This window comes from Thalassophryne amazonica, chromosome 9, assembly GCF_902500255.1.
Source record: "Thalassophryne amazonica chromosome 9, fThaAma1.1, whole genome shotgun sequence".
In the NCBI taxonomy this organism is placed as follows: Eukaryota; Metazoa; Chordata; class Actinopteri; order Batrachoidiformes; family Batrachoididae; genus Thalassophryne; species Thalassophryne amazonica.
In genome coordinates, this window is record NC_047111.1 from 81,028,610 (window position 1) to 81,286,945 (window position 258,336).

At 42.5% G+C, this 258,336-nt stretch overlaps 2 protein-coding genes and 1 long non-coding RNA gene across 5 annotated transcripts; 2 read left to right on the plus strand and 1 right to left on the minus strand.

The window, feature by feature from the left end:
- The first annotated feature begins 21,504 nt into the window (after nt 1–21,504).
- Nucleotides 21,505–171,453, plus strand: LOC117517505 (serine/threonine-protein kinase PAK 3). 2 transcript variants are annotated; one of them, XM_034178534.1, is made up of 16 exons: nt 21,505–21,731; nt 112,299–112,492; nt 112,614–112,714; nt 116,203–116,356; nt 121,303–121,340; nt 141,682–141,744; nt 149,026–149,172; nt 149,251–149,425; nt 151,241–151,304; nt 153,165–153,213; nt 153,336–153,448; nt 165,023–165,140; nt 165,338–165,437; nt 167,868–168,064; nt 168,171–168,308; nt 170,181–171,453. In XM_034178534.1, exons 2-16 carry the CDS (start codon nt 112,321–112,323, stop codon nt 170,268–170,270), a joined length of 1,719 nt encoding a protein of 572 aa, XP_034034425.1. In that variant the 5' UTR covers nt 21,505–21,731; nt 112,299–112,320; the 3' UTR covers nt 170,271–171,453. The 2 variants fall into 2 exon arrangements, with proteins under 2 accessions (XP_034034425.1, XP_034034427.1); XM_034178536.1 differs by lacking the exon at nt 141,682–141,744.
- A 1,104-nt stretch (nt 171,454–172,557) lies between these two features.
- On the plus strand, nt 172,558–172,965 carry LOC117517506. The gene is made up of 2 exons (XR_004562744.1): nt 172,558–172,635; nt 172,669–172,965. It is a non-coding gene; the product is annotated as an uncharacterized LOC117517506 (long non-coding RNA).
- Nucleotides 172,966–176,458: 3,493 nt separating this feature from the next.
- LOC117517504 (calpain-5-like) lies at nt 176,459–239,918 on the minus strand. Of its 2 annotated transcripts, none has more exons than XM_034178532.1 (13): nt 239,726–239,918; nt 218,790–218,978; nt 212,258–212,389; nt 211,758–211,966; nt 208,600–208,792; nt 208,333–208,523; nt 198,446–198,523; nt 198,171–198,366; nt 197,967–198,089; nt 186,923–187,125; nt 184,110–184,231; nt 182,795–182,931; nt 176,459–177,194 (listed from the first exon to the last, which is right to left on the minus strand). In XM_034178532.1, the coding sequence occupies exons 2-13, from the start codon at nt 218,952–218,954 to the stop codon at nt 177,012–177,014; spliced, it is 1,932 nt and encodes a 643-aa protein (XP_034034423.1). In that variant the 5' UTR covers nt 218,955–218,978; nt 239,726–239,918; the 3' UTR covers nt 176,459–177,011. The 2 variants fall into 2 exon arrangements, with proteins under 2 accessions (XP_034034423.1, XP_034034424.1); XM_034178533.1 differs by lacking the exon at nt 239,726–239,918 and adding an exon at nt 220,938–221,160.
- Nucleotides 239,919–258,336: the final 18,418 nt, after the last annotated feature.

A 258,336-nucleotide genomic window follows, 5' to 3' on the forward strand; every position in this document is an offset into this window, starting at 1 on the left:
ACTTCCAATTTGGATGGACAAGACTAAGAGTCAAGCTTTCAAATGAATTAAAGCTCTGTCTGGGTTTTTGATTAATTAATAAGCTGGAATGAAAGATTGCTGCTAATCCTCCGCCTCGGCCCGTGCTACGAGCATTCTGACAGTTAGTGTGACTCGGGGGTGTTGACTCATTTAAACTAACATATTCATTCTGCTGTAACCAGGTTTCTGTAAGGCAGAATAAATCAATATGTTGATCAATTATTATATCATTTACCAACAGGGACTTAGAAGAGAGAGACCTAATGTTTAATAGACCACATTTAACTGTTTTAGTCTGTGGTGCAGTTGAAGGTGCTATATTATTTTTTCTTTTTTAATTTTTATGCTTAAATAGATTTTTGCTGGTTATTGGTAGTCTGGGAGCAGGCACCGTCTCTACGGGGATGGGATAATGAGGGGATGGCAGGGGGAGAGAAGCTGCAGAGAGGTGTGTAAGACTACAACTCTGCTTCCTGGTCCCAACCCTGGATAGTCACGGTTTGGAGGATTTAAGAAAATTGGCCAGATTTCTAGAAATGAGAGCTGCTCCATCCAAAGTGGGATGGATGTCGTCTCTCCTAACAAGACCAGGTTTTCCCCAGAAGCTTTGCCAATTATCTATGAAGCCCACCTCATTTTTTGGACACCACTCAGACAGCCAGCAATTCAAGGAGAACATGCGGCTAAACATGTCACTCCCGGTCTGATTGGGGAGGGGCCCAGAGAAAACTACAGAGTCCGACATTGTTTTTGCAAAGTTACACACCGATTTAATGTTAATTTTAGTGACCTCCGATTGGCGTAACCGGGTGTCATTACTGCCGACGTGAATTACAATCTTACCAAATTTACGCTTAGCCTTAGCCAGCAGTTTCAAATTTCCTTCAATGTCCTTCAATGTCGCCTGCTCTGGCCCCCGGAACACAATTGACTATGGTTGCTGGCATCGCTAACTTCACATTTCGCAAAACAGAGTCGCCAATAACCAGAGTTTGATCCTCGGCGGGTGTGTCGTCGAGTGGGGAAAAAACGGTTAGAGATGTGAACGGGTTGGCGGTGTACACGGGGCTTCTGTTTAGGGCAACGCTTCCTCCTCACAGTCACCCAGTCAGCCTGCTTTCCCGGCTGCTCGGGATCTGCCAGGGGGTAACTAATGGCGGCTAAGCTACCTTGGTCCGCACTGACTACAGGGGCCTGGCTAGCTGTAGAATTTTCCACGGTGCGGAGCCGAGTCTCCAATTCGCCCAGCCTGGCCTCCAAAGCTACGAATAAGCTACACTTATTACAAGTACCGTTACTGCTAAAGGAGGCTGAGGAATAACTAAACATTTCACACCCAGAGCAGAAAAGTGCGGGAGAGACAGGAGAAGCCGCCATGCTAAATCGGCTAAGAGCTAGTAGCTACGCTAAGCTAGCGGATTCCTAAAAAAACACGCAAAGTGAATAATGTGTAAATAATTTAGAGGTGATTCAGCAGAAGGAGTGCTTTAGTTAAGGCACGTAAAGATTACACTGGGAAACAAATCGTAATCTAGATAACTAGATCAATCTAACTGCGCAGATTAAACAGCTAACAGATACAGAAAAACACCGCTGTGCTCCGGAACAGGAAGTGATACAATACCGCAGTGAGAGCCAACCACCAGTAGAGGCAAGCAAGAGCAATCTTGTCTACTGCAACAGACGCCTCTGTTGCAGTAGACACACTGAGTGAAACTCTTGTTGGATTTAATCTTGTATATTAACGGCATTAGCACTTTTAGCAGCTGTCGATAGCTTCACCCGTTAGCTCCACTTAATGTATAATTACTGGAAAAAATGCACAGCTCAGAACTTTTAATGTCCACAACAAAGTAAACCATTAGGATAACCACCGTGCAGTCCCCAAAAATATGATTTAATAAATACACAAACCTAGGTTCGGACGTCATAGAGAGGTGTGTTGGGGTGTCATTAATCACACGTAGAGCCACACAGGCTCCACTCCTTTATTTATTAATGAGTTCTGACTTTCTGACTGGCTGTGAAATATACATAATGCCAGAGGTATCCTACAAAAATATCTCACCATCGGTGACGTATCTGACGTGGAAGCAAACCAGAAGTGACTGAATCAATTGTCCTCTGTTTCTAAGGGGGGGGGGGGGGGGGGGGGGGGAACAATCTGCCCTCCCTCATCACTTTTTTTCTGATGTCAAGGATGATAAACTAATGTTTTATTTTTTAATGGGGCCTTATTGAAAGTTTTTTTTTTTCCAAGCCCTATTTATTACTATCACACACCTTGGACAAGGTGGTCTGTGGTTTTATTCTGTGTTTTTATCTATTCGAGCAGTGCATCAATATTTCGTTCTGTGACATGGCATCTGTGATGTTTTTTTTACTGAATGACAATAAAAACACGTCTAGGTCTATAAATAATTTACATATTTCAAGTGTGGAAAGTGTTTACCTATTTTATGTATAGCTACAGTTTGTTTCTAAGTTGTAGTTGGTTATTAATTTTTGAAAATTCTTTGTGTAATTGTGTTTTTAATAATCTATGTTGCTCTGAAAATAAAGATGCACATTTTGTCCAAATCCAGTTATAATAGTTATAATATATATAAAGTGACATCTGCAGGTTGACGGTGTAGATACTTACTTGTCACTTGACTACGATTAGCTCAGTATGATAACACTGGTTTCTTGCTGTTTTGGTATAACTAATAATAAATTGTCCCGCCCTCCATTTTCTATACCCACTTACTCCAATCAAGGGTCATGGGGGGCTTGAGCCTATCCCAGCAGTCATAGGGTGTGAGGCGGGGTACACCCTGGACGCCAGTCAAAAGGTATAATAAATTATACTACAGTCAAATAGCAAAATTCAAAAAGTCCATAATAATAATCATAATACTACTACCACCACCACCACCACCACTAACAACAACAATAATAATCATAATAATAATAATGGTTAGAGCACCCAGTATACCAAGCCATCCTCATTGTTTTTTAATTTGTGAGGGGAGGAAACATTTGGACATAATTACATACATAGTTAGATAATTTGAACATAAACGTGGGCTTAATGACTTTTCCAACAGTATACTACAGGTTTTTTTCAAGAAAACATCAAAATCATTATGCTCTTTACCTTTAATAGCATTTTTTTATGCAGTGGTGGTTAAATATGAACAATTTCAATAGTAAAAAAAAAAAAAAAATCCTTTCAGAAATCATGGTGGTAAGGTTGTAATTTTTCTTCCACAACAAAATGAACAGAGTTATTCAACGTTATTCAGAGTTCCGTGCAATATTGTTGAACATCTTGTGCAAATGTCTTCCAGCCATTTTGCATAAATTTGTTGTACTTATTGTATAAAAAACAAAACAAAAAAAACATTGTTTACTGTTTCTGTACTCTGGCAAAGTAATTTGCTTCAAGATAAATAAAGTTGACCTTATCTTAAAAGTAGGTCTACAACAATAACACAATCTTGAGGTTAATTATTTTTCAGTGTTCCTCGAAAATGGTTAAACATAATTAGAAATAGCTCAACTTCATTTTTATTTCAAATGATACTGCAGTAACATCAATAGATGGCCAAACATACAATCATGCCGTCCGCGCTCAGCATAAGTCCAGTCCTATTACTGCCAGGGTCTTCAAATTCACAGGGAACATTCTTAGGAGACAGACCTTGGACAAGTTCAAAGATGGCTAACCTTGACCTATTTTAAGAAGTCAAAAGGTCACATTCTGTTTCCTGTTTTTTATGCTCATATGGCCGAGGGTAGTTTAGCATTGCGATATATTTTTTAGAGATACAGAGTTCTTCATATTCTGAATAAACGCCAGTGAATGCGAGACAATTAGTCAAGCTTTTGCTGAAACAGCTCATTCCCTCTGAAGGATGGAGACAAAATAACAGTTATCCTTTCATATTTGATTACTGTGGGATTCAATATAATTCAAAATGTAATTTCCCGCCTTGGGAAAACATTTGGACTTCACCTCAGAAACCTTTGTGAAACTAAATATGATTACAAGCCAGTTATTCTGCAGTACCCGGAAGAAAAGATATTGATGGATGTAGTACAGCAATGTTCAGATAAATTACATAACATAATGCACTCTGGCCCATATCCGTGAAGCAACTCAAAGCCCTCTCAAAGAGCTCCTAACTTAGCCTAAAATTTCCTGGCAAGGAATCTTAGCCTAAGAGTGAGCCAGCAGGTGTGTAAGAGCAAGTCTGAGCAAGGAGAGGACAGAAACTCCTCTCTTTGTGAGGAGGTGGGGTGGACCCTGTTTCTAGGTTTGACACAGTCCTCGAAGAGCTGTGATTGGTTGTCATGGAAAAGGGAGGAAAAATGAAAAACCAAATGCGTTCCACCCTCCTATTCAAGAAAGTTAAGACAGTTAAATCAACCGATCATAGCTACATTAGTGTTCAGAATAATAGTAGTGCTATGTTCCTAAAAGTTTAATCCAGGTTTTGAGTATATTTCTTATTGTTACATGGGAAACAAGGTACCAGTAGATTCAGTAGATTTTCACAAATCCAACAAGACCAAGCATTCATGATATGCACACTCTTAAGGCTATGAAATTGGGCTATTAGTAAAAAAAGGGGGTGTTGACAATAATAGTAGTGTGGCATACAGTCAGTGAGTTCGTCAATTTTGTGGAACAAACAGGTGTGAATCAGGTGTCCCCTATTTAAGGATGAAGCCAGCACCTGTTGAACATGCTTTTCTCTTTGAAAGCCTGAGGAAAATGGGACGTTCAAGACATTGTTCAGAAGAACAGCGTAGTTTGATTAAAAAGTTGATTGGAGGGGGGAAAACTTATACGCAGGTGCAAAAAAATTATAGGCTGTTCATCTACAATGATCTCCAATGGTTTAAAATGGACAAAAAAAACAGAGACGCATGGAAGAAAATGGAAAACAACCATCAAAATGGATAGAAGAATAACCAGAATGGCAAAGGCTCACCCATTGATCAGCTCCAGGATGATCAAAGACAGTCTGGAGTTACCTGTAAGTGCTGTGACAGTTAGAAGACGCCTGTGTGAAGCTAATTTATTTGCAAGAATCCCCCGCAAAGTCCCTCTGTTAAATAAAAGACGTGCAGAAGAGGTTACAATTTGCCAATGAACACATCAACAGGCCTAAAGAGAAATGGAGGAAAGTTTTGTGGACTGATGAGAGTAAAATTGTTCTTTTTGGGTCCAAGGGCCACAGACAGTTTGTGAGACGACCCCCAAACTCTGAATTCAAGCCACAGTTCACAGTGAAGACAGTGAAGCATGGTGGTGCAAGCATCATGATATGGGCATGTTTCTCCTACTATGGTGTTGGGCCTATATCTCGCATACCAGGTATCATGGATCAGTTTGGATATATCAAAATACTTGAAGAGGTCATGTTGCCTTATGCTGAAGAGGACATGCCCTTGAAATGGGTGTTTCAACAAGACAATGAACTCAAGCACCCTAGTAAACGAGCAAAATATTGGTTCCAAACCAACAAAATTAGTGCCTCGCAGATGTGAAGAAATCATGAAAAACTGTGGTTATACAACTAAATAGTAGTTTAGTGATTCACAGGATTGCTAAAAAAGCAGTTTGAACATAATAGTTTTGAGTTTGTAGTGTCAACAGCAGATGCTACTATTATTGTGAACACCCCCTTTTCTACTTTTTTTTTTACTAATGGCCCAATTTCATAGCCTTAAGAGTGTGCATATCATGAATGGTTGGTCTTGTTGGATTTGTGAGAATCTACTGAATCTACTGGTACCTTGTTTCCCATGTAACAATAAGAAATATACTCAAAACCTGGATTAATCTTTTTAGTCACATAGCACTACTATTATTCTGAACACTACTGTATAACCTGAACTGCATTAAGACGTGTAATCATGAGGATAACTTAATGTTATGATGATGAAACTCAGCAAAATTAAATGAATTGTTAATCAGCTTGAAAATGTTTGAACATACCTAATTCACATGCTGATTATCTATATATTAAAAGCATGCATGCGTGAGTTTATTTAGTAAGTTCATTGTGACTAAATAATATATAATATATATAATAATATATATATATAATATTTATAATATAATAATAATTGTAAATGCGTTAAAAATACATTCATGATACAAGAAAGTGAAAACACTTATTCCCATTGTGGTCCATTTAAAATCAAATGACAAAATAGAAGTAATAATAAAAGAAAATAATATTAATAATACCGATAATAATAATAATAAAAGAAGAAAAATAATGATAATATTAGTAGTGTGTATATGATAACAAGGACCTAAACAGTTTAGAAATACATTAAGACAGTAAATTAATATTAAAAAATTACATAGATCAAGCCGGTAGTATCTTCATGACTCACTGTTATCCTACATACAGAGAATATCTCTGATTCCTTTCTGTCTTTTCCACCATCTCCTCTGTTTAAGACACTTTTGGCATCTCCTCTGTTTAAGACACTCTTAAAAGTCCTCCTCCCTCTTGCCAGTTTGGCACCTTAGGAGCTCTCTTAAGGCCTAAGGTGCTTTATGGACAACTTTCATCTTAGGGCCCCTTCACACATAACACGATTGAAGTCGACTAGCGCACGAAGGAGGAATTGCATGCCATTCGTGAAAAATCACAGCTGCCTCAAACCCCTCGTACAGTGTCACCACAACATTCGCTCACACAAACAGCCGAAAAACAGTGAGTGCCCTGCGCGTGCTCATTCAATCCTCCTCTCGGCAGGTGTCGGCCAAATTCCAGGTATCACACACGAACATCCAGCACCACTCGCTGCACACTTAGAAAAGGTGGGGCTATTTGCACACCTGGTATGGTCGTAGACAGCAGGCGATCACATTCGACCTTTGTTTGAAAAGTGTCTAAGTGTAGGCAACACACATGGGCGTGACTGTGCCAACCCCCCCACCCACACACACACACACACACAAATGCAGTGTGGAGTGTGTGTGTCCCCAACTAAAACACGCACACACACCATGAATCCAACATTGTCAGCTGTTGCCGAAGGTCCTGGAGTGCCGTCGCTTTGCTGATATGCTTTGCTGTGGACATACAGCACCTGTCAGCTGACCGCAGACTGTCAGCTGGATGTGACCGTCCGCCCCCCAACACAAATGGCGTGTGGAGTGTGTTTGCTTTGCTGTGGACACTAGCGCATGTAGCTCACTGCCGACCGAGTGACAGCTGGACGTGACTGTGCACGCAAGGTGTTACATTACAACACAGACAAAAATACACTGTAACAAGCGTCATTTTGTCAGTTATTACAGCGCTTTTTTTTCTCTTTTTTTAAAAGATACGTTTATCTCCTTGTTGATTTTAGGCATCTTACGCTCCTGTTATAACACAGTAAATGGACTGCATTTATATAGCGCTTTTCCATCTGCATCAGACACTCAAAGCGCTTTACAAATAATGCCTCACATTCACCCCGATGCGAGGGTGCTGCCATACAAGGCGCTCACTACACACTGGGAGCAATAGGGGATTAAAGACCTTGCCCAACGGCCCTTAGGGATTTTCTAGTCAGGCTGGGATTTGAACTGAGGCTCTTCTGGTCTCAAGGCCAACGCCTTAACTACTAGACCATCACCTCCCACAGTGATTGTAGTGCAGTGGTACAGTTTCTGTCTGGTAATCTGAGCTTTTCTAAATTGCAGGTTGGAGTCCTGCAAGTGGCATTAAATTTTTTTTATTTAACCAGGGTTATTTAACCGCGGTTCTGTGTTGCTTCCCCGTTCCTCACAACAGCAGGTGGAATGTTTCGTGGTTCCCCATTTCGTTTTTGGTTCGCGGATTGTCTTCCGGTTTCTGCGTCTTTCATGTTATGTGTAAAGGGGCCTTACAAAGGGAAAATTCTAAGAAATGTCTAAGAATTTGAGAAATATTTTTCTTAGAATAATGTCACTAGGAGCTATTTATTTAGTCTTAGGTTGCTTCGTGTATATGGGCACAGACAGTAGACTGTTATTTCGAACTTTTAGAATTGAGGATATGTTGGGTTTTTTTTTACTTTAATATACTCACAGAGGCATTTTTTGGTTTTAATAAAGAATCTATGTTTACTGTAATAAGTGTGTACACAATTCAAGATTTACAAGTAAAACTCGCGAGGCAACATAAGTCATCCAACACGCAACTGAGAAGCAGATTATGACTTTCCACTTGGCCTGCCCTCCTCATGTTCCACAGCTTCATGTTGCTGACTGCACTGAGATTAGTTATTGAACTGTTCAAGTAAAGAGGAACAAGGTCGCTTCAGTACCACAGCGCACAATGAACCAGCTGTCAGTGGGAGGGGCCTGTAGGCTGTGTTGTCATGGATAGGGGTTTTGTGGCGCGTCGCCCTCTGAGAGCTATTAGACACTCCTGTGCAAGGTTTTCAGCCACTGATTAATATCGACATGTAGCTTGATTCAGGACATGTAAACAAGCAGGATATCAAACGCATAAACATCAACCAGTGCTGTTGCAGTGTTGCAAGCTTTTCAGTGTCGAAGCAATTCTGGGGTTGACAGTCATCCACAATTCAATTCAGTTTATTTATATAGCTCCAAATCACAACACAAGTTACCCAAGGCACTTCACAAGGGTAAGCTCTAATCTTACATCACTTTTTTTTTTTACCAAAATTGGAGCGACTTTAACTTTTGACCCCTGTACAAACTGAAATTGACCTTTGTCACCATTCTTGCTGTTTTTACCCCATAATTCCATAACATTCAGTCATAGATAGTCCAAACTATACCTTTTTGGAATCATTATGATCAGACAAGTAATGGGGTGTAGTTTTCAATTTGATTGGCACATTTTAAAATTTCGACCCTTGTGTAATTCTTCAATTGACCCTACCTGGCTATCTACTGAAAATTCACGTGACCAGTGTTTTTTTCCAAAATTGTAATGTCTAAAGCCCTTTTCACACTGGTGTATTCATAGAGCTGCATATTGTGGCATTGTGTTTCATTTAAATACGCCCAAAATGCGAAGGGACTCAGCCTTTTTAAGTATTCGTAGATCTGCTTTGCAGCTGTGTGTGTTCACTTTTTAAGCCCCTTTCACACTGGCGTATTCGTAGAGCTGCTGATTGTGGCGTACCGTCTACACCAAGTAGAGCAGCTCTCCGCCCACTTTTAGCAGCTCTACGTCAAGTTTTTGCTCCCTACGCAGCAGTATGTTGAGGGCTACACGTGTAGACAGAAGAAATTAAACATGCTAAATTTTCTTTGGTGTAGAGCACTGGACACAGTTTTAAGCAGGTCTGCGCAGCACAGCGTTACTGCATGCAAGTCTGTGCAACACGGCGCTCCTGTACACAACCAAAAACTGAGTGCGTGAATCCAGAGGAATCAGCTGGAGATGAGGACCATGCAGCTGCAGTGCTTCTGTGTGCTCAGAACAGCTGATGGACGTGTGTGTGCTCAGAACAGGGAATCGAACCTCAACTCAGAAATCCAGAAACAGATCAGAAACAGCAGGTCGGTCACTCTCTCTCTGTCTCTCTCTCCCTCTGTCGCGCTCTCCCCCTCTCTCTCTCTCTTTCTCTCTCTCTCTGATCAAACAATAAGCGCTGTGACTTTAAAATAAAAGCGCTATTGCGGTGTGTCGGTGCGATCATCAGATGGCCTGATTGATCAGGTCTGATCATATCAGCGGACCTGATTGGAGCACCCGGAGCTTTAAAAATTTAGAGTCACAGCACTTCATTCACAGCAGCTTTTACCACAGCCAGACTCAGCAGCATCTGTGCACAATGACAAGACAATGACCAAGACACAATGACCTGTTGGGAAAGTGTAGTGACACGGACCCACAACAGGGGGCGTAAATGAATGGACAATGGATGAACCAAAAGATAATTTACTGTTGTAAATGTGCACAACGGAATACAGAAAATCACAGATTTAGAATCCAGTCAGTATACAAAGGTGACGTGTGGGCAGGCTCTAGGATAGAAGACGTCTGTCCAGAGAAGAGCCGGGTCCCACACGATTTCCAATGCCGATGGATCTGGAGCACACTGGAGCCGCCAAGTCCTGAATTCCCAGGTGGCCACCGTCTCCAGCTGAAATTCTCCACCTCCAACACAGGAACACAATATGTGCAGAGCCTGAAAACTTGCTACTTATCTGGTTTGGAGTGAGGGGTGAAGAGCGTCACTCCTCTACTAACCACAAACCCAGCTCCCAGCTGAAAGTAGGCAACAGGTACTCCTGCAAAAACTCAGAGAAAAAACACATGCATTCGGCACAGAAAAACGGCTGAGAGGTTTACCTGACGGGTAGAACGATATCTCGGCAGGGAGGTGGAGTTGCTGCCCGGCTTTTATTGTAGATGGTGAAGTGGTGGTAATGAGTGACAGCTGGTGATGAGGTGGTGATGAGTGACAGCTGTCACTCCCCGGCTGCTCCTGCGAGGCGGCTGCACCCTCTCGTGCCTGAAGCCCGCACTTCAGGCAGGGTGCCCTCTGGTGTTGAAAACCATTTGTAAAATTCAGGCGGCTTTTGATGGCTTTCAACAAGTGAGTAACTGAGAAATTAACAGCTTGGGCATGTTCCAACTTGCCCGTTAAGGTTTCCAACGTAGGAGTTTTTCTGTTGCGACCCCCCCGCGGTCGGGTCTGGCCCGACATGCGACTCTGCCCGCACGTTCTTTCATTACAAAATGTCCGTTAACAATGGAATGTCCGAATAAACTCCTCATGCCGACTTCTTCTGAAAGTTCTCTGTTCTCTGACGACTTCCTGGATCAACAGAGCCTGAAATGTGGAAGTTTTCAACTTGAAACGGTGAGACGCTGCCGCCTCGAAGCGCAGATCGCCGTCAGGCGCCGTGGGCTGTCCTTACGGCGACTCTACCAGACCAAAATCTCTCATCAGCCGTTAAAATCTTTACCGAAAACCAGCTGAATTTATCGAATGGTGTCCACTCAGTTGTGCCTTACAGTTTTGAAAAAATTTTGATCAAACAAAGCAGCAGTCTCTGAGCCATTCCTAAACAATGAAAAAACGACGAGAGGGTGGGCCACTCCTCACTCAAAGACTGCCCACAGGCGAACGACGTAACCGACAGGCGTGAAAAAACTCTTGCATGCCCACGAGGGTTCAAGCATGTCTGATGTAATCACACGTGATTCAAATCCATATGGTTTTTGAAAAAAATAATAAGGTCGGATACTTTTCTAATAGACCTCGTACGTGGCAGTAATGAAACTGTAAAAACCTCATGATACAGTCCACTGTTTTCTAAGTGCAATGATGTGTTCTGCACAGCTGGCAGTAGTGAACTGGTTTTAAATAGCCGCAAGCACTACATGCGACTGTTTGCACACATTAAGGTATATTTGTGTTGAATTTGATGCTTGTATCACCATTTGAAGGATTGTTTCAGTTATCCGCTGCACTAATAAGCCAACAGAGCATGAATCAGCTGCCGTCTGTTAGCTTATATATATATATATATATATATATAAGACCCCCCGAATTAAAGGAGAAATGCTGCTTTTAACAACCTGGACCTCATTTCTGGCATAAAATACGATCGTTACTCACAAATATAAGTTTGGTGTCAGTAGAAGTCCACAGTTCAAACGATGTGTTCAGTTCAAATCTGAGGCAAACATTTTTCTTCTTCTATTAAGGTGGATTAGAATTTTTTGTGGTACACAGCACACTGGACAGGAGGAACATAGTAATCGATGTGACTCACTGATTTCAAAATGCAGCTCTTTTCAACATGTGGTGCCGTGGCATGTCAATCATCTGTGTATAATCAGAATTCAGGGGAGTCCAGTGAAACCCTGGCATCTGCTCTAGCTCCATCCATGCCAGGAAGTGTTCAACATTTGAGATTTCCTGTTTCACTGTGGACTCAAAATTTGGCACTTCCAGTTTCAGTGTGAACGTGCCACTGAGTTTCTGTGAGATTACATGGGATCTTGTCTGTCAATCCAGGAAGTGTCAATCCAGGAAGTGTTTGACATTTGACATCACCCTGATCAGAGTGCCGCTCTCATTGGACCGACAACTCTGCTATTATGGAACTGTGGGATAGCTCGCGCCCACTGATTGAGCTTGCAGGACTACTTTCTCCACACTGCTCAGTGTGCCGCTCTCGTTGGAGCGACAACACACAGAATGTTTCTCTTTGTCCCAGATAGATCTCTTTCAGTGCAGCTTCTTGTTCTGACTGAATCAAACATTCTAATCGTATCTTTCTGAACTCTTCCGCATCAAACTCCATCGTGTCAATGTTTACAATGTGCTTGAGCGATAACAGGTGAAGTTGCTCATAAACTTTAAGTTTCTTAAATATTTATTACAGCTACTCTTAAAACTTCAGTTATCTTTATAATTTTATTACTGGTAAATTTTAGAATTAATGTAGATGAGATGTAGATGAGGGGTGGTGGCCAAGTGGTTAATGCGCTTGGTTTCAGTGCAGAAGGTTCCGGGTTCAAATCCCACCCCTGCCACATTTCTTCATGTAATGTGGAGTCAGGAAGGGCATCCGGCGTAAAACCTGTGCCAATTCAACTTGCAGATCCACCTTGGATTTGCTGTGGCGACCCCGAGTGCAAAAAAGGGAATGGCCGAAGGGACTTACTTTTTAATGTCGATGAGATATACTCATTATCAATTATCTGGGAACTACTTTTTGTGCAGGAATTCATCAAGAACGTCGGCCATCCTGTTTGACTGTGGATTCGAAATTTGGCACTTCCTGTTTGGGCCACAGTGTACCATGAGCAGCGCTTCGCTCGCATTATCATTATTATTATCAGTATTAATTACATCTACCAAGGACATAATAAAATCACCTGCCTTTATTTGTCTGTCTGTCTGTTAGCAGGATTACGTCAAAACCAATGCACGGATTTTGATGAAATTTTTAACGCAGATACATATTAGACCATGGAAGACTCCATTAAATTTTAGAGTTGATCTGGATCCGGATCCAGATTCTGGCTCGACTTTCACTTTATATGGTCTTTGAAGGATCCTGTCAAAACTACTTCACGGATTCTCATCAAATTTTCACCATGGGCATATAGTAGGCCATGGAAGACTCCATTAAATTTTGGAGCTGATCTGGCTCAGAATCCGGATTCTGGATCAAGATTACGCTTTACAGGATTACGTCAAAACTACTTCATGGATTCTCACCAAATTTTCACCACAGATACATATTAGGCCATGGAAGACTCCATTAAATTCTGGAGGTGATCTGGGTCCAGATCCGGATCAAGATTTCACTTTGTGTACGCTCTAAAGGATTACATCAAAACTACATGGATTCTCACCAAATTTCAACACAGATAGCTATTAGGGCATGGAAGACTCCACTGAATTTTTGAGGTGATCCAGATCCAGATAAAATACAATAAAATATGAAATACAATAAAATGTAATAATAATAATAATAATTACATTTTATTGTTAATTCTATTTTGTTATTTGATTTTTAAATGCACCACAATGGAAATAAGAGTTTTCACTTTCTTGTGTCATCCATGTATTTTTTAATGTATTTACAGATATACACTTACATTAAACTTACTAAATAAAATCAAGCACACACACAGTCACACTCTCACGCTTTTAAAATAAAGATTTACCATCCCCTGCTGGAATGGTGTGTTAGTCCAGAATGTAATTAGCAACGTAAGCGAATATCCATATTCTCCAAAAATATTAGTCCTATCAACTTTCTGTTTTAGCACCATTCATCCTTGACCCAAAATACATAAGCATACCAAACGGCAAATCATCATTTGGCACATCATCATTTTCTGCACAGCATGCATGCCTCCCAACTGCAGTCTTCCACCCCTGCTCCCAGGGACAGTGGGCTTCACCATAATATGATCATCTAAACCGTAATTTGATATGGTTTACAGTAGTGGTGATTGACCAGAACTGGAATTATTTGATTATAGACCAAAGGACTGATCTTCTCAAATTTTCTTCTTCCTTTTTGCAGAATGATATAGCCCTCTTTCACTGATATATCACCAGGAAATCTTTTTAATGAATATTAATCAAAAGCGATATCAAAAACAAAATGTGTAATTTTCCTGTTAATATTAGATTTTCATTGCTGACCTTCTTCTGTCTAGACAGACATCCACTGATTAATTACTACTGCTACTACTACTATTATTATTATTATTACTACTACTACTATTATTGTTGTTGTTTTTGTTATTATCCCCCTCTACTGGCAGGAATGACTCAAATTAATTTAGGCTGAACATACCCACATTAAAATTGGATATGATAAGTATTTGTCACATCATTTTACTTTTTTCCTATCTATAATGCTGATAAATGTTATGCGGGACTTATTAGAGAATGTCACCACAGAGATGTGTTCGGCTCCTCTAGATATTTATAGTTTTCATTATATAAACCTGGTCACTGACACCAGCGTGTGGATAAATCTTGCTCTTCCTCGATGCATTTGCAGGTGGGCCTGTCAAATCCAGAGCTGAGTTTAAATAAAGATGCTCCATCTTGACTGCTATCATGCTGGATTCATACAGAAACCCAGGAGAACAACAGCCCGGCTGCTGGCTGAGGCAGAATCACTGTCGGTGATGGCGGTAGGACTTATAGGTAACTGTAGTAAGTGCAGTCTTACAGAATTACTGCTTCGTTTAAACTTCCAATTGTGTTTTAGCAATTTGCTCAGTTATATAAAACAGGAAAGCTTTGACTCTGATTGTTAAGTCTTGTGAAGTTTGACTGAGAGGTGCCATACTTCTTCCAACTGCAGAGTGATCCCACACTGATCACATTGTAAATCAGACACTTTTCGGTGCAGCAGGTTGTTGAATGCATGATTTTACTCTCCAAAAATTTTCAAAAGAGACATGAGGTATCATGTTTCTGTCAGCCAAGTTCATGTTTAAGCTTATACGTTGTGTGTAGGTTCTATATATTGTAATGTACAATATATAATTATGGCTGTAACTGGAATGCATTGATTTTATATTAATTATAGATCTGATGATCACAAAAAAATTAAACGCTGTTGATTTAATCAGTGCTAGGCAACAAATACATATTTTTAATAACACTAACTGCAGCGCATACACAGAAAGCTCAAGAATAAAGAGCTATGTGTTCTGTTTTTTTTTTGTTTTTTCTGGAGCTGCTATATGTAAGTCAAACATCTATTAATTACTTTCTTCTAAAAGTAACTTGCTTTAATAACCATCTAAAATGTATTTTTGTGTATGTTTGTATGTAAAGTAGCAGAGTTTTGCTCTGAAATGCAGTAATTTATTATGCACAGTCACAGATCTGTGAAACATGGAAACTGTCTAAAAAGGGTGGATTACTGTTATTTTTCATCCAGCGTCGGTGAAATGTCTTCTAAATCACTTCAGAGGTGTTATTACATTCTAAAAACAGCATTTGCTGTTCTAGGGTAGAAGTGTTTATTTCCTACTAGCTTTTACATAATGTATGAGAAACATGTTATTGGCTGTCACCTCCGCCACTCAAAAAAAACAAAAAACGGAACAGATTGAAACAGAATGTGACTTTTTAACCTCTTAAAATACCTCTTAAAATAGGTCAAGGTTAACCATCTTTGAACTTGTCCAAGGTCTGTGTCCCAAGAACGTTCTCCGTGAATTTGAAGACTTTGGCAGTAATAGGACTGGACTTATGCTGAGCATAGACAGACAGACAGACGGACAGACCTGATGGCCATATTTGATGGCCTCAAGGAATGAAATAAATGTAAATAAATTTTCAAACGTGTTTGCTTGATCTAAATGAACCCTGCTGGGCGACGATAAGACAGGTGTGACTGTGGAGTTACAGAAATGTGGTAAATGCAGCGTGCAATGGATCAAGCGAGGCAGCAATATAGCTTCAAATCAGTAGTTGTCACCGTTGTCAGGATACAGGCACGTTACTTCTGATGCAGGACAGTAAAAGACTGACTTTTACTGCAGCTGATGAACCAACATGTTTTTTTCTGTGCACTAGTGGCAAATGGAAAAAGTTGAAAATTGCCCTTCTGACAACTGGCAGTGGTGAAGTGTTTCATCTATCTTTTCATTTAGAAAAAACAGAACATCTGGTTTACAACAAACAGAATCATATATTAATCAGATATGATTATTTTAGCCACTGGTGTTCCAAAGAGGTCTCCCATCCAAATACTAACCAGATCCTGCACTGCTTAGCTTCTGAGATCTGACAGGATCAGGCTGACACAGATCAGACCAGCTGTGTTAGTATCTGCTACATATGTTCCTTTATTTCTAACCACGTTACTGAAAAAGATGCATTTAAAAAAAGATTTTTGCACAATATGACCCCTTTAAAATAAGTGTTTGCATGAAATGGTTGCATTTTATCTATTTATTTTGTGTTGTCTTTCTGTTGCAACACACGTTCCAGCAAAGTGAAAAATTACATGTAGAATAGTTTGGAAAAAAAAGGCAACTATCTGCTTTGACTAAATTGTATTTTATTCTATAAATACATTTAAATCTAAGCTGGTTTTGTATGTATAACTGCTCACAAAATATAATTTCAATATAAATAAAAAAGAAAACATTTTAAATGAGTCAAAGCACTATCTGTTACCACTGAGATGTTGTCTTTGTGCATTCAGCAGGTCTCCATTTGACTGAACACTGTCCCAGAACAGCCATATTACTCTCCGACAGGGAATCGACATTACAGGGGTTGTCAGGACAACAAGCCATGATTCACACAGGCCTCCACCTTGGTCTACAAGCACTAGCCACGAGACTGAGCAGATGCTAAACCAGTCAGCCAATCACAGGTGAGTTAGAGGAAAAAGATGACATCATAGGCAAATTAGGGCAAATGCAGCGTGGAGTATTTTGGTTGTCGTGTCCGCCTGTGTAGAACGCACTTTTTTTTTTAAATATATATGGATATTCTGAAAATGAAAAAACTGGAGGCACATGCAAGTAAGGCCATAAGCGCATTAACCTAGAAAAATTAATGAAATAACATTAAATTAACAACTATATGGTTTACAAAAAAGTTAATAATTTTGAAAAACACCTGTTTTAACCCCCCTCCAACCCACACACACACACACATTCATTTTTTAATGCTATGAATTCAAGTTCAAGTTTTAATTTATTATCATATGTTTAAAACTACAATGTACAATTAAAATAGTGAAACACGCTTTGCTCTGGTTCTCTTGACCCATAAAATCTGTAGTAAATAATACAGTAATATAAATAATACCAATCCATGAGATCGAAAAGTGTAAAATCGAAATGATAAGCTAAAAAACACATAACATCATAGAATAAAAAAAAATGCATTTGTAGAACTTCCATCAAATAATTCACAGCAAACACATTCATTTAAGGGTGATTCGTAGACTACGGGCACTTTTATGTCCCTTGATCATATTTTATGAAAAAAAGAAAAAGGGAAATTTCACACTTTTATAGTTATCTTTACAATGAAAGTGTTTTAAGAAATTTGTCCTAGTAGTCTATGATGACTTTTTCACCTTTTTTCAGCATCATTATATGCAAATATTGCCATTTTGTGCTTGTCCCACACCCAGACTTATGATCTTCAATGATAAAAATGAATAGTAAACAAACGTTTTTTCTAATGTTTTAAAATATCTCTGAATAAAATATCAGTAAAATAATCAAAACATAATTGGGGTATTCAATGTCATACAACTGTTGTGATTTTTTTAAACGAAATGTAGTTGTCCCACACTATTGCCGTAATTTCCACCATAACAATAATGTCCCTTTAAAAAGTTTGTATGAAAGGTTGTGTGGGTAGTTTCTATGGAGATAAACAGTGACATCAGAGCACATGTATATAGCGCCAAATCACAACAAAGAGTTGCCCCAAGGCGCTTTATATTGTAAGGCAATGGTGTGGTGGAAATTACATTTACAAGGCCAATAGTGCCCGTAGTTAAAGAATCACCCTTAAGTGCCACTGTTCTATAGTCTATCTGCCTGAGGGTAAAAACTGTCTCTAGGATGGGAGGTCAGAGCTCTGATGCACGTTCAAAATCTTCTTTGATCTCCGACTTGATACCATCATTTGAAGTTTATACGGTCACAAAGAAAATATGTTTCACTGTGTTCTTCACTCCACGGTATATGACAACAAAAACAACTACATCATAATAATAATCCATCCATTTTCAATACCTGCTTACTCCAATTAAGAGTCACGGGGGACTGGAGACTGTCCCAGCAGTCATAGGATGTGAGGTGTGGTACACTCTGGACAGGACATCAGTCTGTCACAGGGCCACATACAGACATACAAACACAGTCACACCCGCACGCACGGACAATTTAAAGTTTCCAGTCCACCTAACCTGCATGTCTTTGGATGTGGGAGGAAGCCGGAGCACCCACGTAAACATGAGGACAACACGCAAACTCCACACAGAAAGGCCACAGGTGGGAATTGATCCCATGATCTTTTTACTGTGAGACAACAGTGATAACTACTAAGCCAATGTGTTGCAATAATAATAATAATTATTATTATTATGATAATTATTATTATGTTATGTAGCACTTTCAGTGAAATGTCACAAAGTGCTTAATATAAAAATAGCAACACAAGACAAAAAAGCAATTTATGATTTGTATTTATATACGAGGTCTATTAGAAAAGTATCCGACCTTATTATTTTTTTCAAAAACCATATGGATTTGAATCACGTGTGATTACATCAGACATGCTTGAACCCTCGTGGGCATGCGAGAGTTTTTTCACGCCTGTCGGTTACGTCATTCGCCTGTGGGCAGTCTTTGAGTGAGGAGTCGCCCACCCTCTCGTCGTTTTTTCATTGTTTAGGAATGGCTCAGAGACTGCTGCTTTGTTTGATCAAAATTTTTTCAAAACTGTAAGGCACAACTGAGTGGACACCATTCGATAAATTCAGCTGGTTTTCGGTAAAAATTTTAACGGCTGATGAGAGATTTTGGTCTGGTAGTGTCACCGTAAGGACGGCCCACGGTGCCTGACGGTGATCTGCGCTTCGAGGCGGCAGCGTCTCGCTGTTTCAAGTTGAAAACGTCCACATTTCAGGCTCTGTTGACCCAGTAAGTTGTCAGAGAACAGAGAACTTTCAGAAGAAGTCGGCATGAGGAGTTTATTCGGACATTCCATTGTTAACGGACATTTTGTAATGAAAGAACGTGCGGGCAGAGTCGCATGTCGGGCCGTACCTGACCGCGGGGGGTCGCGACAGGAAAAACACCTCCATTGGAAACCTTAACGGGCAAGTTGGAACATGCCCAAGCTGTTAAACAATTTCTCAGTTACTCACTTGTTGAAAGCCATCAAAAGCCGCCTGAATTTTACAAATGGTTTTCAACACGGAGGTGTTTTTCCTGTCGCGGCGCACACAGATTCGCCGAGTCGTCACAGAAACGACTCGGCGAATTTGCGCGCATGTCTTTCATTACAAAATGTCCTTAAACAGTGGAATGTCCGCATAAAGTCCTCATGCCGGCTTCTTCTGAATCTTCTCTGTTCTCTCACGACGTCCTGGGTGAATTAAGCCTTAAATTAGGATGATTTCATCTTGAAACAGGCCGACGACGGCGCCTGGAAGCGCTGCAGGACGTCCCGCTCCGTGGGAAGTCCTTACACCAACAGAAACACCCCATAATCTCTCATCAGCCGTTAAACTTTTCACCGAAAACCAGCTTAATTTCTCGAATAGTGTCCACTCGGATATTTCTCACAGGTCCAGAAAAAATTTTGATAATGCAATGCGCGCCGTCTCGAGCAGCGTGTGAAACAAAGGAATTCAGCCGACAGGGCGGGACCACATCTCACTCAAGGCCTGCATACAGGGAAATGACGTCACCGACACGCGTGAAAAACTCACGCATGCGCACGAGGGTTCAAGCATGACTGGTGTAATCGCACGTCATTCAAATCCATATAGTTAAAAAAAAAATAAAAGGGTCGGTTTATTACCTAATAGACCTCGTACATTTATAACTATATTTCTAAATAATATTATATTAAATAAGGCAGCATGGTGGATTAGTGGTTAGCACTGTTGCCTCACAGCAAGAAGGTAGTGGGATCGCTTCCTGCCCTTTCTGTTTGAGTTTGTATTTTCTCCCTGTGTTTGTGTGGGTTCTCTCCAGGTGCTCCGGCTTCCAACCACATTCAAAGACATGCAGGTGGACTGGAAACTTTAAGTTGTCTGTAGGTGTGCGTGTGAATGTGTTTGTTTGTCTCTATGTGGCTCTGTGACAGACTGGTGTCCTGTCCAGGGTGTACCCCGCCTCACACCCCAAGACTGCTGGGATAGGACCCCCCCCCCCCCATGACCCTCAACTGGAATAAGTGGATTTAGAAAATGGATGGATATTATTAAATATTTATAAATATTTCACATTTAACACAGCTTTTCATATTTAACAATCACACACAAACCTGCCTAACACTTTTGCACAGCACTGTACTTTGATGACTATCATTCAGTTAATTTGGAGTAAAGGAGGCAAATCTTACCTATTGTCATCAGATTTGGCTCATGACCGAAAGAACGAGATCGCGAGTACAAGCGGCCGAGATGAGTTTCCTCTGCAGGGTGGCTGGGCGCTCCCTTAAAGATAGGGTGAGGAGCTCGGTCTCTCGGGAGGAGCTCGGAGTCTAGCTGCTGCTCCCCCACATTGAAAGGAGCCAGTTGAGGTGGCTCGGGCATCTTTTTCGGATGCCCCCGGGACGCCTCACTGGAGAGGTGTTCCGGGCACGTCCCATTGGGAGGAGGCCCCGGGGAAGACCCAGGACACGCTGGAGGGACTACGTCTCTCGGCTGTCTTGGGAACGCCTCGGAGTTCCCCCGGAGGAGCTGGGAGAGGTGTGCGTGGATCGGGAGGTCTGGGCGGCTTTGCTTGAGCTGTTGCTCCCGCAACCCGACTCCGGATAAAGCGGAAGAAAATGGATGGATGGATGGAGCCAAATCAGTAGAAAAATAGCCCATAGTTTATTATTTTAACTTGATTTTCAGTAAGATTGTGATAACTGGATGATGCCATGCTACTCTTTGAATTGCACACATTTTAAATGTAGAATGAGTAATTATGAATGATTACGTGTTATTACATATTTACTACATATATCTCTCTGCTGTTCACATGTAGTATATAAAGCAACTGCAACTATTTAGCTCTTTAGGATCTTTGACAGTTTTAATTTGGCACTTAAAAATAATGTATAACATATATAATCCACAACTGCATCAGTTTTTGCACACACACAAATTACTTCCCGGTTCTTTTACTCGATCCCTCTCTCCCATTGTGCTCTTGCAGCAGGTTTGGCCTGTCAAACACAAAACTAACTCCGTCTGCCTGCTGGCTGCCTCCGCCTACAGACTTGGTGTTTGCATTAATATTTAGCCTCTCAGCCAATGGCTGCAGCAGGGTGGATGACATCATCGGCTAGGGAACAGTGGAGCAGCCAGTGAAGCATCCAGCCTGCCAAACAAGCTTGCTTTTAGGGTCAGGAACTGGTCTGACAAGAGAATGGCACTCGAGCCCGTGAGTCATCTTTAGGACCGTGCCGTTGACGATGACTCCGCCACAGCTGCAGGCCCAAAGGCGAACCGTTGAGGCAGACAATGTGAAGACATATTTCAGGTAATTTCCTCAATAGGGTATGAGGAGGGGGAGGGCAGAGGAGGGAGGCGGGAGGAGAAGGGGAGGCTGTGCATGGAGGGGTGCTTTGTGGCCTTTCTTCCCCCTGTTTCTTCCACTCTGCATTCCGCTCCGTTGGGGAGGCTGAGCCGGCAGCTGTTTCATCAGCAGTCTGTCCACGAGGACAAGACAGAAATGGATGCCTGCATCCGATGGGCCCGACATGTTTTGCGTGATCATGTATACCCCCTCTGCATCACATCATCCCGGCGTGCACTCCCTTCTGCCTGATAAGTAGCATCTTTATTGATGGGGAGGTGTTGGAATCAATGGTGGGGCTTGTAGGGGGCTATGTGTGCGTCTGTGTGTGTGTGTCAGCTGTGCAGAAATGCAGCAGCTGCAGTGGAAACTCTGGAACAAAAAGCAGCTATTTTGGGTCCGTAGACCTGAGGCCATGGGGCTGGATCAGAGCCCTAGTTGGGGATGGGGAGGTGATGGATGCTCTTTGTTATCTCTGCATTATCTCACTTGTGTCCTATTTTAGGGAGGGTTTTATGAAGGCTTTTTGTTTGCGTCTGTGTGAGACAGCCCTGGGACATGGATGTGTTTCATGGCGGCTGGAGTGTGGTGACAGGCAAATATACAACATCTGGTCACCTGACTACACTGGGGCTGGGAGTGGGGGGCGGGGCTGGTCCTGTGAAAAGGCCCTGTGAATGTGCTTCCTGTTCATCACCTCTGCTCATTCAGACTGTGGTGTCACCACCAGCAGTGTAGGAGTTTCCTCTCCAAGGAAGCACAGTCATCATCCTGAGAGTGAGAAGCAAGGCCTGATGGGAGTCCTGTTGTCTGGATGTTGTGCAGGTACTAATGTCAGTGACTGAAGGAGGGCTAGAAGAGAAGCGAACTGGGGGATGGAATATCTGAAGGTACCGCACTGTGCATATATCAGCTTCTTGCTTGGATGTAGATGTGAATTGTCTTTCATTCACCAACGATCACACAACTGTACCCGACCACTGCAGGAAAAAGGATCCTGGTGCTTCCTGTCTTACTGTATAGTTGTGAGACTTGGCCATTACCCAGTGACCTAAGGCAATGGCTGGATGGCTTTGGTACTAGGGCATAGGGTACCACTAGAATGACTTTGCATTAAATTACTTTGAGAGGCTCAGTCGAGGAGTATCACTTGCACTTACGACATTTTGGATATGTTGAGCATTTCTCTGGCCATGATCCAGCATGCGGGTGCCTCAGTGTTCAGGACTCTAGCAACTGGACAAAGCCAAGGGAGCATTCACATTTCACCTGGCTCCAGCACATAGATGTTTACTTTCAAGAAGTAGAGATGCACTGGTTGCGCAGCTGGGTGTTTGCCATGCAGGACCCAAGGCGGTTCCATGGTGCGGTGGATGTAGTGACACACAGCACATTATTGAATCTTATCTCCCCTCTTAATAAACTATTGCTATGTGCAAATGAGCTGTAAAAACCTTGTTGTGATGCCTGCAAGTTCTTTCAAAAGTAACTAAGGCCTTTCAGCTGCTCTCTTGTTTCTCTTGTAGTCACAACAGCAAATCCACCTCAGATCTGCATGTTGATTTGGCACATTTTACACCGGGGCCAGGTTTGATAAGCAATCTAATCTTTCAGTCTATTAAACTTACTTAGTCGACGAAGGTTAGTCATCCAACATTATCTGTCTAATCACCTTTTCACATCGAGCCATCTTACATTAGTCGACAGTTGTCATGGGCATAACGGCCTCGAGCGTGCCTGGGTTGGTTGTTGTCATGAACTATCCAGCCTTTGTTTTGTTAACTGGCTTTATTAACATTTACGGACACATACGAACTGCAGAATTATGTGCTTAGCACTTAGCCTAGCAGTTTCACTCTTCAGTTTCTTCTTCTACACTTCCATCTGGTGGCTAATGTGAGAACTGTCACAAACAGATTTGACAGTCGTTGTTTGCTGCTACCATGGCCAAAGGTGGAGGAAGCTCTCCTTATGGAGGAATACGAGTGACGTAGGGGTGCTCTTGAGTGTTCCATCAAGTGTTGGTACATGATAACCACCGTTTTTTGAGGTAAGACCCTGAAGTTTTGTTGACTAAAATAAGATTAGCCTGTTCTGTACAAGGGTAAATAGTCGGGTAAAGTGGAACTTTAGCTGACTAAGCGCTTTGTGCAAGACTAATATCAAAAAATTAGTCAACTCAGTGAGTTTATTCGACGAAACAAGATTACTTTATGAAACCGGACCCAGATGTCCTTTCTGACACGACACAACTCCACAGAATAGTCAGGGGTGACTTTGAACCGGGAATCTTCTGCGAGGGAAACAAGGGCACTTAACCACTTGGCCACCACCCCTGTGAGTAAAAATCACTAATGTCTACAGGATTGTCAATGCAATGGGAGGAACATTTTTATGCTTTAAATATCATTAACAAGTATCAAGAGTAGCTAACCACTGTTGTTCACTGTAACCTACCTTGATGTTAGCTAGCATCAGACATATTTACTTCCCTCAGAGGTTTCTGGCTTTGTTTTATGTTTCATTGTCTGCAGGATATCTCTAAAACAAATAAATGGATGTCAGTTAAATTTACTAGAGATGTAGGTCACTGGTTCAAGCTATCGGTTCACCCACATTTTTACTAAACTGACAAAATATAGTTTCTCCTGAAATCCAAGCATTATCATGTCAGATTCTTTTTTTAAATGTAAAAATTACAGCTCATTTTAATCAAGAGAACATATTTACCTTGATGTGAAGTGTGATGCTGACATCTGTGAAATGTCTTGTAAATCACTCGAGGTGTTATCAGGTTACAAAAACAGCATTTTCCCTTTTTGAAGTGTTTATTTCTCACTAGCTTTTACATGATACAGTTGTATGTAAAAGTTTGGGCACCCCTGATGATTTCCATGATTTTCCTTTATAAATCAATGGTTGTTTGGATCAGCAATTTCAGTTAAATATATAACAGACAAACACACTGATATTTGAGAAGTGAAATGAAGTTTATAGGATTTACAGAAAGTGTGCAATAATTCTTTAAACAAAATTAGGCAGGTGCATAAATTTGGGCACCCCAACAGAAAAAATACATCAGTATTTAGTAGATCCTCCTTTTGCAGAAATAACAGCCTATAAACGCTTCCTATAGCTTCCAATGAGAGTCTGGATTCTGGCTGAAGGTGTTTTGGACCATTCTTCTTTACAAAACATCTCAGGTTTGTTGGTTTCTAAGCATGGACAGCCCGCTTAAAATCACACCACAGATTTTCAATAATATTCAGGTCTGTAGACTGAGATGGTCATTCCAGAATGTTGGGTCGTTGTCTTGTTGAAAGACCCAGCCCTGGGACTTTCTTGCTAGCCCCGGGGCAACTTCAACTTTGTCACTGATTCTTGAACATTGTTCACAATAATCTTCTGATAATGACTGGAATCCATGTGACCCCTCAACATTAACAAGATTCCCACTACCTGCACTGGCCACACAGACCCACAGCATGATGGAACCACCTCCAAATTTTACTATAGGTAGCAAGTGCTTTTCTTGGAATGCTGTGTTCTTTTTCAGCCATGCATACCGCCCCTTGTTATGTCCAATTAACTCAAATTTAGTTTCATCAGTCCACAGCACCTTGTTCCAAAATGAAGCTGGCTTGTCCAAATGTGCTTTAGCATACCTCAAGCGACTCTGTTTGTGTGTGTACGGAGAAAAGGCTTCCTCTGCATTACAGCATCATACAGCATCTCTTTGTGCAAAGTGCGCTGTATATTTGAACGATGCACAGAAACACTATCTGCAGCAAGATCATGTTGTAGGTCTTTGGAGCAGGTCTGTGGGTTGACTATGACTGTTCTCACCATCCTTCACTTCAGCTTATCTGAGACTTTTCTTGGCCTGCCACTTCGGGCCTAAACTAGTACTGTGCCTGCGGTCTTCCATTTCCTCCTCACAGTGGAAACTGACATCTGAAATCTCTGAGGTAGCTTTGTGTATCCTTCCCCTAAACTATGATGTTGAACAATCTTTGTTTTCAGGTCATTTGAGAGTTGTTTAGAGGTTCCCATGTTGCCACTCATTAGAAGAGATGCAACGAGGGGAAACATTTGCAAATGGCCACCTTAAATACACTTTCTCATGATTGGATTCACCTATGTAAGGAGGTCAAGGGTCAGTGAGCTTACCAAACCAATTTTGTGTTCCAATAATTTGTGCTAAATGTATTCAAATCAATAAAATGACAAGGGTGCCCAAATTTATGCACTTGCCCAATTTTGTTTAAATAATTTTCGCACTTTCTGTAAATACTACAAAGTTCATTTCACTTCTCAAATATCAGTGTGTTTGTCTGCTAGATGATATATTTAACCGAAATCTCTGATCCAGACAACCAATTTTATAAAGAAAAATCATGAAAATTATCAGGGTGCCCAAACATTTGCATACAACTGTATATGAATCCCACTGGATTTTCCTCTGGTCATACTTTCACTGAGTATGCCCCTCCCATATATAACATCTGCTCCCTGATTGGTTGGCCCATCCCCCAGGTGGTAGAAGGAGTTTGGCACACATAAATATACATACACACAACTGTATATGACAAACATCTTAAACGGACTGAGGACTTTGAGGATCTGGAATGGTCCAATGTAACGTTCCTTCAGCTTAGGGGAGTCCACTTGTAAGGGGATGTCCTTCGTTGATAGCCATACCTCCTGCCCGGGCTGGTAAGCAGGGGCCGGGGAATGCCGGCGGTCTGCATGGGCCTTAGCCCTCGTCCGGGCCTTCAACAAGGCAGAGCGGGCGGTACACCACACCTGTCGGCATCTTCGCAGGTGGGCCTGGACCGAGGGCACACCGACCTCTCCCTCCACCACGGGGAACAGTGGGGGCTGATACCCCAGACACACTTCGAACAGGGAGAGGCCGGTGGCAGAGGACATGGGCGTTATGGGCGTATTCGATCCAGGCCAGATGGTCACTCCAGGCCAACGGGTGCGCGGACGTGACACAGCGGAGAGCCTGTTCAAGTTCTTGGTTGGCCCGCTCTGCCTGTCCGTTCGTCTGAGGATGATACCCGGACGAGAGGCTCATGCTGGCCCCCAGTTCCCTGCAGAAACTCCTCCACACCTGTGAGGAGAACTGAGGACCACGGTCCGAGACAATGTCCGCTGGTATCCCATGCAGACGCACGACGTGGTGGACCAGGAGGTCTGCTGTCTCCTGGGCCGTTGGGAGCTTCGGGAGGGCCACGAAGTGGGCCGCCTTGGAGAATCGGTCCACTATTGTGAAGATGGTCGTCATGCCCTGGGACGGTGGGAGACCCGTGACAAAGTCCAGGCCAATGTGGGACCAGGGGCGACGAGGCACCGGTAGAGGCTGCAGAAGTCCTTGTGTCTTTGTGTGGTCTGCCTTGCCCCTGGAACAGGTGGTACAGGCCTGGACATACTCCCGGACGTCGGCCTCCATAGACGCCCACCAGAAGCGCTGCCGGACAACTGCCACGGTCCTTCGCACCCCCGGATGACAGGAGAGCTTGGAACCATGACAGAAGTCCAAGACTGCAGCTCTGGCCTCTGGTGGGACGTATAAACGGTTCTTCGGACCAGTTCCTGGGTCCGGGCTCCGTGCCAGGGCCTCCTGGACGGTCTTCTCCACGTCCCAGGTGAGGGTGGCCAGTGGACTCAGGAATGATGGACTCCGGTGGATGTGACAGCTCCGTCTTGACTTCATCTTCGTGTACCCGGGACAAGGCATCCGATCTCTGGTTCTTGGTCCCGGGGCGATAGGTGATCCGGAAGTCAAAACGCCCGAAGAACAGTGACCAGCTGGCTTGCCCGGGGTTCAGCCGCTTGGCGGTCCTGATATACTCCAGGTTCCGATGGTCAGTGAAAACCGTGAACGGCACAGACGCTCCCTCCAACAGGTGTCTCCACTCCTCAAGAGCCTCTTTCACAGCAAGGAGTTCTCGTTTGCCGACATCATAGTTCCGTTCAGCTGGGGTCAACCTGCGAGAAAAGTAGGCACACGGGTGAAGAACCTTATCGGTCTCTCCGCTCTGGGATAGCATGGCTCCTATCCCTGAGTCAGAGGCGTCCACTTCAACCACAAACTGGCGGCTAGGGTCGGGCTGCACCAGAACTGGCGCAGACGAGAACCGGTGTTTCAACTCCTTGAACGCGGCTTCGCACCGATCCGACCAGGTGAAGGGGACTTTTGGAGAGGTCAGGGCTGTCAGGGGGCTAACTACCTGACTGTAGCCCTTAATGAACCTCCTGTAGAAATTTGCAAAGCCGAGGAACTGTTGCAGCTTCCTACGGCTTCTTGGTTGGGGCCAATCTCTCACCGCTGCAACCTTGGCCGGATCAGGGGCGACGGAGTTGGAGGAGATGATGAACCCCAGGAAGGACAAAGAGGTGCGGTGAAACTCACACTTCTCGCCCTTCACAAACAGCCAGTTCTCCAACAACCGCTGCAGGACCTGACGTACATGCTGGACATGTGTCTCAGGGTCCGGGGAAAAGATGAGTATGTCATCCAGATATACGAAGACGAATCGGTGCAGGAAGTCCCGCAAGACGTTGTTTACCAATGCTTGGAACATCGCGGGGGCGTTAGTGAGGCCGAACGGCATGACCAGGTACTCAAAATGACCTAATGGGGTGTTGAATGCCGTCTTCCATTCGTCTCCCTTCCGGATCTGAACCAGGTGGTACGCATTTCTAAGGTCCAGTTTGGTGAAAATTTGGGCTCCATGCAGGGGCGTGAACACTGAATCCAACAGGGGTAAAGGGTATCGATTACGAACCGTTATGTCGTTCAACCCCCTGTAATCAATGCATGGACGGAGTCCGCCATCTTTCTTGCCCACAAAAAAGAAACCTGCACCCATCAGGGAGGTGGAATTCCGGATCAGCCCGGCAGCTAATGAGTCCCGGATGTAGGTCTCCATTGATTCGGGCTCAGGACGTGAGAGATTGTACAGCCTGCTGGACGGGAACTCAACGCCCGGGACCAAATCAATGGCACAATCGTACGGACGGTGCGGGGGAAGGGTGAGTGCCAGATCCTTGCTGAAGACGTCAGCAAGATCGTGGTACTCAACCGGCACCGCCGTCAGATTGGGAGGGACTTTAACCTCCTCATTAGCATTTACACCGGGAGGAACCGAGGATCCTAAACAATTCCGGTGGCAGGTTTCGTTCCACTGAGTCACAACCCCAGACGGCCAATCAATCCGGGGATTGTGTTTAATCATCCATGGGAAGCCCAAAATCACGCGGGAGGTAGAAGGAGTTACAAAAAATTCAATCTCCTCCCGGTGATTCCCAGACACTACCAGGGTTACAGGTAGTGTCTTGTGGGTGATAAAAGGGAGAAGAGTGCCATCTAGTGCTCGCACCTTCACTGGCGACGAAAGCGCCACCAGAGGGAGCCCTACCTCCCTTGCCCATCTGCTATCCAGCAGATTCCCTTCTGACCCCGTGTCCACCAGTGCTGGGGCTTGAAGGGTTAAATCCCCGCTCAGGATTGTAACTGGGAGTCGTGTTGAAAGATGTGTATGACCCACGTGAATGTTCTGACCCCCCCTCAGCCCAGTCTCTAAGGGCGGGCGTTTGTGTTTTGACCGTTTGAGGCAGTCTCTCTGCTGATGCTCACTCGAGCCGCAGACAAAGCACTCCCCGCGGACCAGCCTCCTCTGTCTGAATGTGGCCCTGCTCGTGTTCCTAGCATCGTCAGCAGGGGGAGCTGTAGCCACACAGAGCGCTGTGGCTGTGGAGCATGGGGAAGCCGGCTCCCTTTCGGACCCGGGAGGAAGAGGGATGCTTGTGCCTGACCACACCCTTCGCCTCGCTCTCGTCGGCGTTCTTCTAACCGATTGTCCAATCGTATAACCAAATCGATAAGCTCAGCCAAATCCCGCGGTTCCTTCTTAGCCACCAGGTGCTCCTTCATGACCGATGACAGTCCGTTAATGAAGACGGCGCGGAGCGCAGTCATATTCCAGCCGGATCTCGCAGCCGTGATGCGGAAGTCGACTGCATATTCGGCTGCGCTCCGGCACCCCTGTCTCATTGACAGCAGCACGGTAGACGCGGTTTCGCCTCTGTTAGGGTGATCAAAAACAGTTCTGAGCTCCCTCACAAACCCCAGTATAAGAGGCAAGGAGCCGTGAACTTTGTTCCCAAAGCGCTGTAGCCCAAGCGCGTGCCTCACCTCGAAGCAAATTAATCACGTAAGCCACCTTACTGGCGTCAGACGCGTACATCAAAGACGAGCGAACACTGCATAAGAAAGTCCGCGCACGTCTCCACACAACCTCCGTACGGCTCTGGGGGGCTTATGTATGCTTCAGGGGATGGTGGGGGGGTTCGTTGAATGACCAGTGGAATGTCTGTATTCGGCACCGGGTCGGCAGGAGGAGGAGCTGCAGCAGCGCCCTGAGCGCGCACTTCCACCTGCGCGGTGAGAGCCTCCATCCTGCGATTAAGGATGATGTGTTCATCGGTCATCAGGTCCATCCGAGCGGTAAAGGCGGTGAGGATGTGCTGCAACTCACCAATCACGCCTCCAGCCGACGCCTGTGCACCCTGCTCTTCCATTGGCTGTCCAACAGATGGTTGATGCCCCGCGGGATCCATGACGCTGGCCGAGATATCCTGTTGGGGAAAGTGTAGTGACACGGACCCACAACAGGGGGCGCAAATGAACGGTCAATAGATGAGCCAAAAGGTAACAATTTAATGTTGTGAATGTGCACAACAATTATACAGACAATCACAGAATCTGATAGCAGTCAATACACAAAGGTGACGTGTGGGCAGGCTCGAGGATAGAAGACGTCTGTCCTGGATTGATGAAGTGGAGATGGGTGACAGCTGTCATGAGTTGATGAGTGACAGCTGTCAACCCCGGCTGTGTCCATGGCGGCAGCGCTCTCTCATGCCTGAAGCCTGCACTTCAGGCAAGGGCGCCCTCTGGTGGTGGGCCAGCAGTACCTCCTCTTCTGGCGGCCCACACAACATCTTAGGACATTCTATTGACGTTGTCACTTTGCACAGCATCACCTGCACTTTCTATTGAATGCTGCTAATGACCATCTGGATGCTTATGAAGCAGCCCAGTCTCACTTTTTTTTTCATGCTCCCATGACAAAATGAGTAAAATTTTCATGACAGGGTGTTTTTTTAACTCACTATTACGAACCCTACTCCAACCCCAACCCTAGCCTTAACCATAACCTAATCTTACTCCTTCCCCCAAACTAACCATAACCACCCTAGCCCCCTGCTTCACTTTTAATTTCGTGCAGCCATCACGGAATAAATTAGAATGAATTTGTGCTGTCGTGACGAAAATGAGGCGCTTTTTGTCACAATATCACAAACCAATAGATTAATGTATATTTCGTGCTGCTGAATCACGACTTGCCAAGAGACCAGGTTGTATGAAGAGGTGTTTAACCTGAAGGTGACAAGTAACAGAAGAAAACGGAACCTTTTGAAACAGACATTGGAATTGTTTGTAGTACATCACCTCAGGGAGCCTCCCTAACTTCACCCCTCGGTGACTGTTGCCTGTCACTACAGTTAAGGAAGAGTTTATTAAATATTATCAGTTATCAAGTTGTTCACCAATGAATATGGCTTTATACACCCTGAAGAAAACCATACATGTATGGTTTTTACATGTATGGTTTAATCTATATTTTTAACCATACACCGAAGGCCTCAGGGTGTATGGTTAAAAAAAACGTGAGACTGGGCTGCTTCAAAAACGTGAGACTGGCTGCTTAATAAGCCATATTCATTGGTAAAACAACTTGATAACGATTTTATCATATAACTATAAATGATAAATATATGGTTTTCTGAAGGGTGTAAAAAGCCATATTCATTGGTGAACAACTTGATAACGATTTTATCATATACAGTGGTCCCTCGTTTATCACGGGAGTTACGTTCTAAAAATAACCTGTGATAGGAGAAATCCGCGAAGTAGTCAGCGTTATTTTTTACAATTATAGATGTTTTAACGCTGTAAAACCCCTAACTACACACTTTATACACTTTTCTCAAACAGGCATTAACATTTTCTCACTTTTCTCTCCTGTGTAAACACTCAAAGTTCAAACCTTAGTAGAAAAAAAAATAGAATGTTTTCCTATAAATAATTATGATGCTTTTAGAACTAACAAATTTAATTTTAACGATCAACCTACGAGGTTGGACACGTAAGAAATTATTAATAGTGACTCACCAGTATTTCACAGTTCCTCTGACCGTGCCTCTTCGTCGTGGCTCTGCTCCGCTGTCCGGATTGGCTGATTACTCAGGTGGTATGAAAAATATTACCCGTCCGTGAAAAGGGTGTATTACTATTTATTCTTTAGTGCTTTATCCGGATGATCCTAGGAGCTATGTTGTCGGGGGCTTTGTGCCCCTTGTAGAGTCTCCCAAGGCAAACAGGTCCTAGGTGACGGGTCAGACTAAGGGCAGTTCAGAACCTCCATGACCAGTAAAAGATCAAGGACCAAGACATCGCCCGGTATGGCGGAGCCGGGGTCCCACCCTGGAGCCAGGCCTGGGGTTGGGGCTCGCATGCGAGCGCCTGGTGGTCGGGACTTAGCCCATGGGGCCCGACCGGGCTCAGCCCGAAAGAGTGACGTGGGCCCGCCCTCCTGTGGGTTCACCACCTGCAGAGGGGGCCATGGGGGTCGGGTGCAGAGAGGATTGGGTGGCGGTCGAGGGCGGGTGGCCCGGCGGCCCGGTCCATGCTCACAGCCCCTGGCTGTTGGGACGTGGAATGTCACCTCGCTAGGGGGGAAGGAGCCTGAGCTTGTGTGGGAGGTTGAGAGATACCGACTAGAGATAGTCGGGCTCACCTCCACGCACAGCTTGGGCTCTGGTACCCAACTCCTGGAGAGGGGCTGGACGCTTCATTTTTCTGGCGTCGCCCACGGGGAGAGGCGGAGAGCTGGAGTCGCATTGCTTATTGCTCCCCAGCTCAGTCGCCAAGTGTTGGAGTTCACTCCGGTGAACAAGAGGGTCATGTCCCTACGCCTTTGGATCGGGGACAGGTCTCTCACCGTTGTCTCGGCCTACAGGTTGAGCAGCAGTGCAGAGTACCCGACCTTCCTGGAGTCCCTGGGAGGGGTACTAGATAGCGCTCCGACTGGGGACTCCATTGTTCTTCTGGGGGATTTCAACGCCCACGTGGGCGGCAACAGTGAGACCTGGAGGGGGGTGATCGGGAAGCACGGCCTCCCCGATCTGAAACCGAGTGGTGTTCAGTTGTTGGACTTCTGTGCTAGTCACAGTTTGTCCATCACGAACACCATGTTCGAGCACAAGGGTGTCCATAAGTGCACGTGGCACCAGGACACCCTGAGCCGGAGGTCGATGATCGACTTTGTAGTCGTATCATCTGACCTTCGGCCACGTGTCTCGGACACTCGAGTGAAGAGAGGGGCAGAGCTGTCGACTGATCACCACCTGGTGGTGAGTTGGATCCGCTGGGAGGGTAGGAAACCGGTCAGACCTGGCAGGCCCAAACGTATCGTGAGGGTCTGCTGGGAGCGACTGGTGGAACCCTCTGTCAGCGAGGTCTTCAACTCCCACCTCCGAGAGAGCTTCTCCCAGATCCCGGGGGAGGTTGGAGACATGGAGTCCGAGTGGACCATGTTCTCCACCTCCATTGTCGATGCGGCTGCTCATAGCTGTGGTCGCAAGGTCTCTGGTGCCTGTCGCGGCGGCAATCCCCGAACCCGGTGGTGGACACCGGAAGTAAGGGATGCCATCAAGCTGAAGAAGGAGTCCTACTTATCTTTGTTGGTAGGTGGGACCCCAGAGGCAGCTGACAGGTACTGGCAGGCCAAGCGTGCCGCAGCCCGTGCCGTCGCAGAGGCAAAACTCGGGTCTGGGAGGAGTTCGGGGAGGCTATGGAGGAGGACTATTGGTCGGCCTCGAAGAAATTCTGGCAAACCGTCCGACGCCTCAGGAGGCGGGAGCAGCTCTCCACCAGCACTGTTTATGGGGCGGGTGGGGAGCTGTTGGCCCTGACTGGGGATGTTGTCGGGCGGTGGAAGGAGTACTTCGAGGATCTCCTCAATCCCATCGTCACGTCTTCCGAAGAGGAAGCAGAGACTGGAGACTCAGAGGTGGACTCATCCATTACCCAGGCCGAAGTCACCGAGGTGGTTAGAAAGCTCCTCGGTGGCAAGGCTCCTGGGGTGGATGAAATCCGTCCTGAGTACCTTAAGTCTCTGGCTGTTGTGGGGCTGTCTTGGCTGACACGCCTCTGCAACACCGCGTGGCGATCGGGGACAGTGCCCACTCCTGCCCCCGCGACCCGACTCTGGATAAAGCGGAAGAAAATGGATGGATGGATGGCTTTATCCATTCATATTGGTGTATCATTTATTGGTATATGATAAAGAAGTAGATTCACGTCCAGGGTCATTTTTGAGTAATATTTTGGAAAGGCTCTCACTGGTTCTCATCTTTATGGACATGATGGAAATTGACTAAATACATTTTTGCCACTGTGACTTTATTATTTCTCTGTATCAAACAAGCAACATATGTGTTAGTGGACATGCAAACCCTGCTCTGACTGTAGCCTCTAAATATGAAAATCAGAATTTGATACAGATGTGCATTCCATCAATGGAACTGAGGTGGACATTGTGGACTACTACAAGTACCTGGGTGTCCACATAGACAACAAACAGGACTGGACTGTAAACTCAGATGCTGTGTATAAGAAAGGTCAGCGCTGACTGTACTTCCTCAGGAGGCTCAGCTTTATCTTCTAGGCTGTAGTGTGGGGCAGCAGGCTGAAGGCAGCTGACATGAGCAGACTCAACAAGCTCATCAGGAAAGCTGGCTCTGTCGTAGGGGTTGAGCTAGAGTCGGCAGTGGGGGTGTCAGAGAAGAGGATGTTGAGGAAACTGCGCAACATCTGGGACAACACCTCCACCCCTGCATGCCACACTGATGTCCTGTCACAGCACCTTCAGCCATAGACTGAGACCACCGAGGTGCACCACAGAATGCCACAGGAGGTCTTTCCTACCTGTGGCAGTCAGCCAGTATAACTCCTTCCCCTTCTGCAGGATAAATACATAACAGACAGTTATTCAGAGTTATTCTGTTACTCAGTTATGTGCAGTAATGGCAAACATCTTGTGAAAAGGTCTTCAGTCATTTCGCATAAATTTGCTGTACTTATTGTATAAAAAATGCTCACTGTTAACTGTTCAGTACTCTGGCAAAACTAATTTCCTTTGGGATAATAAAGTTCATCTTATTCTTATTCCTGAACCATCCAGCAGGTGCTAGTGTTCAGCAGGTGGAAGCACAGCACATGATGTGTTCCTTTTAATGTGGACTTCAAAACACTGGTGTTTCAAAAGTTGCAGAACAGTGTTTTGCTTTTGCAGTGAGTAATTTGCAGTAGCCATGAAATGGTTTAGTATGATCCTCATTCACACGTTGAGCCCATTATTTAAATCTGGGTTTGCTTTCAAAAAGTTTTATTATTATTATCATTTTTGCATCTGGTGTGTCCTGTATTTGGCAACCGTGGTTGCTACCTTAAGCTGTCAGCTCACCTGAAGGCAGGTGAGCTGACACGTCTACGTGATATTACATAGGCTAAACAAAGTTGGTTTTTCAATTGATATGGCGCATCAACGTTCACCAGGTTTTTAATAGGCTGTCTTCATTATATGACCTTTTAAGTTGGAGACACACACGATGATGTCATGCATTGTTTTAGGAGTTATTGTGTACAATCTAGCTGGAATGGATTAACCCACCAACCCACTCATTGGCCCAGTCATTTACATTTTTGATAGACTGACACAGGCTCAGTAGTGTAGCTGCCCACGCTTCTGGGATTTTGTAGTTCTTCCACTGATGTAAAGAATGTGTTACCTCAGTTAATAAATATATATATATATATATATATATATATATATATATATATATATATATATATATATATATATATATATATATATATATATTTCTGTGTGGCGTTTGCATGTTCTTCCCGTGTTTGCATGGGTTTCCTCCGGGTGCTCCGGTTACGTGGATTGGAATCTTTAAAATTGTCCGTAGGTGTGTGTGTGTGGGTGTGTCTGTGTTTGTTTGTCTGTCTGTGGCCCTGTGACAGACTGGCGTCCTGTCCTGGGTGTACCCCGCCTCGCGCTCTATGACACCAGAAATGACACCTGACCTGGTGATCCAGTGCAGCGTTACAGTTAGAAAGATACTGCTGTGATACTGGAAATGCTCAGTATATGTCCTGCTGGTACACAGAAACTGTTTCTTGGTCACAGGTCATCACACTTAACACAAGACTGACAGCCAGTTGTTGTAGGCAAAATACCAATAAATGCCTTCAGATTTTGCATGTCTTTAAGAGTTTGTTTTGACTGACACACTGTACTTTGGTTTCAAAGTTTCCACTGGGTCTCTGTGTAGGTTACACATATGTGCAGAGACTGCATGCATAAGCTGTCCATGAAACGTTGATAATGTGGCTGATCTTGTATATGTGTGTTCTGTAATCCCCAAAATAATGCAATGCTAAAATACTCTCAGCTGTATTTTCCATTGTGATCTTTATAATTTACAGTTGGTTAACCCTCTAGGGCTGCTGCCGCCGTATTCGACAGCTAAGACCAAGCTTTACTAAATTATAAATAACTTTTTAATGATATGAGATAGAAACTTACTCTTTTTTTGTTGAAAAGTTAACTCCGCGGACTTTCGAGCCAGCCATCGGCCATCTTTGTACTCCTCATAGAAGCTGTGCGATGATGTGCGCAATGTGAGTGTCCAATCGGAATTGGTCCACCGTCACATGGTTTTCCAAAATCCAATCGTAGGGCAGATTTACCTCACATGAAAAGCCAAAGATCATTTTCAGGAGTGATATGTTACTCGTTGGCCCGTCTGAATAGCCCCCTGGGTGCTCCAATGAGTACATACTATTAGTACATACTCAGTGCGCCCTGCGCCATTATGCACAGCGAAAGTGAAAGCAGACTTTGCAGACGGAGAGCCTCTGATGACAATCTCATGTGCTCAAACAAAGTGTGTAACTATCAGGATTGCTCCACTAGTTTGCATGTGAATGTTACTGGATAACTCTGTTGCTTTCTCTGCGTAAAGCACTGTTTACCATATCAAAATAACAAAACGCATAGACCATTTTGTATATATTGTTCAAAATGTGCATTTGTGTTTATTGTTTAACCTTTTTGTTGTACAGTTTTTCACACAATACCTCAAATTACCTTTATAAAGTGTCAAAACAGTTATTATAGTTTGCTGTGTGTTTTGAATAAATGTGTGCTTTATTTTTTCCTTGCCTATTTTTGATTGTAAACTTTTATTACACTCATAAAACACAACAAAAACATATATATTCTGAAAGCACAGGTTGTCCTGAAAAAAAAGAGACATAAAACTTGATTGTGGGATGCAGGGAGAGCTGTTAACAGCAATAATAAAACATTTATGCCAGGCGAGTGAACTGTCCAAAAAATGCCCTCGGACCCCAGAGGGTTAATTAATTATTAAGATCCTATTGATTCACGTACAATTTGTACATGTTCAAATCAAATCACTTGTTCATGTTGTGCAAATCAAGCAATATTTGTTGATTACTCTTGGGCATTTGCAGTTATTAATGAGACAAATTTAACTCCATAGGAAGTTAGGTTTGAGTTAGTGAAAGTTAGTGTGCACGCTAATATCCGCAAAATTTCTTGTAAATGACTCCAGAGGTGTTATCAGGTTACAAAAACAGTGTTTTCAGTATAGAAGTGATTATTTCCCGCTAGTTTTTACATAATATACCAGAAACAAAGCTGTTAGCAAGTAGCTACACCAGGAAGTGACGTCACCATGCTAACCTCAGTGAAATGTCTTGTAAATAAGTTCAGAGGTGTTATCAGGTTCCAAAAACAGCGTTTTCAGTTTTAGAAGTGTTTATTTCTTGCTAGCTTTTACATAATATCTGAGAAACGTATGTAAACACACAAAATGAAGCGGTTTTAAAGAGACCAGTGTCTGGCATCACGACGCAGCTCTACTCTGATTGGGTGTCACTCGCTACACTCAAAAACAAAACAGATCAGACTGAAACAGAATGACTTTTTTAACCTCTTAAAATATATTAAGGGTAGCCATCTCTGAACTTGCCCAAGGTCTGTGTTCCAAGAATGTTCCCTGTTAATTTCAATAGTCTGACTTAGGACTGGACTTATGCTGAGCACAGACAGACAGACAGACGAATGGACGAATGAAAAGCCTTTGCAATACCCGATAGCCACATTTGATGGCCTTGGGTAAAATTGAAAGTAAAACTGCGCCTTCCAGCACGCTGTTTATATGTTACACATCAAATGTGCAAACAAAGCCTGTTGACACAATGGGTTTTTTTTAAACAACTGACCTTTGTGATGAGTTTACCTTATGCAATACCGGAATGACTAAGACTGTCCATTTGTTTTTGCTATATTGAAGACATTTAGGTTTAAATCACATAATCACTTTGAGAAGAAATTTTTTAGAATGTGTGCTTTTGTTTCCACATATTTCTATTTAGATATGTACATCAAGATGCTGATGAAACAGGGATGTGCTCCACTGCCACCATCTTGCCCGTCCTTTGACCTGAATGTTTACAGATGGCATTCATGCATGCACCCACATATGACACAAACATTTCCATTTTGCAATGGCACTTTTTTTTTTAACACAGTTAGTGATACTTAATAAATGTATATATGTACAACAACCCCTTAGATGCCACTATCATTTTCATGTATGTCTGGTTGTCTTCTTTAAATTTAGTTGGGAAGTTCTTCTTCATTTACTAGGCTCCAGCTGCCTCATGGGAAAGCGTAGTCCATTTGCACACTAAGGTTATAGTTGATCCTTTGACTACTTCCACTACTACTACTAATACATGCTTACTGAGTATTTGGATAGCCTACTGATTGTGACATACTTCTTTTTGCCTACTATATTGTAAGCCAGCATTTTGAGATTTAGCTCGTGATTACTGCATAAATGTACATCGTGCTGGTCACAGGATAAGCGTACCCTGGGATTTGGGCCCACTCCAAGATGGCCTACTACAACCCCTGGCAAAAATTATGGAATCACCGGCCTCGGAGGATGTTCATTCAGTTGTTTAATTTTGTAGAAAAACAGCAGATCACAGACATGACACAAAACTAAAGTCATTTCAAATGGCAACTTTCTGGCTTTAAGAAACACTATAAGAAATCAGGAATAAAAATTGTGGCAGTCAGTAACGGTTACTTTTTAGACCAAGCAGAGGGAAAAAAATATGGAATCACTCAATTATGAGGAAAAAATTATGGAATCACCATGTAAATTTTCATCCCCAAAACTAACACCTGCATCAAATCAATCAATCAATCAATTTTTTTTATATAGCGCCAAATCACAACAAACAGTTGCCCCAAGGCGCTTTATATTGTAAGGCAAGGCCATACAATAATTATGTAAAACCCCAACGGTCAAAACGACCCCCTGTGAGCAAGCACTTGGCTACAGTGGGAAGGAAAAACTCCCTTTTAACAGGAAGAAACCTCCAGCAGAACCAGGCTCAGGGAGGGGCAGTCTTCTGCTGGGACTGGTTGGGGCTGAGGGAGAGAACCAGGAAAAAGACATGCTGTGGAGGGGAGCAGAGATCGATCACTAATGATTAAATGCAGAGTGGTGCATACAGAGCAAAAAGAGAAAGAAACAGTGCATCATGGGAACCCCCCAGCAGTCTACGTCTATAGCAGCATAACTAAGGGATGGTTCAGGGTCACCCGATCCAGCCCTAACTATAAGCTTTAGCAAAAAGGAAAGTTTTAAGCCTAATCTTAAAAGTAGAGAGGGTGTCTGTCTCCCTGATCTGAATTGGGAGCTGGTTCCACAGGAGAGGAGCCTGAAAGCTGAAGGCTCTGCCTCCCATTCTACTCTTACAAACCCTAGGAACTACAAGTAAGCCTGCAGTCTGAGAGCGAAGCGCTCTATTGGGGTGATATGGTACTACGAGGTCCCTAAGATAAGGTGGGACCTGATTATTCAAAACCTTATAAGTAAGAAGAAGAATTTTAAATTCTATTCTAGAATTAACAGGAAGCCAATGAAGAGAGGCCAATATGGGTGAGATATGCATCAAATCAGATCTGCTCATTAGTCTGCATCTAAAAAGGAGTGATCACACCTTGGAGAGCTGTTGCACCAAGTGGACTGACATGAATCATGGCTCCAACACGAGAGATGTCAATTGAAACAAAGGAGAGGATTATCAAACTCTTAAAAGAGGGTAAATCATCATGCAGTGTTGCAAAAGATGTTGGTTATTCGCAGTCAGCTGTGTCTAAACTCTGGACCAAATACCAACAACATGGGAAGGTTGTTAAAGGCAAACATACTCGTAGACCAAGGAAGACATCAAAGCGTCAAGACAGAAAACTTAAAGCAATATGTCTCAAAAATGTTGTGTGGGCCGCCAGAAGAGGAGGTACTGCTGGCCCACCACCAGAGGGCGCCCTGCCTGAAGTGCGGGCTTCAGGCACGAGAGGGCACTGCCGCCACGGACACAGCCGGGAGTGACAGCTGTTACTCATTACTTCCTGACAGCTGTCACTCATTCTTCATCACCTCACTCCAGAAAACCCAGACGTCATCTCCACCTCATCGCCGAGATATCGTACTTCATTGAAGGTAATATCCTCAGCCGTTTTGTGTTACAATATATCTGTATATTGTGAGTGTTTGCAGGAGTACCGGTTCCTCTTTTTGTGGAAGCTGAGTGAGTGCAGGACGGCACTCTTTTCCCCTGAGGAATCACTGCGGTACTCATCACATATTGAGTGAGAGGTGGAGGTGGCATTCCCACCGTTGTTGTTACTGGGTGTACACACACCCACACTTGACTGTCTTTGTTCTCGCCAGCAGTACCAGATCCGACAGTCGGAGACGGTGATCACCTGGGAATTCGGGACTTGGCGGCTCCAGTATTCACCGGGTTCGGTGGTGGCGGAAATCGTGTGGTTCCAGCCCTTCTCAGGACAGACGTCTTCTATCCTCGAGCCTGCCCACACGTCACCTTTGTAATTTGACTGTAATCATATTCTGAGATTGTCTGTATATTCGTTGTGCACATTTCACAACATTAAATTGTTACTTTTTGGCTCATCTATTGACCGTTCATTTGCGCCCCCTGTTGTGGGTCCGTGTCACTACACTTTCACAACAAAAAATTGAAAATGCACAACAAAACAAATGAGGAATGAATGGCAGGAAACTGGAGTCAACGTCTGTGACCGAACTGTAAGAAACCGCCTAAAGGAAATGGGATTTACATACAGGAAAGCTAAACGAAAGCCATCATTAACACCTAAACAGAAAAAAACAAGGTTACAATGGGCTAAGGAAAAGTAATCGTGGACTGTGGATGACTGGATGAAAGTCATTCAGTGATGAATCTTGAATCTGCATTGGGCAAGGTGATGATGCTGGAACTTTTGTTTGGTGCCGTTCCAATGAGTTTTATAAAGATGACTGCCTGAAGAGAACATGTAAATTTCCACAGTCATTGATGGTATGGGGCTGCATGTCAGGTAAAGGCACTGGGGAGATGGCTGTCATTACATCATCAGTAAATGCACAAGTTTACGTTGATATTTTGGACACTTTTCTTATCCCATCAATTGAAGGATGTTTGGGGATGATGAAATCATTTTTCAAGATGATAATGCATCTTGCCATAGAGCAAAAACTGTGAAAACATTCCTTGCAAAAAGACACATAGGGTCAATGTCATGGCCTGCAAATAGTCTGGATCTTAATCCGATTGAAAATCTTTGGTGGAAGTTGAAGAAAATGGTCCATGACAAGGCTCCAACCTGCAAAGCTGATCTGGCAACAGCAATCAGAGAAAGTTGGAGCCAGATTGATGAAGAGTACTGTTTGTCACTCATTAAAGCCCCTTTCACATCGGGGCTGCTCCCAGTTGCTCCCTGTGGCGTCATGAGACGCAGGAATTTCTGCGTCAGGTGCGCGCAGCAGGGGGCCGAGAGGAGGTGAGAACGCAGCCTGCAGGTTCTCTGCACAGAGAAGTCAGAGTGCACAGTTTGGCTGCAGACAGACTGTGCACTCTGACTTCTCTTCTACTTGTTGTGCTGAGCTGCAGGGCTGCGCTCTGAGTTCTGTTATAGTTTATCTTTCCTCCCTTGACCGTGAGATGCACGCGTGCATGCGCACGGACCGTCCTTGCAAATGTGGAGATGTGTGGAGTTCTACTTGATGTTGACATGTCCTGGACTTATGTCCTTTTTTAACTGTGATGAGAGAGTCTGAGCAGAGAAAGGAACTAACTGCCTGCAGACATTTTTTTTTTCTTTTCTTTCCTCCTTTGACCGTGAGATGCGCGCGCGCGAACGGACCGTCAAGCAAATGTGGAGATGTCTGGAGTTCTACTTGATGTTGACATGTCCTGTCTCAGGACCTATGTCCTTTTTTGTCCTTTTTAACTGTGATGTGAGACTGAGCAGAGAACAAGGAACTAATGCCTGCAGCCAGACTTTTTTTTTCTTTTAATTGTTCACGTGCGCACGTGAACGAACGTCCATGAGTGGACTAGAGATGTCCGGACTTTTTACTGGATATTTCTGGCAATCAGTCTGCATTTTTTCTTCAACGTGTAGTTTTTACTGCATTAAGTACACGGTATAAAAACGATCCTGCGTGATTTATACTGTGGGAACAATGGAACACAGCAGGAATCATAAATTGGCTTCGAGTCACGCCGGGTAATGCCTCTTTGGCCCGAATCACGCCTCTTTGCCCCGACTTGCGCTGGAACCACTTCCTTTCTGCGTCGAGCACAGGACGCCAAAAAAATTAAACAGGTTTAAAAAAATTAAACAGGTTTAATTTTTCGGCGCCCGACTTGCTTCCTCCTTTGCGCCCTCACGCTGTTGTGGCGCCGAGCTGCATTGTCTCAGCACCGAGTTGCTTCCACGCGGCGGCGTCATAATGACGCACGGCGCAAGTGGGAGCAACCGGGAGCAACCCCAGTGTGAAAGGGGCTTAAGTCCATGCCTCAGAGACTGCAAGCTGTTATAAAAGCCAGACGTGGTGCATCAAAATACTAGTGATGTGTTGGAGTGTTCTTTTGTTTTTCATGATTCCATAATTTTTTCCTCAGAATTGAGTGATTCCATATTTTTTTCCCTCTGCTTGGTGTAAAAAAGTAACCGTTACTGACTGCCACAATTTTTTTTCCTGATTTCTTATAGTGTTTCTTAAAGCCAGAAAGTTGCCATTTGAAATAACTTTAGTTTTGTGTCATGTCTGTGATCTGCTTTTTTTCTACAAAATTAAACAACTGAATGAACATCCTCCGAGGCCGGTGATTCCATAATTTTTGCCAGGAGTTGTAATATGCAGACCTGGGTTCGATCCTGATCATGCAATTTATCTGTGTCCTTGGAGAAGACAATTCATCTGCATTGTCTCAGTCCACCCAGTTGTAAATGGTACCAGCCTGGGCTGGAGAAGTAACCTGCATCCAATTAGATGGGCAGTCGTAGACCTCCATCCACTTCACACTGCGGAATCTGGAGCTAAGCACCACTACCAATAGGATTCAGGACCTGTACAAAATATATATTACTGTATAACCAAAACTACTATTACTTTCATTTTTCAATCCAATCCAATCCACTTTATTTATAAAGCACATTTAAACAGACTCGAGTCTCCAAAGTGCTGCACAGCAAAAGCATAGACACGCAAAATAGTAATAATAACAATAATAACAGTAAAATAGATAAGATAAAATAATACATAAATAAATAAAACCATGATAAAACAATAAAAATACAATGTAATTTTCATTACACATAAACTATATATCTTCAGCAACCAGTCAACATATGGTAAATGGACTGCATTTACATAGCACTTTTCCATCTGCATGACAAGCTCAAAATGTTTTACAATTATGTCTCATATTCACCCATTCACACTCACACACCAATATCAGAGTGCTGCAATGCAAGGCGCTCACTATACTACACATTGGGAGCAACTGGGGGATTAAGGACCTTGCCTAAGATTTTACGGTCTGGCTGGGTTTTGAACTGAGGATCCTCTGCTCTGCACCCCAACGCTTAACCACTAGACCATCACCTCCCTGTATGTAACATTTTAAGTTACATATGTTGTACATTAAGTACGTAATATTATATTTTGCCAAGTAAACAGTAACACAAAAGCTGTGTGAAATCCTGAAGCAAAAATCTGATTCAAATTATTCTTGACTTTTCAAATAATTGTCAAGAAGTCCTCAAAACATATGCTGATCTCTGAGGGAAAACTTTAATGCTATGGCATTGATCCTATTTAAATACTATATATACTAATCTTTGATGTTCTATTATTAGATCATACTGTCATCATCAAAACCTCTAGAAAAAGTTGCTGATCAAACATGTGGTTTAGATATTCCTGCACCCCAAAGCAGGAACAACAGAAAACAGATTATTTTGCATGAACTTTAGTTTGTGATCTAGCTGCATGAATATTTGTGCTGAATGTTTTTGATCTACTAGGCACAAAGTCCAGACACTATGTCACAGTTTCAAACTTCATGCTCGTTCGATTGGTAACAGCACACATAAGATTCAGGAGTCAGGGATCTGCAACCAAGCTGCTTTCTGCCACGTGAGGAAATTCTGTTCAAGTACAACATTAAAGTATTACAAACATCACTTTCAACAAGTTATATTTATATTTTTTTTATTTTTCATATATGTTCAGTTCTCATTGTGGAATGAAAACTGTTCTCAGGGTGTTCAATCGTGGACGGCTAATTACCTTCGCCAAGGAGGTAATATTTTCACCAGTGTGCTTGTGTGTTATTCGGGATGGATTTAGATTAATTCAGTGAATTTGGTGAGCAGAGAGATATTGTTCTGGGAAACAAGCGATTCAGTTTTGGAGGTGATCCAGAATCTATTCTGTAACTGAGATCCTAAATAATGTTGGGCACATAGTAACATTTAATTCAAAAAGTTGTGAGAATATGCTGATGAAGTTTGGTGAGCATATGGACAATGTCCTAGAAAATGAGGGATTTTGTTTATAATTTATCTGAAACATGGTAGAGAGGCTTGAATCTTCAACTGGACTGGGTTGCTTGATACTGGGTTGCCAGTCGAAGATTCAAGTTTCTCTACTATGGAAACCACCTGGACAACTGAGAGCCTTCACAGAAATATCTGAAACATGCTTTGGATTCACGATCCAGATGAAGTTTTAAGGGTTCCTGAACATGTGGGCTCGGCTTGTTTTTTGGGTTTTTTTTTTTTTCAAAACTTTATTTTACAATTTTCAGTTAAACACAAACACTGAACACATGTGCAACATGAAACCCCCCCCTACCCCCACCCCATTAGGCTCATGGAAAAAAAAAAAAGAACAAGAAATGAAATGAAACGAACAAGATCCAGTACAAAAAGTTGCCAGACAGGAACTTCTCATGGTGTATTAGCTGAGTTGGTGTCATGGCTGCATCAAAGTTAGAATACTTTCAACTATCCAGTGCAACGGATGCTAAAGTACATCAGCAGAAGGAAAAACCTTCTACAAACTCTATAAAGGGAGTCCAGGTCAGAGTGAAATTTTTACGGGCTTTATATATCTTGTACCTCAGCTTTTCCAAGGGTAGAAAGGATAGTACCTCTCTCAACCACTGCAGAAATGACGGGGCTGAGTTCGATTTCCAATTAAAGAGTATAAGTCTGCGTGCAAGTAAAGAGGCGAATGCCAAGGCATTTGCTTGAAGATTAGAAACTTTGTGGCCTGGAGGCGGTATGCCAAAAATGGCTGTATGATAGTCAGGTGTTATAGTCTGGCCACAAATTTTAGAAAACACTTCAAATATCTGTCTCCAATAGTCGTTAAGGGAGGCACATTACCAAAACATATGTCCTGTTGTAGCGGGTACATGACTGCATCTTGGACAGCCAGGATCTATAGTGGGAAAGAGTTTGGATAATTTATCCCTTGAATAGTGTAGGCGATGGAGTACTTTAAATTGAATTAGACCATGACGTACACACAGTGAAGAAGTATGAATACGTTTCAAACTGTGTTGCCATAGATCTTCAGAAAGCTTAACTCCTAAATCTTTTTCCCATGCCAATTTAGCTTTCTCCCATGACCATGGTTTCAGTTCCCCTATCATATCATAAATCACAGATACACGTTTCTTTTCATACAGGACCAATCCCAGAATCGCATCTATGTGGTTCTTAGGTGGTGGGTGAGGAAATGATGAAAACTTTTCTCTGGTAAAGCTACGTATCTGAAGAAACCTAAAATAATGTGATTTGGGTATATTATGAACCTTTTCCAGTGTCTCAAATGATATAACACATTATCAGGGTATAAGTCACGAAAGAATACTAATCTATTTTTATGCCAGTATCGAAATGCATTGTCAAGCTGTGATGGGGGAAAGAAGCGGTTGTCTGCTATTGGGAAATACCTACTGTATTGTTTTAAATCAAAGTGTCTTCTAAACTGTGACCATATTCGAAGTGTGGCTTTGACGATTGGGTTTGTAAACAGTGTACTAGAGCGGCGTGGTATTGCCGATGTAACTGTTGGTAGCGGGTTGGATAACAGTTCCATGTGAACCCAGTCTGGACCCGTTTTATTCTCATATGTATAAATCCAATAATTTAGTTTTACTATATTAGAAGCCCAATAATACCAAAAAAACTGGGTAATCCCAATCCACCTGCATCTTTGGGAACTTCCAGGTACAGCTTTTTCATCCTAGGGTTGGAACTGTTCCATATAAATGAGGCAATTAATCCATCTAGCTGCTTGAATGTTTTCATTGGAATAAACACAGGGATCATCTGGAACACAAAGGAATCTCGGTAAAACCGTCATTTTAACTATGTTGATATGACCTGCCGACGAAAGTGGTATAGTTGACCATTTCTCGAAATCTTGTTTTGTTTGCTCCAATAACACGCTGAAGTTGTGCTTTTCCAAGTTCTCCATGCTATGAGTAACTTTAATTCCCAGGTATGTAAATGTGTTATGTTCTATTTTAAATGGAAACTTGGAGTAATCCTCATTTGTGCCACCAATTGGAAAGAGCAGGCTCTTAGAGTAATTTAGCTTGTAACCTGAGAGACGTCTAAAGTTTTCTAGTATCTGTAATAACCTTGGAATCGATACTGTGGGTTCGGATATGTACAAGAGTAGATCATCTGCATATAGGGCCACTTTATGGACCTTACCGGCACGAGAGATACCTATAATACCCTCATCTGCTCTAAGGGCTATAGCAAGGGGTTCGATTGCCAAATCAGACAAATATGGGGAGAGACCACACCCTTGTCTGCAGGACCTGTAGAGAGAAAAATAATCAGAGATGTTATTGTTGGTCCGAACAGCTGCAGTGGGTGCATCATATATTATTTTGATCCATGTTAAAAATGATGGTCCAAAGCCAAATCTTTCCAAAGCCGCAAACAAATACTGCCATTCCACCCAATCGAATGCTTTTTCTGCGTCTAGGGAGACTACCATCTCTGTGGTCTCCCCAGCCGCAGAGCATGGGGTATACAAGATATTAAATAATCTACGCATATTATAAAATGACTGTCTACCTGGGATGAAGCTGCTTTGGTCTGAATTGATGACTGTTGGAATTACACTGTCTATGCGGGTGGCTAATATTTTTGTAAGGATTTTATAGTTGCAGTTTAAGAGGCTTATTGGACAGTATGAGCTGCATGATAAAGGGTCTTTATCTTTTTTAAGCAAAACTGAAATCATAGCCTGAGTCATGGTTTGGGGTAATTTCCGTTGTTCAAATATATCCTGATATAACTGGCTGAGGATAGGTGCTAATTTGTCAGAGAATTCCTTGTATATTTCAATTGGAAACCCATCAGGTCCTCCAGCCTTACCACTTTGCATTGATTTGATTGCCTGCACTACTTCTTCTGTTGTGATATGTTCTTCTATCTGCGAACTAACTTCCGGGGTAATTTTTCGAATTGTCAGTCCTTCCAAGAATGTAGTAATGTCCGACAGGTCATCTGGTGGCTCCGATTTATAAAGATTTGTGTAATATTGCTTAAACTCTTTTATTATATTGGGGTTAGTAGTTATCTCCCCTAGTTCTGTCTGAATTTCAGGAATAGTATTAACTGCAGTGGACTGCCTAATTTGGTGAGCTAGGAGCTTTCCAGCCTTCTCCCCGTGCTCATAAAATCTTTGTTTTGATTTAAAGAATAGCTGTTCTATTTGCTTAGTGGAGAGATTGTCAAATTCAGTTTTTAATAGTAATTTTTCTCTGTAGAGTTCAGGCGTTGGGGAGTCAGTGTATTTACGGTCCACCTCTGCTATATTGTCGGACAAGTCACTTAGGCGCTGCTTGCGTTTCTCTCGTAGGCCGTATAGGATATTATCTGGCCCCTGAGATAGGCCTTAAGGGCCTCCCATACTGTGGTTAATGGCATACCTGGTGTACGGTTAAACTCCAAAAGGCTATCAATTTGTTGGGAGATTAATTTCTTGAAAGAGTCCTTAAGTAGTAACAGTACTGTTCTTTTAGCAACTATTGACATGTTATTGGTTCCTCATATGTGTTATTTTGTGTTTTTTGCCTTAGTGTTATGTTTTGTGTAGGGATGCACAGATCCACATTTTTTCACTTCCAACTGAAAGCAGATACCTGAATTTGGATATCTGCCGATACCGATACTGTTCCGATACCAGAGATGTGTTTGCTTTAATATTATTATTATTATCATCGTTATTGTTGTTGGGTGCACTGTCCCATGGGTGGCAGTGAAAGTCGAGGGCTTTGGCAGACCAGACCCAGGTGGCAGAGTCTAGCTCTGGGGGCGTGGAACGTCACCTCGCTGAACTGGAAGGAGCCGGAGCTTGTGCAGGAGATGGAGTGCTACCAGTTAGATCTGGTGGGTCTCACCTCCATGCACAGCCTTGGCTCTGGAACCACTCTCCTTGATAGGGGTTGGACCTTATTTTTCTCTGGAGTCGCCCAGGATGTGAGGGACCAGCCGGGTGTGGGGATACTCACGAGTTCCCAGCTGAGTGCCACTACATTGGAGTTTCCCCCGGTAGATGAGAGGCTCGCCTCCCTGTAACTTTGGGTGCCGGTTGGGAAAACTCTGACTGTTGTTTGTGCATATTCGGCCTTCTTGGAATCCCTTATTGGAATGCTGTATAGGGCAACAGTGGAGGACTCCATTGTTCTGCTGGGGGACTTCAACGGACACGTGGGCAATGACAGAGACATCTGAAGAAGCGTGATTGGGAGAAGCGGCCTCCTTGATGTTGGACTTCTGTGCTAATCATAGGCTGTCCATAACGAACACCATGTTCGAACATAAGAATGCTCATAAGTGTACATGGTACCAGAGCACCCTAGCCTGAAGTTCAATGATCAATTTTGTGATTGTATCATCTGCTCTGAGGCCCCATTTTCTGGAACCTCGGGTGAGTAGAGGGACCGAGCTGTCAACTGCTCACCATGTGGTGGTGAGTTGGATCAGAGGATGGGGGAGGACTTTGGACAGACCTGATAAGCCTAAATGGATAGTGCAGGTGAACTGGGAATGCCTTGAGGAGCCCAGTGTCTGAAAGATCTTCAACTCACACCTCCGTTGGAGCTTTTCTGGCATCCCTGTGGAGTTCCGGGGCTTTGAACCAGAATGGGCAATGTTCAAAGCTTCCATTGCTGAAGCTCCAGCAGAGCACTGTGGCCTGAAGGTCTTAGGTGCATCAAGGGGTGGCAACCCTTGAACACTGTGGTGGACACTGGTGGTCAGGGAAGCCGTCTGACTGAAGAAGGACTCCTTCCTATCTCAGAGGACTCCGAAGCCAGTTGCAAAGTACCAACAGCCTCTAATGGCAGCACAGTCTCCGCTGTGAGGGAGGCAAAGCAGCGGGTGTGGGAGGAGTTCAGAGTAACCATGGAAAAAGACTTTCGGTGCTTCTGACGGACCATGAGGCACCTCAGGAGAAGAAAACGGGGAACCATCCAAGCTGTCTACAGTAAGGATGGCACTCTGTTGACCTCAACTGAGGAGATAATCGGGCGCTGGAAGGAACACTGTGAGGAACTCCTACATCAGACTGGAGCACCCTCTATAGTAGGGGCAGACCTGGAAAGTGATGGGGGATCATCATCAATTTCCCTGGTAGAAATCACTGGTAGTCAAACAACTCCACAGTGCCAAAGCCCAGGGGTTGATGAGATCCATCCGGAAATGCTGAAGGCTCTGGGTGTGGAGGGACTGTCTTGGATGAGACGTCTCTTCAACATTGCGTTGAGGTCTGGGATAGTGCCTAAGGAGTGGCAAACTGGGGTGGTGGTCCCCATTTTTAAAAAAAGGGGAACATGTGTCCCAATTACAGGGGCATCACACTACTCAGCCTCCCTGGTAAAGTCTACTTCAGAGTGCTGGAAAGGATGGTTCGGCTAATCTTTGAAGCTCAGATTGAATGGAGCAATGCAGGGCTCCGTCCTGGCCGTGGAACAACCAACAAGCTCTTTACTCTCATAAGGATCCTGGAGGGTGCCTGGGAGTATGCCCACCCAGTCTTCAAGTGTTTTGTGGACTTGGAGAAAGTGTATGATCAGGTACTCCGAGAGATGCAATCTCTGTACTCACAAAGAGAGAGCCGTGTTCAGGTTCTCAACAGTAAGTCTGACTCGTTTCTGGCTGGGATTGGCCTCCGCCAGGACTGCGCCATGTCACCAATCCTGTTTGTGATATTCTTGGACAGGATATCAAGGTGTAGTCGGGGGGAAGTAAGGTCTTCCGTTTGGTGGACTCAGGGTCTCAACATTGTTTTTTGCAGATGATGTGGTCCTGATGGCTTCATCGGCCTGTGACCTCCAGAACTCACTGCATCAGTTAGCAGCCAAGCGTGAAGCGGCTGGGATGAGGATCAGCACCTCTAAATCTGAGGCCATGGTTTTCAGCAGGAAACCAGTGGATTGCCTACTCCAGGTAGGGAATGAGGTCTTGCTCCAAGTGAAGGAGTTCAAGTACCTCAGGGTCTTGTTCATGAGTGAAGGAGCATGAGATTGCCCAGAGAATCGGCGCAGCAGGGATGGTGTTACATTTGCTCTGCCGTACTGTTATGATGAAAAGGGAGCTGAGACAAAAGATGAAGCTCTCGATCTACTGGTCAATATTCATTCCTACTCTCACCTATGATCATGAGGGTTGGGTCATGACCGAAAGAACTAGATCGTAGGTACAAGCAGCCAAAATGGGTTTCCTCAGGAGGGTGGCTGGTGTCTCCCTGAGAGATAAGGTGAGAAACTCAGTCACCTGTGAGGAGCTCGGAGTAGAGTGGCTGCTCCTTAGTTCCTTAGAAAGGAGCCAACTGAGGTGGTTCGGGCATCTGGTAAGGATGCCTCCTGGGCCCCTTGCTTATGTTATATGCTTGTGCCCTTGGAGAAGACACTTCATCTGCATTGTCTCAGTGCACCCAGCTTTAAAAATGTGCACTGGCCTTGGCTGAGGAAGTAAATGTGAGACATCATTGTAAAGCACTTTGAGCATTTTATAATATGGTAAAGCGCTATAGAAATGCAGTCCTTATGTAGTGTCACCAACGTGCTTGCCCATGGGGTGGGTAAGGTTTAAACCTTGCTCGCGTGTAGCACTTTGGGGAAGCCTATGTTGTAATTTGTTGCTGTATAAATAAATTACATTGAATTGAATTGTGAGCAAATTGCACCTCCTATAACCTGCCAGCTTCTTTTAATCAGATCAGTATTTTTATAATGTTGTGTCTTCCTCTGTTTTATATTCATTTATATTTATTTCTCTAATTTTGTTGTATGTCCAGTGTACAATGACAAACAGATATTCTATTCTATAGGGTTAGGGTTAATTCTGTTCTATTCTATTCTATTCTTCTTTTCTAGATTCATGTGTCCTAAATAATACACTATGCTATTGGATATAATGACTGCCAAAAAAGAAGACACAAAAAGAAATTTTCAGATACATTTATTTTATACCAACAAGCTTATACAGCAAAAACAGTTCACAACTTTTATTTAGTCAATATTCTGATTTGCCCTTTGGTAGTAGGATGGGGTTTTGGGCTTTTTTTTTTTTTCCATATTTTTCCACTTGCCATTGAAACCCAACACACAGAGCTTCTCTTACTTCACTTGAGCTAACAAAAGCCGCAGACACAGGACCTCATCTTGGCTTGTTGCCCGCTAACAGACCTGCCTGAAATATGATAGTAGGGCAAACAACACATACAAGTCAGCCTCCATCTGTTTCGGACTCGCACTCTGTGGTCCGGGTGAGTTATGCTGCTGGACACTTTATAAATACTGCTATAAACTCTTGTAAATGTGTGATGTCTCACGGAGGTGTGAATGTGTCAGTGTGACAGAGCATTCGAGGTGTCTAGAATCAAGTAGTAGTCTTGCAGTAGGTGTGTCAGATCTATAGTCTGTGTGTTGTGGATTAGCGTGTAGGACTGGAAGCCATCTGGCCATTTTGTCTCAGATAGGGGAAGGGGAGTGAAGGAGGGAGATGCATAGAAAGAGGAAGAAACACTCACCCACTGACACATTGACACGACTCCCTCCATAATCTCCCATCGCGATGTCGACTATTTAAAATTAAGCTTGCTGAGTTGACGTCTGGTGTCATTGCATTAGTGGCAATTTACATGTTCACATAATAGCTGCTAATTTGTGAGTTGGAAGCTTGTCTTTTCCAACCTTTCTGCAGTGGTTGGATGCACATTTATTTAACTTTTAGGCTATTTTTTCACTCGTAACACGCACAAGAAGCACCCAGACTTTGCCTGCCCTCACGTTCGTTGATGGTAGAAAAACCATCATACCACTTGTTAAGCGGAATTACTGTCATTGGCAGCTGCACATGTGACATGTGGCCATTTATCCGTAGAGAAGGAGCTGACAACAATTTACTTAAAGGAGACCTGCATTGAAAAAAATGCAGTCAGATTTTTTGAACAAAAAATGACTTACATTTACACGAGATCCTTCTGAATGTAGTAAAGTAAATCTGCAAGCCCAGATCTGTCATTCAATGGAGAAATCTTCATTTGAAAATGACAAATTTACAGATAACATTTAGCCCTCCGCAAATTGTCCCTCTCATCATGGACACTGCCGAGACGTCACGGACAAGACCCTCTCCCAGCATGCATTGCGCCAATTGTAATTTGTGGATTTACGTCAGTTTGCATCTGCACCTTTTTCTTGTCTTATACGGCAGTATCTACTTTTTTTAAAACTTAATATTGTCTTGCGGCACGTTTGGTGAGTACACATTTCTTTTATTTGTGCTTGAAAATTATTTTGGGGGACTTTTTCATACGCCCGTTTGATTGAGTGGTGTCGCAATGAAAATCTACTGTCTTTCGCCTCCGGTACCATCGCGGGATATGGGGGCAAGACGCGCAAAGAATCCCAGTCATTAAAAATATATAAACCTCTCTCAGCATCCATGGAGCTCTGGGGCTCCAATTGCCAATTGTGGATTTTGCTGCAAGAAGTCTGTCCTTGCAGCAACAGGTGTACCGGCCGCTTCGCATTAAAGCAGCGAGCGTGATCTCAGGACTTGTGCCAAGTGTGCTGCAGCTCCATTCAGTAGACAGAGAGGTGATGCCGGTGTTGTGCACTGAATCTAGTACAACACCGGTTGCAAAGCAGACACGGGCGGTGTGAGTGGCCCGCGTCGGCAGTTAACAAGCTCGTTAAAGAGCCCGCAGACTTAATAAGCGCAGCGGAGGCAGAGAGCGGGAGAGGAAGAACGGCGCCCGCTGTCGATGTCGTTGCTGATCTGAGCACACAGATCTGTATCTCACATTCATTGCAGCTTACTTTTGGATGTTGAAACCAGGACGTGTATAAATAACATTACTAACAGATAAAATCAATTTAAATGCAGAATCGGACTGAAGGCGGGAGCGCGTCGTCTTGTCCCTGACGTCATGGAAATGATACGGCTGTACAAACTGTTTTCACAGAGGGCTAAATTTTAGCTGCAAATTTGTCATTTTTAAATGAAGATTTCTCTGCTGAATTACAAATTTGGGCTTACAGATTTACTTTACTGCATTCACAAAGGTCTTATAAATACATATCAGCTATTTCTTTCTGAAATCTGACCACATTTATTTTCAATGCAGGTCTGCTTTAACCAAATGACTCAGCAGTTTTCGTGTTTTGTATAGTGTGTAGTAAAACCGTGTTGCTATTATTTTAAATATTTCAAATTTTCACTGTTGGCTGGAGCCAATCTCATGATATTCACATGTTTTTTATTTTTTTAACATAATGGTCACCTTTTATGGCACATTTCATACAATACTGTATGGTTTTGTTTGTTATTTGCTATTGCTTTGATATTTTGCTATTATGCGTTATTGTTTATACCTAATTTTCACTAGTTCTCTCATACCCAGTGTTGCAACAGTTACTTTGAAAAGTTACTTTATTAGTTACTTTATACAGTTACTTCATTAGCAGCTTTATCCAGTTACATTATTTGCAGCTGCCGACAACTTGTAACTAATAAGCAATGTAACTATAAAGGTAACTAGTAATGTAACTTGGTTACTCTTAAGATTGAGTAATCAGCAAACTAATGGTTACTTTTCTGAGTACTCAATCTTAAAAATAACCAAGTTAGATTACTAATTACTTTATTAGTTACATTCAGCACCTGCTAATGAAGTAACTGTATGAAGTAACTAAAATATAACTGTATAAAGTACCTAATAACATAACTTTTCTAAGTTATTGTGGAAACACGGTTCATACCCCATTAAGGGTGTTATTTTTATAGAAATAAAAGCAAAATAAGGAAACCTTGGCTCTAATGGTTGTTTAAAAAATTGATTTATTGTGACACTGCATCGTAATTCATCTCTGTAATATCACATTAATTAGATTTCCTTGATTAAACCTGGATGATGCCCTTAAATAATCCATCTCCCGCTGTCTGTCTTTTCCCATCGTTAAAGATAAACCATAAAGTTAGTGCATCTGAGTATTCATCTGTTTTTTTCTACAAATACCACTGCGTATCACTGCCATTTCACTTCTCTCAGTCGGATCTCTTTTCTTTGGTTTTCCCGTGTTTCATGTCACTCTTCCTTTTTCTGTTTAATCCAACTCTTAGTCACAAGAAAATTTGGTGTCGTCTCTATGTCACTTTGTAATGCCATCTGAGTTGCAAATCACTATGGCAACAGTTCAGCGTCAAATCCAGACATGGAGGATCCTTCCTACACGCAGAGCGGTGTGAAAAATCCTGACATAACTCCGCAAGCTTTTAGGCTCACCTGTCTGTCTCTGTCTGCTTTCTGGGCTCTGCAGTGGTACACAGGAAATTTTGCAGAGTAAAATATACTCTGCCAGGATAACATTTGGTCCCAGTCCAAATAGAGTTAAATACACTCTATTATAGCGTGAAATCAGCCCCAATAAGAATCATTCACAGCATGACAGAGTTGATTTTACCCTGTGATTTAGCAGCAGTATATTTTACTCTGCAAAATTTATTGTGTATGCTTTACATCAGACCTAGTGCTACTAGGAAATCAAAAACAAATTGTATATATGGCTTAAAAATCAGTGGACAATTGTCACATTTCCAGAAAGTAAGGGGTGTTAAAGCTGTTAAAAAAATGACACAAGTGGTGAAGAATTGGTGTCGCAGAGAAGGTCAGGCATGAAATGTACAGGAGAAAGAGGTGTCAGAGCGTTCAAGAGATTGTCAGGGATGAGCAGGTTTCACTGGGTCAGCAGTTTGCGCACGGGATTGAACTGTCCAAGGACAAACGCGCTGCAACACATCATTGTGGAAAAGTTTCTTGAAGTCAGAGACTGCAGATTCTCACCTCAGTCACACCACATGAATGTCTGCTGAACAAATCCGGACAAATCGCCACGTGCTGTGGATCATTTCCAACTGTGTAGTTAGTAGACACAAGTGAGGCGCACCCTCTTATTTCAGAAATAGATATGCAGTATGTTTGAAGGTCAAAACTGTCATGTTGGAATAGTTATTAATCATTTTAAATACTTTTTGGTTCAGATCCCGATTTGTGTGATTGTACAGGAGGGCTGAACCATGGTGACAGCTTACCTCCTGACAGATCACCACAGATATTCCAAAGATCTCACAGAGGCCACCATGGTAAGATGTTCAAAAAAACAACTCTGGAATCCACATGCAGAGCGAGATCAGGCTGATCGCGAATGAGTGCAAAGCCACAGTGACACCAAACCTTCTGTAAAACGTTAATTTTAGTCCCAGCAGTTCAGCAGATCAAAGGTCGGTATGGAGATAATGGCCCCATCTCTCAATTATCAATGGGATAGAATTTTTTTTGGGGGGGGGGTAGGATGTAGAAGCGGTAGCTTGATTGAAAACCAACACCTTCTGGGTGCCGAGGGAGCTGTGGAGCCGACATTTTTATGCAAGGTAAGGTGTCTCAGTGACTGTCCACTGATAGGATCAGCTTGATCCCGGTGCAAATCTGGATCAAATTATTCATTCAAACCTGATCAGTAGAATTATGTTTCCACAGCTGTCGTAATTGTCAGGTTCTTGTGTCTAAATAAGACACACGTTTCTTGGGATGAGAATCTGCTGGCCTGCTCTGCTTTATATTGCTGTGATTGTTATGTGTACTCACATTTGGGCTTCATGTTGGACATTTTCTGTTGTTACTGTTTCATTTGCACATCTTGTTTAGATTTTTTCTAGATTTTTCTGAGGGGAAAACCTTAGTAACTGTAGTAAATATAGACATAAAATGGGGTCATATTATACACCTATTCAGCAAAACAATGTCAGCAGGTTTCGTAAGAACACATTGTTAAGGAGAGGAAAATAGTTCAACACAAACATTTTGAGAAATTTTTGAGATGGGTGCACTAACGCCGTTTATCTCATAATCATGACTTTTTATCTCATAATTATAATTAGTAACTGGATTTTTTTTTTTTTTGCTGGTGGAAATGGGCTTCCACAGAAACTGAGCATGCAGCAGCCTCCACAAAAAATTCCACGCCCAGCGTCTTTTGTCAGAGAAAACTGTTTTTTTTTTTTTGTTGTTTTTTTGTGGCAGCTCAAAGCACTTTTACGTTGAAAACCCCTGAAGTTCTCAGAGAGGTAAGTAAGAGGAGAGGATTATTTTTGCTGATTTGTCACTTAAAATCCATCACAACAGACACAAATAAAGTTCAGCTGTGACAGCAGATTGGACAGACACTTGATTCTGGCTGTGGGTGAATAAGTTTTATCACTGTATATTATAAGCTAGTCCTCACTAGCTGTGTATTGTTATCATAAAAACATGTATCACGAGGACTCCACCCCCGCCCCCCGGAAACACCGCCCTGAAATCGCTGAGAAGAAAGCATTTATGGGCGCTCACTCAGCAAAAAAACACTACATGGACACAGGACCTAAGGTTTGAGGGTTAAGGCACTATGACACTTGCACAAATTTGAGGACTGCCCTGGACTGCCGCGCAATTTGTCGTGCCAATGCATCCCGCTTCATCCCCCTTGACGCCACGCTATATAAAATAATCATTTCATAGCCGATGGTGCATTTGCTCTCAGAACTTGGCTGATGAAACCATCTCCCATTGCTCTCAGAATCACAGAGAAATTTTCTACAGCTGCAGGTCGTCTCATCTGAGAATGCATTTAGAATTTTGTCTCAAAGGTAATTATTTATAATATACTGCAATGGATTAGTAAAACAGCTGTATTTTCATTCCTTCTCATGAGTTAGATCATGTATCTGTAAAGTTGTGTTTATTATATGTAACATCTCTTCATAACCTAATTTCAGGTTCAGATGCACTGCACAGAATAACACACACTGACACGTAGTTCCACGCAGTGTTTTCGGTTGGTTACGCAATGTTCACGACTAGTTCAGACAAGTGGCACGAAATTGATGCATGCCAGAAATTTTGAATATTTCAAAATTTTCTTGGTGCACTGGCACGCAACTGCGCACAGTTGACAGTTCACACACAGTTTACGACGTGTTTACTCACTGGCACGCAGGATTGCGCGCCACTGCAGGGATCGTACTCATGCAAGTGTCAAGACGCCTTTTGTTTCTGCATGTACAGTTTTTGGAGTTGGTGGAACTTACTCATGAAACCCCAGCCATATATCACTTAATGGTAGATTACCAACTTCTACAACATCTAAAGAAACTATTGGTGATGACATATATATATATATATATATATATATATATATATATATATATATATATATATATATATATATATATATATAGTAGCTGAGTTACCTGTCCTGTGCACAGGTAATAGAAAAGAATTTTAGCCATGTCATTGTACAACCCCTGGCAAAAATTATGGAATCACCGGCCTCGGAGGATGTTCATTCAGTTGTTTAATTTTGTAGAAAAAAAGCAGATCACAGACATGACACAAAACTAAAGTCATTTCAAATGGAAACTTTCTGGCTTTAAGAAACACTATAAGAAATCAGGAAAAAAAAATTGTGGTAATCAGTAACAGTTACTTTTTTGGACCAAGCAGAGGGAAAAAAAAAATATGGAATCACTCAATTCTGAGGAAAAAATTATGGACTCATGAAAAACAAAAGAACGCTCCAACACATCACTAGTATTTTGTTGCACCACCTCTGGCTTTTATAACAGCTTGCAGTCTCTGAGGCATGGACTTAATGAGTGACAAACAGTACTCTTCATCAATATGTCTCCAACTTTCTCTGATTGCTCAAGAAAAAAAATTGTGGCAGTCAGTAACAGTTACTTTTTTAGACCAAGCAGAGGGAAAAAAAATATGGACTTACTCAATTCTGAGGAATACATTGTGGAATCACCCTGTAAATTTTCATCCCCAAAACTAACACCTGCATCAAATCAGATCTGCTCGTTAGTCTGCGTCTAAAAAGGAGTGATCACACCTTGGAGAGCTGTTGCACCAAGTGGACTGACATGAATCATGGCTCCAACACGAGAGATGTCAATTGAAACAAAGGAGAGGATTATCAAACTCTTAAAAGAGGGTAAATCATCACGCAGTGTTGCAAAAGATGTTGGTTGTTCACAGTCAGCTGTGTCTAAACTCTGGACCAAATACAAACAACATGGGAAGGTTGTTAAAGGCAAACATACTGGTAGACCAAGGAAGACATCAAAGCGTCAAGACAGAAAATTTAAAGCAATATGTCTCAAAAATCGAAAATGCACAACAAAACAAATGAGGAACGAATGGGAGGAAACTGGAGTCAATGTCTGTGACCGAATTGTAAAAAAAACGCCTAAAGGAAATGGGATTTACATACAGAAAAGCTAAACGAAAGCCATCATTAACACCTACTAACACCATTGGGCAAGGTGAAGATGCTGGAACTTTTGTTTGGTGCCGTTCCACTGAGATTTATAAAGATGACTGCCTGAAGAGAACATGTACATTTCCACAGTCATTGATGATATGGGGCTGCATGTCAGGTAAAGGCACTGGGGAGATGGCTGTTTACGTTGATATTTTGGACACTTTTCTTATCCCGTCAATTGAAAGGATGTTTGGGGATGATGAAATCATTTTTCAAGATGATAATGCATCTTGCCATAGATCAAAAACTGTGAAAACATTCCTTGCAAAAAGACACATAGGGTCAATGTCATGGCCTGCAAATAGTCCGGATCTTAATACAATTGAAAATCTTTGGTGGAAGTTGAAGAAAATGGTCCATGACAAGGCTCCAACCTGCAAAGCTGATCTGGCAACAGCAATCAGAGAAAGTTGGAGCCAGATTGATGAAGAGTACTGTTTGTTACTCATTAAGTCCATGCCTCAGAGACTGCAAGCTGTTATAAAAGCCAGAGGTGATGCAACAAAATACTAGTGATGTGTTGGAGCCTTCTTTTGTTTTTCATGATTCCATAATTTTTTCCTCAGAATTGAGTGATTCCATATTTTTTTTCCCTCTGCTTGGTCCAAAAAAGTAATTGTTACTGATTACCACAATTTTTTTTTTCCTGATTTCTTATAGTGTTTCTTAAAGCCAGAAAGTTGCCATTTGAAATGACTTTATTTTTGTGTCATGTCTGTGATCTGCTTTTGTTCTACAAAATTAAACAACTGAATGAACATCCTTCGAGGCCGGTGATTCCATAATTTTTGCCAGAGGTTGTGTATTTCATGTCACTTTAGTTAATGTGTATTAAGTTGCATTGTATTGTGTTTATGTTGTCATCATTAATTTTCATAGAGCAATTTGTGACATTCATGTGACAAGTGAATGATGATAAAAGGTGATAGCATGTCATATCAGTGCAACGCTCTGGCATGACGTACACAGCAGGTACATTTTAACTGAAAAAACCTCATGCTTCAACTGGCACACGGCGTGAGCTGGCCTGTTCAGATTGGAATTAAAGTGCACCCTAGCCAGCCGCTACTAACGTAGTAAGTAACCTGAGTGCCACGTGAACTGCGAAAGTAAGGGCTCTAGTGAGCGAGTCGTGATCTAATATATAAAGCTGACCGTGTGTGTGTGTGTAACCTGCATCATTTTGTCCCTCACTGGGCATGAACTCATAGTCCCTGGGATGGGAGACAGGTGCTCTAGCTATGAGGCAAAAACCCTTGAGCGTTCATTGCCAGAGCATCTTTTGGCCTTGTGGAGTCGGGGAGTGAGGTTTACTTCTTCTGCATACCACCAGCTGCTGGCCTCTGTTACACACACACACACATACAGTGAGGAAAATAAGTATTTGAACACCCTGCGGTTTTGCAAGTTCTCCTACTTAGAAATCATGGAGGGGTCTGAAATTTTCATCTTAGGTGCATGTCCACTGTGAGAGACATAATCTAAAAAAAAAAAAAATCCAGAAATCACAATGTATGAAAGAAGCCCTCTTATTCTGCACTCTTTACCTGTATTAATTACACCTGTTTGAACTTGTTACCTGTATAAAAGACACCTGTTCACACACTCAATCACACTTCAACCTGTCCATTATAGCAAGACCAAAGAGCTGTCTAAGGACACCAGGGACAAAACTGTAGACCTGCACAAGGCTGGGATGGACTACAGGACAACAGACAAGCAGCTTGGTAGAAGACAACTACTGTTATGATTATTTATTAGAAAGTGGAAGAAACACAAGATGACTGTCAATCTCCCTCGGTCTTGGATTCCATGCAAGATCTCACTTTGTGGGGTAAGGATGATTTTGAGAAAGCTCAGAACTACACAGGAGGACCTGGTCAATGTCCTGAAGAGAGCTGGAACCACAGTCACAAAGATTACATTAGTAACACAAGATGCTGTCATGGTTTAAAATCCTGCAGGGCAGCAAGGTCTCCCTGCTCAAGCCCGCACATGTCCAGGCCCATGTGAAGTTCACCAGTGACCATCTGGATGATCCAGAGGAGGCATGAGAGAAGGTCATGTGGTCAGATGAGACCAAAATAGAGCTTTCTGGAATCAACTCCACTTACCATGTTTAGAGGATGAGAACAACCCCAAGGAAACCATCCCAACCGTGAAGCATGGGGGTGGAAACATCATACTCTGGAGATGCTCTTCTGCAAAGGGGACAGGACGACTGCACCGTATTGAAGGGAGGATGGATGAGGTCATGTATTGCGAGATCTTGGCAAACAACCTCCTTCCCTCAGTAAGAGCATTGAAGATGGGTCATGGCGGGGTCTTTCAGCATGACAATGACCCCAAACACACAGCCAGGGCAACTAAGGAGGGGCTCCATAAGAAGCATTTCAAGGTCCTGGAGTGGCCTGGCCAGTCTCCAGACCTGAACTCAATAGAAAATGTTTGGAGGGAGCTGAAACTCCAAACCTGAAAGATTTGGAGAAGATCTATATGGAGGAGTGGACCAAAATCCCTGCTACAGTGTGTGAAAACCTGGTGAAAAACTACAGGAAACGTTTGACCTCTGTAACTGTAAACAAAGGCTACTGTACCAAATATTAACATTGATTTTCACAGGTGTTCAAATACTTATTTGCAACAGTAACATACAAATAAATTATTAAAAAAAAAAATCATACACTGTGATTTCCAGATTTTTTTTTTTTAGATTATGTCTCTCACAGTGGACATGCACCTAAGATGAAAATTTCAGACCCCTCCATGATTTCTAAGTGGGAGAACTTGCAAAATCTTCGCACAGCCATTGAAGAGGAGTGGACCAACATTCCACAGGCCACAGTTGACAACCTGATCAACTCTATGCGAAGGAGATGTGTTGCACTGCATGAGGCAAATGGTGGTCACACCAGATACTGACTGGTATCACCCCCAATAAAACAAAACTGCACCTTTCAAAGTGGCCTTTTATTGTGGGCAGTCTAAGGCACACCTGTGCACTAATCATGGTGTCTAATCAGCATCTTGATATGGCACACCTGTGAGGTGGGATGGATTATCTCAGCAAAGGAGAAGTGCTCACTATCACAGATTTAGACTGGTTTGTGAACAATATTTGAGGGAAATGGTGATATTGTGTATGTGGAAAAAGTTTTAGATCTTTGAGTTCATCTCATACAAAATGGGAGCAAAACCAAAAGTGTTGCGTTTATATTTTTGTTGAGTGTATATATATATATATATATATATATATATATATATATATATATATATATATATATATATATATATCACACATACACACACACACCTTTTTGAATTTTGTGAAAATCAGCTAAATGTGCAGTCTCACATTAGTCATACAAGTTGAAAGGGAATTATACCTTAACAGCTGCTTTGAGCAGAAGAATGCTAGATTTTTCCAGACCTTTGTTGTCGCACTATGGGGAATTCACTTTCTTTTCTCAGCTGCATGGAGGCGTAACTGCCGTGTGTAATAAGAGACGTCTACTTGTTGAATTGCACTTTAGTTTCGTAGTCGCATTTACCTTTGCAAAATCATAGTGACGCTATGACTGTGTGAGTGAGTGAGAATATAGGAATTGCCAGTTATAACAGTAAGGCAGTAGTTAGATTGCAGAACTGTTGTGTAACATTCCACAGACCTGTGACATGGCTGTGTACAGAACTTTGACGTGTTAGGATACTTACGCCTGTGCATAAAACATTTCACATGATACAAGAACATTTCTCATTGTCTGGTCTTCCATAAACACACAAAAAACTAGTGAGGTGAAACCGTGTACATATCAATAGGTGCACCAGCTGGTTTAGCAGAAGGGAGCCCCCCCCTCCCCCATCCATACACCCCTGCCTCCCACTGTCACTCAAACATGCCCACCACCACAGACACTTTAATGTGAAAACATGTTGGTATTTCGAAGCTCATAACACACAAAGTGCAGCACAAGCTGCAGTGCTGCATCTCTGTCAAGACTGTTAGAAAGAATTTGCTTAAATTTAGATGTATGCTGTCATACTGAGTAGGCCTGACTTACTGCTGATTGGTCCGTCATGGTCATATAAAGTGATACTTGAAACACTCAGACGAATGTAATGAGAATCGACTGAAGAATCACATCACTGTAAGTGCTATGTGGAGCGGAGGCAGAATCTCTGACTTCTTCCCAGTGAATAACTGCGTTCATCGTGGCTCCAACCCTCTTCGGTGCTCACATGGACCGGGTGTGGGTATGATGGTAGAAACTATTGTTAGCAAGGAAGGGTTTACTGATCTCGATTTTACAAACAGTACTGTGATCTTCGCTCAATCAACGGATTCCCTGATTACAGAAACTGAGAAGCTGAGTGACAAGTTGAGGGTCTGTGTTTGGGATTGTCCTGTTTCAAAAGTGCATCTGTATGTGGTGAGTGCACCAAACTTGTAGAGACATTCTCTTGTCTCGGCAGTGACATTCATGTCTCTGAGCCCTCGGCAGAGGTGGGACGAAGTCACTGTCAGGTCATTCCCAAGTCATCAATCTGTAAGTCCCAAGTCAAGTCTCAAGTCTGCTTGCAAACAATTGGTGGTCATTATGACTTGAGACTTGCTGATTCATGACTTGAAAGTGACTTGATGGTGACTTCATCCCACCTCTGGTCCTCGGCCACTGAGATTGAGAGACACCTGGGAAGAGCTCATGGAGTCAATAAGTCGCTGGACATAGGTGTTTGGTGATGCCCATATCTTCACTGGAGAATAAAGGTCCAAGTCTTTAGGTTCCTGGTGCTTCCAGTCTCACTGTGTAGTTTTCAGACTTGGATGCAAAGCAGTGACCAAAGGGAATGACTGGATGTGTTTGGTGCCAGGTCTCTTTGGAGGATCCAGTACTTGAACGATTTTGTGCCAAATAAAGAGTTACTTAATGGGGACTTAGAAGAAAAGTATAACTTGCACGGTGAGAGCAACATCAGCTGTGATATTTTGCAATACACAAAACAATAGACAGTGCAGGCACCTCAGTCTTGAGGACCCAAGAAATGGTAAAAGGTCAAGGAGATGCCCATGTTTCACCTGGCTGTGATAGATTGGTTATTTTTCAGAGGTAGACATGGACTCATTGTCTGCCTGGGTGGTTGGCATCAGTCATCCAAGGCAGTTCCATAGTGTGGTGGATTCAGTGATGCACAGCACCAATGCATGCTCCCAGACCTGACTTTACTCTATGTCAAATCAAGGATACGTTTTACAGCCCATATTAAAACATTGAATGGAGCCTCTGAGTGCTCTTGTCACATCTGGTGATTGCTTCATTTTTGAGAAATGTTTTTTGAAATAAATAAGTTTACAAGGTAATACATGATAGTCAATGATGCAACCTTATGAGGAGTGACAAAAATCCAATGTACGCTCCAGACCCTAACAAAATATTGCTAGCAGCCTACTTTTTAAATTATTGGTATGTCTGTGGTACAATAGCTGAAGAGTTATGGCAAGTATTTGTATTAATTTTTTTAACAATATACTAGATTATATCAACCCTACACAAGTCTTAATTACTAGATGCAGTACTTCTGGTTGTGTTGTGTTGTGTATCTCAGAAATCTCGCATTAGAAAATAGTCAACCGTACTTGTAAGAACATATTATAATTACACCACACAAGTATAATGTTAAAAAAAATGAAGTTTTGAGTTTATTTAGAGCTCACCTCTGCAGTCAAGCTTAAAAGTATTTGGACAGTGACACAATTTTTGTAATTTTGTCTCTGTGCACCATCGCAGTGGAGTTGAAGTGAAACAGTCAAGACGTGCTTGTAGTGTAGTTTGTTGGCTTTAATTCAAGGGGGTTCATTAAATTATTACATGATTCATTTAGGAATTACAGCCATTGTTATGAACAGTCCCTCCAGTTTCAGAGCCCATAATTAATTAATACAAATAATCACTTTTATAGGCATTTTTCTTTGGAAAAGTCAGGGGATGGATACATCAACATTTCCAAGTCACTGAATGTCTTGGACTTCATTTATCTAAATAATTAAGAAATGTGGTCATGGCTGAGGTTAGAGAAAGTATATGTGGGGCAACTTTTATTTGTTGCATCACCAGTTTTACTGTTTCTCAGTGGTATGGAGCACAGAAGGATTTTCTTAAAAGGAAATGGTAAAATTTCAGCTCCAGTTTGCCAGAAAGCACATGGGAGGTGAGTCCAACACTCCAATGCACAGATGCACTCAGATGCTCCATTTCCAAGAATGTTTTTAATGCAACTGAAGTTCTAAAAATGTGAACATGTCCTTTAAGTGGTCACATTAACACAACACACATACACATCTCACCTTCCACCTGCTGTAAGCAAACTGTTGAGTTTGCTGTGAGTTTGTTCTCAACTAAACAGTTGCAGCTGCATGCAGAATAGATGGAGAGGATCAGACCAGAGGTGGAGCTTCCACTGAGAAAAGCTGAGAAGTCAGAAAACTTTACAGCACAAGAACCGACTCAGCCATTTGTCCCCTCAATGCTCTGCTGTGTTGGAATTTCAAGGTTAAGTACAACAGGGGATTTTCCTTCATTGTACGTCATGCTTCAGCTGTTCCCCTTATAAAGAGCTACGTGATGGTCACGTTTCAAGCAATGCATTTACTCATACACTGAACAAAACATAAATGCAACACTGTTGTTTTTGCTCCCATTTTTCCATTTAGCTGAACTCAAAGATCTCAAACATTTTCTATATACACAAAAGACCTAGTTCTCTCAAATATTGCTACAAATCTGTCTAAATCTTTGTTGTTGAGCACTTCTCCTTTGCCAAGATAATCCATCCCACCTGACAGGTGTGGCATATCAAGATGCTGATGAGACGGTATGATTATTGCACAAGTGTGCCTTAGGCTGGCCACAATAAAAGGCCACTCTGAAATGTGCAGTTTTTTCACACAGCACAATGCCACAGATGTTACATGTTTTGAGGGAGCGTGCAGTTGGCATGCTGACTGCAGGAATGTCCCCCAGAGCTGTTGCCTATGAATTCAATGTTCATTTCTCTACCATAAGCCGTCTCCAAAGGCGTTTCAGAGAATTTGTCAGTGCATCCAACCGGCCTCACAACCGTAGACCACGTGTAACCACACCAGCCCAGGACCTCCACATCCAGCATGTTCACCTCCAAGATCATCTGAGACCAGCCACCTGGACAGCTGCTACAACAATTGGTTTGTAGAACCAAAGAATTTCTGCACAAACTGTCAGAAACCATCTCAGGGAAGTTCATCTGCATCCTTGTCGTCCTCATCAGGGTCTCAACCTGACTGCAGTTCGCTGTTGTAACAGACTTGAGTGGGCAAATGTTCACATTCAATGGCGTCTGGCTGCTGAGCAACTCTGTGCAAAAGAGATGTGTTGCACTGCATGAGACAAATGGCGGTCACACCAGATACTGACTGGTTTTCAGACCCCCCCCCCCCACACACACACACACACACTCCCCTCACCCATTAAAGCAAAACTGCACATTTAAGAGTGGCCTTTTATTGTGGCCAGCCTAAGGCACACTTGTGCAATAATCATACTGTCTAATCAGCATCTTGATATGCCACACCTGTGAGGTGGGATGGATTATCTCAGCAAAGGAGAAGCGTTCACTAACACAGATTTAGACAGCTTTGTGAAAAATATTTCAGAGAAAAATGTCTTTTGTGTGTATAATAAATGTTTTAGATCTTTGAGTTCAGCTCATGAAAAATGGGAGCTCTAAAGACTAATCTCAAAACATGCAAACCAATCCCACAATGTAAACAATACAACACATGTACACAAATCATCCAAAAAGACACATCAGTTTAATAACATAGTAAGTGTCGAAATGTGACACTTTGTTCAATGAAAGCATTAAATATATCGCATATGTAAAAGTATTGTTACATTGCTTGACATTCACTTTGAACATTTTTATCCAAACAACTAAATTAATTTGATACATTTTTTTTAGATGTATTGTAGGATGTTGGCCCAGTTGAGATTTTGATCTCATGTGATGATAAATGTGGCTCACGTCTCATTAAGAGCTTTTTAAGGGAACTAAACCTTGGCTCTTCTTCTGCTCCTCCTTCTTCTCCTGCACCCTCCATTTGAATTTAAAAGCAGAATGCTTTGCATATCATCTTTGTTGTGACTTGAAGTGTTTTATTCTGACCTTGAGCGGTCAACTCGTAAGATGGAAGGCTTTCTGCAGTGACATCAGCGTATCAGCAGCCTGTAGTGCTTTCTTGTTTTTTCAGACTTTGTTGTATTAATGAATGCCTCCTAACAGCAGAAGGAGGGGTTTTGATGAACTACACACCTTATGTTCTGTATAAAGTTTTGGTTGTTTTAATATCTGTAAACTCCATCAACAAGCTAATACTCGGTGTGATGGTGATAAAAGGAGAATGGGTCATTAAAAGGTATCCTTAAAGCTACAGTGTGTCTGATTTACTGTCATCTAGTGGTGAAGTTGCAGAAAGCATTATGCCTTCGGTCATGATTTTATTTCAACAGGGATTTATGCTCCCTGGCCTGAATAAATGATCCTCCATTTAACACAAAAGAGGTTTCTCAAACTTGTTAGTCTGCATTTGTTAGTCTTCTGGCTGCACTGTAAAATGCGATAAATTAAGTATGTTTCTTCTTTTTGGGCTACTCTATCAACATAGTGTTGGGAAAGTGTAGGAACACGGACCCACAACAGGGGACGCAAATGAACGGACAATGGAGGAAGTCAAATAACAAAGCTTTACTGTTGTGAAACACGCACAACAAACACAACTGATTACAATGTCGAAATAAGCCAAATGTCAACAGTGTCGTGTGGGCAGGCTCGAAGATCGGAGACGTCTGTCCAAGTCGAACCGTAACCACCCGATTTCCTCCGCCACCGAACCCCGGGAATACTGGAGCCGCCAAGTCCCGAACTCCCAGGTGGCCACTGCCTCCGCTCGTCTGATCCGGTACTGCTGGCGAGGAACAGAAACAGTCAAGTGTGGGTGCGGCAGCACCCAGCAACACGTAGGGTGGAAACACCACCTCCACCTCTCGTCAGAAAAATACTGTAGTGTAAGAATGTGAGTACTTATCCAAAAAAGTCCAATACAGTCTCCAGCTGTACTACTCACTGTCTGCACACAAGCAACAAAGTATTACTATCAGGAAGACAATAGAATCGGCTGAGAACGTTACCTCTGGTAGAGCGATATCTCGGCAATGAGGTGGAGATGCCGTCCTGCTGATATACCCCTGCAGATCCGATGATTGATGACAGCTGTCGCAGGTGATGGGTGACAGCTGTCACTCTGGCTGCTCCTGTAAGGCGGCAGCGCCCCCTAGTGCCTGGAGCCCGCACTCCAGGCAGGGCGCCCTCTGGTGGTGGTGGGCCAGCAGTACCTCCTCTTCAGCGGCCCACACAACAGGACCCCCCCAGGCTTGTCCGGGTGGCGGCGGTAGAAGTCGGCCAGGAGGGCCGGGTCCAGGATGAAGCTCTTCTTCACCCAGGAGCGTTCTTCGGGGCCGTACCCCTCCCAGTCCACCAAATACTGGAAGCCCCGGCCCATCCGTCGGACATCCAAAAGCCGGCGCACAGTCCAAGCCGGCTCGCCATCGATGATCCGGGCAGGAGGTGGTGCCGGACCCGGAGTACAGAGGGGTGAGGTGTGATGTGGTTTGATCCTTGACACGTGAAACACGGGATGGATCCGCAGTGAGGCCTGAAGCTGAAGCCTCACTGCGGCGGGACTGATGACCTTGAGGATTTTAAAGGGACCTATGTATCGTTCCTGTAGTTTCGGGGAGACCACTTGGAGTGGAATGTCCTTGGTTGACAACCACACTTCCTGCCCTGGACGATACGTAGGGGCCGGGGTCCGCCGACGGTCTGCATGGGCCTTTGTCCTCATCCGGGCCTTCAGCAAAGCAGAACGGGCGGCTCGCCACACCCGACGGCACTTCCGCAGGTGGGCCTGGACCGAGGGCACACCGACCTCTCCCTCAACCACCGGAAACAACGGGGGCTGATACCCTAGACACACCTCAAAAGGGGAGAGGCCGGTGGCTGACGACACTTGGCTGTTGTGGGCATACTTGATCCAGGCCAGATGGGTACTCCAGGCCGCCGGGTGCGCGGCTGTCACGCAACGCAGGGTCTGCTCCATCTCTTGGTTGGCCCGTTCTGCTTGCCCGTTGGTTTGGGGATGATACCCAGATGAGAGACTGACCGTGGCCCCCAGTTCCCGGCAGAAGCTCCTCCAGACGTGCGAGGAGAACTGGGGACCGTGATCGGAGACGATGTCTCTTGGGATCCCATGCAGCCGGACGACGTGGTGGACCAGGAGGTCCGCTGTCTCCTGGGCCGTTGGGAGCTTCGGGAGGGCCACGAAGTGGGCCGCCTTGGAGAATCGGTTCACTATCGTGAGGATGACGGTGTTGCCCTGGGACGGCGGGAGGCCCGTGACAAAATCCAGGCCGATGTGAGACCAGGGGCGATGAGGCACGGGCAGCGGCTGCAGCAATCCCGAAACCTTGCGATGGTCGGCCTTGCCCCTGGCGCAGGTGGTACAGGCCTGGATATAATCCCGGACGTCGGCCTCCAGGGACGCCCACCAGAAGCGCTGCCGGACAACTGCCACGGTTCTTCGCACCCCTGGATGACAGGAGAGCTTAGAGCCGTGACAGAAGTCCAGGACTGCAGCCCTAGCTTCTGGTGGGACGTAAAGTCTATTCTTCGGCCCGGTTCCGGGGTCCGGGTTCGTGCCAGGGCCTCCCGGACGGATCTCTCTACGTCCCAGGTGAGGGTGGCCACGATAGTGGACTCCGGGATGATGGGTTCCGGTGGATCCGACAACTCCGTTTTGACTTCGTCTTCATGTACCCGGGACAAGGCATCCGATCTCTGGTTTTTGGTCCCGGGACGGTAGGTGATCCGGAAGTCAAAACGGCCGAAGAACAGTGACCAGAGGGCTTGCCTGGGATTCAGCCGCTTGGCGGTCCTGATATACTCCAGGTTCCGGTGGTCAGGGAAAACCGTGAATGGCACGGACGTTCCCTCCAACAGATGTCTCCACTCTTCAAGAGCCTCTTTCACCGCAAGGAGTTCTCGATTGCCGACATCATAGTTCCGTTCGGCCGGGGTCAACCTACGGGAAAAATAGGCACACGGGTGAAGGACCTTATCGGTCTTCCCGCTCTGGGACAGCACGGCTCCTATCCCTGAGTCCGAGGCGTCCACTTCAACCACTAACTGGCAACTAGGATCGGGCTGCACCAGAACGGGTGCAGACGAGAAGCGCCGTTTCAACTCCTTGAACGCGGCATCGCAACGATCCGACCAGGTGAAGGGGACTTTTGGTGAGGTCAGGGCTGTCAAGGGGCTAACTACCTGACTGTAGCCCTTAATGAACCTCCTGTAGAAATTTGCAAAGCCGAGGAACTGTTGCAGCTTCCTACGGCTTGTGGGTTGGGGCCAGTCTCTCACCGCCGCAACCTTGGCCGGATCAGGAGCAACGGAGTTGGAGGAGATGATGAACCCCAGGAAGGACAAAGATGTGCGGTGGAACTCACACTTCTCGCCCTTCACAAACAGCCGGTTCTCCAACAACCGCTGCAGGACCTGACGTACATGCTTGACATGGGTCTCAGGATCCGGAGAAAAGATGAGTATATCGTCTAGGTATACGAAGACGAACCGGTGCAGGAAATCCCGCAAGACATCATTAACCAAAGCTTGGAACGTCGCAGGGGCGTTTGTAAGACCGAACGGCATGACCAGGTACTCAAAGTGACCTAAGGGGGTGTTGAATGCCGTCTTCCACTCGTCTCCCTTCCGGATCCGAACCAGGTGATACGCATTTCTAAGATCGAGCTTGGTGAATATTCGGGCTCCATGCAGGGGCGTGAACACCGAATCCAACAGGGGCAACGGGTATCGATTACGAACCGTGATTTCATTCAGTCCCCTGTAATCAATGCATGGACAAAGTCCGCCGTCTTTTTTACCCACAAAAAAGAAACCTGCACCCATCGGGGAGGTGGAATTCCGGATCACCCCGGCGGCTAAGGAGTCCCGGATGTAGGTCTCCATTGATTCGCGCTCAGGCCGTGAGAGGTTGTACAGCCTGCTGGACGGGAACTCACCGCCTGGAACCAAATCAATGGCACAATCGTACGGACGGTGGGGGGGAAGGGTGAGCGCCAGATCCTTGCTGAACACATCAACAAGGTCGTGGTACTCCACCGGCACCGTCCCCAGATTGGGCGGGACTCTGACCTCTTCCTTAGCCTGGGAACCGGGAGGAACCGAGGAACCTAAACATACCCGATGGCAGGTCTCGCTCCACTGAACCACTACCCCGGACGGCCAATCGATCCGGGGATTGTGTTTTAACATCCAGGGAAACCCTAAAATCACTCGGGAGGTAGCAGGAGTCACAAAAAACTCGATCTCCTCCCGGTGATTTCCTGACACCACCAGAGTTACAGGTGGTGTCTTATGCGTGATTGGAGGGAGTAGGGAGCCATCTAGTGCTCGCACCTGCACAGGCGAGGTAAGCGCCACCAGAGGGAGCCCTATCTCCCTGGCCCATCTGCTGTCTAACAGATTCCCTTCAGAGCCCGTGTCCACCAGTGCTGGGGCCTTCAGGGTTGAATCCTCATAAAGGATTGTAACTGGGAGTCGTGTGGCAATGTGGGTGTGTCCCACGTGAATGTCTCGGCCCACCCCTAGCCCAGTTTCTAGGGGCGGGCGTTGGTGTTTAACCGCTCGGGGCAGTCTCTTACCTGATGCTCTACAGAGCCACAAACAAAACACGCCCTGCGGGCCAGCCTCCTCTGTGTAGCTGGTGCCCTAAATGTGGCCCTGCTCATGTCCATAGCTTCGTCAGCAGGGGGAGCTGTAACCACACGGAGCGCAGGGGCCGTGGAGCGTGGGGAGGGCAGAGCGCGGTCGGAACCGGAAGGGAGAGGGACGGCGCGTGCCCGGCCACGCCATTCGTCTCGTTCCCGACGGCGTTCTTCTAACCGATTGTCTAATCGTATGACGAGGTCAATAAGCCCATCTAAATCCCGCGGTTCGTCCTTAGCCACCAGGTGCTCCTTAAGAACCAATGACAGTCCGTTTACAAAGGCGGCGCGGAGGGCAGTGCTATTCCAGCCGGACCTCGCAGCCGCGATGCGGAAGTCGACTGCATAGGCAGCTGCGCTCCGGCGCCCCTGTCTCATTGACAGCAGCACGGCTGAAGCGGTCTCTCCTCTATTTGGGTGATCGAACACTGTTCTGAACTCCCTCACAAACCCATCATATGTCTGAAGGAGCCGTGAATTCTGCTCCCAGAGCGCTGTAGCCCAAGCGCGTGCCTCACCGCGAAGCAGGTTTATTACATAAGCTATCTTGCTAGCATCGGTTGCGTACATGACAGGACGTTGTGCGAAGATGAGCGAACACTGCATAAGGAAGTCCGCGCACATCTCCACACAACCTCCGTACGGCTCTGGAGGGCTTATGTATGCTTCCGGGGAAGGTGGGGGGGGGGGGGGGGGGTCGTTGAACGACCTGTGGAACGTCACTGTTACGCACAGGGTCGACAGGAGGGAGAGCCGCAGCAGCGCCCTGAGGGCGCGCCTCCACCTGCGTGGCGAGAGCCTCCACCCTGCGGTTAAGGAGGACGTTCTGCTCGGTCATTAGATCCAACCGAGCCGTGAAAGTGGTGAGGATCCGCTGCAACTCACCAATCACTCCTCCTGCGGACGCCTGTGCGCCCTGTTCTTCCATTGGCCGTTCAACAGCCGGTTGACGCCCCTCGGGATCCATGACGTTGGCCGAGATATCCTGTTGGGAAAGTGTAGGAACACGGACCCACAACAGGGGGCGCAAATGAACGGACAATGGAGGAAGTCAAATAACAAAGCTTTACTGTTGTGAAACACGCACAACAAACACAACTGATTACAATGTCGAAAAAAGCCAAATGTCAACAGTGTCGTGTGGGCAGGCTCGAAGATAGGAGACGTCTGTCCAAGTCGAACCGGAACCACCCGATTTCCTCCGCCACCGAACCCCGGGAATACTGGAGCCGCCAAGTCCCGAACTCCCAGGTGGCCACTGCCTCCGCTCGTCGGATCCGGTACTGCTGGCGAGGAACAGAAACAGTCAAGTGTGGGTGCGGCAGCACCCAGCAACACGTAGGGTGGAAACACCATCTCCACCTCTCGTCAGAAAAATACTGTAGTGTAAGAATGTGAGTACTTATCCAAAAAAGTCCAATACAGTCTCCAGCTGTACTACTCACTGTCTGCACACAAGCAACAAAGTATTACTGTCAGGAAGACAATAGAATCGGCTGAGAACATTACCTCTTTGGTAGAGCGATATCTCGGCAATGAGGTGGAGATGCCGTCCTGCTGATATACCCCTGCAGATCCGATGATTGATGACAGCTATCGCAGGTGATGGGTGACAGCTGTCACTCTGGCTGCTCCTGCAAGGCGGCAGCGCCCCCTAGTGCCTGGAGCCCGCACTCCAGGCAGGGCGCCCTCTGGTGGTGGTGGGCCAGCAGTACCTCCTCTTCAGCAGCCCACACAACACATAGCATCGCAATATGGCACCCTTCATGAAGGGACCCGCTCCCAGGTAGATATGACGAGGTGATATCGATTAATTATTGCATATAATTCTATATTCGAATCCAATTACATTTGTTCCATGAATCTGTTAATTGTGTGAGATTTCGGACCATAAAATATCACGTTGATGGTGGCAAAATATTTGGCTGTTTCACGTTTGATGTATTACTCTACATCTTAACTGTGTTGCTACGCAGATGTCAATAATGGTGCAATATTCTTATGCGGATTAAGATGCAGCCTTCAGTGGTGAAGCGGTCTTTTGCTGAAAACACGGATCCAGGTCAAATTACCATTTCACATTTGATGGATTACTCCACGCCCTGACTGCTTTGCTACGCAGATGTCAATAATGGCGCTGTCAGCTGAGAGTGAGAGAAACTCGTGCAGCAACGACGATGCTGTTAAGCTTCGCCGACCGAATTATTTTTACAGAAAAATAAACTGTGCAACAATGGAATTGGAACTGAATGGGAATGACCCCCTTGTGTCTGATGATTTGCGGATGTTAATGCTGGATTACGGTCGCAAATATCCATTTTAAAACTCAATTTGCAACCATAAAATCCAGCATTAACATCCACAAATCATCAGACACAACAGGGTTATTCCCTAATTAATGAGCAGATGGTTATGAAAGATATACTCAACAAAAATATAAACGCAACACTTTTGGTTTTGCTCCCATTTTGTATGAGATGAACTCAAAGATCTAAAACTTTTTCCACATACACATTATCACCATTTCCCTCAAATATTGTTCACAAACCAGTCTAAATCTGTGATAGTGAGCACTTCTCCTTTGCTGAGATAATCCATCCCACCTCACAGGTGTGCCATATCAAGATGCTGATTAGACACCATGATTAGTGCACAGGTGTGCCTTAGACTGCCCACAATAAAAGGCCACTCTGAAAAGTGCAGTTTTATCACACAGCACAATGCCACAGATGTCGCAAGATTTGAGGGAGCGTGCAATTGGCATGCTGACAGCGGGAATGTCAACCAGAGCTGTTGCTCGCGTATTGAATGTTAATTTCTCTACCATAAGCCGTCTCCAAAGGCGTTTCAGAGAATTTGGCAGTACATCCAACCAGCCTCACAACCGCAGACCACGTGTAACCACACCAGCCCAGGACCTCCACATCCAGCATGTTCACTTCCAAGATCGTCGGAGACCAGCCACTCGGACAGCTGCTGAAACAATCGGTTTGCATAACCAAACATTTCTGCACAAACTGTCAGAAACCGTCTCAGGGAAGCTCATCTGCATGCTCGTCGTCCTCATCGGGGTCTCGACCTGACTCCAGTTCGTCGTCGTAACCGACTTGAGTGGGCAAATGATCACATTCGCTGGTGTTTGGCACGTTGGAGAGGTGTTCTCTTCACGGATGATGCGAAGGAGATGTGTTGCACTGCATGAGGCAAATGGTGGTCACACTAGATACTGACTGGTATCCCCCCCCAATAAAACAAAACTGCACCTTTCAGAGTGGCCTTTTATTGTGGGCAGTCTAAGGCACAACTGTGCACTAATCATGGTGTCTAATCAGCATCTTGATATGGCACACCTGTGAGGTGGGATGGATTATCTCAGCAAAGGAGAAGTGCTCACTATCACAGATTTAGACTGGTTTGTGAACAATATTTGAGGGAAATGGTGATAATGTGTATGTGGAAAAAGTTTAGATCTTTGAGTTCATCTCATACAAAATGGGAGCAAAACCACAAGTGTTGCGTTTATATTTTTGTTGAGTGTATATTCCATTTATGCTAAGAACCCCCCCCCCCCCCCCCAAAAAAAAAAATCTTACACACTGTAGCTGCAAGACGCATATTGAGTTGTGAAGAAAAAAACCTGTCTATTCACTGATTAATCTACATAACTGGTCTCATCTTCTTCATATGAGGGTGCTGTTATGCAAACATACAAGCATTAATACCATTACTGTCAGCACACAACTTTGATGGAGAAATGTATACACTACATTTTATTAGTGGCCTGTCCAGAGTGTACCCTGTATCCTAGTTAGTGTGTGTTGGGGTACACTCCACTGGGATATAAATGGATGGATTTTATTTACAAATTTCTTCCAGCTACATTTTTCATGGAGAAAAAGGGGGTTTTGTCTATAATCATTCTGTCCAAAATGCTATTGTACTAAAAATGGATGTAGGACAGAGATGTGTGTAATCAAAGTATTACCAATATTGTTGTAATACAATAGGTGACACAGTGGACCAGTAGACCAGTGGTAATACTCCTTCCTCACAACAAGAAGACTCAGAGTCCAGCTGTGCTCCAGTGTCCGGTACATCTGGAGTTATTTCAAGCACATTTTCTCCATATCAGATCTGCTGTGGATCCAGCTGGCCAAAAGTAGCTAAAGAATCATCATCATGTAATACAGTATGTGTTTGGCCACTTATATGACAGGATGGATTATTAAGTAGTGAAATACAGTATAAAAATGATTTAATCTATCTGCCCAAAATCATCCAAAAGGCTCATCCAACTTTTATTTATTTCTAGATTCTGTAGCGTGAAGCAAATGACTGCCTACAGCGTCCCCTGAATGGGACGCTAGTCCATTTCAGTTTACTCCCCAGTTGAGGTCAGTACCCACTGACAGCTTGGTGGACTGGGACAATGCAGATGAAGCATCTTGTCCAAAGACATACCTAAAATTGAACCCCAATCTTTAGTTGGCAATTCAACTCCTATGTCACAAATTTAAACTATTGGCTATTTCTAAAAGCGTCCATGGTACATTTTGTTTTGAATATCAGAATATGTGATGCTTGATGTTTCCTTCTGCTGTTAGGATGCATTCATCTCAATGTAACATTTCCCATAAAAACATGAGAAACACGACATTTTGTGATTTTGTTTTCCTGGAACAGAAAACTTACTTTCTAGTAATACTGTAACTTGTTAATAGCATATGTATGGAGGTTCTCAGGTAGGGCTTCCATTTAGTTTTGTCCAGTCATTTTAGTCACACGTTAGGAAACGCATGACCAAAACAGAACTGTTCAGAAATGCTAGTCAAAGCTTACTTTCCCTAATATTTTTGTTTTCAGCTTCCATATTTTTGAAAACATTTTTAAAATGATAGGATACAAAGGATGGCTTCTGGATAGCTATTACAAAGTTTTGTGAAGAAGTATTGACATAGTTAACATCTTCTCTCCATCTGTCTTTCTGTTTGCACTAAATTTATAGATCTTTAGTAACAGGAAGGCACTAGGGCGGCAACAAACGATTATTTGGATCATCGATGAATCTGATGGGTTTCGACACGATTAATCGGATTAGCGTGAACTTTTTAAAATATGCCAGGGAAACAATGTTTCTCTCTTTCCATCACTTTATTTAACAACAGAACATTATTTGAAAACTTAAAATACTTGAAAATCAACAAATCGTCAAATGTCCCTTGACTGTTGAAATATAAAATAATAAAGAATAAAACATAAAGAACAAAAATAATTATTTCAAATGGCATTGCTTTATCAAAGTGCTGAGTTGCCATAAAACAACATTGAAACATATAAATGTTATAAAATATATGGTGAAAAAGGAAGTATTTGTGTTGCTGCAAATGAGCAATTAGCATAACCAGTTAACCATAAAACCTAAATCAAAAACTGACTCATATGTACAACATTCTCTGTATAACTTGTAAACTATGTGGTCATTTCACAATGACACGTGACTCATGTCTCTTTCTCTAAAATTGTATTGTAGCATTATCAGTTATTATTACAATAATAACTAATAATAATAGTAATTATTACAATTACTATTATTATTGCTGCTATTATTATTAATATATAAATAAAAATAAAAAAAAATATAATTTGTAATACATTTGACTCTTTTACGACAACAAACTGAGCCATTAATTATTATACAGAAAACAAATGCACAGACATGCTGAAATGCCAGCAGCTTAACACTAACTTTAACATTGAAAACGCCATAGACATGTAACGCGTTAGCATAAAATACATCTATCAACTGTTTCAGAAGACCGTAACAGGTCTGTTTAATATAAAAAAGGTAAATATTCCTCACAGACATATGCTCTTTATGGTTTTAGTGGGGAAAAACTAAGATAAAGCGAAATAAAACAAATGAAACCAACGAAGCAGCACCTCGAAGCACTCCATTCGTTCAAGATTCAAAGCAAAGCTCTGTTGATTATATGGAAGAAACGAAACATTTGCGGTAAAACAAAGTTATTTAGCAACTAATCGATGACTAAATTAGTTGACAACTATTTTAATAATCGATTTTAATCGATTAACTCGATTAGCTGTTTCGGCTCTTAGAAGGTACACTCATTTGCCAAGTATTCTATGGTGTGCTGTGGTTTCTTTTGTATTCTGATGGAAGAAGCTTGATCATGCTCAAATTCAAACTTGCCTAGATTACACTCATTTGGGATGACAGGTTGAAAATCTAACAAGTTTTGTTCAAGGTATTATGCCCGCAAAAAAGTGTGACTGACGCACGCTCTCAAGCATGGACAGAGTGAAATTCTATATTCCTCTGGATTTGGATTTATTACAACAAATGGGTCAGGATGGACTCTTCTATCTATCTGAATTGAATAATTTAGTAAGAAATGGGGACAGACTTACTCCCACATTTGACAAAATGGTAAATGAAGCTTATAAGAATGTCACTGCTTGAGTTGAGACTCAGTTCTTTGAAACACTCTTCAGTACCATTGGACTTAGCAGTATACGTATGTATTTGATTAAGATAAAAGATATAACAAAGGTAACTCGCTGCACTCAAGCGTCCTCCTTCATCCTCCGAGTGTCTGCTGGCATCTTGTAAAAGTAATCGGCGTCCTTCAGAGAAGCACAGCTGAAGATGAAGCCAAGTCAGACTGAGAGTGTGTCCTAATCATGGCACGAAGAGCCCAGCTTATGGAACCCCCCACCCCACCCCGCGCCCACAGCGGGGCCATTACTGGGCCGCCATGGGCAGCAGATTAGAGCCTCTTCCTGGGTTAGCCATTCAAATTCAGCACTAATGTTTGAAAGAGTCGAGAGTCAAAAGTTAAAGTTGCCCCAATTTTGGTAAAACGTGGTGCAAATTATTGGTTGAACTAATAGGATTAATAAATGAAATAGTTTTTACTGTGCTTAATGCTTGGTTTGCAAAGTAAATGTCAAACAATGTCGACGTCCACTGGATTCTATGGCATGTGACAGATGTTACCCTGTAACGTGACAACTGAGCATGACACATGGTGCAAACTATTCCTTTTTAAAACCCTATTAACTCAACCAATAATTTGCATCACATTTTACAAAAATTGATGCAACTTTATCTTTTGACCCCTATACAAACTGAAACTGACCTTTGTCACCATTCTTGCTGTTTTTACCCCATAACTCCATAACAGTCAGACATAGATAGTCCAAACTATACCTTTTTGGAATATTTATGATCAGACAAATAATGTGTTATACTTTTCAATATGATTGGATCATTTATAGATTTTGACCCCTGTGTAATTCTTCATTGACCCCTACCTGGCCGACATACTGGATTTTCAAGTGGCCAGCACTTTTTTCTCAAACACTGATTTATGAAGAATATTCATGTCAAATTTGATGCTTGCATCACCAAGTGTACAAAATGAGACCTGCTGCTTATGAAAACCAGCTGTCAAAGGAACAAAGCTTTCAATCAGGCTATTTTACATTACAAATTGTTTCGTTCCAAGCAGAATGGATCATTTTATGTTTTCATTCCAGGTTCCACCTTAAAATGATCATTCCCAAACCAGTTAGAACTGTAGACTGTATATATACTGGACAAATCCTCATCCTATAGGTTTCCTATCGAGACCCAGAAGAGCCCTTTTGAAGCTCAAACAAATCCTGTTTTGGGTGTTGCCATGTTGGCAGTGATTACTCCACCTACATCCCAGCTAATCCATAAATGGATAAAGAGGTGGCATGTGGGCAAGACCTTGTGTAACCTGGGCAGGACAAATGAAACTTGAGCATGGCCGTAGCTCATTGTGTGGCACATTTCCCCTCACTCAATGTAACCATGCCCCAAATTATGCATAACTTTATGGCTTAAAAATTCTTAAACCAAAAAAATTACTATCAACATCACCAAGACAGAAGTCATGTTCCACCTTACTCCAGGAACTCATCCTCCACAGCCGGACATCCTTCTTCACGGGAACAGCCTCGCCTCTGTCGAGTAGTTCACCTACCGAGGCAGCACAGTCTCCCATGACAGTAGCCTGGAGAAAGAAGTGGAGAAGCGAGTCAGCACAGCCTCTGCTGCCTTCGGCAACCTTCGCACCAAGATGTGGAACCACCCTGGCATCAGACTGCCAACCAAGTGCAAAGTGTATCGTGCCGTTGTTCTGTCATGTCTCTTGTATTCATTAGAGACCTACATCTTGTATCGTCTCCACATCCACAGACTGCAACGCATTCAGTTGTCCCAGCTCAGACAGTTGCTGCAAATCCACTGGAGATATAGCACCTCAAATGCTGAGGTGAGACAGTGAGCTAAAATCCTCAGCGTTGAAGCCCTTCTCACCCAGAACCACCTTAAGTGGATAGGCCATGTAGTGCATATGGACAACTCCGATTACCCAAAGCAGTCTTCTATGGCCAACTCAAGGAGGGGAAGAGGAGAGTTGGTCGGCCCAAGCTGCATGTCAAAGATGGCCTAAAACAGCACCTGAAGGCCTGCAACATCAGCATCTTAACATGGCAGAAGAATGCACAAGACCGAACGGCTTGGCACTGCCGCGTGAATCAGTCACTCAAGATGATCGACAAACGTTTGGAAGAAGAGACCAGGCAGCAAAGCCAGCATTGTGCGAGTAGAGTCTCCTCACTTGCTTCAACAGCTCTGGGCTCTCTCACTTGTCCCAACTGTGGCAGGATCTGCCGTCACCCCATAGGACTGTACTCGCACCAAAGAAGTTACTGTCCAACTCAGCAATGAGTGACAGCCGATGATGATGTATAATCTGTTGTGAAAGTGTAGTGACACGGACCCACAACAGGGGGCGCAAATGAACAGTCAATAGATGAGCCAAAAATTAACCATTTAATGTTGTGAAGGAGCACAACGAACATACAGACAATCTCAGAATATGATTACAGTCAATCCACAAAGGTGACGTGTGGGCAGGCTCGAGGATAGAAGACGTCTGTCCTGAGAAGAGCCGGAACCACATGATTTCCGCCGCCACCGAACCTGGTGAATACTGGAGCCGCCAAGTCCCGAATTCCCAGGTGATCACCGTCCCCGACTGTCGGATCTGGTACTGCTGGCGAGAACAAAGACAGTCAAGTGTGGGTGTGTGTACACCCCGTAACAACAACGGTGGGAATGCCACCTCCACCTCTCACTCAATATGTAGCAGAGTACCGCAGTGATTCCTCAGGGGAAAAGAGTGTAGTCCAGCACTCAATCAGCTCCCGCAGACAGAGGATAACAGGTACTCCTGCAAAGACTCACAATATACAGATTGATGTGTAAAACACAAACGGCTGAGTATATTACCTCCAATGAAGTACGATATCTCGGCAACGAGGTGGAGATGACGTCTGGTCTTTATGGAGTGAGATGATGTTGAGTAGATGGGTGACAGCTGTCAAGAGATAATGAGTGACAGCTGTCACCCCCGGCTGTGTCCGTGGCAGCAGCGCCCTCTCGTGCCTGAAGCCCGCACTTCAGGCAGGGCGCCCACTGGTGGTGGGCCAGCAGTACCTCCTCTTCTGGCGGCCCACACACAACATAATCCAGGGTTTAACTCATGGAACGCCGTGTGAAGAAGACAAAAGTAGTGCATTTCACAGTCACGTGACTTTTTCAGTCCCTGCAATGATTAAAAAAAAAATAATATATATATATATTTTTTTTTTTTTTTTTTCTTTTTCATGGGTCAGTTATTTTCCAGCCATAAAAAGTCCAGTCAAAGGTGTGATGCCAGTGATATCCAGTGATGTCATTTTTGCAGATTTAACTAATGTTGCCCGTGAATGATGGGGAAAGACACTCACGCACACACACACGATAAATCCAAACTGACGAACGTGAAAAATTAACCATTTAATATTTATCTTGTTTTGGCATCTCTCTCTTTCTCTCTCTCTCTGTTTCTCTCAGTGTGTACAAACAGGAAATATGAGGCAAACCGCTGTCAAAAAAGCAGCAGGTCTCAGTGGAACTGTGACATTTGTAGCGCACAAACTCCACATGAGACACCAACACACACAAAGGCACTGAAGATGTTCCACAGAAAGGAGTTTTTGCGTCACCTCTGCCAATCGGGCGCATTTTAAGCCGCACGACAGACTCACAACTGCTGCCGTCCTGTGTAAATGGGCCTAAACAGGCACATCAGACGCTGCTGCATTTGTCTCATTGGGATACAAACATTGTGGTTTTCTATTGGAGCTTTGTAATTAAAATAACACTAAGTGAAGATTGTAGAACATTAATCCACCTCATCACTTCAGAGAGCTGCTTGTGTCAAACTCTGCTGGGAACATCGCAATAGCTTGTTGTGTGAAAATGCATGTTTCTGTGAAACACGTCGGGCAGCGGATCGGGTTCATTTTATTGAAATGAGTCAGTATTAATGATGAACTGTCCCCTATTTTTAACCTTCACTTCACCCCAAGCCAGAGGACAGGAAGAGTATATTGAGACTGTCTCTGTGTGTGCATGGTGCATGCTCAGATACTAGAATACAAAATTATGCATGATGTACCGTGTCACTGGAGGTGGTCAGCGATGATGATGATGATGATCAGATCATTGATGATGTCGTGTGATATTAATTCTGCAATTTAAGAAAGTAAAAAGAGAAAAGAAATTCCTTACTAAAGTCAACCTTAATCGTTATGGGTTCAAAAACAAAAACAAAAAAAAAACACTGATTATGGGCTCGCCGGTGAATCCATGGACCCCTGAGGGTTCAAGGCTCATTTATGCTTCACTTATGTATGTAAATCCATCTCTGTCATTCCAAAAGTATAACCGTCATTACCCACAAACTTTCATACTTCCTTCACTTTGGCACAGATGTTCAGCATAACATCCACTACAGGGCAGTGCAGATTATATTGAAAGTTTTTGATAACGTTAAACATGGTGATGGTCAAAGAAGCTGTAATAATGTTTCTACTACAAAAGAGACAAAAGTGTAGACAGCAGTGTTGATGGAGGTGGTCTGTGCGACCAGTAAATACTTGTGTACTTTTGTTTGGTGTTGTTTCTCATTTGCCACAAGTGTGCATGCAGGTGTGATTGTGTTTGTCTGTCTATATGTGGCCCTGTGATAGACTGTCCTGTCCAGGGTGTACGCTGCCTCATGCCCTATGACTGCTGGGATAGACTCCAGCTCCCTGTGACTCTTAACTGGAGTAAATGGGTGTAGAAAATTGATGGATGGATGTTTCTCATTTGAACTTTGGCCACAGTGCCCCCATGATTTCCGGTGGTACTGCTTGTTTCTTCTCCGGTAAGCTGTGGATGCTGTGCTATAATATATTGTGTAGGTGTAAAATTAAACATTCTGATGACTTTATTTGTGTGTCATCAGACAAAATATGATATAATATTATATAATTGATTATATAATATTGTATAATTGATATTATATATAATATCATATAATATGGTGGCCACTGTGGTGAACGTGTTTGCGTGCTTCTCCTGCAACCAATGCTTTTTTCTCTTTCTCTAAGTTTTAGTATTTATTTTAAATTTACAGTGTACATATGGAACAATTAGTTATAGTAGAGAGGTACTCTTGGAGATCGGTAAAGTTCATCATGAACTTACCTTTAGCCTTTCAGACTTTAGCTTTCTCTTACGCTCGCACTCTACCAGCACCAACCGGCAAGGCCCAGCAGCACCGGATTCCACTGAGAGGCAAAGCCGACGAATGAAGTGACGGAAACGGGGCAAGAGAGGTGGGCTACATGCTAGGCTAAAGGCTAGGGCTACGCGACCACCGCTACCTAGCCTGTTGCTAGCTAATGTTCGGTCTCTTGAAAACAAGCTGGATGAGCTGAGAACAAGAATAACAGCTCTTATTTTCATGGAAACCTGGTTATCGGACAGCACACCGGATTCAGCGATCCAACTAGAAACACACTCCGTTCACCGTGGCGACCGCATGGTTGCATCAGGGAAGCACAAAGGTGGCGGCGTGTGCATCTATGTGAACAACATGTGGAGTTCAGATGTAAAGACTGTTGGAAAACACTGTTCAGCGGACTTAGAATTTCTGATGGTGAAATGCAGACCATTCTATCTGCCGAGAGAGTTTGGCGCGGTGTTTATTTTGTCTATTTACATCCCGCCACGCGCGAACTCGGCTACAGCGTTGGGGTTGCTGCATGACGTCAACAGTAAACAAGAGACCGCGCACCTGGACGCCGTGTTCATTGTTGCCGGCGACTTTAACCACTGCAACCTGAGGACTGTCCTTCCCAAGTATCATCAGCACGTGAGCTTCCCGACGAGGGAGAACAACATACTCGACCAAGTCTACAGCAACGTGAGGGAGGCCTACAGAGCGGTGTCTCGGCCGCACTTTGGACAGTCCGACCACATTTCTGTGTTCCTCTATCCAGCATACAGAGAACTCCTCAAGCAAACACCTCCAGTAAGTAAAGATATTAAAGTGTGGAATGAAGAAACTGACTTAGTGCTTCAGGACTGCTTTGATAGTACCGACTGGGATGTGTTTAGAACTGCCGCTGTGAGAGAGGATGGCTCTGTTGATTTAGAGGACTATGCTTCTGGAGTAACAGGTTACATCAGCAGTTGCATTGAGACCATTGTCCCCACAAGGCGCTGCACAAAATACCCCAACCAGAAACCCTGGTTAAATGGTGAGGTTCGGTCCATGCTACGTGCTCGCCATACTGCATTTCTCTCTGGCAACACTGAAGACTACAAAAGGTCCAGATATGACCTGCGCAGATCTATCAGTGAGGCAAAGAGACAGTACAGACAAAAACTGGAGGGCTACTACACCAGCACAGACTCCCGACGCATGTGGCAAGGACTGCAGCACATCACCAACTATCAACAGACGAGCAGGTCAGTCACAACCAGCCACTCTTCACTACCTGATGAGTTGAATGAGTTCTATGCTCACTTTGAAGCCCTCAACCATGATCGACTGGAAGAGGTGGTGGCCAAGGAGCGTACACAGAACGCACTGCTCATTGTTACACCAGCAGATGTGCACAGGAACTTGAGGAGAATAAACCCATGGAGAGCAGCTGGCCCAGATAACATCCCAGGGTGTGCACTCAGTGTCTGGTCATCAGAACTGACTGATGTGTTCGTGGATATATTCAACCTGTCACTTGCACAAGCTTTTGTGCCATCATGTTTCAAGAGTACCACCATCGTGCCCATTCCAAAGAAAAGTGCTGTGACCTGCCTCAATGACTATCGCCCTGTGGCACTCACTCCAATTGTGATGAAGTGCTTTGAGAGGATAGTCATGACTCATATCCAGGAGACCATTCCTAATACCATAGATCCTCTTCAGTTTGCGTACCGTCAGAACCACTCCACAGATGACGCAGTCAATACTGCCCTTCAAACAGCCCTCACTCACCTGGAGGGAAAGGATAAGTATGTCAGAATGCTGTTTATCGACTATAGCTCAGTATTCAACACTGTCATACCATACAAACTTATAGAGAAGCTCCTCGTCCTTGGACTGACACCTGCCATTTGCAACTGGGTGTTGAATTTCCTTACAAATAGACCCCAGTCAGTCAGAATCGGCAGTCGTACATCCAGCACAAGAACAGTGAACACTGGGGTCCCCCAGGGCTGTGTGCTGAGTCCCCTCCTGTACACACTCTTCACACACGACTGTGTGACCTCTCAGAATAACACCAGTATCATCAAGTTTTCTGACGATACTACAGTCATTGGTCTGATCACTACAGGAATGAGGTGGCTGAGCTTGTGGCCTGGTGTCATGACAACAATCTTTTATTAAATGCAGACAAGACCAAAGAAATGATTGTTGATCCGAGGAAGAAGCAGGTGCTGCACACACCCCTGTATATAGGTGAAACGGAGGTGGAGAGGGTGAGAACTTTCAAATTCCTTGGCATCCATATCAGTGAGGATCTCACCTGGTCTCACAACACACAGACCATCATAAGGAAGTCCCAGCAGCGATTATACTTTCTGAGAAGATTAAGGAAATTTGGCATGCCAGCCAAAATTCTCAGTACCTTCTACAGGAGTACGATTGAGAGTGTTCTCACCAGCGCCATCACAGTCTGGTATGGAAACTGCACTGCTCAGGACAGAAAGGCTCTCCAGCATGTGATCAAGACTGCTCAGTCCATCTCAGGAGCAGCCTTTCCCTCACTACAGGACATTTATCACACCAGAGTCATCAGGAGGGCCCAGAATATAATCAAGGACAGCACTCACCCCCAGCACAACCTCTTTACACTCTTACCTTCAGGCAGACGTTACAGGAGTGTGAAGTCCAGGACCACAAGACTAGCAAACAGTTTTTATTCACAGGCCATCAGGCTTATAAACACATCATACACTACCTCCTTTCCCCTCCCACCCTGAACTGTTCTTTAATTTTTGCCTGTTTACACTAGATTGCACCTTAAATACACCGTACTGCTGCTATTAAAATACTGTTTACATAGGTTTATTTATATTTGTTCTGAATACTACTGTCCACATCCGTTACTCGTGATTTGCACTCTCTGAATTGCTGCTCCACATATTTGCAAAATAACTTAAGTGTTTTTTATTTATTTATTTTGAACATTTCACCTTTTCCTCTCTCTCTCTCTCTCTTTCTTTCTTTTTAAGATTATATTGGTGAATGGAGGAATAGCAAAGTAAGAATTTCATTGTATAGTGTAACTGCCTGTTTCTGCTGTACATATGACAATAAAACTCTTGAATCTTGAAAATCTTGCTTATCTAGAACCCGTACATTCTGGTGGAACATGACGATTGATTGTGTTTTCAACCCGTCACATGTTGTGATCATGTGTCGTCAGGCGCCCCCGTCACTTTGGCGTGCCCACATTGTGGAATTTCCTTGTCACCAGCAGTTTTAGGAGATATTGGCAGTGAGTGACACACCTAATCTCACACCCTAATAGATCCTGTTTGAGCGTGGACTCTCACCTGGAGCTAAAGCAGCACAAACTGTCAGCAGAGCCCACTTCCAGCACCGTGAAGTCTGTCACCAGACATGCACAATCACAGTGAGGCTGTGAAAAGTTCAAGCCATCTCACAAATATTATGAGCATTTATTTTATTTACCAAGAAGCTCAGCTCAGTCGATAGATTCCATCTGAGCTGCATCACTATGTAACTATTATTAATACAGTTAACTAATCTATCAGCAGTGAGTCCCACTTTCATTAATCTGTCTTGGGAATTAATGATTGAATGATTTAGTAGTTTCTTTTGCAGGCGACTAATGCGTTGTCAGTAAGAGGCATTAGGCGTTGAATTTACAAGAGACAAAAACCCCCCAAAAAAACTGTATTTTCCGGAGTACACGTTGCTGATTTTTGTTGTTGTTGTTGTTGTTACTAGTTTCAGAGGTCCTGTGACTTATACTCCAGTGCAACTTATATACGGGAAGAAAAAAAAAAAAAGAAATCAGGATTCACGACCACAAATTTCTTTACACTTGGAATGAGAACCACACCATTAAACTGCCTTTTTGGTTTACAGTTTTTCCTCAGTCACTTTGGTGCATTTCTCACCACACAATTTACATTTGCACCACTGCTAAGGCATTTCTCAAAACAATTAGTGCAAGCTGCAAAACATAGTAGATAACCTGCAAAAGTGAGTCACTTGATCAAAATAGGTTGTCCATCCCTCAAAAGCAAGTCACTTGCTCAAAATGGGTAGTTCATTCTTCAAAAGCAAGTATTTATTTCAATGAAAGAGTCAGTGATGTCAAAATGTCAAGTCCTGACACCAGCATCTTTGAACAATTAAGTCAAATGGCTTGAACATGTTTTCATTGTGACATTTCACTCTGGAAGTGTTTCCTAATGCGAAATAAAAAGTCACATTTTGGTGTTATTACTTGAAAACGCTCAAGGCCGTATTATATACCATTTATGGCATTTTGAAAACTAAAGTAAAATTATACAAGACACTGAATATGCATTTTTCACAATTTACTTTACAGTATATCTACTGTAATGTGTTCACAGCATTGTGCAAAAGAAAAAATAAAACATTTACAACAAACATATGTGGCATGGGCACATTGTACAGTTGTTTCATGTACATTTCAGTCCTTCTGAGGACTCGGTCTATGGTTGCAATTGATATGGATTGAATATTTCCAAAAACGTTGTCATTTTCTAGCACCGCACTTTGTATTTCTCTCAGTCTTATGGTATTGTTCCCAACCACCATTGCACAAATGCACTCACAGAAATATTTAACCCTAACTTTTAAGATTTATGTAATTTTATTACATGACAAATTCCCATTTACTTTTTTTTTTTTAATGCAAACCTACCAAATAAACCTTACATGATGCATATTCATTACTGTAATAAATCCTATTTATTTGAAATGCATAATCCTCAGCTTTATGTATTTAGTATTAATAAAATACAATTAAAGCTGAGGATTAGAGGGAGAAATCACCTATGAAACTGGCTCGCCAGTCTCTGCCTTCAGCCAGCGGGAGAGGGGGAGATACGATGCTCCGCCCCAGCCATAGCGCAAGCTCGGCACCCACTTCTCACCCAAAGTGTGGTGCAAATTCTGTCCCAAAATGCCTTTCTTTAGAAAGGGGATGCTGAATAAGAGAAACCACCCAGAATAAGATCACATATAGATAGATAGACAGATACAGTAGTGTTCAGAATAATAGTAGTGCTATGTGACTAAAAAGATTAATCCAGGTTTTGAGTATATTTCTTACTGTTACATGGGAAACAAGGTACCAGTAGATTCAGTAGATTCTCACAAATCCAACAAGACCCAGCATTCATGATATGCACACTCTTAAGGCTATGAAATTGGGCTATTAGTACAAAAAAGTAGAAAAGGGGGTGTTCACAATAATAGTACCATCTGCTGTTGATGCTACAAACTCAAAACTATTATGTTCAAACTGCGTTTTTAGCAATCCTGTGAATCACTAAACTAATATTTAGTTGTATAACCACAGTTTTTTATGATTTCTTCACATCTGCGAGGCATTAATTTTGTTAGTTTGGAACCAAGATTTTGCTCATTTACTAGTGTGCTTGGGGTCATTGTCTTGTTGAAACACCCATTTCAAGGGCATGTCCTCTTCAGCATAAGGCAACATGACCTCTTCAAGTATTTTGACATATCCAAACTGATCCATGACACCTGGTATGCGATATATAGGCCCAACACCATAGTAGGAGAAACATGCCCATATCATGATGCTTGCACCACCATGCTTCATTGTCTTCACTGTGAACTGTGGCTTGAATTAAGAGTTTGGGGGTCATCTCACAAACTGTCTGCGGCCCTTGGACCCAAAAAGAACAGTTTTACTCTGATCAGTCCACAAAATATTCCTCCATTTCTCTTTAGGCCAGTTGATGTGTTCTTTGGCAAATTGTAACCTCTTCTGCACGTCTTTTATTTAACAGAGGTGTTGGGAAAGTGTAGGAACACGGACCCACAACAGGGGGCGCAAATGAATGGACAATGGAGTAAGTCAAAATAACAACGCTTTACTGTTGTGAATGTGCACAACGAATACAACCAATTACAGAAATGGACAAAAGTCAATACACAAAGGTGTCGTGTGGGCAGGCTCGAAGATAGGAGACGCCTCTCCAAGGTAAGACCGGAACCACACGGCTTCCTCCGCCACAGGACCCGGGAATGCTGGAGCCGCCAAGTCCCGAACTCCCAGGTGGCCACTGCCTCCGCGTGTCGGACCTGGTACTGCTGGCGAGGGAAAAAGAACAGTTAGATGGGGGCGCGTTTGCACCCAGAACTCCGAACGGCAGGAAAGGTACCTCCACCTCTCGTTGGAACAGTAAACCAATAACTAGCTCAGTCAAAACTGTGTACTCAGTAGGCTTTGATATGTTACCTCTCTGGTAGAAACGATATCTCGGCAATGAGGTGGAGATGCCGTCCTGCTGATATACCCCACTGATGATTGCCGTCAGCTGTCTCAGGTGATGGGTGACAGCTGTCACCGAGGCTGCTCCCGTGAGGCGGCGGCGCCCTCTGGTGCCTGGAGCCCGCACTCCAGGCAGGGCGCCCTCTGGTGATGGTGGGCCAGCAGTACCTCCTCTTCAGCGGCCCACACAACAAGAGGGACGTTTTGGGGGATTCTTGCAAATAAATTAGCTTCACACAGGCATCTTCTAATTGTCACAGCACTTACAGGTAATTCCAGACTGTCTTTGATCATCCTGGAGCTGATCAATGGGTGAGCCTTTGCCATTCTGGTTATTCTTCTATCCATTTTGATGGTTGTTTTCCATTTTCTTCCACGCATCTCTGTTTTTTTTGTCCACTTTAAAGCATTGGAGATCATTGTAGATGAACAGCCTATAATTTTTTGCACCTGCGTATAAGTTTTCCCCTCTCCAATCAACTTTTTAATCAAACTACGCTGTTCTTCTGAACAATGTCTTCAACGTCCTATTTTCCTCAGGCTTTCAAAGAGAAAAGCATGTTCAACAGGTGCTGGCTTCATCCTTAAATAGGGGACACCTGATTCACACCTGTTTGTTCCACAAAATTGATGAACTCACTGACTGAATGCCACACCACTATTATTGTGAGCACTCCCTTTTCTACTTTTTTTTTTTTTTTTTACTAATAGCCCAATTTCATAGGCTTAAGAGTGTGCATGTCATGAATGCTTGGTCTTGTTGGATTTGTGAGAATCTACTGGTACCTTGTTTCCCATGTAACAATAAGAAATATACTCAAAACCTGGATTAATCTTTTTAGTCACATAGCACTACTATTATTCTGAACACTACGGTAGATAGACAGACAGAGTGATAGATTCTTTATTCTGAAGAAATGCTGTTTGTTAGTGGAAGACCATGTTTTTGAATGATGGACTTTTTTCTATTCGGAAGAAACCTTATTTGGACTTATACTCAACAAAAATATAAACGCAACACTTTTGGTTTTGCTCCCATTTTGTATGAGATGAACTCAAAGATCTAAAACTTTTTCCACATACACAATATCACCATTTCCCTCAAATATTGTTCACAAACCAGTCTAAATCTGTGATAGTGAGCACTTCTCCTTTGCTGAGATAATCCATCCCACCTCACAGGTGTGCCATATCAAGATGCTGATTAGACACCATGATTAGTGCACAGGTGTGCCTTAGACTGCCCACAATAAAGGCCACTCTGAAAGGTGCAGTTTTGTTTTATTGGGGGGGGATACCAGTCAGTATCTGGTGTGACCACCATTTGCCTCATGCAGTGCAAAACATCTCCTTTGCATCATCCGTGAAGAGAACACCTCTCCAACGTGCCAAACGCCAGTGAATGTGAGCATTTGGCCACTCAAGTCGGTTACGACGACGAACTGGAGTCAAGTCGAGACCCTGATGAGGACGACGAGCATGCAGATGAGCTTCCCTGAGACGGTTTCTGACAGTTTGTGCAGAAATTCTTTGGTTATGCAAACCGATTGTTTCAGCAGCTGTCCGAGTGGCTGGTCTCAGACGATCTTGGAGGTGAACATGCTGGATGTGGAGGTCCTGGGCTGGTGTGGTTACACGTGGTCTGCGGTTGTGAGGCTGGTTGGATGTACTGCCAAATTCTCTGAAACACCTTTGGAGACGGCTTATGGTAGAGAAATGAACATTCAATACACGAGCAACAGCTCTGGTTGACATTCCTGCTGTCAGCATGCCAACTGCACGCTCCTTCAAATCTTGCGACATCTGTGGCATTGTGCTGTGTGATAAAACTGCACCTTTCAGAGTGGCCTTTTATTGTGGGCAGTCTAAGGCACACCTGTGCACTAATCATGGTGTCTAATCAGCATCTTGATATGGCACACCTGTGAGGTGGGATGGATTATCTCAGCAAAGGAGAAGTGCTCACTATCACAGATTGATGATATTGTGTATGTGGAAAAAGTTTTAGATCTTTGAGTTCATCTCATACAAAACGGGAGCAAAACCAAAAGTGTTGCGTATTTGAAAGAATAAGGACAGCTCTTTTAACACAAGGAAGAAAATTAATGGTGAGTTTATTTTATACATGTACTAAAAAAGGAGTTTAAATTACATTGTACATTCACCTCACTTGATTGTCTGTTCAGTGGCTTACAGACGCAGTTAATTTGCGCTTGTAACAAAAACATTAACTAGCTCTTAGCTTCCAATGGCTAAAGCAGTGTTTTTGTTGTAAGTACATATATAAATGATTCACCAGGTTTTCAAATATTTCATTGTGTGGTGAGTTCACCCCATATGATTGTATGTTCAGTGGCTGAAAGAAGCAGTTTACTCGCATTTTGTGCCTTTATAACAACATTAATTAGCTCTTAGCTTCCGATAGCTAAAGCAGTGTTTATGTTGTAAATATATAAGGGATATATTGGGTTTTCAAATGTTTCATTGGGTGGCATGTTCACCTCCCAAATGATCCTCTGTTCAGTGGCTGAAAAAAGCAGTTTATGCACATTTTGTGCCCTTATAGTAACATGAATTAGCTTGTTAGCTTCCTTTGCATGTGTGCCTTATAAATAAATAATAGTGATTTCATTAATTTGGTTTCTTCTTGCATTAAGTGATAAATGCGACTTATACTCCAGTGCAACTGTTTTACGTCTTATATACTCTCTTTTAACCTCTTCTAAGTCTGTATATCCCATCGATGGGAAATTTCACTTTTTATTTGTGAGATACTGATAAAGCAAAATGAGGCGGGTGGTAGGGGAGGCATTTTTGAATCAAGGTGACCAAAACTCCGGAAAATACGGTACATCGCTAAAAGTGAACACACTGGACTATTGATGTCGCGTTCTATTAAATAAACAAAACAAAATGTTTACCAGTCTCTTTGTTATTACCAAATATCAAAATTAGTTTTGATCATATTTTAAGTTTGACAAATATGTTGTGATATAATTATAATTTCTATACAGTATCAAAATGAACTCCATTACACATAATAATAATATTAATAATATAAAATAAAATGAATGATTTGAAATCAATATTAATAATCAATCAGTTGTCAATCATTTAAATGGTTACAATCACAACTGCTTGAAAAGAAAAAAAGCAAATGTTTACATAAGTAACTGAATATGTGGGTTATAAATAAAAAATAAAAAAACAATGGAAACATGACAAAAAAAAAAAAAATTTCCAAAGGTTAAATTACTCTTAAAAGGTAACAGATTATAAATGAAACATAAGCAACAAGAAAGATACACGCACCCATCCAACTATTTAACACATTTTTATTGTTATAATTGCATCCAAGTGGTTGTCCATGTATAAAACAGATCATTAGATGAGACACTGTGAAACTCTGAAATATAGAACCTTTCATCTTTTAACATCAACACACACTTTTTATTATCCAATAGAGAAGAGAAGTACGCTGGCATGTTATTGATCATGTGTACAATCTGGTATGAGGACAGATGGCAGTAATTAAACATCCACTCTGTAATAACTGTGTTGTTGTTGCTGTTGTGTGGTTATGTGAGCTAATCGTTTGTTTTAATCAGACATGGCAGACCGGCTGAGAGGTTTTAAAGTGAAGTCCTGTCCAAACAGGTTCATGGGGAAGTGACACAATAGTGATAAATACAATTTATAAGAGGATAAATATTGTTTTAAACATGCAGTCTGAAAAAGGATCTGCTGGCTGAAAAAGTAAAATTGATGTAACAATTTTGCATAGAAGTTATTTCAACTTAGCCATTACTGAGTTAATGCCACAATACTTCACTAGTTAAGAAAATTCAGTTAGTTTAGTACAAGCAACATGATCTCTTTTCTATTCTACAAGCTTAATTAAGATGAACCAACTAAGTTTGAACTGTATAAAAATGACTTGCATAGACATTCCTGAGTAGAATCAATGGAAAAGAATAAGTAAGAATAACTAAAAGTAATTTTTACATTTCATTTTTGTGTTTTTTGAGTGTGTGACAACAACAGACACACGGAGGTCTTATTTTATAGTCAGTGCTTTGTATGTTTCTGATAATCTATGGCATCCCTTCTAAACCAGTTCTTTTGGTGAGTGTGACCCCCGTCAGCTTGTATAAAATTGTGTCATTTGTCAGTGTACACAGTGTGGAAGGCGGCATGAGGTCTTTGTTTGCTAATGTAGGTCTCTCACTCAGAGAGGGGGGTCGACCGGGACGGCCTGCTTTCTGGGACGGTTGTACTACACGTCACATGATGGGCTCAGCCTCAGGGCAAGGCACAGCAAGAGTCTAAGATGGCAGTGGGACGGGTAGGCGGAAGATGAGCGGATGAAGGATGAGTGATGGGAAGATTTACTGTTGCCAGCTTCCCTCCCGGTTACCGTTTCACAGCAGAACCACTGCACAGCAAAGATTTAACATCTGTGGCCTCCTTTCAAACAGCACAAGGAACATATATAGTTACACCAAATTATTTTAAACATCACACCAATGCTTAGCCTGACTTGACTGATAGACACTTAATGAGTAACCAATCTGATTAACGGGCCATTTATCAAGTCAAACTGCCAAACCCACAAATTTTGTATTTGATGTTGATTCTTCATCATTTTCATCACTGTTCCAACAGAAACGCTCATTTCAAATGGCCAAATATTCCTCTTCTAACAATAACACACAACCTTTTAAAAAATGCTTTAATTGAATATCGACTGTGGCAACCTGTTCAGAAAATTAGACCAGATTCTGAAAGTACAATATTTTTTGCATAACTAAGAAATGCCTTAACTTTAACCAAGTATCTAATAAAGTGATATTAAAGTTTGCAGCAAAAAAATACCCCACGAACACACAGTTGATATTCATTCAGTCATTCATTCATGTTCTGCTGGTTATCCGAGTTGGTGACAGTAGTAATTAACCAAGAAGCTCATCCCACATTTCCCTTTCCTCAGCCAAGTCCTCAAACTTCCCCAGGGCCTCCTCTCAGTGGAACAAGCCTGGAAGATCTCCCTAGGGAGATGACCGGGGGTATCCTCACCAGATGACCGAACCACCTCAGCCACCTCACCTCCTTTCAATGGGGGAAAAAGAAGTGACTCTACTCCAAGTCCCTCTCAGATAGTCAAATTTCTCAACGTGTCCCAGAGTGTAAGCCCAGATACCCGACAGAGGAATCTCATTTCTGCTGCTTGTACCTGCAACCTTATTCTTTCAAATCATTGCCCAAAGTTCATGACCATAGGTGAGGATAGGAGCATAAATCGACAGGTAAATTGATACCCTCTCTTTCTGGCTCAAAAAATATCTCTCTTTTTCATAGGGCAGCACGGTGGCTTAGTGGTTAGCTCTGTTGCCTTACAGAAAGAAGGTCATGGGATTGATTCCCACCTGTGGGCTTTCTGTGTGTAGTTTTCATGTTTTCGCCATATTTGTTTGGCCTCTGTGTGCTCCGGCCTCCTCCCACATCCAAAGACATGCTGGTTAGATAAAATTGTCCGTAGGGGTGTGTGTGGATGTGAATGTGTTTGTTTGTGTACAGTTATGTGGCTCTGCAATAGACTGGCATCTTGTCCAGGGTGTAACCCACCTCACCTCCTAGGCTCCAGCCCCCCTGTGACGCTTAATTGGATTATGCCAACCTGGTCTCACAGTAAGTCGTGCTTTAGCAGCACGAAATATACATTCATCTATTGGTTCGTGATATTGTGACGAAAAGCACATCAGTTTTGTCACGGCAGCACAAATTCATTCTCATTCATTCTGTGATGGCTGCACGAAATTAAAAGTGAAGCTGGGGGGGGGGGGTCTGGGTGGTTATGGTTAGGGTGGGGGGAAGGAGTAAGATTAGGTTATGGTTAAGGGTTGGAGTAGGGTTTGGAATGGTGAGTTAAAAAAGCTCCATCACGAATATTTGACTCATTTCGTCACGGGAGCACGAAAAAAAAAAACAAAAACAAAAAAAAAAAAAACGTGAGACTGGGCTGATTAAGTGGGTATAGAAAATGGATGGATAGATCTTTTTCATGTTACTAAGAAATTATTGTGATAATTATTATTTGTGTTATTGTTGCTGTTGTATTTATTTACAAGTACTTTCAGATCAAAATTTCAAAGGGCTGATACATGTTACAAAAGCAAAAATAGCAAATAAAATAAAAACACAACCATAAGAGCAGATGAAAAACAAAGTCAAAAACAAATAAATAGATACAAAATCCTATACTAACAACCTGTTTCTGTGCCTGTTACTTTAAATGGAAAAAAGCTGCATATAGGCACACCTTTCCGGTGTAGCAGACCGAACGGTCCGCCCTGCCTCCACTGCGCATGCGTCATTTCATCGCTCAGCCGCTCGTCTGTGACGGAGTCTCTTCACCCAAAGCGATCACATGGATTAATGTGATTATTAACCATCAGATGATACAGGTAAAACCTGTTAAATCGTTCTAAAGTCAATTTTAAGCAGAAACATGACTGTTTTAAGCAGAAACTCAGTGACGCTTTGAAATGACCGACAAGCAGTCAACGCATCAGCTAACAGCTTGTGTAGCCGCGGCGCTCTGATCATTTCCTCTGTCTTTTATGATGAAATAGTGATGAATTTATGTGGAAATGATTGTTGTACTAAAGCTTCAGATATCTGTTGCTGAGACAGATGATGACTGGAGTGCAGTTTTAAGCAGAAATGAGGTGATATTCCGTGAATCGCGGCTAATGACGCATGCGCAATGAAGGCAGGACGGACCTATTTTTAGGGGCACCGCTTAGTCAGCGACACTGGCACACAGCTGTCCAGTTGTATATTCTTTGACAGATGTTTTCACACTCTGCTGCTCAGACTGCACCTTTTTTTAAGACAAATTTATTTGCTAGATTTTTAACCTGTTATCTGTTATTGTACAGTTGGTTTTAGTCTGGTTTTGCATTTTCTTTATTTTTAATTTTTTATACTCTGCTGGCTGCTGTTGAATATGGCCGTTAGATGCTGGCACAGCATTAAAGTAGACCTGCATTGAAATAAATGTGGTCAGATCTCAGAAAGAAATAGCTGATATGTATTTATAAGACCCTTATGAATGCAGTAAAGTAAATCTGCAAGCCCAAATTTGTAATTCAGTGGAGAAATCTTCATTTAAAAATGACAAATTTGCAGCTAAAATTTGGCCCTCAGCAAAAACCATTTGTACATCCGGGTCATTGCAGTGACGTTCGGCAGAAGACGGAGCGCTCCCGCCTTCAGTCCGATCCCGCATTGAAATTGATTTTATCTGTTAGTAAAGTTACTGTTCTACACATCCTGGTTTCAGCATCCAAAAGTAAGCTGCAATGAATGTGAGATACAGCTCTGCATGCTCAGATCAGCGACATCGACAGCGGGCGACATTCTTCCCCAACGCCTCGCTCTCTGCCTCCGCTGCACTTGCCGAGTCGTGCTCGGTAACCGCCGAAGCGGGCCACTCATATCGTCCGTGTCTGTTGTGCAGTCGGCATCACCTCCCTGTCTACTGAATGGAGGTGCAGCTGACTTGGCAAAAGTCCAGAGACTACGCTCACTGTTTTGATGCGAGCAGCCCGTAACACCTGTTGCTGTAAGGACAGACTTTCCGCAGCGCCGCATGTCTCGGTAATTGGAGCCGCAGAGCTCCATGGCCGCTGAGAGAGGTTTATATCTTTTTAATGACTTGGATTCTTTGCGGGTCCCGCCTCCATACCCCGCGACGGTAACACCGGAGGCGAAAGACAGATTTTCAATGCGACACCACTCAATCAAACGGGCGTATGAAAAAGTCCCCCAAAATAATTTTCAAGCACAAACAAAAGAAATGTGTACTCGCCAAACGTGCCGCAAGACAATACGAAGTTTTAAAAAGTACATCCTTCCGTATAAGACAAGAAAAAGGTGCAGATGAAAACTGACGTAAATCCACAAATTACAGTTGGCGCGCACAATGCATGCTGGGATAGGGTCCTCTCCCTGACATCTCGGCAGCGTCCCGGATGTGCTGACAGTTTTGCGGAGGGCTAAATTTTAGCTGTAAATTTGTCATTTTTAAATGAAGATTTCTCCATTGAATGACAGATCTGGGCTTGCAGATTTACTTTACTACATTCAGAAGGATCTTATGTGTCAATGTAAGTCATTTTTTGGTCCAAAGATCTGACTGCATTTATTTCAATGCAGGTCTACTTTAAACCGCAATCAGTCACCACTTCTCATAAACTGTGTGGTTGGTCGTACAGACAGCAGATAGAGTAGAAGAGAACTATATGTCACAGGGGTCTAAAACAAATTGTTGTAGGCTTAAATTTGGTGTATATCTGAAATTTGTGTCTGCACAGTCATCGTGAAGTGGGTTACCAAAGTATTGTCTGTGTACACATGCATGAGTGCACTGATCTCCTCTGTGAGAATTCCTTCATCCTGCAGCTTGTGTCTCTGGACTAGGATTCCTCATATTACATTAAATAGGTCAGAGTTCTGCCAGCTCAGCATTGTGACACTGATGTAAAGTTTTAGATCAGCCTTTTGCACATTCACATTACCCCAGTGCTGCTGCGTCTAAACACATTGTGTAATGGATCACTATCCCCCACCGCCATTACGGACCTGTGCTTCAACCTCAGAGTCACTTATATGTACCTGCTGCAGTGGGATTTCTATGAATGAAAAATGAAGGCCATCAAATATTCGACTCTTCAGTTGTTACCTTGTCAACAATTCCTACGCCTTGAGATCTATTTGTGCCAGTGTCGCCAACCGAACGGTACCCCCTAAAAAAAAAAAATCGGTCCACCCTGCCTTCACTGCACATGCGTCATTAGCCGCGGTTCACCGATTATCACCTCGTTTCTGCTTAAAACTGTCTTTAGAATGATTTAAGAGGTTTTACCTTCATCATCTGATGGTTAATCAAAATCAAATCAAATCAATTTTATTTATATAGCACCAAATCACAACAAACAGTTGCCCCAAGGTGCTTTATATTGTAAGGCAATACAATAATTACAGAAAAACCCCAACGGTCAAAAATGACCCCCTGTGAGCAAGCACTTGGCGACAGTGGGAAGGAAAAACTCCCTTTTAACAGGAAGAAACCTCCAGCAGAACCAGGCTCAGGGAGGGGCAGTCTTCTGCTGGGACTGGTTGGGGCTGAGGGGAGAGAATCAGGAAAAAGACATGCTGTGGAAGAGAGCAGAGATTAATCACTAATGATTAAATGCAGAGTGGTGCATACAGAGCAAAAAGAGAAAAACACTCAGTGCATCATGGGAACCCCCCAGCAGTCTAAGTCTATAGCAGCATAACTAAGGGATGGTTCAGGGTCACCTGATCCAGCCCTAACTATAAGCTTTAGCAAAAAGGAAAGTTTTAAGCCTAATCTTAAAAGTAGAGAGGGTGTCTGTCTCCCTGATCTGAATTGGGAGCTGGTTCCACAAGAGAGGAGCCTGAAAGCTGAAGGCTCTGCCTCCCATTCTACTCTTACAAACCCTAGGAACTACAAGTAAGCCTGCAGTCAGAGCGAAGCGCTCTACTGGGGTGATATGGTACTATGAGGTCCCTAAGATAAGATGGGACCTGATTATTCAAAACCTTATAAGTAAGAAGAAGAATTTTAAATTCTATTCTAGAATTAACAGGAAGCCGATGAAGAGAGGCCAATATGGGTGAGATATGCTCTCTCCTTCTAGTCCCCGTTAGTACTCTAGCTGCAGCATTTTGAATTAACTGAAGGCTTTTCAGGGAACTTTTAGGACAACCTGATAATAATGAATTACAATATTCCAGCCTAGAGGAAATAAATGCATGAATTAGTTTTTCAGCATCACTCAGACAAGACCTTTCTAATTTTAGAGATATTGCGTAAATGCAAAAAAGTTCGGTCCTCAAGATCTACCTTCCTGACATGCTTAGTTGTCTCCCTGCTCCAACACACCTGAATCCACTACGATGACTGCTCAAGGACTAACACACACAGGCTGCGTCAGTCACAGTCAGTCAGAGCTGCGTGTTGTCAGAGCGAGCTGCAAAAAGTTTGTACCTGAGTTTTCAGAGGTGGTGTTTGTAGTTGCCATCTGCCACGCCGGTGTTTGCCAACCCGGACAGTGGGAATACCACCTCAACCGGCAACTTAGCCCCGCGACTGGACAGCAACAACGTCCGAGGCCCGCTCAACGTGGTGAATTCACTGAGGCCGCGCGCTGCGTCATTAGAGCCGCGCGTCACGAGTGCCGCTTCCCCGAGGCCTCGTGCAGCCACCGCGGATCCATCAGCGCGGAAACACCGAGGCCGCGCGGCACCAGCGCAGTGCAGATCCATCCCGGTGACAAACAACGCAGGCTGTTAACATCGGCGATCGACAAGCTGCTCATAAACCGACCATGGGGCCTAAGAAGGTTCTGACAGCGGAGGAAGGTGACGATATTAAAAAATCTCTGGACTTTTTATCAGAGGAGATTTCTGTTGTGAAGCAGCAACAGAAATCAATCATGGATCTGGTGGAGGAGGTGAAGGCATTACGGCTCCAGAATGCCGAGAAAGACCGGCATCTGGTGCAGCTGGAAAATAGAGTGGCTGAATTGGAGCAGTACACCAGAATCAACGACGTCATCATCACAGGTCTTCATATCAAACCACGGTCCTACGCACGGGCGGTAACAGATGAGAGCGGAGGGGAGCCCAGTTAACAGGAGGTCAGCTCTGTGGAAAAACAGGTTGCTGATTTCCTCCTATCTAAAGGTATAGAAATGGATTTAAATAACATTGAAGCGTGCCACCCTCTGCCCCGGAGAAATGACGGTGATAAACGAACCGTCATCATGAGATTCATCAACAGAAAACACAAAACAGCACTGTTAAAACAAGGAAGAAAACTGAAAGGGACAAACGTATTCATCAATGAACATCTCACCAAACGGAATGCCGACATCGCCAGGAAAGCACGCTTCTTGAAGAAACAGGGAAAAATCCAGCACACATGGACTTCAAACTGTAAAATATTCATCAAACTGAACGGATCACCAGAACAAGCAAAAGTCATGGCAATAAGGAACATCGAGGAGCTGGACAAATATGAACAATAGTGTTTCTTAAAGCGAGGATCTGGACAGATATGACCAATAAGGTATGAGGACACAAACACATCACAACACCATGACACAGACCAGAGGAACCTATTCATCTACTACCTATTCATCTACATCTGGAGACAAGAAGGATATAACTCAAAGGATTGCTGATCATGGAAAAGTAGAACTGAGAACATTTAAATACACAGACCACAATGTACTGGACTTGGAGCACGATATAGACCCAGACAATAATTTCTTCTCAAATATCAATGACAGTTGTTGCTATTATACAGATGAACAGTTTAATCGGATCATTAAAACGGATAACAAATTATCAATAATCCATTTCAACAGCAGAAGTCTATATGCAAACTTTAACAACATTAAAGAATATTTAAGTCAGTTTAAAAAAATATTTAACATAATTGCTATATCAGAAACATGGATCAATGAAGATAAAGGAATGGATTTTGAACTGGATGGATATGAATTTAATTGTGTAAACAGAAAGAATAAGAGTGGAGGAGGAGTGGCTGTGTATGTGGATAAGAACATGGATTATAAAATAGTAGACAATATGACAACTGTGATTGATAACTTATTAGAATGTATAACTATTGAAATATGTGAAGAAAAAAGCAAAAATGTATTAGTCAGCTGTATATATAGAGCACCAGGATCTAGTATTGAAACATTCACTGACTGTATGGGAAAAATGTTCTCAAAAACTAATCAAAAAACTGTGTTCATTTGTGGTGACTTAAATATTGATCTGCTCAATCCAAATAAGCATAAAATAACAGATGAATTTATCAGTATAATGTACAGTATGAGTTTATATCCAAAAATCACCAGGCCAAGCAGAATTACATCCCATAGTGCCACCTTAATTGATAATATATTCAGCAATGATATTGAGAATAACACTGTGAGTGGATTATTAATCAATGACATTAGTGATCATCTACCAGTTTTCATCGTTTATAATAGAAACCATCGGCGGAATCAGCCAGAGGAGAAAATAAAATACAGGCGAGTGCGGACAGAGGAAAACATGAACACACTAAAGAAGGATTTACAGGAGCAAAACTGGGAAAAGGTATACAGTGAAAGTGATGTTGATAGTGCATATGAAACTTTTTTACAAATATTTACATCATTATATGATAAAAATTGTCCAATTAAACAAGACTACAGAAAACAAAAAATCCAAGCTCGACCATGGATGACGAAAGGGTTACGAAATGCATGTAATAAGAAAATACACTGTATAGAGAATTCATAAAACTAAAGACTAAAGAGGCAGAAAATAGATATAAGAAATACAAAAATAGATTAACTAATATTATACGGGTATGTAGGAAGGAATATTATAGTAACATATTATATAATAACAAAAACAATATTAAAGGAATATGGGATATATTAAATAGCATTATCAAAAATGGTAATAAAAAACAGAGTTACCCTCAGTATTTCATTGATAATAATGTCAAGAAGGAAAATAAGGATGAGGTAGTCAACGGTTTTAATAATTTTTTTGTAAATATTGGACCAAGCTTGGCAGAAAAAATTCCCGATTCCCAACCTGAGGATTGGGATAATAATCTCATAGAAAGAAATCCCTGTTCAATGTTCCTCACAGCAGTGGATGGAAATGAAATTATAGACATTGTGAATAATTGTAAATATAAAACATCTACCGATTTAAATGAAATTGATATGGTGGTGGTAAAACAGGTCATTGAATGGATTGTAGAACCATTAACATACATCTGTAACTTATCATTTCAAACCGGTAAATTTCCCAATCAAATGAAAATAGCTAAGGTTGTGCCGCTGTATAAGACTGGGGATAGACACCACTTCACAAATTATAGACCTGTTTCTTTGCTTCCACAATTTTCCAAATTATTAGAAAAGTTATTCAATAATAGATTAGACAAATTCATAAATAAACATAAATTACTTACTGATAGTCAATATGGATTCAGAGCACATAGTTCAACATCACTTGCATTAATAGAATCAGTTGAGGAGATTACAAACGCCATAGACCACAAATTACATTCAGTTGGAATATTTATAGATCTTAAAAAGGCTTTTGATACAATTAATCATGACATATTAATCAATAAACTTGAACAGTATGGGATTAGGGGGTTGGTGTTGCACTGGGTGAGAAGCTACTTAAGTAACAGAAAACAGTTTGTGAAGTTGGGGGAATATACATCATCATGCTTGGACAATGCTTGTGGCGTCCCACAGGGGTCAGTATTGGGTCCAAAACTGTTTCTAATTTATATAAATGATATTGTCAATGTTTCCAAAATATTAAAATTAGTATTATTTGCAGATGACACAAGCATTTTTTGTTCAGGGGGGGATTTGCAGGAGTTACTGAGGAGGATCAGTATGGAAATGGGAAAATTGAAAATATGGTTTGACAGAAATAAATTATCATTAAACTTAAGTAAAACAAAATACATGTTATTTGGCTATTGTAATACAGATATACAGGTTCAGTTACAAGTCGAGGGGGTAGATATTGAAAGGGTACATGAAAATAAGTTTCTGGGGGTGATAATAGATGATAAGATAAACTGGAAGACTCATATAAAACATATACAAAGTAAACTGTCAAGAAGCATTTCAGTTCTAAACAAAGCGAAACATATTCTGGACCACAACTCACTCCGCATTCTTTACTGCTCACTGGTTTTACCATATTTACAGTACTGTGCAGAGGTATGGGGTAATACTTATAAAGGTACAACACAATCACTGTCAGTAATGCAGAAAAGAGCTATAAGAATTATTCATAATACTGGCTATAGAGATCATACAAATCCACTATTTTTACAATCCAAATTCTTAAAATTCACAGACTTGGTTCATTTTCAAACAGTACAAATTGTGTATAAAGCAATAAACAATTTACTTCCAGCAAATATTAAAAATATGTTTTTTAACAGATCAGGGGATTACAGTCTGAGGGGGAAATTTAATTTAAAGCATCAGTGGGCACGAACAACATTAAAAGGTTTCTGTATTTCTGTCTGTGGGGTGAGGATGTGGAACAGATTGGGAGTGGGGCTCAAGCAATGTCCAAGCATGAACCAGTTCAAACAGCGGTACAAAAATATGGTTTTTTCTGGGTATAGGGAGGAGGAAGGGTAATGAGGGTTAGGGTGTTTTTGTTGTTTGCTTCGGCTTGTAAATATATAGTATTTTGTATGTAAGTAGGTATGTGTAGGTGTATATTTATGTTTGTGTATATATATGTGTATATATGTATATGTGTATATATGTGTATGTTGATGTGTATATGTATGTGTGTGTATATATATGTATATATATATATTGATATCGGTTTAGGTGTGTAGGAATTTATGTGTATATGTGGCAAAGGGTATTACTGGTTGTGGGGAAGAAGGGGTAGGGATAAATAAGCTGATGCTTCACCCTACCCCTTTTCGGACATGTTGGGTACACAGTAGGAACTTTTTTGTTGTTGTCTTTACTGAGCTATCTTGTAATTGTTGTTGTATCAAATGTTCGAAATAAACAGTTTTCATTCATTCATTCATACATATTTGTTTAATATGCGCTTTGAATGACATATCCTGATCAAAAATGACTCCAAGAGTTCTCACAGTATTACTAGAGGTCAGGGTAATGCCATCCAGAGTAAGGATCTGGTTAGACACCATGTTTCTAAGATTTGTGGGGCCAAGTACAATAACTTCAGTTTTATCTGAGTTTAAAAGCAGGAAATTAGAGGTCATCCATGTCTTTATGTCTGTAAGACAATCCTGCAGTTTAGCTAATTGGTGTGTGTCCTCTGGCTTCATGGATAGATAAAGCTGGGTATCATCTGCGTAACAATGAAAATTTAAGCAATGCTGTCTAATAATACTGCCTAAGGGAAGCATGTATAAAGTGAATAAAGTTGGTCCTAGCACAGAACCTTGTGGAACTCCATAATTAACCTTAGTCTGTGAAGAAGATTCCCCATTTACACGAACAAATTGTAATCTATTAGATAAATATGATTCAAACCACCGCAGCGCAGTGCCTTTAATACCTCTGGCATGCTCTAATCTCTGTAATAAAATTTTATGGTCAACAGTATCAAAAGCAGCACTGAGGTCTAACAGAACAAGCACAGAGATGAGTCCACTGTCTGAGGCCATAAGAAGATCATTTGTAACCTTCACTAATGCTGTTTCTGCACTATGATGAATTCTAAAACCTGACTGAAACTCTTCAAATAGACCATTCCTCTGCAGATGATCAGTTAGCTGTTTTACAACTACCCTACATAGCCAACTAATAAAGATAGATTGATCATATTTAAGATCGAAGCATTAAATAATGGTAGGGCTTCCTTGAGCAGCCTGGTAGGAATGGGGTCTAATAGACATGTTGATGGTTTGGATGACGTAACTAATGAAAATAACTCAGACAGAACAATCTGAGAGAAAGAGTCTAACCAAATACCGGCATCACTGAAAGCAGCCAAAGATAACGATACGTCTTTAGGATGGTTATGAGTAATTTTTTCTCTAATAGCAAAGAAAGTCATGAAGTCATTACTAGTTAAAGTTAAAGGAATACTCGGCTCAATAGAGCTCTGACTCTTTGTCAGCCTGGCTACAGTGCTGAAAAGAAACCTGGGGTTGTTCTTATTTTCTTCAATTAGTGATGAGTAGTAAGATGTCCTAGCTTTACGGAGGGCTTTTTTATAGAGCAACAGACTCTTTTTCCAGGCTAAGTGAAGATCTTCTAAATTAGTGAGACGCCATTTCCTCTCCAACTTACGGGTTATCTGCTTTAAGCTGCGAGTTTGTGAGTTATACCATGGAGTCAGGCACTTCTGATTTAAAGCTCTCTTTTTCAGAGGAGCTACAGCATCCAAAGTTGTCTTCAATGAGGATGTAAAACTATTGACGAGATACTCTATCTCACTTACAGAGTTTAGGTAGCTACTCTGCACTGTGTTGGTATATGGCATTAGAGAACATAAAGAAGGAATCATATCCTTAAACCTAGTTACAGCGCTTTCTGAAAGACTTCTAGTGTAATGAAACTTATTCCCCACTGCTGGGTAGTCCATCAGAGTAAATGTAAATGTTATTAAGAAATGATCAGACAGAAGGGAGTTTTCAGGCAATACTGTTAAGTCTTCAACTTCCATACCATAAGTCAGAACAAGATCTAAGATATGATTAAAGTGGTGGGTGGACTCATTTACATTTTGAGCAAAGCCAATTGAGTCTAATAATAGATTAAATGCAGTGTTGAGCTGTCATTCTCAGCATCTGTGTGGATGTTAAAATCGCCCACTATAATTATCTTATCTGAGCTAAGCACTAAGTCAGACAAAAGGTCTGAAAATTCACAGAGAAACTCACAGTAACGACCAGGTGGACGATAGATAATAACAAATAAAACTGGTTTTTGGGACTTCCAATTTGGATGGACAAGACTAAGAGTCAAGCTTTCAAATGAATTAAAGCTCTGTCTGGGTTTTTGATTAATTAATAAGCTGGAATGGAAGATTGCTGCTAATCCTCCGCCTCGGCCCGTGCTACGAGCATTCTGGCAGTTAGTGTGACTCGGGGGTGTTGACTCATTTAAATTAACATATTCATCCTGCTGTAACCAGGTTTCTGTAAGGCAGAATAAATCAATATGTTGATCAATTATTATATCATTTACTAACAGGGACTTAGAAGAGAGAGACCTAATGTTTAATAGACCACATTTAACTGTTTTAGTCTGTGGTGCAGTTGAAGGTGCTATATTATTTTTTCTTTTTGAATTTTTATGCTTAAATAGATTTTTGCTGGTTATTGGTGGTCTGGGAGCAGGCACCGTCTCTACGGGGATGGGGTAATGAGGGGATGGCAGGGGGAGAGAAGCTGCAGAGAGGTGTGTAAGACTACAACTCTGCTTCCTGGTCCCAACCCTGGATAGTCACGGTTTGGAGGATTTAAGAAAATTGGCCAGATTTCTAGAAATGAGAGCTGCTCCATCCAAAGTGGGATGGATGCCGTCTCTCCTAACAAGACCAGGTTTTCCCCAGAAGCTTTGCCAATTATCTATGAAGCCCACCTCATTTTTTGGACACCACTCAGACAGCCAGCAATTCAAGGAGAACATGCGGCTAAACATGTCACTCCCGGTCCGATTGGGGAGGGGCCCAGAGAAAACTACAGAGTCCGACATTGTTTTTGCAAAGTTACACACCGATTCAATGTTAATTTTAGTGACCTCCGATTGGCGTAACCGGGTGTCATTACTGCCGACGTGAATTACAATCTTACCAAATTTACGCTTAGCCTTAGCCAGCAGTTTCAAATTTCCTTCAATGTCGCCTGCTCTGACCCCCAGAAGACAATTGACTATGGTTGCTGGTGTCGCTAACTTCACATTTCTCAAAACAGAGTCGCCAATAACCAGAGTTTGATCCTCGGCAGGTGTGTCGCCGAGTGGGGAAAAATGGTTAGAAATGTGAACGGGTTGGCGGTGTACACGGGGCTTCTGTTTAGAACTACGCTTCCTCCTCACAGTCACCCAGTCGGACTGCTTTCCCGGCTGCTCGGGATCTGCCAGAGGGAAACTAACGGCGGCTAAGCTACCTTGGTCCGCACCGACTACAGGGGCCTGGCTAGCTGTAGAATTTTCCACGGTGCGGAGCGAGTCTCCAATTCGCCCAGCCTGGCCTCCAAAGCTACGAATAAGCTACACTTATTACAAGTACCATTACTGCTAAAGGAGGCTGAGGAATAACTAAACATTTCACACCCAGAGCAGAAAAGTGCGGGAGAGACAGGAGAAGCCGCCATGCTAAACTGGCTAAGAGCTAGTAGCTGCGCTAAGCTAGCGGATTCCTACAAACACACAAAGTGAATAATGTGTAAATAATTTAGAGGTGATTCAGCAGAGGGAGTGCTTTAGTTAAGGCACGTGAAGATTACACTGTGAAACAAATCGTTATCTAGGTAACTAGATCAATCTAACTGCGCAGATTAAACAGCTAACAGATACAGCAAAACACCGCTGTGCTCCGGAACAGGAAGTGATACAATACCGCAGTGAGAGCCAACCAGTAGAGAGGGTGTCTGTCTCCCTGATCCGAATTGGGAGCTGGTTCCACAGGAGAGGAGCCTGAAAGCTGAAGGCTCTGCCTCCCATTCTACTCTTAAAAACCCTAGGAACTACAAGTAAGCCTGCAGTCTGAGAGCGAAGCGCTCTACTGGGTTGATATGGTACTATGAGGTCCCTAAGATAAGATGGGACCTGATTATTCAAAACCTTATAAGTAAGAAGAAGAATTTTAAATTCTATTCTAGAATTAACAGGAAGCCAATGAAGAGAGGCCAATATGGGTGAAATATGCTCTCTCCTAGTCCCCGTCAGTACTCTAGCTGCAGCATTTTGAATTAACTGAAGGCTTTTCAGGGAACTTTTAGGACAACCTGATAATAACGAATTACAATAGTCCAGCCTAGAGGAAATAAATGCATGAATTAGTTTTTCAGCATCACTCTGAGACAAGACCTTTCTAATTTTAGAGATATTGCGCAAATGCACAAAAGCAGTCCTACATATTTGCTTAATATGTGCATTGAAGGACATATCCTGATCAAAAATGACTCCAAGATTTCTCACAGTATTACTAGAGGTCAGGGTAATGCCACCCAGAGTAAGGATCTGGTTAGACACCATGTTTCTAAGATTTGTGGGGCCAAGTACAATAACTTCAGTATTATCTGAACTTAAAAGCAGGAAATTAGATCATCCATGTCTTTATGTCTGTAAGACATTCCTGCAGTTTAACTAATTGGTGTGTGTCCTCTGGCTTCATGGATAGATAAAGCTGGGTATCATCTGCGTAACAATGAAAATTTCAGCAATCACAGGTTACCTCATCAGCTATGCCATTGAGCTACCTGCTTTAACATAAGCATGCGTTCGTGCGTGCACGTGTGTGTTTGAATGAGCGTACAATCACCAGCCACTTTATTAGGTACACCTGTTCAATGGCTTGTTAACACAAATACAGTTGTATGTAAAGTTTTTGGCACCCCTGATGGTTTTCCTTTATAAATCATTGGTTGTCTGGATCAGAAATTTCAGTTAAATATATCATATAGCAGAGAAACACAGTGATATTTGAGAAGTGAAATTAAGTTTATAGGATTTACAGAAAGTGTGCAGTAATTCTTTAAACAAAATTAGGCAGGTGCGTAAATTTGGGCACCCCAACAGAAAAAAATACATCAATATTAAGTAGATCCTCCTTTTGCAGAAATAACAGCCTCTAAACGCTTCCTATAGCATCCAATGAGAATCTGGATTCTGGTTGAAGGTATTGTTGGTTTCTGACCATCGACAGCCCGCTTAAATTCACACCACAGATTTTCAATAATATTCAGGTCTGGGGACTGAGATGTCCATTCCAGAACATTGTTCTTGTTCCTCTGCATGAATGCCTTAGTCGATTTTGAGCAGTGTTTAGGGTCGTTGTCTTGTTGAAAGATCCAGCCCCGGTGCAGCTTCAACTTTGTCACTGACTCTTGAACATTGTTCTCAAGAATCAGCTGATATTGACTGGAATCCATGTGACCCTCAACATTAACAAGATTCCCAGTACCTGCACTGGCCACACAGCCACAGCATGATGGAACCACCTCCAAATTTTACTGTAGGTAGCAAGTGTTTTTCTTGGAATGCTGTGTTCTTTCTCAGCCTTGCATACCGACCCTTGTTATGTCCAAATAACTCAATTTTAGTTTCATGAGTCCACAGCACCTTATTCCAAAATGAAGCTGGCTTGTTCAATTGTGCTTTAGCATACCTCAAGCGACTCTGCTTGTGGCGTGTACGAGGGCTGTCAATAAAGTATAGGTCCTTTTTATTTTTTTCAAAAACTATATGGATTTCATTCATATGTTTTTATGTCAGACATGCTTGAACCCTCGTGCACATGCGTGAGTTTTTTCCACGCCTGTCGGTGACGTCATTCGCCTGTGAGCACTCCTTGTGGGAGGAGTCGTCCAGCCCGTCGTCGGAATTCCTTTGTCTGAGAAGTTGCTGAGAGACTGGCGCTTTGTTTGATCAAACTTTTTTCTAAACCTGTGAGACACATCGAAGTGGACACGGTTCGAAAAATGAAGCTGGTTTTCGGTGAAAATTTTAACGGCTGATGAGAGATTTTGAGGTGATACTGTCACTTTAAGGACTTCCCACGGAGCGAGACGTCATGCAGCGGTCCCAGGCGCCATCGTCAGCCTGTTTCAAGCTGAAAACCTCCACATTTCAGGCTCTATCGATCCAGGACGTTGTGAGAGAACAAAGAAGTTTCAGAAAAAGTCGGTTTCAGCATTTTATCCGGATATTCCACTGTTAAAGGAGATTTTTTAATGAAAGACGTGCAGACGGGTCCGCGTGTCGGGACGCAGCCGGCGCGGTGCGGCGGCACAGGAAAAACACCTCCGTGTTGATAACCATTTGTAAAATCCAGGTAGCTTTTGATGGCTTTCAGAGGAGTGAGTATATGAGAAATTGTTTAACAGCTGGACATGTTCCAACTTGTCCTTAAGGCTTCCAACGGAGGTGTTTTTCCTGTGGCGGAGCGTCGCAGCGGCTGCGAGCCGACGCTGCAATCCGTCCGCACGTCTTTCATTAAAAAAATCTCCTTTAACAGTGAAATATCCGGATAAAATGCTGAAACCGACTTTTTCTGAAACTTCTCTGTTCTCTCACGATGTCCTGGATCAATAGAGCCTGAAATGTGGAGGTTTTCAGCTTGAAACAGGCTGACGACGGCGCCTGGGACCGCTGCACGACGTCTCGCTCCGTGGGAAGTCCTTAAAGCAACAGTATCACCTCAAAATCTCTCATCAGCTGTTAAAATTTTCACCGAAAACCAGCTTCATTTTTCGAACCGTGTCCACTTCGATGTGTCTCACAGGTTTAGAAAAAATTTTGATCAAACAAAGCGCCAGTCTCTCAGCGTCTCCTCAGACAAAGGAATTCCGACGACGGGCTGGACGACTCCTCCCACAAGGAGTGCTCACAGGCGAATGACGTCACCGACAGGCGTGGAAAAACTCACGCATGCGCACGAGGGTTCAAGCATGTCTGACGTAAAAACATATGAATGAAATCCATATAGTTTTTTAAAAAAATAAAAAGGACCTATACTTTATTGACAGACCTCGTACTCAGAAAAGGCTTCCTCTGCATTACAGCATCATACTGCATCTCTTTGTGAAAAGTGCACTGTATAGTTGAACGAGGCACAGAGACACTATCTGCAGCAAGATCATGTTGTAGGTCTTTGGAGCAGGTCTGTGGGTTGACTATGACTGTTCTCACCATCCTTCGCTTCAGCTTGTCTGAGATTTTTCTTGGCCTGCCACTTCGGGCCTCAACCAGTACTGTGCCTGTGGTTTTCCATTTCCTCACTATGTTCCTCACAGTGGAAACTGACAGCTGAAATCACTGAGCCAGCTTTTTGTATCCTTCTCCTAAACCATGATGTTGAACAATCTTTGTTTTCAGGTCATTTGAGAGTTGTTTAGAGGCGCCCATATTGCCACTCATTAGAAGAGAGGGGAAGAGGGGAAACATTTGCAAATGACCACCTTAAATACACTTTCTCATGATTGGATTCACCTGTGTAAGGTCAAGGGTCAGTGAGCTTACCAAACCAATTCTGTGTTTCAGTAATTTGTGCTAAATGTATTCAAATCAATAAAATGACAAGGGTGCTCAAATTTATGCACTTGCCCAATTTTGTTTAAATAATTATCACACTTTCTGTAAATACTACAAAGTTCATTTCACTTCTCAAATATCAGTGTGTTCGTCTGCTAGATGATATATTTAACTGAAATTTCTGATCCAGACAACCAAGGATTTATAAAGGAAAATCATGAAAATTATCAGGGGTGCCCAAACCTTTGCATACAACTGTAGCTAATCAGCCAATCACGTGTCCATATTTCTCTTTTTTGTCTTCCAGGACACTGTGAGCATTACTAAAGATGTCTGATAGTGTTGATATTGAAGAGAAACCACCGGCCCCTCCCTTGAGAATGAACAGTAGTTCACGAGACACTTCGTCAGTGAATCACGCCTCTAAACCGCTTCCAATGGCTCCTGAAGAGAAGAACAAAAAGGTCCGCCTGCGCTCCATCTTTCCCGGGGGAGACAAAAGTGAGTACCTTCCTCTACAAGTCACCTTCGCACTCAGCCTTATTAGGTTGCAGCAAATGTTTAAGTTTATTATGTTTGAAAATACTAGAAATCAACCTTAGTTTGTGTTTGCCTCCCACAGCAAACAAGAAGAAGGAGAAGGAACGTCCTGAGATCTCCCTACCTTCAGACTTTGAACACACTATTCACGTTGGCTTTGATGCTGTAACAGGAGAATTCACAGTGAGTGTACTTTTCACCTGACCACCAAGCACATAACCACAGACTGGTGTGTTTGTTTTCTAGCTTTTAAAACTCTTTGCCTATCTCAAAGTAGATTCTCAGGAACACATTTTGAAAATGGTACTTCCTCAAAGTGTTGGCATCAACCAATTCTACATTTCCCTAAGCACAAAGTTGATAATACTAGTGACTTGAATAACAACCAATCCATCATCCCTATCAGGTGAAACGTAAACTTGAGTGCTTTCAGAGTTGCTCAGTAAATTAGATTTAGCTGCAGTTTCAGTTTAGTGCTTCGTTATACCCTAGTGCATCAGGAGCACATTGGACAGTCTTAGTTGATATATTCCTCAGTTTGAATTTATTGAAAGTCACGCTGAAAACCAGGCCCGGGTCCCCAGAGACACAGTACACACATCTTCTGAGAGACCCCAAACATGGATGACAATTGTTTTTTTTATACAAGACAATGGGTGAGTTTTAGTCTCACAATCCTAATCTTACTAGCTCCCCACAGACTTCAGCCAACTTTATTGATCCCTAAAAGGGCAATTACGTTTACACTCCAATTACCTCAGACAAGATACAGCAATTAATCCACAATTATTACTTGTTTATGGTAATAATGGCACACATCAAAATTAAAGACAACACATATACATTTGACATTGTTTATGTGCTCTAAACTTGAAGCAGTCCATCATCCGAATTGAGGCAAAGTGGATGAAGGCTGCAGCAGGAGGGGCCCGTGCCGCCCAGCTTGGGGATTGAAGGCTGCAGCAGTAAAAACTGCTCTGCCTTCGAGGTGGCAGGGAGGAAGCCAGGGTGAGGGGAGTGGAGAGACATGGGGGGGGGGAGTAATAGGGATGGAGGGAGGGAGACGTGTTGTGTGTGCAGGTGAGTTAAATTTCTTAACTTAACTCTTCTATTGAGACTTTGAACCAGGTTCCAGGCACTTCTAAACAAAAGCAAATACTTGATAACTAACATACAATAATAAAATAAGGAATTAGCACCGATATTATCTAACAACAGTATTGTTTTCAGACCTGTGTATGAGAATAAAATTTTGATTTTTGATCCAGTCCAGATCAAAATTAGTGGACTGTTCTATGGTCACCCATGGGCAAAGTGATTTGATTTAGAGAAACATTTGATAAAGTCAAGGTCCCAGTCCAAGGTTGACATTTGGGCCAAATATATAGAAAGGGTGTAACCAAAAACAGGGAATCTGAAAAATATAAGAATTGTACATCATACGACTGAGGCTATGTACCATTTAAAACAACCTGAACTCTATGACAGTGATTACACTCTAATAAAGGAACTGCTGTCCCAATGAGAAAAAAAATGATTTAACAATTTGCATAGATTAAAAAGTTATTTCACCTTCACCTTACTGAGTTAATGCCACAAGACGTCTCTCGTTAAGTTGAAATAAATTTAAAAATCTATGCAAATTGTTTCATCACTTTTTCTCACTGAGACAGTGACTCTTTTTTAAAGTGTATGAATTATATTGTCATGTTCATATGTTTGTTTTTAATGATATTACCCAAAATGAAAGATAAAAACTTCAGGCAAAATGTTTCAGAAAAGGAAATTGGGGACACTCAAGCCAACTTTTAAATATTTCAACTGATATTCCTTTCCTTTTTCCTTACCACTGTCACCTGTGTGCTTGCTCTTGTGGTTGGTAAGGTTAGACCTTACTTGTGTGAAGCGCCTTGAGGCAGCTTTGTTATAATTTGGTACTATATAAATGAAAACAAAACAAAACAAAACAAAACAAGCAGCTTTGATTTTTAGAAGGCTTCACTGAAGTGGGTAGCAGTGGTTGGTACACGAGTAGGCAGTCCAACAAAAACAGCAGTACAAAAATCATCAGGCAATATGGCGTGGTCAAGGCAACAGGCAGGAGGTCAGGTACACTCTATGAGGCAGGCAGGAACTCAAACGCAGGTACAGAGCTGGAATGAAGGCACAAGGCATGACAAAGGGACAAAACCACCCAGTGAGCTTATAAAACCCCAGGTGGTAATCAGTAAATCAGCAACAGGTGTGCATGGAAAGCACCAGAAGCAGGGCGTGGACAGAGAGAGGGAATCAACCATCACCAAGAACCAAGAGAGAGAGACAAGAGAAACAGAGACAGACAGACCCAAGCAGAAAAATCCCAACAAGAGAATAAACAAACCAAAACCCCAATAATATAAAACTAACAAAACGCAAATCCTGACAGGTTTGTCTTAAGCCTGGTTCATACGACAGGGTTTTAAAATTATCTTTAGGTTTCCAAAACCTGAGACCACACACGTGAAGATAAAAAAATCATGGATCTAACAGGTTTGGTCGTACAGTGTGTGGTGTTCAGCCACACGGTAAGGACAACACCACACAGGAACAGATTTCACACACGAACATTTACAGTTCAGACAGGAAATCTCACAAAATCTCTCGAGATTAAACGTGACTTCAGAGTAAACAAACGGAGGTACTTTGTGGACTATTTAAAACAGAGGGAAAAAACGATACAAAAAGAAAAAGGTGTTCTTTAAAGGAGTGGAGACAATGCGACCACCGGACTTTCTGGTAAGTCAGAACAGCTGTTTTGATTTTATTTTCCGCTCCGTAGGTCCGTCACCTCTCTTTCTGATTGGCTGCACGTCACATTCAGCAGGCTGCATGCTCGTTTTGGTCGGAGGACACAACACACACAGTGATATCGGGCCAAAAAAATCCAACATGTTGAATATCCCCGATTTGCGATCGGAGCACTCCTGACATCCTTCCGGGCAGATCAGAGCGCTCTGAACACACCACACATGGCAGGAATATCTGATAAGATTATCTTTAGCGTCATCACGATTGTCGGGGCGTCCTTAAGATTGTCGGAAGGGGAAGATCGGGTCCGATATCGGCCTAATTATCCTGCTGTGTGAACCTGGCTTTAGTCCACCCAGCTGTAAATGGGTACAGGACAGGGCTGGGGAAGTAACCTGCATTGGACTGACATTCCCTCAAGGGGAAGTCCTAGACTCTCATCTGCTTGATGCTACAGAATCTGAAGATAAGCACCAGCGGGCCTCAGAGCCAATATAGGCCTTTTTGTTCTATACCTGCGTGAGGAAACCTTACTGGAACATATCATGAGAGAGCTATACCGTTACACCCCTAGTAAGACGTCAGTTCTGGAATCCATAGTGTCAAGCAAATGAGAGTCTGTGACTTCCCCAGGACGGGATGCAAGATACGTCCCCAGCCAAGGCTGGTACACATTTATGGCTTCGTAGACTGAGGTAGTGCAGAGGAGGTGTCTTGTCCAAGGATACAGATGGGTAGTAGAACTGGGAATCAAACCGAACTCCTTATTTTCCTACACAGTATGCAGGAGATATTTAGAATGGCTTGTTTGGGGAATTGGTAAAAATACACCTGTGGTTAGTATTGAACACTAATATAAAGTCATATATTACCTGCCTGTCCAGGGTATACCAGAGCAATGGGCACGGCTCCTACAGACCTCGAACATCACTAAGCTGGAGCAGAAGAAGAACCCACAAGCTGTGTTGGATGTTTTAAAGTTCTACGACTCCAAAGAGACTGTCAACAACCAGAAATACATGAGCTTCACCTCGGGAGGTAAGCAAAAATATCTTTTACTCAGTATTTTTATTGGATGAGTTATTCAAGATCCTAATTGTAGAGTAAGTTCTTTCAGCTTCTCCCTTTCCCACTCAGGGTCATCACCACAGCAGATCCAACATGCTTTATTGCAGTTTTTACACCAGATACCCTTCCTGACACAACTTCACATTGCATGGAGAATGGGCAAGGAGGGCCTTGAACTGGAAACAATCACACTAACTACTCGGCCACCATGTTGCCCAAGAGCCTATTCACATATGCTTCAAAAATTTCAATAAGCAAGTGTTAATTATGAATTTAGATCAAATAGGAAAGAATTGCAACATTTGAATCAGGGGTGGTGGACAAGTGGTTATTGCACTTGGTGTCAGTGCAGAAGGTTTCCTGTTCAAACCCCACCCCTGCCGCATCTCTCTATGTGATGTGGAGTCCTGTCAGGAAGGGCATCCGGCGTAAAACGTGTGCCAATTCAACATGCAGATGACCTCAGATTTGCTGTGGCGACCCCGAGTGCAAACAAAAGAGCAGCCGAAGGGACTTCCTTAGAAAAGGAGATACCTGTGGAAAATTTTTGCGATGTCCCAACATGATGCTTATAGTGACATAGACCAGATTCAGTGTGGTGGCTATCTGCCTTGGCCGCGACAATTATGGTTTACATGGAAGCATCTCCATAACACTGAAGCACATTTATAGCCACTGGACATATCTAAACTAGAACTTAACTTTAAGATGAGAGACCCCTGGCCAGGAACACCACCGATAAACCACCAAAAAATTTATTGGAAGCTACAGATAACTGATAACTTCCAGTATCGTCACCGGTACACTTGCAACTACTAGCAAGCTGATTTTGAGTTTTAACACCACAATCACTTCTTGTAGCATCAAAGGTGACCACAGACCCAAACAATGAGTCAGCACTTCTGTCTTTATGCGCCCTGCACACTGCTGGAAGCTCCTGTTTATTACATAACTTCCAGCAGAGAAGCTCAACTCTCTACTCAATAACAGCGTCGCCGTGAGGCGGAGGTCTTGGAAAATAAAGCAGTGCTGACTTTTTGGTTTATAAATAAAATTAATACTGATATAATAACTCCATTAATGTCAATTCTGTATAAAGTTGTACAAAAGTTTTGTACAACTTTGTACAAAAAAGTTGTACAAAGTTAAAATATAACATATACCTTTTAATGCTGAATAATGCACTAATTCTGAAGTTTTATAACAACAAATGTGAGATGTGTTGGTGTTGACAGATAAATGTGCTTTTGTAAAATATGCCATTTTTTTTTATTTGTTAAAAAAAAAGGCATTTTCAAAAAAAAAAAAAAAAAAAAAAAAAAAAAAGCCAAGTTGTAATTAGATAACCGTCTGATATAACCGGTGTCAAAATACATAAATAGAACACTGCCATGATCTACTGGTGCCGGGTGAATACTGCCATGAACACTACTGGCCAGTAGATGGCAGTAGGGACCGTGAAATTCCAGATAATCCGTGTCTGCTACATTTAAGATGCGTGGAATTTAATAAATGCAAACTGAATTTCAGACATCTTATATACGAGGTCTGTCCAAAAAGTAACGGACCTTTGGCTGGGGAAAAAAAAAAAAAAAAAAAAAACTGCCTTACCTGGAGCGTTGGAAACCTAATCACCCTTGAAGTAGTCTGCTTGGGACTCCACACACTTCTCCCAGCGGCGTCGCCACTGTTGGAAGCATTCCAAGAAAGCCTCTTTTGGAATGGAGTGCAGCTCCACCGTTGTTGCAGCCATAATGTCCTCTCTTGTCTCAAATCGCGTTCCTTTTAATGGTCTTAAGTTTTGGAACAGCCAGAAGTCGCAAGGGGCCATGTCAGGAGAGTAAGACACCTGTTGAACCACCGGAGTCTGGTTTTTCGTCAAATAAGTCTGAATTAAGTGAGAGGAATGAGCTGGAGCATTGTCGTGGTGGATGCGCCAATTTCCTGTGGCCCACAACTCCGGTCTCTTGTGCCGCACACCATCACGTAGACGATGGAGGACATCCCTGTAATACTCATTCGTTATTGTTTGACCCTGTGGTGCGTACTCGTGGTGTACCACACCACGGAGTCAAAAAAAAAAAAAACCAAAAAAAAAACAGTCAGCATTACCTTGATGTTGCTGCGCACTTGGCGCATCTTTTTCGGTCTTGGCGACGTGGAATGCTTCCACTGTGACGACTGGAATTTGGTTTCCGGGTCATACCCATACACCCAGGACTCATCACCGGTGATTATGGTGTCCATAAAGCTGGGATCAGTTTGAATGGAGTCCAGCATGTCCTGTGAGACTTCAACCCGATGTTGCTTTTGCTCTGCCGTCAGCAACTTTGGCACAAATTTCACCGCCACTCGTTTCATGCCCAAATCTTCTGTCACGATGGAATGTGCCGAAGTCCTACTAATGTCCACCTCTTCTGCAATTTCTCGGACAGTCACACGAAGGTCCCGCATAACCACAGCGTTCACTTTGGAAATGATCTCGCCATTTCCGCATGTCGAAGGCCGACCGGAGCGCGGCTCGCTCTCCACTATTACGCAGCCGTCTTTAAACCGGTTATACCACTCCTTAATCCGTGTGATGCTCATAGCTTCATCTCTGAAAGCCGTCTGAATTTTCTGAATCGTTTCCACCTGGCTGTCGCCCAGTTTGTAGCAGAATTTGATGCAATAGTGCTGCTCCAAGCGTTCGGCCATTTTCCTCACAATAAAAATCCGATGAGGGGGGTGGACCAGTGCTCACTCAAAGCCTGCCCACAGGCGAATGACGCAACCGACAGGCGTGAAAAAACTCACGCATGCGCACGAAGGTTCAAGCTTGGCTGATGCAATCACACGTGATTCAAATCCATATAGTTTTTGAAAAAAATAAAAAGGTCCGTTACTTTTCGGACAGACCTCGTATATTACGCTGGAACAAAGACGACAGACTCTAAATACCAAACAAGAATGGATTGCAGTGATTCCAATTGAAAATAATGAGAAGCAACCTGAGCTTCTGGCATTATTACATAAAACAAACACAATAACAACATCTATAAACCCAGAGAATATATTCACGAGAGTTTTAGGCACAATATACAAAGAGTTTAATGCTGTTGTCTGTGTGGAGCCTGATCAGAGCGTCTCAAATGCATTTCTTCTGTCATGAATGTACTGACATTGCCCATAATGCACTGCTGGACACAGCATCTCCACACTAAAACCTTCAAAACTAGTGCATTACTTTAAAACTAAAACATATATCTGATATTTTCACTTTATAAAACTTGAGATGTGACTTTAATTTAAATAACTTGTCCAAAATTAGTTTGGTTAAAATTAATTTAATCATAAGTTAAAACTGTATGCCTCTGGATGACTTGGGTGATATTGCCAGCGTATCAGTATGGGGTCAAAAGAAATTAGCTTTTTTTCCTTTTCTGTGGCCAGTTCTCCTTTGCCTGCAGAGAATAGAGTGGTTTCTTTTAGAACCAGCTCTCCTCTGTTTACGGAGGATAGAACTGCACATCTACTACAAAAAATTTAGCAGGTAGGTACTCGACTGATTTTAGGTTTCATAAATGTTTGTAACTGTTCAGCTGTGTTTTCCATGTCTGCAAAAATACCTTAGCGGTCTAAAAATTATCGAAGCAAAACTTATCGGAAGATAATTTGTCTGATAATGGTTTTCAAAGTTATCTGAAAAGCTAACCCGATAATGACAACATTATCTTCGATAATTAGCGGATTAGCGGAACTGTGCCCACCACTGTGTGTGTGTGTATATACGAGGGCTGTCAATAAAGTATAGGTCCTTTTTATTTTTTTCAAAAACTATATGGATTTCATTCATATGTTTTTACGTCAGACATACTTGAACCCTCGTGCGCATGCGTGAGTTTTTCCACGCCTGTCGGTGACGTCATTCGCTTGTGAGCACTCCTTGTGGGAGGAGTCGTCCAGCCCCTCGTCGGAATTCCTTTGTCTGAGAAGTTGCTGAGAGACTGGCGCTTTGTTTGATCAAAATTTTTTCTAAACCTGTGAGACACATCGAAGTGGACACGGTTCGAGAAATTAAGCTGATTTTCGGTGAAAATTTTAACGGCTGATGAGAGATTTTGAGGTGATACTGTCGCTTTAAGGACTTCCCACGGTGCGAGACGTCGCGCAGTGCTCTCAGGCGCTGTTGTCAGCCTGTTTCAAGCTGAAAACCTCCACATTTCAGGCTCTATTGATCCAGGACGTCGTGAGAGAACAGAGAAGTTTCAGAAGAAGTCGGTTTCAGCATTTTATCCGGATATTCCACTGTTAAAGGAGATTTTTTTAATGAAAGACGTGCGGACGGGTTCCAACTTGTCCTTAAGGCTTCCAACAGAGGTGTTTTTCCTGTGGCGGAGCGTCTCGGCGGCTGCGAGCCGACGCTGCAATCCGTCACCGAAAACCATCTTAATTTTTCGAACCGTGTCCACTTTGATGTGTCTCACAGGTTTAGATAAAATTTTGATCAAACAAAGCGCCAGTCTCTCAGCAACTTCTCAGACAAAGGAATTCCGACGAGGGGCTGGACGACTCCTCCCACAAGGAGTGCTCACAGGCGAATGACGTCACCGACAGGCGTGGAAAAACTCACGCATGCGCACGAGGGTTCAAGCATGTCTGACGTAAAAACATATGAATGAAATCCATATAGTTTTTGAAAAAAATAAAAAGGACCTATACTTTATTGACAGACCTCATATATATATATATATATATATATATATATATATATATATATATATATATATATATATATATATATATATATATATATATATATATATATATATATATATATATATATATATATATATATATATATATATATATATACAGCCTTACAAACAAAAACAAACATCTATGTATGTTTAACAGTGTTTTTTTCTCTGTTCCAGACAAGTCTGCCCATGGGTATATAGCAGCAAACACTCTGGTGAGTTTTTTTTTTTTTTTAATCTAACAGAGTTTGTGTACATTGTTATTTCCAACAGGGAAACTACATAATCATACACCATAAAATGTCTGATAATATCTAAAAAAAGACTACATTTTTTTAAAAATAGTAATCTCAGGCTGCAACTAATAAGTTTTCATTCTTGATTCATCTCTTGCTTTTTCAAAAGATGATTCAGTCGTCACATTACTTTTTTAGACCAAACAGGTTCACTCGGATCTTAACAGTCAAAACCAGTTTATGAATTTGAAACCTGGTTTGCATATAGTCCAGACCAGTTTGCTGTGGTTAATTGTGATGTTAAGCCAGTTCATTCAACCACCCATTTTCTGAACTTATTTGGCATCACGTGGGGCTGGAGTTTATCCCTGTGTGCACTGGGCAATGACCATGAGGAGATAACACATACAGAAGAACATTCACACATTGTGTCAGTTTAGTCTTTTCACTTAGCCAGATCTGCATGTTTTTGGACTGTGACAGGAATCAAAAGCCCACACAGGGACAACCCACACAGACAAGGGGACAACATGCAGAGCTCATCCAGAAATGCATTATACTTAGGTCAGGTTTGAATCCAAACCTTCTTGTTATGAAGCAACAGTGGCAATCGCCGATTTAAAATAGCTTTAAAGCACTATGTACTTTATATGCAACACTTTGAAACAAGTTTAACATTTGATGTGTCTCATTTAGACATTTTATTCTTTGATTAAAAAAATAAGTTAGAATATCTTGTTCATACGAGGGATGGCACAATACCACTTTTCAGTATTGGATACTGATACTAGAACCTTCAGTATTCACACATACTGATACCAATTCCACTTTTAAAGTACTTTTCAGTATAATGCCCATGTGTTGCAAATCAAAATGTTCACAATAATCTCATCTTTCAGAATGTGCATCACATATTACAACACCGTGTCTAGAACACTGCATGTAGAAATATGTTTGTTCTAAATCTGATCAAATGAAATACATTTTCAGGAAATTCTTCAAATTTTTCTTGAAAACACACCTTTATTCATGTGAATGTACTGTTTTCATGCTCCCAATAGCTTCACTGAAGTCTTTGGCTCACAAAAGTAGTGTAAAATTGCATATCATTGTAAAATCGATGTAAACTGAAATAACCCATCATTTGTTGTTAGATGATTTCTTTGTTTAGTTTATGCATGAATGTCCATAAATATACCTCATTATACATATAATGGAAAGTTCTTCACTAAAATTGCCCATTTGCTCCATTGGAGGTGGTGGTGGAGGGGGGACTATTAGATCCTGGCAGTGGTGGGTGGGCACAGCTAACCAAGAAGTTCGATAACCACTAACTCAAAAGTTAACTTTTAGAATGCTAAACCAATAAATAAGGTTATAGCTAATCATTAACCCCTAACTTTCAGTATTGACTTGGCATACTGTAAGCAACTTTTAGCACCACAGAGGCTTCTGAGTAAATTCAACACAGCACTTGCAGCACCCTGTCGGCTGCTGCAAAGATGCCTCACTAAAACAGCATTAGTGAAGGTTACAAATGATCTTCTTATGGCCTCGGACAGTGGACTCATCTATGTGCTTGTTCTGTTAGACCTCAGTGCTGCTTTTGATACTGTTGACCATAAAATTTTATTACAGAGATTAGAGCATGCCATAGGTATTAAAGGCACTGCGCTGCGGTGGTTTGAATCATATTTGTCTAATAGATTACAATTTGTTGATGTAAATGGAGAATCTTCTTCACAGACTAAAGTTAATTATGGAGTTCCACAAGGTTCTGTGCTAGGACCAATTTTATTCACTTTATACATGCTTCCCTTAGGCAGTATTATTAGACGGTATTGCTTAAATTTTCATTGTTACGCAGATGATACCCAGCTTTATCTATCCATGAAGCCAGAGGACACACACCAATTAGCTAAACTGCAGGATTGTCTTACAGACATAAAGACATGGATGACCTCTAATTTCCTGCTTTTAAACTCAGATAAAACTGAAGTTATTGTACTTGGCCCCACAAATCTTAGAAACATGGTGTCTAACCAGATCCTTACTCTGGATGGCATTACCCTGACCTCTAGTAATACTGTGAGAAATCTTGGAGTCATTTTTGATCAGGATATGTCATTCAAAGCGCATATTAAACAAATATGTAGGACTGCTTTTTTGCATTTACGCAATATCTCTAAAATCAGAAAGGTCTTGTCTCAGAGTGATGCTGAAAAACTAATTCATGCATTTATTTCCTCTAGGCTGGAATATTGTAATTCATTATTATCAGGTTGTCCTAAAAGTTCCCTAAAAAGCCTTCAGTTAATTCAAAATGCTGCAGCTAGAGTACTGATGGGGACTAGAAGGAGAGAGCATATCTCACCCATATTGGCCTCTCTTCATTGGCTTCCTGTTAATTCTAGAATAGAATTTAAAATTCTTCTTCTTACTTATAAGGTTTTGAATAATCAGGTCCCATCTTATCTTAGGGACCTCGTAGTACCATATCACCCCAATAGAGCGCTTCGCTCTCAGACTGCAGGCTTACTTGTAGTTCCTAGGGTTTGTAAGAGTAGAATGGGAGGCAGAGCCTTCAGCTTTCAGGCTCCTCTCCTGTGGAACCAGCTCCCAATTCAGATCAGGGAGACAGACACCCTCTCTACTTTTAAGATTAGGCTTAAAACTTTCCTTTTTGCTAAAGCTTATAGTTAGGGCTGGATCAGGTGACCCTGAACCATCCCTTAGTTATGCTGCTATAGACATAGACTGCTGGGGGGTTCCCATGATGCACTGTTTCTTTCTCTTTTTGCTCTGTATGCACCACTCTGCATTTAATCATTAGTGATCGATCTCTGCTCCCCTCCACAGCATGTCTTTTTCCTGGTTCTCTCCCTCAGCCCCAACCAGTCCCAGCAGAAGACTGCCCCTCCCTGAGCCTGGTTCTGCTGGAGGTTTCTTCCTGTTAAAAGGGAGTTTTTCCTTCCCACTGTAGCCAAGTGCTTGCTCACAGGGGGTCGTTTTGACCGTTGGGGTTTTACATAATTATTGTATGGCCTTGCCTTACAATATAAAGTGCCTTGGGGCAACTGTTTGTTGTGATTTGGCGCTATATAAAAAAATTGATTGATTGATTGACTTACCTTTCACGGTGGCAGTGTAGATCAAACACAAGGCACTTTCACTCATAGTTTCATTTATAAACAGACTAATTCCGGGCAGTTTATCAACACAATAACAGCAACTCTGTCATGTTTACAAAGTAAAAATATCGCACTTTTAAAGTAATGAAGAAGAAAGAATAAAGAAGGTTTGAGCGTTAAACCGACACAAGTGCCAAAAGGCATTATGGGAAATCAAACTTGTCTTATCACCCCCCGTCAAAACACATAGAACACTGCCATCTACTGAATGGGAGTGTGAAACGCAGCCAACATGCTGAGTCACACTTCAGAAACAGAATTTTCAGTTCTGCAAATGCTTTTTTTGTTGTTTACATTTTTTACAAATGGAAAAAAAAATACATATTTACGAAATACACTATTTGTAAAAACTAACACACAAGTTACAAATTGGAAATTTGTGTTTATGGATCAAAAACGTGTGCAAATCAAGGACTATTTGTAGATTACCCTGTGTACATTTGCAGGAATTAATGAGACAAATTTAACTCCATAAATAATTGTATTTTCACTTAAAAAAGTAAAGGTTTGCATGTACATGTGTTTTAAAGCAGACACACTGTCAATCATAATGCATTGTAGCAATGCATTATGGGAGTTCTGGGTTTGATTGTTTTTATTATTATTATTGTAGTCCAGGTTAGTTTAGGAGTGTTGTTAATGTTATAGATTAGTTGTGTTTTTGAAGTTTAAGGAATGTTGTTAGTTTGGTGAAGAATTATGTTGTGATCATGAGTGAAAATGATATTGCAATTTACCTCTTCTGCCAAAATAAATAAATATTTTTCCCCCCGTCACACCGGCAGCTGGCCCGACTCCTTCTGCTGGGGGAGCGCGGAGGGCTGAGTTCCTTATGGCAGCCTGACTGTTGCAAAACACCCAACAGACTGGAATTGTTTGGTTTTAGGGTTTACAAACATTTTTGACCATTCGGTCTTACTATGCCAGCAAAGAAATGTTAGTGAACTAAAAGTTAGCGGAACTAAATTTAGTGGAAGCTAATTAATCTGATGATGGTTTTCAAAATTAGCTGGAAAGATAATCTGTTAATGAAAAAGTTACCTTCACTAATTAGCGGATTAGCGGAACTGTGCCCACCACTGGATTCTGGATAAAGAAAACAGCCCATCCACATGTTTTTTTTTTTAATGACAGTATGCTTTGTCTGAAGGCCTAAAAAGTAAAAAGAGAAGTGGGTTTATTAAAAGCAGTTTTTAAGGATTTAGTGGCAGTGTGACTCACTCTGACTCTTCTTTGAATGAGCCTGTTGAAACAGCAGGCAGAGAGAGAAAGGGAATGAGACACAGACTGTAGTCCTGGCTATGAGGCCAAGAGCGTCTGCAACAGGAGTGGAAATGCGAGGTGGCACTCTGTATTTTCAGCAAGTGGTTGAATGATGTCTCTATGACATTCCATCGCATTCCATTCATAGAAATATGATGAAAAATAGAGTTGATGCCCCCAATCGATTTCAGCGGGGTTATAAACAAGTACCGTATTTTCCGGACTATAAGGCACACCAGCCACTTTATCCATTATAAAGAAAAATAAACCATAAACAAGTCGCACTGGACTATAAGTAACATGGACATACAGGTATGTTAAATTAACATGAAAAGTTCAGATGATAATATTGTGACGGCTACTGTTTTCGGATGCATATTTCGCCATTCGCAACTTGTAATCTGCAGAGTATGATTTTGTTTTTGGTGGCATTTTTTCGGGCCTTCTCCGTTGTCTTGTTAAGTTATCAGTAATGTTGAAATTTTTATTTTTCTATGGTAGTTATAAGCAGTGGTGGGCACACTTCTGATAATCCGATAACAGATAATTATCGAAGATAATGTTTTCATTATCGGATTATCTTTTTAGATAAATTTAAAAACCATCATCGGATTAATTATCTTCTGATGAATTACCGTCCAATAACGTACTAAACTAAGCTGAACAGTGAAAAACATTTTTAAAACTGTTAAAGCTGTTGAGACCTACCTGTTAAAAGTTTCCTAATAGGCATGTTGTTCTATCCTCTGCAAACAGAAACCACTCTATCCTCTGTAAGCAAAGGAGAACTGGTGACCAAAAAAAAGTCATTCCCTTTAACACCATACTAATATAACTGCAATGTCACCAAGTCATCCAGAGGCATACATGTTTAAATTATGGTTCAAATTTTAACCACTCATTTTAGACAAGTTATTTAAAATTAATGTCATGTCTGAAGTTTATAAAGTGAAAATATCAGATATGTTTTCGTTTTAAAGTAATGTGCTAATTTTTAAGGTTTTGTGAGCACATGCTGTGCCAGGCAGCAATGCATTATGGGTAGCATAAAGTAATCTCAGACGTTCACGACAGGACAAATGCATTTCAGACACTCTGGTCAGGGTCCACAGATAACAGCATTAAACTCTAGTGCCTAAACTCTCGTGAATATATTCTCTGGGTTTATAGACGTTAGTGTATTTGCGTTTGTTAAATTCCACGCATCTTAAATGTAGCAGACATGGATTATCTGGAATTTTGTTTGACATTTTTTCAAGGCTGCTACTGCTATCTACTGGCCAGGAGTGTTCATGGCAGTATTAAACGTCTGGGTACATGGCTGCTCTCAAAGTATTGGTATTGTCCATTGTCCAGGCGCTTTTTGTGTGCATATATTTGTTAACTTTGTATTCTAAAACTACGGTTAGAAGTAATTCCGACTCCTTATCGGTCCACATGAATGAGGTTGGCGCCATGTTTTTAGTTTTTGTGGAAGTGACGACAAGAGAATAAGGCTCCTGACTGGATAGAATTTTAATCAGTACTGGCACCCAAAGGTTTGGCAGACTAATTACAACACATTTATACGGTTCAATGTGGATGGATTTTTTTTTTTTTTTTAAACGACGTAGTGTGGATGAAGTTTTTTTCCCCAAAGTGAAAGGGTAAGATATTCGGTTTTACAAATACCCGACAACGTGTGTACATGGCCTTATGTCTGTGAAAGGCACTATATAAATAAATTTACTTACTAATATTATGCAGGGGTGGTGGCCAAGTGGTTAATGCGCTTGGTTTCAGTGCAGAAGGTTCCGGGTTCAAATCCCACCCCTGCCTCATTTCTCCATGTAATGTGGAGTTGCGTCAGGAAGGGCATCCGGCGTAAAACCTTTGCCAATTCAACATGCAGATCTACCTCGGATTTGCTGTGGCGACCCCAAGTACAAACAAGGGAGCAGCCGAAGGGACTTACTTTTACTTACTTACTAATATTGAGTGCACGTTTTACAACATCATAAAAGTTTTAAAACATGAAATTCCGATGACACTTCCAGGGCTCCGTAAAAATGCCTGTTTTTACAAATAAAAATGGAATATTTTACAGAAGCACATTTATCTTTAAACCAACACATGACACACGTCACATTAACGTGTTGGTTTACATAATGGATTACTGAACCAATCACTGTTTAGCATTTTTGCCCAGAATGCTTTGCGGTCTGTGTTTGTTACAAAACCTCAGAATTAGTGCCTTATTCAACATTAAAAGATATATGTTATATTTTAACTTTGTACAAATGACAGATTTGACATTAATGGAGTTATTCTATCAGTATTTTCAAAAAACCATAAGTTAGTATGACTTTATTTTTCAAGACCTCCGCCTGACTGGAGTGTTGAAATTGATAGGGAGCTGGTCTTGTGGCTGCTCTCGGTGTGCCTCTGTGGTGAGAGCGTTGTTGTAAACAAGAGCTTCTAGCAGGAGCAGGATGTTGAAAGAAAAATGATTATGATTAGTAAAGAGTTGATTTCGTGGGTGCTCTCAGGATTTGTCTGTGCTGCTTCCTGCAGAGGGCAGCATGGTCAAACATTCTTGCTTATTCTTTAGGTCTTTTACCGCTTTTGATGTTTTCAAAAGCAATCGTGTTAAAAATTAATTTCAGCTCTTTAGTAACTGCAAATGTTCCATAGACAACACCGGAATTTATCGGTTATCGATTATCTGTAACTTCCGATACATTTTTGGGTGGTTTATCAGTTTATCTTTATCAAAGATAACTTTTCAGTTATCTTATTATCTGTTATCAAAGTTAATTTTTTGGTTATCTGTGCCCACCACTGGTTATAAGTGACAGGAACAGTCACACAAGCCTTGAGTGCCCTCTCGTGAGCTGCATTTTACCTACGGATATGTTTGTATTTTGCGGACCACATTGCGAGCCGAACCATAACCCGCACCATTGCTGAATGGTTCTTTTCTAACATATTACCTGCTGTGGACCATAGTACACATCAGGTGTCAGCTGCTGATGTTCGTGCAGCACCTACCTGCGCAGCTCATGACCTCCCCGTGGTGTCGACGCCAGCTCCTTCCAAGTGCAGACACTAATCCTCCGCCATCGCTCACCCAGTGCTCCCACGCAGCTCTCAGCGTCAACTTAAACACTCTGTTCACACTGGTATCCAAGGGTTGAAGCTGTTTTGTGAGCCCTCCCGGAATAACAGCAAGCACCGCGTTCGTCTGCTTCACACGCTGTTTCACAATCACTGTCTGCGTGAGGTGAGGAATACGCATCCAGTGTTCTGTTCTCCGATTGGTTATCGCGACTAGTGTGACCTATAGGGCAGCCGCCATACTACAGTGCCCATGATGCATTGCATTTCCGTTTCCGGTGGCCATTTTAAAACATAGTGCAACTCTGTCACGTAAACTGTTTTATTACGCTAAGTTAATTGAGAATGTACCGGCATATTTTTCATTTATAAGTGACTCTGGAGTATAGGTCGCACCCCCGGCCAAAACATGTAAAAAAGTGCGACTTATAGTCCGAAAAATACAGTAATCTGTTAAATACATTTGTCTGGATGTCCTTTTCTAGCCTAACCTTTGAACAAAACATCAGCTCAAATTGTGACACAAATATTCTACTCACTTAAATGAAGACATACAGTGACCATAACATGACGCAGTATTTTTGGCCAATATCAAAGTGACACTGATCCAAAATATTTAGACCAATGTACCCCCTACAACATATTTATCAGTTAGTAACTGTTGAATAAATGCTTAATGTTAAATAAATGTGATGTCCTTAATTACATATTCAGCCAGTGTGTCCCATTTGGTTGAACATGGTGCTTCTGTCTTTTTGTAGTAAGAACCTTGAGGCGGGTCTGTTGCATTACACATCGTGACCTCCCTTAACTTTTGCTTGTTACAGTAAAAACACAAATTATTATTCAACTCAGTCTCTGATACTTGTTCATGCACAATAGTATGAAAAAAATCAGCCATCACTGATTAAAAATCTTCATTATGTATGTAGGTAAGGTCTGGAAGCATGTACTGGTGGTTCCTGTATACACCACACCATGGAACCACCTAATATCCTGTAGGACAACTACCTAGCCAAACAGCTGGTCCATCCCCACCCCTCGAAAGTAACACTTTAACCGCTGTAACCAGGAGAAGTTTGACACATGGTCAGAATGTTGTAGCTGATGTTCCCTCACAGTGCAAGTGATACTCTTCATCTTAGTGTCCCTAAGCAACTGTTTATTTGATGAACAGTTGACAGCAGTACCCAAAGAACTTCCGAAGAGACCTGGCACTAATGACATCTAGTCTGAGTAACATCCAAGTCTCACAATCATGCAGTCAGACAGGAAGCATCCGGACCCAAAAGACTTGGACCGTCATTCTGCTGCAAAGAGATTGGCATTGCCAAACACCTCTGTCCAGCAATGTCATGATAATGATTAAGCTTGTCCCAAGCATCTCTCCATCTTAAAGGCAGAGGACACAGAGACATGAACGTCACTGCTGAGATAAGTGTATAAGTCTCTACAAGATCACCACTTTCATTGCGTGATATTAGATCAAGACTGAGCTCCAGGGCATTCACAAATCCAGACACTATGATTCCTCAGACAGCTTCACAAATGCTGCAATCTGGTACACCGTGATTCCATAAGGATCATAGCACATCTGAGTAGGAAAGTCAAAAAAAACATTTCTTGCCAACAAATACACCTAAGTAACTGGTTTCCACTACCCTATCCAGCCCCCAATCCATGAAAGAATTGAACAATGGAAGAGCCAGAACACAATCCTGACAAATGGTAGTATTCATTTGGAAAAAATTGGAGTTTCTACCCCTACTCTACACAGCAGTCATAGTACCTGTGTATATTGGCCCCTTCATACTCTGATGATTATTTGCCAATGAAGAGAGAAAAGTTGCTTACCATTAACCAGCGCCAAGGTCCGCCAGTCTTTGCAGGAGCTAAGTCAACGTCAGTTGTGCAATGCTGGTGTTCGTCGCGGTCCCGTAAAAATTTTAAACAAACTTAAAAAGTCTGACATTTATGCTAAACCGCCAGCAAGATTTGAGCTCCACTACAGCTACATCACCTCTGCTAGTACATCATTACCACTCCGTTGCCCTCTGCGGGCCTCAGCTGGCCAACATCAGAGGCTTGACTGGATGCACCACCTCCTCTGGATCCCTTTGGCTTGAAGACATATGAAGGAAAGTGTATAACCTGTCTTGACAGCGCACCAGTAGCAAGTGATGCAATCACAGTTATGTTGAGTTCATACAGGCTACGTCACATGATATTTCAAGCATTGAGTCAACCATCAGCTCTGCTAAGCTATACTACTGCTCCAAGGAGTGCACTACAAATGCATCTGCCCTCCAATGATGGACGTTAAACTACATCCTGTGTCGAGACAGTGGACCATTGCGAAATGTTGAGCTTCACCAGTACAACAGCGCCCTCTGCTGGGAAACATCATCCAGCATTGCAGGCACCAAATTGGACCCCTGGAGCCCGCCATCACCAGTGTTTCACAGAGAATTTTGTGAATCTACTATGTCAACCAGCATCAGCCAACTCACGTCATGGTGCGAATGGGCCCTATGCTGGCTAGGATGTCCAATATGTTCTCGGGAATCCCATTATTATTATTATTATTATTATTATTATTTACAAAGCCCTGTGTTATTTTAACAGGAAAGTCACATCATTATGGAACTTCTATCTATGAGGTCTGTTAGAAAAGTATCGGCCTTTTTTATTTTTTGCAAAAACCTGATGGATTTGAATCATGTGTGCTTGCATGAGCAAACCTTGAACCTTCGTGTGCATGCATGAACCTTTTCACGCCTGTCGATTGCGTCATTTGCTGGTAAGCAGCCTTTGTGTGAGGACATGTGTGGCGCTCTCCGTGGATTTTCATTGCAAGGAAAATGGCGGAATGACTGGAGCAGCGCCGCATCAAATTTTGCCAGAAACTGGGTGACAGCTAGGTGGAAACCATTCAAGAGATTCAGACAGCTTTCGGTGGCTTTTCAGTCGTGTGACTATCCGAGAAATTGTGGAAGAGGTGGGCATAATTTTTCGGAGTCCAGCATGTCCTGTGAGACTTCAACACGAATGTGCTTTTGCTCCACCGTCAGCTTCAGCACGAATTTCACAGCCACTCTTTTCATGACCAAATCTTTTGTCACAGTGGAATGTGCCGAAAAAAGTGCTGATGTCCACCTCTTCCGCAGTTTCTCAGATACTGACACGACGGTCCCATCATCATCACAGCGTTCACTTTGGAAATGATCTGGTCATTTCTGCATGTTGATGGCCGACCGGAGCGTGGCTCACTCTCCACCGTTGTGCGGACGTCTTGAAACCAGTTGTACCGCTCCTTAATCTGTGTGATGCCCTTGCTTCGTCACCGAAAGCCGGCTGAATCTTCCGAATGGTTTCCACCTGGCTTTCGCCCAGTTTCTGGCAAAATTTGATGCAGTGCTGCTCCAGTCATTCCGTCATTTTCCTTGCAATGAAAATCTGCCGAGAGCACTACACACGTCCTCACACAAATGCTGCTTACCAGCAAATGACGCATTCGACAGGCGTGAAAAAGTTCACGCATGCGCACGAAGGTTCAAGGTTTTGCTCATGCAAGCACACGTGATTCAAATCCATCAGGTATTTGAAAAAATAAAAAGGTCTGATACTTTTCTAACAGACCTCGTATTTGTTGTTTTTAGGAGTGATTATCAAACTTCTTGAATTGGTGGTGATACACTATGTTGCATTTGGACACGTTCATTTGGCACTCTGTAATTCCAAAGTTATTTTGAGGAATTTAAGATCCACACTAATAGGATGCATAGTGACATGAATTTGATGTACGTGCCAATCAGTACAAAGCCCACATGTAGCTGTGAAATCTACCACTGCACATTATTTTTGTTTTTAAATCTACTTATCCAGATTTTCAAATACCAAGTTTCAATTGTGGGTTGGCTGCATCTAGGAAGACTCCCGCTGTGCTGACCTCATTCCTAGCTTAGACCAGAGTAATCTAAGCTTCCACTGCCTTGTCTTGTAGCGTGCTCAGCTGGGTGAAGAGGCGGGATTTGCTGCTTCAGAGAAAACTACACTGGGTGCAATCCATCCACCATTTCTGCATGAAGGAGCTCTTTGCCACTGAAAAGCACGTAGGTGTGCCAGTGAGTTTAAAAGTTTGTGCAAAACCAAGAGATCATTTAGGCGTTGGACTGTCTGTGGTTCTGATACATTCAGCAGTGACTCAGCTTTTAGCTGTGGTGCTATTTCACACCAGGATCTCAGGGATGCAGACCTCCAGGATAGGTGCCAGCAGTTTTATTCTGTAGCAGCATCCTGTTTGGAAGAAAAGGCAGTCCATCACATTCTATTCCTAGCTGACAGTTGGATTGGTTAGAACTCCAGTATTCAACTATTAACAAGCTGCAGTACAGTTAAACATGATACATGATGTTATAGTACTTGCTCGTCTGTGTTGTATCAAATTGAAAAGGACTCATCACATGTCTAATGTACTTTCTCTTGTTTTGTCAGAAAGGATGAGCCATCATTTTATTATGATGACTCAGTGAAATGGAAAAGAAATGACTTGTCAATAGGTGTGTTTTGGAAGCATCTATTGGAATCAGTAATTCAGTTTGTGTCTTTGCATTGACCTGACATCAGCTTGAACTTAGAATTAAAGAGATTGTGAGTAGCATTCTAATTGAAGTTATCCTGAGAGGAGGAAAAGGGTTTTTACATCAAAATGCATTCAACAATAAAACAATTCACTACTGAGAGAAATTTATTTCCAGTAGATTTGGCAGCCAGGGTGTAAATTTACCTCTGCTGGACAACAGAGCTACATTTAAGGGACAGTAGCTTCACCTCACGCTGGCTCAAACATGTAGTGTGTTCGCCTCTAAAACACAAACAGAACTGTCCCTTCTATGAGACAATTGTTTCACTTCTACTGAGAAGTGGGTCCTATGGAGCCCTGAAGTGACCATAGAGGGAAAACTATGGAAATCAAGCTTGTTTTACTACACAAAGCACTCAAACTGCTATTGTGTGTACATGACATACAGTTGTATGCAAAAGTTTCAGCACCCCAAGTAATTTTCATGATTTTCCTTTATAAATCATTGGTTGTCTGGATCAGAAATTTCAGTTAAATATATCATATAGCAGACAAACACACTGATATTTGAGAGGTGAAATGAAGTTTCTAGTATTTACAGAAGTGTGCAATAATTGTTTAAACAAAATTAGGCAGGTGCATAAATTTGGGCATCCTTGTCATTTTATTGATTTGAATACATTTAGCACTAATGATTGGAACACAAAATTGGTTTGGTAAGCTCATTGACCCTTCACCTCCTTACACAGGTGAATCCAATCATGAGAAAGGGTATTTAAGGTGGCCATTTGCAAATATTTCTCCTCTTTGCATCTCTTCTAATGGCAACATGGGAGCCTCTAAACAACTCTCAATGACCTAAAAACAAACATCGTGGTTTAGGGGAAGGATACAAAAAGCTGGCTCAGTGATTTCAGCTGTCAGTTTCCACTGTGAGGAACATAGTGAGGAAATGGAAAACCACAGGCACAGTACTGGTTAAGGCCCGAAGTGGCAGGCCAAGCCAAATCTCAAATAAGCCGAAGCAAAGGATGGTGAGAACAGTCATAGTCAATCCACAGACCTGCTCCAAAGACCTACAACTTGATCTTGCTGCAGATAGTGTCTCTGTGCATTGTTCACCTATACAGCGCACTTTGCACAAAGAGATGCCGTATGATGCTGTAATGCAGAGGAAGACTTTTCTGTGTACACACCACAAACAGAGTCACTTGAGGTATGCTAAAGCACATTTGGACAAGCCAGCTTCATTTTTGAATAAGGTGCTCTGGACTGATGAATCTAAACTTGAGTTATTTGGACATAACACGACTGAGCATGACTGAGAAAGAACACAGCATTCTAAGAAAAACACTTGCTACCTACAGTAAAATTTGGAGGTGGTTCCATCATGCTGTGTGGCTGTGTGGCCAGTGCAGGTACTGGGAATCTTCTAAAAGTTGAAGGTCACATTGATTCCAGTCAATATCAGCAGATTTTTGAGAACAATGTTCAAGAGTCAGTGACAAAGTTGAAGCTGCACCGGGGCTGGATCTTTCAACAAGACAACGACCCTAAACACTGCTCAAAATCGACTAAGGCATTCATGCAGAGGAACAAGAACAATGTTCTGGAATGGTCATCTCAGTCCCCAGACCTGAATATTATTGAAAATCTGTGGTGTGATTTTAAGCGGGCTGTCCATGCTTAGAAACCAACAAACCTGAGATGTTTTGTAAAGAACAATGGTCCAAAATACCTTCACCAACAATTCAGACTCTCATTGGAAGCTATAGGAAGCATTTAGAGGCTGTTATTTCTGCAAAAGGAGGATCTACTAAATACTGATGTATTTTTTCTGTTGGGGTGCCCAAATTTATGCACCTGCCTAATTTTGTTTAAAGAATTATTGCACACTTTCCATAAATCCTATAAACTTCATTTCACTTCTCAAATATCACTGTGTTTCTCTGCTATATGATATATTTAACTGAATGAACCAATGATTTATAAAGGAAAATCATGAAAATTATCAGAGGTGCCCAAACTTTTACATACAACTGTACAATTTGTGTCAATGCTTTGATTTGATAAATGGTTAGCACTGTTGTCACACAGTGAGAAGGTCCTGGTTTTGAATCCAAACTTCCCCTTTCTGTGTTTGCATGTTCTCCCTGTGTTTGTAAAGCACTTGTCCTTGTACCCCTTTGCAGTCTGAATTAATGGCACAATTTTTGATTTTTAACTCACTACCCATATGAACTCTTCATAAAACAGACTTTGATGATTTTTCAGTGATTATCGTAAAACTTTTAGGTTTATCGTGCTTTTTCCCAACAAATAAATGTTTACATATTGTAGTTGCTGTGACAAACATTATTCACTAAAGTAAAATGTCAGAACAAGGTAACATGATCAAAGCACTCATCAAAATGTATCTTGTGCTCTCACTGAAGTAGAACATGTTCTCAATATGTATATTTCCCTCTCTCTATGGCTGTTCTGGGGCTCAGTAAGATGCACTTTTATTTGACAGGATGTTTGCCTCCACTGGATTTTAGATTTACTGTAATCAGACAGAAGATTTGCTGCAAAGCTTTAACGTTTAACTGCAGGATTCAAATGCTGAACAAATTTTTTTCACCATGACCATAAATTAAAATGATAGGAGGAACAGTAGGAGTGTCTCAGAATGATTTAGGTTTTAATACTTAGGTTCTTGTGTTTTACAGGACTGGTGAGATGATTTTAGTTTTCTATTGGCTTTGGGAATACGAGGTCTGTCCAAAAAGTATCGGACCTTTTTATTTTTTGCAAAACCATATGTATTTGAATCACGTCTGATTGCATCAGCCAAGCTTGAACCTTCGTGCGCATGCGTGAGTTTTTTCACGCCTGTCGGTTGCGTCATTCGCCTGTGAGCAGGCTTTGTGTGAGCAGTGGTCCACCCCTCTCGTCGGATTTTTATTGCGAATAAATGTCTGAACGATTTGGAGCTTTGCTGCATCAAATTTTTCCAGAAACTGTGAGAGACCTCCAGGTGGACACCATTCGGAAAATTTAGATGGCTTTCAGCGACGATTTTATGGGGATTACACAGATTAAGGAGTGCTCCAGCCGGTTTAAAGACCGCCCACAGCGTCTGAGAGCGCGGCGAACTCCGAGTGCCGATTGACAGGCTGAAACCCCGCTGAAACAACCAGATCATTTCCAACGTGAAGGCTTTGTTGATCCGGGATGTCCTCTGACTTTCACAAAAAAGGCAGAAGGCGTGGACATCATCACTTTTTCGGCACATTCTACTGTTACAGGAGTTTTTTTCATGGAAAGAGAAGCGGAGGATTGCGCCACCATGCCACTCATGGCGCGGCACAAAACCACCTCCGTGTTGGTCTCACAGGACGGCTTTCAGGTGGCTTTCAGATGGCTTCTGGTGGCTTTTCAGTCGTGTGACTATCCGAGAAATTCTGCATGAGCTGGACATGCCCCAACATGTCCTGTGAGGCTTCATCACGGCGTTGCTTTGCGCCATGCAGCACCGCCGCGACGCACGGAATTCCTCCGCATGTCTGTCTCAATGTGCCGAAAAAGTGCTGATGTCCACGTCTTCCGCAATTCCTGTGCTAATCAGACGACATACCGGATCAAGACAGCATCCAGTTTAGAAATGAACCGCACATTCCACTGTTACAGGAGTTTTTGTCATGGAAAGAGGAGCGCCATGAGCGGCACGGTGGTGCAATCCTCCGCTTCTCTTTCCATGAAAAAAATTCCTGTAACAGTAGAATGTGCCGAAAAAGTGCTGATGTCCACGCCTTCTGCCTTTTTGTGAAAGTCAGACGACGTCCCGGATCAACAAAGCCTTCACCTTGGAAATGATCTGGTTGTTTCAGCGGGGTTTCAGCCTGTCGATCGGCGCTCGGAGTGCGCCATGCTCTCAGACGCTGTGGGCGGCCTTTAAAGCGGCTGGAGCACTCCTTAATCTGTGTAATCCCCATAAAATCGTCACTGAAAGCCATCTAAATTTTCCGAATGGTGTCAACCTGGAGGTCTCTCACAGTTTCTGGAAAAATTTGATGCAGCAAAGCTCCAAATCGTTCAGACATTTATTCGCAATAAAAATCCGACGAGGGGTGGACCACTGCTCACACAAAGCCTGCTCACAGGCGAATGACGCAACCGACAGGCGTGAAAAAACTCACGCATGCGCACGAAGGTTCAAGCTTGGCTGATGCAATCACACGTGATTCAAATCCATATGGTTTTTGCAAAAAATAAAAAGGTCCGATACTTTTCTAACAGACCTTGTAGTTGTTTAGATTTTGAAGACGGTGTGGATAAATTATTTTTTATTAACATAAATATAATGTGTCCTGTAGATTTTCATGTTATTTGGCACTTTGGCATATTCACAGACACAAACAGTGGACTTGTTGGGCCCTGGCGGAGGTATCTGCTCTCTGAGGGACCTTTAGTTTTACATTATCACATGTACCAGTTGACATTCGAGGAATTTTGTACATACATGTCCAATGAATGTTGGACGACAGGAAGAATCTGTCAGCCCACACGCACCTCTGCTGTTTAAAACTCAACATTTCTTTGATCGGTGATCAGAGAGTGTGTGTTTTACCTCCGGGCAGGTTTGACATTTCATGTCTTTTGTGTTGTTGGCATTGCTGTCCAATGTCAGGCGAACTTTTACGTCAGAGTTTCGGCTGATGATCTTTGCATTTCTGTTTCACTTTTGTTTGTTTCTTGATGAATTTTCAGCTCTGGTGTGACAGTCAACAGTGGTGTCACCCCACTGAGCTTTTACACCTTTGAATTTTTATGACATTTTTTTTATGACAAAACTAAAAAAAAACGAATTCAGGCTCATTTATATTACAACTGCTAAAATGATGCCTTGTAAACTCACAGTGAAAACCAGTCTCCGCAACATAGCAAATTCAATAAAAATATCAAAGCAAACCAGGGAATGCCAGAAGTATATGCTGCTATTAATATAACAACTAAATCATTACGTTTTTCATCAAATGTACTTTAGACAAGTCGGGATACGTGAGCATTTCCAAATGCAGAGGGAACCAAAAAAAAAAACAAAAAAAAACAAAAAAAAAACACTGAACCCATAAAAAAGGTAATAAATCCTACAAAGGTTAAACTTCAGTCTGTGTATGATCATTCCCAAAGATTCAGTTATGCTGTCGCCAGTGCTGCCGGTTACTCTAATCTGACCACTTTTTTTAGTAACGAGTAATCTAACGCGTTAATCTTTCCAAATCAGTAATCAGATTAGAGTTACTTCTCCAAGTCACTGTGCGTTACTATTATTTTTCATTGTGGGTCGACAGCAGCATTAAACTTGGTCTGTGGGCAGGAGGTCGGGGTTCGACTGAACTGCCCACTTTAAGTGAGCTATGAGCTTTTCATCCACAGTTTTTGCAGCTGCTCGACTCGTCGTCTCCTCTTAAAGCGTGGTGATCAGCACACCTGCACTGAGCTTTACAAAGACATTTTTATACTTTTTTCCTCCTTTATTTAGAGCTGAGCTGAGCCGCTCCATATCTGCACGTTAAAACAGCTGATCCTCCGCGACGCGTCAACAACTAACACTATTTTCCACTCAAATGCACCTAAACTCTCTTTCTGAGGACCACATGATGTGAAAACACAATAAAACTTTCTTACCTGTAAATCTGGTCACGTTTTCTGCATAAATAAATGTTATCCATTCTTTGTGCTCAAATGCCAAAGTAGGGGCGAATCCAGATGGAATGGGGGCGTGGGGGAGGGATGTGCCCCCCTCACAACACCCCTAGATTAAAGGTCCAGTTTTGAAGCCTTTTTTTACTACAACTACTAATACTACTTAAAATAATATTAATTTCGACAAGTAAATATTTAGAGAGAATTTAAAATGTTAGAAAAATGCTAGAATGACTTTAATAGTTACATTTATAAACAATGTAGGTTCGAAATTGCAAGTTTTACTGTTACAGTGCTGTCAACAGTTAAATATGAGGTCAAGAAAGAGGTCTTTATTTTACTTTTTATAAAACATGTATTTATTTTCATTGAAGTCAAGAAAGGGTGACTATAAAGTAAGTTTTGGCAAAACAGGTATCATTGTCATGTTGAGGTGGCAGAGGGTTGTTGTCGGCAGCTGGGAAAAGTAACTAAAAAAGTAACTAGTAATCTAACTTAGTTACTTTTACAATTGAGTAATCAGTAAAGTAACTAAGTTACTTTTTCAAGGAGTAATCAGTAATCAGTAATTGGATTACTTTTTCAAAGTAACTGTGGCAACACTGGCTGTCGCAAAATTATATGATCATCCTCATCATCTTCAACCACTTATCCGGAACCGGGTTGCGGGGGCAACAGCTCCAGCAAGGGACCCCAAACTTCCATTTCCCGGGCCACATTAACCACCTCTGACTGGGGGATACAGAGGTGTTCCCAGCCCAGTGTGGAGATATAATCTCTGCACCTAGTCGTGGATCTTCCCCGGGGTCTCCTCTCAGCTGGATATGCCTAAAACACCTCCCTAGGGAGGTACCAAGGAGGCATCCTTATTAGATACCCGAATCACCTCAGTTGGCTCCTCTCAACACAAAGGAGTGGCGGCTCTACTCCAAGCTCCTCACAGATGACCAAGCTTCTCACCTTATCGCTAAGGCAGACACCAGCCACCCTCCCGAGGAAACCCATTTTGGCAGCTTGTACCCACAATCTAGTTCTTTCAGTCATAACTCAAACCTCATAACCATAGGTGAGAGTAGGAATGAAGATTGATCGAGAGCTTGGCCTTTTGGTTCAGCTCCCTTTTTGTCACAACAGTATGGTTGAGTGAATGCAACACCGTCCCTGCTGCGCCGATTCTCCAGCCAATCTTGCGCCCCACTCGTGAACAAGACCCCGAAGTACTGTAGATTTACCTCTACTGGACAAATGGTATGATTTGTTGGCAAACTAGGCCTTCAGGCAAAATGACTTTTCCTTAGTTGACCAAGACATGTTAGGGAAGATGAATGGAACAATAGTCTTCTTGCATGGTCACTCAGTTTTTGAGAACTGCCTGCTCCAGACAGTACAGTACCATACTGTGTGTATTTGTTAATGATGATGTTAATAAATTCCAACACATATTCAGTGATTTGTAAATGCTCACATATTTATGATGATTTAGTTGTGTACTATTAAAAGGTGACACATTCTTATGTACACCATTGTTTACACTTATGTATTTCAAAAAATTACATTATGTTGTAGAAATCTTTTCACTGAGTTTAACTGGCATAGTTTAAATAATTTGTATATGAGGAAGCCTGAAATCTCTTAAATTTTGATGTTATTCAAAAAATGAACATGTAAAAGCTCAAGGGGTCACAAACGTTTTCACAGCACACTGTAATGTGTCATGTTTCTACATTATAAAGGAAATGATTGTGTCGTATGTGTTTCCATATTGTTTGTCAGTTTCTTAGTTATGACAGATATAATAGCACTTTAGACATTTGTAGACTCTACAGTCATATTATTTTTTCACATTTTTCAATGCAATGCATTTCAGATTTATAACTAATTAATGAATTAATCAGTTCATTGTTAATGGGTTGATATTAACAGCCAGCAAGAAATGTTGTTGTACAGTAATCATTGGAGATTTTGTTTTTTTGCATTTAAAAGAGATTAAAATTAATTTTAAATATCTGCACTATTTTAATATCTGGCTGTTTTATAAAGATCAGTTGATAAAAACATCTTTGTGTCTTTGACTTTCTTCACGTCGGAATCTGCAGCAAGAGAAACCAGAATGTTTTTTCAACGTCATTTTTCATGTCTATTTTAAATACACAGTTTATGATATATCTATTGTTTTTAATAATAATAATGTCTAACTCAACCCAGAACACAAACACCTTCAGAAAGGTGAATGACAACTAAAAAAACGATTAAGACAGAATTAGTTACACGTATCAGACACCAGGGACAGGACTCTGGCGGTGTTTTTAGTCTGATGCTTCTGTCCTCATGATGTATTTTGAAGGGAACGACGTGCATCTCTCAGTAGCGTTTCCACCGCCCTGCTCCCCCCACGTCCTCCCCACCCCCACCTCCTCCCCTGACGTCCGCTGACTCTTAAAGACTGTATGGGTTTGTTTTTGAGTAAAATCCTCCCATTTTCAACCTTCACATTCAGAACCGGTTGCTGTCATCTGGGCCTCCTGTCAGCCTTAGAACCTGCAGCGCATTATTTGACAAGGTAACTCCTTCACATTATTTTCCACACGATGTATCTCTGCATTGGCTTTTTTAAATATTCTAAATTCAACTATTTGGTCTTCTAACTTTGATTTCCGCCAACTATCTACATGCTCCAAGCACCACTTTTATGTTGGAAGGCCATTATATTAGATCTGCCAGATAATTAATTTTAGAGACATCATCACTCTCTGCAATGAAATTTCATGGAACGGGGTGGGGGGGTTAATTGGACACTATGTCATTTGTTTGTTTACTTTAATGCTTTTATTTTCCTCGTAGTGAATTGGGCAGCGCAGTCTCGCTTGAGGGTGGGCGCTAAAGGGGTAAAATATGTGTAAGCTAATAGTTACCGACACAACCGCTCCCATTTGCCTCGTCTTCCCTTCTCCACTGGGAATCGAAAACAACTGCACTTTTCACAACTGCTTCAGTGACTGCAGCTGAAAACAAAACAGTGCAGCAGTTTCCCATTAGAATTGACGCTGTTTGTGGGAAGAGACTAATCCCCGGGTGGAGTGTGGGAGTGTCAGCACAAAACATTCGGAGGATGGGGGTTTCAGCGGAAACCATTTTAAACTGACAGGTCCGCTAGGAGACAGCAAGTATGCTAGTTTACCGAGCCGGGCTGAATGGTTTGTGCTGAAACTCCCACACTCCGCTCGGGAGTGTGGGAGTTTTTTCCCCGAGTCTTTTGCTCGGGATTCTCTGCCGTGCTCATGCCAGCTGTCCCCAAATGTGGTCAAATCCCACGATATCACGTAGGGGTTCAAACGAGACTGCGCTGCCCAATAGGGGCCTCAACACTAGTAAATGCAGAAAATATTTGCAAATATTCAAAAAAAGTGGTATCAATTAACATCTTGCATATTGGGAAAAAAAAGAATTAAAAAAAAACACACTGAATATGAACATAATGTACAGTACAAGTAACGATTTGATTTGATAACATGTTTGCAGCAAATTCACACAACACACACAAACCCAGAAATGCTTTGCAAAGCTTCTCAACATGACAGAGGTACTTCCAACACAAACAGAAGTTCCTGCCCGGAGTAATTTAATTGACTACAGTGCCTTGCAAGTAAAATAACCACAATACGGAATTCTATTTGTATAGATACAGATAACAAGTGGAGCGCTGTGATGCACTGAATGGTCCACCAGTTAAAGTCTCCGTGCAGAAACAGCTGTTTGTGTAGTGCTTCCATTGTGGTGTGAAGCTTTATGAATGGTTTCTGTGTTTGGGTGCGTTGTGTGAATTTTCATCAGACAGGCAACCATATTAAATTGTTACATGTGCTATGGGTTATGTTTGCACTCTCTGCGTTTTTCCAATTAGCAAGATGCTTTTTCGAGTACCTGTTACAGAATTGATGCAGATGTTTTATGCATTCATTATAGTATTAGTGTTTTCTGCTTTTGCTGGTGTTGTCTTACTTTGACATCATTGTGGTCTGTATGGCCACCATACATTTTGGTGCATTTTTAGTGGTGTGTCTGAATTGGCACAGCAGGGGCGCATGCCACACAGGGTTGTGATGACTGTCGAACCTGTGCATGTTTATGCTCACGTTACTTACACTTTGAGCCACATTGCTAATAATGTGGCTGCAACTTCATCACCAGACATTACAGCATGGCTCTAGAGGGAGAAAAAAAAAAACAAAATCACCTAATACTGCTTAGAGGCGGCCAGAATCTCATCTCTGCACTGCAGTCTTGGCATAGCCCTCCTTAGAGCAGGACTCACTTCAGAGGCCAGAATGTCTGAATGAAGGACCGAGACTTTCCTTCAGCCAGACTCGCTCTCTTTAATCACTAGACCTCAGCTGCATTGCCTCATTATGCATGACAAGACTGGAAATGGATAAAATGTTTCCATTCCATAAGAGGAAGGTGAGCCGAGCTTGCAGAGTTCTGGATGGGTAGAATGAAGTCATAGCGAAGGCTTAGTGTTAAAGGCTTCTTGCATATCAGGAGGATGGTTATACAATTCATCACCATATTGCACTTTAGTTCAATGTTGCAGCATGTTTTTCTAACTCACAAAAATATAGAAAAGTATGTTCCTATTCCTACTTGCTACAGTCATGCTCATCACTGGTTCATGCAACTCCTGACCTGGCATCCTGACTCAGAGTCGTTCTGATGACGCGCACTGAATGCCACCTCACTGTTTGATCACTTGTCTTCTTTGCGTTCACTTGACTCATGATGCTTTCTTGTGCTATTAACCCAGTCATTTGCTTTTTTTCCAGAATGTGTCTGATGTATCGAACATTAAGAATTTAAAATACTGCACTAGACCAATTTTCTTATATGAATGTTGGCTTATTTTTTTGTCTCACATTTTGAGTTCTGTTGCTTGATATGATGCATTTTTATTCTCCAGCATTGGGAGCGTTTTGTATTTGAATCAGCTAAGTGTGAAAGAGCTTTTAGTACCCCTAAATTCCACTAGGTGCAGCTGTGTTGCGTTATGCCGCGTTCACACCGGACGCCACACGACGCCACAAATTCGTGTCCCTTGCTTGGCGATGGACGCGCCACCATCGCCCGGTGTGTCGCTCTGTTTTCGCAGCGAAAATTCGCCCCAATGCGTCATCAAATAGGAGGAGCTTCCATTCCACTCACCATCAAGTCAACATGGTGGACATTGATCACACGGAGCAAGTTGCTGTGCTCTATTTGTTGTGGAAAGCTGACAAGCATCACCAGCAGCGCCATCCGTGGGTTCATAACATCCTTATGAGACGTTCCCAATTCGGGGAGTTTCATCATTTGCTGCAGGAGCTGCGTCTGGTTGACAGCCGTTTTCAGCGGTACTTCCGCCTCTCCAGGACCCAGTTTGAGGACCTCCTGTCCCGTTCGCGCGCGCACATGTGAACAATAAAAAAAAAAAAAAAAAAAAAAAAAAAAAAAAAAACTGGCTGCTGCTGCAGTTCCTCGCTCTCCCCTTCAACTCTGTCATAATTGTGTTTTAAACCAATCACCATTTGTTCTATTATACATCTGTGTAGTTAATAAAATTATCTTCACGGACGATTTATTCGTTTGCAAGGGTACACGTGAAAAAAAAAAAAAAAAACTGGCTGCTGCTGCAGTTCCTCGCTCTCCCCTTCAACTCTGTCATAATTGTGTTTTAAACCAATCACCATTTGTTCTATTATACATCTGTGTAGTTAATAAAATTATCTTCACGGACGATTTATTCGTTTGCAAGGGTACACGTGAAAAAAAAAAAAAAAAAAACTGGCTGCTGCTGCAGTTCCTTGCGCTCCTCTCCAACTCTGTCATAACTGTGTTAAATAAAGGACAAAAGGGACATAAGCTCACAGGCTGGCTGCCAGAGACAGGACATGTCCACATCAAGTATAAACTCCAGACATCTCCATGTCACTACATATCCAGTCCCTGATTGGTCATTGCGGCGCGACAAAACGAAAAAGTTCAAATTTTTCAACTTGGGGAAGAGGGCAACATGACGCGATGCAACGTGATATCGCGCCACAAACACGCTAATCACTCAAAATCGCTTTATTTGTGTCACTTTATTTGCATCCATCGTGTCACATTGCGTGGCTTGGACTTTTGTGGTGCCATATCGCATGGCAACCTCTCGCCACCGTTGCTCACGTGGCGTCCGTTACGGCTGCGTTGCATCTTGTCTGCATCACATCATGGATGCGCTGCATCATCGCTGCAACATGGAGGCGCTGCAGCTGTGTCGCAACTGCATCTCTGTGCGACTGTGTCATGACTGTGTCACAACAACATTGTGGCGCATCGTGTTGTGTCACATGGCGGCTGCAGCGTTTTATGGCTGCGTCACATTGCGGCTGTGTCATGCCATGACTGCGTCACTTTGAGGTTGCTTTGCGTCACACTTGCCAAAGCTGATCGTTGCCATTTTGGACAATCTTTATGATTCTGCCACCAGCACAGTGGTACTATTTCAGGTGCATCCCTCTGTGGAGAAAATGCACCCAGTCTGTATTTTTATGGAACCCTTTCAAACAAAAGAAACCTTCCCACTACGTAGACTACTCCTCCGTGGCATAAGCACATTAAGCAAGGAATAATCACCAAACCTACAAGTAAACAAATGTTCCACTTCTTAAAGTGCTCTGTTGTTGAATCCCTGTTGGTGAGATCTGAAGGTAAATGCGTGACAGAATAAAACAAGATGTCACAAACACACCTGACGGAATCAAGGGGTAAGATTGCATACCTCTGCTGAGACCCAAATAAACCCATATTTGAAATATTTAAAATGTTTGAGTGTGCCACTTTATGCAGATCCGCCCCAAAATATAATGCTATCAGGCTCGATGTTTTGATGAGATTTTTCATACACTGATGTTGCACCCTATCTTGGAATGGAAAATATAAAATAAAATAAAATCAGATTTCTTGGCTCTGCCCCAGAAAATTGTTTCATTTCTAGGTCAGGTTCAGCTGTTTCACCAACTTTGAAAATTGCTTCCTTCGATTTTGAATAATCAGAATAAAGACAAGACTGGCCAAAATTCACTCTGATCTTTGCTGGGTTTGCAGGCTTCAGTAAAGCCCCTTCTCACTTTCAGGGATATGATCATCAAAACTCATGGTCTCAAACCTTAGAAGGTCCAAGAGGGTGTCCGTGTTAATTTTGAATGTTCCATCATTGTGCCCTGGTCTAGCCTTAAGGGCTCCGTCACACTTAGCAAGAATCAAGCCGACCCAGGCCGAATGTCAAAAAAAAAAAGAAAAAAGAAAAAACAAGATTTGTGCCCCATTTGGGGGGAATAAGGTTTGCAGAAGACAGCTGTCCAACTACTCAGACTGCGCTCCGACCCGTCCCAAATGATTCGTGCATACGCTGTACGCATTAAGCCTCCAAAAGCAGAACAAATAAATGTAGGTGGAACGCATTAGGATTACCGAGACAGCTGTCAAAATGCTGTGAAAATATGATGAATGCACTCACATTGCTGTACAAGTGAGGTCTGATTGCGGGTCAAGGAAATATATTTCATCAACACTCGAGGTGCACTCGTGGTGCGTTCAGGTACAGTCGGGACATTCATTATATGGTGGGTCATTTCGAACTGCCCCTCGAACACAGTCAGAATGCCTCGAATGCCATTTTCATGCCGTACAAATACAGTAGTGTTCAGAATAATAGTAGTGCTATGTGACTAAAAAGATTAATCCAGGTTTTGAGTATATTTCTTATTGTTACATGGGAAACAAGGTACCAGTAGATTCAGTAGATTCTCACAAATCCAACAAGACCAAGCATTCATGATATGCACACCCTTAAGACTATGAAATTGGGCTATTAGTAAAAAAAGTAGAAAAGGGGGTGTTCACAATAATAGTAGTGTGGCATTCAGTCAGTGAGTTTGTCAATATTGTGGAACAAACAGGTGTGAATCAGGTGTCCCCTATTTAAGGATGAAGCCGTCTGAAGCCAGCACTTGTTGAACATGCTTTTCTCTTTGAAAGCCTGAGGAAAATGGGACGTTGAAGACATTGTTCAGAAGAACAGTGTAGTTTGATTAAAAAGTTGATTGGAGAGGGGAAAACTTATATGCAGGTGCCAAAAATTATAGGCTGTTCATCTACAATGATCGCCAATGCTTTAAAATGGACAAAAAAAAAAAAAGACGCGTGGAAGAAAATGGAAAACAACCATCAAAATGGATAGAAGAATAACCAGAATGGCAAAGGCTCACCCATTGATCAGCTCCAGAATGATCAAAGACAGTCTGGAGTTACCTGTAAGTGCTGTGACAGTTAGAAGACACCTGTGTGAAGCTAATTTATTTGCAAGAATGCTCCGCAAAGTCCCTCTGTTAAATCAAAGACTTGTGCAGAAGAGGTTACAATTTGCCAAAGAACACATCAACTGGCCTAAAGAGAAATGGAGGAATATTTTGTGGACTGATGAGAGTAAAATGGTTCTTTTTGGGTCCAAGGGCCGCAGACAGTTTGTGAGACGACCCCCAAACTCTGAATTGAAGCCACAGTTCACAGTGAAGACAGTGAAGCATGGTGGTGCAAGCATCATGATATGGGCATGTTTCTCCTACTATGGTGTTGGGCCTATATATCGCATACCAGGTATCATGGATCAGTCTGGATATGTCAAAATACTTGAAGAGGTCATGTTGCCTTATGCTGAAGAGGACATGCCCTTGAAATGGGTGTTTCAACAAGACAATGACCCCAAGCACACTAGTAAACGAGCAAAATCTTGGTTCCAAACCAACAAAATTAATGCCTCGCAGATGTGAAGAAATCATGAAAAACTGTGGTTATACAACTAAATACTAGTTTAGTGATTCACAGGATTGCTAAAAAAAAGCAGTTTGAACATAATAGTTTTGAGTTTGTAGTGTCAACAGCAGATGCTACTATTATTGTGAACACCCCCTTTTCTACTTCTTTTTTTTTACTAATAGCCCAATTTCATAGCCTTAAGAGTGTGCATATCATGAATGCTTGGTCTTGTTGGATTTGTGAGAATCTACTGAATGTACTGGTACCTTGTTTCCCATGTAACAATAAGAAATATACTCAAAACCTGGAATAATCTTTTTAGTCACATAGCACTACTATTATTCTGAACACTACTGTATTTAGATTGCTGTCAGATTGCGGTCAGACTGCATTCCGTCCGCTGTTTGATATTTTTCCACCTCGACTATTTTGCACATGAGGAAATCTTTCAGGGCAGCCGCAGGAATTTGCCCGACTGTGTAGACTGCTCTCACACTGCTGTCCAACATTCTCGAATACATCTTGACACCTCCCAAATGTGGGTCGAAGTTTCATTTGGCTGGCATTTGGCCTCAGTTGGCCTCTAGTGTGACGGAGGTGTAACTGTGACCTTTGACATACCTTGGTAATTCCTTGCATTTCCGTGGAACCCAAAATGCTGTACTACATGTCGTAACATCACCATCGTAATATCAGGTTTTCCCAAGTGTCATGTTTGTACTAAAGTTATACCACCGGAGTGCTACAGCGTCAACGATTAAGCGTCAGTTCTTTTTGCACACATTGCATGGTACAATCCCGACACTAAGTCGCATTTGTAGAAATCTTCCACAGTGCATATCCATGAAAGTGACAGCAAGACGTAACAAATTAGCAAAGACTCTATGGCAATTTGTCAAGGAAACTTTTAGTTTTAATTTGTCGTATCACGTGAGATTTTGTAAATCCTCTTTTTATTCCCAACTGTTGCACGGTACACTCTTCCAGACTAACTTACATATCTACCCACCAGGGTGCCAAAACATCATCAACGGAACCCCCAATTGCTAACCCCGTGTCAGAAGAGGAGGATGAGGAGGAGGAGGAAGAGGAGGAAGATGAGGATGATGATGATGAACTGCCTCCAGTCATTGCACCTCGGCCCGAGCACACCAAATCTGTGAGTTACAACATTGCGGAGGAAATCATTCAGTTTTAAACGTGTTCTAGTCTGCATTTAGTTGACTGTTTCTTACAGATCTACACTCGCTCCGTCATGGACCCACCAAAACCTCCGTCTCCTGTGAAAGAAGTGGAGACTCCACCAGAGTCTCAGGTTCAACCAGAGAACACATCCAACACAATGTACCGTCACACTGACCGGCAGAGGAAGAAGTCCAAAATGACAGACGAAGAGATTCTGGAGAGACTCAGTAAGTGTCTTCAAAGAAACATACAACATGTAAATGTACAATATCAAACCATACATACGATGTGTGGAAATTTGTGTGTAATTAATGATCCATCAATATGAGTTTTTCAGTGGCCGATGCTGATAATGATATTCAGAGAGCAGGGTGACTGATGTCCAATATATAAAACTGTACCTTTTTTCTTCCCATCCCCCCCCCCACCCCGGGCAGGTTGGATGAATCCCAGTCCATCTGTGGACTGGGAACACATGTGTGCTCTGTATTCCATCTTCAGGATGATGTCAACACTGCTTTGTCTGACTCCATTCAATAGTTCTGTCTTATAATAATTGTTTATATTAAACGGATGAATCAGACTTGCTCAAGTCGACGTAGTACTAATTTCAAACTAACTTTATTTGCATTTTCTCATGAAACGTCTCCACCAAATAAACAGTAAATATTGTCTATTATCTATTAAAAGCATCAAAAATGAACTATGCTGAGCTTTGACAGCTAGGAGTTTAATTTTATAGTTTGTGTCTGGTAATGTAGTTATCCAGCATTGACATCTGCTCATGGATTAGCAAAATTGACACACTGGATACATGGAGGAGCTCCAACATGATATACGAGGTCTGTCAATAAACTAACGTACCTTTCGGGACAGGAAAAACACCTCCGTGTTGATAACCATTTGTAAAAACCAGGCGGCTTTTGATGGCTTTCAGTTGAGTGAGTATCTGAGAAATTGTTTAACAGCTGGACATGTTCCAACTTGTCCTTAAGGCTTCCAACGGAGGTGTTTTTCCTGTGCCGCCGCACTGTGTCCCGACGCGCGGACCCGTCCGCACTTTCTTTCATTACAAAATCACCTTTAACAGTGGAATGTCCGGATAAACTGCTGATCCCGACCTCTCCTGAAAGTTCTCTGCTCTCTTACGACGTCCTGGGTCAACAGAGGCTTAAATTTGGAAGTTTTCAGCTTGAAACAGGCAGACAGCAGCAGCTCAGAGCGCGTCGCGACGTCCTGCTCCGTGGGCAGTCCTTAAAGCGACAGCATCACGCCATAATCTCTCATCAGCCGTTAAAATTTTCACAAAAAACCAGTTGAATTTTTCTAATGGTGTCCACTTCGATGTGCCTCTCAGTTTTTGAAAAAAAATTTGATCAAGCAAAGCGCCAGTCTTTCAGGAACTTCTCAGACAAAGAGAATGCGATGGGAGGGGTGGACCACTCCTCACTCAAAGCCAGCCCACAGGCGAATGACGTAACCGACAGGCGTGAAAAAACTCACGCATGCCCATGAGGGTTCAAGCTTGTCTGATGTAATCGCACGTGATTCAAATCCATATAGTTTTTGAAAAAAATAAAAAGGTCCGATACTTTATTGACAAACCTCGTATATATGTTTTTAACTCCAGCTGGCCGATTTCTGTCCGTCTGTCTGTCTGTCCATCCATCCATCCTGCCACAAAAAGGGTATAAGCGTTCTGAATTCAACTCATCTCAATTCCTCTAGGAGGAATTTTGTGAAACTTGGGACAGATCCTTGTTATTGGTTGGTACGCATAGTATCGTGCCATTTGAGTTGGGCCAATTTTACCAGAGTTAAGGCCTTTGATTAACAAATCTAGACTCAGTTTCATGAGTGGGTGCCTGCATTCTGAAATCAACTCCACTCCACTCACATTTCACCTTGTTGAATTTCAGTCTAGATTTTGAAAAAGCAGACGAGATGAGTGAATTCACGACAGCAGCTTGTGTGCAGGGATGTTTTCTGCATATGGACATAAAAATTCGGTGAATTATAAATCTGCTTTGTCTCCGACACAGGGAGTATTGTGAGCGTGGGAGATCCCAAAAAGAAATACACCCGCTTCGAGAAAATAGGACAAGGGTAAGTCTGTGCATGACTATAAACCAGTTGTCACAGTTATTGAAATGGAGCAATTTCAGGAGCAGTCAGTCTCACCAGGAGAGACGGAGCTGGAGTGATCATTTAAAGAGACGCAGAGGAGGTTACGATGAATGCCTGAGAGAAAAGCAAATAGAGAGGAAATGAGAAATGTATCCTGAAATGGCCAGGGGCCAGATTAGCTCTCTCTCTCCTTTTTAAGGCTGCAGACTATCACTTTCCTCCACAACTCTTTGTTCACTACACGTTCCAGTGGATTAAAAAAAAAAAAAAAAAAAAAAAAAAAAAAAGGACGGCCGTTATCTGTTCTGTTTCCATATTTGATCATAAAGCTCATGATTTAAACAGCAGCATGTCTATCTGCCGTTATCTTATTTGTACCAGGAACTCTGATTCATTATTTATAGTCAGGTGTAGCTGCAGGCAAAATACACAAAGAAAGATGAAAGCTGAATTCCCCAACTGAAAGCTGTTGGTGTCATGGTTACAGTTCCAAATAAGGAGAAAATTGCTGGGTGTCATTCAGTGTTCACATGCATTCACATGAACCATACATTATATTCCAAACCCTCACAATAAATGGACTGCATTTATATAGCGCTTTTCCATCTGCATCAGACGCTCAAAGCGCTTTACAATAATGCCTCACATTCACCCGGATGTGAGGGTGCTGCCATACAAGGCGCTCACTACACACCGGGAGCAACTAGGGGAAACCAACCCAGTCTCTCGAGTTTTCATCGTGCTCCTGTCACGAAATGAGTCACATTTTCATGACTTTTTTTTTTTTAATCTTACTATTACTAACCCTCCCCCGCCCCCTAACCCTTCATTTCGTGCTCCCGTCACTAAAATTCAAATGAATTTGTGCGCCCGTTACAAAAATATGGCACTTTTTGTGATAATATTATGAACCAGTAAATTAATGTTTATTTCGTGATACTGAACCATGACATACCGTGAGATATGGTAGCCTTAAACATACGCTGTGATAGTGAAGATGCCCTGATGGTGGCAGTGATGCTGCAGTAAACAGTTTTGAAAAAGAAAAAAAAAATCATTTGCAAAGAAGATCATTTCCATTTTACTACTTTTCATAATTTCTGTTAGTCTTGATCATCCAGTCCTAGTTTCCAATTCTGCTTTTTGAAGAGACTGTCTCTTTGAAGAGATGTACCATTCAGAAAGTGAGACTCAGTCACCAAAATACCATATGATTTAAAACAAGAACACTCCCAACGCCTGTTTGTTACACAGCAACCTTTTCTACACTGCCCTCTGATGGTCACAGTCAAAGGGCATCTGTATCACCTGCTGTGTTCTGTGTTGGAGGTCTCACAGACTGTTGGTGGGTCGAACTCTCAAAAATATGATCAAAGTTGCTATTTAGTCTCCAAATAAATTCAGAAATGTTTTGCATACTTAAAGATAAGAACCTAAATGTAGGCAAGGCTCACTTTCACCACACAAAATCTGTCACCAATTTTGTGAAAATGTTGTAGGAATATTTATGAGAAACCATCAAATCAACAGATGTGCATGAAAAACATAAATGCCATATATATATAACTACATTTTACTGGTAGAAGCTCATCAGTGGTACTTCCTGTAATGTACTATATATACAATATACTCTGACTCTGTAGTATCATGTGTGCATTGTTTTGCAGTGCAGTGGTAATTTTTTTGTTTTTTTGTTTTTTTTGATGAAATTACTCTGAACACACTGAAAAAAGTAAAAGCATAAAAGGCTTCATAAGTAATGTTAAAGTTATTACGTGTCAGTTGGTCATTTTTGAATAATTAAAAACTGATATTGATGCATTATTGTTCTTTTCGCAGAGCATCTGGCACTGTGTACACTGCTATTGACATTGCCACTGGCCAAGAGGTAAGTTGTTTTATATGATTGATGGGCTAACATTCTCCTACTGTGCATTTATTTTATTTTCCAAACGGACCTGTGTGCGTCTGACATGTTCTGACCCACAAATCTCTTGTCTGTCTCTGAAGGTGGCCATTAAGCAAATGAACCTGCAGCAACAGCCCAAAAAAGAGCTGATTATCAATGAAATCTTGGTGATGAGGGAAAACAAAAACTCCAATATCGTCAACTACCTGGACAGGTCAGTTTGCATCATATAGAACGATTTCTCTGTGAAAGCAGAGTCAAAGGCTTTGGAGGTTTTTATTTCCAGTTCTGCACCAACTGCTTTCCTGTTAAAGTCAGTTTTATCATTCTTGAATCAATTATGCAATGCAATTATATTTCTTGCTTTAAAACCGAATATTTTTAAATCAGTTTTTAATGGAGGAGTTTGTAAATGTGCAAACATAGAATTAGGAATTTTAAAGATGCTTAAATTTAAACTAACAGGATAAGGTAGATACAATTAGACTCTGCATAATTTGACTTCTTTAACAGCTGTGTGACAACTATTTTGCTTTTTTTTGTACATTAATTAAAGGCTGTATCACCAACAGTTGGTATGTTACCTCATACTATGGACGTACAGTGGGCTTAGCACCAAAGAGTTCAATCTTTGTCTCATCACACCAGAGAATTTTGTTTCTTATGGTCTGAGAGTCCTCCAGATGTCTTTTGGCAAACTCCAGGCGGGCTGCCATAATATGCCTTTTACTAAGGAGTGGCTTCCGTCTGACCACTCTACCATACTGGCCTGATTGGTGCATTGCTGCAGAGAAGGTTCTGGAAGGTTCTCTCTCCACAGAAGAATGCTGGCAATCTAACAGAGTGACCATTAGGTTTTTGGTCACCTCCCTGCCTAAGGCCCTTCTCCTCCAATTGCTCAATTTAGACGGTTGGCCAGCTCCAGGAAGAGTCCTGGTGGATCCCAACATCTTCCATTTAGTTCCATTGAGTTCACTGTGCTCATTGGGACCTTCAAAGCAGCAGAAATGTTTCTGTACTCTTCACCAGATTTGTGCCTCGAGACAATCCTGTCTCAGAGGCCTACAGACAATTCCTTTAACTTCATGCTTGGTTTATGCTTTGACATGCACTGTCAACTGTGGAGCCTTATATGTAGACAGGTGTGTGTCTTTCCAAATCATGTCCAATCAACTGAATTTACCCAAGGTGGACTCCTATTAAGCTGTAGAAACATCTCTGTTTTTCCTTTTTCAACCAATTTATTGAGGCTAAGTATTCCTCATGCGGTCAATTGCTGCCACCTAGTGGCTGAATGTGAACTTGAATTACATATTCAATTGTTTATGAAATTAATAAAATGGTGGGAAAAGGGTAGCAGGGTGGGTTAGTCATTAGCACTGATGCTTCACAGCAAGAACATCCTGGTTTTTAATTCTGATGTGGTCCTTTCTGTATGGAGTTCATGTGGGTTCCCTCCAGGTGCTCTGGTTTCTTCCCACTTCCAAAGACATGCTGGCTAGGTGAACTGGTGACTCTGAATTGACTGTAGTTGTGCGAGTGTGAATATGTGTGTCTGTCCATATGTGCCCCTGTGATAGGCTGCCGTCCTGTCCAGGGTGCACCACGCCTTACACCCTCTGACTGCTGGGATAGGCTCGAGCCCCTCCCGTGACCCGTGGTTGGAGTAAGCGGGTATAGCAGAAGCATGGATGTGGACACATTTCTTATATTTGCATAAATTATTTAGCATCTGTTTCAGTCAACTTCATTTTCATTGCAAATATAGTGTTCCCATGCATCCTGGAAAACTGGAAATTCCAGTTATTTCCCAGTCATGGAAATCACCTGGAAAGTGATTCAAATAACTAAATTGTACAGGTTCTTGGTTTGTGAATAAATACACTTGTATGACATTCATTCCACTCATCTACAGTTTTGTGAAACAAGCCCTATGATGTTACCAGTAAGGAATATGTTGCTCTGTTCTTTCATTTAAGAGTTGGTGTACAGTTAACCTGGATAAATGTATGTTTCATAAAACTGTGCAGACGTATTTGTATCGAAAATGTACATGAAAATTCAGTAGGTATATCTATATTATATTCCAATTCTAAGGTGAAACTATGCTAGTATACTAAGGTATATCTAAAAAGGAAGAGTAAAATAGAAGAGTAGAATAGAGTAGAGTAGAGCCACTTATGTTCCTGGTCTTGAGAACCAGGGATGGTTATACATGTTATACAATTCAGTTTTTATTATTATTATTTAAAAAAACATACTGGTGCTGTTAACAGCTAACAAAAAGATGCCTGCCAACCTTACTGGACTGCTAGTAGTGAAGGGTGGAGCCATCACTTGTAATTAACTTGAAATACTTCATCCTCAACCCTGCATCATTAAGAATAAGAATGAGAATAAGAAAGATCTTTATTAATCCTGAAGGAAATTGTTTTGCCAGAGTGCAGAAACAGTAAATATTGCTTTTTTTAAACAGTGAGAACAATGAGTACAACATGGTGCCAAATGACTGAAGATGTTGACAGTATTGCACATAGCTCTGAGTAACTGAATAACTCTGATCATTACGTATTCATCCTACAGAAGGGGGAGGAGTTATACAGTCTGATTGCCACCAATTATAAAAGATGGGGGTGGAATGTGTCAACGCTACCACCAAATGATGCCATTTGTGAACAACTGCTGTCCTGAGATGTCAGTGAAAACTCATGGAAAATGTCCTGGAAAGGTCTAAGAAAATAATTTCTGAAAAGGAGTGGGAACCCTGAAATATCACAGTTGTTCTAAGTGTAGTTTGTGCTACTAGTTTCAATTTGGGAAGAACATTCTCTGCAAAGACACTGCAATCAGTGAGGCTTCACAAGCAACTCGTACAGGCTTGTGCATGTTAAAAGATGCACAAAGTGTCCAAAAAAGGAGCCACTTGAGGCTGGTTTCAAAAGACAGTCAAACCCCATGCAAAAACCTCAATTTTACAGTTGACATATTACATAATCTGTTTTATAAAAAATATATATACTGTCTCTGTAACTAGTTTCAACAGCATGGCAGCTAAGTGATTTGTGCACTTGTTTCCAAAACAAGGTTCCCAGTTCATGACCACCCATGCACATTCTACATGTAATGTGGAGGTGTCAGGAAGGGCATCCAGCAGAAAAATTCATGCCAAATCAACATGTACATTCACACCAGATCCACTGTTTTGACCCAAAGCAAAAGAAGGCAAAGAACTGTTTAGAACTCCTCAGTTTGTGCTTTTTAGGCCATGAAGTTATAAATAATTAGGGGTATGGTAGGTTTAAGTGGCAGCTAGTGTGTAGTGGCGGCAGGGGTACCACCAGAGATTTTGGGGCCCGGGCAAAGAAATCTTATTGGGTCCCTCCTGTAGCGGGGCGCTAGGCCAGCGGAAAATTTTGATACCATTTTACATAAAACTATGCATTTTAATGATATTTTTGACTATCCTTCCCATATTTGTGAAAAGAAAAAACATGATTTAACAGCTACTTGGTAGAGGAAGCACTGAAAATACAAAGAAATTCATTTAAATTCAATTATTCACTGCAAGACTGATACTCTAGACCTTTTTTGAACTGAGATCTACGTTTAAAGTTGACAGAGTATCGAGATGTAATAAGCCATACTGATAGCCATAGTGTAGCTGCAATTTATTGTGCACCAATATAATAACACAATATCCTGGCACAAAGTTAAAGTTTTAACAATAATAATGCATTATTGAAGTAAATGTGCATGGTGCAAAGAATAAGCACAAATAGGCCTCGAACTGACGTGTAACAACACAACAACAATCAACTGAAATTACACAACGCCGAACTAAAGTTGGAGAAGTTGTTTCCTACTTTAGTGGGACGTCTGGCACTGAGAGGAGGCAAGAAGTAAGAAAGGCTGTGCATATTCAGCATGGATTGAACGTTTCAGAAGTTCTATAATTTCGGGCAACGATTCAAAAAACCGTTCCAGAAATTTACCTCTGCTAAGCCACCTAACATCTGTGTGCAGCAGTCCTCCACCTGCACATGGAACAATGAAAAATAAATAAATAAGTAAGTAAATAAATAAATAAATAAATACAAATCAACCACTGTCATCTTTATCAAAATCAGTAAATCGCAGTATTAATAGTCACAGTTTATCTCTGTATTATATTTATAAACTGTTACAGGCACAGCTCACCCGTTGTCGTGGACCGAACGGTCCCCCCTAAAAATCGGTCCACCTTGCTTCACTGCGCTTGTGTCATTAGACACAGTTCACGGGCTAACACCTCCTTTCTGCTTAAAACTGCACTCCAGTCATCATCTGTTTTAGCGACAGATATCTGAAGCTTTTGTACAACAATCATTTCCCCATAAATTCAACATTATTTCATCATAACAAAAAGGGATGAAGCGATCAAAGCGCTGCAGCTAAACGAGCTGCTAGCTGATGCGTTCACTGCACGTCGGTCAATTCAAAGCGTCACAGAATTTCAGAGTTTCTGCTTAAGACAGCCTTGTTTCTGCTTAAAACTGACTTTAGAATCATTTAAGAGGTTTTACCTTTATCATCTGATAAAGGTAATCAATAATCACATTAATCCATTTGATTGCTTTTGGTGAAGAGACTCCGTCTAAGACGTGCTGCTGTGGTCGGAAATGACATGCGCAGTGAAGCAAAGCGGACCGATTTTTAGTGGGGGGACCATTTGGTCTGCGACACCTTGCTTTCATAAACATTACACAAAACAAATGCATGAAAAATAAATAAATAAAAAATAAAATCCCAAACACAGTCATCTTTAACAAAAGCAGTAAATCACAGAATTAATAGTCACATTTTAACTGAGCTAACATCTGTGCTCACAATGCACGACAGTGCACAAAAAATAAATTAATAAAAATACTGACTTCTGAACTGTTTACATACCGTTCTGTCCACAGTGTAATTTATTTCGGCTCTTTAAGCTGTTACGTTGCTTCAAAAAGTTTTTCTCGTTTCAATTTTTTCTCCTCTGCATTTTGCACCATAGAAGAAGAGGAGCCCTCTTCTTCTTTTATGGCATTTAACGGCAGCCGGCATCCTTATTGGTGCAGTGCTGCCACCTTCTGCATCAATACGTTATATCAGCACTGTCCATTACAGCACCAGTGTCATATGATTGACTGGAACTCAGTTGGCGATCGACCAGTTGACCGCGATTGACTGGTTGACCGTGCCAGCTCTAGACTGACAAAAATACATATATGAGGCTGGCTGTTGCTATTTAATCCTCTTATTTCCAGAAAATGTAAACATTTCTCTGATAGTCCAGGGAGCCCTTTTTACCTGATTGATACCACTGAAGGTGACCAAACGACACTTAGAATCCAGCCTCAGTGTACCATGGCCTACACAAAAATGTGCACAGGGTGGTAGCTGTAGCTAGCTAGGGGTGAATGAAGCATTACACAGAGGTCAAAATGTAAAAATGCTACAATCATGTTGAAAATTATATCACATTATTTGTCTGATCATAACGATTCCAGAAAGGTATAGTTGGACTATCTGTGATGGAATGTTCTGGAGTTATGAGGTTAAAAACAGCAAAAATGGTGACAAAGGTCAGTTTCAGTTTGTACAGGGGTCAAAAATTAAAGTTGATCCAATTTCAGTAAAAAAATGATGCAAATTAGTGGTTGAAATAAAAGGATTAATAAATGGAATAGTTTTGACTGTGTTGAATGTTTGGTCTCCAAATTAAAGATCAAACAAGGTTGACGTCCATTGACTTCAATGACAGGTGGTATTACGTTACCCTGTAACGTGATAACTAAGCATGACAGATGGTGCAAACTATTCCTTATTAGAACCCTATCAACCCAAACAATAATTTGCTGCACTGATTAAAATTTCATTTTTATTTAATTTATACGAGGTCTATTAGAAAAGTATCCGACCTTATTATTTTTTTTCAAAAACCATATGGATTTGAATCACGTGTGATTACATCAGACATGCTTGAACCCTCGTGGGCATGCGAGAGGTTTTTCATGCCTGTCGGTTACGTCTTTGAGTGAGGAGTGGCCAGTGGCGGTTGGCCCATAGGGGGCGCTCGGGCGCTTCCCTCCTAGATGTGGAGAGGAAAAGTCATAATATATATTTAAAAAGTATTATCAGTGTCAGTTTTACTTAATAGTATGTGCCTACATGTAATATGAATGATTAAAACAACACTTCCTCCAACTGAAATCTCATTCAACGGTGCATTTCCACCGACAGAAGCAGAGAACGTATCATTCCTCGTCTTGGGCGATCATTCCAAGCGCCCTTGAAGTGCAGCGAAATAACCAATTGTATGTAGTTGCTAGGGAAAATTAATAAATATTTGGCAAATCAACATTGCCAAAATTAATGGCTTTGGGGCGCCGGAATTTTAGCCCTTACTACAAAAATGCGGGAACGTTAGATTACTACAGTCAGTGATATACATGATGCTGCAGCTACTGCTGTCAGTCAGTCAGGAAGAGATGATGGTGACGACGACGTTTGGGTTATGTTTATTTATTTTTATTTTGTCTCCGTGTGTTTTGCTGGAGTAAGTTGAAGAACTCTTTGGAGGTTTAAAACGGGACAAAACTAATCAAATCAATGACACCAAAGTTTGGCGGGGATCCTTTTGGAGGCGCATGGAGGTGCACACATCACATCTTTCTCGTGGTTTAATGACAATTGCACATCCCGGTTGGAGGAGAGACGTTTGTCTGACTCGTTATAAACCGTGTCAGGCTTCATTCACACTGTCAGCGCGCACACGTCACGGAGGCTGCTGATCTGCGCGGATGAAAAGGAGCGCATCCACCTCTTCAGCTCAGGTGAGCTGACGAGCTGCTCGGATTTATTCCCGAATGTTGCTCCTGGTGTGGAAACGAGGGTGAAAATTTAAGATAAAACGAATGAGTGATGTTTTTTGTTTGTTTTAGGGGATCAAAGCTGTGATCTTTATTGGGACAGCAGACCAGTTATAATGGTAATAGGGGAGGCCGGGGCTGTTTGTAACAGTGTTCAAAGCTGCAGCCATGCTGGTATTTTGATTTCACTTTACACGTTATGAGGATCAGTTCACAGAAGTGAAATATTCTTTGGAGTATTCCACACTCTAAAACAAATTATTTGCTCATTTTAAAAACAAAACAAAACAAAAGCCTAAAATAGCAATTTGCATGTTTTTTAAAGAAATTCTAACTCAGCCACTGAGTTCACACAAGACACTTATAGTCAGACAAACCCAAGTTTAGCAACGCATTTAATTAAGTGGTTTTGTATACTTAATTTGCTTTGTCCTCTACACTGTTAATTAATTTTAACCAATTTAATTTAAAGGTTTTGGTGTTATTAGTTAGTCAAGTTATTTAATTTAAGTTTTTCAAGCTTCTTTAGTTTGCCTCCATTCTACTCAGTAATGTTCATGCAAAATATTACCTTAATTTTCTCTCTCTCTCTCTCTCTCTCTCTCTCTCTCTCTCTCTCTCTCTCTCTCTCTCTCTCTCACTGTCTCTCTCTCACACTCTCACTGTCTCACACACACACACACTCTCTCACTCACACTCTCTCACTCACTCACTCACTCACTCACTCACTCACTCACTCACTCACTCACTCACTCACTCACTCACTCACTCACTCACACACACACACACACACACACAAACATTTTCTCTCTCTCTTTCTGAAGGTGGTGTGAACATTGTCGTATGTACATAATGTTCTTTTGTCAATTGAAGAATTTTTCCATATTTTGAAAGTGTAAATTTGGTGATATTTTCTATTTTGTTAAGGGGGTGTCATTGTGAACCCCAGGATCTGTTTGTCTGAAGATAATGGCAGTGCAGTACAGTTTGGTGTACTATGTGTGTAATTGGTGTCAAATGGTGAAATGTTCGTTGCTCAAGAACTTGAGTGTTGTATTTGATACTGTTCCTTTCCAAAGTAGAAATGGGGCCTAATATAGCTGTAAATGGTTAATTTTATCTGTAAAACTGCTGATTTTGAGAAGGACATGAAATGATTATTGTGGAATTGTAGTCATTTTCTGACTGTTCTCTTGAATGCCTGTACTGGACAAGGCAAGGGAATCTATTGGCACAGCAGCCCCACCAAGACTGTTTTTCACCAGCCGACACTGGGAGTCGCCCACCCTCTCGTCGATTTTTTCATTGTTTATGAATGGCTCAGAGACTGCTGCTTTGTTTAATCCAAATTTTTTCAAAACTGTAAGGCACAACTGAGTGGACACCATTCGATAAATTCAGCTGGTTTTCGGTAAAAATTTTAACGGCTGATGAGAGATTTTGGTGTGTAAGTGTCGCTTTAAGGACGGCCCACGGCGCCTGACGGCGATCTGCGCTCCGAGGCGGCGGCGTCTCGCTGTTTCAAGCTGAAAGCTTCCACATTTCAGGCTCTGTTGACCCACTAAGTCGGCATGAGGAGTTTATGCGGACATTCCACTGTTAAAGGAGATTTTGTAATGAAAGAACGTGCAGGCAGATTTGCATGTCGGGCCGGACCCAACCGCGGGGGGTCGCGACAGGAAAAACACCTCCATTGGAAACCTTAATGGACAAGTTGGAACATGCCCAGCTGTTAAACAATTTCTCAGATAGTGTCAGATCCCGCTTTTTAGATACATGGCACACGCTCACCCTCCGATGAGTGTGTTTGTGTACAAAACCAGCTCTCCGTCTCTGGGGTCCGACCTTCGTGTCTCCACGGGTATTACCCGGCAGGGCTGCACAAAGGCTGTTCAAGCTGGTGGCAAGGAGATTCGTCTAGCTGCTCACTGCCTCCAACCAGACGTCCACCCCGCTGAAGCTGATCTCGCACCCCGGTCGAATAGCCTTCTCAGCAACCAGGATACGAACCAGCCACGCCCGTTAACGGCAGCTCTCCTCTTATGGATCAGGGCTCTTGGAATGTTGCTAGATTTTGAATTTAGTGACTCGTACAGCGAGTCCCCAGGATGTGTTATTTTCATTAAAAAACCAGACTAACCTTTTAGAGCCTTTTGATGTTGTACACCCAATAAACTTTAACTTTTACACCTTAAGAAGCATCAATAATCCAATGTCCGAGCCTTAACACTTTAACTGCATGCTTGGAAATTTATTGCAGGTTTTGCAAGTGCCAATAACATAATTAACATAGATTATATGGTGATAATTTCACAACAGTAATTCAAGTATAATTAGAATAATGATTGGCAGAGATTTTTGTTTTTGATTCAATAATTCTGTCTGATCTTACTTTGACTGGGACTGGATTGACTTCTTAACAATTTTTCTAGGAGTGAGGGAAGGAGGTTTTTGAGGTTAGGGTCCCCAGCTCGATGAATTTGATTTCCTCTTCATCAGCTATTAATCGTTAGCTGACCACGATCCTTGTGTGATGTTGTAATCCTTCAGGAAGTTAATCCACATAAGAGTTTATTCCATCTTCAATCAACCAAAAGTTGATCTAATCCATTCTGGTATGCGGTGATGTTCCTTGAGAGAGAAATCGTTGAACATTCCCCACTCAGACTTAAGGCCAGTGATTATTCTCCAATGTTCTGCTACTCCGTGACTGGACGGCCTGAGTGGGAGTTGAAAACTCTCTCAAACAATCTTTATGGCTCCAATCCTCTCACTCCACGATTCCAATTGATGCTCACAAGATGGTCAAGTCTTGTGATCTCCTCGTAGCAGGGGAGAAGTGGCAACAGCACCTCTCCATGGAAGAACAACCCCGTTTTCTGGTGTTTCATAGTTTATATATGTGCTTGACTCTTGTTGTCCTCAGATGATCTTGGTTACCATGGGGACGCTGTTGACTCAAAACCTCCTCCCTTCTCCTTCCACTTACTGGAAATCTCTGCAGCTCTTACCAGTAACTTATTTCTCAAGTTCCTCTTTTCTGTTAACACTTCAGCTTTTCTGAGAATTCATTCTTTTAAATCATTTCTTTAAAATCACATCAATCATATGCAATCATTTCATTACAACTCTCTTTCACATAAAAACAATTCATATGATCATATACAAACATTTTCATTCCTTATTATTCATTTCATATTTTACTAACATTTTAATCATTTGATCAGTTGTTTAACATCAGCTTTTCTGCTCTGCTTGCGACATCATCTTCACTTCCTCTTTTTTCTCTGACTCTGCACTCTTTATGAAAAACAACTCATATAATCATTCATTTCACTTATTTGTAACATACTTTTTCTAATCAACTCTTAATTTTAACACATTAATACTTCATTTGATCATACTTGTCATGTTAGAATCATTCTTAGACATATTCCATCGTCTTCACCACTGAGTTCATTCCGTGGGCCTCCCCATTTATAATGGAAAAGTCCGGTATGACCTCACTTACTTCTGTAAGGTACCAAAAACTGTGCAGTTTAATCCAACAGCATGTATATTAATCCCATGGCACGTATTATATTCCAAGATGAAAACAAGCTGAAAGCAAGCTTAAAGTCATCTTTCCTGACAATAGTCACTTGTTGAAAGCCATCAAAAGCCGCCTGAATTTTACAAATGGTTTTCAACACGGAGGTGTTTTTCCTGTTGCGGTGCAGACGGATTTGCGGCGTCGTCACGGAACCGACTCGGCGAATCTGCCCACACGTTCTTTCATTACAAAATCTCCTTTAACAGTGGAATGTCCGCATAAAGTCCTCATGCCGACTTCTTCTGAAACTTCTCTGTTCTCTGATGATGACCTGGGTGAACAGAGCCTTAAATTAGGATGTTTTCAGCTCGAAACAGCCAGACGGACGCCACCTCCGACCGCGCCGTGCCGATCCGCTTTGTGAGCTGTCCTTAAAGCGAAAGAAACTCCACAATCTCTCATCAGCCGTTAAACTTTTCACCGAAAACCAGCAGAATTTTTCGAATAGTGTCCACTCGGATATCCTTCACAGGTCCTGAAAAACTTTGATAAAGCAACGCGCGCCGTCTCCAGCAGCGTCTCAGACAAAGGATTTCAGCCGAGAGGGCTGGACCAGTGCTCACTCAAAGCCTGCCCACAGGCAGATGACATCACCGACACGCGTGAAAAAACTCACGCATGCGCACAAGGGTTCAAGCATGTCTGGTGTAATCGCACGTGATTCAAATCCATATAGTTTTTTTTTTAAACTGCCGGTTAGTTTTCTAATAAACCTCGTATATTGATACTGTTAGCACAAATTAGCCGGATTCAAGAGCTTAGCCATCTCCATTGTTACTGAGGCAACATTCTAGTCATAATTTTTAATACCTGCATCGAAGCCACACATTATGAAAAACACACTGCCCAGTCCACAAAATAATGCCTACCCAAACCAAGATAAACCTCTTAGCTTTATCTTTTTTTGTAACTCTGAGATGGGGGCGTGTTTGGGCTTCATTTGTTATGCCGGACTTGCCCACACTCAACCGCTTTACCCATTTATGGGCTGACTAGGAGTTAGGCAGAGTCAGGTGCTGCAAAGATGGAGATATTTGGAACTGTTACGTTTAAGCTTCAAACAAGCTTTTCAGTAAATCTATGGGTGACATCATGGAGGGTTCATCCTGTATATACAGTCTATGGTCCTCGTGTATTGTTTAGAACCTAGAATTTCACAGCTGAAGATGGAGTGGTTTTTATGGAGTTACTTAGGTAAATTTTGCAGAGTCATTGCTGAGTTATCATAGCACTCTATCAATGTCACTGCACAGTCTGGGGTCATTACTGCATTCTTATTTATTTGTTTCTTTTGTTGCTGTTGTAGTTACCTGGTAGGTGATGAACTGTGGGTGGTGATGGAGTACTTGGCCGGTGGCTCATTGACAGATGTCGTCACTGAGACCTGCATGGACGAGGGCCAGATCGCTGCAGTTTGCAGAGAGGTAAGAAACCAGTACAAGCTGGTGTTTCTGGAGCCACAATGTGCTGCTCTTCAGGTAGGCACATGCACACAAGTGTAAAAAACCAGCAAACAGCCAAGACTTGTTCAAATTCATGTTCCTTTTTTTTTTTTTGTATCTGGGGTGTTAAAATTTATTTTCTTTTTATGTGCATCCTTATTTTTTACATCTTTGCACAGTGTCTTCAAGCCCTGGATTTCCTCCACTCCAACCAGGTGATCCATAGAGATATAAAAAGTGACAACATCCTCTTGGGTATGGACGGTTCTGTCAAGCTCAGTAAGTCTTTTTATTGTGTACAAACATTATATATGCCGGTCCTTGTCATCATGGTTGTGTGTGTATGAACGCACTCTTGAAGAAAGCATGGTAGAAACTTGTAATTTACAACAAAAGCTAAAGTGGTTGGGTGGTAACCAGAGGATCCTTGGTTCAAATCCCCATCAGACCAGAAGGCCACTAAGGTCCCTTGGGCAAGATCCTTGATTCCCAAATTGCTCCCGGCGTGTAGCGGTTAGCACTGTTGCCTCACAACGACAAGGTCACGGGATCTCTTCCCACTTGGACCTTTCTGTGTGGAGCTTGCATGTTTTCCCCATGTTTGCTTGGGCTCCCTTCGAAGGCTCCGGCTTCCTTCCACTTCCAAAGGTTAGATGAACTTGTGACTCTAAAGTGTCCTTACTTGTGCAAACGAGTGTGAATGTGTTTGTTTATCTGTATGTGGCCCCACGATAGACTGGTGTCCTGTCCAGGGTGTACCCTGCCTCACAACCTATGACTGCAGATATAGACTCCAGCCCCCGTGACCCTTGATTAGAGTAAGCGAGTATAGCGAATGAATGATTGATTACATTTTATGGTGCTTTGGTGCTGACATTTGCATATAAATCAGAATTAAGCCTTTTTTTCATTACACGAGAATGCTTTATAAAAGAGATGTTTATGCTCATAATGTTTGTACATGATGGTGACATATATTAATATGAGATTAGCTTTCAAATTAGACAGCTATTCTGTATGAAAATTTTCTTCAGCAATTACTCGCAAATGCTTGATAAGGGACGGCTGTAACAATTAATGAATAGTAAGCCCCTTCGGCTGCTCCCTTGTTTCCACTCAGGGTCACCATAGCAGATCCGAAGTGGATCTGCACCTTGATTTGGCACAAGTTTTATGCCAGATGATCTTCCTGGGCAGGGGTGGGTTTGAACTGAGAACCTTCCTTACTGGAAACAAGTGCACTTGACCACCACCCCTACATAACAATTAATGAATATGTATTGAAAATCAGTTTTAAAGTAACAGATATGATTACATGACTACATGGACCCCTGAATTGGTCTAAATGTATCGTGAACTAGCTGAAACATAGCTGATGGCTTGATTTTATCCTGGTACACTGCAAATTATTTGGTTCTTACCAAGATTAAAAAGACTTTAGATTTAGATGTGTTAGATAATTTATCTTGTTTTAAGAAATAATTTTGTATTTTAAGAGTTCGACATGCTTATTTCTAGATTAAACGATCTTAATTCAGGACATCTGTCAAATGAAATCATCGCATGCAACAAGATCATTTCCCTCGGATTTGGTGTTTTTATCTTGTTTTTAGACACCCCTGTTTTTGCAGTGTGAAGTCGTGACTTGCTCTCATATTTATTTTTTGGTTGTGATGCAGAATGATGTGAAACTGGCAATAATGAATGCAAGGTCTGTTAGAAAAGTATCGGACCTTTTTATTTTTTGCAAAAACCTGATGGATTTGAATCACGTGTGCTTGCATCAGCCAACCTTGAACCTTCGCGCGCATGCGTGAACTTTTTCACGCCTGTTGATTGCATCATTTCCTGGTAAGCAGCCTTTGTGTGGGACGTGTGCAGCGCGGATTTTCATTTCAAGGAAAAAGACGGAACGACTGGAAATTTTGCCAGAAACTGGGCGACAGCCAGGTGGAAACTATTCAGAAGATTCAGATGGCTTTCGGTGACAATGCTCTCGGCATCATACAGATTAAGGAGCGGTACAACTGGTTTAAAGACATCCGCACAATGGTGGAGAGCGCGCCATGCTCCGGTCGGCCATCAACATGCTGAAATAACCAGATAATTTCCAAAGGGAACACTGTGGTGATGTGGGACCGTCGTGTGACTATCCAAAATTGTGAAAGAGGTGGACATCAGCACTTTTCGGCACATTCCACTGTGACAGAAGATTTGGCCATGAAAGGATTGGCAGTGAAATTAGTGCTGAAGCCTTCGGCATGAAGCTGCTGACGGAGCAAAAGCGTTTCCGTGTTGGAAGTCTCACAGGACATGTTGTGACATACCCACCTCTTCCACAATTTCTCGGCTAGTCACACGACTGAAAAGTCACCGAAAGCCATCTAAATCATCCGAATGGTTTCCACCTGGCTGTCGCCCAGTTTCTGGCAAAATTTGATGCGGCGCTGCTCCAGTCATTCCGCCATTTTCCTTGCAATGAAAATCCGCGGACAGCGCTACACACGTCCTCACACAAAGGCTGCTTACCAGCAAATGACGCAATCGACAGGCATGAAAAAGTTCACGCATGCGCACGAAGGTTCAAGGTTGGCTGATGCAAGCACACGTGATTCAAATCCATTGGGTTTTTCAAAAAAATAAAAAGGTCCGATACTTTTCTAACAGACCTCATATGTCGTATTTTTGCTCATGTCTTCCTCTCTGCAGCCGATTTTGGCTTCTGTGCCCAGATCACTCCAGAGCAGAACAAACGCAGCACGATGGTGGGCACACCCTACTGGATGGCACCAGAGGTGGTAACCCGAAAGGCCTACGGCCCAAAAGTAGATATCTGGTCTCTAGGTATCATGGCAATCGAAATGGTGGAGGGAGAACCGCCCTATCTGAATGAGAATCCACTCAGGGTAAAGCAGAAAGCACAACACAGGGCTGGAATCTGTTGAGCATACACCGTGCAGTGTGCATGGAGATAAAATATTCATGTTGTGTTTCTGTGGTTCATCATTGTAGGCCCTGTACTTGATTGCTACCAACGGGACTCCAGAGCTGCAAAACCCAGAGAGACTGTCATCTGTGTTTAGAGACTTCCTGAACCGCTGTCTGGAGATGGATGTGGATCGCAGAGGCTCTGCAAAGGACCTACTCCAGGTAACACAGAGACCCACAGAAACACAGATGAAGCTGTACAAGTACTGTTGTTCAGTATAATTTTATGTCCATCCACAAACCTCAATTCAAAAATTTTGGGAACATAGAGTTCAGTGCAGGGCAGCATGGTGGCTTAGTGGTTAGCACGGTTACCTCGCAGCAAGAAGGTCATGGGATTGATTCCCTCCTGTGGCCTTTCTCTGTGGAGTTTGCATGTTCTCCCCATGTGTGTGTGGGTTCCTTCCGGGTGCTGACCTTTGAACTCTGATCATAGTTTTGCTGATCCTGATTGCAAGATCAAAGCAATCAGAATCAGTGGTCAGTATCAGCCCTTTGATCCAGATTCCTTTCATCTTAATGTCAAAATTAAAGCATTAATTAGGATTTAAGTTCAACAATCAGTGTCAAAGATCAGGATCTCAGGTGAGTCATCAGTATCAAGGGACACCAGTCAGGATCAAAGCTCTGTGATGAGTATCAAAAGGTCAGCAATCAGAATTAAAGACAAGAAATGTCACTATCATGTTCAGGATCCCATGATTATCTGTACATAGGTGTATTTTGGCCAAGGTCCAGGTCATGATCCATTTCTGGTTGGCAAAAGTGTATTTTGGGGCTTGGGTGGTCTTTTGGGGCTTAATCAAAAAAGGTCTGTGTGCACTTGATGGAGGAATGTGCTCTTTGGGTTTACGATACTTTCTTGACAAATATGAAGTTGAGAATCTTATTTTAACATATTTCAAGGTTTAACTTTTTTTAAAGTTCCTTTTTTATGGCTTTTCAGGATGGATGGGTGGGGTTCAGTACTGTGCCAGAAAATGAACTATGAGAAGTTGCAAGAATACTTTGGTATTTTCTTGAATAACAGCCAATCAGTAGTCAAATGTGCTTGTCAGTATAACTCATCTAACATACCAACCCGGTCTCACAACAAGTTGTGATTCAGCAGCACGAAATATACATTAATCTATGTGATATTGTTTGTGATATTGTAACAAAAAGTGCCTCATTTTCCTCACGGCAGCACAAATTCATTCTCATACATTCTGTGATGCTGCACAAAATTAAAAGTGAAACGGGAGGGTCGGGGTGGTTATGGTTAGGGTTGTGGGAAAGAGTAAGATTAGGTTAAGATTAGGGTAGGGGGTAGGAGTATGGTTAGGAATAGTGAGTTAAAAAAAAACTCTTGTCACAAAAATTTGACTCATTTCGTCACAGGAGCACGAAAAAAAAAACGTGAGACTGGGCTGAACATACACGTGTCAACATGCAGCCTAAATGCTAAAAGTATCTTTTAAAGATGAAATGTAAAAACTTAGCAATTCTAGTGCATTCCCTTGTGTTTTACTGTGTTTCAACACCAGAGGGCACAAATAAAACTGGAACATTTTGAAATAATTATTTCCAAACAACACCTGATGTCTTCCTTTTGATACAAACTCCGGAACTATATTTCAAAACATGGGTGTTGCAAACGTTTCAGAACATTCCAGAGCACTGTTTAGGGTTCGTTATCACTAGTTTGCAGTATTGATGAAAAGTTTTGGTGCAATCCCCAGGCACACATTCTATCTATTCTTTAATTCTGGCTTTGCTTTATCATTGTGCTGTGTAGTTCATGTTTTTCCGTGTTTGCTAGTACAAATTATTTGCCCGCCAGAGAACAGCAACCAAGCACACATCCCATGTGCAGGAGAGAGACAACCTACATGTGAATTCAACGAAAACTCTTTGAAAAAGTCCAACTGAATTTTTTTATTGAGCATGCTTTCATAACATTTGACATAGGTATGCACCCTGACATCTCCTCTAATTGTGAATCTGTGATTTCCTTTTGCTTCACATCTATATTGTTTTTTTTTCCTTTTGCAGCATTCCTTCCTCAAATTGGCAAAACCTCTGTCCAGCCTGACACCTCTGATTGTAGCGGCGAAGGAAGCCATAAAGAACAGCAGTCGCTAGCGTGCGCCTCCTCTCTGCACCCAAGACTAGAGCCCTGCCTATGATGTGTTCACATGAGCAGGATTTGGGTGTACAGGTGGTGGACGACATGACGGCGACAGCACATGGGGGTTTGTGTGACTTACACAGGCAGCACAAAGACAAAAAAAATCCCCCTCTGAGCCTCACATGCAGGATGGACATCGGGTGGTGCAGCCTCATGACTCATGGTGCCGAAAAGACTTTGCCTCCTTGTTTACTTCTCCAGCACACTGTACATGGAGAGCAGCCCATCACAGTGTGCGTGCCTGCATGACTGTATGTGTGCGCATCTCGATGTGTCATGTGTCTTGTTCAGGGCCCGGTCACAACCCAAACCCAAAAAAGTCACGCAAACTGAGAGTGGAAAAACAAAACAAACAAACAAAAAACTAAAGTGTGCTATTTTTCAAGAATATTTTAAGAAGAGCTGTCAAAGTGAAGAATCTAAACTCAAGAGCCTGTGAATTCTCATCTAAGCTGCTTGGAGCTCAGTTTTCCTTCCTCTAGTCACTCCAGGAAGCACCATCAGGTCACGCCTGCACCTGCAGTGGCCAGCTGATGACTCTGCACCTTTGCCTGCATGACTACAGCTCTGTGGAGAAACCTCACTGCTGCTCCAAAATGTCACAACTCAACGTGTGTGTGTGTGTGTGTGTGTGTGTGTGTGTGTGTGTGTGTGTGTGTGTGTGTGTGTGTGTGTGTGTGTGTGTGTGTGTGTGTGTGTGTGTGTGTGTGTGTGTGGTTGCAACTATAAGGGAAAAAGTCAGGGATCAGTTCACATGACCAAACCAGCTTTAAACATTTCTTAACCTTCAAATAGCTCCTCTTTATTTTACTGCTGTCACCTTCTTTCAGTGGAGTCAACATACATTTCGGTTTGTCAGTTATCCTCTTTTCATTTGTGACAAGACTTTAATCAGGATGTCTGAAGAGGTTTAATTCATTTTCATCTCCCTTTCTTTCAGGAAACATTAGCAAATAACTGGTGTTGCATCAGGAAGGGCACCCAGCATAAAACTTGTGCCAAATCCATATCAGATCTGCTGGGGTGACTCCAAACCTAAAGGGAGAAGACAAAAAGAAATAACTAAATATGATGTACTGTGCAAAAGCTTTAGGCACCCTAGAATTCTGACAGTTTAGTGGTTATTTTTATTTTTTTTTATTATTTAAAAAATAGTCGACTGTATAAAATACAAGTATTCCCATTCCAATAAAAATCAGATGTAGGGATTTTATTTCTATTTTTTAAAGTGACAATGTGCAAGATTTAGGGATATTTGTTAGTAGAAATGGAATTTACCCTTCATACCCATCTGTCTATTGGTGTGTAATTTAACGGCAACAATGAATCAGTGTGTTTTCATAAGGTAAGAATGAGTCCTTCATAGCGATGTGGGAGCAGGCCCCTTCATGGAGACTGCCACGTTGATACAGTAGTCTGAAGGTCACCAACCCTGCTCCTGGAGATCACCTACACTGCATGTTTTCCATGTGTGCTGCTGTAATTACAGCTGATGAGTCAAGTCTGGAGTTTACTTGCTCTTGATTGGCTGAAAACACAATTCACCAAGAAATCTGCATAGTGATTTACAAACTGCACGCTCAGGATGTCATCTTTCAAATGCGCAAAATGGTTCATATTGTCCATTTTGTGCATTTGCCTTCATGAATATACAATTCGCACAAACTTGTGGGAGGGAACATGCAAATAGGTGACATCTGCACACACAGCACTCTTTATCAAGGTCAAACAGGAACTTAGCAGGTGTTGATTGCATCTGTATTTTCATGTTTGAAACCTTAACATTAACTTATTGTGCCTGACAGCTGAAAAGGAGCTCCTTCTTCACAGAATTTAATAAACTAACAAAAACCATTCTTTGAAAAAGTCGTGCATATTTAAAGAGTTAATGGTTTACTTCATGCTTGTTTCCTTATGAAGAAATGCGTCCACTATCCTGTGGACAATAATACATTTTGATGCAACTCATGATCATTACAGTCACTGATGTGTCATACTGTCACACAAATAAACACACGCACATCTCAGAGTCTGTGTGGGACAATGCACAGCAATCTGTGCACAGTGGTGGAAAGCACAGCTGTGTGTGCACGCTCTGTGCACACAGTTCCACCGGCAGAACACAGCATAATTATTAACCAGTTCATAATTTATCCAATAATTAAATGCCTGAAATAGGAAAAAATAATAATTTAATTTCCAGCACATGAACACAGTCAGTTATGTGGATGTGTTTGTGCTTAAGGAAGCACATGGTGCAATCTAGAAGTGACTGAACTTAATTTTGTGCTTATGGCCATTAACATGCCTCACACTGCTGTCTGTCACATTACCACCTATCAGTTGCACGAGTCTTAGTAAATCACCCAAAAAACTGTCATCACCCAACACACAAAAGTTTGGATTGCCAACGCAATTTAGCATTCATTATCTGGGATCTTCATAAATCAGACCATGATTGTCTAAAAGTTTTGCACAGTACTATACATACAGCCAAACCAGTAAATGGATAATTAAAGGCCTTGATCCAAAATACAATATTAAAGCTGCAACCTGGAAGTAGAATATATAAAAAAAATGTAAGGGAGTGAGTCTTAGATATTGCATTAAAATTATTTGGTGATCAATTTTCTAGCACACAGTGGAAAAGGTGATTCTAAAATTCTTATTAATAGATGAATAATTTGATGACTGCAGGACAGCAGAAACAATAATGTATAAAAACAGTGTATTAAATATATAATTATTTAATCCCACTTTTTAAAATATGACTTTTAAATAACTTTTGTTTTTCAGATATTTAAAGTTAACCAGCAGTTTTACAGATTTCAGTGACTCTAATCAGTAAAATTGTTTCTGGGTTTATCCATTATTTTTTGTTCTACATCCATCATAGAGCATAAATCCAGCGGGACTACCAGCTGATCATCGCACCTGCCTGTCCCTCCTCATGCTCTTTAGTATTTTAGATGCTGCTGATTCAAGCTTCAGTGTCTTATGTAAATTTTATTATTATTATTATTTCCCCGAGATGATCATGTTACTGTGATTTATTAGATATGCGGCTGATCAGAGAGGAGCAAAGTTGCCATTTTCACAATTGTACGTTGTCCTAAAGAGCAGCAAGCGCAAAATTTGTCGCAGAGGCTCTCATCCTTTTCCCGACATTCATACTTGATTGGCGGTAAAACTACTGTACAGAATTTGATTTTTTCAAGAGTGAGTCTGTATTGGGAATCTTTGACATGCCTTTCCCATGTGGCCTCCTTGCACGTGGGCGTGTCTGTTAGGAGGTCACCTCAGATGACACATTACTTGTGTTGCCCACCTCGAGGTGCAAGGTAGCTGCTTGGTCTCATTGCACCACCGCTGTACAGTGAAATTACAGAAAATGAAGGAGTGACAGGAGGATTTCATGCATGCAAAACAAACTATACACTGTATCTCATCTTCAAATAGGTTTAAGATTGTTAGGATATGTGTGTATGTATGTAAATATGATGGGAAAACAGCCCTTTTTGGAATTATGTAACTTAAAAATGAATTATTCAGGTTGCTCTATGGTATGTATCAATAAATGTTTTGCACCCTGGAAGCTGAAATAGAGCAAGTGAACACCTCTGGCGCCAGCTCTGGTGTTTGGGCTTTATCGGACACTCCTACTTGTAGACTGAGCCGGTGAATGCAGCACTCTGTGTGCGGGCCCACACAGTCTGTCCTGAGTGATGGTACATGTATGTATGCGTGCGGAAGGTGCGGGCGGGCGGGCGGCCCGTCAGGAAGCCAGTCCCGGGACGTTGGGCCTCTGGCCCATGTACAGGTTTGAACTATGAGCACAAAGGTGAATTCCGGGACAAGAGATGCCGCTGACGTGCTCCTTTTCTGTAATTGCTCCTGTACATTCCTATCTTCTGAATGTGTAAACCTGTACACGTGGTGTGAAAATTTCTCTATTAATGTGTATCAAGAGAATGGAACAAAGACAAAAAAATTTTACTTTTTAAATTATTATCATTATTATTATTACTCTTATTATTGTCTAGCTTTGTAAAACTGCTGATCCATCTGGCATACCTCAGCAGGCCTTTCCCCATCTTTGAACAAGGACAACTGTGCGACGGGGAAATGAGGTTTTGGATAAACTATTTTTAACTGTGGTTGAAGCAATAGACTTTTTGAAGTTTGAATTGTGCATGGCTGTGTCTTGAGTGTTTAAAAAAATGCCGTTTGGGAACTGGACTGAAATAAAAAGAGGAAGAAAACCAGACCTACCTTGGCCCACCTTGTAGTCTACCAGGATTGATTGTTGACTTTATTTTAGGAGGTGATTGTACCGGTGGGTATGAAGACAGTAATGCCTACTATGGCTGATATTGCCAGGGCAATTCTGGAATCCACCTAAATGCATGATACCTTTTTTTCAAAATGAATACTTTAGCAGAATTTCCAAGTCAAACTTTGTTGATATACCAAGTTTGTTAAAAGTCAGCAAAACATCCTTGGTGGGAGTAGGTCAACAGATAAGACCTTGACCCCAATGATTGACCTGGCCAGCTTTGACCTTGCTGGGCAATTCCAGATCCTACATCTGCAAGTTTTCCACATTTGGTGCAAATCAGGACACTAACCTAAATTTAAACCTTTGATCCCAAAGACCTTGACCCCCAATGATTGTTCTTTTGGGAAACTTAATCTTGCCTTGGCAATTCCAGAACTCACCTCTATGTGCATGCCAACTGAGCGAGTGAATAATGACAAATTTGACCTGTAATCCACTCACCTTGACCCCATTGATTGACCTTTGGTAAACGGTGCAATTTTAGAACTCACCAACATGTGTGTCAAATTTTATAGGCGTGACGGGTACAAGGTCTGTTAGAAAAGTATCCAACCTTATTATTTAAAAAAAAAACAACAATATGGATTTGAATCACATGTGATTGCGTCAGACAAGCTTGAACCCTCGTGCGCATGCATGAGTTTTTTCATGCCTATCGGTTGCGTCATTCGCCTGTGAGCAGGCTTTGATTGAGGTGTGGTCCACCCCTCTCGTCTATTTTTTATTGCGAATAAATGTCTGAACGATTTGGAAAAGTGCTGATGTCCACGTCTTTTCACAATTCCTGTGCTATTCAGATGACATACCGGATCAAGACAGCATCCAGTTTAAAAATGAACAGCACATTTCACTGTTACAGGAGTTTTTGTCATGGAAAGAGAAGCTGCTCCACCGCGCGTTGCGGTGCAGCTGCTTGGCGCAAAGCAACGCCGTGATGAAGCCTCACGGGACATGTTCTGGCATGTCCAGCTCATGCACAATCACAATCGGATATTCACAGGACTGGAAAGCAACCGGAATCCGTCTGAAATCCACCTGAAAGCTGTGCTGAGAGACCAACACCAAGGTGGTTTTGTCCGGCGTAATGAACGGAGCCGTGGCGCGTCCCTCCGCTTTTCTTTCCATGAAAAAAACTCCTGTAACGGTGGAATGTGCCAGAAAAAGTGCTGATGTCTACATCTTCTGCCTTTTTCTGAAAGTCAGACGAGGTCCTGGATCAACAAAGCTTTGATGTTGGAAATGATCTGGTTGTTCCAGTGGGGTGTCAGCCTGTCGATGGGGGCTGGGAGTGCGCCGCGCTGTCAGTTGTGGGACGTCCTTAAAGTGGCAGTAACACTCCGTAATCTGTTTAATCCCCATAAAATCGTCCCTGAAAGCCATATTAATTTTTCGAACGGTGTCCACCTGGAGGTCTCTCACAGTTTCTGGAAAGAAATTGATGCAGCAAAGCTCCAAATCATTCGGACATTTATTCGCAATAAAAAATAGACGAGAGGGGTGGACCACACCTCACTCAAAGCCTGCTCACAGGCGAATGACGCAACCGACAGGCATGAAAAAACTCACGCATGCGCACGAGGGTTCAAGCTTGTCTGACGCAATCACACGATTCAAATCCATATGGTTTTTAAAAAAAATAATAAGGTCGGATACTTTTCTAACAGACCTCATATGACCCCAGTGACCTTGACCTTTGCCTAAACAAATGCTTTAAAATCAATTCTGGTGTCAACTATCATCCATGTAATCACGTTTGTTGTAAATCACACAGTAAGGGAACAAATGGAGACAGACACATGTTGCTCAAATTATAGTAGGATTTCTATTTCACATTCAGGTTTTGCATAATATAAAAATTGTATTATCTAATAATCTTGAGAGACAGTTGATCATTAGAACAGAGTAATGTAACTTTTATTTGGTATGCATTATAACTAACATTGTACATAGAGTAAAAGTTATACAGGATAATATTAAAAAAGACAGATTTTGTCACAGCTCTAAGACATTTTGAACATGTTTTATAAGTTACACAAAAACGTTTTAAGAAGATAAAAATGTAAAAGATATGGCAGGACTAAATATTTTGTCTAGCAGTGTCCTGTTTGTGTCTTAACTTTGCTAATAATTCACCAAAATCCAGTGAAGGATGTTCCTAAATTGCACCAGCTGTGTCATCTACGGCTGGTGTTACTGTGTGTTTACACTCGAAATAATTAAAATTCTTTCGTGTGTAAACACACAGTCGCACCAGTAATGCTAGCGGTACTTTGGCAAAGGTACATGCATGTATCACCTGTGCACCAGATAGTTCTATACCGAAAACAATTGCCCCACTCTCATACAGTTGACCAGGTCACATAGCGGTCAGCTGAGTTGCAGTGACAATCCTCAGCACGATGGTTCCAGGCATCTCATCAGCCATGTTCCGGCCATTTTTCCTCAACTTAAGCCTCTGAGGATTAGCCGTGTCATCCACCAACCCGGACAGAACCACTTGGCCCATGAACTCGTCCTTGACCGTGTTGCTGTTCCACACCTGAAGTTAGCAAAGAATTGTATGCAAGACAAGTTAGTCTGAAATTCCTGAAAAACATCTCATCATGATCAGTAAAGTTATTAGCAGGAGCTACTGCGCTACATGCTAGCTTCCTACTTGTTGCAGCCTACTTACTAAATCAGTTTATTCTAGCTATGTGACATTAACACTTTCAGCAAAATCAATATTTGAAATTATGTACATTAAAAAGATGATTTTACATAAGTTTCTATAGAAAAATCTTTGACCTAATGATGGAGGCAACGGGCATACTTATATGTGGGGGAGACTGGAATATACGCCTCAATCTCAAACTGGATGGTTCCAAAGACTCTACCCAAACCCCCATACACAAGAAGATCAAGATCCTTATGGCAGAGCTGGGAGTAATCGATCTCTGGAGAGACTTCTACCCAACAACCCTAGACTACACACATTACTCCCATTCACATGCTGTCTACTCCAGAATAGATTACGTTTTTATTTTCCAAAAAGATCGCCATAGAATACATGACTGTGAGATAGGTAATATCGACTTGTCAGACCATGCACCCCTCTCCATGTCACTGCAAATAAATAACAACCCTGGAATCTTATTATGGAGGTTAAATACAAGTATTCTTAATAGTGAACAATTTAAAACAAAAATCAAAGAAGAAATCAAACATTATATGGAGGAAAACAATAATGGAGAAGTTGGCCCAGAAATAGTATGGGATGCACTAAAAGCGGTTCTCAGGGGGAAAATTATATCCTTTTGCGCATACCAAAAGAAACAAAGGCAGTTAAGATTATCAGAATTGAATAAAGAACTAAAAATTCGAAATAAAACATAAGAAGGGATCTAACCAAAACCTCACTTCAAAACTGAAAGAAGTTAGGAATGAAATTAACACCCAATATACACAAGAAATACAAAAAAACATGATTTATACAAAACAAAAGTATTATGAATCTGGCTCCAAATTTTCTAAGCTACTGGCAAGGAAATTGAAAAAACAACAGTCAGATAACACAATTTACAAAATTAGGGACCCACACTCTGAATTATTACTATTTAAGCAAAACGAAATACAAATGGCATTTCAAAACTACTATAAAAAATTATATACCCAACCAAAATTAGAAGAGGAACAGCGAATAGAGCAGTTTTTAACATCCCTTAACTTACCCACTCTATCAGAAGATCAAAACAGAAAATTAATAGCTAAAATAACAAAAGAAGAGCTGAACAGTGCGATTTCAAGGTTCAAAACAAACAAATCACCAGGGCCAGATGGGTATCCTGCTGAATGGTATAAGATCTTTAGAACAGAGTTAACACCAAACCTCCTTAGTATATTTAACATAGCTTTAAAAGAGGGGAAAATCCCGCCAACCTGGAGAGAAGCTACAATCTCGGTCATTCCGAAGGAGGGAAAAGACAGATTAGGTTGTGGATCATTTAGACCAATCTCTGTCCTGAATACTGACTACAAATTGTATACATCAATACTTGCCAAGAGGGTTGAAGAGGTTCTTCCTTACTTGATACAGACAGACCAAACGGGCTTTATTCCCCAGAGACAAACTTATGATAATATTAGACGCTCATTACATATTATAAACTATATACAAGAACATAAGACTCAGGCCTTATTGGTAAGCCTTGATGCAGAGAAGGCCTTTGACTCTGTGAGATGGAAATTTTTATATAAGACTCTCGAGAGATTCGGCTTTTATAAAGAATTTATTCAGGGAATCAGCAGTCTATACAGTAATCCATCTGCCCGCATCAAAATAAATGGTCATCTCTCAGACACAATTAAACTAGAGCGAGGCACTAGACAAGGTTGTGGACTGTCACCACTCTTATTTGCACTATATATAGAACCGCTCGCTCAATGGATTAGGCAAATTGATGATATTAAAGGTATTACCATAAATGGAGATGAACACAAAATTGCACTGTACGCGGATGACATCTTAATATACCTAAAAGACCCCGCTCACTCATTTTCTGAACTATTCAAGCTTCTAGATAGCTTTGGTAAATACGCGGGATATAAACTGAATGTTCAGAAAACCCAAATCCTAACACATAATTATATTCCATCCAAACAAATTAAGGACAAATTTAATCTGAATTGGGACAAAGACTCAATGAAATATCTAGGCGTACTGTTTCCAAAGGACATTACCACATTAGCAAAGACTAACTATGACCCACTCCTTACTAGAATAAAACTAGATATACAAAGATGGAACTCCAACCCCTTTATGAGCCTTACTCAAAGGGTGGAGACCATAAAAATGAATATACTCCCGAGATTTATTTTTCTATTCCAGGCCCTTCCAGTTGAAATAACCACAAAACAATTCTCCGAATGGGATAATATATTTTCCAGATTCATTTGGCAGGGGAAAAAACCCAGGGTAAGGTTTACAACACTACAACTATCGAAAGAGAGAGGAGGAATGGCTGTACCAAATTTAAAGGATTACTTTTTCTCATCCCAAATTAGACCATTGATAAATTTGTGTAATCAAGACTACCAGGCCAGCTGGAAAGACATTGAAATGTCACTCATTAAGGACCCCCCAATCCAGGCAGTATTGGGTAATAAAGACCTGGGGGGAATTGCTTAAACAAACTGCAAAATCCATGAACAAATTTTCAAATTAAAATCTGGAACTCTGTTAAAGATATATATAAACTACACGACAAGTTAGGAATAATTAGATGGTGCGCCTACGACCCTGACTTCAAACCGAATCAACTGGACTCTAGATTTAAATGCTGGATAATCAAGGGAATAACAACATTTCACTCGATAACAAATAAAGGACAATTTAAAAGTTTTGAGACTCTGAGAAGGGAACACTTTCTGGAAAAGCAAGACTTTTACAGATATTTACAGTTACGTAATTACTGTTACGTAATTATTTTAACCAGGTGATTAGAAATTTTACAGTGGACCCTGATGATCCAGTACTAAAAGAGGTATTACGTGCTTATTCATCGGAACGAGGCAAGGGTATGATATCTAGACTATATAAGAGCTTTATGAATAAAAAATCTTATTCTACAGATTATATTAAAGATAAATGGGAGAAGGAATGTAATTTTGAAATTTCGAGAGAGGAATGGGACAGTTACTGTGAGTTTCAATGGAAATGCACCAACTCACATACATGGAGAGAATTTGCATGGAAATGTCTAATCAGATTCTTTGTGACCCCCAAGCAGAAAGTTCACTTTGCAGGAGGAGACCCATTGTGTTGGAGGTTGTGCGGGAGCCGGGATGCTAATCACTGGCATATATTTTGGGAATGTCCAGCAATTTTAAGTTTTTGGTTTGAGATACACAAAATATTAGAAAACATGTTCCATATAAAAATACCATTTCATTTCAAAACACTTATTATGGGAGAAGTTAACTTTCTCACAGGCCAATTCAACAAATACTTATTTGGTGTTTTGATTTCTGCCGGCAAGAAAACTATCACCCGACACTGGCTACATCCCGACCCCCCCACAATAGAGGAATGGACGGATATTGTTAATGAAATTTATATAATGGAAAAGATTACTTTCTCACTCCGTCTACAAATGAATAAATTCACAAGGTCATGGTCAAAATGGGTCTCCTATGTACGAAAGGTATAGGCACATCCTACAGACTTAATGAATTAAATCATCTCTTCCTTCTCTGCCCTTTAACATCACTGGCTAATTTCCATTGGTTTAAAAAGGACTGTTTTGTCTTGTATGTACTATATACATATCTCAAAATGAAACAATATAACTGTATACGACCCTACAAAAGAATCCACTTCCTGTTGTTAGCCCATACATCCCCTTTTAATTTATTGTTCATTCATTTATTGTTCATTAGGTAGTACTTCTTATTATTATTGCCCCCTTTTTTTCCCCCCTCTCTCTCTCTTTCTTGGTCTTGCCCTTTTACAAACATATAACATACATGTTGCAGTTTTGTTCTCAGCACTTTATTAAACATTACACAGTAATAGTATTGTTACTAACAGCAAGGTTTTTTTATGCTGTTTTTTTTTCTTTTCCTTTTATTCATTTCTCTGGATGACCAATATTGTTTAATGTGATCTGTGAATAATAATAAAAAATAAATGTTAAACAAAAAGAAAAAAAAAAAGACGATTTTATATTAATGTGTGCAGAATGGTGTTTAATATTAAAATAAATCACAACTTTTGCATAATATTTCCAACAAACTCAACTAACACAAAGTGGACCAATTGCAGGTTAAAATAAAAGTTTTTGTAAAAGACTGTAGATTAAAGAAAGGTTTTATTCAAAGGAAGCCATAGTGACTTCAAAAGTGTCAAGCAGGGCTATACCTCCACCTAACAAACTGACACTGTCAGCATTGCTGCAGCATTGTAGAAATACTGAAAGAATATTATTGAGAATAAGGGGGGAAAAAACAGAAGTAGAGCACCACACTCATAGAGCTCAAACCTCAGCCAACACTAATTTCCAACTCCATAAAAATGTTACCCTGGACAAAATTTTCTAGGTCAAAGTTCTGTTAAGTGGCTTTTCAGAAGATAAATTAGATGTGATCAAATGTCAGGAGTATGTATTTAGTTCATGCACTTGAATCAATTTCTTTCTTTCTTTTTTTTTTTTTTGGTGTTGTCAGGTTCTTTTTTTTTTTCCAACTTTTTCAGTTTCTAATTTTTTTCCCCCAGATATTTTTCAAAGAACATTGGTTATCTTTGCCATGCACAATTTATCATTATTTTTTGGCCCTTGGTTTCTGAATGACAACTGGAAACAAACAGGCATAAAATTGGAACCCCCATCCAATTTTGGTGGTGTAGGTAAATCCATAACAGAAAAATGAGAGTGATTGAGGCACACTTGTTTGAGATATAATACAAAATGTACACCAAATGGGCTTTTCAATATTAAATTAAAAAATTGAATTCAAATGTCCACAAAATCCATAATCCGGATCAGATCCAGGTCAAACTTTGTCATGTGATAGTGAGTGCGAGTGCCAATTTGCACCTCACTTTGAAATATGAGAGTGATTGGGGCATGTTTGATTAAGATATAATGTAAAATATACATGAAATGGAGTTTTCAATGTTAAATTTAAATGGCCCCAAATCTGTTATCTGCATCAGATCTGGATCAAACTTTGTCAGTCAATAAAGGATACCATCCTACATAACGCTGTCTAATATAAAAGAAATTTTATCTTTTTTGACAGAGATATGAATTTTTGAAAATTCATTCAATGATAAAGATAGGGATGTTTCCAATTTTCCAAGATTTTTCATGACTTTAACCTTTGATCTATGACCTTGAAAATTTAATCACTTCTTGTCTATCAGGATATGAATCTTCAGAAAAAAATTTCATAAGGATATATGAAAAACTGTGGGCTCCAGGCTGTTCACAAATAGACAAACAAACAAACAGGGGTGAAAACATAACCTGTTACTTTCATTCTTTAAAATAATATAATGAATACAATCGATTAATTAAAGTATTTATAGGAATGAATGGTAGAAGGGTTTTCACTGCCAATTTATTTGCTGGCATCAAGACCAAAGAAGTCCTACCTTACCTGCACAGTTATGGGCTTTCGACGCTTCTTCCTGTAGAAAATGGCACTGGTTGCAAACTCTGGCTGCAAAGTGTCCAATTTGATGGTGGATCTCACCGACTTGCCTTCACAGGATATGATCACATAAGGGTCTGCACCTGCAGGAAGACATGTAAAGATCAATATAATCAAACCACGCTAAAGGCCCAGTCCCACTGAATTGCGCACAAAAGTGGTATATATTCGGTAAACATCCGCAATATCTGTGAAACGCTTGTATGACTCAGCTGACACCCGAACACATCCGCAATTATCCGCAGAGGCACGTTTTTCCATTGCCAGGATTTTTGAGCTGCACCAAATTTTGGTTGCAGATGACAGCCGCCTTACATACGCAATACATACTCAGTCGATGCGCTGTATATCTGCTGTTATCAAGCTTGGGTAGGATTACTTTGAAAGAATACATGTGGATTACATGTATGTATGTACATACATTTGGATTACTTGTAATCTGATTACTTTTGGATTACATTTCAAAGTAATCCTACCCAACCTTGGCCGTTATCCACTGATATATGCAACTGACGGGGTATTGCAGCTTGGCAGCGGACTGGTACAGTGTGTAAATGCATATATCACGTCCACATCACAAACTAAAATAAACTGTAGCGAATGCACACAAATTGGCCACGAATAAAGCGTTTGTATTATGTCTGCTTTGCATCCGATTTGCAGACAATTTGCGAATGCATAACAAACCAGATATCGACATACCTGCCAGTCATTGCCAGTCCAGCTGTGGAGAGGTACAGATGTAGTTATGGATTCCCAAGGACGTAGTGTGATAGCTGCTGCAGTCCAACAGCATATGAATCAACGTGTCCAAGTCCAGCAATTGCTGCAGAGGCTGTGATGTCGGTGTGAAAAGTGATCCCGAAAGGCCCGAGTGCGCTTCTTTTATGGCCGCAATGTAGATGCCGCGCACGCGCAATGCAACTGCTGTTTCCGCCACACGTGCGCAATGCATTCACAATACATCTCTAATATTTCTGTGATAATCACAATGCGTCTGATCAGTTTCCTCAATACATGCTTTATACATCCGTGATTGTTCCTCATATATTCGCTATATATTATGAATATATCCGTAATTCATACTGGGACATTTGTCATTTTTGGCCAATTTTGTTGCGAACGCCCGTAATTTGTATACTCAATGTATACAATGTATACTCATGTGCAATTAATCCTCTCCCCAGTGGGACCGGGCCTTACAGGATTAATGTTGGACGTGGGTACTTGTTGCGTGAAATAAGGTCTGCAGTACTCTAACCTCCTGTGTTGTCCTGGTTCTGCAGGCCCTCGGCTGAGTGGACATAGACATGAGTCACAGCCTGTGGGTAGCCGAGGAACGAGCTCCAGCACTTTGTCCTGGGTTTATCCTCGGTCAGCTCTCTGACAGAACACATGACGTAATTACGAATGACATGCAACCTCAAGAAAACAACACTTCAAGGATCACATTTAATCGAAGCAAACAGCGTCATCATTTGTACTTCTGGTGTTTAATGATGCATTGAATCATTACTGAAAGATTTAACTCTGAACACAAGTTAAATCTCCCTGTTGGTTTGAATCAGTACACTCGTATCAGAAAATAAAAAACAGGGAAAACAAAGCCTATGACCAAGAAAAACATTCACACCAGGACTAATGTATCCATCACCAAAGCCTCTATGGTGAAATATAATATTACACTCTCAAGTCTCCAAAATCACTCTTTCCTGTGCTTTTCTTGAATAGCTGCCACAGGGAAAATAATTAACAGGATTTCAGAGAGTATCTAAGGGCCCCTTCACACATAGTGCGAAGTTTGGTTGAAGTGCGCATGAAGCAGGAATCTTGTGCAAAACGTGTAAAATCATAGTTGCCTTGATCGCCTTGTACACCTGTTGCTACAACCATTTGCACACACCAGCAGCTAAAAGACAGAGTGTGCGCTGTGCGAACTCATCGATCCCTCTCGCCTCAGGTGTTGGCCAAATTCCAGCTAATACACATAAACATCTAACACTGCTCGTTTGGCTCTTAGAAAATGTGTGGCCATTCGCACTCTTGGCAACAGTCTGCAAGTAATCACTGTCATGCTGGCAGTGAAATTTGTCAAGGTCCCATGAATGTGGCTTTGGTGTGTGCGCTGAACTGACAGGAGGTGTGTCCACCCACTGAAGTGGCTGTGGAGATCTGTCATTCTGGACATCCCAGCTGGATACTGTGTTTGGACGGACACGGACTAACAACTGCCCACTGTGACGTGCATGTATCTGTTTGCTGTCATCACTTGGACATAAATGAAAACATATATCGCTGTGGCGATATATGCTGTGGGTTGCAGCGTGCGCATGCTCCCTCGCTGCAGCCCATTGACAGGCTGCCCCATGGTTGAAACGGACCATCAGATCAGAACACACAGCAAGCAATCTGACTTTGACGTCACCCATGTGAGCTCTGTTCCATATGAAGCGGTGTCAGTTCTGGCGCACCGTGCACAAGACATGCATGTCGGGCAGGACACACGCGCGGGCCGGCTGGAGATGCGCCAGCAGATGTGGACATAAGAGAAAACTGCTTCTCATTCATGTCATTTCATGACTATATGTCTGTGACCATGGGTCATCTACAGAGGAACAGACCGATCATATTTGTATTGCCCGCTTGATAAGAGGGATTCAATATAAAATGCTGTGTTTTTATGGTGTATGGTTTTATTTTAAAATACGTCCATTGCAGGTCAGTGACAGTAGCTCAGTGGTAAAGTTTCAGACTGGCAACCAGTAAAGTGCAGGTATGAATCCTGTGGGTGGTATGTTTTTGTCTTTTTTTTTATTCCACATCAGCTGCGCGATCTGGTTCCACGGGTACCAGCTGGTTTTTATTTAATCCACATCAGCGGTGTGATGTGATGCACCTCGTACTGTGTTCCTGTTGTGGCTGGCGTGCCTGGCTGGCTTTTGTTTGTCTTCTGTTTCTGTCTTTTGGTTTTCCTTCCAGGTGGTGCGCATTTGGGACTGAGTGGCTGTGTGGCTGAGTTACAAGGACCTCACCCTGATCACCTGAGGCTGATCATGTGCAGCTCGTCAGGACTCACAGCTGTGGTGCATCTACACGGATTGGAGCATGGTGGCATTTAAGTCTGGAGTACACAGTGTGTATTTGCCAGAGACTCGACCTTGTGACCAGACGGGTGAGATCGTCGTCTCGAGAGCCATCTCATCATCAGTGGATGCAGAGAACGTCCAGGTTTGATGCATGGTCTGTGAAAGAGGAGGGGGTGAGGTCTCACGCTCGTCAGCACACTTCCTGAGGTACGTTAGGTTTTGTGACTAACATTTGCACAGTCAGTAAATGTGGTGTCCCTCACACCTTATTATATTGAGCTGTATGTTAGTCGTTTAATCAGCTTCCACTGCAGTGGAGTTTGTGAACAGGGTGTTCCATGCCTGCAGGGTGGGAAGCTGATTAGTAATTAAGCCAGGAAGTGTTTGCTGTTTGTACACCTTTGAGCGGTCTCTCTGTGTGTGGAGTGTGGACTCACATAATGATTTCTTCTTTCACAGACTCGGTTTGTCGCGGCCACCTGGGGGGTGTCGGCGGGGTCCTTGGGTTTGAACTGGTTCTGGCTCTGGACCGTTAGTGCTGCTGGGAGCGCACCGCTTTTCTACCACGCCAGACCGCGCACTTATTTGTTATATCTTTTATCACATCACTGTTATGTAATTAAATTTTGTTATCCTTTGTACCGTGCTCTGCTTATTTTATACTGGGTCCTTCAAACGCTGGTCGGTTCTCCGGGCTGCGTCCGACACATAACAGTTCCTGCTCGAAAGACACTGTCGCGGGCATGAACCCTCGCACTGGGATCGTGCACGCTGTCCTTCGGCGCGATGTTTCATGGTACACTAATTCGAACTGTTTCGTGCTGTTTCATTGTATTTGACCAAACTTCGCACTATGTGTGAAGGGGCCTTAAAATCTGGCACATTTCTTGCTTTCCTATAAAAGACTAGAAAAAGAGATGAAATGTTTCCATGACTTAACATCTGCCAACATGAAACACAGTCATGTGGCTGATTTACACGATCGTACCTGCAGCCCGAGTCCACGTTAGTAAAAACACGGATCATGTAGTCGCCGAGTGTGTAGGGCTTGAAGGTGGTGGGAATGATGATATAACGACCCAGCAGCAGCGTGCATCTGTTGAACACTGTGCGGGCGTTGATGTAGGCCGACGTCACCACAGATTTTTGGGTCAGGATGTCGTGCAACCGATACTTTCTGTTCAGCTCCACCTTAAAAAGATCATTTCTATGCATTTATTTTATGGACATGGAAACAAGCACAGTCACTACAGCAACATAAAGGTAACAGACAGCAGTGGACATCAACACAGGAGTCATACGTACTGTAGGCTACAACAGACATGTATATTCTACTTATTAAATCAACCAAGGAGGTTATGCTTTCATGACCATTTATTTCTCTGTATGTCAGTCAGCCAGCCAGCAGGATAGCGCAACAGATTTAAATTAAATTTGGTGATGAGATAGGCCTTGGGTAAAGAAAGACTCCAGATCAAAGGGTAGGTCTTGCCTTTGATCTTGAATCCTTTGACTCTGATTCTACCTTTCATCTTTTATGTCAGATCCAGAGGTTTTTGTTTCTGTAATCAGGATTGTTTCTTAGTTTCTCAATCAGAATCAAATGCCAGGGGTCACCCCTTCATCCTGACCTGTTTCAGCCCAGACAGGCAGATAGACATAAGATAATGAAGACACAACCGCTGTCAAAAATCACAAATAAATGGACTGCATTTATATAGCACTTTTTCATCTGCATCAGACGCTCAAAGCGCTTTACAATAATGCCTCACATTCACTCCGATCTGAGGGTGCTGCCATACAAGGTGCTCACTACACACCAGGAGCAACAGGGGATTAAAGTGATTTTCCAGTCAGGCTGGGATTTTAACCGAGGATCTTCTGGTCTCAAACCCAAAACCTTAACCACTAGACCAGGGGTGGGCAATTAATTTTTACAAGGGGCCACATAGGGAACCTGAATTATGTCCGAGGGCCACACCATCGATAACTCGGCTGTCTCCCATTACAAATTTTTTACAAAAAATTACCTATTTAATAGCTTTAATAGGTAATTTTTATTATTGTAATAATATGTAAATATACCTAAATAAACCTCTCTGATTTGCAACACACAAGCTTGACATTTTTAATATATGTAATAATAATCACAGACCTCATGAGGGCCGGACAGAGACATGCAAAGGGCCGCATGTGGCCCCCGGGCCGCAGTTTGCCCAGGTATGCACTAGACCATCACCTCCCCCACAATAGAAAAGATATTTGATCAAGATCAAATATGAGTGATCCAGATCAAAAACCAGGAACAAATTTCAACTATCAGGATGTATGGTCAGAATCAAAGATGAGTAATCAGGATCAAAGCCCTGTGATCAGGATCAAATATCAACCATCAACAATATATGATCGGGATCAAGTCTTTGTGATCAGGATCAAATCTCAGCATCAAGGTCATAGGTAAGCAAAAATAAGCAAAGGTGAGTGATCAGGATCCAAACACAGTCATAATTATCAGGATCTAAAGATGCCAGAGACGAGATCCAAAGAAAAAGAAAGAAAAAAAAAAGAAGGAAATAAAAGGAAAATGATAACTGAGACATAAAGAAGACATAAAGAGCAAACTGTTTGGGAGTGGACTGGAGGTGAGAGAGGTGGGCGTGTGACTACATGATTCTCTCTACACCTACACTGATTACTCTGCCTCCTATTGGAAAGACGATATAGTAACAAAACACGATTCTCTTTGTGTGTGTGTGTATTTTATTCACAGCTACGAGGTCTATTAGATAATAAACCGACCCTTTTTTTTTTAACTATATGGATTTGAATGACGTGCGATTACACCAATCATGCTTGAACCCTCGTGCGCATGCGTGAGTTTTTTCACGCGTGTCGGTGACGTCATTTCCCTGTGGGCAGGCTTTGAGTGAGATGTGGTCCCGCCCTCTTGGCTGAATTCCTTTGTTTCATACGCTGCTCGAGACGGCGTGCGTTGCTTTATCAAAATTTTTTCTGGACCTGTGAGGAATATCCGAGTGGACACTATTCGAGAAATTAAGCTGGTTTTTGGTGAAAAGTTTAACGGCTGATGAGAGATTATGGAGTGTTTCTGTCGGTGTAAGGACTTCCCACGGAGCGGGACGTCGCGCAGCGCTTCCAGGCGCCATCGTCAGCCTGTTTCGACCTGAAAACATCCTAATTTAAGGCTTAATTCACCCAGGACGTTGTGAGAGAACCGAGAAGATTCAGAAGAGGCCGGCATGAGGACTTTATGTGGACATTCCACTGTTTAAGGACATTTTGTAATGAAAGACGTGCGCGCAAATTCGCAGAGTGGTTTCCGTGACGACTCGGCGAATCTGTGTGCGCCGCGACAGGAAAAACACCTCCGTGTTGAAAACCATTTGTAAAATTCAGGCGGCTTTTGATGGCTTTCAACAAGTGAGTAACTGAGAAATTGTTTAACAGCTTGGGCATGTTCCAACTTGCCCGTTAAGGTTTCCAACGGAGGTGTTTTTCCTGTCGCGATCCCCCGCGGTCAGGTCCGACCCGACATGTGACTCTGCCCGCACGTTCTTTCATTACAAAATGTCCGTTAACAATGGAATGTCCGAATAAACTCCTCATGCCGACTTCTTCTGAAAGTTCTCTGTTCTCTGACGACTTACTGGATCAACAGAGCCTGAAATGTGGAAGTTTTCAACTTGAAATGGTGAGACGCTGCCGCCTCGAAGCGCAGATCGCCGTCAGGTGCCGTGGACCGTCCTTACGGTGACACTACCAGACCAAAATCTCTCATCAGCCGTTAAAATTTTTACCGAAAACCAGCTGAATTTATCGAATGGTGTCCACTCAGTTGTGCCTTACAGTTTTGAAAAAAATTTGATCAAACAAAGCAGCAGTCTCTGAGCCATTCCTAAACAATGAAAAAAAATCGACGAGAGGGTGGGCGACTCCTCACTCAAAGACTGCCCACAGGCGAATGACGTAACCGACAGGTGTGAAAAAACTCTTGCATGCCCACGAGGGTTCAAGCATGTCTGATGTAATCACACGTGATTCAAATCCATATGGTTTTTGAAAAAATAATAAGGTCGGATACTTTTCTAATAGACCTCGTATTTATTCATTGGTGGAGGCGCCCCCCCCCCCCCCAGACTTCACCTGATGTGTTTGTATTAATGGCGAGTGTCGTTAGTTTGATTTACACGGGTCAAAAGGCCAAAAGCAAACTGACCCACTGAAAGGACCAAAACTACCAACTTATAACCACCAGGTGTTGGACCACATGCTGGTGCCACCACACTATGGAACCATCCTAGGTCCTGGATAGCAATCACCAAGTCAGACAACTGCTCCATGCACAACTCTTGAAGGTAAACATTTATCTGCTGCAGCCAGGTGAAATGTGGGCGTGGCTTCTCCACTCGCTCAGACCCTCAGCACTGAGGTACCTGTGTGTTCATAGATGTTCTTAGAGTGTGCCCTTGTCTCCAAAATGATAAATGCTTTATTAATGACAACTTTTATTTTATTCATCAAAGGTCCAAAATTGGCAAAAATGTATTTGTGCAATCACAGCAGTCCCAGTTTCACATTTGCACAGCCTTCGGAGTTCAGGCAGCCCCGTCACTGAGTGGGATATTTGTTTATTTTTATTTGGTAGTCAGGTTCATAACTTCACTTATTAACTGTCTTTTTAAGAAATTAAGCATTTAATTACAAAAATAAAAATAAACCTAAGAAAGACTCTGAAGGCGACAAACAGCAAATGCATGATGATCATATGAGAAGCGTGAATTCCATATTCCTGCTTCAAGCTCCCTGCTGGTTTGTTTTTTGTTTTTTTTTTGTCACATGCTCATGATTGCAACAGTGTTTCTTTGTCTCCAAAAACAGCCCCTTTGGCAGCACTACAAAGCTCAGAATGTGCCTCTGAAGTTAACCAGATCCCGTTACGTTACAGTAAGTTAACATCTGCTTTAAAACTTGCCCTCATTTCTATGCAATTAACTAAACTCAAGGCATTATGATCATGATTTACAAAAGGACTGCATCACAGCTGACACAACTTACTGAGGAGATATCTAAAGACAAACAAAAACAGAACCATGTTGTGAAGGTGTAGGAACACGGACCCACAACAGGGGGCGTTAAATGAACGGACAATGGATAAGCCAAACAGTAACAATTTAATGTTGTGAAGTGCACAACGGAATACAGACAGTTTTGGTACCACAGACAATTACGAGGTCTGTCCATAAAGTATAGGTCCTTTTTATTTTTTTCAAAAACTATATGGATTTCATTCATATGTTTTTACGTCAGACATGCTTGAACCCTCGTGCGCATGCGTGAGTTTTTCCACGCCTGTCGGTGACGTCATTCGCCTGTGAGCACTCCTTGTGGGAGGAGTCGTCCAGCCCCTCGTCGGAATTCCTTTGTCTGAGAAGTTGCTGAGAGACTGGCGCTTTGTTTGAAGTGGACATGGTTCGAAAAATTAAGCTGGTTTTCGGTGAAAATTTTAACAGCTGATGAGAGATTTTGAGGTGATACTGTCGCTTTAAGGACTTCCCACGGAGCGAGACGTCGTGCAGCACTCCCAGTCGCCGTCGTCAGCCTGTTTCAAGACGTGCGGGCGGATTGCAGCGTCGGCTCGCAGCTGCCGCGACGCTCCGCCACAGGAAAAACATCTCTGTTGGAAGCCTTAAGGACAAGTTGGAACATGCCCAGCTGTTAAACAATTTCTCATATACTCACTCCACTGAAAGCCATCAAAAGCCACCTGGATTTTACAAATGGTTATCAACATGGAGGTGTTTTTCCTGTGCCGCCACACCGCGCCGGCTGCGTCCCGACACGCGGACCCGTCCGCACGTCTTTCATTAAAAAAATTTCCTTTAACAGTGGAATATCCGGATAAAATGCTGAAACCGACTTCTTCTGAAACTTCTGTTCTCTCACGACGTCCTGGATCAATAGAGCCTGAAATGTGGAGGTTTTCAGCCCCCAGTTCCCTGCAGAAACTCCTCCAGACCTGGGAGGAGAACTGAGGACCATGATCCGAGACAATGTCCGATGGAATCCCATGCAGATCGTTGGTTCTTCGTCCCGGGGTGGTATGTGATCCGAAAGTCAAAACGCCCGAAGAACAGTGACCAGCCAGCGGGCTTGCCTGGGGTTCAGACACTTGGCGGTCCGAATGTACTCCAGGTTCCGATGGTCAGTGAAAACCGTGAATGGTACCGAAGCTCCCTCCAACAGGTGTCTCCACTCCTCCAGAGCCTCCTTCACCGCAAGAAGTTCCTGATTGCCGACGTCATAATTCCTTTCAGCCGGGGTCAACCTGCGGGAAAAATAGGCACATGGGTGGAGAACCTTGTCGGACTCCCTGCTCTGGGACAGCACGGCTCCTATCCCTGAGTCAGAGGCGTCCACTTCGACTATAAACTGGAGACTAGTATCGGGCTGCACCAGAACTGGTGCAGTCGAGAACCGGCGTTTCAACTCCCTAAACGTGGCTTCACACTGATCCGACCAGGTGAAGGGGACTTTTGTGGAGGTCAGGGCTGTCAGGGGACTAACCACCTGACTATAGCCCTTTATTACGTAAGCCACCCGGCTAGCGTCTGACGCGTACATGACGGGACGCTGTGAAAAGACGAGCGAGCACTGCATTAAGAAGTCCGCGCACGTCTCGACACAACCTCCGTACGGCTCCAGAGGGCTTATGTATGCTTCAGGGGACGGTGGGGGGGTTCGTTGAATGACCAGTGGAATGTCTGTTTCAGGCCTCCGGTCAGCAGGGGGAGGCGCTGCAGCAGCGCCCTGAGCCTGCGCTTCCACCTTGGCGGTGAGAGCCTCCATCCTCCGATTGAGAATCACATTCTGCTCGGTGACTAAGTCCAGCCGAGCAGTGAAAGCAGTTAAGATTTGCTGCAGCTCACCTAACACGCCTCCTGCTGATGCCTGTGCACCTCGCGCTTCCATTGGCTGTTCAAGCGATGGTTGATGCCCCTCGGGATCCATGACTTTGGCCGAGAAATCCTGTTGTGAAGGTGTAGGAACACGGACCCACAACAGGGGGCGTTAAATGAATGGACAATGGATAAGCCGAACAGTAAAAATTTAATGTTGTGAAGTGCACAACGGAATACAGACAAACAGTTTTGGTACCACAGACAATTATATGTAGCGTGACGTGTGGGCAGGCTTGAGGATAGGAGACGTCTGTCCCGAACCGAGTCGGATCCCACACGGCCTTCACCGCCAATGGATCTGAAGAACACCGGAGCCGCCAAGTCCTGGATCCCCAGGTGGCCACCGTCTCCAGCTGTCAGACCTGGTACTGCTGGCAGAGAACAGAAACAGTATTGATGAGTGTGAGTTCGCACACTCAGTAATCCCACAGTCTGTGTTCTTTTGGGAGGGAGCACCTCCACCTGCAATCACACACTCGTGCAGCTCCTGTCTAACCACTTATCTGGTTGGAGTGTGAAGCGAAGCCGTCGCTGATCACACCAAACGCCAATCCCTCAGATAAGGCACACCACAGGAAAACGGCTGCAAAGAAGTTCAGACTCTAAGTCAGAGTTAAGTGTAGCAGAGAAATTACCTTTCTAGTGGCTGATTTCTCGGCGTTGAGGTGGAGTTGTAGTCTGGCCTTTATGGTGGTGGTGATGAACTGTGGATGAGTGACAGCTGGTGCTGATGATGAGTGACAGCTGTCACTCCCGGTTGCTCCGACGCCCTCTCGTGCTTGAAGCCCGCACTTCAAGCAGGGCGCCATCTGGTGGTGGTGGGCCAGCAGTACCTCCTCTTCAGCGGCCCACACAACAACCAGCTACAACAGCAGCCCACCTGGAGTTTGCCAAAAGACATCTGAAGGACTCTCAGACCATGAGAAACAAAACTCTCTGGTTTGATGAGACAAAGATTGAACTCTTTGATGTGAATCCCAGGCTTCATGTTTGGAGGAAACCAGGCACCATCCCTACAGTGAAGCATGGTGGTGGCAGCATCATGCTGTGGGGATGTTTTTCAGCAGCAGGAACTGGGAGACTAGTCAGGATTGAGGGAAAGATGAATGCAGCAATGTACAGAGACATCCTGGATGAAAATCTGCTCCAGAGCGCTCTTGACCTCAGACTGGGGCGACGGTTCATCTTTCAGCAGGACAGTGACCCTAAGCACACAGCCAAGATATCAAAGGATGTGGCTTCAGGAAAACTTTGTGAATGTCCTTGAGTGGCTGCCAAAGATCATGGGCACTGGAAGATTTTGTCTGTGCTGAGACTGTCAAAATTATATGTTACATAAAGTCACAATAACATACATACAGGACAATCAAAACAAAAGTTTTCTTTCCTTTGGAACAACCAAAGAAAAAAAGGGGGAACTAATTAAAGTTATATCTGTGTAAAATAAAATTAAAAAGAAGAAAAAATGAATTAATCGCTTTATTCTTCTTGGTGGTGGGGGTGGGCGGGCACTCTTAGCCTTTCCTAAACACAAAGGCAAAAGACTGGGAACCACTCACTCACTCATCTTCAAGCGCTCACTCCAATTAAGGGTCACAGGGGTGCTGGAGCTTATCCCAGCAGTTATAGGGCGTGAGGCGGGGTACACTCTGGACAGGACGCCAGTCTATCGCAGTGCCAGACGGTGTCACTATATGGAACAAGAGTCATCAGGAGATGACATATACCTCCAGACATATACCTACATCAATTGTTCACACTGAGACAACAGTTCCTTTTTTAGAGTGTAGCTTTTTGTAATGTGGCAATGCTTGTCGCTGAACTTTCCACACATTACTGAGAGTTTAACATAAACTCTCAGGAAATATGTTTGTCTGACTTAGTTTTTGGCTTGAAACAATTATGTACTAAATCATGTTCAGTACGATTACAATCTTGATGAAATGTTGGATTTTGGTAATGTCTGTGTGTCATAAAAAAACCCCTACAGCTGTCTATTTTTACAAAAAACAAAGACAGAGAAAAATAAAACAAAGCCACATCCTATGACCAAATGAAGCCTAAATGTGATGAAAGATTTCAACTAAAGAACACAGTCCAGACAAACATCGTTTTATGTGTATACTGTTGATCATGCAGTGGAATCATAGTGTAAGAATGATTTCTTTTTAAATAAAAATAAAAGTCTGATCCCAGTAGCCCAAGGCCTGGATGCAGCCAAAATGCCAAAAAAAAAAAAAAAAAAAAAAAAATCAGTCTGAGGTATACCTTATTTTTTATTACTAAATGCACTCCATGTGATATTTCCACTTCTGGGTGCAAATGTAAAAGAATCTTGGGTAATTGCACCCAACGTCTCATTTTAGGAAAGACACTGCTATTAATAATATTTTTACAGTCATGTAGCTGCCACAAACAGGGATGTCCAGATCAGGTTTTTTGGCCCCAGTCCTGATCAGTAATTTAGGGTCTGGTTTGTGTAAAAATGTGCGCAGACATCACTGTAATCATAAACACTCCAATATGCTGATTTAGTAACAGTGCGCAATGAAGACTGCATCTGTCAATTGCACAAAATAGTGTGTTTTGTCAATTTAGTGCATTTGCCTAAATAAAAATGCAATTTCAGGTTTGTCCACATGAGTGCGCAAAATTCTGGAGGGAACATGCAAATAGGGGAGGTTTGTACACACAACATGAGTGATTAAGTTTGAGAAGACATTTAGCCGGTGCTGATTGTGTGATTGATTATGCGAGTTTAAACCTTTGGTGTTAATTTATTGCACTTGACAGCACAAGCACAGAAAACGTTGCCTCCCGCACACAGAATAATAAAAAAAATTCACTGACTGTGTACATCGGACATATTTAAAGAGGTTAACAGTTTATCTTTAAGTTTATTTCCTTAAGAATAATTGTCTCCATGCGTAACAGGTGCACCACAGTACATTTTGGTGCAACTCATGATAATTATAGTCACTGATGTGTCATGCTGTGTTACACAAATAGGCACATCATAGGGTTTGTGCGGAATGATCCCTTGCCTTTATGGCTACACTGTACTGTCTCTAAAAACTGGAGAAAAATGTCCTTAATGACTAGAAAAACTGATTTGTTTTTTTGTAGAAAACACTACCTGATTGGACAGGAAGAATCTAATATTACTTGCACCATCCCTCAGAAACAGATATGGTGCATTTTAAGTGAAGAAGAGTGATTTTTTTAAAAGTTATGTTTGTAGCACCACAGGGCAGCAATGAATGCGGAAGTGCTGTCTGATACAGCATCACGCTTATGAAACATAGCAAGACTGATGTACATGTATGTTGATAATATATGTGAATAAATAGCTTTGTTGTATTTAAAACAGTGTTAAGGCGCTTTTGTGATGGAGGCCAGCAGGAGTTGCTGTGCAATAGCAGTCAATCAGCCTCACTCCCCCCACAGTTAGGCTGAAGCCTGGGTTTTTAGACGACTGGTCAGAGCGTCCAACTCTTATGCCGGAGATCATAAGGTTTGTGTCCCAATGGGAGTGAGTGGGAAGAGTCAGAATCACATGTCATAGTGAGCTGCAACAATTTTAGATGTACTTTTCATCGCCAGGACTCTGTTCGGCTGGTGACTCTGCTTTAAATGGTAAATGCACATTTATAATGCGCTTTTCCATCTGCATCAGATGCTCAAAGCATTTTACAGTAATGCCTCACATTCACCCCGACGTGAGGGTGCTGTCATACAAGGTGCTCACTACACACTGGGAGCAACTAGGGGATTAAGGACCTTGCCCAAGGGCCCTTAGTGATTTTCCAGTCAGGCTGGGATTTGAACCAAGGATCCTCCGGTCTCAAGCCCAACAATCAACCACTACACCATCACCTCCCCTTAGTGCCCCCCCTACTCAGGTTTACTTTATGGGATACCAGTTAGTCAAAAAAAATCTTGATTGGACCGATTTGGATCGAGATATCCCAAACTCACAAGCTGTTGGAAGGTGATGTTCTAAGTGTGTACACTTGCCCTGTCTGTGTCTTGGTTTTTAGATTTGTGTTCCAGTCCTTGACTGAATATGGTTTATGTCTGTTGCCCAAACACCCTTTCAGTCTTCTGTGTGTGTGTCATTCGTGTGGGTCCCGTTTATGTGTGCATGCATGCGCCTGTAGTCCATGTCTGAGTCTTGTGTGTGTGTGTGTGTGTGTGGGCATGTCTCCCATTGTCTCTCTAGTTCCTGGTCCACTACCTCTCTGGGTTTGTGCTCCTGTCACATCTGTGTTCCCCCGTACTCAATTGTCCAGGTCATTGTGTTTTTTGTTTATCTGTCCTGTTGTATAGTTCTCCATGATTTCTCACTTTACACAGTTCTTTATTCGTTGCTTGCATTTGTCCTTTGGGTTGTCATTTGATCATTGTTTGAGTTGTTTATCATGCTGTCTTTTATTTCCACTGTTGTTTTTGCATTTTGTGTTCCTTTAGGATTTCACATGTCTCAGTTATTTCTTGTCTGTTGTGATGTTTGCACCTGTTACTCATTAGTTCTTCTGCTTTTAAGCTGTATCCGTTTGTCTATCATTTGCCGGTCAATTAACATTTTGTTAATGTGTCTTGGTGAATTATGCTCGTGGTCTCCCCAGCGTTTGTTATTAGTAAGTACACTGTCTTCATCTGTCATCAGTTTTATCCTTTCCCTCGCATCTTGCGGTTAGGTTCCGCCCTGTGTTTAGTGTTGGAATTTTTGTTATCGTTACATCCCTGCACCTGTTCGTTTGATTTTTGCTCTTTCCCCTGGATTATTAAAGCACTGTGTTCTTTGTACTCACACCTCTGTGTCCTGGGTATCTGCTTTGGTGTTGTATTTGACTCAGATTCTGGCCGTATTGTAACACAGTGGCAAGATGATAATAGTTACTGGAACTACATCACCGATGCAGCAAAAATGTTGAATTTTGCCCTTTTGTTAGGTGGATAACAACAGTATGTTGATTCATGTGTAGCTATTTGCTGCATTATTCATGAAGAAACAGCCTGTCAAGCCTCGTGTATTACTTTGAAAGTTACCTTTAGCACACTGAAGCCAATGCTCAGATTTTCCCCTTGACCCTCTTTTCTGTGAAGCTTCGTGTCCTTCTGCTGTAAGGAGATCAAGACTTCTTCTTCTGGCTTTGTGATGTCAAACAAGTACTACAAAGGGAGCAGAAAACAGGTAAACATACACGTCCATGAGCACAGTGGTGCTGATGTTCATGCAGAGTCCATCAGCACCTGAGGGTTCTGCAGGAAGGTCTGCTTGTTGTTGGGACAGCCACCACAGCGGTTTAACAGAGGCTCGGCGTTCTTTGTCCAGCTGCCAAAGTGCACGACCTCGTGCCATGTTTTATGGGTGGTGAAGACGGACGTGTTGATGAGGCGACAGACATCTGCATTAGTGAAGAACTTGCACCAGTCTGTGAATGACATCCTGTGGACGTCAACAGAACACTTTATTACAAGTGTGGCACAGTAATGATGGACATGATAATCAGATGGGTGGGACGAACCAGAACTCGCCATCATCTTCCACGGTGATGCCGAGGTTTCCCCTCTCTGTGTCACCGACCTTTGACCATTCCTCAGAGCTGCAGGCAAAACAAACTGCAGTTAAAGAACTAGGACAGGAAAAAAAAAAAAAACACACTGCAAAAACTGAAATCTAACAAAGTAAAAAAAGAGACTTGTTTAAAGAAAAATTGACTTAATTTTTGTCTAAATAGAAAAATAATCTTGTCAAGCATTTTTTACATAAGAAAAAAAATGTCTTATTTTTGGAAAATGTATCTCACTTTTTTTAAGTTTTTCCAGCTAATATCAAGCTGCATTTAACCAGTATCAAGGAAAGACAATGGATTTCAAATCATCCAAGCAAAGGAATAAGACTGTTTTTCTCTTAAAATCAGAATTCTGTCTAGTTTTAAGGCACATTTTGATTATTCAGTGCCTCTGCATTTTGCTAGTTTTGAGAACTCTAACCAAGTAAAATTTCTTACCCCATTGACAGATTTTTTGCTTAATACAAGACAATTTGGCTAGATTTTGGATTATTTGTCTTATTTTGAGAGGGACAGTTTTTGCAGTGCAATTCTCATGACATGGCAACATTTCACTGTAAATTAATCAAGTCCAGAATAGTTATACCATATTGTCGCACCTGTTAAAAAATGCCTCCTGAAAAAGAAAAACCCATATACAAGTATAAGTCACATCTTTTTTAATGTACGGAAATGGCGTAGTTCCAAACTATAGGTGTTTCACCTTGCGTGGAGTGAAGCTATTTTAGATTATAAGCATGCTTTATTGGCTACGAAGCAGGCGTATTATTCTGAATTGATCAACAAAAACAAGCATAACTCAAAGTTCTTGTTTGATACGGTGGCATTTCTTATTCATGGACAGCCACCTGTTGGTCGTTCTCCTTTTTCAGCACAGGACTTTCTGGACTATTTCGAAAAGAAAATAGAAGATATTAGGTTAAGCACATCTCAGCATACTTTGGTTGAATCATTGTATCCAGCTACTGAGCTGGGGACTACTACTGAGGTGCTACCTAGATTCATGGAATTTAACAGTATCTCACAAGGTGTGCTGACGAAACTCATGATGTCTACTAGAAGCACAACTTGTTTATTTGATCCTATACCAACAAAACTGTTTAAGGATCTTTGGCCCATTCTTGGGCCGACTGTGCTGGAAATTGTTAACCTTTCTTTAAACTCTGGATCTGTTCCAAATTGTTTTAAATCTGCAGTGGTTAAACCACTACTCAAGAAATCTAATCTTGATCCTGGTGAATTGAAAAATTATAGGCCGATATCAAATCTATCATTCTGCTCTAAAATTCTGGAAAAGGTGGTTTCACGGCATCTTGTGGACTATCTTACTGAGAATGACCTTTTTGAGCCACTGCAGTCTGCTTTTAGAAGACATCACTCCACAGAAACAGCACTTATTAAAGTAGTTAATGATCTTCTGCGAGCAATGGACTCGGATACTACTACAGCATTGGTGTTGTTGGATCTCAGTGCTGCGTTTGACACAGTTGATCATCATATTCTACTTGATAGGCTAGAAAACTGTTTCGGGATTACTGGAACTGCTCTTGTGTGGCTGACGTCTTATCTGTCTGGTTGTTCCCATTGTGTTTTGTGCAATGACACTACCTCTGACTTTAAGGGCATGAAGTTCGGGGTTCCGCAGGGATCCGTTCTGGGTCCCCTGCTTTTTTCCCTGTATATGGCACCCCTTGGGATCATTTTGCGGCGTTTCGGGGTTGCTTTTCATTGTTATGCTGATGATACTCAGTTGTATATGCCGATAGCTGCTGGAAATCCTGTCCACATAAAATCTTTACAGGACTGTCTTGCAGCAGTGAGAAGTTGGATGTCTAGCAACTTTCTACTTTTGAACTCTGATAACACTGAAATGATGGTTCTTGGCCCAGCAAGACATCGGCACCAATTTGATCAGCTGGCGCTTAGCCTAGGTTCATGTGTTATACATCATACTGACAAAGTGAGGAACCTTGGGGTAATCTTTGATCCTACGTTGTCCTTTGACCTCCACATTAGGGACATTACGAGGACTGCTTTCTTTCATCTGAGAAATATAGCAAAGATTCGCCCCATCTTGTCTATGGCTGATGCTGAGACTCTGATTCACGCATTTGTCTCTTCTAGATTGGATTATTGTAATGCTTTATTTTCTGGTCTGCCGCAGTCTAGCATTCGAGGACTTCAGTTGGTGCAGAATGCTGCTGCCAGAATTTTGACACAAAGTAGAAGGTTTGACCACATTACTCCCATTCTGGCATCCCTTCATTGGCTACCGGTTTCTGCCACATTGGATTTTAAAGTTTTATTGTTGGTTTATAAAACTGTTCATGGACTGGCGCCTTCCTACTTGGCGGACTTGGTTAAGCCCTACGTACCTGCGAGGCCTTTGCGTTCGCAGGGCGCAGGGCTTCTGTGTGTTCCGAGGATGAACAAAAAGTCTGTGGGGTATAGAGCCTTTTCCTACCGTGGTCCGGCTCTTTGGAATGATCTACCTGCTGTTATTCGGCAGTCTGACACGGTGGAGATTTTTAAATCAAGACTGAAGACCCACTTTTTTAGACTGTCTTATCATTAATTTTTTAATCTGTTTGTGTTTGCTTTGTAATTTATTTTTATTCTACTGTGTTTTATCTTTTAACTGTGCTTTTCTTGCTTTTAATTTTGAATTTAGATTAATTTGTGTTGTTGTGAATTATGTGAAGCGCCTTGGTGCGACTTTGTTGTGATTTGGCGCTATATAAATTAATAAATTATTATTATAATTATTACTATATGCTCTTTAATTTGTGATTTTTGTGCATTTTTGTAGTGCACGTTTTGATTTTTCAGTATACAAGTTGCACCGAGTTCAAGTTACAGGATCTTCAAAACTCCTTAAAAAAAACAAAAAAACAATGTGACATATACTCTGGAAAATATGGTAATTGCAACTAAGTTGCTTGCAGACTAGATGGAAATAATGTAGAACTACATTACACAGTATTACTGCAATGCTGTCCTTGATGTTACCGCCTCAAAAAAAAAAAAAAAAAAGATGAATTAGGAGAAATTTCTACGGAGGTCAAATTGAGCACTAACAAATATGTAGTTTAAGGTGTGGCAGACAGAGATTGCAAAAAATAAGGATATGGTGACATCTTTATTGTTATAAGAAATGACTGAGATGGTGCTAACCATTTGCGACAACACGAGTTATTTTATTAAAATTATTCAGGTGGCAAAGAAAGAATTCATCATAGTACAGAAACAGCATTAGTGAAGGTTACAAATGATCTTATGGCCTCGGACAGTGGACTCATCTCTGTGCTTGTTCTGTTAGACCTCAGTGCTGCTTTTGATACTGTTGACCATAAAATTTTATTACAGAGATTAGAGCATGCCGTAGGTATTAAAGGCACTGTGCTGCGGTGGTTTGAATCATATTTGTCTAATAGATTACAATTTGTTCATGTAAATGGGGAATCTTCTTCACAGACTAAAGTTAATTATGGAGTTCCACAAGGTTCTGTGCTAGGACCAATTTTATTCACTTTATACATGCTTCCCTTAGGCAGTATTATTAGACGGTATTGCTTAAATTTTCATTGTTACGCAGATGATACCCAGCTTTATCTATCCATGAAGCCAGAGGACACACACCAATTAGCTAAACTGCAGGATTGTCTTACAGACATAAAGACATGGATGACCTCTAATTTCCTGCTTTTAAACTCAGATAAAACTGAAGTTATTGTACTTGGCCCCACAAATCTTAGAAACATGGTGTCTAACCAGATCCTTACTCTGGATGGCATTACCCTGACCTCTAGTAATACTGTGAGAAATCTTGGAGTCATTTTTGATCAGGATATGTCATTCAAAGCGCATATTAAACAAATATGTAGGACTGCTTTTTTGCATTTACGCAATATCTCTAAAATTAGAAAGGTCTTGTCTCAGAGTGATGCTGAAAAACTAATTCATGCATTTATTTCCTCTAGGCTGGACTATTGTAATTCATTATTATCAGGTTGTCCTAAAAGTTCCCTAAAAAGCCTTCAGTTAATTCAAAATGCTGCAGCTAGAGTACTAATGGGGACTAGAAGGAGAGAGCATATCTCACCCATTTTGGCCTCTCTTCATTGGCTTCCTGTTAATTCTAGAATAGAATTTAAAATTCTTCTTCTTACTTATAAGGTTTTGAATAATCAGGTCCCATCTTATCTTAGGGACCTCGTAGTACCATATCACCCCAATAGAGTGCTTCGCTCTCAGACTGCAGGCTTACTTGTAGTTCCTAGGGTTTGTAAGAGTAGAATGGGAGGCAGAGCCTTCAGCTTTCAGGCTCCTCTCCTGTGGAACCAGCTCCCAATTCAGATCAGGGAGACAGACACCCTCTCTACTTTTAAGATTAGGCTTAAAACTTTCCTTTTTGCTAAAGCTTATAGTTAGGGCTGGATCAGGTGACCCTGAACCATCCCTTAGTTATGCTGCTATAGACGTAGACTGCTGGGGGGTTCCCATGATGCACTGTTTCTTTCTCTTTTTGCTCTGTATGCACCACTCTGCATTTAATCATTAGTGATCGATCTCTGCTCCCCTCCACAGCATGTCTTTTTCCTGGTTCTCTCCCTCAGCCCCAACCAGTCCCAGCAGAAGACTGCCCCTCCCTGAGCCTGGTTCTGCTGGAGGTTTCTTCCTGTTGAAAGGGAGTTTTTCCTTCCCACTGTAGCCAAGTGCTTGCTCACAGGGGATCGTTTTGACCGTTGGGGTTTTACATAATTATTGTATGGCCTTGCCTTACAATATAAGGCGCCTTGGGGCAACTGTTTGTTGTGATTTGGCGCTATATAAAAAAAAAATTGATTGAAATTGATTGAAAGAAGTACAAAACACCCATAAAGACCTTGTAGTGACAGTGATAAAGACATACTTATTGCACATTTGTAACATAAGGGCCATAAACACTCACTGGAAAGGCCCCATGTGAATTTTTGCCTATATGGCCTCAGCAGACTCCAGAATTGCCACTACACTCGCCATCGGTATTGCCCTCACACTCTTCTATATGTTTGTTTTGTTTGTTTTTAGAAAAGCCCCTGTACAGGTGCATTTAAAAAAAAGACTATCATGAGAAAGTTCAATATTTTTTGACAGTTATCTCAGAGAGCAAAAATTTTATATATTCTAGTTTCAATACATATAAATTAAATGGTTTCAGCAATTGTTTTTATTTGCATTTTCATAAGTATGGCCTCTGGCACCAAAAAACAAAAAATGCATATCTCAAAATAATAGAATATTTTATTTCAAGTCACTATTTATGCAATGTGAATACCACAAATCTCTCAAATCTGACTCAGTGCACAACCACAATCATAGGGAAGACTGCTGCCTTGACAATTGTCCAGCAGGTACTCACAGACGCCGTCCACAGGGAGGTTAAGCCACAAAAGGTTATTGCTGAAAGCTCTGGCTGTTCAGAGTTCTGGATCAAAGCATAGTCATGAAATGTGGACTGGAGAGGAAAAGTGTGGTTGGAAAAGATGCACAAGCAAAAGGGATGACTGCAGCCTTGAGATGATTGTCAACCAGCTTCAGAAGGAGTGGACTGAGACTGAAGTCAGTGCATCAAGAGCCAACACACACAGATGTGTCCAGGAAATGGGCTGCATGTGTTGTATTCATAGTGCTAAACCACTCCTGAACCAGAGACAATGTCAGAAACATCTTTTACCTGGACTAAAGAGAAAAAGATCTGGTGCTCAGTAGTCCAAAGTCCCCATAGACAATTGATTGTCTCCATAGACAATTCCTGATAACTTATCTATGGGGTATTGTCAAGAGGAGGAGAGATAACAGAACTAATAATCCAGATGACCGAAAGCTGCTATCAAAACAAGATTTCCAGAACACCTCAACAGTGCCACAGACTGATTGCCTACACGCCACGCCACATTGATGCAGGAATTCATTCAAAAGGAGCCATAACCAAATACTGAGTGGATAAATTAACATACTTTTCAGAAGTTATACATTTCTGTATAAAAAATCCTTTTAAAAAACTGATCTGCTGAAATATTCTAATATTTTGAGATATGCATGTTGTTCCTTTTTTTCCTAATGATTAAAATTCATGGTGCTAAACCACTCCCCCTCGAACTGCCACCTTATCGTGGTGGGGGAGTTTGCGTTCCCGGATGATCCTAGGAGCTACGTTGTCGGGGGCTTCGTGCCCCTGGTAGGGTTTCCCATGGCAAACAGATCTTAGGTGACGGGCCAGACTAAGGGCAGTTCAAAAGCTCCCATGGCCAACACGAAATCAAGGACCGAGACGTTGCCCGGTATGGCGGAGCCAGGGCCCCACTCTGGAGCCAGGCCTGGGGTTGGGGCTTGCGCGCAAGTGCCTGGTGGTTGGGCCTTAGCCCACGGGGCCCGGCCGGGCTCAGCCCGAAAGAGCGATGTGGGCCCGCCCTCCTGTGGGTTCACCACCTGCAGAGGGGGCCATGGGGGTCGGGTGCAGAGAGGACTGGGTGGCAGTCGAGGGCGGGTGGCCCGGCGGGCCAGTCCGCGCTCACAGCCTCTGGTTGTTGGGATGTGGAACGTCACCTCGCTGAGATTCTGCGAGAGGTTGAGAGGTACCGACTAGAGATAGTCGGGCTCACCTCCATGCACAGCTTGGGCTCTGGTACCCAACTCCTGGAAAGAGGCTGGATGCTCCACTTTTCTGGCATTGCTCATGGGGAGAGGCAGCAAGCTGGGGTAGCATTACTTATTGCTCCCCAGCTCAGTCGCCATGTGTTGGAGATCACCCCGGTGAACGAGAGGGTCGTGTCGCTATGCCTTCGGGTTGGGGACAGGTCTCTCACTGTTTTCTCGGCCTATGGGCCAAGCAGCAGTGCAGAGTACCCGACCTTCTTGGAGTCTCTGGGAGGGTACGAGATAGTGCTCCGACCGGGGACTCCATTATTCTCCTGGGGGACTTCAACGCCCACATGTGCGACAACAGTGAGACCTGGAGGGGCGTGATTGGGAAGCACGGCCTCCACGATCTGAACCCGAGTGGTGTTCAGTTGTTGGACTTTTGTGCTAGTCACAGTTTGTCCATCATGAACACCATGTTCGAGCACAGGGGTGTCCATAAGTGAACATGGCACCAGGACACCCTGAGCCGGAGGTCGATGATTGACGTTGTAGTCGTATCATCTGACGTTCGGCCACGTGTCTTGGACACTCGGGTAAAGAGCGGGGCTGAGCTGTCGACCGATCACCACCTGGTGGTGAGTTGGATCCGCTGGGAGGGGAGGAAGCCGGTCAAACCTGGCAGGCCCAAACGTATCGTGAGGGTCTGCTGGGAATGACTGGCGGAACCCTCTGTCAGCGAGGTCTTCAACTCCTACCTCTGGGAGAGCTTCTTCCAGATCCCGGGGGAGGTTGGAGACATGGAGTCCGAGTGGACCATGTTCTCCACCTCCACTGTCGATGCGGCCGCCTGCAGCTGTGGTCGCAAGGTCTCTGGTGCCTGTCGCAGCAGCAATCCCCCAATCCGGTGGTGGACACCGGAAGTAAGGGATGCTGTCAAGCTGAAGAAGGAGTCCTACTTGTCTTTGTTGGTAGGTGGGACGCTGAAGGTAGCTGACAGGTACCGGCAGGCCAAGCGTGCTGCAGCCTGTGCGGTCGCAGAGGCAAAAACTCAGGTCTGGGAGGAGTTCGGAGAAGCCATGGAGGAGGATTATCGGTCGGCCTCGAAGAAATTCTGGCAAATCAACCGACGCCTCAGGAGGCGGAAGCAGCTCGCCACCAACACTGTCTATAGTGCGGGTGGGGAGCTGTTGACCCTGACTGGGGATGTTGTCAAACGGTGGAAGGAATACTTCGCGGATCTCCTCAATCCCATCGTCACGTCTTCCAAAGAGGAAGCAGAGACTGGGGACTCAGAGGCGGACTCGTCCATCACCCAGGCCGAAGTCACCGAGGTGGTCAGAAAGCTCCTTAGTGGCAAGGCTCCTGGGGTGGACGAAATCCGTTCTGAGTACCTTAAGGCTCTGGATGTTGTGGGACTGTCCTGGTTGACACGCCTCTGCAACATCGCGTGGCGGTCGGGGACAGTACCCCTGGATTGGCAGACTGGGGTGGTGGTCCCTCTGTTTAAGAAGGGGGACCGGAGGGTGTGTTCCAACTACAGGGGGATCACACTCCTCAGCCTCCCCAGTAAGGTCTACTCCAGGGTGCTGGAGAGGAGAATTCGACCGATAGTCGAACCTCAGATTCAGGAGGAGCAGTGTGGTTTTCATCCTGGTCGGGGCACACTGGACCAGCTCTACACCCTCCATCGGGTGCTCGAGGGTTCATGGGAGTTCGCCCAACCAGTCCACATGTGCTTTGTGGATCTGGAGAAGGCGTTTGACCATGTCCCTCGAGGCGCCCTGCGGGGGGGTGCTCCGGGAGTACGGGGTCCGGGGTCCTTTGCTAAGGGCTATCCGGTCCCTGTACGACCGCAGCAGGAGCTTGGTTCGCATTGCCGGTAGTAAATCAAACCTGTTTCCAGTGCACGTTGGCCTCTGCCAGGGCTGCCCTTTGTCACCGGTTCTGTTCATTACCTTTATGGACAGAATTTCTAGGCGCAGCCAGGGTGTGGAGGGGGTCCGGTTTGGGAACCACAGAATCTCATCTCTGCTGTTTGCGGATGATGTGGTCCTGTTGGCTTCATCAAACCAGGACCTTCAGCGTGCACTGGGGCGGTTTGCAGCCGAGTGTGAAGCATCCAGGATGAAGATCAGCACCTCCAAATCCGAGGCCATGGTTCTCGACCGGAAAAAGGTGCCTTGCCCTCTTCAGGTCAGTGGGGTGTCCTTGCCTCAGGTGGAGGAGTTTAAGTATCTCGGAGTCTTGTTCACGAGTGAGGGACGGATGGAGCGTGAGATCGATAGATGGATCGGTGCAGCGTCTGCAGTGATGCGGTCGCTGTATCGGACCATTATGGTGAAGAGAGAGCTGAGCAGGGGGGCAAAGCTCTCGATTTACCGATCGATCTACGTTCCGACCCTCACCTATGGTCATGAGATTTCGCTCATGACCAAAAGAACAAGATCACGAGTACAAACGGCCGAGATGAGTTTCCTCGGCAGGGTGGCTGGGCGCTCCCTTAGAGATAGGGTGAGGAGCTGTCCTCCACGTCGAAAGGAGCCAGCTGAGGTGGCTCGGGCATCTTTTCCGGATGCCCCCTGGACACCTCGCTGGAGAGGTGTTCCGAGCACGTCCCATCGGGAGGAGGCCCCGGAGAAGACCCAGATCACGCTGGAGGGACTATGTCTCTCAGCTGGCTTGGGAACGCCTTGGGGTTCCCCCGGAGGAGCTGGGAGAGGTGTGTGTGGATTGGGAGGTCTGGGCAGCTTTGCTTGAGCTGCTGCCCCCGTGACCCAACCTAGGATAAGCGGAAGAAAATGGATGGGTGGATGGATTAAAATTCAAATAAAACAAATGAATGAAACATTTTAGTTTCTATGAATTGAAACTAGAATATGTAAAATTTTCACTCTCTGAAATACCTGATAAAAATACTGAATTTTTCCACAATATTCTAATTTTTAATGTTGCATCTGTATATACATTTTACTGTATCTACTACTATAAGCAACAGGCTCAGCATCATGTCCCACAGCAGCTTTTACTCAAGGTTCTTGAAATGAAACAATATCTCCACCTGATGGAGATTTACCATTAATGCATGTACAATAGAATTGCATCAATACCTAAATATACATATAATAATGATGATGACAATGAAGATGATGATTATGACCATAATTTGTCACTATACTTTTACTTTTAAAGAAGACAATACGTAATAAACTCCTCACGTGTCACTCCAGGCTCCTTTCCACTCGGTCCGACCCCAGGGGTTCCTCATGCGGATCAGGGGGATGGTTTCATTCTTGAAGTACGCAATCAGTCCATGACCCAAACGCACCCTCTTCACTGCAGTTACAGAATATGCGTGACCTTTGACCAGCCCATTGGCCATCTTATTCTCAATCTCATGAGGCAGCGCCTGAATAGATAGATGATCAAAATGATAACCTGAATTTTGCTTTGAGAGAGGAGAAGCTTTCAGGAGGAGCACAGACATTAATGGAGCAGCTTATGATTCCTCCGCGGTCGTAGACTTTGTAGAGATCATCAAACAGGTGGTCTTGTTTTTGCTGGTCCTTGTAATAGGCTCCTTCCTCCAGATTGATGGTTTCTGCTACAGCTCCAGAGAAATCCACCACAGCATCGCCAGTGTTGCCCCCTTCCAGCGACTCATAGCATCCAGCAAGCCTAAAAAAAAAAAAACAAAGAAGGATTTTTTTTTCTTGGTTCAACACCAAAAGTGCCTGTAAAAAGTAAGATGCCATACATTATTTAAACATTACAGTTGGGTTATTTTTGTAAGTAAGGAGATTTTTGCTGTTGGTTGTCTTGCTTTATGGATTGATCCAGTGCACTGATATTATCCAAATCATTCAGGATGTGTTAAAACCAAGTTAGCGTCAACTTCCATTTTATTCCATTTACTCAATTCAATTTTCAATTTATTTTCATTTATATAGGGCGAAATCACAACAAAGTTGCCTCAAGGCGCTCCACACAAGTAAGGTCTAACCTTACCAACCCCTAGAGCATATACACAGGCGACACCAGACTCAAAGGGGTGACCCTCTGCTTGGGCCATGATACGGACACAATAGACAATACAGGAAATTATACAAGAAATTTTGGGAGCTTTTGGGAGTCCATCCTGGTGCACAAGACAGGAGGCCTGCAGAAGAAAAACAACCACTCCCATCTCTGGATGGAGCCACACTTTAGAGAGAAAAAACAGAATCAGGCGGCAGAAAGACCAATACAGTATAATTTATCAGCATTTAACAACAAGAAAAAGAAGAAATACTAAGGTGATCACTGGCCACTAGCCCTAAGCTTTGCTAAAAGACCCAGAATTAAGATAAAATTGAGGCACCGGCCCGCTCCATTTCCTAATAAAATGAATTTAAAATGTTTTTTTAAACTCACTATTACTAACCCTACTCCTTCCCCCAACCCTAACCATAACCAAGCCCACCCCCCCCCCACACCCCGCTTCACTTTTAATTTTGTGCAGCCATCACAGAATGTATTTGAATGAATTCATGCTGCCCTGATGAAAATGAGGCGCTTTTTGTCACAATATCACAAATCAGTAGATTAATGTACGAGGTCTGTGAGAAAAGTGTCCGACCTTATTATTTTTTTAAAAAACCATATGGATTTGAATCATGTGTGATTACATCAGCCAAGCTTGAACCCTCGTGGGCATGCAAGACTTTTTTCACGCCTGTCGGTGACGTCATTCGCCTGTGAGCACGCCTTGTGGAAGGAGTGGTCCAGCCCCCTATTCAGAATTCCTTTGTCTGAGAAGTTGCTGAGAGACTGGCACTGTGCTTGATCAAAATTTTTTCAAAAACTGTGAGGCACATCCGAGTGGACACCATTCGAGAAATTCAGCTGGTTTTCGGTGAAAATTTTAAGGGCTGATGAGAGATTTTGGATCGTTTCTATCGCTGTAAGGACTTCCCACGGAGCGGGACGTCGCGCAGCGCTCTGAGGCGATGTCGTCATCCTGTTTCAAGCTGGAAACCTCCAAATTTAAGCCTCTGTTTACCCAGGACATCATGAGAGAACAGAGAACTTTCAGAAGAGGTCGGAATCAGCAGTTTATCTGGACATTCCACTGTTGAAGGAGATTTTTTTTAATGAAAGACGTGCGGACGGATTGGTGCGTCGGCTCGCAGCCGGCGCCACAGGAAAAACGCCTCCGTTGGAAGCCTTAAGGACAAGTTGGAACATGCCCTGCTGTTAAACAATTTCTCAGATACTCACTCAACTGAAAGCCACCAAAAGACGCCTGGATTTTACAAATGGTTATCAACACGGAGGTGTTTTTCCTGTGCTATATAAAGGGAGTGCTATATAAAGGGAGAAAAGCAGGGGGCCAAAGACAGACCCCTGTGGAACCCCAAATTTCATGTCACTAAGGCTAGAAATAGTGTTATTGTACAAAACACAGTGAGAATGACTGGTCAAATACGATGTCAACCATGCAAGGGTACTCCAAGTAATCCCAAAATGATTCTCCAGCCTATCGAGTAGAATATGATGATCCATGGTATCAAATGCAGCACTAAGATGTAACATCACCAGAACCACAGTGGTGTCCAAATCCACTGCAAGCAGAAGATCATTCATTACTTTAGTGAGAGCCTTCTCTGTGCAGTGATATTTTCTAAAAGCAGACTGCAGTGGCTCAAAGAGATTACTTTCAGTAAGGTGGTCCACAAGCTGCTGTGAAATTCAAGGATTAATAATTTTTTAATTGTCATTTGAACCTTGTAAAACATTAAAAGAACAAAATTAAGTACTAGGGTCCCAGTGCTCATAATAATGATAATTCATAAAAAAGAAAAATGCGGATGGGCTGAACACAGCGCCACAGAGATTCCACAAACTGACTACACCTGTAGCGGACCGAGCCAGTCTCCCATCGGCCTGAACACCCACACCAAGGGTTGAAACTCACCAACTTGATGGACAATCTCCGCCGCTGAAACCGTATCTGAGTTCTGACGGAGGAACTGGCGCAAAATGCCGAAGTCATGGAGGAACTTTTTTTTTCTGCCACGACAAGGAGTTAAAGTATTATCAGATGTTGTTTTCCAAACTCAGGAGGCTTTGTATGGATTATTTTTCTTCAGGATCGTATGATGATGAATTCCACTGAAACAGGTAAGACTTTTTATTTACTCTGTGTGTGAATTGTGTCCACATGAGGAACGAGGCTTTCAGCCAATTAATGGACAGCATTGACAGACGCATTTTGACTTATGAGTAAAATACATGAAAGCCTATAAAAATCCATAATTTAGCCACATAACTGTTTAAGCTGCAGTGTGCAAAACGTATGAAAAAAGTAGCGGCTTATAGTCTGGAAATTTCAGAGTATGTGTGTGAAAATCCCACATCGAGGTTGACATCACGCAGCTGTAAAGGGTATCGGGTCTCGTAGTATCGGAGACGTTTTATGATTACTAGTATGATTATTAGTACTAGTAAATGAATATGGGATCAGGCCGATACCAGATACTGGTATTGGGATCGGTGCATCCCTAGTTACAAACAGAACTGCTTAAAAAGAAACCCTTGATCGGATTAAGCAGGTATAGAAAATAAATGAAAGAAGTAGTAGTGTGTGTGTGTGTTGACTGACTTGGCATAGGCTTTTTCCAGCAGGGCACTCCAGAATTCATTGTTGCATTTTGAATGGCAGTAGATGAGTTCTTCATTGATTGTAGGCAGCTGATCGTCCACCACCACGTCCACCCACTCTCCCAACACCCAGAACTGAAAGTGAAAGATTCCAGCATAGTTTTCCGGGTGCTTGGAATCCCACTCCTGTTCCTTCCAATCAGCAATTACCTGACATCACACAAATCACACAAATGTGGTTAAAACACGTTTATATTGATTTGTTACTAAATGCAAAACATTCAGTTAAGTGTGAAACTGCAAACGTTGCATGTTTGTTATAAATGAGTTATGGGTAGCTATTGAAGGCTGATTTTTCCTGCTAAACCGGAGTGGAGTAGCCTCAGGTGAATTCCTGCACTTTCTGCATTTAAGCATGGTTTCTTTAACGTACTGTAGGGATATAATGGGTTTCTGTTGACTTTCCTGGAATAGCAGATAAAGTGCAGTAGGCTGACTCACCCTTTTCCAGAGATCTGGCTTCAAAGCCAGACAGGAGCATGCTGCAACAAACCAGCAGTTCCCCACAATCCCCTGGTTCAGGTCGTGTGAGCTGATGCCCTCCACAAACAGATGGGGATCACTGCTGATCTCCTGTAACACACAAAGTAATATGATGGCTGCAGTACCCACAAAGGAGACTTCATTACATGAAAATCGCTTCTTTTTCAACTGTGAGATAATATGAAGGGTCAAAGTGATCAAAATTAATTGAAACATTGAATGTGGTAAATATGAACGCAGTAAAACATAGATTGTGGTAAAAATGAAAACAGTAAAACTTTGAATGTGGTGAAAATGAAAGCAATGATGTTACAAAGGAGCATGTTATAATAAAATATACTGGGTTAAGGTTGGGGTGCTGGTGTTATAAACAAAATCATGTCATATAGACTTGTGTTATACAAGGACTCTACTGTATTATGAGCATTTTGTAATACTTCTACCATAACGTATAAAACACACCTAATTCTTCCTTTGTGAATGAACTCAGAAGCAACAGATGGTACAGTGCTTGGTGGCACCAGAACATCAGTGGCTGCACTTGAACCTCCATAATCCACCAATAACCAGTTTTATTTTAATAATGAAAACATCCGAGAAGTGTTTCAATATAAATATTCATCTTACAGGTTTTGAGATTCCCAGGTAAAATAAGATGCGAGCTTATTACACTTCTTACTTTACATAGGAATCTCCATACAATCCTTATATTAAAACTGCCCCCCCAAAGTTAAGTACAACTTATACAACAGAATTTACAGTAAGGTAAAATGCAGTTTGTGAGTGAGGTCTCTGAAGACATGGCCAGTAAGGAGATGGTCAGTTGACAATATCGATTTGACTTTGATAACCATTGTTCCCTGTTTATATTAACATTTAAAGTGACAACATAATTAAGACTTTAGTTGGTAAAACACAGTATAAATTAATACAGGTACAAATTAAACATTGACAATGAGTATCATAAATTCTTCCCTATAAGATGCACAAAAATGTGACACACTTTGGTCACTCATGACTACAGAAGATGCCCCAATGTCTTCAGGGTGCCAAGCCATCAGTAGCTATGAAGGTAATCTTATTGTATACTATATGTTAGTGTCCTAAGCATAAGTGTTTCTATAGATCATGAAAAACAAAATCGAATTTTGGTGCAGCTTCTAAGCATGAATTTATGGTATGCAGACAACCCTCATTCAGTATAGCTGTATGATCTACTGGTATTACAATTAAATTTCTGCACACCAACTTTACAACAAATCAGGGAATTTTATCCAAGATTGTACATGTTGTTTATTACCCTTAATATTTAAATATAAGTTATATATATGATGTCTTATCTTTCTTATGTCTTATTATTTATTATTATATATACTTTTTCTTGAGCTGCTTGGGTGGGTAGGGAGAGTTCCCATGGGATAAAAAAGCTTTTCAACCTACCATCCCTGGTTCTCAAGACCAGGCACCTAAGTGCCTCTACTCTACTCTTTTCTACTCTTCTATTTTACTCTTCCTTTTTAGATATTTAAATATACCTTAGTATTCTAGCATAGTTCCACCTTAGTATTGGAATATAATATATAAGATATACCTTACTGAATTTTCATGTAAACAAAAATGCACTTGATTTGAATTCTAAAACTGGCTTGTTCACCCAACAACAACTTCAGCCTTCAACATCAGTTCCTTTTGTAAAAACAATATGGCCGCAAGTGCAAAAACGGGCTGAAACAGCTTATTCCAGCTTGCCTCCTAACAGGCTGGCTTATAAGGTGCAGACCTCCTGAAAACCAAAGTCATGCAGGAGCTGCACACGGCTGCACACTTGACCCGAACCACAACAGATGCTGCTTCTGCACCAGATTTTTACCCTGATGGAGCACGAGCAGACACATTTCAAGCTGTACTTACTAGAAATACACTGTTTAAAGATGTTTTGATTGATTGATTGAAGGTTTTATTTCAGACATGAAAAACAAAACAAATATAGGAAAAAACAAACACATACCCTAGAAAAGCAACAACAAATCACAAAAAAAAAACTTCAAACAATTGAAGCTGTTAAGATAATAAACACCTGGAGGTTACCAATCACTAGTGACAATTTGACAAATTGGGACGAACTTTTTGAACAGCTCGAAATTTTCACCCGTCAAAACTGGTGCCGATGATTGCTGTAAGTTGTTCAAGATCGACAAAGATGGATCAAGAAGTTACTATGATGCTTCAAAACATGGCCAATTTGCTTCCAGGATGTAACGGGAAGGAACAGCGCTCTGTGGAATGGCCCCATACAATATTAAAAGAACACATAATGATGATGAAGTTATTAGATGATGATTAAAGGGCAACTAAAGCATTTTTTTTCAACCTGAGTGCTGTTTTTAGATGTTTTGGTGTTCATGTTTTCATACCACTCACAGTAAACAGTTTCTTGTTGTGACATAACAGGCAAAAATGTCGTTAGAATTGTATGGTAGCATGGACTGCTTCTGTACAGAGGTAAGCATGAGCATGTTTACAAAACTAAATGTAAAGAACCTTTGAAGATGACTATAGTGAGCTGCTTACCTTAGCCTCCTGACCGTTTGATGAGGCTGTGCTCCACTGAGTCATTAGAAGTTGATTGTCAATGAGGGGCTCATTCTTTAATTTGCAAGTGCAGCAAGCTCCTCGTCGCGACTTCAAATGACCTTTTCGCATGTTCAGTGGCGACAAGTGGAGGTTTGCTTTGAGTCTTTTTAGCAATTTTAGCAATAGCAAGAGTATGCTTAGGTTAGCCAGGAAAATTTCTGCTGACTCCTCACGTTTTATAAAGAGAATACCAACTTATGCCTTCAGGCAGACGTTTCAGAGTTCCCTCTTTCAAACCTATCAGATTTAAACACTCTTTTGTATATCAGTCAATTCTGCTTTTGAACCAACTATAAATCCAGTGCAATATTAACCCAAGGGTATTCATTGTTGTCTATGTTGTTATGTTGTCTGCCCTGTTGTCTTGGGGATCTGCACTTGTACTTGTGTATTTATCTAGTGTGAACACCATGTGTATGTGGTGTATTTATTGGTAGTGTGATCATCATAGGGTGTTTGGGTGGTCACTCACTGTATATTTTTAAACGAGCCTCCCAGGGATGCAAAATGAATTACAGTTTTAAACTGACAAATAAAGTATATATCTATATATCTATATTTATTTCCTGTACAGCAGTGGTGTCCAAGATATTGCACAAAGGGCCAAGATGGTGCAGGTTTTCTTTAGAGCCACTGACTCCAGCAGGTGATTTTACTAATGAACTCATCCCATCTGTTCAAAGTGATGTTAAGCAGTAAAATCACCTGCTGGAGTTAGTGGGGCTCCTAATTGAAGCTTTTTAAAAATATCTTGGGGAAACAACTGATGCTTGAGGTGATATTGTTTTTAGCACCCAAGATAGCAATGTTCTAAATAAATAAATAAATAAAATTCAAGCTATGCTTGTTGCAATTGTACATACGAGGGCTGTCAATAAAGTAACGGTCCTTTTTATTTTTTTCAAGAACTATATGGATTTCATTAATATGTTTTTACGTCAGACATGCTTGAACCCTCGTGCGCATGCGTGAGTTTTTCCACGCCTGTCAGTGACGTCATTCGCCTGTGAGCACTCCTTGTGGGAGGAGTCGTCCAGCCCCTCGTCGGAATTCCTTTGTCTGAGAAGTTGCTGAGAGACTGGCGCTTTGTTTGATCAAAATTTTTTCTAAATCTGTGAGACACATCGAAGTGGACACGGTTTGAAAAATTAAGCTGGTTTTCAGTGAAAATTTTAACGGCTGATGAGAGATTTTGAGGTGATTCTGTCGCTTTAAGGACTTCCCATGGTGCGAGACGTCGCTCAGCGCTTTCAGCCGCCGTCGTCAGCCTGTTTCAAGCTGAAAACCTCCACATTTCAGGTTCTATTGATCCAGGACGTCGTGAGAGAACAGAGAAGTTTCAGAAGAAGTCGGTTTCAGCATTTTATCCGGATATTCCACTGTTAAAGGAGATTTTTTTAATGAAAGTGCGGGTCCGCGTGTCAGGACGCAGCCGCCGCGACGCTCCGCCACAGGAAAAACACCTCTGTTGAAAGCCTTAAGGACAAGTTGGAACATGTCCTGCCTGTTAAACAATTTCTCATATACTCACTCCACTGAAAGCCATCAAAAGCCGCCTGGATTTTACAAATGGTTATCAACACGGAGGTATTTTTCCTGTGTCGCCGCACCATGTCGGCTGCGTCCCGACGCGCGGATCCGTCCGCACGTCTTTCATTAAAAAAATCTCCTTTAACAGTGGAATATCCGGATAAAATGCTGAAACCGACTTCTTCTGAAACTTCTCTGTTCTCTCACGACGTCCTGGATCAATAGAGCCTGAAATGTGGAGGTTTTCAGCTTGAACAGGCTGACGACGGCGGTTGAGAGCGCTGAGCGACGTCTCGCACCGTGGGAAGTCCTTAAAGCGACAGAATCACCTCAAAATCTCTCATCAGCCATTAAAATTTTCACTGAAAACCAGCTTAATTTTTCGAACCGTGTCCACTTCGATGTGTCTCACAGGTTTAGAAAAAATTTTGATCAAACAACGCGCCAGTCTCTCAGCAACTTCTCAGACAAAGGAATTCCGACGAGGGGCTGGACGACTCCTCCCACAAGGAGTGCTCACAGGCGAATGACGTCACCGACAGGCGTGGAAAAACTCACGCATGCGCACGAGGGTTCAAGCATGTCTGACGTAAAAACATATGAATGAAATCCATATAGTTTTTGAAAAAAATAAAAAGGACCGTTACTTTATTGACAGCCCTCGTATTTAAACAACTTTGAATGAATATGGTAAATGGACTGCATTTATATAGCGCTTTTCCATCTGCATCAGACGCTCAAAGCGCTTTACAATTATGCCTCACATTCACCCCGATGTCAGGGTGCTGCCATACAAGGTGCTCACTACACACCGGAAGCTATATGGAAGCTAACATAACATACAGAGAAAGACTTTTGTTTTTATTTTATTTTATTTATTTTGCAAAATGAAATAGTGATAGATGACAGATGATCGATAAGAAAATAACTATTTTTTTTCCACAGTATTATTTTATAATTAGATATGAGTTAAAGTACTTGTCAAACTATGATTTTTTAATTTTATTTTTGGTATTTGGAAGCATTTGTACTCATCCAGTGTAACAAACATTGACAACAAAGCATATTTATGTTATTTAGTTATGTTCTGATCTTTGCAAAAAAAAAAAAAAGCACCATGCATGATTTTTTCTAACTGTTATATCTTTTTCCAATAAATTCTTAAGCCAATAATTGCCACTTTATAATCTGTCACATCCAGCATTTATTCTCAAAATGAAAACCAAATAGGAAAAGATTAAAAAAAACAAGAGCAATCAGAGATTTCTGACATCTGCCAATCACCTCCAAAATTCAGTAGAGTCTTCCATGCTCTAATATCTATTTGTGGTGCAAATTTGGTGAGTATCCATGAAGTAGTTTTGAAGTAATCCTTCAACACCTAAATAAAATGAAATCTTGATCCAGAATCCGGATTTGGATCACCTCCAAAATTCAGTGGGGCCTTCCATGCCCTAATATCTATCTCTGGTGAAAATTTGATGAGAATCCATGAAGTAGTTTTGAAGAAATCCCTCAAAGCCTAAATAAAGTGAAATCTTGATCCAGAATCCGGATCCGGATCGCCTCCAAAATTTCAACCTGGTCTCATGGCAAATCGCGATTCAGCAGCACGAAATATACATTAATCTTTTGGTTTGTGACATTGTGATGAAAAAAAATCGCCTCATTTTCATCATGGCAGCACAAATTCATTCTAATACATTCTGTGATGGCTGCATGAAATTAAAAGTGAAGCGGGGGGTCGGGTGGTTAAGGTTAGGGTTGGGAGTAGGGTTAGTAATATTGAATTTAAAAAAAACAGTCACGAAAATTTTACTCATTTAGTGACGGGAAGACGAAAAAAATGTGACTGGGCTGTAAATTTAATGAACATCCTTAACGGACGCAAAAAAAACAAAAAAACAAAAACATAAAACACTCCACCTCAGCTGATGAGTATTATAGTAGGTGCATTTATGTAAAATATAGTGGTGATGAGGACTTACTTTTCTGATCTGTTCCTATTTTGTTCTTGGTTTAAACAAACTACAACAGCAACAGCTAATTTGCACAAACATTAAATCTATGAGGGTCAACTGAAAAGTTCTGCCCCTGCTTCAGTAACAACAAGATAAATGAATCACATATCTGCTTATTCTCATAGCAGGTCCACTTCGTGCTTGTTATTGTGGAGGAAGAACCTTTCAGCTGACTCTCGTCACAGCGATGACTGTAAAATCTGTAATATGGTGCAGTAATCCTTATACTTGAAGTGGAGCGTCCACTTCAAGTGGTGTTTGGCAGTAAGCCGGGACGTCGAACACAAATCAAACATGTTTCTCACCGCAGGCCGTTTCCACTCCACACGACCGGGAGGTGGTCTCCTAAAGAACAGCGAGTCATTGGTGGCAGGGAATTCTGGATCCTCAAACAGCTTCTTGCTGGTGATGCAGTCCTTCTTGAGTTCAGCGTAGTGCTGGTTTTTGTACGGGCTGGCGGAGGAGAACATGGCCCACACGCTGAGGCCTCACAGCTGCAGAGTGATGACAGACACCAGACGATTTCTGACTTTATATAGAGAGAGTTTACACTTGATGCAGGCAGGATCTCACTCTAAACTCTGACTCTCAACATTCCTGGACAGAGATAAGCACGTGCACTCTTTCCATCAAATCCCTCCACAACCCTCCACACTGTGGGTAAAGATTCCCAGATCCACAGACTGTGACCCGGCGTTTGTCTGGAGTCAACAGACTGTTTACATGTTGTGTTTACGTGTTATTTATTCCATTCTTTCATTAACAGAAATCACACAGCTTTCATTAAATCAAAGCTGTGATGAGGTTTAGCCTCCATTTGTCATGTGGTTCACCAAGGAAGAGGGAAATTTGTCTTAACGGATTAAATCAAATCAAATCAATTTTATTTATATAGCGCCAAATCACAACAACAGTTGCCCCAAGGCGCTTTATATTGTAAGGCAAAAGCCATACAATAATTACAGAAAAACCCCAACGGTCAAAACGACCCCCTGTGAGCAAGCACTTGGCGACAGTGGGAAGGAAAAACTCCCTTTTAACAGGAAAAAACCTCCAGCAGAACCAGGCTCAGGGAGGGGCAGTCTTCTGCTGGGACTGGTTGGGGCTGAGGGAGAGAACCAGGAAAAAGACATGCTGTGGAGGGGAGCAGAGATCAATCACTAATGATTAAATGCAGAGTGGTGCATACAGAGCAAAAAGAGAAAGAAACACTCAGTGCATCATGGGAACCCCCCAGCAGTCTAAGTCTATAGCAGCATAACTAAGGGATGGTTCAGGGTCACCTGATCCAGCCCTAACTATAAGCTTTAGCAAAAAGGAAAGTTTTAAAGCTTTAAAGTTTTAAAACTTAAAGTTTTAAAGGATTAAAGCTCTGTTTCACAACTTGCTATTCTGCAATTCAATCAAAACAGAAAAACCCTTTAGTTGAACTCAGTTCCATCTTGTGCGCCATATGTAGCCCCATCTCAATTAAATTCAACTATTACATGATGGTCTTCGTCTGCATGTGGCAACGTGTATTTATTGGGTAGAAATCCAGCACAAAATGGAACAGAGTTCATCCAGTGAATTAGTTATTCTTGTTGATTTTGTTTGTTTTTGTGTTCTGAGGTGACACACTGTATTCATGCAGCCCAATATTTTTTAATGACAAGACTACCAGTTTTATTTCCAGTTTTCTTCAGACAGGTCAGGGGATGGATATATGAACATTTCCAAGTCACTGAATATGTCTTGAACTTTATTTACATCTGTTATGAAGAAATAAACAGTATGGCACTCTGTGGTAAATCTGTGTGGAGTACAGTTCTCAAAAACTGAGTGACTGTGCAAGAAGGAGAAGAGTGAGGAAAGCCACCAAGACACCCAGACAACCCAGAAGAAGTTATAGGCTTCTGTGGCTGTGATTGGAGAAATAGTGCATATAGTGCATGTTTTGCATTTTGTATCCCCAGTTATACAGCTTCATGATGAAGTGGTATAGACGAGGATGGATTTTCTTTCACCAAAACATCTAATCTAGGTTTACATCTCAGATGTACCTTCTGGCAAACTGTAGCTGAACTTTCAGGTCGTCTTTTTAAGAAAACCCCACAGACAAAACCCCACAAAATAAACTCACATTTTCAATGGAAGCAACAAGCGCCAAAGTGGCTTAAGCATGTTCTTTACAAAAATCCACAAAGACTGTCTTTTACAAATCCAATCAGGTGAAAAACAGTCTTTCCAAAGCAGATATATAATCAGCTTTTACAGACAGTGGCAAAAAAAGCAGCTCTGGCAGGCAGAAAGAAATGACAAAGATAACTAGAACTGGAAGGACAACATGCAGGAAATGATAAGTAATCAGCAAAATATGTTAATTTGTTTAATTATAATAATCCTCTGGAGGTAAGTAAGCAGAGTTGAAACACAAAGAGAAGAAGAAATGTTCAATTAAACGTCCACCGTACCTCTAAGACAGCACAAGTTACTCCTTGTTCCGCAGTCAGGAATATTTCTCGGTGTCGTGGCTGCCTGCACAGCCCTCCCACAGCCACTCACTCACCTTTTTTCTTTTTCTTCCTGTGTGTTGCTGGAGCCAAACCCTGGTGGTGTCTGTTTACTGAGCTCACCTGGATTTTATTAGCGCTCCTTCTTAATATTTTATTCCCATATGTGGCTGAAGAAAGGAGAAACACATCTGTAGATGTTCTGATTGTGAAAATAAATGATTCTGTGGCTGAGGAAGTATCTGTGTGTGTGTTTGTTCTTATGTGTGTTGTGTGACTGGCACCTAAAGTGATCAGGCAGGTTAGATTCAGTTGTTTATTTGGGCTTTAACAAATCATATGTGAAGATCAAACAAAACCCGGTGTTCCTGATTTTAAAAATGAAGGTTTCCAGCATTTATAGTTACAACTTTAAAGTTGTGCAATGTGCAAAAAGCTACACACACACACACGCACACACACAATGGTTGTGTCACAGACATTTTTAACCTGCACCTCGGTGTGTGTGTGTGAGAGAGAGAGAGAGAGAGAGAGAGAGAGAGAGAGAGAGAGAGAGAGAGAGAGAGAGAGAGAGAGAGAGAGAGAGAGAGAGAGAAAGAACAAGGACAAGATACTTGGTTCTATGTTGATACTATGTTGAGATGGTTACATTTTAGAGTTGATCGCATAGATGTCAAGGTCAACGTCAATGAAAAAATGTTGTGAAAAACAGTTTTTTAACCATATATCTCTGCAACCAGTAGGGCTGAGAGATGATCTGAAGTTTATATTGATCAACAAAATATTTGTGATTGATTGGTATGAGTGGTGTGATGCTGAAGTCACAAGGAAGTCATGTTTGTTCAAAAACTACATTGTTCATGATATGTTGTTGTCTTTGAGGTTACCATGTTCCCTGCTTAAATGAGTCCAGTTTTGGAGTGAGAGAATAATACAGAACATTGAGTGAGGCCTTAAAAGGCCCAGGGGCCCCCTCCCCAGAACCTGAAGGGTTTTAGCCATGCTAATGCTCCCCAGAACATTTTACCGGGAAAAAAAAGTCTGAAGGACTCAAATGACATGGTGAGATGGTGAGGAGCTTCGCTCATTAACGTTGTCAACATAAACATATTATTTACTGTTGTTGTAAATTACACTGATCAGCCAATAAATCTATCGATGTCAAAAATACACTAGTTACTGTTCTTGATGTTCTACTTACCAATGATATTTCATGAATATATTAAATAAACCCATATCTATGGTCCATTAAAGCCTACAGCAGTGTATCATTAACGAATGAGTGTTCCTTCATCTCAAGACCTTCATACACCAATTTTGAACTGTGGTGTATCACATACAATCCACATGATATACATTTATATCAACCTACGTCAATGTTTGGCCCAAGGGTTTGCCTTAGTTATATTAAACATGGGAATTTGCATCACCTTTCAAGAAAAAGTTGGGGGTTGGTGGTTGAATGTAGACAAAACACTGTGCACATTCAAAAGCTTGTATATACTACTAACATGAACTATCAGACATGGATATATCCCAGCGTGCAGAGCGCAGGGTTTGCACCAGCCCTCTGATGCTTTCATTAAACACTTAATTTGATATAAAATATTTAGATGATTGATCAATTAGTCTGTCAACAGAAAAAATAAATAAATTATTTTAAATATGAACTCGTCACGGGCAATTTCTCAATGAGAAATGTTGCTTAATATTTTCTAGTTTTCACATTATGAGCATTTGCTGCTTATAAATCAATGGAGGGGAGACGGTTTTAGCACTTCTGCCTGTTTGTTTTTGTGTTTGAGCTCTCACAGTTTACACCGTAAAATATATGTTGAATTTACTAAAAAAGATATGCAAACTTTGTGCCTTAAAGAAATAATTTATGTTGTCTTAAATTAATCCGACTTGATTAACTTAATTATTGTGAGTGTGCAGTACTCAAATGAATTGAAATAATTGGATAATAGTAACTTCTTCATTTTGATTTAGCAGTACTCAAATAAACGTAAATACCTAGATTATAGTATGAGTTTGCAGTACTGAAATAAATTAGATTACAGTAACTTATTTACTGTGAGCATCCAGTACTCAAGTGACAGCTTAAATGTCTAGTTTTGCTCATTCATCATATTCAAGTAAACTTAATTTAACTGATACTACAGCGGAAGCTACAGCTAACCGCTAACTTTTAGTATTGACTCCGGTACACTGTCAGCTACTGACAAGCCAGTTCTGTGTTTAAGCACTGCCAATGCTTCTGAGTAAAAATAAAGGCGAGCACAAACCCAACACAAGCAACGAGTCAGAGCTAAGGAAAACACATTTACTTTCAACATGGAACAGTACTGACGTGTTGCAGAAGACATTAGAAGCAAAGCAGTGCTGACTTATGGTTTTGATTTATAAACCAAACTAATTCCGGACAGTTTATCAACAAGTGAAAAACAAGTTGGAGAGAGTCCAAACATGGGCTCACCATGGACATGTGTGGGCGGGAATGCGCAAAGTAAATGAGGCAGATCTGTGCATGTCTGAAAGAACACCCCAAAGGACACTGGGAACGAAAAAATTTTTTTTCTAATTTCGCTTAAATGGAATACATCAAGTAATGCATGTCTTCCAGTCTCAAATAATGACAGCCACCACTGTCATTATGTCCACCAAAGATAATTTCACTTTATACGCTATAAAGGATTACACCAAAACTACTTCATGGATTCTCACCAAATTTACACCACAGATAGATATTAGGTGATCCAGATCCAGATTGCGAGACGTCAGAAATCACTGATTGGTCTTGAGACTGTGGACAGTTTCAAATACCTGGGTGTTCACCTCAACAGCAAACTGGACTGGACTCACAACACCGACGCCCTGTACAAAAAAGGCCAGAGTCGCCTCCACCTCCTGAGGAGACTGAGATCCTTTGGAGTGAGCAGGCCTCTGCTTAAGACCTTCTACGACTCTGTTGTAGCCTCTTTGCTCCTCTATGCTGTCGTCTGTTGGGCCCCTGGCAGCACATAGCAGTCTGTGTCCAGCTCTGTGCTGCTGTGCTGCTCTGTCCTGGGCTGTCCTCTAGACTCTCTGGAGGAGGTGGCTGAGAGGAGGGTGTTAGTCAAGTTCAAATCCATAATGGACAACTCCTCTCACCCTCTGCACTGGACTGTAGTGGAGCTGAGCAGCTTCTTCAGTGACAGACTGAGGCACCCTCAGTGCAAGAAGGAACAATACCGCTGCTGCTGTCAGACTGTACAATAACATAAATAATATAAATGCAATTATATATATATATATATATATATATATATATATATATATATATATATATATATATAGACACCATGGTTAGTGCACAGGTGTGCCTTAGACCCACAATATTTTTTATTTTTTATCTTTTATTGCCCACAATAAAAGGCCACTCTGAAAGGTGCAGTTTTATCACACAGCACAATGCCACAGATGTTGCAAGATTTGAGGGAGTGTGCAATTGGCATGCTGACAGGAGGAATGTCAACTAGAGCTGTTGCTCGTGTATTGAATGTTCATTTCTCTACCATAAGCCATCTCCAAAGGCGTTTTAGAGAATTTGGCAGTATATCCAACCAGCCTCACAACTGCAGACTACGTGTAACCACACCAGCCCAGAACCTCCACATCCAGCATGTTCACCTCCAAGATCGTCTGAGACCAGCCACTCGGACAGCTGCTGAAACAATCGGTTTGCATAACCAAAGAATTTCTGCACAAACTGTCAGAAACCGTCTCAGGGAAGCTCATCTGCATGCTCGTCGTACTCATCGGGGTCTCGACCTGACTCCAGTTCTTCATTGTAACCGACTTGAGTGGGCAAATGCTCACATTCGCTGGCGTTTGGCACGTTGGAGAGGTGTTCTCTTCACGGATGAATCCTGGTTCACACTGTTCAGGGCAGATGGCAGACAGCGTGTGTGGCATTGTGTGGGTGAGTGGTTTTCTGATGTCAATGTTGTGGATCAAGTGGCCCATGGTGGCGGTGGGGTTATGGTATGGGCAGGCGTCTGTTATGGACGAAGAACACAGGTGCATTTTATTGAATGCACAGGCATTTTGAATGCACAGAGATACCATGACGAGATCCTGAGGCCCATTGTTGTGCCATACATCCAAGAACATCACCTCATGTTGCAGCAGGATAATGCACGGCCCCATGTTGCAAGGATCTGTACACAATTCTTGGAAGCTGAAAATGTCCCAGTTCTTGCATGGCCGGCATACTCACCGGACATGTCACCCATTGAGCATGTTTGGGATGCTCTGGACCGGCATATACGACAGCGTGTACCAGTTCCTGCCAATATCCAGCAACTTCGCACAGCCATTGAAGAGGAGTGGACCACCATTCCACAGGCCACAATGTGGCCACTATGTGAAGGGGATGTGTTGCACTGCATGAGGTAAATGGTGGTCACACCAGATACTGACTGGTATCCCCCCCCAATAAAACAAAACTGCACCTTTCAGAGTGACCTTTTATTGTGGACAGTCTAAGGCACACCTGTGCACTAATCATGGTGTCTAATCAGCATCTTGGTATGGCACACCTGTGAGGTGGGATGGATTATCTCAGCAAAGGAGAAGTGCTCACTATCACAGATTTAGACTGGTTTGTGAACAATATTTGAGGGAAATGGTGATATTGTGTATGTGGAAAAAGTTTTAGATCTTTGAGTTCATCTCATACAAAATGGGAGCAAAACCAAAAGTGTTGCGTTTATATTTTTGTTGAGTGTATATATATATATATATATATATATATATATATATATATATATATATATATATATATATATATATATATATATATATATATATATATATATATATATATATATATATATATTCTTATTTTATTGTATTGTTACAAGTATTATTATTATTGCTTATCTTGTACATGCTGTTTGATGCACATCTTCCTCCACTCACACTCATCTTGTGTGTTTTTTAAGAGCTGATGTAACATGTGAATTCATCCACTGTGAGATCAATAAAGTCTTATCTTATCTTAAATTCCATGTGGATTTACTGTATCTGAGTAAAATATTGTGAAGCAATCTGATAATGTCACTGAGATGAAACAAGTTTTTACATTACTGACAGTAAAATAACATGAATTAAAAATAGAATGTTCCTGTTGTCCAGGCAGCAGGGAGAAAAAACACAACAGAAAGCAGCTTAGTTTCTTTTCATAGCTACATTTTATTTATGATCACATATATTTTTAATGTTGGCACACTTAACATTTATGGCAGTGACACCCAAAGTATTGCTGAAGGCAATTAGGATTAAATACAGAATGTGAATAAAATGTAAATTGGCCAACATAAAGTGTTGCAGAGACACGTAGAGTGGTGTTTCTTTCTAAAGTCGCCTCATTGTGTCATTCGTCATGACATAAAATAAAAAATAAATTACTTTGTCGATAAAGTGAATTTAATGTACAAAGATTGATTTCAGGTGAGCTTGGTGTATAAATCTCATTTTTCCAGGCAGTGAGAGCCATCAGCTGGCTGATGGAAACAAGTTAGAGACAAAAACCAAATCAGCTCATTTCAATAAACACGCAATGCAGCCCGAACATGATTTTATCGAGTGACCAGTCGCAAAAGTACAAATTCTTGCCTTAGGATTTGCCACTTCGCTGAAAGTGACGTGTACTCGCGCCATCCCATAGGATTTAATACACAGCTGAACGAAGGTTAGCCTGGGTTGGTCTCTGATCCACAGGCCACCTCTTTACCCATGTATATGCTGCGCGCGCGCGCACACACACACACACACACACACACACACACACACACACACACACACACACACACACACACACACACACACACACACACACACACACACACACCATGAAACCATAAAATGTAGCATTTTTGCTAAAACTGTGGAGTAAAATATGTGATGTGCATGTTGCTTTAAATATCAGACATGTTTCCATAGTAACCAGACAACAATTCATCTGATGACCTTTGAGCACCAAACTGACATTATAATGAGAAAACAGAGACTTTGAATTCAGAAACACATCAACCACCAAACTGTTCACACCTTTGGAGCAATAAGAAACATTTATCTCTGAACTTTATCAAACAGGTAAATTGAAATGACATAAATACGAGGTCTATTAGAAAAGTATCCGACCTTATTATTTTTTCAAAAACCATATGGATTTGAATCACGTGTGATTACATCAGACATGCTTGAACCCTCGTGGGCATGCGAGAGTTTTTTCACGCCTGTCGGTTACGTCATTTGCCTGTGGGCAGTCTTTGAGTGAGGAGTCGCCCACCCTCTCGTCGATTTTTTCATTGTTTAGGAATGGCTCAGAGACTGTTGCTTTGTTTGATCAAAATTTTTTCAAAGCTGTAAGGCACAACTGAGTGGACACCATTCAATAAATTCAGCTGGTTTTCGGTAAAAATTTTAACGGCTGATGAGAGATTTCGGTCTGGTAGTGTCGCCGTAAGGACGGCCCACGGTGCCTGACGGCGATCTGCACTTCGAGGCGGCAGCGTCTCACCGTTTCAAGTTGAATTGATTTTAAAATTTTAATGTTTGTTTTTAAAGCTATTTATGGCCTTGCACCTCCCTACTTGTCTGAAATTTTAACTTTGCGCACCTACAGTAGGACGTTAAGGGCGTCTGGCCAGCTTTACTTAGATGTTCCAAGGTCAAGATATAAACGCTGGGGTGATCATGCTTTCGCGGTAGCTGGCCCCAGACTGTGGAATGAGCTACCTCTTGAGTTACGTACTATTCCTGACCTAGCACTTTTTAAATCTAAGTTAAAGACTTATTTATTTAAACTGGCTTTTAACACTTAGTGGGGAGGTGACATGTTCTGTTATTTTTATGTTTTTTTTTTATGTGTTGTTTTAAAATTTTATTTTATATGTGTTTTATTTTGTAAATTTGTGTTTTTAATGTTAAGCACTTTGGACACCAGTCGGTGCTGTAAAGCGCTTTATAAATAAATGTTGATTGAACATGGAGGTGTTTTTCCTGTCGCAGCGCACACAAATTCGCCGAGTCGTTTCCGTGACGACTCGGCGAATTTGCGCGCACGTCTTTCATTACAAAATGTCCTTAAACAGTGGAATGTCCGCATAAAGTCCTCATGCCGGCCTCTTCTGAATCTTCTCTGTTCTCTCACGACATCCTGGGTGAATTAAGCCTTAAATTAGGATGTTTTCAGGTCGAAACAGGCTGACGAATGCGCCTGGAAGCGCTGCGCAACATCCCGCTCCGTGGGAAGTCCTTACACCGACAGAAACACCCCATAATCTCTCATCAGCCGTTAAACTTTTCACTGAAAACCAGCTTAATTTCTCGAATAGTGTCCACTCGGATATTCCTCACAGGTCCAGAAAAAATTTTGATAAAGCAACGCGCGCCGTCTTGAGCAGCGTGTGAAACAAAGGAATTCAGCCGAGAGGGCGGGACCACATCTCACTCAAGGCCTGCCCACAGGGAAATGACGTCACCGACACGCGTGAAAAAACTCACGCATGCGCACGAGGGTTCAAGCATGATTGGTGTAATCGCACGTCATTCAAATCCATATAGTTTTTTAAAAAATAAAAAGGTAGGATACTTTTCTGATAGACCTCGTACACACCAAATTATGAATACGTATTGCATGTAAATTACTATGCTGTTGTAAGTGAACAAGATAAGGTGTGCCATTTGAAATCACTTAATCAAAAGTGCACACAGTAAGTACACGGCCTATTTCTATCTGGATTTACTGTATCTGGGTAAAATATTGTGATAATGTCACTGAGATGAAACAAGCTTTTACATTAATGACAGTAAATTAATATGAATTTTTAAAAGAATGTTCCTGTTGTCCAGGCAGCAGGTGAGAAAAACTAAACAATAACTTTCTTCTGTTGGGTAACACTTTGATAACACCACAATCAATCAGTTTGTAAAAAAAAAAAAAAAAGAAAAAAAAAAGTGTCTGGTCCCTTTAAAAAAAAACTGTACTTTGAGTAAATTTGGGTTTCTATTACTTTAAACCAGGGGTGGGCAACGAGGGCCGAGACAGTGCAGGTTTTCCTTGCAACCAATCACCTCAGCAGGTGGGTTGCTGATGAGCTTCTCCCCTGAATATAAACACCTGATTGTCAATGAAATCACCTGCTGAGGTGGTTGGTTGTAAGGAAAACCTGCAGTGTCTCAGCCCTTCATGGCACATGATTGCCCACCCCTGCTTTAAACTCTGAATACCTTCTTTGTCTTTCGGCTGTTCCCGTGAGGGGTCGCCAGAGCAGATCAATCGTTTCCATCTCACCCTGTCCTCTGTATCTTCCTCTGTCACACCAACCACCTGCATGTCCTCTCTCAGCACATCCATGAACCTCCTCTTTGGTCTCCCTCTTCTCCTCCTGCCTGGTGGCTCCATCCTCAGCATCCTTCTCCCTATATACCCTGGGTCCCTCCTCTGCACATGTCCAAACCATCTCAATCTCGCCTCTCTGACTTTGTCTCCAAACCGTCCCACCTGAGCTGTCCCTCTGATATGTTCATTCCTAATCTTGTCCATTCTTGTCACTCCCAAAGAGAATCTCAACATCTTCAGCTCTGCTACCTCCAGCTCTGCCTCCTGTCTTTTTGTTAGTGCCACCGTCTCTAAACCATACAACATAGCTGGTCTCACTACTGTTTTGTAAACTTTCCCCTTCACCCTTGCTGATATTCTTCGGTCACAAATCACTCCTGCCACCTTTCTCCACCCACTCCACCCTGCCTGCACTCTCTTCTTCACCTCTCTACCACACTCTCCATTACTTTGAACAGTTGACCCCAAATATTTAAACTCATCTACTTTCACCACTTCTACTCCTTGTAACTGCACTATTCCACTGGGCTCCCTCTCATTCACACACATGTACTCAGTCTTGCTTCTACTGACTTTCATTCCCCTTCTCTCCAAAGCATATCTCCACTTCTCCAGACTAGACTCAACTTGCTCCATGGTAACCAGACAATAATTCATCTGATGACATTTGAGCACTAAACTGACATTATGAGAAAACACACAGACTTTTAATTCAGAAACACATCAACCACCAAACTGTCAACACCTTTGGAGCAGTAAGAAACATTTATCTCACAACTTTGTCAAACAGGTAAACTGAAGTGATTTAAATGACATAAATACACACCAAATTATGAAGAAGTATTGCATGTAAATTACTGACAGTAAATTAACATGAATTAGCTAAAAACAGAATGTTTCTGTTGTCCAGGCAGCAGGGAGAAAATACAAAACAGAAAGCAGCTTAGTTTCTTTTCACAGCTACATTTTATTTATGATCACATATATTTTTATTGTTGGCACACAACATTTATGGCAGTGACACCCAAAATGTTGCTGAAGGCAATTAGGATTAAAAACAGAATATGAATAAAATGTAAATTGGCCAACATAAAGTGTTGGAGAGACTCGTGGAGGGGTGTTTCTTTCTAAAGTTGCCTCATTGTGTCATTTGTCATGACATAAAATAAAAAATAAATTACTTTAAAATTTATTTACTCATGTTCAGCGGATTTCACTTTTTAATTTTCTGGAGTAACACTGAGCTCAAGTAAGGTGATCTAAAAACAAACTTATTTCTTGACTTTTCCACATTTCTTAGAGCCTATTTTTTCCTACTCTGGAAAAAACCTTACATTAGAGTGACAAGACTTTCCTTTATGATGTATTTGAAATAGGAAATGCATTCAGTCATCATTAAGGGCAAAAAACTAAAAACAGGTTCACAGTGATGTGCAGGATCAAGGTAGGTGGCTTTGAGTTAGACTAACATCTGCAGGACAACATTCTGAATCAATGAATGAATGAATAAATGAATTTATTTGGCACACAGACTCAACAAAACAAAACACTGATACATAAGACAATTCCACAGTGACATGTGTGACCAAAAGGGGGTGAGCAGAAGCAAAGGTTATGAACGCCCACCCCTTATATACATACGAGGGCTGTCCATAAAGTATAGGTCCTTTTAATTTTTTTCAAAAACTATATGGATTTCATTCATATGTTTTTACGTCAGACATGCTTGAACCCTCGTGCGCATGCGTGAGTTTTTCCACGCCTGTCGGTGACGTCATTCGCCTGTGAGCACTCCTTGTGGGAGGAGTCGTCCAGCCCCTCGCCGGAATTCCTTTGTCTGAGAAGTTGCTGAGAGACTGGCGCTTTGTTTGATCAAAATTTTTTCTAAACCTGTGAGATACATCGAAGTGGACACGGTTCGAAAAATTAAGCTGGTTTTCAGTGAAAATTTTAATGGCTGATGAGAGATTTTGAGGTGACACTGTCGCTTTAAGGACTTCCCACAGTGCGAGACGTCGTGCAGCACTCTCAGGCGGCGTCATCAGCCTGTTTCAAGCTTAAAACCTCCACATTTCAGGCTCTACTGATCCAGGACGTCGTGAGACAACAGAGAAGTTTCAGAAGAAGTCGGTTTCAGCACTTTATCCGGATATTCCACAGTTAAAGGAGATTTTTTTAATGAAAGACGTGCGGACGGGTCCGCGCGTCGGGACGCAGCCGACGCAGCGGTGTGGCGGCACAGGGAAAACACCTCCGTGTTGATAACCATTTGTAAAATCCAGGCGGCTTTTGATGGCTTTCAGTGGAGTGAGTATATGAGAAATTGTTTAACAGCTGGACATGTTCCAACTTGTCCTTAAGGCTTCCAATGGAGGTGTTTTTCCTGTGGGGGAGCGTCGCGGACGCGCGGACCCGTCCGCACATCTTTCATTAAAAAAATCTCCTTTAACAGTGGAATATCCGGATAAAATGCTGAAACCGACTTCTTCTGAAACTTCTCTGTTCTCTCACGACGTCCTGGATCAATAGAGCCTGAAATGTGGAGGTTTTCAGCTTGAAACAGGCTGATGACGCCGCCTGAGAGCGCTGCACGACGTCTCGCTCCGTGGGAAGTCCTTAAAGCGACATTGTCACCTCAAAATCTCTCATCAGCCGTTAAAATTTTCACTGAAAACCAGCGTAATTTTTCGAACCATGTCCACTTCGATGTGTCTCACAGGTTTAGAAAAAATTTTGATCAAACAAAGCGCCAGTCTCTCAGCAACTTCTCAGACAAAGGAATTCCGACGAGGGGCTGGACGACTCCTCCCACAAGGAGTGCTCACAGGCGAATGACGTCACCGACAGGCGTGGAAAAACTCACGCATGCGCACGAGGGTTCAAGCATGTCTGACATAAAAACATATGAATGAAATCCATATAGTTTTTGAAAAAAATAAAAAGGACCTATACTTTATGGACAGACCTCGTACATACATACATTTATACTCATTACCATTCATCTTGTGCTTGGTATTTATGAGCACAACATCAGAATCTGATCGAGATTGATCCTGACTTGAAGGCAAATCTAAAGACATCTGATTTGAAAAATTAGGCTTCACTAATACTGAACCTATACAAACTATAATTCATCCAGTTAATGTTGCCACCTGTTTGCATTAGATTTGTCAATACTTTTCTTCAGGGGTTTATCCAATCAAATGTTTTAATGATATAAGTTGACTCCACCCATCACATCATAGGGGTTTATTTCTGAAACTTTTCAGCACCAGATGTCACGAAGTGCTTCAAAATTAAATATGTATATTAAACAGAATACAGGCACATTAAAACCAGGTAAAGGTTGGATGTTGTTATTCAGCAGAGGCATCTTCTGCCCGTGTTTTTCTAGTTTTTACGCTGAAATTTTAGATTGAATTTTCTTTGTAGATCATTTAACTTTACTTAAAGTGTTTCGTTTTTCGCATTTGTTCCATTTGAACTAATCTTGTTAAATGGCCATTTAAATTTTGAACTTTTGCATTTTATGTTTTTCTTATGTGTGTCATTTTAATAAAATAATGATCAATATTGATGTTGTGTTCTGACTCTAGTGGACATCATGGAATTTTCTCATACTTCATTCTGCATGGATCTGCTTCACCACGATAATGAGACCGACCGGCTGGTGCACATGGCCGAGGTCATGATGCACTGTTTCAGGGAGCACACAGCTCTTCCTCCTGCACCTCCTGGGGATGAACAGGTAGGGTTGATACTTTATGGTACTTTATGATACTTTATGTTGTGATTAAGAATTTTAATGAATGGAGAGATGGATTTGTGAAAATGTGGACAGATGACATCTTGTAATCACTGGTTGTGTTTGTTTGTATCTCCAGGATCAGGATCTCCTGATCATGGACCTTGGAAGCCCTCAGACCATCAGCACTCCCGGTCCACAAAACATTATGTTGCCAGTTGTCCCTGTCTACACTCCTGCCCCTCCCACATTGTACCAGGCTCCCTCCATTCCTGCTGCTTCAACCTCTTTTGCTCCTCCCAGTCTTCCAGCCTCTCAGAGACCTGACGTCCCTCCCAGCACATCTGAGCCCAAACCTTATGTTAAAAAAAACCCTAATGCCTTCATGCTCTTCAGGAAGGAGCAGCGCCCACTTGTGGTGGCACAGCACAACGTTCGAGACTGTGCCATCGTCAACAAACTTGTGGGAGAGATGGTGAGCATGTGCACGATCTTGTGGTGGTGTCAGTGAGCGTGTTAACTGACCGTGTGTTGTCTTGTGTTTGCAGTGGCATTCTCTTTCTTCAGAACAGAAGGAGAAATACTTTGAAGAGGCACGAAAGGAAAGCCAGCTGCATTACAAGCTCCACCCAACGTGGAAGCCCAACAGGACGGTGAGTAAAGAGTCAGAAAATACATGTTGGATGTTGACATCACTCACATGTGACTTGTTTTTAGCAGCTGATGTCATAATATGTTTCTTTATGTTTCTGTGTGCAGGTTAAAAAGGTCAAACCATCTCGTCCCTGACCTTCAGGCGGCCTGTAGAAATCATCTGATCCTTTATTTTTTTATTAGCTGTAAATATGTCATTTTAATAAATTGTCTTTTTATATATAATGTTTGCTTTGTTTTGTTTTTGTGCATTTTTCAAAGAACTAACAGGTCACTGATTTCATCCTTACTTCAGATTAACAGGAAAACCTGATCAATTTAAAGGACATGTTGCACAGAATTCATGTTAGAATGAAAGTAAGAAATACAGCTACATTTTCCGGCCTCTGGTGGCCATTGAAAACATCGCTAAACTCAGTACAAGTACATGTAATTTTGTCACTTTTCAAAGGGGTCAGACTTGTCAATAAAATAGATTTAATTTACAAAGGTTGATTTCAGGTGAGCTTCGTGTATAAATCTCATCGTTCCAGGCAGTGAGAGCCGTCAGCTGGCTGATAGAAGCAAGTTAGAGACAAAAACCAACTCTCAGAACAGTTGCACAATCAAGAGTTTCTTACACGTCTGGCTTATCTGTGTGATATATTTTCTCGTTTGAATGAATTGAATCTTGGACTCCAAGGACTTTCCGCAACCATATTTAATGTGCAAGATAAAGTTGAGGCCATGATAAAGAAGTTAAGCCTCTGGGCAAATTGCATGGACAACAACAAAACCGAGACCTTTCCTTTGCTGCATGACTTTTTGCGCACAAATGAGCTTGCATTGACAAAATGTGTGAACCGTGACATTACTTGTTCACCTTGGTGAACTGGCTGCACAACTATGCCGGTATTTCCTGGTGTCTGATGGATCAGATCTATGGATACGCCACCCGTTTAGCTCTGTGCCTGTAAACTTACCGACAGCAGATCAGGAGAGTCTTATTGAGATCGCCACAGATGGAGCCTTAAAGGTTGAATTTAATCAGAAATCACTGCCAGATTTCTGGATCGGACTACTCACAGAGCAACCTGTGCTAGCCAAACGAGCTGTGAAGACTTTGATACCCTTTGCTACTACTTATTTGTGTGAAAGTGGATTTTCAGCTCTCACAAATATGAAATCAAAGTACAGGGCAAGACTTTGTGTTGAAAATGACTTAAGACTCAGACTTTCACCTATTACACCAGATCTAACAGAGTTGTGTGCCTCTTTCCAAGCACATTCTTCGCATTAAAAGTGTGGAGTTGGAATACTGTTCATAAAACTTGATAAAAGTTAAGAGTTTTGAATAAAAATTCACAGGTTCAAAAGTGTTGTCTGATAATTCTGCAATTATTTAATAAATCAATATATGATAAAGTAGTAGCATGCGTTCTCTAATAACCTTTTTTTTAATTGAAAAAAATCAGAGGGTGAGTAGGGGGTACTTGAGTTGAACTCAGAAGGCTGAAGGGGTACGCAAGTGAAGAAAGTTTGGGAACCACTGCTATAAAGCTTTTATACTACATGTTCCTGGAGAGACATGATTGTGATTGTTTATTTATGTCACCTGGATTGTTTTGTTTGTTTGTTGTGTGTGTTTAAAGGACAAGTACAAAGCCCAAATGAATTACTGCCTACAAGGCATCCAGAAAGTGTTCACAGTGCCTTACTTTTCCACATTTTGTTGTTACAGCCTTATTCAAAAATAAATGAAATTTTTTTTCCTCAAATTTCTACACACAATACCCCATAATGACGATGTGAAAAATGTTTTTTTTTTTAGATTTTTGTAAATTTATTAAGAATAAAAAAATTAAGAAATCACATGTACATAAGTATTCACAGCCTTTGCCATGAAGCTCAAAATTGATCCCAGGTGCATCCTGTTTCCACTGATCATCCTTGAGATGTTTCTACAGCTTAATTAGAGTCCACCTGGGGTAAATTCAGTCGATTGAACATGATTTGGAAAGTCACACACCTGTCTACATATAAGGTCTCACAGTTGACAGTGCATGTCAAAGCCCAAAGCAAGCATGAAGTCAAAGGAATTCTCTGTAGACCTCAGACACAGGATTGTCTCAAGGCACAAATCTGGGGAAGGGTACAGAAACATTTCTGCTGCTTTGAAGGTCCCAACAAGCACAGTGGCCTCCATCATCCATAAATGTAAGAAGATCAAATACACCTGGACTCTTCCTACAGCTGGCTGCCCGTTTAAACTGAGCGATCGGGGGAGAAGGGCCTTAATCAGTGAGGTGACCAAGAACTCGATGGTCACTCTGTCAGAGCTCCAGCGTTCCTCTGTGGGGAGAGGAGAACCTTCCAGAAGGATAACCATCTCTGCAGCAATCCACTAATCAGGACTGTATGGTAGAGTGCCAGACGGAAGTCACTCCCTAGTAAAATGCACATGGAGCCCGCCTGGAGTTTGCCAAAAGACACCTGAAGGACTCTCAGACTACACAAAACAAAATGTTCTGGTCTGATGAGACAAAGATTGAACTGTATTTGTATTTACTCCATGTCCCGTGTCCCGCTTGAGTGTGTGCAGGACACCCACTCGTCCTGCATTTGTGTGGGTATGCCCCCGGACACTTCGCTCCCTTGGTGCTTGCGGCCACATATGGGTGTCCCACATTGGTAAATTCAAATGTTGGCAGGTATGTCTTTGGCATGAATGCCAGGCGCCATGTTTGGAAGAAACCAGGCACCATCCCTTTACTGATGCATGGTGGTGGCAGCATCATGCTGTGGGGATGTTTTTCAGCGGCAAGAACTGGATTGAGGGAAAGATGAATGCAGCATGTACAGAGACATCCTGGATGAAAACCTGCTTCTGTCCTTGAGTGGCCCAGCCAGAGCCCAGACCTCAATCCGACTGAACATCTGTGGAGAGATCTGAAAATGGTTGTGCACCGACGCTCACCATCCAACCTGATGGAGTTTGAGAGGTGCTACAACGAGGAATGGACAAAACTGTCCAAAGATAGGTGCACCAAGCTTGTGGAATCATATTCCAGAAGACTTGAGGCTGTAATTGCTGCCAAAGGTGCATCAACAAAGTACTGAGAAAAGGGTGTGAATACTTATGTACATGTGATTTCTTACTTTTTTATTTTTAATAAATTTACAAAAAATTTAAAACCAAAACTTTTTCATGTTGTCATTATGGGGTGTTGTGTGTAGAATTTTGAGGGGAAAAATTAATTTACTCCATTTTGGGATAAAGCTGTAACATAAAATGTGGAAAACCGAAGTACTGTGAATACTTTCTGGATACACTGTATGCATCTTTATTAGTTTTTTTTTCTCCTTTGTCCATAAATATCAATCTAGTGTGAATCACAGGGTGCTCATATCTTTAAGAATATGTACCATTTTTAATATTGCAACAGAGTACTGCTGCAGCACTGAGGCACCTGTGTTCTGTATTATACATGGCCATAATGTAGCTGATGTTCAGTCATGGTTCAAGTAGTACACCTCATTCCAGTCTCTCAAAGTAACCTTTTGTTTGAGTCATTCCAGTTGTATGTACCAAAGACATCAAGTCGTCACCCTCGGTCACCGTTTAGTGTCAAAGTCTCACAACCATACATTAAAGACAGGAAGTCACAGAACCCTAAAGACCTTTAACATCACAAACACCTCTATCCATTGACATCATGACTGCATAAGATCTTCGCAGGGGTCTCTTGATCTCAAAGGCTGAGAACCCAGAGACATGAATGTCACTGCCAAGATAAGTGAAAATCTCTACAAGTTCAACATACACACAGATTATATTATGGTCCATAAAATGTCCGAAAACAGTGAAAAATATCAAAGTGCTTCTCAAACCTCAAGACGGCATCTTAAAATGTCTTGTTTTCTCCACAATCCAAAGACATTCAAGTTGCTGTCAGAGATGTGTGAAATAAAATGAGAAGATGTTCACATTTACAAAGCTTGTCAGCAGCTGCTGAATGTAACTAATCAAGCAATCTAACTTATTATTTTTAAGATTAAGTACTCAGAAAAGTAACTATTAGGTACTTTGCTGATTAGTTACTTTGCTGATTACTCAATCTTAAGAATAACCAAGTTAGATGACTAGTTACCTTATTAGTTACATTAATTATTAGTTACAAGTTGTCGGCAACTCCTCATAAAGTAAACGCATAAAGCTGTTAATAAAGTATAAAGTAACTACACTCAACAAAAATATAAACGCAACACTTTTGGTTTTGCTCCCATTTTGTATGAGATGAACTCAAAGATCTAAACCTTTTTCCACATATACAATATCACCATTTCTCTCAAATATTGTTCACAAACCAGTCTAAATCTGTGATAGTGAGCACTTCTCCTTTGCTGAGATAATCCATCCCACCTCACAGGTGTGCCATATCAAGATGATTAGACACCATGATTAGTGCACAGGTGTGCCTTAGACTGCCCACAATAAAAGGCCACTCTGAAAGGTGCAGTTTTATCACACAGCACAATGCCACAGATGTCGCAAGATTTGAGGGAGCGTGCAATTGGCATGCTGACAGCAGGAATGTCAACCAGAGCTGTTGCTCGTGTATTGAATGTTCATTTCTCTACCATAAGCCGTCTCCAAAGGCGTTTCAGAGAATTTGGCAGTACATCCAACCAGCCTCACAACCGCAGACCACGTGTAACCACACCAGCCCAGGACCTCCACATCCAGCATGTTCACCTCCAAGATAGTCTGAGACCAGCCACTCGGACAGCTGCTGGAACAATCGGTTTGCATAACCAAAGAATTTCTGCACAAACTGTCAGAAACTGTCTCAGGGAAGCTCATCTGCATGCTCGTCGTCCTCATCTGGGTCTCGACCTGACTCCAGTTCGTCGTTGTAACCGATTTGAGTGGGCAAATGCTCACATTTGCTGCCGTTTGGCACGTTGGAGAGGTGTTCTCTTCACGGATGATGCGAAGGAGATGTGTTGCACTGCATGAGGCAAATGGTGGTCACACCAGATACTGACTGGTTTCCCCCCCCAGTAAAACAAAACTGCACCTTTCAGAGTGGCCTTTTATTGTGGACAGTCTAAGGCACACCTGTGCACTAATCATGGTGTCTAATCAGCATCTTGATATGGCACACCTGTGAGGTGGGATGGATTATCTCAGCAAAGGAGAAGTGCTCACTATCACAGATTTAGACTGGTTTGTGAACAATATTTGAGGGAAATGGTGATATTGTGTATGTGGAAAAAGTTTTAGATCTTTGAGTTAATCTCATGCAAAATGGGAGCAAAACCAAAAGTGTTGCGTTTATATTTTTGTTGAGTATAAAAACTAACTAATGTAACCTTTCAAAGTAACTGTGGCAACACTGCTGACAAGGTTTCACCGATTTTGTGATAGAGATTAAAAATGTCAGTGTACAAATTGTTTAAAATTTTCCTCTTACAGTTAATTTGTGTTGGACTTTCATGAGAAATAAACCTAAACTATCACAGCTGTCTGACTGTGCATGTTCAAATGCTGCTGTTATTAAAAAAAAAAAGTTTTAGATGTCTGTGACATATGTTACAAGTGCTCAGGTTTTTATCAAATGTTGCAACTCGCTCCAATCCAACATTTGATAGACTAAATCACTAATATTTTGACTGTAACAATATTGCTACTTGGGTTCCTATTTATTTTACTTTTTATATTAGGTATTTTAATCACATTGAGATATTACACATAAAAAACAACTCGAGTCAATATTCTGTAGGCTAAATATGAATTTCATGTCATCAGCAAACATACATTATGAGGGTTTGAAGGTAAAGCAGTAAGAGTGTTTGGGACATTAAAGATGCCTTATGAAGTGTGACATACAGTCAGTGCACCTGTCTTCAGTGACGTTAAACATATCATTCAGAAACAAAGCACAAATGTGATGCAGATCTAAGCAGAACACTCACCTGGGTCTGGCTTTTGTTTCCTTGAAGTGATAAGATGACCTTGCAACCTCTGAGCTCTGTTAAGTGTAACCTGTTAATCAACTATATTACCTAAATCCAGTGTATGGAACTTTAGCTTGTTGGAACAGCAAACTGATTTAACATGAAACCGGCTGAAAACTGGTCTGACAAGCACAGAGACGTGTTCTGGCAGAGTCTGACAGAGCGGAACAGGCACGCCGAAACTAAACCCCAACACCCCCACCCCAGAACTCAAAGGTTAAAGGAGGTAAAACTTGTGTTCATGTCATTTTGTCTTTGTGGAATGCTGCAGGTAGTGAGCACACATACATATATAATGTATGATAACTGGACAACTTATGCAACGTCAAGTCACAGTGGAATCAAGAAAATTGGCTGGATTTCAACATCAGCACTTTGACTCAGATATGACTTCAGACAGATAAAGAAGAATGTTGTGTGAAAAATCCCATCTTAGAAACAGGGAGTCTGAGAAGGAGCTGCAGAGTATGATTTCACATGCCAAAAGGGAGACGTTAAATTCCATGTAGGATTTGTGTAGCCAACACTCGAGAAGTAATTGACAATTCCCCCAAACAAAGGAAATTATTAGGTTTAGAAAAGTTCAATGAAAGGTTTTAGATAAGGTCATAAATGTGTGGGAACTCTGGTTGTTGTCTGGTTGAAATCTGGCTGTTATTTCTCTGTGGAACAAATACAGTGAGTAATGTACGAGGTCTGTTAGAAAAGTATCCGACCTTTTTATTTTTTGCAAAAACCTGATGGATTTGAATCACATGTGCTTGCATGAGCCAACCTTGAACCTTCGTGCGCATGCGTGAATTTTTTCACGCCTGTCGATTGCGTCATTTCCTGGTAAGCAGCCTTTGTGTGAGGATGGGTGTCGTCTCTAATCGGATTTTCTTTGCAAGGAAAATGGCGGAACGACTGGAGCAGCACGACTGCACCAAATTTTTCCAGAAACTGGGCGGCGGCGGCTTTCGGTGACGATCCTATGGGCATCACACAGATTAAGGAGCGGTACAACTGGTTTAAAGACGTCCGCACAACAGTGGAGAGCGAGCCACGCTCCGGTCGGCCATCAACATGCTGAAATGACCAGATCATTTCAAAGTGAACGCTGTGGTGATGCGGGACTGTCGGGGGACTATCCGAGAAATTGCGGAAGAGGTAGACATCAGCACTTTTTCGACACATTCCACTGTGACAGAAGATTTGGCCATGAAAAGACTTGCAGCGAAATTCATGCCGATGGCTTCGGCACGAAGCTGCTGCATGACGGAGCAAAAGCGCCTCTGTATTGAAGTCTCACAGGACGTGCCGTGACATGCCCACCTCTTCCACAATTTCTCGGATAGTCACATGACTGAAAAGCCACCGAAAGCCATCTGAATCTTCCGAATGGTGGAAGACGTGAGCATCATTTTTCGGAGTCCAGCATGTCCTGTGACACTTCAACACAGAGGCACTGCGCATGGCCCCAGTCATGCATCACGTGCATAAGGTCACCCAGCATGCCAAGATATGCCAGATTAAATGCAGCTTCCACCACCGTTGCTTCCTCAAGGATCAGTTGGATGTGTCGATCACACTAAACCCAGTTCAGCTTCAGCCTCAAGGTCACTCAAGATGGTGAGATTCTCCTGCTGGAACAGGCTCCCTTTATCTCTTGCCTGGACAATAATGAAGGTAGAAATGGGAAAGAAAGTTTAAAAAAAAAAAAACCTTCAGTCTCTGTATGATCATTCCCCAGAGTTTCAGTTATCTTGGTCACTTTGCATAAAAAATGTTCTTTCAAACTTATCCTCCAACAAATCAGATCATTTGGAGCATCATTTTGAAAGAACATGACTTTTATGTAAAGCGATCAAGATAACTGAAACTTTGGGAAGGTCCAGCAAAATTTGCTGGACCTTTGTGGGATTTATGAAAAATATTTATGGGTTCTGGATTTTTTTTTTTTTTTTTTTTTTTGGTTGGGGGGGGGGGGGGGGGGGTCACCCTGTATACATATCGTATTTGGGAAAGTTAAGGTGATGTGAGACACGTTATTCTTACCTGTGATGACATGTTGCTGTGTGGTGCTGGACGTTGATACAGATGTTGAAGCTGGTGTTCGAACCCTCCTCGCTTATGGAACTGGATTCAACAAAAACACAAAATGGCGACATGTCAAAAAAAAAAAAAAATCCATCACCGTAATGGCACTAAATGAGTCAAATGTACACGTTTGTTGTCTTGCTGACTTGAGGTGTTTTTCTGTCAGAAGTTAATACTTTGGAGCACGGAGTTAGCTAGCTCGCTAGTTAGCAGTCAGCTAGCTCACTGTGTCCGCGTACATGAGACAACGATGTTACTTTGAATGAATGAATGAAAACTTTATTTCGAACATTTGATACAACAACAATTACAAGATAGATCAGTGAAGACAACAACAAAAAAGTTCCTACTGTCTACCCAACATGTCCGAAAAGGGGTAGGGTGAAGCATCAGCTTATTTATCCCTACCCCTTCTTCCCCACAACCAGTGACACCCTTTGCCACATATACACATAGATTCCTACACACCTAAACCGATATCTATATCTATACATATATATATACACACACCTACACATACCTACTTACATACAAAATACTATATATTTACAAGCCGAAGCAAAAAACAAAAACACCCTAACAAGTTTAGACTCATAATCTTCGTTTGTTAAAATGTGCTTCCCACCAATGGGATAAGGAACGTTAAACTGTGCTTTCAAGCAGACTACAGTCACAAAAACACTTACCATCCGTCGCTTCCAACAAAGCCGAGTCGCGGTCATCCTGCCTCCCGTTGCTCGCCGGTCGGTGTCCGTAAACAGCGTTCCTGCGGTCGAACCGTTTCCAGCCCTGACGGTCCAACCTACTCCGGTCATTATGGTCCTTTAATCACTTTTAAGCCTTTTCAGCTGTTCTCTGAGTTGCTGTAATGTCCGGTGAGCCGAGTGCGGCCTCTTTTTGGATCGCTTCATCCACCTCTCTGTATTCTCTCCTCCGCCACCAAACATAAACGTCCGCAGCTTATCCACAGACCACGGTGTGGTTTTGTGCGAGTAAAAAAAAACAAAAACGCCATGAAACGAAAGAAAACGACGGTCGCTGCAACGCCACAGTGACTATTTAAAAATGGCGGGTTTTGATTTTCCTCTCGGACGGCGCACTCATGACTCATGCAGTGACGACATTCTCTGACCAATCAGTGGCCGGCAGCCTGTGACGTCACATTTTAGTATCGGCTCGGATCGCTTGGAACCGTTCCCGAGCAGGTACTAATAAAAAGGACCCGGTACCAGATACTACCGTAATGGAAAAGCAAAAAAAACGAGTAGAGTCGAGCCGAGTAGTGCTACTTTTGTGAAGTGGAAAAGCGCCTTAAATGTGCGCTACAACGCACTCAACTTTTGTTCAGAATCAGTTATCACTGGGAACGACGCGGCTTTCCTCTCACTCAAACCCGCAGCTTCACAGTGCTTTAAACAGTGTGGACGCTGAGCGTCCAGACTTCAATAGCGACATAAAGCATGCAGCGAATCGAGATGAGTCATTGGATAGACTCTATTGGCTTTGCTCAAAAAGTAAATGAGTCCACCCACCACTTTAATCATATCTTAGATCTTGTTCTGACTTATGGTATGGAAATAGAAGACTTAACAGTATTCCCTGAAAACTCCCTTCTGTCTGATCATTTCTTAATAACATTTACATTTACTCTGATGGACTACCCAGCAGTGGGGAATAAGTTTCATTACACTAGAAGTCTTTCAGAAAGCGCTGTAACTAGGTTTAAGGATATGATTCCTTCTTTATGTTCCCTAATGCCATATACCAACACAGAGCAGAGTAGCTACCTAAACTCTGTAAGGGAGTTAGAGTATCTCGTCAATAGTTTTACATCCTCATTGAAGACAACTTTGGATGCTGTAGCTCCTCTGAAAAAGAGAGCTTTAAATCAGAAGTGTCTGACTCCGTGGTATAACTCACAAACTCGTAGCTTAAAGCAGATAACCCGTAAGTTGGAGAGGAAATGGCGTCTCACTAATTTAGAAGATCTTCACTTAGCCTGGAAAAAGAGTTTGTTGCTCTATAAAAAAGCCCTCCGTAAAGCTAGGACATCTTTCTACTCGTCACTAATTGTAGAAAATAAGAACAACCCCAGGTTTCTTTTCAGCACTGTAGCCAGGCTGACAAAGAGTCAGAGCTCTATTGAGCTGAGTATTCCATTAACTTTAACTAGTAATGACTTCATGACTTTCTTTGCTAACAAAATTTTGACTATTAGAGAAAAAATTACTCATAACCATCCCAAAGATGTATCGTTATCTTTGGCTGCTTTCAGTTAGACTCTTTCTCTCCGATTGTTCTGTCTGAGTTATTTTCATTAGTCACTTCATCCAAACCATCAACATGTTTATTAGACCCCATTCCTGCCAGGCTGCTCAAGGAAGTCCTACCATTATTTAATGCTTCAATCTTAAATATGATCAATCTATCTTTGTTAGTTGGCTATGTACCACAGGCTTTTAAGGTGGCAGTAATTAAACCATTACTTAAAAAGCCATCACTTGACCCAGCTATCTTAGCTAATTATAGGCCAATCTCCAACCTTCCTTTTCTCTCAAAGATTCTTGAGAGGGTAGTTGTAAAACAGCTAACTGATCACCTGCAGAGGAATGGTCTATTTGAAGAGTTTCAGTCAGGTTTTAGAATTCATCATAGTACAGAAACAGCATTAGTGAAGGTTACAAATGATCTTCTTATGGCTTCGGACAGTGGACTTATCTCTGTGCTTGTTCTGTTGGACCTCAGTGCTGCTTTTGATACTGTTGACCATAAAATTTTATTACAGAGATTAGAGCATGTCATAGGTATTAAAGGCACTGCGCTGCGGTGGTTTGAATCATATTTGTCTAATAGATTACAGTTTGTTCATGTAAATGGGGAATCTTCTTCACAGACTAAAGTTAATTATGGAGTTCCACAAGGTTCTGTGCTAGGACCAATTTTATTCACTTTATACATGCTTCCCTTAGGCAGTATTATTAGACGGTATTGCTTAAATTTTCATTGTTACGCAGAAGATACCCAGCTTTATCTATCCATGAAGCCAGAGGACACACACCAATTAGCTAAACTGCAGGATTGTCTTACAGACATAAAGACATGGATGACCTCTAATTTCCTGCTTTTAAACTCAGATAAAACTGAAGTTATTGTACTTGGCCCCACAAATCTTAGAAACATGGTGTCTAACCAGATCCTTACTGTGGATGGCATTTCCCTGACCTCTAGTAATACTGTGAGAAATCTTGGAGTCATTTTTGATCAGGATATGTCATTCAATGCGCATATTAAACAAATATGTAGGACTGCTTTTTTTGCATTTACGCAATATCTCTAAAATTTGAAAGGTCTTGTCTCAGAGTGATGCTGAAAAACTAATTCATGCATTTATTTCCTCTAGGCTGGACTATTGTAATTCATTATTATCAGGTTGTCCTAAAAGTTCCCTAAAAAGCCTTCAGTTAATTCAAAATGCTGCAGCTAGAGTACTGACGGGGACTAGCAGGAGAGAGCATATCTCACCCGTGTTGGCCTCTCTTCATTGGCTTCCTGTTAATTCTAGAATAGAATTTAAAATTCTTCTTCTTACTTATAAGGTTTTGAATAATCAGGTCCCATCTTATCTTAGGGACCTCGTAGTACCATATTACCCCATTAGAGCGCTTCGCTCTCAGACTGCAGGCTTACTTGTAGTTCCTAGGGTTTGTAAGAGTAGAATGGGAGGCAGAGCCTTCAGCTTTCAGGCTCCTCTCCTGTGGAACCAGCTCCCAATTCAGATCAGGGAGACAGATACCCTCTCTACTTTTAAGATTAGGCTTAAAACTTTCCTTTTCGCTAAGGCTTATAGTTAGGGCTGGATCAGGTGACCCTGGACCATCCCTTGTTTATGCTGCTTTAGACGTAGATTGTGGGGGGGTTCCCATGATGCACTGTTTCTTTCTCTTTTTGCTCTGTATGCATCACTCTGCATTTAATCATTAGTGATCGATCTCTGCCCCCCTCCACAGCATGTCTTTTTCCTGGTTCTCTCCCTCAGCCCCAACCAGTCTCAGCAGAAGACTGCCCCTCCCTGAGCCTGGTTCTGCTGGAGGTTTCTTCCTGTTAAAAGGGAGTTTTTCCTTCCCACTGTAGCCAAGTGCTTGCTCATAGGGGGTCGTTTTGACCGTTGGGGTTTTTCATAATTATTGTATGGCCTTGCCTTACAATATCAAGCGCCTTGGGGCAACTGTTTGTTGTGATTTGGCGCTATATAAAAAAAACGTTGATTGAAGTTGATTGATTGATAAATGCTGTGTTGTGTGGGCCGCTGAAGAGGAGGTACTGCTGGCCCACCACCACTAGAGGGCGCCCTGCCTGGAGTGCGGGCTCCAGGCACCAGAGGGCGCTGCCGCCTCACAGGAGCAGCCAGGACGACAGCTGTCATCCATCACTAGAGACAGCTGATCCCAATCAAGACGGAGGTATATCAGCAGGACGGCATCTCCACCTCATTTGCCGAGATATCGCCATACCTAAGAGGTAACGTACTCAGCCGATTGTATTCTTGACGATAATACTTTGTTGCTTGTGTGTTGGATAGCAGATAGTGAGTAGTACAGCGGGAGATTGTATTGGACTTCTTGGATAAGTACTCACACTCCTGCACTCACCAGTATTTTCCTGACGAGAGGTGGAGGTGGACTCTCCACCCTCCGTGTTGCTGGGTGCAGCCGCATCCACACCTGACTGTTTCTGTTTCCTGCCAGCAGTACCGGATCCGGCAAGCGGAGGCAGTGGCCACCTGGGAATTCGGGACTTGGCGGCTCCAGTATCCCCGGGGTCCGGTGGCGGCGGAGATCGGGTTGGTTCCGGTTCGACTTGGACAGACGTCTCCTATCGTCGAGCCTGCCCACACGACACCTTTGAATTAGACTTAAATCTCTCTATTGTTATCAGTTGTATTTGTTGTGCCCTTTTTTCACAACAGTAAAAACAGTGTATTTGATTCCTCCATTGTCCGTTCATTGTCGCCCCCTGTTGTGGGTCCGTGTTCCTACACTTTCACAACAGGATATCTCGGCCAGCGTCATGGATCCCGAGGGGCGTCAACCGGCTGTTGAACGGCCAATGGAAGAACAGGACGCGCAGGTGTCCGCGGGAGGGGTAATCGGTGAGTTGCAGCGGATCCTCACCGCTTTCACGACTCGGTTAGATTTGATGACCGAGCAGAACGTCCTCCTGAACCGCAGGGCGGAGGCTCTCGCCGCGCAGGTGGAAGCGCGCCCTCCGGGCGCCGCTGCGGCTCTCCCTCCCGCAGACCCTGTGCGTAGCGTTGACGTTCCACTGGTTGTTCAACGACCTCTCCCACCTTCCCCGGAAGCATAAATAAGCCCCCCAGAGCCGTACGGAGGCTGTGTGGAGACGTGCGCGGATTTTCTGATGCAGTGTTCGCTCGTCTTCGCACAGCGTCCCGTTATGTACGCGACCGATGCTAGTAAAGTAGCTTATGTTATAAACCTGCTTCGCGGTGAGGCACGCGCTTGGGCTACAGCGCTCTGGGAGCAGACTTCACGGCTCCTTCTGACATACGATGGGTTTGTAAGGGAGCTCAGAACCGTGTTCGATCACCCTAATAGAAGCGAGACCGCTTCAACCGTGCTACTGTCAATGAGACAGGGGCGCCGGAGCGCAGCTGCCTATGCAGTCGACTTCCGCAGTGCGGCTGCGAGATCCGGCTGGAATAGCACTGCCCTCTGCGCCGCCTTTGTAAACGGACTGTCTTTGGTTCTTAAGGAGCACCTGGTGGCTAAGGACGAACCGCGGGACTTAGATGGGCTCATCGATCTCGTCATACGGTTAGACAACCGGTTAGAAGAACGTCGGCGGGAACGAGACAAAGGGCGTGGCCGGGTACGCGCCGTCCCTCTCCCTTCCGGTTCCGACCGCGCTCCGCCTTCCCCACGCTCCACGGCCCCTGCGCTCCGTGGGGCCACAGCTCCCCCTACTGACGAAGCTATGGACACGAGTAGGGCAACATTTAGGGCACCAGATGCACAGAGGAGACGGGCCCATGGAGCTTGTTTTGTTTGTGGTGCAATAGAGCACCATATGAGAGACTGCCCCGAGCGGTTAAACTCCAACGCCCGCCCCTAGAAACTGGGCTAGGGGTGGGCCGAGACATTCACGTGGGACACACCCACATCGCCACACGACTCCCAGTTACGATCCTTTATGAGGACTCAACCCTGAAGGCCCCAGCACTGGTGGACACGGGCTCTGAGGGGAATCTGTTGGATAGCAGAAGGGCCAGGGAGATAGGGCTCCCTCTGGTGGTGCTTACCTCGCCTGTACAGGTTCGGGCACTAGATGGCTCCCTACTCCCTCCGATCACGCATAAGACACCACCTGTAACGCTGGTGGTGTCAGGAAACCACCGGGAGGTGATCAAGTTTTTTGTGACTCAGGCCACTTCCCGTGTGGTTTTAGGTTTTCCCTGGATGTTGAAGCACAATCCCCGGATTGATTGGCCGTCCGGGGTAGTGGTTCAGTGGAGCGAGACCTGCCATCGGGTGTGTCTAGGTTCCTCGGTTCCTCCCGGCTCCCAAGCTAAGGAGGAGGTCAGAGTCCCGCCCAATCTGGGGACGGTGCCGGTGGAGTACCACGACCTTGTCGACGTGTTCAGCAAGGATCTGGCTCTCACGCTTCCCCCCCACCGTCCGTACGATTGTGCCATTGATTTGGTTCCGGGCAGTGAGTTCCCGTCCAGTAGGCTGTACAACCTCTCACGGCCTGAGCGTGAATCATTGGAGACCTACATCCGGGACTCGTTAGCTGCCGGGTTGATCCGGAATTCCACCTCCCCGATGGGCGCAGGTTTCTTTTTTGTGGGTAAAAAAGACGGCGGACTTCGTCCATGCATTGATTATAGGGGGCTGAACGAAATCACGGTTCGCAACCGATACCCGTTGCCCCTGTTGGATTCGGTGTTCACACCCCTGCATGGAGCCAAAATTTTTACCAAGCTTGATCTTAGAAATGCGTATCATCTGGTTCGGATCCGGAAGGGAGACGAGTGGAAAACGGCATTTAACACCCCCTTTAGGTCACTTTGAGTACCTGGTCATGCCGTTCGGCCTCACAAACGCCCCCGCGACGTTCCAAGCTTTGGTTAACGACGTCTTGCGGGACTTCCTGCACCGGTTCATCTTCGTATATCTAGACGATATACTCATCTTTTCTCCGGATCCTGAGACTCATGTCAGGCATGTACGTCAGGTCCTGCAGCGGTTGTTGGAGAACCGGCTGTTTGTGAAGGGCGAGAAGTGTGAGTTCCACCGCACTTCTTTGTCCTTCCTGGGGTTCATCATCTCCTCCAACTCCGTCGCTCCTGATCCGGCCAAGGTTGCGGCGGTGAGAGACTGGCCCCAACCCACAAGCCGTAGGAAATTGCAACAGTTCCTAGGCTTTGTTAATTTCTACAGGAGGTTCATTAAGGGCTACAGTCAGGTAGTTAGCCCCCTGACAGCCCTGACCTCACCAAAAGTCCCCTTCACCTGGTCGGATCGGTGCGATGTCGCATTCAAGGAGTTGAAACGGCGCTTCTCGTCTGCACCTGTTCTGGTGCAGCCCGATCCTAATCGCCAGTTAGTGGTTGAAGTGGACGCCTCGGACTCAGGGATAGGAGCCGTGCTATCCCAGAGCGGGAAGACCGATAAGGTCCTTCACCCGTGTGCCCATTTTTCCCGCAGGTTGACCCCAGCCGAACGGAACTATGACGTCGGCAATCGAGAGCTCCTTGCAGTGAAAGAGGCTCTTGAGGAGTGGAGACATCTGTTGGAGGGAACGTCCGTGCAATTCACGGTCTACACTGACCACCGGAACCTGGAGTATATCAGGACCGCCAAGCGGCTGAACCCCAGGCAAGCCCGCTGGTCACTGTTCTTCGGCCGTTTTGACTTCCGGATCACCTACCGTCCCGGGACCAAAAATCAAAGATCGGATGCCTTGTCCCGGGTACATGAAGACAAAGTCAAAACGGAGCCGTCGGATCCCCCGGAACCCATCATCCCGGAGTCCGCTATCGTGGCCGCTCTCACCTGGGACGTGGAGAAGACCGTCCGGGAGGCCCTGACACGAGACCCGGACCCCGGAACCGGACCGAAGAACAAACTTTACGTCCCACCAGAAGCCAGGGCTGCAGTTTTGGACTTCTGTCACGGTTCTAAGCTCTCCTGTCATCCTGGGGTGCGAAGAACCGTGGCAGTCGTCCGGCAGCGCTTCTGGTGGGCGTCCCTGGAGGCCGACGTCCGGGGTTACATCCAGGCATGTACCACCTGCGCCAGGGGCAAGGCGGACCACCGCAAGACACCGGGATTGCTACAGCCACTGCCCGTGCCTCATCGCCCCTGGTCTCACATCGGCCTGGATTTCGTCACGGTCTCCCGCCGTCCCAGGGAAACACCGTCGTCCTCACGATAGTGGACCGATTCTCCAAGGCGGCCCACTTCGTGGCCCTCCCGAAGCTACCAACAGCCCAGGAGACAGCGGACCTCCTAGTCCTCCACGTCGTCCGTCTGCATGGGATACCATCAGACATCATCTCCGATGGCGGTCCCCAGTTCTCCTCGCATGTTTGGAGGAGCTTTTGCCGGGAACTGGGGGCCACGGTCAGTCTCTCGTCCGGGTATCACCCCCAGACCAATGGACAAGCAGAACGGGCCAACCAGGAGATGGAGCAGACCCTACGCTGTGTGACAGCCGCGCACCCGACGGCCTGGAGTACCCACCTGGCCTGGATCGAGTACGCCCACAACAGTCAAGTGTCGTCCGCCACCGGCCTCTCCCCCTTCGAGGTGTGCTTGGGGTATCAACCCCCGTTGTTTCTGGTGGTTGAGGGGGAGGTCGGTGTGCCCTCGGTCCAGGCCCACCTACGGAAGTGCCGTCGGGTGTGGCGTGCCGCCCGTTCTGCTTTGTTGAGGGCCCGGACGAGGGCGAAGAACCATGCAGACCGGCGGCGGGCCCCGGCTCCCACGTATCGTCCTGGGCAGGAGGTATGGTTGTCCACCAAGGACATTCCCCTTCAAGTGGACTCCCCGAAACTGCAGGAGCGATACATTGGTCCTTACAAGATTCTCAAGGTCATCAATCCCGCCGCAGTGAGGCTCCAGCTTCCGGCCTCACTGCGGATTCATCCGGTATTCCATGTCTCCAGGATTAAACCCCATCACACCTCACCCCTCTGCACTCCGGGTCCGGTGCCACCTCCTGCCCGGATCATCGACGGAGAGCCGGCCTGGACCGTGCGCCGGCTCCTTGACGTTCGACGAATGGGCCGGGGTTTTCAGTACTTGGTGGACTGGGAGGGGTACGGCCCCGAAGAACGCTCCTGGGTGAAGAAGGGCTTCATCCTGGACCCGGCCCTCCTGGCCGACTTCTACTGTCGCCACCCTGACAAACCCGGTCGTGCGCCAGGAGGCGCCCGTTGAGGGGGGGGTCCTGTTGTGTGGGCCGCTGAAGAGGAGGTACTGCTGGCCCACCACCACTAGAGGGCGCCCTGCCTGGAGTGCGGGCTCCAGGCACCAGAGGGCGCTGCCGCCTCACAGGAGCAGCCAGGACGACAGCTGTCATCCATCACTAGAGACAGCTGATCCCAATCAAGACGGAGGTATATCAGCAGGACGGCATCTCCACCTCATTTGCCGAGATATCGCCATACCTAAGAGGTAACGTACTCAGCCGATTGTATTCTTGACGATAATACTTTGTTGCTTGTGTGTTGGATAGCAGATAGTGAGTAGTACAGCGGGAGATTGTATTGGACTTCTTGGATAAGTACTCACACTCCTGCACTCACCAGTATTTTCCTGACGAGAGGTGGAGGTGGACTCTCCACCCTCCGTGTTGCTGGGTGCAGCCGCATCCACACCTGACTGTTTCTGTTTCCTGCCAGCAGTACCGGATCCGGCGAGCGGAGGCAGTGGCCACCTGGGAATTCGGGACTTGGCGGCTCCAGTATCCCCGGGGTCCGGTGGCGGCGGAGATCGGGTTGGTTCCGGTTCGACTTGGACAGACGTCTCCTATCGTCGAGCCTGCCCACACGACACCTTTGAATTAGACTTAAATCTCTCTATTGTTATCAGTTGTATTTGTTGTGCCCTTTTTTCACAACAGTAAAAACAGTGTATTTGATTCCTCCATTGTCCGTTCATTGTCGCCCCCTGTTGTGGGTCCGTGTTCCTACACTTTCACAACATGCTGGGCTTTGTCCCGCCCATCGGACGCTCAGCGTGTCTGGGGGTCTATGGGGCAGTGGGCTGGCCTCGGCTGGCCCGGACGGTCAGCTTCTGCATGATGATTGGATGATCTGTCTGAGGCTGAATCCCTTTTTGATTGACAGCGAAATGAGCGAATCAGCGATCTTTTAGTGTAAACATCCATGGGAGCGTTTTCATTCTGTTCTGAGTTGAACCGGAGACTTTCCTAATCCTCTTAGCGGCATTTTCTTTGTTAAAAACGACTAGCGATAAATCGAGCTTTTATTTCTGGTGTTTTTTTTTGTAGCTGCTTGTGTTTGGAGACTGACTTCTATCACTCTGTCTGACTTCTATCGCAGTTTCTGTCCCTGAGCTCCTCCACCGTCACAAAGCACTCACAGGCGGACACACTTCACACTAGCCTCCCGCCAGTCCCAGCTAGCAAGCTAGCTAGGTAGCAAGCTGCACATAATGGCAGACAATTTGAATGTTGTGGACCGGATTTTGGCGAAGCCATTTGATAGTCTTCCTTACGAAGAAAAACTTAGAGTTAAACAGCAGGGCACATCAACTCCTCAGATTAATTTGGTACAAAAGGTGGGGAAAAGTAGCTCAGCACTCAATGGTTTGCAGGCCAAAGTTAAAGCAATAGCCCCCAGTGCAATGTTTGTGCATTGCTATGCACACAAATTGCTGTTATGTTGTGGATTTCTATGTTCATTTTGGAGATTATTTAAGTATTGTATTTATTATTTAAGTATTTAATTTTGATTACAACTTTATTTTTCTGTAAGATAATGTGAATGTCATTTGATTCTATTTTGTATTTGGATACTGAACATTTTGCACACCATTGCACATCGGAAAGAAATTAAACTATTTAACGTGTTTACTATAAATGCAGTCTCCTGCCTGCTGATGTTACTTTCAAATAGTTAAATTAATGACACAACACATCCTGTCTAGTTGCAAGACAGCTCTGGCGCAGGGTACGTATAGGTGGCGGCACGATCTGGTTCTGCGGAAGCTGGCAGAAGTCCTTGAAGCGCGGAGAATGGAAGCAGCCAAAGACCCTCCTTCTAAGACTCGGACGTTCATCAGCTTTGTTAGACAAGGGGCCGGAGCTCAGACCATCAGCCAGAGGGAAAGATCACTGCTAACACCTGGATGCAACTGAAACTTAAGGGTGGATCTTGATTGGCAGCTGAAGTTCCCCCCAGAGATTACCACCACCTCCCTGAGGCCAGATGTCATCCTGTGGTCCTCTGATGTCAAGACAGCGATCCTGGCAGAGCTAACTGTCCCTTGGGAGGGAGGAATGGAGCCTGCCTGTGAAAGGAAGAGAGACAAATACACCGACCTGGTAGCCGAGTGCCGGGAAGCTGGATGGTCCACAACTATCTACCCTGTGGAGGTTGGCTGCAGGGGGTTCATCGGAACATCCATCCAGCGCCTCCTCAGGAAGATTGGAGTGTCTGGAACAAGGCTGAAGAGGGCATCTAGGGACCTGGCAGAAGAGGCAGAAAGAGCCAGCTTCTGGTTGTGGTTGCGTAGGAAGGACAGGTCGTGGGGGAAAGAGGGGTCCTAGGGGTGACTGCAGGGGGCGGCAGTCACCACTGTGAGATGTTCCGGGATTAATGGAGCGAAACATCAATGAAGGGTGGCTCCCGGCTGATGACCCTGCAGTTACCCCGTTGGCACCAGCGGAGGTGCGTCAGGCGGAAACGCCATGCAGGTAGAGCGTACCTGTGCTTCCATCTAGTTTTGCTGGATTATCCAGTGACTACTGCGAATAGGGCAGTTGGCATCCAGGAAAGACTGGAGGGCGGTCAGGGAAGACTGACTGACAGCAGGAAAGACTGCACCAGGTGTGGACGGGCTAGTTACCCACTCCACAAGTCCTTGTCAAGATGACTTTGGACAGCCTAACTACGAGCACAAGAAAAGAAAGACAACCTGAAGGTCCACCGAGAGGCGGGATGGAAGATGGACCAAACTGGACGGACAACATGGTACGAACTGGAATGACAATCACTAATGAGCAAAGGACCCTGAGGAAATGTAGCTGCGGGTGGTCTAAGGTGACAACTCATAGGGGCCTGCGCATCCACCAGGGGAAGGCAAAGTGCGGTGGAGCAAGCCAGATGCAATCTTGCACTGCCCCAGCAGATCAGATAAGCAGGAGACAGAGCCCAGTTGAGCACCACAGTGCTGCTGTTTCCGATATTGCAGATGGCCAGAGGGGAGAAGAGCACCTTTCCCAGCAGCAGGAGCACCAACAACACCTGGAGCCTACCCCCCACAATGAGCATCATGAGGACACCCCCCGCAGCGAACCCCCGACAAGAACAAGGAGGGAAAATCCTACTCGACAGCCCAAAGTGAAGTGGCCCAAAGCCAGTGATAAAGAGGCATGGAGAAGTCTTGACCATGATCTGCATGTCAGCCTGAAGTCACTGCAAGGCACTGTATCCACCAAGCTGAACCTCTTTGGCAACATCATATATAAAGAGGGCAAGGCAAGGTTTGGGGAAATGGCGCGGGGGAAGAACTCGGTCAGGGAGCCAGGGAGACGGGAGAAGGAGATACACAATCTCGTGAAGGACAGGAGGTCCCTTAGGAAGGCTTGGAGGAAGGCTGAAGAAAACGAGAAGGAAGGACTCAAAGCACTCTGGGTCCAAATCAGAGGGAGGCTTGCAACCTTGCAGAGGGCAGAGCGGATCCGAAGATGGAGAAGCAGGAAGGAGAAAGAGAGGGCAAAGTTCTTCCAGGACCCCTTCAAGTTTGCCAGGAGCCTCCTCGAAGAGAAAAAGAAAGAGAGGCTGGAAGCCACAGCACAGGAGCTTGAAGAACATCTGAAAAGCCAGTTAAGTGATACTGCGAGGAATATTCCTCTTGGGTCACCATGATATGTGCCCCGCCCTGCGGAGCCCGAATCTCAGTTCGACACAACACCACCAAGGTGGACCGAGATCAGGCAGGTGGTGGACAAAGCAAGATCTGCGTCAGCTCCAGGCCTGAATGGCATGCCCTACAGGGTATACAAGAGCTGCCCAATGGTACGGAAGCTCCTTTGGAGGCTGATGAGAGCCGCCTGGAAGACCCAAGCCATCCCATCTGAGTGAACCAGGGCAATAACTACCTTCATCCAAAAAGAACCGGATTCCCGTAACATCAACCAGTTCAGAGGAATTGCCCTACTGAATGTGGAAGGGAAGATTTTCTTCTCAGTGGTGGCGAAGAGAGTGACCAGCTATCTCCTAGAAAACAACTACATTGACACCAGCTGTCAAAAGGCAGGCATTCCAGGATTCCCAGGCTGTGTGGAGCACTCAACCATGATTTGGAACCAGATTCAGTCAGCCAAGCGTGAGAAGTTAGACCTGCATGTTGTCTGGCTGGATCTGGAAAATGCCTATGGTTCGGTCCCTCACCAGCTCATCACTTTTGCCTTGGAGTTCTTCTACATCCCAACCTGCATCCAGAAGCTGGTATCCAACTACTTCAAAGAGAAAAAGAGCCAGCTTCTGGTTGTGGTTGCGTAGGAAGGACAGGTCATGGGGGAAAGAGGGGTCCTAGGGGTGACTGCAGGGGGCGGCAGGGAGATGTCCCTGCTGTTGCTCCACCACCGTGAGATGTTCCGGGATTAATGGAGCGAAACATCAATGAAGGGTGGCTCCCGGCTGATGACCCTGCAGTTACCCCGTTGGCACCAGCGGAGGTGCGTCAGGCGGAAACGCCATGCAGGTAGAGCGTACCTGTGCTTCCATCTAATTAATGAGCCATACTTATACATCACTCTGTACGTAGAAGTTAATTAAAACATATTTATGAGTTTGCTACCCCTTTAAGGTTAAAAACAAGAATGACACCTGTATGATGTAAGATAATTACAAATAATGCTAATGATTGTGGGTACGTTACACACATAACAGTGTAGCCTATGGAATAATGAGGCATCTGGTGCTGAGGTGATGGTAGGGGGCCCCAAATGAAATTCTGCTTAAGGCCCCATAAAGGCTTGGGCCGGCCCAGCAAAGGCTGCTTACAAGTAAATGACGCAATCGACAGGCGTGAAAAAATTCACGCATGTGCACGAAGGTTCAAGGTTGGCTCATGCAAGCACACGTGATTGAAATCCATCAGGTTTTTGAAAAAAATAAAAAGGTCGGATACTTTTCTAACAGACCTCGTAAGTGTTTGATACACTGTCGATTTTGCAAGTTTTTCCACCTACAATGAATGGAGAGGTCTGTAATTTTTTTATCATAGGTAAACTTCAACTGAGAGACAGAGACTACAAAAAATAAATAAATCAGAAAATCACACAATTTTTTAATAATTAATTTGCATTTTAGTGCATGAAATAAGTATTTTATACAACAGAAAAACGTACCTTAATATTTAGTACAGAAACCTTTGCTTGATTCCTGTAGTTCTTGACCAAGTTTACACACTGCAGCAGGGATTTTGGTCCACTCCTCCATTCAGATCTTCTCCAGATCTTTCAGGTTTCGAGTTTCAGCTGCCTCCAAACATTTTCTATTGTGTTCATTTCTGGAGACTGGCTAGGCCACTCCAGGGGCCTCATGTACAAAGCCTTGCATGACTTTCTACTAAAAGTTGGTGTACGCCAAAACTCTGAATCAGGCGTAAGCACAAATATATTCAGATGTATCAAAGTGTGTGTAGGCATGAATCCACGTATGTTTGGTTTGTACATCCCCCAAACTCCTCCCTGGCCACGCCTCCATCTGAATATACAAATGTATTCAAATAGTTTGACAGCACCATAAGTGTGGAGTGTTGTGTGTTTGATGCCTGCCATTGTCTCTGTATTGTTGTGTGTAAAAAAGAAATTTCAGAGACAATGTGCAAAAACAACAAAAGCTGTGGCTAGATCACTGTTCGGTCAGCTTGGTGTAATGTAAAACAGAAATTAAATAAGTATGTTTGTGTGTGTAAATGCAGAACTGAGCTGCACGCACACACTGAAGTAAAAAGATATTAGGTGCGCAGCGGCTGACAATGTGTGACATTGTGACATTAACATTACACACACTTTCAGTGACAAATACTGAATACAGTCGAGGGCTTGTTAAGAGGCTCTCTCTAGTTCCACCATCAAGAAAAAGAAAACATTAATAGTTATTAGTAATAATTAATAATTAATTTGAATGCGCACATGCCCAAATGTGTATGCACTTGTTATGAACAATTAGTTAGGAATAATTACACGGATAACTTATTTAACCACCAAGCAGCCCCCCCACACACCACTCACCGTGCAGCCTCCAGCCTGATGTGCATTTGTCCCTCACACACGATTTGAACATTGAACATTGGAATTGGAATGAAAATGTTTCCTATTAACAAAAACAAACTCATCATGTGATGGTGCCTTCATATACAGTGAGGAAAATAAGTATTTGAACACCCTGCAATTTTGCAAGTTCTCCCACTTAGAAATCATGGAAGGGTCTGAAATTTTCATCTTAGATGCATGTCCACTGTGAGAGACATAGTCTAAAAAAAAAAAAAAAAAAAAAAATCCGGAAATCACAATGTATGATTTTTTTAATAATTTATTTGTATGTTACTGCTGCAAATAAGTATTTGAACACCTACCAACCAACAAGAATTCTGGCTCACACAGACCTGTTAATTTTTCTTTAAGAAGCCCTCTTATTCTGCACTCTTTACCTGTATTAATTGCACCTGTTTGAACTTGTTACCTGTATAAAAGACACCTGTTCACACACTCAATCAATCACACTCCAACCTGTCCACCATAGCCAAGACCAAAGAGCTGTCTAAGGACACCAAGGACAAAACTGTAGACCTGCACAAGGCTGGGATGGACTACAGGACAACAGGCAAGCAGCTTGGTAGGAGACAACAACGGTTATGATTATTTATTAGAAAGTGGAAGAAACACAAGATGACTGTCAATCTCCCTCGGTCTGGGATTCCATGCAAGATCTCATTTTGTGGGGTAAGGATGATTGTGAGAAAGCTCAGAACTACACAGGAGGACCTGGTCAATGACCTGAAGAGAGCTGGGACCACAGTCACAAAGATTACATTATTAACACATGATGCTGTCATGGTTTAAAATCCTGGAGGGCAGCAAAGTCCCCCTGCTCAAGCCAGCACATGTCCAGGCCCATTTGAAGTTCACCAGTGACCATCTGGATGATCCAGAGGAGGCATGGGAGAAGGTCATGTGGTCAGATGAGACCAGAATAGAACTTTTTG

Bases quoted from the DNA above. Each gene is read 5' to 3' on its own strand.
- LOC117517505 (XM_034178534.1), top strand. From the start codon at position 112,321: ATGTCTGATAGTGTTGATATTGAAGAGAAACCACCGGCCCCTCCCTTG. The intron at 141,745-149,025 runs GTAACTCCTTCA...TCTACCCACCAG, and splicing joins GCAGCGCATTATTTGACAAG to GGTGCCAAAACATCATCAAC. The intron at 165,141-165,337 runs GTAAGAAACCAG...ATCTTTGCACAG, and splicing joins TCGCTGCAGTTTGCAGAGAG to TGTCTTCAAGCCCTGGATTT.
- LOC117517504 (XM_034178532.1), bottom strand. From the start codon at position 218,954: ATGTTCTCCTCCGCCAGCCCGTACAAAAACCAGCACTACGCTGAACTC. The intron at 198,524-208,332 runs GTGAGGAGTTTA...TTTTGCCTGCAG, and splicing joins AAAGGAGCCTGGAGTGACAC to CTCTGAGGAATGGTCAAAGG. The intron at 177,195-182,794 runs GTAAGGTAGGAC...TGCTAACTTCAG, and splicing joins GAAAGCCCATAACTGTGCAG to GTGTGGAACAGCAACACGGT.